Source organism: Saimiri boliviensis, chromosome 6 (assembly GCF_048565385.1).
Source record: "Saimiri boliviensis isolate mSaiBol1 chromosome 6, mSaiBol1.pri, whole genome shotgun sequence".
Lineage (NCBI taxonomy): Eukaryota > Metazoa > Chordata > Mammalia > Primates > Cebidae > Saimiri > Saimiri boliviensis.
Genome location: NC_133454.1, coordinates 111,708,543 through 111,996,900, shown reverse-complemented (window position 1 = coordinate 111,996,900; position 288,358 = coordinate 111,708,543). Strand labels below are relative to the sequence as shown.

General features: G+C 45.2%; 3 protein-coding genes across 4 annotated transcripts; 1 reads left to right on the top strand and 2 right to left on the bottom strand.

The window, feature by feature from the left end:
• The first annotated feature begins 68,134 nt into the window (after positions 1-68,134).
• On the top strand, positions 68,135-116,653 carry ALX4 (ALX homeobox 4). Its single transcript, XM_003920017.4, has 4 exons — positions 68,135-68,579; positions 100,910-101,220; positions 109,631-109,759; positions 112,025-116,653. The coding sequence occupies exons 1-4, from the start codon at positions 68,141-68,143 to the stop codon at positions 112,352-112,354; spliced, it is 1,209 nt and encodes a 402-aa protein (XP_003920066.3). The 5' UTR covers positions 68,135-68,140; the 3' UTR covers positions 112,355-116,653.
• Positions 116,654-132,095: 15,442 nt separating this feature from the next.
• EXT2 (exostosin glycosyltransferase 2) lies at positions 132,096-285,687 on the bottom strand. 2 transcript variants are annotated; one of them, XM_074401340.1, is made up of 15 exons: positions 285,507-285,687; positions 275,512-276,077; positions 274,178-274,267; positions 268,502-268,618; positions 257,911-258,106; positions 256,045-256,184; positions 253,452-253,545; positions 200,833-200,964; positions 174,883-175,072; positions 165,357-165,523; positions 144,355-144,498; positions 142,588-142,716; positions 140,469-140,551; positions 135,360-135,479; positions 132,793-132,880 (listed from the first exon to the last, which is right to left on the bottom strand). In XM_074401340.1, the coding sequence occupies exons 2-14, from the start codon at positions 276,045-276,047 to the stop codon at positions 135,392-135,394; spliced, it is 2,106 nt and encodes a 701-aa protein (XP_074257441.1). In that variant the 5' UTR covers positions 276,048-276,077; positions 285,507-285,687; the 3' UTR covers positions 132,793-132,880; positions 135,360-135,391. The 2 variants fall into 2 exon arrangements, with proteins under 2 accessions (XP_039326821.1, XP_074257441.1); XM_039470887.2 differs by lacking the exon at positions 135,360-135,479 and having other exon boundaries at positions 132,096-132,880.
• On the bottom strand, positions 229,563-238,886 carry LOC120364628 (large ribosomal subunit protein eL39-like). The gene has a single exon (XM_074401341.1). The coding sequence runs from the start codon at positions 238,110-238,112 to the stop codon at positions 237,879-237,881; it is 234 nt and encodes a 77-aa protein (XP_074257442.1). The 5' UTR covers positions 238,113-238,886; the 3' UTR covers positions 229,563-237,878.
• Positions 285,688-288,358: the final 2,671 nt, after the last annotated feature.

The following is a 288,358-nucleotide window of genomic DNA, read 5'->3' as shown; positions in this document are numbered from 1 at the left end:
TCCAGAGCGACTGAACTGTTGCGGAGACATTTAGGTTGGTCAGCCAAAGTGTGGGATCTTAAAATATGATCCATAAATTCTGGTACTAGCCCCATCAGGTAGACAGGAAGATCTCCACTTAACGGGTGAGGACACTGAGTGTGCTGAGAGGTGAAGTCCCTTGCTTGGGGCCACTCACCGTGTTTAAGTGACAAAGTCAAGATTCTCCCCACGTTCTGGTTTCCAAAGCCTGACTGCTCCCATCATGCTCTCCGCCTCCATCCTCAGGGTCCCAGACAACAGGAAGCCAGGCAATGTGACTGGCTCTCTGGGGGCAGAGCTAGGGTGGAGGAGGCAGCCACGGTCTCCCTGTCCCAACAACCGTCTCTACCGGTAGAATCTGAACCCACCCCTTTTCATACCCAAGACCCCCTTTTCTCCCTCTCTCATTTCCCTTGTAAATCTTAGTCTCAGCTGCTTCACTCCCAGAGAGGTGTCAACAGTTATTAACCACTCACAGTCGAACCCATTCCAAAGGTGTTTATATATTGAAAAGGATGAAACTCTCAAACTGAGGGCATAGAGCCATGAGGAGGCATTTCAGGCATATTGGTAACAACGACAAAAGAAAACCACCTCCATTGCCCTCCTATATAAGTCAGTCCAGCAGTGGGAGCCAAGGAGGGTTGAAGATCCCAAAGAGAGCAGCCTAAATTACATCTCCTGAACCGTTCTCGTCCACGTACCTCTTGGCATGACTCAGACATGTGACTGAGCATCGGGGCAGGGCACGCCCAGGCTCAAGACCTCTGAGAGATCTGCTCACCCCGTCCCTAATAAATCACCTCAATAGTAGGTATCTTGTACCTCCAGGATCCCGCACCCTTCAAGCACCACTATTTGCCTGTCAAGGAACTTGGGCCCACATAGAGCCCAGACAATAGCAGCTGTGTTCTTCATCCAAGAATCTTAATTGTCTAAAGAATTGCCTGGTGGGCCAGGACTGATCAAACGTTTTACCCACCCAAAGACGGTGCCCTCCTACATATAATCCAAGAACCAAAATTTTGCCACTTCTCCATTATGAGGCCATCACCTGGAACGATGGCATCCAGAAAGATAAGAGCTGGCAGGCATCAGGTGCCTGCCACATACCAGCCTCAGAGCCAGCCAGGCATTCCACTATGCTGTGGCTGCTTATTCTCAACTCACACATGAGGTTTCACCATGTCGACCCAGTCTCTATTAAAAATACAAAAAATTAGCTGGGCATGGTGGCGCATGCCTATAATCCCAGCTACTCAGAAAGCTGAGGCAGGAGAATTGCCTGAACCCAGGAGGTGGAGGTTGCGGTGAGCCGAAATCACGCCATTGCACTCCAGCCTTGGTAACAAGAGCGAAACTCCGTCTCAAAAAAAAAAAAAACTTACACATAAGGCAACTGAGCCACAGAGGTAGGGACGCAATGGTTCAGGAAAGGGCAGATGACCCAGTTTGGGCCAGTGAAAGTCTGGCCTGAAACTTTCACTTGACTGCCTGAGAAAAAGGCACACTCTTCCCACTGGCTTTGCTAAGCTGATAGGAAGGACACCCTGGTGCTGCTGGCGGCCACTGTTAACACCATTTGGGAAGGAGGGAAAGCAGAAAAACGCAGAGCCAAGAGACGGAGAGGGAAATTCCTGATGATGTAAGTAGAGCCTCTGGATCCAACATGCCTGAAGTGAGTTTACTACTTTTTGCTATGTAAACTCCTAAAACATAAATTTCTTTACTTTCCTCCTCTATTTCATCCTCCCTTGATTTTACTTAAATTTATGTCACTTGCAACTGAAGAGTCCTGAGTAATATATGCATTCCGTGGGTCACTCAGGTTGCCCATCTTGTCTGTGGTCAGCCAGGTCATGAAGTGCTCCAGGAATATCTCCCTCAGCATGACCCTTTACTTCCTTCCAAACAAGCTCATCTGAAATGGCCCAGCCAGTGGCTTTCCATTCAGGAAGCAGTGATTTAGGACACAGGTAGCTACTCAGAGACCACAGAACGAGGTACTAAGTATTTGTGGATCTCAGCCCTCAAGGGACTGACTGCCCATCTCTCAGCTCCCAATCTACCCTTTCCATTATACCAGGTAGGATCAAGGACTGTTTCCTGTCTGCCTCCCCAGATTCTTGCATAAGGTTTGGCATTTAATCCGTGCTCAGTAAACATCAATTCAGCGAACTGAAGTGCCAAGTGAGAAAACTGCTGACAGCTGTCGCAGGGACTGCCAGAGTCTCTTAAAATCCATTCCCCCTTTCTGTAATAATATTAGAACTCTTGATTTTTAGCTAAGCAAGTAGCCACGCAAAAAGAAAGACTACATTTCCCAGCCTCCTTTGCATCTGGCTTTGGCTATGTGACTATGACGTGGCCAATGGGAGGCGAGTGGAGGTGATCTAGGTACATCACTCAGGCCACGCCTGTAATGAAAAGGAGCACACACACAACCCCTCCGCTTCCCTCTTCCCACTGGCTGAAATGTGGACGTGGTGGTGAGCCCCTCTAAACCACGTAAGGCCAGCTCCCAAGGAGGATGGAGCAACAAGATGAAAGGGGCGCGGTGCCCCACAGAGCTCTCACTGAAGTCCTGGTTTTTTACATCCCAACTCTTCAGCTGGAGTCACTAGTAACAAAATCTACACCGTCACTAATATATCCCACAAGTGTGTATTCCTGAGGTGGGGAGGCGGAGAGGGACAGGATGCTCTGGGAGGGGACAGGATGCCCTCCTCCAAGGAGCATCTTAACGCCTCTCATCGTTTGATTCTTATCGTGGGTAAGGCGCTTTCGTCTACCATGTCTTCCTGTAAGGTGGGAAGGTCAAGTTGGATTAGCCCCATTTTTCCAGATGGGGAAACTGAGGCTCAGAGAGGTGGAGCTGCAGCTAGGAAGGGGCAGAGCTGGGGTTCTCAGTTCAGTCTTAGGTCCTTGCCACACCCCAAGCTGAGCTGGGCTGGCAGGAAGCACTAATCTGAGCTGAGGGAGACTACTGGCCTGCCTTCTACACATCCTTTAAAACCTTAGGTCTACAGAGAGAAGAGCTTTGGGCTGGCCAGGGCCCATCGCAGGAGGCAGGACCTATGATTCAGACAGCTCATTCTTTCTTCCAATGCACCAAGGGCCCTTAACTCTGGAGACCCTCTTCCTGTTCCTCTCTGCAGAAATGAAAGAGATGAGTGCATCTCAGAGGTGAGGGAGGCTGAGGCCTGGGCACAGGACTTGAGTTGATTTTAGAAGTCAGAGGCTCAGCAAGGATGGAGATTACTCTTTGAGCTATCATCTAACCTTCCCTAAGGCCTTTCCTCTCCAACACAACTGTAATTCTTGTTCTGGTCACCCAGCCTATCCCAGGCCTGGTAGATCCAGGAAGGGCAGAGACACCGAATCCTGTGGTCTTCGGGGCCCTAGGGTGCTGAGGCCATGGCTCTTCTCCGCTTTGGCGCCCAACACTTTTCTTCTCAAGGTCTCCTGCTGTTAAAGAGAAACAGGCTGAAGAGGTTTCCTCAAAGAAACCTCTGACCAAAGAAACAAATTTCCAGTGTGTCCTTTGGCCCGTAACAGCCCTGAAAATGTCTCCTGGGACACCAGGTGGGGCTAGTCCTTAAAAATATTTTTAGAAGAGCAGGCCAAGCTCTGAGGAGCTTGGGAGCTGTGAAGGGGGCCAGGAGACTGGTAGGCTGCACCTTTCTGATCGGGCTCAGCAGCCTGAACCAATTGGATCCCCATACTCTCCTTCCCCTGACCTGGTGTGTCCAGATGAAGTACAGGAAGTTTGAATTACAGCTGAATAACAAGCATTTAGTATCAGCATGTTCCACATATTGTGCAAGACATAGTTATTCAGTACTAAAAAATTACTGATTATCTGAAATTCAAATTTAACTGGGCATCATGTATTTTTATTTGCTAAATCTCACAACCCTACCCTGACCCCCATAGGTAACAGTCAAGTCTGAGAGGCCCCCACACAGACCATCTCCTGCCAACACCACTCCAGAGGCCAGGGAACATCTCTGCCCTCTGTCCCTGGGGCAGCCCTGGATGAGCAAAGCTCCTGGAGCTCATCTCCCTTCCCCCTTTGTCTCTCCATGCGAGGATTATCAATAATTCACTCAGTCCGGAGACATGGGTATTTATCATCCCCCTTGTATTAGTCTGTTCTCATGCTGTTATTTGAAATAGCCAAGACTGAGTAATTTATAAAGAAAAGAGGTTTCATTGACTCACAGTTCTGCATGGCTGGGGAGGCCTCAGGAAACTTACAATCATGGCAGAAGGCACCTCTTCACAGGGCAGCAGGAGAGAGGATGAGTGCAGAGCGAAGGAGGAAGCCCCTTATGAAACCATCAGATCTCAAGAGAACTCACTCAGTATCACAAGAACAGCCTGGGGAGACCGCCCCCATAATGTAATCACCTCTCACCAGGCCCCTCCCCCAACATGTGGCAATTACAATTCAGATTACAATTCAAGATGAGATTTGGGTGGGGACACAGCCAGACCATACCACCCCTTTTATAGATGAAGAAACTGAGGGTCTACAAAGTTAACTAATTTGCCCCAATTGCCGAATAAAAGACAGAGTCAGAATCCCCCCAGTGACACTGAGCCTAGATCTGCCCATTACATCACGGCTGCCTGAGATCATGGCTAAGACCTTGGCCACACCCACCCTATCCTAACCCGTCATAATCATCATAGATACCTCAGCCCCAGCAAGAGGCTCCCAGTGTCTTCTGCAGGCCTGTGGCATGATGGAAAGCACACTGGCCCATGGGTAAGGATACTGGGCTGAATAAGACTTTGCCTGTTAGCACTAGGGTGATACTGAACCAGTCACTTCCTAGGGTGGGCAGGTGGGGTTTGTCTCCTGGATCCCTGTCTACTAGGGCATCCACCACTCCATCTCACAGCTCCTAGGGAAAAATCTCAGTGACCTGCTTGTCCCCTGATGACAGAGGTAGGCACACGATCCATGCCTACAAATCATGGAACCACACCCCACCCCCATCCACAGTTAATAGACTACGAATTGGACAGCAACCCAAGCAGGGAAAGTCAGCGTCCCTTCATGGCATTTATTATGTGGATGCTGGAAGAGCTAGAGTACCTCCTCCTTAAGATGCCAAGATGGCAGCACCATGTATGCCTTAGGCTTCCAGTGGGTATCTTTTCCACTGTTGAGAAAGAAAGCCTGCCTGAAAGAAAGCCACACAGAGAAAAGCGGAGTCAGAGGTAGAGAGAGACAAAGACACACAACTCCTGGATCCAGCCATGCCTGAAGGCATTGACACTTGGAATTCTTACTACAAGAGCCAATACATTTTCCTTTTGCTTAAGCCAGTTTTCATTGGGTTTCCACCACTTGTAGCTAAGAGGGGATACGTCTCCCCTCTCAGCCAAACAAGGGATCTGGACTCTGGGATGGCCCGAGTTCTTTCCTTCCCAGCAGCTATCACCTCCCCCTCCCTTGCAGAAGAATTTCCAGCGATTAACAGTCTACTGTCTCCAAACCTCCAGGCTCCCTTCTGCTCAGACTCAGACTGCAGAGCTCTTGTAAAGTCTCAGCCTCCCAGACTTCTAGACTCCTTCCCATGCACCTCCTGGCTGTGTCGATGACGGAGCAAGGTGAGCAGGGCAATGGTTGTGTGGGCCTCTGAAGCCCAGACCTTAGAAAATCAAAGCCAGGGGCAAGGTGTTTCTCCAACTGCTTTAAGGGAGATTTTCCTCTAAACAGACTTGTGAAATCTTCATTTTCAAAATACCAGCATGTCATTTAATTTTTTACTTCTCCAACTGGGAATATTATCAAAAGATGGGCTTTTTCATTCATTGTTTTAGTTCAGCTGCTCCTTTTCCCCTACATGGAGTTATTCTGAAAGCCACGTATGGAGGTAGATTGGAAGATGGGGGATGAAGGCGAAGAAGAGAGGCGCTCCAGGAAGAAAGGGGGAGCAGTCCCGCAGACCCACCTGATACAGTAATCAGGGGCCTAGCCACAAGGAAACGCTTTCATCAGCCGGAACTCAGCTCCTGCTCTGGCAGAGACAGTGGCTGCCCGCCTGGCAGCCTTCTCCCCTCCTCCTTCCTGGCAGGGCCCCATTTTATTGGGGGGATATCCACCTCCTCTCCGCTACAACTCAAAGCATGGTCCCATTGCCAGCTCCAAGGGCATCTCCCTTACTAAGGCAACCACTGTATGGCCCATTCCCTTGTCTGGGACTGGTTTAGACATGAGTCTGTGATGTAATTCTGGCCAAGAAGATTGAGGAGGAACCTGCTGGGGCTCTCAGGAAGAGTTTCTTCACTGATTGACAAAAGGCATGACATACGGGGAAAAGACGCCCCTCACATTTCACTGGCCTATGGTGCATCAAGTCTGCCTAGTGTGCCTGGAATTGCTATGGCCACTTGGCCACCATGAGAGGGGACTCATCTGAAGGAGAATCCGACCCTCTGAGTATGCGCAACTCACACACTCCCCTGCAAGCACCACCCTACCCCAGGGCCTTTGCACGTGCAATTCCTTCTGCCAAGAACACTTTCCCTCAGCCCTTACCGGGCTCACCCCTCTGTTTCGTTAACATCTCTGCTCAAATATCAGCTCCTCAGATGAACTTCTCTGACTTCTCTCCCCTCTGTCATTCTATTCTCTTGCTTTGTTATTCATAGCTTTTAATTGACATTATGTTATATATTTAAATTATATACACATACATTGTGTGTAATATATGCATACACTATGTCTATACAGTATATAATAAGCACATATATATGAATACATCTCAAACAGGCCAAGTATCCCCTATCTGAAACACTTGAGACCAGAGGTGTTCCTGATTTTTTTCAGATTTTGGAATTTTCACAATAGATAATGAGGTATCTGAAGGATGGGACACAAGCGTAAAGACAGAATTTATTTATGATTTATGTGTACCTCATATGCAATGTAATTTCATTTTTCCCTTAGGGACCCAGGATAAACCGTGTTCTGCACCTGCGTTTTCACTGTGATCCATCAAGTAAGGTTGTGTGTGAAATTTACTGTTTGTGGCGTTATGTTGGTGCTCAGAAAGTTTCAGAATTTGAAGCATTTTAGATTTTCAGATTAGAGATTCTCAACCTATGTGTCATGGTATATATGCCGTGCATATAATATACACGATAAATATACAGTGTATGTGTATGTGTCTATCATCTTTCACACAAGAATGTAAGTGCCATGAAGGCCAAGACTTGTTTTCCTTCCCCACTGTAACCCCAGAGCCTAGGAGTGTGCTTGGTGCAGAGAAAGGTGCCCCACAAAATCTGATGAAAGGGAGGCAGGAAGGCAGGAGGCCTGTGTGCTTGAGGACACCACGGAGCCTCTAAATTAGGCAGTCCTCAGGACTTCTTGCTTCTGGCGATAATATATATTCCTTTTTAAATAAGTGTAAGCCAGTCGGTGTGGGGTTTTTAGTCTCTGGCCACTGAAGGCTCCCTGCTTCGTATACCCGTGCCGTTCCCTGTCTCGGATGTCCCTCCCTGACAGGTCTCTCTGCTGCTCCCCTCCCTATCCAGGCTTGACTACAATTCCACTCCCTCTCCAGGGCGCTTGAGAACCAAGGTTTTGCATCAGCAAACTCGGGGTCAAATCCCAGTTCTGCCACTCGCCAGGTGGCAGAGACCTTTGGCAAGTCCCTTAGTTCTCCCAAGCTTCAGTCCCCTAGACTGTAAGACAGGAATCACAGTGAAAGTGCCCACCTTGTGATATGCATTCAGCAAGATAATAGGAGGGTTTCAGAATCAGCAGGTTTTGGGTAAAAGACTCAGCTTGGTCACTTTCTGACAATCTGTCTGCCTCCAGCCTCCTCCTCTGTCATATGGACATGGCAAAGGGGCTGACCTGAATAACTTAAGGAGATGACGTGTATTAATTGTTTAGCACAGTGCTGAATAAGATATTAGGTGTGTGGGCCTGATGCAGTGGCTCATACCTGTAATACCAACACTCTGGGAGGCAGAAGCAGGCAGACCACTTGAGCCCAGCAGTTTGAGACCAGCCTGGGCAATATAGGGTGACCCCCGTCTCTACAAAAAAATTTAAAAATTAGCCAGGCATGGTAGCCACCAGCTACTAGCGAGCTGAGGTGGGAGGAGGATTACCTGAGCCTGGGAGTTTGAGACTACAGTGGCCGTGATCATGCCACTGCACTCCAGCCTGGGCAGCAGAGAGACTGTCTCAAAAAATATTTAAATTAGGTGTGTGTAGGTACACCCATAAACATAACCTTTCAGGGATGCAGGGGCCACAAGACCCAGCCTCTGCCCTCAAGAGGCCACAGGGGATGGGGCTAAAGAGACAGGAAGGACTCAGCTTCTGTGGGGCAGGCAAAGGTATGTGGGTGTGCTCGGACAGGCTGACTCCTGACCCTCTCCACGCAGGCTCAGCCTCTCCCACCCCTGGAAGCAGTTTGCACTGAGCCAGCATCTTGCCTAGGTAGGAGGTCACAAGCCCCCTTGGCACTGACCTTGTGAATTTCAGACCCAGGTCAGTTCCCCTCCACTGCTCACCAGACGCAGCAGAGGCCTCTCGCTCATCCCTCTGCTAGGCTGGTTTTAAATTGAAGGCATTAGGCTCACTAATTGCCTGTAATCACCTTGTTTGAATTAGCATGGCAAGTGCTTCCGACTAAACGGTCTGTTATTCCAAATAACCCTCGTTGGTTTTAATTACGTACCCTGGAATGCGTGGCTTCCCAGTCCTCTGTAAACCGCACGATGGGGCGTGAATCCTGACCTCCCCTCCACAGACCCCGTAATAAGAAGAAGCAGGAGAAGGCCTTTGCCCTTCCAGACCCTCTCTTAGGTCTATTTTTAAACCCAACACCGGATGGAAGAGATGACCCCAGTGCCCCTCCACTGCCCCATTCCTGGGTTCCATCTGCCTCCAGCAACCAACAGAGAGCGGTGGCCCAGAGACCAGCAGAAAGCCCCCAGTCCCTTTCTGCTTGGCTTTGGAATATGCCACCCCATTCTTTTGCTCCAGACTGGGTTTCCTCAGTCTGTTTGGCTTTTGCGGGTATTATTGTTAATGTCACCCCAATTTACAGTTAAAGAAACAGACCCAGAGAAGTGGTGGTTACCTCCAGGGCATGTCAGAGAGTAGAGCTTCTGGAACTTCATATGCACACCAAGCCTGGGGATCTTGGCAAAACGCAGATTTAGATTCAGTGGGGCTGGGGTACAGTTCCCAGGTCTGAGGACTGACCGCGCTTTGAGTAACAGGTTGCCATGGCGCTGGCTGCACGGAAGGAGGTTCTAACATGATCACCTCCTCTCCTGCAGGCGCCGTGCTAGGCTCTTTACAATCCTCACTCCCATTTTATACCTGACCAACACCACACACCATCCTGGAAGGAGGAATATTCATCCCCACTCCCTTACCTGAGAGGTGCAGGGGGAGGTTTTGAGACTCAGCCAGTGACAGGGGAAGGTTGGGAGCTCATGGCTCTCTCAGCAGCCTCTGAGGTTGGGAGTATGGGCATGGGTGGGGTAGGGGACAAGGAAGAATGAACTAATTCCCATTTCCTAAGAGATGCAGGCTGCTGAGGGCAGACCTGAGCCCAGAATCCAGGGCTTTCCTGGCTTTCTGACCCTGTGTCCTGCGCCCCATCCACACTGTCTGAATCCTTGACCAAGGTCCCTGTTTTACAGGGTTTGGCCCCGAAGAAGCAGGTGCAGGAGGAAGAATGCATTCATTCATACAACAGAGCCCAGGGCCTGGCACAGAGGAGGGCTTCAGCAAATGCTTGTTGATTAAAGAAAGGAGTAGAGAAGCTCATCCTATGTTCAGGATCCATGGAAGATGCTGAAAATTCAATGGTGAGTGGAGCAGACATTGTGCCTATCGTGTGGGGTCTCTAGACTGGGGAAAGTTGAGCAGAGTACAGGGTCTTGAACGGAGGGCAGATGCTGTCCAGGCTCTGGGCCCTTGCCTTACAGGCCTTATCCCATTAAATCCTCATAACCATCAAGTAAAGTGGATGTTGGTCCTTATAACGAAAGATACTGAGAGTCAGAGACAGTGGATCACTTGCTCAAGATCACACAGCTGCTGGTTAAATGACATAGCCAGAGTTTGCAGCTGGGCTCTGAATCTACAGCCTACCCCTCAATGCAGTCATCAGAACCAGGCTGGGGGATGGGGGAAAGGATTCCAAAGTCTTCCAGGTGGAGCTGCCACAAAGGAATGGTTTTATTTAATGGCATGGGAGTGGGAGGGAGGGGGCGTTCTGCCTGTCCCCACCCTGACACCACAGTGAACCTTGAACTGCTAAATTGAGTGAGATAGGGCAGGGCAAAAGGTGAAGGGAGCCTGCTTGCAGCCTACAGGGTTGGGGAAATGAACTAATTAGGACCTTTCAGCGGTGCCGGCCCACAGCTGGGCAGCCCAGCTGGTTCTGGGTGGACAGAGTCCTCCTTGGCCCTGAGTTCAGAGGGTCAGCCCTGCCTTAGGAACAGGATGGTCCCATCCCTGCTTGTCTGCTCCCCTAAGCCCTCAGGTGCTGCAGCCAGGAAAAGGAGCCAGACCCATACACCCCTGTGGAGAGAGAGCTTATTGTTATCTCTTTAGAGATGGATGGTTACCGTGGGGATGGTGGCTTCCAGACAGTGTTTGGCAGGGAGGCTTATGCCCTCCAACTCCCTGGTTTTATTTTGGCCCTTGGCCTTCTGGTGTCCATTAATTCACTGGCCTGGACAGTGAGTGCCAGGACACAGGAATGAGTCCGCCCAATTCACTACTGACTCTCCAGTACTCAGCACCCAGTACCCAGCACCCAGCAGCCAGCATGGGGCCTGGTACCACACTGAGTGCTCCATAATTTTTTTTGGAATGAATTCAGAAAGAAATAAGTTGTGTCCATTACGAAGGTGCATACTGGCCTTTACTGGCCAGTGTGGGAGTGATTTGGGCTTGATTTCATTTTGCTGTGACAGGATTCATTCAAGTCACACTTGCTGATTGCCAGCTCTATACTGGGCACTGGAATTCAGAGCTTCAGTGAGCTCTGGGGAGCAGAGTCCAATGAGCAGGATTCATAATTATTTCTAGATATCTAAGTCTATGATAGAGCCTGTGCTAATAATTATTTTTAAATTTCTAAGCTTGTAATAGTCAAAAAAAAATGTTTCTCAGAGGAGGTGGCATTGGAGCACATCCCGAAAGGAGAAGTGAGAGTGATCAGGTGGGGAAGAGGCCTTGGCCACCAAATGCCAAGTCATCTGCAGGATTGAGAACACGGGATTCTATACATTGCAGTCAGGAGAAACCATCCCTGCATGGCTCAAACATTCATAACATGAGCATAAAGTCCCTGCCCAATGGCCTCTGTTGCTAGTCCTTGATCCAGGGCTCTCAGGGAGGCAAGGAGAGCTCTAATTTAATTCAGAAGAGGGAGCCGGGGAAATGGAAGATAATGTTGATTGAGCACCTCTGTAGGCCCTGGATAAGTAGTGGGAGTGAAAACAGACAAGGCCTTGGCTCTCCAGAGCGTCTAATGGGAAAGAGTGATGTCAACCACTCACACAATACACAATAGACACAAAGAGGTGGGGATCTGTGAAGACAAGAAACCAACTATATCACAGTGGAACTGACCCAGTCAGCAAAGTGGGAGTGTGGAGCAGGAAAGATGTGTGGAATGGCTGATGTCTGTTTTTCACGTGTACTTCCTTGTCAAGCACACAGCATAATGTCTAGCCTAGTCAAGCTCAAAGAATGGTAGCAAATACAATGTTACTACGAATTCACTTCATCTAGACCATCACACTGCAAGGAAGGCACCCGGATGATCCCCATTTTACAGAAAAGGAAACTAAAGACCAGAGGTGTAAAGTTATTTGCTCAGGGTTCCATTGTAGCTGTGAGAAGCAGCTGGGATTTGAACTCAGGCAGGTCTGGCCAGCTCTTCACAACCCACACTGCCTCCCATTTCCCCAAACCTAATTTGGGAAGATGGGGATAGGGGTCCCCAGTCTCCCTTATGGAAAACTGAATCCATTTATCAACAAATCCCTCAATTTTTAAACAAAATAATACATGAGAAAGCATCCAGCACAGGCCAAGCTCATGGTGCCCAGCAAATTCCACTGTTGCAACTTTCAGGACCAGAGTGGCCTTAAAGAGAAAGAGACTCAATAAGGATTTATCTGGTCATCTCTTGAAACACTTTTTATTTTTCTAGGGGAGTCTCTGTTAAAGAGACAGAAACACACAGTAAAAAAAATATGTTCATAGTCATTTTAGTCATCACTGCTATTGTCTGCAAATCTTGTGCTAAGTTTCCGTGTGATGAAGGCCTGGGACACAGACATGAAGAAGACTCAGGTTCTCAAGGAAGTCAACCCCTCAGCTAAGGAGACAAGACGGACATGTCAGGATAGCTGGAAAGTTGGGTAATAATAGCAAACAAGAAAGGACAATTTGATAAAAAGACATCACCCCATTAATAGTAAAGGGACAGGTTCAGGCTGGTGAATTTAAGACTGTAGTCATCACAGTGGGGCAGAGGGTAGAGAAAGGTTTCCAATGGAAGAAGGAACATTGCTAGGTCTTGAAACATGGGGGAAATCTGATTAGACAGGGATGGGGGCTGGTTTGCAGCAACCATCCTGTTGGTTTCTGTCATTCTTGAAATAAGTATCTTTGGCATGTGTAGCAGCCCGCATCAGCTCTCTGAAGAATGAGACTGTTTTATTAGGGAAAAAATCCAATTTGGGACCAGTGGAGAGAAGAGAAGAGAGGAGAGGAGAGGGGGAAGGAGAAGGGGAAGGAGAAGGGGCAGGGGAAGAGGAGAAGAGAGGAGAGGAGGAGAAGGAGTGGGGGGAGGGGAGGGGAAGGGGAAGGAAAGAGAAGAGGAAGAGGAAGAGAACCCCTTCTGCCTTCCCCGGTGAAGGCTGAAACTGCTTGCCCACGCTGAAAATGGCAGGTGCGAACACTGGAGAAAGTGGCCCCACCAGCAGGAAGCATGAGTGGCCCCTTGCCTGACCATGGGAAGATTTTTCCATTTTCCTCATGTCCTCCAGGAGGCCTGGTCTTACAGAGAAGAAATGCCAAAAAACAGCCAAGAAAATGGAAAGTAGAATTTTCTGCTTAGAACAGCTCAAAAAACCTAGAACTGGAGGCGTGCTGCGGCTCCTCGTGGGACATGTGGATCACGTTCTGTCTTGTAGGAATGACCCAGAGTGTGGCTCTGATCATGGCTGGCGCCCCCTGCCCTCTGTGGCCCACCCCACCCCACCCCCCAGCCCCCAGGTCCAGGTCACCAGGTCTCCCACTTCAAGGTCATTAGCTCAAGCTCTTGTCTCAACCTCCCACACCAGGTGAGAAGTTAGCCAGGTTGAAAGAACCCTGCCTGGTGGGCTCCCCTGCCACTGTGAGACCCACTGCGGACGTGGGACAGGGAGCTGAGAGCTGGCGGTCTGCCCTGCCTGTCCCATCTCTGTAGCAATCAGCCCCAACAAGGCAGCTAGCCGGCCGACAGGGCGGCATTTAAGTCAAACTCTTGCATATCAGTTTTGATTTCAACTGGAATCGCCTCCCTCGGCTGGATTTCAAAAGACAGCGTTACTAATGAGAAACACACAAGTTCTTGAAATGAAGTTAACGTCTTTTAAAAAAGAAGGGGGGGGTGCTTTTCTTTGCTTTGGCTCTGTTGATGTATATTAGAACCACATTGTCCAAAGGGGGAAAAAAAAACCAGACGTTCTGCTTCTGAACAGAAATACGGGAGTCCTTGTACTTTGGAAGATGCAGAGAGGCTGGTGTCCTGGCCTGTCATCTCTCTCCAGAGTTGGAGGGATTTTTGTTTGTGTTTTTGTTTTTTTAGGATGCTGGGAATTTGCAACTTCAATTTAAAACAGGAAAAAGGAGAGAAGGATACAGAGTAAAGTGGGCAAAAGTGAATGCCAATGAAGAGTTAGATTTTTTTTTTTTAAAGAGTATGTTTGTTTTGGAGAGAAAGGACGCGTAGACTCAAGGACGGGCTTCGGTTTAGTCTGCCTCATGTCCTTCCACTTCCCAGCTCTGTGTGCCTGAGCAAGTCGCTTCACCCTACGTGACTCTGTCTCCTGTTTTTCTGTGGAGGAAATCATGAAGCCCTTCCCCGCTACAGGGCCTCTGGGAGGACCAGAGGTTCCCGTGATGTGCCTGGTGTGCGTGACACTCAGTCCTCTGCTCAGAAAATGGCACTTGGATTGGGGCATCCTTGCCATCTGGGAGCTGTTAGGTCCAGAGAGCTCTTTAGGGCCTGTTCTTTCAGGACACTTCTGTCTGGTGTTCCCCGAAGCCCACTGGAGAGGTGAGTGCTCCCATGGACAATGTTCTCATTTCAGAGCTGACAGAGGAGGAAAGGGCAGGGGTGCTTCATGCTCTGTTCCATCATGACCAGAGCTGAACAAGACTTGAGAGGGAGAGGGAGCTCTTGCCTCTTGAGAAGCCTGAAGCAGGGAGGCTATCCCTGAATATTCCAGAAGTAGGTACTCCTAGAGCCTCTGCAGGTGGCCCTCTGGCCGCCCCACTAATGGCCCCATCCTCAGCTTTCCTCCAGAAAGGACCATGGACCACTGGAAGGCTCTCCAGGTCTTGCTTGGGCAGTGCCTTTTCTCTCCAGGCCTTGGTTTACCCATCTGTGCCAAAAGACAATTGGATGAGGTCTCTCCCAAAGCTCCCTTTCAGAGCTGATGGTTCCCCAGTCTGTGAAGCGCTAAGGCTCCCTCTGGACTGGAAAAGGCTTTCAGATGCCCTAGAGATGGGGATTTTCAGAGGCTAGGCATACCCATCCAAGGCCCTCCAGCCTTCGGCATCTTCAGAAACTTTCCAAACCCCTGGAAGCACTGATGTAGGCAGGAGATGGGTGGCTTGGTCCCCATCCTGGTGGAGATGGAAGATGAATTTGTGGCTGGGCGTGGTGGCTCATGCCTTTAATCCCAGCACTTTGGGAGGCCAAGGGGCATGGATCACGAGGTCAGGAGATCAAGACCATCCTGGCTAACGCTGTGAAACCCCGTCTCTACTAAAAATACAAACATTAGCCAGGCGTGGTACACACACCTGTAGTTTTAGCTACTCACGAGGGTGAGACAGGAGAATCACTTGAACCCGGGAAGTGGAGGTTGCAGTGAGTCAAGATCACATCACTGCATTTCAGCCTGGGTGACAGAGACTTTGTCTCAAAAATAAATAAATAAATAAAAAGAAAAAGCAGAGAGAGAGAAAAAAGAAAGATGCATTTACCTGCATAGCCAACCACCGCTCCCCTCCTGAGGAAAACCAAATTCCCAAGGGATAAAGTGTGTTCCATATATCCCAAAACACACAGCAGAGACCCTATTCCCCTTTGGAGGGATGAAGGTCAATCACGATGGAATCCAGCTCAGAAGAGGAAACAGGGGTCCCAGCATGATCGGGGTCTGTTCTTAGATCCACGTGACTTTGATCTATTCCCTTAGCTTCCTTTGGCCTTAGTTTCTAAGAAATAAGAGCTTTTGCCTTTCGCAAAAGCATCCTGAGGATGAATCACCATTGAGCTTCATCCCTGTCCTCTGCATCTCTATGCCCTAGGCGGGGGCTCTCTCAAGAGGTATCTGGGCCTTTTGGGGTTCTCCTGGAACCTAGAAGGAAGTGAGGAGGGACATCAAAAATTACACAGGATTTCTTCCCCTAAGAGCAGAAATGGGGTTTTAGCCTTGATTTTTTCTCAGCCAAGTAGCTTCAGGCCTTAACCTTTCTGAGCCTCAGTTTCCCCAGCTGTGAAGTGGGGATGCCTACCTGACAGGGTTGTGGTGGGGACGGGGCTCTGTGCTTGGCTTTCTCTGATTGGAAAGGGCCCTTATTCCAATGCCTGTCAGATAGTGTGCCCTCTTTGCGAGTCTAGAAATTGTCTAGTGGCAAAGTCAGGAGGTAAATAAGGGCTTGCCCCCTAAATCCAACCTAGCATTCCCACCTTGGCACTTCCTCCATTTCAGAGGCTGGGCGCAGCGTGTGCCACCTCCTAGTCAAGCTGGAATCCTCCAGCAGGCCCCCCATGCCCAAATGCAGCCTGGAGGAAGGGGGAGGGAGGGGGCGATATCTCTGCAAAGCATGGACAGGGCAGCCCGGCCTATCAGGACTTTCTGGCCCCAGGACCTCACAGTTACCCCATCCCAGGCATCTCTTCAGAGGTGGGGGTCTCTGGGGATCAGCAGCCCCAAAGAGGGTGAAGTCAGCTGGGGCCCCACAAAGTACCTTCTCAGCAGCAGCCCCAAACCTGGCCCCTCTGCGTATGGGGTACTTGTTTTCAGCCAAAGCCAGACCCTGACCCAACAAGCCCCAAACCCTTTCAGTCACCTTGAACGAGGAATGTTTTTTTCATTAACATCCTACTCCTCTGCTCCCCTTCTCAGCAACCCCCCAAAGAGGCCCCCAAGCTTGAGCTTCCTCTCCCTGTCTCTGCAACCTCGTAATATCCCCAGGCAGCTGGAAGGCGAAGGCAGTGATCTCAGCCAACAGCCATGTGCGCAGCCCCCGCCGCCCACACCGACCTCTCAGCTAGCAAGCTGTTTTCCTTCCCTTTGCCCATGCTGGAGACAGCCCTGTGCCCAAAGGACTTATCCCCTGTGAGCTCTCCCAGGAGCTTCCACCCCAGAGACAAGCCCCAGCTCAAAAATGGTAACTGCTCTTTTATTTACCAGATGTGTTCTTGGACACAGTCTCATTTAATCATCCTTGTCCCCATTTGACAGTTGAGGAAACTGAGGCATCTTGTTCAGAGCCTTCCTGAATACAGCACTTTCCCAGTGGCGGTGGGGCCCGCAGTGGGCTCTCTGAGCACGCCCTTGGCTACCCCTAAGGGGTCCAGGTGCCTTTGCTGCGCTGCAGGCAGTCCCTCCTCCACAGCTGTCCTGAGGCTGTGCTGATCCAGCACTTCACCCGCCTCTGCCCACCACCTCCGTCTTCCCAATTCTTCCAAAAAATGCTGACTGTAATTGACAAGAAAAACTTTACTCTGGAGGAAACCGGCAGGCCCATGGCCTAAGAAGTCATAAGGGGAGCACGTTTTACATTAAAAAGAAAAAAGAAAGCTGGAGATACTTCGGCTTTAGGGTCATTTACACCTTGGTTCCAATTCCAGCTCTGCCACTTACTGGCTGTGCAACCCTCAATAAGTCACCCCTCTGAATGCTGATTTTCTCTTCTGTTAAGCAGGAATATTAGAAAAAGTATGGATATTCAAGGTTTGAGGGAGAGTTAAGTGAGAATCGTAAGTGCTCAGGCATTGTTAGCTATGACGGTGAAGGAGGAGGAAAAGGATGGAGAAGAGGAGGAGGAATTTTAAAAGACTCTTGATCCTTGTTGCAGTTTGCAATCAACTACACTAAGTTGCCCCAAATTGCCTTCCCACCAATAGGAATGAGAGAGAAGTAGCAAATCATGGTGGTTAGAGCTGCACCATCCAAGATAGTAGCCCATGGCCATCCGTAGCTATTTACATTACAATTAAATGAAATCTTAAATACAGTTTCTCAGTTGCGCTAGCCTCATCTCAAGTGCTCAGCAGCCACGTGTGGCTGGTGGCTCCACTATCGGACTGCACGGCTAAGTCCTGAAGCTCTGGACAGGAGCCTCGGCTCGGGAAGCAGGCTGCCTGCATTCCGATCTGGGCTTTGCCGCTTTCTAGCCATGTTAGTTTCCATCTGCGCAAGTTAGTTTCCATCTGCCCGGTTTTTCCATCTGCAAAATGGGGATTATAGTATTAATACATACCTCCTAGAGTTGTTATAAAGATTAAATGAACTATTATTTGTAAAGCACTCGGACAGCCCTTGAGATATCATAAGGACTATTAAATAAGTGAAAAGAGCTCATAAATTATGAAAGTTGGCATTCTGTGCCCCTGTGTATAAATGTCAGGAAAGGTCACCCCTCCCCACCACACACACCTCAGTACCTATCATATTCCAGATTCCATACCAAGTGAGTCACCATGTGTAATGGCTTCTTTAATTTTAATGCTTGTACATCATTTAAATGAAAAATTGACTCAAGGAAAAGAACAGAGAAATGTATCAGAAATCAGAGACCTGAAAGATACAGTAACTGAACATTAGACCTCACCCAGACCCTCCTGGTGGCTAAGGTAAAAAAGGGAAACATGGCAGATGGTTTTATTCTTGTCTGATGATCAGATGAGCTCATGTGCTTTCTCTTACCCACAGTCTGATCAATAAAGGAACTCTTGAGATATAGGTGCATTGGTGTAGTTTTTTTAGTCTATGATTAGCCCTCTATTCAGGCAGATTCTTAAGTTTCTAAACTCCTACACACTTGTTGCAAATTGCAATCAACTACACGAAGTTTCCCCAAATTGCCTTCCCGCCATTAGAAATGAAGGGAAAAGTAGCAGAGCATGGTGGTTAGAGCTGCACCATCCAAGACAATAGCCAGTCCTGGGCCCAGCCACTCCCTGCAGGCTGTCTGTAACTGAGAGGTGCAAATCTCACTGGTGTGAGGTCCTGTTTCCTTATATCCTCTGTCCTAAAGAGTATTGATCTGTTCTAATGCCTCGAAGTGTCCCAGTAACCTCTGAAATATTTCCACCTGACTCTGATCGTAACCTCCCAAGTAACCCCTACCCCATACTTTTCTTTTAAGACAGTCTCAGCAGGGCACAGTGGCTCATGCCCGTAGTCCCAGCACTTTGGGAGTCCAAAGTGGGCAGATCACAAGGTCAAGAGATGGAGACTATCCTGGCCAACAGGGTGAAACCCCATCTCTACTAAAAATACAAAACTTAGCCATGTGTGGTGACGCACGCCTGTAGTCCCAGCTGCTTGGGAAGCTGAGACAAGAGAATCGCTTGAACCTGGGAGGCGGAGGTTGCAGTGAGCCAAGGTCACACCACTGCACTCAGGCCTGGCAACAGAGCAAGACTCTGTCTCAAAAAAAAAAAAAAAAAAAGTTTCCTCAGGCTGGAGTGCAATAGCATGATCTCAACTCACTGCAACCTCTGCCTCCCAGGTTCAAGCAATTCTCCTGCCTCAACCTCCCAAGTAGCTGGGACTACAGGCACAAGCCAGCATGCCTGGCTATTTTTTTTTTTTTTTTTTTTCTTAGTGAAGACAGGGTTTCACCACATTAGTTAGCCTGGCCTCAAACTCCTGACCTCAGGTGATTCACCCACCTTGCCCTCCCTAAGTGCTGGAATTACAGGCATGTGCCACCACACCTGCTGTGTCGTGTGTGGTGAATCAAATGCTCTTTGACGAAACAAATGCTGTGTACCTTAGCCACATCATAACCAGGCACACATCTGTTCCTAACACAAAAATCACCATAAAGGCTTGTAGAATTTCTTTGTCATGGGTTCCCACAGTATTGCCGTTTCATAGCCAGAAAAAACAGGGTTGCCAATGCTGAAGTGTCTTACCTCAGCACAGAGCAAGTCAGTTGCTGGGCCAGTGGGAGAAGGCAGGGATGCTCAGGGTGGCGTCTCTGAGGTCCGGAAACAGGAGCCAACCCTGGGCCTTGCTCATGCTTAGTCTGCCTTCTGACTGGGAATGGGCATCACACTCCGGGCAAGGTCGGGGAGCCTTGGGAGACACAGGATGTGGCTGCTAACGAGATTAGCCTCCAGCTAACGCCATCCCACCTGGCTCCACGGGGACGACTGCCAGTCTGCCTGTCTCCTCAAAACAGCATCTTCTCCCCGCTGGCCCACCCTCCCCGGGCTGGCAGCCTAGCAGGCTGAGAGCAGGAATGGCATCTAGATGCACATGACATGGCAAAGTCAGGGTCGACAGGACCCTGAGGGAGGAACTGGGCACAGGACTAGCTAAGATGCCATTATAACACAGGAGGCGTGTACAGCACTCTGCCCTGGCCTGACCTGAACGCTGGCCAATGCAACGCTTCCCTCCTGGCCCCAGCTTTCCTCCCTGGGGCCCTCCCAATGTCTACAGCAGATCTCTGCTGTTACTTAGAGCCAGCAGATGCCATAGCCAGCAGGTGCTATCCTAGAGACAGGCCCATTTGAAAAGGGAACTCTTGATGTTCAAAGACCTTCAAAGCCCAAAGCACAGAAATGATAATGATGGCCAAGGGAGTTGATTTGATTCAATGCCCTGTTATAGGCTGAATCATTTCTCCCCGAGTCCTCTCCTGCAATTCACATGTTGAAATGCTGATATCCAGTTAGCAGAATGTGACTCTATTTGGAGATAGGTGTATTTGGATAAAGAGGTGATTAAGGGAACACGAGGTCATACGGGTGGGACTTAAACCAATATGACCGGTGTCCTTCCAAGAAGAGATTGGGAGCCAGACACACACACAGAGGGCCACCGAGGGCACAATGGGAAGGTGGCATCTACAAGCGGAGAGGCCTCAGAAGAAACCAACCCTGCTGACACCCCGATCTCAGACGTTCAGGCTCTGGAACTGTGAGAAGATGCATCTGTGTTGTTTCAGCACCCCCAGTCTGTGGAACTTCATTATGGCAGCCCAATGAGTAATCTCAGCCCTGATTAGTTCCCCAATAAATTGAACAACACATCCCAAACAAGGTTACCAAGTAAATCTCATCACTCAGATAGAAGAGAAAGAGATGAGTGAGTGCTGAAGGCCTACTGTGTGCCAGACACACATACGTTACCTTGCTGGCTGGGCACAGTGGTTCATGCCTGTAATCCCAGCACTTTAGGAGGCTGAGGCAGGCAAGTGGCTTGAGCCCAGGAGTTTGAGACAAGCCTGAGCAGTGTAAGGAGATCTCATCTCTACGAAAACAAACAAACAAAAAATACAAAAAATTAGTTGGGCATGGGGATAGACGCCTGTCTGTAGTCCCAGCTACCCGGGAGGTTGAGGTGGGAGGATCACCTAAACCCAAGGAGATCAAAGATGCAGTGAGCTGAGATCATGCCACTGCACTCCAGCATGAGTGACAGAGACCCAGTCTTTAAAACAATAATAAAAAAAAAATCTCACTGAATCCTCCCAGCCCTGCCAGGAGCAGCATGGGCCTCACTGTCCAACTGAGCTAACCAAGAGCCTCTCAGAAGATGAGCTCCTCTAAGCTGTGTTGAACTCAGGTGTCAGATTTTAAAGCCTGAGCCCATTTCACCAATTACACAGGCTCAGGGCTTGCTTAGCCAGAAGATCACAAATAAGAGAGTGAGTGGCTGTCAAGCCACAGGGTGGCAGAGGGGAGGCTGGGGCATCTATCCACAAGCATCCATGAGCTCTAAGCACCACGCCTGAGGCAGCCATCTCCCAGAGCATTCTGTTTCTTGCAAAGGAGAGAGGCCCTGAGAAGAAAGAAAAAATGAGAGGATGTCATGTCATACAAAGAGATTAAAGATGAGGACGCACGGGGGTGGGCCCAAGAACCAGAGGAATGCTCTGTCCACAGTGAAGGTTCCCTAAAACTTCTCCTGCACCCCCAGAGCCTGACAGTCCCCATGCCCTATGGTGCAGACCCACACAAAATTCTTACTGGGTGGCAGGTGCCCTGTTCAATGCCTGGCAGCCCCTGGCTCATTGACTCCTCTCTTCTCCCAAACACAGAGGAGGAAGGGAGGCACAAAGAGGTAAATGATTTTCCCAGGGACCCACAGTTGGTCAACAGAGAGGCAGGACTTCAGTCTGATGTCTGAAGCTGGAGCCCCTCTCTCATCCATTCCCCTGCACTTACGGAGAGACTATTTTAGAAGTCTCCTTGTTTTCACTATCAAGAAAAAAATAATGTACGTCCCACCGCAGGAAAAGGAATACTGCAGGCTCCCAGTCTAATGACCTAGCATAAGTGAGAGCGTACTCCCTTTCATAGGATGTATTTTGACAGGGGCAGAGTAAGAGAGAGAGCGGAAAGCCTAACTGGGGAGGTGAGGGCTCCCAGAGAAGAGAAACGGGCCCAGAGCTCTGAGACTGAGCCAGTTTGCACAACAAAGTCTGGGGTCCTCAACTACACAAACATCAGTCATCTGCAGGCAACTGGTCACTGAAAGGAGCTGGCCCCCAGCATGCTTCTGGAGTGCCCCTTCCTGCAGGGAGCCCTGAGGAGACACAGCTCATTTACCTGATTAAAGCATGCTTCCAAAATTAATCTATGCCATGAAGGCATGGTTGTCATGGACAACTGCCCAGGATTTATGAAACAAAAAAAGTATTACAGAAGAGGGTGCGTTGTGATACCCACAACATGTTAAAATAGTATCTGTATGATACCTATATGCGTTTATGACTATATGATAAAGAACGTTCGTTCACCACTTTCTTAGTAACAGTATCTTACTTTTTCTCTGGAAATGCTTCTTCCCCACTCTTGGGCAGGGTGCTTTTATTTATTTATTTATTTATTTATTTATTTATTTATTTATTACTATTTTGAGTCAGGATCTTGCTCTGTGGCCCAGGCTGAAGTGCAGTGGTGGGATCATTGCCCACGGCAGCCTTGAGCTCCTGGGCTCAAGCAATCCTCCCACCTTAGTCTCCCAAGTAAGTGGAACTGTAGGCACAGGCTACCTTACCCAGCTAATTTTTTCTATTTTGTTTTTTGTAGGGACAGGGTCTCACTATGTTGCCCAGGTTGGTCTCAAAATTCTGGACTCAAGCAATCCTCCTGCCTCAGCCTCCCAAAGTGCTGGGATTACAGGTGTGAGCCACTGCACCGGGCCCCAGAGGCATTTTTTTAAAACTTGATTTCTTTTTTGTTTTTTGAAACGGAGTCTTACTCTGTCACTCAGGCTGGAGTGCAATGACATGATCTCAGCTCAGTGCAACCTCCACCTCCCAGGTTCAAGCAATTCTCCTGCTTCAGCTTCCCAAGTAGCTGGGAATACAGGCACCCGCCACCACACCTGGCTAATTTTTGTATTTTTAGTAGAGAGAGGGTTTCACCATGTTGGCCAGGATGGTTTTGAAATCCTGACCTCAGGCGATCCACCTGCCCCAGCCTCCCAAAGTGCTCGGAATACAGTTGTGAGCCATGGCCTCCTGCCTACATCTTGACTTTTATTGTATACAGCAAAGTAGATACATTGTTACATTTTGTACAGCCAAGCTGATACATTGTTACATACACATCCGTTTGTATAGCCACCCTTAGATCACAATATAAAACATTTCCAATCCTCCCAAACCCCCAGGCTCCCTCCTAGTTAATTCTGTGGCCACTCCCATAGCAGAGATGACCACTACTCTGGTCATCTACCACTTAGATTTGCTTTTCATCAGTCCATGTGCTTCCGGTCCACTGGAGTTGATTCCATGCCTCATTCCCACGCATGTAACTTGCTCCTGGCCCGTCAGAGCACCAGATCCCCCTAACCTCAGTGCCGGGTTCAAGGGGTGACACGTGGCCAGATTGGGCTGAAACTGGCCTGCTGGCAGTGACAGGCACTCTTTTCCACTGCCATGGGGGTAGAAAAATGAGATGGTGTCTGTACGCCTGGAGCTGAGAGACCCCATGTGGAGCCAGGAAGTAGAGTCAGCAGACCTGATGCCAAGGCCAAGAGATAGAGAGAAACTGAGTCTTAGGGACAGTGTTCTAGCCCTTTGATCAAGCTGCAGCCACACAAGCCAATAAAAATCTCTTTTGCTTAGGCCATTCTGCTAAAGAATGAGTTGATATATAGATAGATGAGCCAAAAACAAACAAACAAACAAACAAACAAAACAGAAAGAATAGGTTTCAGGTAAACATTTGATCATACTCTAACCCCTCATTTATAACAACGTATGATTCCGATGGCTTTTACCATAAATCGTGCCGTAGTCTTCACAGCCCTACCCCAGATGCCTCCTGCAGCCTCACTGTGAACCAGATCCTCCTGCCACACCCACCTGCTCCTGTCAGCCACAGGGTTTCTGTCTCTTCTTTCTGGAACACTTGTCTCTCCCACTTTCATACTTAGCAGATCCCAACTCCAGCTTCACCCTCTCCAGAAAGCTCTCCCAGACCTCCCTGTCAAGGTCTATTTCTCTAGTCTTTATAAGTCTTTATATCTCCCCTTTTTAATGTAAAATGTGGTTGGATTTTTATGATTATGTGATTTTATATGATCTCTTCGCTTTCAACTGTGAGCTCCGTGAAGGCACACATCTGTGTTTGCTCACTATTGCCCCCGAGTGTCTAGAACAGAACCTGACACTCAGTGGGCAGGTTTGAAACAAAATTATTATTAACTGTGGTTATGGGGTCGGGGCGGGGGTGGGGGTGGGGGGGTGGAGGAAACAATATGGAAACACTTTCACTTTCTAAGGCATGTATATTTCTGTAATGTTCTACTTTTTTCGGAAGTACCTACTTCCTTTGTAATCAGAAAACAAATTAAAGATTTATCTGTAAAACAATGAAAGATAATGTTTTTTCTTCCCCCGTGGAGATCCCTTTGGCCAGAGGTATTTGTTCCACTATCAAAACATATGAGAAATGGTCCCATTTAAGTTTTGCTCCCACAAATTTTCCTAAAACCTTTGATGCCTTTTACTCTTCTAAGGAGCACCTCCAGACAATTGTATAAATGAGCAAGGAGAAAAAAATATGAATGGAAAGACTCAGAAGAGAGTCAGTCTTCCGTATTGGGATTTCTCCTCTTCAATGCATTACTCAACGTTATGACTTTTACTGTATGCATCCAGGAAGTCATGTCTTCTGCTAGGAAAATGATTCCTGATTCACATAATGGGATTAAAACGCCAGTGATCCCTGGAGCTTCTCTGTGAGCTCCAGGACATCCAGGTGCTCAGCCACCTGGTCACAGCTGAGAATACGCTGCAGGGCTCTACCAAAGCCAGGCAGAGGGGGCTGGGTGTCCACCGTGTCCTAGCGTGCATTTCCCAGCCCTGTGGCTCACTCCATCTATATCTTGGGCAGCTACCTCTGCTCTCTGGGCCTCAGTTTCCCCATCCATAAAACAGGGAGGAGGGATTTGGCCACTTTCCAAATTTGATTTCAGCTGGAAGTCTGATTTCTCTTCAAACAAAATCAGAAGCAGACGTTCAATACCGAAACAGATAAAGCAGAAGTGCTGTTTGAAGTGGAAATGGGGACTTGAGGTCTGTTCATTTGCCACCTCTCTTGCCTGCCTGACCCCCACCCACAACACTTGCACATGTGTGCACACATGTACATACACATCTACACACACACGTGTACACGCACATATACACATATACACACCTATACATGTCACATGCAGCAGCAGATTTGGGGACACCTCTGCAGAGGCACGAGGGAGCAGGGTGCATTCTGCCAGCTGCAGACTAGACCATCTCTAAACCCTCTCCTGGCTCTGACATGCCATGGATTCTGTGATTTTGTTTATTTGGATATTTGCGCCTAATTCCTGTCTTGCCTTAAGTGTGTTTTATTTCACTCATTTCCTCAGCGGATACTCACTGGTCAGTGAAAAGGCCTAAGTGCCGGGGATTATGCTGAGGCTGCCACAGCACCCCAGCCGAGCACAGCCCGCCTTCCTGGAGCTTATGGTCCTCAGGAGGAAATGAATTACCAAACCACCAATGGCAGAGACTGTGCATTATGGTGACAGCAAGTGCTGTAAGGAGAGACCTCGAGGTCCTGGAGAGCACATAACCCCAGGGCTGGGCTGAGCCCAGGCAAGCAGGGGACATGCCAGTAGAGACCTAAGGAATGAGGAGGGGAAGAGGAAAGAAAGAACATCCAGAGAAAAGAAACTGCATGGGCCAAGGACCTGAGTCCAGAGCTTAGCACATCTGGGGCAGAAAGACGGCAGGTGGGTGGATCCCAGTGCGTGAGACAACAGGGAAGCTGAAGGGTCAGGGCTTAATGAGGCTGGTCCTTATCCTACTGGAAAGGGAAAGCTTTGAAAGAAGTGTGAGCCTGGGATTGACATATGTTCGGCAACATTTATTGAGCTCCTACTGTATACAGTCACTGTTCTGGACCCTGGGGATAAAACAGTTGGGTGGGGGGGGGGGAAAGCCTGAGTGCAGTGGCTGAGATCTGCAATTCCAGCACTTTGGGAGGCCAAGGTGGAGGGGCCACCTGAGGTCAGGCATTCCAGAGCAGCCTGGCCAACATGGTGAAACCCCCTCCCTACTAAAAATATAAAAATTAGCTAGGTGTGGTGATGTGTTCCTATAGTTCCAGCTACCTGGGAAGCTGAGGCAGAAGGATCTTGAACCCAGGTGGTGGAGGTTGCAGTGAGCCATCCAGCCTGGGCAACAGAGTGAGATTCCATCTCAAAAAAAAAAAAAAAAAAAAAAAAGACAAAAACTTCGACCCTCGTGGAGCTTATATTTTAATGGTAGAAGGAGAGACACAATAAACAAAATGAAAACAGGTGAGTTGTCAGAAGCAGAGGCAGGCAGATCCGGGCGTTGCCATAGCCTGAAGCTATCTCATACAATGGTGGGGTAAGGAACTCTCTAAGATTGAAAAAGAATAAAAAATTGTGAGTATCAGTTTCGGTACAGAGCCTCAGAAGCTACCAGTGACAGGCCCTGCAGCTTAGGAATCATTAGCTTCCTGGAGAATCCACCTGTGGTCAGAAGGTGATCGAGGAGATGAAGAAAAATCAAGCACTGAGGGCAGCCAGCCTTGGGAGAATTGGAGGAGCAGCAGCAACTTGAAATGGGGTAGCCAGACAGGCTTCTTCATTGAGAAGGTGACCTGGGGAAAACCTAGAGGAGGCGAAGGAGCCACGTGGATATTTGGGAGAAAAGCATTTCAGGCAGAGGCACTGAGCTGGCAGGCTGCCTGGAGGCCAAAACAGTGAGGGAGGGAAGGGAAGAGACATTCCGAGAGGTGGCCTGGGCCATCAGACTAGCATTCTTGCAAGGTCCTCCTGACCACGGTAAGGATCCCGGAGCAGCAGAAGTGGGAGCCCAGAGACCAGGTAGCAGCCAGGCTCATTTCAGGGATGAATGCTGAGCTTGAAACTCCACACAGGCCACGGAAACAGAGACAAGGCAGCTTTCCAGAGCTACTGGAGGGGGAATTCAGGCGGACTTCTCTGCACAGCTAAGGGGTGGCTGGTGGAAAACAGGCAAGAGGAAAATGGGAGAAAAAAATCTCAGTGCATTATATTATTCTCATCCAAAGCAAATCCAATTGTCAAAGGAAATAAAAATGCCTTTGGACATGTTTAGTGGTGATCTTCTGTGTGCAAACGTGACTCTCTCCTCAGAGGCTGTTTGTCATCCTGAAGGACGGCAGGGCCTTGGGAAACAGCCACAAAGAGGCCATCTGTGCTCCCAGCCCAGTGAACCAGCAGGCCTGTAAAGCCCCCGTGGGGATGGCAGAGGGGAGGGAAGGCAGATCCATTTTTGAAGAGAGCAAAGTAACCCCGAGGCTGGCCATGCCAGGAACACTGGGCCATTGACCGACTCGGGGCCTGGATTTCTCCTCTGCCGGGGAAGGAGGAAAGCGAGGGATGGATGGGAGGGGGCCTGTGGCTGTCATCCTGAGGCTCGCGGTTTGGGTGGCAGAACAGACCTAGGGATTGAGCAGGGCCATGGCAAGAGAAGCAGGGGAGTTTCAGGCAGGCGCCTCTGACACAGCCCCAGGCGGTCCTGCTCCCAACAGTTCACCTTTCATGGCCAGTTGCACCTTCTGAACAGTTCGTGACAGCCAGCCTGGTGAAGCAGCCAGCCATTGATGTCTTCCAGTGCTGGGACGGGTTGCTGGTTGGGAAGTTCTTCCCCTTTCCGTTCCAGATGGGAAACAGCTCCCAAGAGATTCAGTGTCACGGAGCAAGTTAGAGGCTGAGGGACCTTGAGGACACCAGGTCCCCTTCTTTTCAACCAGTGCGCCATATTTGGAAGCAGAATAAATGGTGTGCTATGGGGCCAGAGACCTGGCTTTGTGTTCCAGCCCTGCCACTCCATGCTCTGTGAACCTGGGCACGTTACTCAACCTTCCGAAGCCTCAGCTTCCTCATCTGTAAAGTGGACGTTGTACTAATACTGCCATCTCCCAGGGCAGCTGTGAGGATTAAGTAAGTGCCTAGAAAAGACAAGGGCTCAGTTTATGGTCAAATAAAATGGCATTATTATTTGCAGACCAAATTCAAAGATCTTAGGCTGACACTCAACAGGGACAATGACTTTGAGGGTGTGAAACCATAGCGGGAAATCTGAAGCATTTGGGTGGTCCAAGGGGTCTCGAGCTTCAGCACACTGATCCAAAAAAACTGAAAACCCAAAGACTGTGGGAACTCTTTGTGGCCAGAGAAGTCAGGCTCCTCCAGCCCTGGGAAGATGGAAATATAATCCAGTCAGTTCAGAGGCAGAAGGCAACCAGCCTTGGCAGGCCCAGTAACACCCCTGGGAGGTGACCAAAGGCTGGTGATCGTTGCAGAAAAACCGCTATGCCCAGAGAGAAGGGCTCCTTCCAGAGCGAGGAGCGGCAGTTCAGGACTCTGACTTAGATCTCCGACGAGGCAAAAGAGACTGGACACTAACACCGACATAAGTAACCAGGGGGCCAATCCCATGTGGGATTTCCTTGAATGGGAACTGGGGCCAAGCATTGTTCAAACTTGGGAAGAACATGATTAATGAGACAGAGCCCTGTCTTTGTAGAGCTCAGGAAAACTAATATACTCTGACCTCCTCTGTGAGTTTCCACAAACACCCTCCCCTCTAATCCTCAGAACTGCCTTAGGAAGAGGCAAGAGGAAGCCAGAGCTCAGAGAAGTTAAGGGACTCCCCAAATCACCCAGCAGGTGCGAGGTGGGTGCAGACCTCCAAGCAGAGACCCGGATGCTCACTCACCCCACAGTGTCCGGAGCCACTGATCTTCCAGCCCCGGCTCTCTCACCCTGCTGTCCCCCAAAATCACCTCCCTGGCTGTCCATGAAAATTATATCCAGAAATGCTCTGTGATAAGCAGTTTGAAAGAGGAGCAAATTCCCTGCCTCTACTTCCCCAGACCAGCCTTGTGCCCCTGCACTGCAAGCTTGCCCAAGGGCTTGGCCCAGGACCAGCCCCACCCAGAGGTGCACACCCAGGTGCCTCTCACTCGGCCCTGCCCGGGGCTGAGCAGTGGCCTAGCTCGGAGCCATCCGGCTGCCACTACCACTGAGCATGCAAATCAAACCCAGCCGTGACCCCAAACCACAATGATTTTCTGAACCTTGAAATGAACACAAACCTTCCCGATTTACAGAACCTCAAACCCAGTCGGAGGCTCACACCTCCTGAAGGCAAAGCCAGCCAACAAACAAAAGCATCCAGATGGATCCAAGCATTTGCTCCCAGAACAGTGTCAGGCCAAACCCAACACCCCTAAACTTCTGGTCATGGTTTTGAGCCTTTGAATAGGAAAAGGAAAGCGAGCACTGAGGAATCTGTCCAAATGGGGACGGGGGATGGGGGACGAGGGCAGAGGGAGGGAAGCCCTGATGTGTAAAGGTACCAGGTACATGCAGGTACAAGGACAGCTCCAGGACTCTGTGATGGAAATCCCCCAGGTGGAAACAGGTAAGGTTTTTTCTTCCCCTAAGGAAGCTGCCAGTTACCACTGGAGCCCCTGAGAGGAGAGAGAGACAGCAGAGGGGAGGGCTTGGCTGAGGATCTTCCTGGCCAGGCATGGAGTCATCTTCCCCAGAAGCTCAGAGTGCAGGATGCATCGGGGCAGCATGAGATGGGGTCTGTGCCACTATCTATCAACGCTGTTCCTTGTCCTCCCAGACACCAAAGTACTCTCCCTGGGAGTGGAGGTAGAGGTGCAGAGGCTGGGAGCTTGATCTCAGGTAGCACTGAGGCCCCAGCCTCAAAGACTCCTGCCAAGTCTGGTTTAACTTTGATAACGGGTGAAATAGACATCTGGGAACCAGAAGAAATTATGGACTCAGAAAATGAGGAGGCTGGCCAGCTGATACTACCGGCCCCCTCGGTGTCTTGTGATGGTGAATTTAAAGCAAGACCAGTCAGCTTTGTGTGTGTGTGTGGGGGGGGGGTGTTTTCCAGCCATACAGAGACAGGTGCAGAGAGCGGGCAAGACAGGGGAGCAGAGAGACCAGCCATTGAAGTCGCTAGAGATTGGCCCTTGTGTCTCAAAGGCTAGGAGGCGGGAGATGACGAGGCCCGGGATGTCAGGTGCATTCGTTGTCAAGCCTTTCCTAAAAATGAGGCGTCTGCCTGACTCAGCCAGCACCCTGGGTTCCTGGCTAAAAGCTGTGTGCATCTCCGCCCTGGGCAGGGGACCTTCCCAGGGCTGGCCCCTCCCACGGGGGACCAAGCAGCTTCCCTGATGGAACCTGGTGGGAGGCTGGAGCTGGGTGAGAGGAACGGGCTCAGAGGCGCACTGGGCCATGGAGCTGAAATAGGGGGCAAAACCCACTTTGCAGGCTTCCACAGTGGAAGAGAGTAAAGTGTGGTGGGTGGGGAGGTGATTAAATCCACAAGGGTTCCAGAAATGGATGCAGCTGGCAGTCTCTACAACCAAGCACTCTGCCAGTGAAGGCTACTTCAGTCCAGGATCAGCCCTCACCCTGGAACAATGAGCCATTCTCTTGCTGAGAAAACCTTCCAGAAAGTTCCTGACATCAAGTAGGTAGTATAGGACAAGCCATGGGGCTCCATAAAGTGTTAAGTTTAAGTCCCTGCTTTACTCCTGGGTGGCATTGGCACGTCATTGAAACCCTCAGTTCCTCAGTGTCCCAATCTGTGAAATGGGGATAGTCACATGTATACTTTGTAGCCCTGGTTTAAGGACGATGTGAGATAGCACATATAAGGCACCAGGCACATAGTAGGTGCTCTAAATAGTTCAGGTCATACTGGACACTTGGTTGCCTCCACATGACCCAGAGGGGCTTGGCATCCTGAAATGCCCAGCCCCTCCCCCCACCACCAAAGAGCACAGTCGGCCTCCTCCGGTGCAGGCTCCAAGCCCTGAAGCTCCAGCCTTGCCCAATGCCCAAGCTGCCCACGCTGGCAGTAAGAGGACATTCACCCGGCCACCAGCTTCTGCCTGCTGAGCTCCTCCGTGGAAAAACTTGGATGGGCTGGAAAATCCCAACTACAGTTACATTTTCAAACCTTCTCGCAATCCAAATGTCAACACCAATCGAAACAATATGTTTATTTTCAGACCTCCTGCCAGACCGGGTTAATTTCTACAGGCTCAAAGCCCATTTTGGAACTGTAACGTCTCAATTTTACAGATGAGAGGAAGGAGAGGATAAAAATGCCAAACCCTTCTTTGCCTTCTTGATTTGGGAATTTGAGGGGGAAGGACAGCACCAGAGCAGATTTTGTGGCTGTCCTTGTCACCAGAAGACCCCATTCACCCAGAAATAGTGTCCAGGGTCCCCAGGTCTCCCTCAGCCCTCCACTGCAAACACAGCTCTTCTCCTCCCTTTGCCTCACAGCCTCCTTCTCCCTCGGCTTTAACAGGTCACCAATTTTTCTACCTGATAGGGGTCTGCAGGGGCAGCAGCTGGGGAGGTGGGCGTTCAGCCAGGGTTGGGAAGATGAAGCCCAAGTAAAGGGATGAAGTTTCTCTGCAGCCCTAGGGTTCACGTGGGCCCCAGATGGGCTAGAACCTGGCTGTTTGTCTTGTACGATGTCTTGAGTCCAGACACTGGGCCCCACTGGCAGAGGAACCAGCTCTGCCTCAGACATCCAGGCATATGCTAGGCATTAAGTCAGCACTTTGCACCATCTGCAGTCCTCACAGCAGCTTGGCAAGGTGTGCATTGCCATGTTACCCTGTTGAGGAAACTGAGGCTTGTCCAAGATCACCAGTGTGCCTGTGGCATAGTCCGAGTTACAGGCTGGTTAGCCCAAAGATCTTGTCCTTTCCAGCCCTGGACACGCCAGCAGTAGAAAAGTGGAAAGAGAGGTACTCTGGGGAAACTCTCCTTGGGTTGATCTTCAAGATCTGCCTGTTTGAAGCTGAAGGGGCAGCTAGTTACCCCCAGATGAGAACAGAAGGAACAGGACAGACTGGACTCCGAGTATCATTGAGTACGGCCTGGCATATTCCCCTCTACTTACTATCCAACCCAGTGTGGCAAAAAAATAAACTCAACCTAACCTCCCCTCAGCAAAAATCAAATTATACAACTATTGTGAGAAACGTGAAGTCGTATACATGGAAAGACTCCTTCCCAACTGCAAGCCCCAAGGTACCAGAGCTCCTATCCATCCTTCAAGGTGCAACTAAAATGCCACCTCCTCTGAGAAGCCTTCCCTGCTTTCCCTATGCTTTCACCACTGGAGAACACTTCCTTTTTTCTACCTGGTGTCCTATAAGAGATTTATATGTCAGGAGTCCAGGAAAGAGGTTGGCACACAGGAGGTGCCTAGATAAATCCGTATTGAAGCAATGAGTTGAGAATGAAGAGAGCATTAGCAACCCGGTTGTCCCATTTTAGAAACGAAGAAATTGAAGTTTAGAAAGATGAATCAGCCTGCCGGGTCCCATGGTAGAATGGGCTTCATAGCCCAGGCCTATTTGACTTCAGATCATCATCTGGAATCAGGAGCAGTCCACTGTGCCCACTCGGGACCCTGCCCCACCCCTGCTGCCCTGGCTGCTGCAGGAATCAGACTGAGCTTCAAGAAAAGCAGGCCAGGAAGCTAGAGAGCCAGGGCCAGCCAGCCACCTCTCACCTCAAAGCACAGCCAGAGGGGGCCGCCTGACAGCTCCAAAGGACCCAGGCCGTGAAACCTGGGGGTCTCACGATGGACACATAAGATGATTTGCTTCAAACAAGTCTCACTCTTATCCCCTGATGGGGAGATCAGGCTTTTCAGTTCTGGGCAGGTACAAGAAGGGGGCGGGGTCTCTTTCCCACTACAGCCTCAATAAACAACAGCAAAAACCATGTCCTGGCCAGGCATGGTGGCTCACGCCTGTAAACCCAGCACTTTGGGAGGCCAAGGCAGGCAGATCACTTGAGGTCAGGAGTTCGAGACCAGCCTGGCCAACATGGCAAAACCTCATCTCTACTAACAATACAAAAATTGGCCAGGCGTGGTGGTACACACCTGTAATCCCAGCTACTCAGGAGGCTGAGGCATGAAAATTGCTTGAACCTGAGAGGTGGAGGTTGCAGTGAGCAGAGATCGCATCACTTCACTCCAGCCTTGGAGATAGAGTGAGACTCCGTTACACACACACACACACACACACACACACACACACAATGTTAAAAAAAAAAGTTTTAAAAGGCCGGGCGTGGTGGCTCACACCTGTAATCCAAGCACTTTGGAGGCCAAGGCGGGCGGATCACCTGAGATCGGGAGTCTTAAAAAAAAAAAGTTGTGTCCTGAGCAAAGTGTGTAGGCCAGCCCTAGGGAACGTATCCAGTGTCGATCATCAGTCGTTGGACCCAAGGGGAGTCCTGGAGCCACTGGGGAAAATCAGATGCGGTTCAGAGTCTGGTGCCACAGCAGAGAGGCAGGTCCCAGGGAGCCCATGGGAGGAGGTCCAGACACACACCGCAAGGGGAGCCCTGGGCCTCCAGCTGGGACTTTAGCCCTCTTTGAACACGTTCATATGAGAAGACCTGGGTCCATGTAGTCACCCAATCGTTCATTTATCTGTCTTTACTTCTCCATCATTAGTTTTTAGAATTATAAAAAGAATGAGCAAAAGGAGACAGAAAGGAAAAAACAATGCACCCAGATCCCACTTTTTAGAGATAATCCCTGTTACTACTTTGATACAGATGATCCTGGGTTATATTCTGTGAGTATTTTTAGTTTTTTTTTTTCAAAGAGGAATCAAAGCCAGGCATAGTGGCTTATGCCTGTAATCCCAGCACTTTGGGAGGCCAAGGCAGACAGATCACTTGAGCCCAGGAGTTCGAGACCAGCATGGACAACGTAAGGAGACCCCCATCTCTGAAAAAAATTAACAGAGTTAGCCAAGCACGATGACATGCACCTGTGGTCCCAGCTACTTGGGAGGCTGAGGTGGGAGGATCACTTGAGCCCAGGAGGTTGAAGCTGCAGTGAGCCATGATCTCACCACTACAGCATGGGCAACAGAGCAAGACACCGACTCAAAACCGATAAATAAATAAATAAGCAAACAAACACAAATGAGATCATTCTCTTTGAAATTGTTTTGTAACCTACTCTTTTCACTTTACAATGTGAAATGATTGTGTGCTCACACACACTTATATAAGTTCACAAAATTGCTGGAAAATACGCAAGAAATTATTGATGTGGTTACTCTTGAAAGGGAGACTGCAGGTCTAATGTGGGAGAAACGCATACTTCTAATTTTATATATTTTTATTTAAAAAGCTTCTAGAGTGTTTATTATGTACCAGGCCCTATTCTTCTATACATTATACACGTATTAACTCATTTCATTTACTTTAAAAGTACTTCTGTAGAGTTTTACTTTCATACCAGATGTATGTGTTACTTTTATAATTAAAAATGAGTTTAAATTCACACATGGAGGAGCTGGACATGGTGGCTCACACCTGTAATCCTGGCACTTTGGGAGGCTGAGGCAGGTGGATCACTTAAGATCAGGAGTTCGAGACCAGCCTGGCCAACATGGTGAAACCCCTTCTCTACTAAAAATACAAAAATTAGCCAAAGGTGGTGGCACATGTCTGTAATTCCAGCTACTCAAGAGGATGAGGCAGGAGAAGTGTTTGAACCTGGGAGGCGGAGGTTGCAATGAGCCAAGATTGCACCACTGCACTCCAACCTGGGCAGCAGAGCAAGACTCCATCTCAAAAATAATAATAATAAAATAACATGAATAAATGATTAAATTCACACATGGAGGGAATGTCTCGCCATGTCAAATGATATCCACTTACATGTCACTTTTGCTAGCCACCTAGAGTTTTCCATTGCTCAGCATCCTGAGCCAGGCCTATTTAAAGGACCAGGTCCAGGTTGGATAAGGGCGGACTCCTCCACTCCCTTGAAAGGGGACAGAAGCAGAGAGAAAATGACACCTCCACACGCTGGCAGCCACGTCTGTGCCTGTTTTACAAGCAGAAACTCTTCTCTGTCCTTGAACCAAACCAGGTGACAGACAAAAATCAGAGAAGCCACATCAACTTGTTAAACCTCAAACCAAAATGACCCAAGTCCTAATTTCAAAAAACCGAAAATGTCACTGGAACCAGAGCTATTTCCCTAAAACCCCGAGTGAGCCTGCCCAAAGCAGGACTGGTCCTCTATATTTTCCTAAGCAGTTCAATTAGACCACCCCTCAAATCTTGGTCTGAGATGACCTATTCCAGTCTCATTAAAATGCAAGGCCCTGCATTTTAATCAGCCATAAGGGTTTTCTGGGGCATCATTCACAGAGGTGGGGTTCAAGGTTCAGAATCCCAAAAGCTTGGGTTTTTGGTGACCTTGAACAGAGTCTAAACTGTTCTGAGTCCCAGAGTCTCACCTTCCAGGGCTGCTGTGGGATTAAACAGCCCAAGGAAGCAGATTCACAAGGCTGTGGCCACAGACTGGAAGCCAGTGCTTCGACGAAGTCCCCAGTCATTCAGAGGCTAACCCACAGACCCTCTAAAGTAGCTGAAGGCCTCAGACAGCAGCACTCCCAAAGCCATGTCCCCAAGGCCTCTTCCAAGCCATTAAGAAGTCTGAGCTCAGAGCCTGGGTGTTACTGCCTTGTTCTGAGCCCTGAAGGTCATAGGGGTGGGGGATAGTAGCAATGCCACAGCTGCTCTGGACATCCCCTCTGAGGCCACACCTACCTCAAGATGCTTATCCCAGATTCCAAGCTCAGCCTAGCTGGCAACAGTACCAGAGTCACAGCCCCGCTGGGAAAGAGGGTCGAAGGAACACAGAGCCTGAAGCTTGGCCTGGGGGGATTGACCACAGCCCCCCACTCCCATCATTCACTTACACACTCCCCCATCCCTGTGTGGCTGCCTCCAGCCACTGAATTTAACTGCTGGCTGCTGCCTCTAGGCTCAGCACTTAGCTTCTTCTTAGCCAATGGTTGCACCATCCCTCTTCCCAAACCAGAAGAAAGTCAGGAAGAGGGGTTGAGGCAGGGTGCAGTGGCTCATGCCTGTAATCCCAGCACTTTGAGAGGCCAAAGCAGAAGAATTACTTGAGCTTAGGAGTTTGAGACCAGCCTGGGCAACATGGCAAAACCTTGTCTCTACAAAAAAAAACTACAAAAATTAGCCAGCTTGGTGGTGTGTGACTGTGGGTGCAGCTATTCAGGAGGCCAAGGCAGGAGAATCGCTCAAGCCTGAGAGGTCAAGGCTGCAGTGAGCTGTAATTGCGCCACTGCACTCCAGCCTGGGCAACAGAGCAAGACCCTGTCTCAAAAAAGGGGGGATAGGGGCTGAAAATCTGTGTTCTGGTGCTCCTGAACCCCACCAAGGGAAAACGGGCCCAGATCTTCCAAGAGGGAACAGAGGCTCCAAGGAAGGAGAGTTCCGAAAATGTGCCTGGGAGCCCACATGAAAGACCGCAGCACCCCAGCACCAAGCTCACGGAGCAGCCTGAGACTCTCAGTCTCTCCTGGAGCCTCCTAAACCATAGGCTAAGGCGGGCTTCGAGTAGCATCTTCTAAAAAGGTGTTTATTTTTAGCAGCCTTCACCAATACCATAATCTAGGCCCAGCTATCTGCTTGCAGGGAACAAAACAGAGCCAAGAGATAAATGAGCAGCATAGCCCCTCCTCATTCCTCGGGACCAAGCTCTGCTGACAATTAGACATCAAAATGTGAGCTGACCCCAAGTCAGATGTCTCCTCAGCCTAACTGTGGGAGAGGGGTGAGGCCCAGGGAGGTCCCTCCTGTATCAGGCATCCAGCCCCGTCTCCTGCAACTATTGTGATAGCTCCGCAAAGGATTTTTACCTGAAACACGGCCCTGTCGTCAGGAAAGGCTTTGATCACTGGCAGCGCCCAATGAAAACCCCCTTTATACACTCAGAAGACTTCATGTGCCCATCAGCTGACAGAGGCAGGCCCTCCAAGGAAGGTTCTGGAACTCAGATGCTCCCACAGATCCCCAATTGGCAAATGAGCTCACAGTTCCAAAGCAAAGCGTCCTGCAGTAACACCATCACGGCCCCCACCCCTCCCATCTGAGCTCAGCCTGCAAATACTTCACATTCTTCCAAATTAGAATGGCCAGTCCCTATTTCACCCAAAATGCAACTTAAGACTAAAATCCCCCCAGTCAAAAGGAGGCAGCCACCCCCACCCCCAGCCTTTGGGAAGCCAGGACTGGGCTCTTTGCTAGCTTTGTCTGGCCTTTCTCGAACACCAGCTTGGGTTAGCTGGGGTGCTTGTGCCGGCTCGTAAGTACTCACAGTAATTATCTAGAAAAACGAATGCTACCTGGACATTGCTTACCAACCTGTCATCTAGAGTTGTTGATTTCTGGGCTAGACCAACCCAAAGGATGCTACTTTGGCCTTGCCTTTCATCTTCACAGCAGACGCGAGTTTTGTTGCTGAACATGAATGCAAAAAACCACTTTGCTCTCGAGCCGGGGCTCAGGTCTACTCTAAAATGCATACACAATTCATAATGATGCATTTGATTAATGGTGAATGAGCATGGAATTCTGAGAGCCAACCCATGTGACAGCCACATTAACACCAGATGAAACTGTCCTGTGGGGTGATGTGACAAAGAAACCAAGAGCAAGTGACCGTATTGTGGAACCCTGGCCACATAAGAGACAAAACCCAAATTTTCTACAATCTCTCTCTTTTTTTTTTTTTCCCCATAAGAGAAGAAGGCAGAAGAATAATCCACAAATGAAGATAAAGGGGGAAAAATGAATCCAATTTTGCCTTTCAAAACAGAAACAGGAGATTCCACTGTAAATGACTGACTTCTTTGCTCTCCTATCCACGGTTCAACTTAAAAATCCAAAGCCATCATACTGGGAAAATGGTCTCTCGTGGTTCTCTGATAAGCTCAGCTGTTACTGATGGTCAGGAAAGCCATTTAAAAAAGGACGGAGTTCTTAAAACAAGTCGGGCAATTCAAACAGTGCTGGAAATGGAGGCACGGGGACCACCGGTCGACGGGCAGCTGTCCGGCCTGTGGCTGTCAGGCCCAGTGCTGGCGGCAGCGTGGCCAGAGAGGGTCGGCGTTTGTTTTAAGCGCCTGCACTTTGCTGGGTGTGGAATGTCTCGGACCTCAGCTCCTGCAAGTCTTATTGAAAACATTATCTTTTCCATCAATAATACCTCGAAGTTCTTTATTAGCAAACTCCCTGGCAAAAGCTGACATATTTACAGCACGCAGTAAACTTTACGTATCTGCAACAATATTAAAGCAGAGCGGGAGAAAGCCCCCACTCAGTGACCACAACAAATCATTCCATCTTCAAATGATCAAGTAGGGGGCTAATTGTCCTGAAGAGAAGGGCTCCCAACAACTCCCATCCCATCCGCCAGCCAGAGGAAGTATTAACAAAGATGAGAAAAGTATGTTTCGGGATTGAAAACATAAGAATACATATTTAAAAAAAAAAAAAAAAGGAAAAAAGAAAACCCAACTGATATCACCGTCTAGGCCGAAGGAGAAACCTGATCTTGAGATGGAATGGTTAACATTTGGGGTTGTTTGAGAGAATTGCTCCAAGCTGTTTTTGTTCAAAACGTATAGATTTAAGGTAAGAAACACTGTGTAGCCTGGGCAGGTCACAAGCACTCTGGAAGCAAGTTCCCCATTACTTTTCAGCTGACTAAGGTAGGGATGAATTTTGTTTTTTACTTTCTCTAACTGGGTAGCTTCGTGGATTTTCACTGGGAAGCGCGCTAGAAAAATGTTTACCTGTCTTGTTCTTTTTATCACTCTGCCAGTGTTTTCTCCTTTCGGGTTTTATGTTTCTGGACGCTCCTTTCTCCCTCTTCCCTCTTGCCTTCAGGCCAATAAAATGCTGACCCAGAGCCCCAAGTGTCTCTTCTCACCCACTGCTCCCCTAAAGAAAGAACTCAGGGTTTGCGGGAATTCCTCTGTTTTCCTCTTCATGGAAAGGACAATCTTATACACATATATATCTATTGAAATCGGAAAGTTCCCAATAGCAGGCATTTAAGATGTGAGGCACCCCAGTGTCCAAAACTTCTAGCCACAGACAAAATTGTTTGTTTGGATAAAAATGGAAATAGATGCCTATTTATCTGGGAGGAATTATATCCATCGTCTTATGGGAAGTGTTTGATTGTTAGTAATTATTTGGCAAATCCAAAGAGAGAATTGGGTATCCATTCGAAGCTTCTGTTTTCTATCCATTTTGTTGAATGAGTTTCTCTTTCCCCTTAAACTCTACATTAAACTGTTTCCCTCCAGGAAAAAAAAATTTTTTTTTAATAAATTTTCGACTCTTAAAAAGCATAAATACTTCTTTAGAAGGCAATATCAAAGGTATCTTAGGGAGGAAATAAAAATAAATGTGTTATAGAAGAACAGTTTTAAAAAGGTTTTGGGGCTCTGCATTTGAGCAGAAAGACTCTGGAAACTTGTATTAATAACCAGCCTCCCTGGGCGGCTCATTTGCAGGGCTGGGTTCCTCCAGTGAGCAATTTTAAACCCCTCTTCAAAATATCTGTGTTTGTTTCCAACTTCACGAACGGGTTGTCACGTGCCTTCACCATCAAAAATAAAAAAGAAAGAAAAACAAAAAAGAGGAGAATGGGGTGTATTTAAACCAGAAAATGTACCTTCAGGTGAAAACTTTGAGGAAAGAAATCCACATTAAGAATTCTGTTTTTAAAGGCAGTGGTCCGGGCAGATGAAAACACAAATTGGTGACAATAAAATGTCATCAGATTCTTATACTTCTGCCTCACAGAACATCATCAAAGTCGCCCCATATGTTAACATGCTTTTTATATATCTTTTGTATGCAGCATCAATTTAATTTTTATCAACAATGACAGTCTCAATCTCTAAATATTTGTGTCAGGGGCAGGAAGGGGATACACACCCCCAAAAATACCCTCAAAATGATCTACTGATGTCAACACCACTCTTTAGAGCTGTTATGTTTTTGTGGTTTTTCTTTTGTAAAAACATCTTTTCCACAGGCTTTCTGTCCATATCCTAGCTGTATGATTTTTTTTTTCTCGCCGTAATGGGGACCACAGCTTTTGGCAGCTCCATCAGCAATATCGCTTAATTTGTTCTTTCAACCTCAGTGAGGCCGTGCGATTTCTTTTTCGGTTGATCTGTGCTGGAAATGAATTCCACAATTTGCAGTCCCGGGCATCCCTCACCCCGTAACAATACAAGATGTGGAAAATGTGCTTAAGATTGAAAATCACATTTTGGAAATCCAAGCGTTTCTCTTTCTAGACTTTTGCTAAGCCTCTTATTATAGAAATCCAGGTATTGCTTAACTATCTCTAGGGGTTTTTAAAAAATGATAAAATAAAACAAAATAAAGCCCGATGTACTATCTATTATATTTCATTAGATAAACCTCAAAAAAGTAAACATTTTCTCCCCACGATTCACCCACTGTCTGTTTCAGATTTTAATGCCGTGATATGTTTTTTCAGGATCTTGAATATTTATATTTCAGAACTTAAATATCTTTATTTAAACCATACAGCCTCAATCTCCAAAACCCCGGATTTTTAAGATTTTGGCGACCGAAATCTGGCATGTTTGAAGGTTTGCCTCTCTGCAGAAGTCTCCTATTATCCAAAGAAAAAACAAACTAGGCACAGATTACGAACTGCCCAACGCTGGCTGCTAGCACAGCGAAAACACCACCTCCGACCCCCTTCACGCCCTGCCCTGGGGATAACGACTTTCTTAATAATAAATAGGGAAAATGTAAAATGTTTTCTTTAAATTAAAAATCGAAACGAATTGTTTTAATGAATATCTCTGGTTATGAGGGTAAAGCCTGCCTTCGTGTGTACACTTTCTGAAGAAAAAATTTCCTGTGTGGTTTTCCCTGTGAGATCAAAAGGAACTAATTAACTTTCCTATAAGGTAAACAAAACTTTAACTTGAAATATCCCCATGAAGTATGTGGGAAGTGAGCTTTTGTGTGAGCGAAAGCGGGAGGGAGAGAGAGGGAGGAAGGGAGAGAAGGGAGGAGGGAGTTGGGTTTAATGTTATATTCAGAATCGTCTGCTGCTCAGAAGGTATTGGAAACTCCTTAGCAAGAGTCAGCCTTCTTTTTCCTTGCCATTACCAAAATGATATTTAAATCAAAGGCTGAAATGTTGCCAAGTTCAAATCCCTCATAAGATTAATAGGGCATTGTTCTGTTCATAGAAAATCCGTTCTTAGAGTCCCTTTAAGAAGAACTGGGTGTGTGAAGGACTATTCGGGGAAAGTGTGGGAAAGGGAAAAATCTGGAAAAGCGGCCCTGGATGAGGGGTGGGAGGGGGAGAGAATCTTCAAGAGGACAGTCAGCCACTGCCCCACCCCCAGCCAGAAGTAATTGGGGTCAGGGGACCAGGCCCCTAGCTGGAGCCCCGTTTCCCCAGGACCTGGCTCATTTTCTCAGGTTTCTGGGACAGAGGAATGAGGAACAGGAGGAGCAGCTCTCAGAGGTCCCTGAGGGTCTTAGGGGTTGTGCCCCTCTGGGTGCTGACCCCAAGCTGTGTTGAGAGACTGTGGGGAGCTCCTGCCTGCCCCTCCCAGGAGGAGCAGCTGCCGCCGAGGGCTGGTCCCCCTTCCCAGGACAGCGAGTCCTTGGCCTGTTTCGGGTGAGCCGCCTGGGTCCAGGGAGCCCCTGGCTGGGCCTCTTTGCCCTTGCCAGGGTAAAGGCAGGCAGCCAGCCCAAAGGACAGAGATCCGAGGAAGCAGTGTGTGTGTGCTCAGGAGAAGTCTCCGCTGGAGGGCTCGGCAAGGCAGGACACTGGCCGATACCTCCCTAGGGCCTGGTATTTCCCGAGCAGAGGCATAGGCGGCACACACCACTCAGACACACTACTCCCCACACCTTTGTCACCCGGGAGAGGCTGCCGTGTCGAAGATGGCAGTTGCTGTGCCCGCTGACATTTATTGCCTGCTTCCCAAGCCCGGCTGTGCACTCTGCTTCCCAGGCTTTGTCTACAGCAGAACAGCAACTGCATTAGCGACTGCTACTACCAGCAGAAGAGGAAACTGAGGCAGAGAGGGCCAACCTACCTTGCCCAAGGATAGCCAGCTAATTATGCACAAAGTCACTAAGCTCCTAAGAAGTAGGCTAGCTGCATAGAGCCCCAGCCGCCAAGCTAGGATGAAGGGAAGGGGGAGACCCATCAGTGGGAACTCCCTGGGGGCAGTCTCACCCACCCCAGAGGCTCAGTCCACCTCTATGTCCTGTCTGGGTCTGTTCTGAGCTGCGTGTCAATTATATTACTAGTGACGAGAGACCTACCTTGAACTTGTTAATTAATTTATCTGGCATCTAAGTTGCAAATAATTTGCTTTCATGCCAACTGAAGTCACCCCCACAAACCATGCCTCTCACTCACAAAGGATCTAGGGAGCTTTGTTTGAGAGACAAGGAAGAGTGGGTACCTGTGGTTGGGTGGTGGGGGGTTGGGGAGCATGTGTCACCTGAAGCCCACGATGTGGCCCTTAGCAGTGGCCAGAAAGCATGCCATCCCTCCTAGATGGCATGCCGGCAGTGGAGGGAGAGGAGGGATACATTTTTGAATGCCCCAAACTTATCCTTTTTGCTTTAGAGACGAACTAAATTCTTACAGAATTTAAAAAAAAAAAACGAGGGGGAAGCAATGACCATTAAGCCAGATTCAGTAGCATGACCAGCAATTTTCCCTAAGGTCACGGATAAACGTTGAGTCAGAGCAGCGTTAGCTCATCCTGGCTGTATGACCTTGAGCAGATTGCTTTACCACTGTGAACTTCAGTTTCCTCGTCTGTTAAGCAGGGATAATTCCAGCAATCTAAAATGGGATAAAGTGTGTCCAGGACCTAGTGATCAGTCTTCATAGAGGCTTAAAGAAAAATTGTTCCAATGAGAACACACGGACACAGAGAGGGGAACACATACTGGAGCCTGTCAGGGGAGGATGGGGGTGGAGAGCATGAGGAAAAATAGCTAATGCACGCTGGGCTGAATACCTAGGCGCTGGGTTGATAGGTGCAGCAAACCACCATGGCACACGTTTACCTGTGTAACAAACCTCACATCCTGCGTGTGTACCCTGAAAGTTACAAAATAAATTTTTTTAAAAAAGGAAAATTGTTCCCTTTCCTTTTCATCCCCAACCCTTAACAGCCGTTCCATACATAAAATCAGTTAGGCTTTCATCCTTTGGAAGATGCGTGGTTACGATCAGTGGTGTCTTTCCTGGTCACGGCCAAATTCTCATTTTTAGTTTATCAACCACAGCCGACTTTTGCTGATTCGGGACCTACCTTCCTCCTGGAGACCCCACTTTGGTTCAGGTGCCTTAGCGGAAGGATTCTCCATTTCCTAGGGCAAAAATCCTGTTGCTGAGTCCCTGCAGTCCCCAGCACCAGAGCTCTGTGCTCAGGCCCCAAAGTTGTTAGCAGCAAACACTGGCTGACTTAGCAATGACTTAGCAGCAAACACTGGTTGGGTACCTAATGTGTGCGGTTATGGTACTGATTGGTGGGAATGCAGGTGTGGAACCGAGAGACTTGGGTGGGCTCTGGAGCGCATGTTCCGGTGGGCACATGGGGTGTAAGGCAATGGAAGCTGCTTTATTTTTTCAGTGAGGAGTCTGCTCTGAATCCAGGGTGTGTCCACACAAACCCCACTCCACCACCCGGCTGACCTTGACAAGTCCTTTCACCTGTCTAAGCCTCCGTATTCCGACACTCTATTAAGAGCATTCTATGGGGCAGGCTCTGTGCTGGGTTCTGGGGTCAGAACAGCCAATAAGACCCAGCTACCCTGCTTTGGAGTCCAGCGGGCAAGTCAGGGGATGTATATATTACTTTAGTTGTGAGGGAAAGAATAGAGTCAAGGCTCCCCCGTCCCCCAGGGTTCCCTGACTGCCTTAGCTAGCCAGGCCTGGCCCCATCCTGGACAGAAGATCCAGGAAGGAAGAGGTGGGAGCTGAAGGAATAGTGAGAGGCCTCAGGGCATTCAGTCCACCTGTCTCCAAGAGGAGCTTCTGAGTCTGGGAGGCAGGGACAGGTGACAGAGGAACCCAGATGCTACTCTTCCTGAAAACCATTTCATCTGATGTCCCCACCCGACTCCAAGACAGAGACAGTGACAGTTTGGGTACCACTGACCTCAAGAGATGGTAGCCCCAAGCCTGAACCCATTCCCATTAGAAAAGTCCAAGGCCAGTCAGGCATGGTGGCTCAAGCTTGTAATCCAGCACTTTGGGAGGCCGAGGCAGGCAGATCGTGTGGGCAAGACCAGCCTGGGCAACATAACAAAACCCCAACCCTACAAAAAATACAAAAATTAGTGGCCGGGCATGGTGGCACATGCCTGTAGTCCCAGCTACTCGGGAAGCTGAGGTGAGAGGAAGGCTTGAGACTGGGAGGCCAAGGTTGCAGTGATCACTACAGCCTGGGTGACAGAGCGAGATCTTGTCTCAAAAAAAAAAAAAAAAAGAAAGTCTCAAGGCCTTCCTCCTGTGCCCCAAAATCTGCCCTGTGCTACCTTGTCTCGCTTTTGGAAGCTGGTGTTAATTTCCAGGCCTTGGCCCATGTCTCAACCAGGGCATGTGGCGTATACTCTGTTTTCCAACAGCAATGTTCACATCCCTACCTCTAGAATGTGGTTAGCTTGTGGTGTAATCAGCTACGTGCATGTATTATTTATGGACAAACTCATAAACCTCTGTATCTGTACACACACATGTATGCACACATGCCCCAGATAGAGTGAACGCTGAATAAATATTTTCTGGATGGAACTGCTGAAGAGGTATATATATATGCATCTGTTATGAATATATCAGCATCCAATGTGCTCAGAGAGACACATATGGTTTTATACACAAGGTTAGAGATCAGTTTATATGAGTGTATACATATACATAACTTTATTTCCAGTTGGCATCAGGCAGTCAGCTGGCCTCTGGTATAAACTAACTGTTCATTCAGTTGGTACAAGCATGTAATCTGTGTGTACACAGAGTGAAATATATGACTGCTATTTTTTTCCCTTTCATCAAAGTGCTGAATACTTTTAATAAAGTATCACATAGATTACATAACCATGATCAACTTTTAACCTAACTTAGAATTTCCAAAATCAACCTTAAAAAATAATAGGGAAGCTGTCAGTCTCTCCTTAAGCAACTGGTGAGCCCATCTCTGAAGAATGGCTGTCTTTAAACATAGTGGAGTCAAATTCCAGTGCCATTTACTGAACCGCTTCGTGTTTGTACACATCACTTCATTCAATCCTCACCATACCTTGTGAGCCAGGTTTTATCATCCTTGCTGTAAGACGAGCAAATCAAGGCTCCGAGAAGCTGGCGACCTACCCCGGGTAAACCAGCGCATAGGGAAGGGAATGCGTTTACTCCCTGCCCAGGTCTCCGTAACGACGCACTCACCTGGGTGGTTTGAAACAACAGAACTTGCTTTCCCACAGTTCTGGAGGCTGGGAGTCCAAAATCAAGGGGTCAGGGTTCTCTCTCCAAAGGCTCGAGGGGAAGATCCTTCTCTGCTCCTTCTGGCTTCTGCTGTTTGCCATCAGTCCGTGGAGCGCCTCGGCTTGCTGATCTACCACCCCCGGTTCTCATCTCCTCCCCTGCATGTCTGTGTCCACACTCTCCCCTTCTTACAAGGAGGCCAGTCATTGGATTACAGCCCACTCTAATCCAGCAGGACCTCGTCTTAACCAGTTACATCTGCAAAGACTCTATTTCCAAATAAGGCCACCTTCGAAAGTTCCAGGTAGACGTGAGTCTGGGGGACACTATTCGACCCCGGACAGCTGGATGCTGAACTCAGTTTGCCTGTGTGACTCCCACACTCATGCTCTTCCCACTGGATCCTGGACTCAAGTCCTCTGTTTCCAGGTCAAGGGCAGCAGTGGTGCCCTCTACTTGTTCCTTCCTCTAGGTCAGGGACCTGCACAGTCAGAAGGAGCACAAGTCATAGTCTACCTTCCCTTGCAGCTGCGTCCCAGCTGCACAGGGAGATATTTACATGCACCAAAGCTCTGGCGGGGGCAGAGAGTAGCCATAGGGCCCTTGGTGGTAGCAGACCTGGAGGTGTCCTCTGAGACTTCTGCCACTGCACCAGGCTCAGCCTGTGGTCCCTGCAGGTCCCCTGAAGCCATCTACCTTCTCAGACACACTTGCCCCCCTCTCCTCAGGGCCACCCCAAGGAAGCTGCAGGGAAGGCCTCGCAGGTCTAGGAGGTGGAGTCAGACCTGGGGCTTGGTCTGACACCCCAAGTGGGCTTGGGCTCACCTAGAAAAAGCTTGCAGCTCCGGCCACTGCCGTCACCTGAGAAAAGCAGAGGAGGGAAAGCCAGGTGGGCCTCATCCCCTGGGTAGTCCACAAAGGACTTTCCTGGGGGTCCCCCACAGGTGCCACACAGCCCCTGGCCCATGGAGGCTCCTGTCCAGCTCCTGTTGCTGTAATGACCCGTGGTCTCATCACATTTGTTATCAATGTCGCTACCCCAGCAATGAAGGGTGGATGTCTGGAGCTGACTGCTGGCACCCACCTCCTGAGCCTGGCACTTACTGGCTTGGGTGACTTTGACTCCTCTTAGCCTCAGTTTCCTCTATTTTGTTTTTGTTTTGTTTTGTTTTTGTTTTTGTTTTTGATACAGAGTCTCGCTCTGTCACCAGGATGGAGTGCAGTGGCACAATCTCAGCTCACTGCAACCTCCACAGCCCAGATTCAAGTGATTCTCCTGCCTCAGCCTCTCTGAGTAGCTGGGTCTATAGGCGTGTGCCACCACACCCGGCTAATTTTTTCTATTTTTCGTAGAGATGGGGTTTCACTATATTGGCTATGTTGGGCTCAAACTCCATGATCCACCCACCTCGGCCTCCCAAAGTCTTGAGATTATAGGCATGAGCCACCATGCCCAGCCCCTCTTTTGTTAAATGGGCACAACAACAGCACCAGCCTCACGTGGTGGTGAGAATTTGGCAAGTTTCTGCACATATAACGCCTGGCACCTAACGGGTAGGTGGTAGCATCCCTCCTGTGTGAGCCTTCATCATCATCACCATCACTATCCTGCCATGGCGGTTTTTACAGCAAACTGATTTGCAGTCAGGCTGGGGAATGATTCACGTATTCTGGTTCACAGAGTTACCATGGTTGCCATATGTGGAATTGCTTTTGCAGAATTAGATCTTTAGAGTTAGGGTACAATTAAGCCACTAACTCGCCATGCCAGCGGTTCCCGGCTCTGGCCCTTAGGAGCTGTGTGACTTGGGTCTCTGTTTTCTCATCTGTATAGTGTCCCTCTCTTTCTTCCCAGATTGAGGCCAGGAAGAAAGGAGAAGGTAGCTGTTATTACCATCTGCCTGGGAGCCTCAATCCTGCCCCATCACCCACCTGGGCCTCCATTTCTGGGTCTGTGAGATGGACAATTACTCCTATCCAGGGCTTTGTGAATAATTTAGAGGCAGTCAGCCTCTGTGTGCCTGGCACAATCAATGGTGTTGAACATTACGGGGCTTTTAAATGATTTATTTAACTTTTATTTTCACTTCAGGGGTACACATGCGGATTTGTTACACAGGTAAACTTGTGTCATGGGGGTTTATTGTACAGATTATGCGGCCACCCAGGTATGGAACACAGTGGCCATTCGTTATTTTGATAGTACTGTTCAGGATCAGTTTACCTGCGGAGGTAAACGCACAGAAGCTCCAGGATATGGCCTCTAGAGAGGGGAATTGGCTAGCTGAGTTAAGAGGTGACCTAACACTGACTCTGTCCTTTCCCTAAAGCCCCTCTGCCTTCTAGTTGGCGTCTGTAACCGGGGGTCCCGTGCAGAGTGCCAAACGGGGAGTCTCTGGCTGAGACCAGGCACTGCCAAGAGCCTGGGCTTGATCTCTGCAGGCCCAGAAGGAGAGTGAGAGGAGGATGCTAAGGCACGCCCCTAAGGAGTAAGTGCTCATAAATTCATTGGCGAGTAATTTATGGTAGCCAAGTATAACACCTAATGCCTGCCAGTGTGAGAGGTTAATAGGGAGGGTTAAGGAGCACTGGCCAGCTGATTTATGGGCCTGGCTAGTGGCTTTCATCCTGGCCAAGGCTCTGGCTCTGGGCCTGGGGGAGAGGAGGGGAAGGGGCCAGGCCAGGGTGAAGGGGCAGCGAGGGAAAGTGGGGGAGAGGGAGGGTCCAGAGGAGAAGTGCAGTAAGAGAGTGGGGAGGGAACGGCATAGAAAAAAGACAGCAGGGATCAAGGAAGGCATAGCGGTAACATCCTCCACACCCCTGCAAGGAGGCAGTGACGGGAAGCGTCCACGCAGAGGCCCAGGGACTTGTCTTGTCTGTGACCCTCATAGGGTCAAAAGGATTTGCATCCATCCGCGTGGCCAGAAAAACAAAATTGAACAAGTACAGTCAGTGATGTAAACTGGGGCATGACTTAGGTTTGCAAAGGAGGAGACAAGTGGTCCATAATTTCCTCCTCATCAATATACGATTATGATCTGGGGCCAGGACCGTACAGGAGACTGAAGCATTGAGTCCAGCCTCCTGGCGGCAACATTACTGCTGAGCGCCCTCATCTGTAAGTGGTGATGGATGCCTACCCCCGGGAGTGCTTTTGTGCATTCGAGGAGATTCCATGGTGAGGACACTGGCCATGGTGTCTGGCCTGGAGAGGACGTGACCACGACTGCCCTCCTTGATGCTTCCTGCCTCTTTTCTTCTAGACTATTCTTCCCCACTCTCTCACTGCACTTCTCTGGACACCAAGGACAGGCTTTTAAAGTTGATATCAGAAAGAGCAAGGAGCAGCTGGCATTGCTTTCAGCCACTCCCTGACTCTGGAGGGGCCGTCGCAGTGTGTCTGGACACACATCCAGGCTGGACGTTTGGGCTGGCACTCAGACTGGCCTCCTCAAAGAGTTCAGCTGACTGTGTCAAAATCGGAAAGATTAAATGCAAGGAAATGAATATTGTGAGGATTTTTTTAGGTGTTCTTACAGGTATATATTCACACATAACTGGCAACCCCATCATCCGGAATACCAGACCCAGAATCCCCTGAGATCCCAGGGCAGGGTCGTAAGAATGATGGCGACAGCAAGAAGCCCAGGTCCTCACACACCCAGCACTTTCCCACCCACCAGCCCGCCTGGTCCTCCCAGCTTCCAGAGGGGCAGTGTCACTGAGGAAGCTGAGCTCAGAGGGGTCAAGTGATTTGCCCAATGTTGCACAGCCAGTGAGTATATGCAGAGCCAGGAGGCAGCATCAGTTTCTCGGCCCCAAGCTCCAGGCTCTCCCTATGTGCATTGCTGTATTTTCCCAGAGGGCCTTGGCAACACACACTCCAGGAAGACAGGGAGGGAGGCGGGGACAGCCGCGCTGGACACCCTCCATGGTGCTCCCACCCTCATCCCAAGAACTAGCCAAAAACGATCACCCCCTGGCCTGGCTCCTTCCTGCTCTGTTCTCTGTGTCTCTCCCCCAACACTGTGTGTTTTCTGTCTCTGGGAGTGTTGCCCCACATCCTGTTCTGACTATACAAATACCCCTTCCCCAAAAGTGGAAGTTGGGGTAACTTTCTGATTCACACCTTCTGGAGGCCGTAAGATAATCCCTCTTACCTCCTGAGGGAGGGGCTATGTTCACAGTCTTGGGCTGGGTTGTGGGTATTCTCACACACACACACACACACACACACACACACCTTGATGAAAGCAACCTCCCCCATGCATGTGAACACACACATGCAGACAGGTAGAGAACACGCATGCACACGAGTTAATTCCTTAAAGCCAAGCCGGGGCATAACCCTCCAGACTTGAGCCACAATCCAAGGAACAACATCCAGAAGTCGCTTGAAATTTCATTAAAGTGTTCACTGCAGGTTCACAAGAAAAGGACTATTCTATTCATATATTAGTTATATATTATAATTCAGATATTCACAAATAACATGAAAAAACACCTAGGAGGCTCCTCCCCTCCCCTGGGCACCGAAGATGGCAGCTGCCCTCCCAAGTCTCCTCTTCATTCCCCCAATCCCCGCCTGCACCTTTCCCTTCAGTACTTCTTCCTGCTGCCCATGAGCTCTGCAGCCTTTCCCACGCTACGTGAGGCAGTTTGTCCAGCTTCTCCGCCATCGCCCTCCCTCCACAATTACTCTGATCCACGGTGAGGTGGGGTGGAGGTGGAGTAAGAGGCCATCAATGCTCAGACCTTAGTATTTTACACACACACATATGCACATACACACACATACACACATATGTACACACACACATGCACACACATACACATGCACACACACATACACACATGTACACGCATACACACATGCACACACAAACATGCACATACACACTTACGCATACACATACACATGCACACATACACACACATGCACCCACACATACACACACGCACAGAGTCACACACATATGCACATACACACACATACACACATACACACATGCACACACACATGCATGCACACACAAACATATGCACACATGCACAAACACACACGCACATACATACACATGCGCACACACGTGCGCACACACATGCATATACATACACATGCACACATATGCACACACATGTACACACATGCACACACATGCACACGTACACACTTATGCATACACATACACATGCACACATACACATGCACACATACACACACATGCACCCACACACACACGCACAGAGTCACACACATATGCACATACACACACATACACACATACACACATGCACACACACATGCATGCACACACAAACATATGCACACATGCACAAACACACACACACATACATACACATGCGCACACACGTGTGCACACACATGCATATACATACACATGCACACATATGCACACACATGTACACACATGCACACACATGCACACGTACACACATGCATACACATACACATGCACACATACACATGCACACATACACACACATGCACCCACACATACACACATGCACAGAGTCTTAGAGCATTCCTCCCAGCTTGCCAATCCCTGGCCCTCAAGGCAATCACACCCTGTGTTCAGCCCGAGCCCTCATCCCTTCCTTCTGCCCACCTGGCTTCCAGGCTGCCATGCTGCGCTGTGGGGAGGAAACTTGGATGTGGCATCCTAAGACCTAGCCCAGTTTCTGCTTTACCACTTCCCAGCCAAGTCCAGAGCCATCCCTCAGATTACCTGGAAAGCCACGTGTCTGCAAGGCCACAGCTGTATGGGCTTCCCAGCCAGATCTGGTCTTGAATACCAGCTCTGCTATGTTTTTGCTGTGTGTCTTTAGGCAAGTGCTCAACCTCTCTGAGCTTTGACTTCTTCATTATAAAATGGCATATAATGACAATGACCTGACTGGTTGCAGTAAAAATTAAGATCATAAACACAAATATCTGGGAGATGTTTCTTTAAACACAAGAAGGGTGACAAGTTTCCATTTTTGAAGTGGCCTTCCGTTTCCAACAGGATAATCAGCATAAGAGAAGTCAGGGGAGTGGGATGAGGTGGCTGCGGAGCAGAGTTTACTCAAGTGTCAGGGTTAGAGCCCCAGCTCTGCCCTTCCTGTGAGCCTTTCGTCAAGGCTCCTGGCCTCTTCTCTGCCTCAGTTGCCTTTTCTGCAAAATGGGGATGATCATAGTACCCTCCTATACGTCAACTCTGAAGACTTCCATTCATTCAGGCAGAAACTCTCATGTTCACTGATCTCTTGTTCTGTGCTAAGCTCTTCTCCAGGCCCTGGAGACAGAGCTGAGCAAACACACGATTCCTCACATTATGGGAGCAGATGAGTAAACAGATCAACAAACCAGGTAACTGCAGCTGGTGCTGAGTGCTCCAAAGAATTAAAGCAAAATGGGGAGGGAGCTAACTTGGTTTGGGTTGCCCGGAAGAGGGAATCTACAAAACAAGCCCAGAACTGGGTCGTAATGGGTGCTAAGTAAATGCTACTTACTTGATTATTAATTACTAAGGGTCAGATACTCTGCCTGAGCTGCCAGGGCTTATGAGAGTGAGTAGGAATTCGCCAGACGACACAGGAATTGCTGCCCTCACTTTGAGAAGGGAGAGATGTCTGAGGGATGGCACCGCCAGGGTAAAGACCTGGGAGTTCCCATGCCTCCTCCTCCAGCCTCCATCGGGCTTTCATTTCCTCAGGCGGAGGCTGAGCGCCAGCCCCTGCTGCCAGCCTGGACTGAACATCAGAGACCAGAACCATTTGCCGCAGGTTTCATGGGGTGTAAAGTGCTCAGCACCCATTAAAGCCAGAGGGGCTGCAGGATGGGGGCTGAGATCCTGCCTCAAAGGCTCAGAAACACTTCTTTAGAAAGAGCCAAGAGCAACCCTGATCACCAGCTTAGCCCTGGAACTGTTTATCTCAGCTTTAAAATGCCATGAGCCAGGCTGAGAGCTTGTAAAAGGGAAAAATCCATATTGTCCTCATAGAGCTAGGAAGAGTGAGGCGGTCTCCCTGAGAGCTCCCCAGTACAGGCAATACAGCTTCCTGCCAGTCCATCTATCTCGAGCACCTATTAGGCACCATCTGTGTGTAGATCCTAAAAGAGGCATTGCAGCATCTGATACAGTACCTGCTTGTTGGATACTCAGAGAAAGAAGGGTAAGGAAAAACATTTAGATGTACCTACTGTGTGCCAGGCTTTCTCATCATTGTCTTCAATCTTCACAATGCATGCAGGACAGCATTATCATCCACATGTATCAAATAAAAGAAAACAGAAGCCCAGAGAGGTTAAGTAACTCACCTGAGGTGGCACAGCTAATAAGTGGCAGAGGGAGGACTCGAACCCTTGATGGAAGAACCCTTTTCCTCCAGTAAGAAAGTGAAGGAAGGACAAGAGGTGGAGGTAGGAGGAGGAAGGAGATCCCTGTCCAATCAGCTGACTATGTCTGGGGATCGAAGAGTGGCAGGTGTACAGCCAGGGACCTTCCTATCCTGGAATGTGACAGTGGAACACTTACCTGAATCAACTGTTTCCCATGAACTTTCTCAAATAACCCCTCCGCCAACCCGATTACTGAAGTCCCCAGTGTACCAATGAGAACACTGAGGCCCTGTGCCAATAAGCAGCAGAGCCCAAAGCATTTTGATTCCAGAGTCTGACCCAATCACTACCCACGTGACTCACAACCATTGTGTTAAGTGCCACCCTCCCCGTCTGAGGCACTTTGCAGTTTATAAGCTAATAACGTTTTTCCATTCGTTATCTCCACTGAGGATTTGAGCACGCCTTGGGCAAGGAAGAGGGCATCACCCAGAGCTCAGGCTCTCATCCGTGGCCCCATGGAAAGGCAAGCAGGAGGGGCTGGGAGTTGGGAAGGAGGAGAGGTTAATGGCAGGAGGACAGTGGGGAGGCCCCACAGCCAAGGGACGGGAAGCATAGCTGTGAGCAGCCGTGGGGCTTCGGGACTCAGCCTCAACCTTCCAGGAGGCGGCCTCACATCTTGATGACCTAAATGACCTCTCCTCTGGCCTGCGTCCTCGGTGTAAGAAATCTGAAATATGGCGCCTGTGAACGAGATGAGACTTACGAACTGATTTCCATCTGATTGTAAACCATTCGGATCCCGTTGTAAAGGGGAAAATAATGAACATGAACCATTGCCGTAATAGTTGCCTTCATGGCTGTAACTCAAATATAATGAAAGGGAATTCTCCAACCAGTTCTACTTAGTTCATTTGTTCCTTCCTTCATTCATGCAACCTTCCTTGCTCTGAGTATGTTCCAGCTGAGGTCTCTGTTGCAGGTGATGGGTGGAGAGAATGAATGCTGTTCAGGGGAGGGGCATGTCACTCCAGTAGAGAAGATTAAGAGGAAACTTCCAGAAGATGAAGCTGGAGCTATGCCTCCAAAGCTGCTAGGGAGAAGGGCATTTCAGGCAGAACATTCCAGAAACCCTCTGGGGACCCATCTTGGCAGGATCCAGCTGGGGCCTCACCCCAGCTACTTCCTAGAGCTGAGGCCACTCGCCCTTCCTGATAAGGTGTCATGATTTTCTTCCTTCCTTTCCAAGTGTTGGCTCCCCAATTTGTGGGGACTTTATTAAAAACACACAGTTAATGGTCAGGAAAGAGGAGGCATTTTGCTTCTCTCTCCCCACCGCTCCCCAACCTGAGCCCCCACTCTGGCTGGAATGTAGCCATCAAAATAAACATTAAATGCAAAATGCCAGAGCTGAGTTATTACTTGTGAGGGTGCTGGGAGAAAAATTTATAGCAACATTGCAGTGTTTTGTTAAAAATCTCTTAATGCACCAAAATGGGAAGGTGTGTGTGTTTTTTATTAAAATGTTACACTCTATAAATCCGATCTGCAGGAAGGACACAGGTGGCGACCCAGGGACTCAGCTGAGGAAGCTGTCACTTCTATCTTTAGAGCCGTGCTGATCCTTGGCTCTGGAAGTAGCCTCTCCCGAGCCCCAATCCCTCTCCTTCTCCAAGCCATCTCCTCTTCTTTGGAAAAAAAAAAAAAAAAAAAAAAAAAAAAAAAAAAAAAAGCTTACTCCTCCTTTACCACCAAGGGAGGAGAAACCACGAGAGGGTGTGACAATCTTTGCGCAACTTCCCAATGCCCTCGGGGTGTTGCAAAAAGTTGCAATTTTCTTAAAAAGCCTCTCTGAGCAATAGCGTTCCCCCACAGCGCCCTTATGAAGTTTGTCTGACGTGGGGTGAAATTTCCTGTTGGTCCATTTTCACAAATTTTGATTCTGGCTGATGCTGCATTTTCCAAGGGCTTCTTTATAAAAAGGCAACCACTGTCTGTCCCTAGCCTTCTTCTCTGGAATGTCCTTCCTCAAAATGGTAGATGATATCGCTGGGGCAGAATGGTGGCTCCCTTTTCTCCTTTTAACCGTGTGTAGGTGTATTCTCCCTTAAAAGAAGAGAACTATGGGAATTTGGGTTTACAGAATGAGGTTGGTTGTTTTTCTCTCCGTCTTTCAAACAGTGATATCAAAGGATTCCTTAGGGACATTAAAACAGACTCCCAGATTGGACAGGGGCTTGAAGACCCCCTAAATTGTATGTGAAATTGGGAGTATGCACCCGTAATGGGTTGAATGGTAGCGCCCCCCAAAAAAGATATTTCCAAGTCCTAACCCCCACTACCTTAGAATGTGATGTGACCTTATCTGGAAAAAGGTTATTTGTAGCTTAATTAAATCAAGGCTGTCAAAATGAGATCATTCCAGATTACCCAGGTGGGCTCTAAATCCAAGGACAAGTATCCTTATCTGAGACTGAGGAGGAGGAGGCACAGAGAAGAAGGCGGTGGGAAGACAGAGGTGAGGATTGGAGTAATGAGTCCACCAGGAAAGCCTGGGGACCCAGAAACTGGGAAAAGGAAAGAAGATTCTTTCTTAGAGCCTTCGGAGAAACACAACCCTGCTGGAACTTTGATCTTCCACTTCCAGCTTCCAGAGCTAGGAGGGAAGAAAAATTTTGGTCCTTGTACACCGCCACATTTGCCTCAATTTGTTAAGGAAGCTCTCGGAAACTAATACAGCATCTATCTGCATCTTTCCAGGAAGGGGGTCCTCAACTTTCATCAGATCATCAAAGATATGTCTCCCTTAGAAAGTTAAAGAGGCAGGGATGTAAAATATTTGTGTGAATTGCATGTATTTGTAGAGTCACTGCTCCTGCAGGATGGAAGCTGTACCTATAAATCTGGGAGGCAGAATCACCAAAGACCCTCGACCTGGGCCTGGAGCTGGACATCTCTGTACCAAGCCCTTCTCACTCCCTTCCCTACTCTCTCCCACACTGATTCTGTGGGTTCTGTGTAAGCATCCTACTCCATCTCCTCAGCTCCCAAGTCTTTTGAGATCAACTTTGCAATCATCTGGGAAGCTCTTTCTAAAAGCATTGAAAAGCCCTGGCGTCTGCCTCGCCTACCTGCATAGCATCTCAGCTCCAAGGGCAAGCAATCGTTAAAAATGGAAATAGGTCTTCTGGTGGTAATGCAAATGTTTTGGAACCTCTCTAGAGGATTGCAACAGCACACTGAGAATATGCTAAATGCCACAGAATTGTTCACTTTAAAATAGTTAATTTCATGTTATGTGAATTTCACCTTTAAAAAGTGAGGAGGGGAGGGGAGGGAAATCAGCATCAATTGCTTCCCTAGGTGCAATAATTAGCAAAGCTCATTTTGCATCCCACTCCTCCTCTCTGAAAAATTAAAACTGTGCCAGTTAACTTGACAAGGGAAAGGGAGAGACCATTAATTTATTTTAAAGAGGCAAACCCTGAGAGGACTGGATTGGCCACACTTGGGAGCCGAGGGACCATCAAGGGGCAGGTCCTGTGGCCCGGGGCCGATTTGAAGAGGATCTGGGGAAATCTAGCCACCACTTAATCTGAATTCGACGGGACAGGAGGTCAGGGTGGCTTCTAGAATTGCATCTTCCTCCAAGCTCTGCAAAACCTGCAACCATTCCAGGTTGCAGGAGAACTGGAGTTAAGGGGGACTTGCCCACGTGATCTCTGATCCTTACAACTCTCTTAGGAAATAGAAATGATCACGTCCATTTCACAGGTAAAGAAACGGAGGCACAGAGAAAAGTGTCTTGCCCAAGATGGCACAACCACAGACCACGGATTAGCAACCAGCTCTGCCTGGCTTTACCAGAGCCCGCGCGTTTTCAACCACCCTTTGAAAAACCCGACCGGGACCTGCAAACGAATTCAATTTAGAGAAAGCAGCGAGGAGTTTCTGCGCTCCTGAGCATAGCAGAGAACCTGAGGGAAGCGGTTTGAGAGAGAGGAGTTTCGGTGTCCAGGCCCTGAAGCGCGTCACTGCGCAGGTACAGCCAGGACCCCGGGGACCGGCTCTCCAGCCAAAGCTCGTTCCACAGCCATAGCCCCTGAGGAGGTGCATTTTCCTGGGTGTTTCGGGCGGGCGGCTCCTCCATGGGACCCGGCCCAGCCTCCTTCAGGCCCAAAGACCTTGGGTGAGGACCGGGAGACAGCGCATTGCTGGGATGCGATGTGTTGGGAGATGGCGGAGGGGGGCAGTGGCGCTCAAGAAGTTCAACAAAGACGCCACCTCCCAGGGACCTCCGGAGCCTGGCTTCTCCGGGCGTCGTCTCTTTCCGCCAGGAGTGGCCCGAGCGGGACACAGGCTATGGCTTTGGGTGTTTCCTTTTATCCCATCAGCTGCCCTTGTGGTTTTGCAAGTCGGTTAGCTTCGGTCTCAGAAGATCTGGGAGCGCGCTGTGCCCTAGGTTCCCCCGAGGGCTGGGCGTGAAGGAACAAAGCCGCTGCGCTGCGCTTAGCTCTAAGATCGGCAGTCAAGGCCCTTGGACCCAGCTCTGGACCGAGGGGTCGACTCCTGGAGAGGTGCCAGTTCGCCCGCAGTTGCGCGCTCTGGGCCTGCTCTGGGCGTGCGGGGGAGGGGGAGCACAGAGAGGCCAGCTGTGCGCCCACGGGTCCCGGGGAAGGAAGGACCTCAGGCGGGGTGAGAGAGAGGGTCGAGGTCGGGCCACTGGAGTCCTCAGATACTACCGGCCAGATCGGGGGAGTTGCACAGGCTGGACCGCAGCTAATGAATGAGTAGCAGGAGGCAATCGAAATATAATCACCAACGCCACCGACTAAGCACCTACTATGTGTCGCGCACTGTGCCAAGCTGCGCCGTGTTTTTCCCCCTCCTTCTGTCTCTTTCTGTGGCTAAGGTTACTCTAGTACTTCTTCTGGGCACTCCCCTCGGCTCTGCCCCGCCTTCCTGCCAGTCACAAGCCTTGGGATTAGGCGGATCAGAATGTGCGCTCCGGCTGCCTCCTACGACAGGTGCTAGGGCCGGGACCCCTCCCTCCGGAGGTAGGCGGTAGGAGGGCAGGGTGGGGGAAGGTTGCCGACAGGGGGTGCTAAGGCCACAGGCCCGCCCCCGTCTGCGAGGCCCCAGCGCTGTCGCAGCTGGGACAAAGACGCCAGGCCTGGGAGCCGGGAGCCCTGCGCTGCAGAGTCAACCTGACCTCTGGCTTGCACTGTGACTTTGGGCAAGGGGCAATGCCTGTCTGGGCTTTCCTTTTCCCAGCAGTAAAACGGACATAGGCCCTCCTCCAGGAGCTCACAAAATGAATGAAGAAAGGTGAAGAAGGCACTAAAGTGCCAGGTGTGCCAGGAGCTGGAGGGCAGCTGGCGGGCAGCAGAGACCCTACCCCGAAGACCTTCTCCCACTCAACACACGCCCTCCACCTCCTTGTGTACCAACTGACAGGAAGGGCAGGACCATGGGAGCTCTGAATTCCTTTGGCCTTTTCACTCCTGGTGCTTTGAACGGACCCTGACCTAGGGCGGAGTTGTGGGCAGAAGAGACAGGTGACTATAACCCATTTCCTCTGCTGTTGAATGACAGGAACCCCAACTAATCACTTCAGAGGCTTTCGGGTTGGGCTAGTGTGTCTAAAACAGCAGAGTCTCCAATATGGACAGGATGGGAAAATCTGAAGTCAGCATGATCTCATTTGATCCATGCAGCCATCCTACGAAGTATGTACTGTGTTATTATTATCCCCATTTCACAGAAGGAGAAACCGAGGTCCGTGAAGGCAGTCACTTAGCAGGCATTACACAGCCGGTAAGCAGCACAGCTGGGAATCCAAGCTGGGCTCCTCACCGCTAATGGAGCCGCTGTCAGAGCAGTTTGCTGCCTCCTTCCCTCTCACCTTTACCACCCCAGAGGCCTCCCCGCCGTCACAGAGGCCTCACTCCAGCTCTGGCCTGGAGAGAATCCAGAAGCCCCCTCCCACCATCCCTGAGGACCACAGTGGGGGCAGAGGAGGGTTGGAATTGGAGCCAACACAGCTGCCACTGACTGCCCACCAACTCTTGGGGTGGGGGGAGGGGGCAGGTGGACAGACAAATGAAACCTTAGAGAAGAAGGACCCTTGGAGGCCCAGGGCCATGGTTGTGGGGGAGGAGACAAGGGAGCTACGGGCCACACTTCCTGCTCCCTCCTGTGAGTGAGGCCCTGACGCTAAGGTTGAACATCGGGCTCTGGGGATTGGAGGAGAGGAGGAGTAGGGAAAGGAGGGCAGGAGGAGTGGACCCAGAGCCAAGCTCTAGAACCCCCCCACACACACACACACACACACAGCCAGAGAGAGTCAGGAAGCCAGCTCTCTCCGGTCCCCGGGGAAGCCTGCCCCTTCGACTCTCTCCAGCTCCAGCTCAGTTTTCTGAATGGTGAGATGGAAAGACCACCCCTTCCTTACCAGACAGAGGTGCCACCCACCTCAGAAGAGCCCCCCTCCCAGTACCCACAGGCCTTCAGTGGAGCAGTCCCAGGCTAGTCCCGTTGCAGAATGAAAGGGAGGGTGGGGAAGGGAGTGAGGTCCGGGTCTGAAGGTACTGAGAACTGTGGGGAGAGGGATGCTGCATCCCAAAGGCCAGCTCTTCCCAGGACGGTGGAGCTTAACCCTCTGGGGGCCAGGCACTCCTTGGAGATTCTACTGATAAAGTGTTGATCCCTCCCCCACCCTTCAGAGCCAGGCACCAGCAGACACGGTTTGAAGGGTCTTCAACTCCCTCTAGCCATAACACTCCTTGGCCTCCACCTCCCCAGCTGAGAAATGGATAGAACATTCCTGATAGCTTCCTGGAACTAAGGGAACAAAGGCAGATCGGCTACTCCTGCCAAGCACCTCAAGAAACTGAGGCCTCCTCTGCCCGGGAGGTGCCTGAGGACCCCTATAGGTGACGGGCTGCGTTCGGGCCACCTCTTTCACCCGCCAATCTTCTGCAGCCACTTTTTGAAATCTTAGAGGACCAGCTCCAAGAGAAAAGGGACAGGGGAGAAGACAGGGGGCTTCCCTCCAAACACCTGGCTTGGGGTTTAGCTAATGACATGTGGGAGTTATGCGTGGACTTAAAATATCTGTGCTCTCCTCGGCTGTAACCAATCTGGAAAGGGTGGACGGGCTCAGACCCCAGAGGCCGACTTCCGGTTCCAACAACGTCCTCTTGGTTCAAGAAAAATTAAGGTGGTCACCGGGCAGGGTGGAGACCTCGTCTCCAGGGCTTTCGAGCCAGGCTTTCCGCAGGTCCCCAGAGCTCCTCTCGCCGCTCTGCGCTCTTAGGCCTAGCCCTTGCCGGGGAGGGCGGGGAACCAGGCTCGCTTGCTCACCTGGACTGCGCCTTCAGGCAGGAACCCCAGCCCCGCGCAGAAAAGCGGATGCCCGCTCCCCAAGAGCAGGGAGGCACACCCTGGAAGCGAATATGGGGGGCAAAGTTGTGCGCCTCCCTCAGGCTGGCGCGGGTGGCGGGGATGGGGTGCTGGGGCGTGGGGGAGTTGGTCAGTTTGTAAAAGCTCCAGTCCGCTCCTGATTTGCGCTTCCTAGAAGCCGGGGACCAAACCGCGTGTGAGCGGCTGGAACGCCTCGTTTTTCCCCGCATCTTGGGGATCCGCGCTATTCCCAGGTAAATGAAGGTGTGGTCCTGATTGCAGGCTTCCCTTACGACCCACTCACTCCTCTGCCTCATTCAACAGAATATGAGGGGCAGGAGAGAGGCAGCTGGGAAGGCCTCTCTCCGCGCCTGGTTCCCCAGCGTCCGATAGCCCGAGTTCCGAAAATGACTATGCCCCTAAATTCGAGGTGCAAGTCCCAGCGTGAGGGGGTTGAGGAGGAAGGGCGCGCAACGCTGCGGCGCTGCTGGAGCGCTGCTAAGCCGGCCGGGATCCAGTCCTGCGCCTGCTCCCCTCCCCACCCAGGTCCGCACGCGGGCTCAAAGCGCCTAAGCGACCCCCCGCTCCCTGTAGCGCCTGTAGAGCACTCGCGGGGGCCAGTGCCTTCCTCCCTTCCTCTACCCGACCGGAGGCTCGGGTAGGCGCTGCGGCGTCCACAGTCCAGGGAGTTTGGGGCAGGGGCTGGGGCTTGGGGGCCAGTGACCTGCGCGTTAGCTGGCCTCCTCCCAGCGGAGGACGTGGTGGGTCGCGCGATCGCCGGGGGCTGGTGAGCGCGCCGCGGTCCCGCGCGGACTAGCTGCTCTCACGCCCCCCGCCCCGCCGCCGGCGGCTCTGGAAAAGTGGCCGTTTTTCTGCGAGCCCTGGAGGTCCAAAGGGGTTAGGAACCTTTCGGCACACCGTTCACCCGCCGCGTTTGACTCCAGGGGTCTCTGATAACCCGCAGTGGTTAAGACCGTAGGTTCTGACGTTGGATCGTCTGAGTTCGAATCCCAAGTCCTCTGCTTTGCTGTGTGGCCCCGAGCTATTACTTCACTTCTCTGTGTTTCGATTCTGTAATCGTTATGAAATGAGAATACTAGTTCCACCATAAGGCGATGATGAGGATTGCAAAGATCTCAGTGCGCAAGAGCTGACTTGTAACAGTTGCCTGATAGGCTGTAACTATTATATTGTTATTTCTAGAGTGTAAGATTTGTGCACAGTGGTCCCCAGGACAGGAGGATTCCCATGCAAGACTTAGAAGCTTCTGAGCTTCATATCTTGACTCTTCCCATCTTTTCTGCCACCCCAAACTTCTGAGCAGTTATTGTAGTCTTCTGCCATTTGCGGAGTGCCAACTTTCAGCCAAGTGCTGCACAGGACTTCCGGAGGTGGGGGCAGTCTCCATTTTACTCGCATGGAAGTCAAGGCTTGGGTCAGTCAGGCAAGGTTACATAGAAGGTAAGTGCCTGCCGGGCTGGGAGCCGGGGTGCCCCTCCTCACAGCACCACAGTGCTCAGCCAGGGTGAGATGCACTAGAGAACTTGGGAGGAGAGGGCAGCTCAGACTGAAGGTGGTGGCTCTGCTGGGCGCGGTGGCTCACGCCTGTAATCCCAGCACTTTGGGAGGCCGAGGCGGGCAGATCATGAGATCAGGAGATCGAGACCATCCTGGTGAACATGGCGAAATCTCGTCTCCACTAAAAATACAAAAATTTAGCCGGGCGTGGTGGCGGGCACCTGTAGTCCCAGCTACTCGGGAGGCTGAGGCAGGAGAATCGCTTGAACCCAGGAGGCAGAGGTTGCTAAGCGAGCTAAGATTGCCCCACTGCACTCCAGATTGGGTAACAGAGCAAGACTCCAGAGAAAGAGAAAGAGGGAGAGAGAAGGAGGAGGAGGAGGAGGAAGGAAAGAAGGAAGGAAGGAAGGAAGGAAAGAAGGAAGGAAGGAAGAAAGGAAAGAAGGAAAGAAGGAAGGAAGGAAGGAAGGAAGGAAGGAAGGAAGGAAGGAAGAAAGGAAAGAAAGAAGGAAGGAAGGAAAGAAGGAAGGAAGGAAGGAAAGAAGGAAGGAAGGAAGGAAGGAAAGAAGGAAGGAAGGAAGGAAAGAAGGAAGGAAGGAAGGAAGGAAAGAAGGAAGGAAGGAAGGAAAGAAGGAAGGAAGGAAGGAAAGAAGGAAGGAAGGAAGGAAGGAAGGAAGGAAGGAAAGAAGGAAGGAAGGAAGGAAAGAAGGAAAGAAGGAAGGAAGGAAGGAAGGAAAGAAGGAAGGAAGGAAGGAAGGAAAGAAGGAAGGAAGGAAGGAAGGAAAGAAGGAAGGAAGGAAGGAAAGAAGGAAAGAAGGAAGGAAGGAAAGAAGGAAGGAAGGAAGGAAAGAAGGAAGGAAGGAAGGAAAGAAGGAAAGAAGGAAGGAAGGAAGGAAGGAAGGAAGGAAAGAAGGAAAGAAGGAAGGAAGGAAGGAAGGAAAGAAGGAAAGAAGGAAGGAAGGAAGGAAGGAAGGAAAGAAGGAAGGAAGGAAAGAAGGAAGGAAGGAAGGAAAGAAGGAAAGAAGGAAGGAAGGAAAGAAGGAAAGAAGGAAGGAAGGAAGGAAGGAAGGAAAGAAGGAAGGAAGGAAGGAAGGAAGGAAAGAAGGAAGGAAGGAAGGAAAGAAGGAAAGAAGGAAGGAAGGAAGGAAGGAAAGAAGGAAAGAAGGAAGGAAGGAAGGAAGGAAGGAAAGAAGGAAGGAAGGAAAGAAGGAAGGAAGGAAAGAAGGAAAGAAGGAAGGAAGGAAGGAAGGAAGGAAGGAAGGAAAGAAGGAAGGAAGGAAAGAAGGAAGGAAGGAAAGAAGGAAGGAAGGAAGGAAGGAAGGAAAGAAGGAAGGAAGGAAGGAAGGAAGGAAAGAAGGAAGGAAGGAAGGAAGGAAAGAAGGAAGGAAGGAAGGAAGGAAGGAAAGAAGGAAGGAAGGAAGGAAAGAAGGAAAGAAGGAAGGAAGGAAGGAAGGAAAGAAGGAAAGAAGGAAGGAAGGAAGGAAGGAAGGAAGGAAGGAAGGAAGGAAAGAAGGAAGGAAGGAAGGAAGGAAGGAAAGAAGGAAGGAAGGAAGGAAAGAAGGAAAGAAGGAAGGAAGGAAGGAAAGAAGGAAAGAAGGAAAGAAGGAAGGAAGGAAGGAAAGAAGGAAGGAAGGAAGGAAAGAAGGAAAGAAGGAAGGAAGGAAGGAAGGAAGGAAGGAAAGAAGGAAGGAAGGAAAGAAGGAAGGAAGGAAAGAAGGAAGGAAGGAAGGAAGGAAAGAAGGAAGGAAGGAAGGAAGGAAAGAAGGAAAGAAGGAAGGAAGGAAGGAAAGAAGGAAAGAAGGAAGGAAGGAAAGAAGGAAGGAAGGAAGAAAGGAAAGAAAGAAGGAAGGAAGGAAAGAAGGAAGGAAGGAAGGAAGGAAGGAAGGAAGGAAGGAAAGAAGGAAGGAAGGAAAACAAAGAAGTGTCTGCTGTGCTTTCTCCCCTCTGGGGACCCTCTAACCAACTCAATCCCCAACCCCAGGGGAATTGAGCCTCAAGAGCTCAGCCTGGAGTCACCAGGACTGGGCAGCTACCCTCCAGCCAGAGACAGTCCTCTGTGCTATTTACTAATCGTTCATTCAACGTACTTTCTGAGCAGTGCTGTATGTCAAGTACTGCACTCAGCACTGGGGAGACAGTGGCCAGGGACTTGCATTCTAGGAAGAAGACACACAATAAACCAAGTCCATTCACAAACGTGGAAGATAATGTCAGATCACAGTAGATGCTATAGAGGAACAGGAAGGTGTCACAGGGGTTGCCAGGGTGGTGAAGGAAGGCCTCAACGAGGAAGTGACACCCAGCTCTAGGGTTGAGGAAGAAAGACTTTTCTTCACCGTGACCCTGCCCCCTTCCTTTGTGCGGAGCCTGGAGCCTGAGCCCCAGAATGGGGACGCTGCTTCCTAGAGGACTGAGTGAGAGAAGCAAAAGGGAGGGAGAATGGGGCAGCCAGCGGTGCATTTGCCAGAGGTGGAGGTGCAAGACTTGAAGCAGTTATTGTAGCCTTCCACCATCTGCAGAGCTGGCAACTTCCAGCCAAGTGGCGCACATGACTCGCTGAGCTGGGTGTAGTCCCTGGGTCTTCCAGTACGTCGTGAAATAACTGGGCATGCAGAAACTGCCTGGCATGCCAAGGGACCTGGCAGGATGCAGGCAGCAAGCCAGGGAGACCCTCAGCTGCAGGAGAAATAACGCACCCGGAGAGCACGGTCAGGCCCAGACACAGGCTCCAGCACTCTCCCTGTGGCAGGAAAGCGGGAAGGATGCCCTACATCTTTGCTCAGGAACCAGATGGGAGTGGCTCAGCTTTCAACTCTGGAAAGATCAACAGAGGAACAAATGATTGAGCACACACAGAAATAGCCAGCTCCTCTTATCAGTGCGCTCCCCAGAATGTTTTGGAAGGAGAGGGATTCATGGAGGTTTGCAGGGGGGCTTCAGGTCGTACACTCAAATGACTTGCCCGGAATGTTACCCCAAAGGTACTTTCTCACGTGCTGACATGTGCTTATTCTTCCTGGATCCATCTATAAGATAAAATGCAGAGGACTAAAGGCCCTCACTCCAAGGATGCAGGGTGTCAGTGAGTCAGGAGAGATTCTGGCTTAGGGCATTAAATCCTGGGGTTTGAATATCCAGGTGGTCAGGGACAGTTTGAATAGCAAGGTAGTAATTAAACAGGTAATACAGGCTCAGAGTAGTTAAGTGGTAAGAGGCGAGATGGCGCTCAAAAAAACGCTTCTTAAAACATAGCAAATGTTTGCATTGGGTGCACCTGGTTCAGAGGTTCTAGGAATAATGTATAATTGCAATTGGACCTGTCCTGAGGTTGTCCTCTCCATCCAACCCTCCCCACCACAATTTGCCTTTCATTATCCTTCCCTGGTTTTTTTAGGTAGGAATGAGGGTGGAGGAAGAAGTGGGGGTATTGCTATCACTTTCTTGGTGCCTGCAGGCAGCTGCTGGGCACAGGAGACTGGAGTAGGCTGCTGGCTTGGAACTCCTTGACATAAAATGCATCTCTAAGCCCCTGGGAACCATAGGACACTTTCATTCTTTCACTCAACAAGCATTTTATGAGTGCCAAGCCCTGCCTTGAGCAAGACAGACCTGGCCTCTGCTGGGAGAAAACTCCCCGGTCTCAAGGCACAGGTGCAGGAAGGGCCAGCACGCTGTGAATCCTGCTGCTAGATTCTTGAAGAGGGGGTGGGTGGGCGACCAGTTGTCCTTGACTAAGGGAAACCAAAGAAAGAGTCTCAGAATTTGGTGCTGCACTGAGCAGTTGGAATAAATTCAGGGGATAGAATCTTACAGCCCCAGGTTTAATCTTTTATTCCACAAATATTTGTGGGGTGCCAGGCACATAGAAGGCTACCATGGGGTGACCAGTGGGGTTGAGATACAGGCATAGCCAGGCAACCAGACAAAACCCGAGACCTGGGATAGAGATGAGACAAATGGAAGCGTCAATCTGAACTAGGAGAGATGGGAAGACTTCCTAGAGGAAGATGCTCTAGGCTGAATTCCATTAGCCAGACAGAAGTGCAGGAGTGAGGTTGGGGAATTCCAGGTAGAGAGAACCGGCTACGATACAGTGCATGGGCTAGAGGACTGGGCAGGTTCTAGGAGAAGAAACTGCTGGACAGGAGCATTTAGAATGATGGCAGGAGCACTCAGGTTTTTGCTCTCCAACTTTGGAAAATTATTTTGGTTGAGTCTCGGTCTACCCATATGCAAAATGGGTATGATACACTTGAATTGCCAGATTGTTGGCACAACAAGAACTCAATAAATAAAAGACCCTCACGTGGCTTCGGTCTGCCCCAGTGAGGCACGGTTCCCGTTGGGCGTGGAATGGGGGGCGGCTGGGGCCTGCGGGCTCCTGGCTTGGTTTGCGGAATATCTTTATTAACGAGCACTTCAAGGTAAGCCGGCGATGGAAACCAGATGTGGCATCACGCGGTCGGCGGCGGAGCAAGGACCAGAGATACTAAGGGAGTAGGGTGGGGTAAGAATTACCCCAGATGAGGTTGAGAGCAGAAGCGCGACCCCCCCAGATATTTTTTTCTCTGGGAGACCTTAGATGCAGAAAGTTGACATCTGACCCACATTCCTGGATTCTGGGTGCTCAGGCCCTCTTTAATTTTACCTTGCGCTTTCACCTTTCACCCCACTCCCAGACTCCCTCGAGGTACGTTCTCGCTTCACGATTTTTTCTGGGCTGCTGTCGTTGGTCTCCTTCAACTTGAACCATTCCACAGCCAGGGGGCCAGTTTCCTCTCTGCGTTTTCGAGGTCCCCATGACCTTCCAGGTCCGTGGAGGGACTAGCCTGAGCAGAGGTTCCAGGGCGAGGCTGCTACTTCCTGGCTGTGTGAGGGGCGGCCAGTGGCCAGTGGCCGCCCCTCTCTGAGCGCCCGTTAGCTCCTCGGAAAATTGGGAGCCCCAATCTCCAGCATGGTTGTCATGAAGCGAAATCAAAGATTCGTCATATAGAAGGGCTCCAGGCGCAAAGTTCTTTTCCCTTGCTGTGGCGGTGCCAGGGGCCTCGAGGCTCGCGTTGGTGGGGAAATCACAACCTATCAAAACCAAGCAGTTCATTTTACAGTGGGGGCAGTGAAGCCAGAGAGAGAAGAGTCGGCCTCACCCCCTCCCCTACCCGCGACCCCAAGGAGAGAACCTGTGACAGCGCGACCATCGGGCGAGGCCGCGGGTCTCCAGACTCCGCGCTTATACTTTGCCAGGCAGGAAATCCCCTCGGATGGGCGCAGACGGGGGACATGCATGGTGCGGCCTCGGGAAGGTAGCACAGGGGGCAGAGTTCTAAAGCTTCCGAAGCTGGGCCCAGCCCAGGGCTTCCCTCCGGCTTGAGGGAGCACAGATTCCGCTGTATCCCAGCCCAGCACCCTTACAGCGGAGGGCAATAGTTAACAAGGCGTGAAAGTTGACCGTGCACCGGAGGACGAAGGCTTGTGCGTGTGTTAATCTCCCAGAGGAACGGGAATGGGGAGGAGGACTGGAAACCTAGGAAAAGGTGCCAGCGGGAAGGCCCGCGAGTTCGAGCGCAGAAGTCCAGAGGACTCGCTTACATCCGCAGGCCCGTGGTCCCCCTGACTTCGACTGTCAAAACCTGTTAGGTTTATGTGGGGGGAGGGCTTTTTTTTTTAACCTGTCATTAAAATTTGCATTTCCCCTCTGCCTTAGGCCAAAGCTCCGACACCCCGCCAATTGGCAGCCTAGCCTCGGGTGCCCTGGGGGTCCTGGAACCTTCCCAGCCCCGCCTAGAAGCGGACGAGCTCTCGGGCGCCTCTGGGTTGAATCCCCGCTAGCGAGTCGGTAGCGTCTCCTTAAGCGTGGAGAGGAGGGGGCGGGGGCCAGTGGACGGAGAGAGGAGGAGGGGGCGAGAGAGGGGAAAAGGAAGAAGCAAGTCAGGGAAAAAAAATTACTTTTCTTTTTTTTTTTTTTTTCCGCTTCAAAACCTTAAGAGGGTTTGGGAGATCTGGTCAACTTTCCGAAACATCTGAATCTTTTTACTGCCCTCGGTTCTTTCGCTCGGCTAGCTGTGAGGAGGGAGGAAAGGGGTAGGGGGGGAGAGAGAGAGGGGGAGAGAGAGAGAGAGAGAGAGAGAGAGAGAGAGAGAGAGAGAGAAGGGGAGAGAGGGAGGAGGGAAGAGAGAGAGAGAGAGAGAGAAAGAAGAGGGGAGAGGGAGAGGCAGGCGTGGAGGGGAGGAGGGAGAGCCAACAGGCCCGGCGCGGAGAGCACAGCCACCGCCTCCTCGCCTCCCCAAACTCCCAGCCCAGGCGCGCGGTGGCGTCCTCGCGCCCTCGCTCGCGCCCCCGCCCGCCGCCCGCGCAAGCCAGGCATGAATGCTGAGACTTGCGTCTCTTACTGCGAGTCGCCGGCCGCTGCCATGGACGCCTACTACAGCCCAGTGTCGCAGAGTCGGGAGGGCTCCTCGCCTTTTAGGGCATTTCCCGGAGGCGACAAGTTCGGCACAACTTTCCTGTCGGCCGCTGCCAAAGGACAGGGATTCGGGGACGCCAAGAGCCGGGCCCGTTACGGCGCCGGGCAGCAGGACCTGGCAGCACCCCTGGAGGGTGGTGCCGGGGCGCGAGGCCCCTTTACCAAGTTCCAGCCCCAGCCGTCGACCCCGCAGCCCCAGCCGCCGCCGCAGCCGCAGCCGTCCGCGCAACCGCATCTTTACTTGCAGCGAGGCGCCTGCAAGACGCCCCCGGACGGCAGCCTCAAACTCCAGGAAGGTAGCAGCGGCCACAACGCGGCCTTGCAGGTTCCCTGCTACGGTGAGTGCACGTGTGGGCCACCCGGGGCTGGGGACGGCGGGGTGCGTGGTTCCGCACCCCTTGAAACTGGAGGCTTTCGGGAGGCCTGAGTTGGCGGGCTGGGGGCGGAGTGAGGACGGCCGTGGGTGACTCCGGTCAGAAAACGGGATCGATCGCTGCGAAAGAGCCAAGGGATCTGTTCTGCTTCCTTCATGTGCGCCGGCCCAGGCACAGAGCGTTTCGGCTGTTAAACTGGACCTGGAGTTTGTTTTTCCCGGTCCCTTCGGCATTTCCTCAAACTGCTCGCTTTGCGCTGCTGGCTAGGCGGAATTTGAAGCGGATGCTTCTTACCGGCCCAGGGCCTGCGGCTGGAAGGAGTCTCCGAGCAACGCTCGGGCGCCGGGCAGCGGGGCTGCAGAGGCCTCGCTCCTCTCGGGCTGGGAGGCTCCTCCGGCGGCTCCGCCGCAGGTGAAAGCGCCGCAGGTGCGGAGCCCCGCGGGAAGCCCTGAGCCCGGCTGGCCGAACGCTCACGGGAAATCCAGGCGAACCGGCGCGACACGGTGCAGGGCCAGAGATACTGGGGTCCCAGGAGACACTGGGGTCTGGCAAGACCCGAGTTCTGGGACGCAGGGCCCTACTGGCGGTGGGATGTGGGCAGGCCAGAGTTCTCCTGGCGCTTCTCTCTCCGCGATTCTTGGAGGCGGCAGGCCTCTGAACAATGATTTAGGACGGAGTAGGAGGGGAGAAAGGAAGCCTGCGAGACCCAGGTGACCCAGGGCTGTGGCGAGAGAGAAGGATCTGGGTCCTGATTTGAGCCCACGGGCAACCCCAGGGAGCTGGCCTAAATGACCTCCAAGCCCCCTTGAACCGAGCCACAGGAGGCAGGCCTTGTCCCCAGAGCACCGCCACCGACGCCGGCGAGAGAGCCACTCAAGGACGGACTCTAGCCAGAGCAGCTCGGTAGCCTAGGCCTTCTCTTCTTCCACAGAATCGGGGTTCCTGAGCCTCAGAGAGGAAGGGGGAGGAACCACGGAGAAAGGGGAAAACCTTCTCTGGGCGGGACCCCTAAGCACAGACTCCCTGAGGCCTTGGCCTTCAGGCCTGGCCCTGGTGAGGTGAGTTGGGGGACAGGGAATTTGCCCTGATCCAGGCTGATGGAGAGGCACTAGGCCTGGGGACAGAGGCTGGGACGTGGTGGAGGCCTTGGTGGCTGGAATAATCCTGGGAAACAGCCGATGGCAGACGTTTTCTCATATTCAGGTTCGTTCTTTCACAGGCGCAGAACAGTTCATAGATGGTTGCTGACATTCACAGTCATAAGCTTGTCTACAATTGCATTCTACACACACACACACACACACACACACACACAGTCTTCTTTGGGAGCCGATGTGGTCATACCCCAAGAACACATCCCCATGTGGCCTCGAACGAGCCACATACTCCCAAACCCATAGGACAGGACCGAGAGCAGATTTAGAAAAATTCAGTGGCCCTTCCCCGCTTCCTCCACCTTTCTTCTTCACCTCCGGTTGGAATGAGATCAGGCACTCACATCACAGACCCCCAAAGCTCCACACACACAGACACACAGGCAGCTCCACACGCAGACACCCACAGCTCCCATACAGGTGCTCCTTCTGTGCTTGGTGGACAGAGTCTCAGCCTTGTCTTTACAGGCCGGCCTTCCCAGTCCAGAGGTGCAGGCCCCAGCCTGTCCCTGTCATTCGGGACTATTAGGTGAGAGCAGGTCACAGACTAGGAGACCCATGGAGGTTCGTCCTGCATAGCCAGGGGCTCATCCTTTCTCTCCCACTGCATTGGGTTTTCCTATTTTAAATAAAATTACTAGTGAGACCTCTAAAGAGGCTGAGAGCAGCTGAAGCAGCTCCCCACCTCTTGGTTAGATGCCTTCAGGTCCAGAGGGAAGGGGGAGAGGGCTGGCCTCCCCTGAGCCCTCTCTCTGTGCCCTGCTGGGCCACCACAGCCAGCCTGGCCCTTCCTCTCCTTGCACTAGCCTTTGGAGCTGAGGGAAAGGGCCAGCCATTGGACCTGGGACTGCCCCTAACTTATGGCAATGTGACCTGAGAGCAAGCACCTTCCGGAACCCTGGTTTCCTCATCTGCATCCTGGGATGATAACAGAAAGGCCTTACTGAGTCGTAAATGTGCCTCTGCAGAGACAGCAAGAGGCAAGAGCCCTCCTCCCCAACCCATTTACAACTCTATCCAACTCCGTGCTGCTGGGAACTTGAGAGCACCCAATTCTGAGGACAGGGCAAGCTCCTGCCACTGCTCTGGGTCATAAACTGCAGGCTGGGACCAAAGGCAGCCTCTAAACACCCGCAGGACCCCACTCCATGCCACCTAAGATGGAAGCACTGCTGGGGCAAAGCCGCAAACAGTAAGCAACCAGTCACGGTTGGTTCCTTTTCCTCTCTCAGTAGCCGAGTCTCCCTGGCCAGGAGAGATCTGGTTCTTCTAGGAGAGGAATTAGGCTCATTAGCTCTAAGATGGAGAAACTGAGGCTCTGCCCTCTACAGAGGTAGCCAGGAGGAGGGCCTCTGGAGTGGGATTCCCACACTGCCAGCAAGCGGGAAGCGGAGGCATGCATTGACAAGGATTCTCCCCACAGTTGTGAGAGTGCACACTAAAAAGGGGAGAAACAAAATTCAAGGAAAAATTCTTAGACGTTTTCAAGAGCTTGGAGTAAGTCCGAGGCAGGGGCGGCCTTGGTACCAGTACAGGGGCTGGCTGATCTCCGACTTCAGGCAGGCAGCTGAGACTTGGCAACCATTCCCAGCCCTGGGGGTCCAGGGCAAAAGTTAACCTGTTCTTTCGCGTGTGTAACTACACCTAACAAAAGGGAGACGCTCAAAGGCCTCCTCCCGGGCCTCAGGTTGGAGAGCCACTCCCGGCAGAGTCCGATTGCCCCTCGGCAAGGAAGGTGCTCCCAGCAGCTGCGCCAGGGCCAAGCCGAGGGAGTGCGGGGCGGGGGCTTCAGTCTCTTGCTGGCCGGGTCTGGTCCGGGTTGCAGACTGAGTTGATGAGAGAAAGCCTCCCGGGCTGCAGACGTCCCTATCCCAACTTGGGCCTTCCTTTCCCCAAATTTGCTAAAAGAACGACGATTAAGGCGGCTCCGCAGTGTCCTTTGGGTGCGGGAACCGCGTTTTTACGAAGGAGCCCCCCACCGAGCCCTCTTCTGTGGCAACCCAGACCTCCCTAGTCTCGCCCCAGACTCTGAGTCCGCTCTTTGGCCTCCGGAATTCCCTGCCCAAGCCCAGGGTGGGCCGCCGGGCCCCAGGTGACGTGTCAGGTTGGAAACCCGAAGTTTCTCAGCGACGCAAAGAGTCTCCTGGTACTAAGGAGAGGGACTCCGGCGCCTCGCCCCCAAACTCCGGATCCGACCCCGGGAGCCGCAGCCGGCGCGTGCCAATCCTTGGCTACGCGTCCCGAGACGCGGGTCCACTGCGGGAAGCTGCCCTGCTCCCCCCTTCCCTTTCGCTTTCGATTCATTGCAGGCAGGTTTTTTTGGAAAGCAGATTGCTACCTCTCTATCCACCCACCCCGGAAAGCAGCGCTCTCTGCGCCTAGGTCTGGGGAGGCGCGGGCCAGGCTAGAGCCCCTGGGGTGCCGCTTAGAGGCCCAGTCCCGATTTTTCGAATTAGACTCAATGTTTAAATACTAGGAGGCATTTATTTTCCCTGCACCGACACAATCCATGCACCACGAAATGTGTAAATTCTGCTGGGGTTGTATTTGAATTTAGTCAGAGAACCGGAGTATGTTTTTGTTTGTTTGTTTGTTTGTTTTTTTATGTGAGAGACAACCCAAAGAAGACAGAAACTAAAAGCAAATGCCCGTGGGTGACTGTGGGACGATCGGAGGAAAAATCGAGCCTGGGACTGAAGCCCGCTCGGGAAGAGGAGATGTTGTTTAATTTTGGAGGGGGGAGATGGCAAAGGAAGATGCTTTCAATTTTTGACTTTGTTAATTTCCATAGCCACCAGCCTGCTTCACCAGTCTGGTCCAAACACATACGTTCTTAAATAGAAAAACAGAGGGCCTGGATTAAAAATCAGTATTTTAAGTCAATCGACTTGTGCAATTTTTCTTTTTTACAATTTACATATAGCGAAGTGCTTAGCTCTGAGAAGGAAAGTTGGAAGAATTGTTACGTGTGTGTACACTGTTAGGAAGACCATCTGGATAAAGAAACAGACCATTCGCTTGTTTCTTTAAAGGCTGTAAAACGTTAAAGCAAAAACATTTTTTTGTAAGTTGTTTTAAGAAAATTTCAGAAGAGACTTCGGATCACCAGGGACCCCGTTTTATTCCTGACAGCAGTGTTTCTTGGGTAGGGTGACACTGTAGCTTGGACATTTGCGCGGTCGGGACTCTAATGCGAAGTTCCAAGTGGCTGCGCCCGCCGGGAACCTCGCCGCTACCGCCGAGCTAAGCCGGAGTCACCGAACCCGGAGCCGCGCGCACTAAGATGCCGGCCCGCAGTAGGAAAACAAAACGCCCTACAGAAAATCTCGCGGAAGTCTTGGAGGGCCCCCCCCCCCCCCCAGGACACTGTTTTCGAAGATCAGCTGGGCGCACTTTCTCTAGGACGTCCCTTCTTCTCGGTCTCGGCCCCCTTCTCTCTGCCCGCAGCCGCGCGCAGCTTTTTTTGGTGGCAAACTGAAATATGAAATGGAAATACATTGGCCTTTGCAGCTGCCAAGCGTGAGAGGTGGTTGACGACTGGCGCGTTTGTCCGAGCTTTACTTCTCTGCAGACCCCTGGACTGGGGTGCCCGAGGCCAGGAGAGTAGGAGGAGAATTGCTCCGAGCCCCGGAGACTCCGCGAATTTGGGATGACGCTCGAGGGCCGCGCTGCTTTGGCGCGCCTCTCGCCGCGAGGATAGGCGAGGTGTGTGGGTATGGGAGTGTGTGCTGGAGAGAAGAGAGAACACTTGACCAGAGAGAACTTCCTGCCCCCACCCCCGCCAGCATCAGCGTCCTTATCCCCCCAAACCCCTGCCCAGGAAGCCGAAGGACCTAGGCCCAGGCAACTGTGTTGGGTGGGGCGGTAAGAGCGCCGTTCTAGACCCAGACGTCGCCTGCCAGGCGCCAACTGGCCACATGCGTCCCCAGCGCGGATTCTCCAGCCGCCGGCACAGGTCCTCACCAAGGTGACAGTTATCGGGTTGGGAAACCAACACTGCGAGGACCTGGCTATGTGAGATCTCGTCCAGGGGATGTAGAGTGGGAGCTGACCGTCCTGCGGTGCCACGAGACAAGTGAGAAGCAGCCCTTCCAAACAGGGCCCTTTGTGGAGAGGAGGAGGCACCTCTTTCCAACCAGCAAGCCCTCCCAACTGCAGCCGGGGTCTTCTCTAGCATCAGTTACCGGCGGCCTCCAGGGACCCTGCCTCCAGAGATGCAGCCCGGCACACCTCTCCTCTGCAGAGGTCTAAACCCGTGACACTCCCATCTCCATTCAAAACGCTCCTTCCTTGCCCAGTACAGGGGTGCAAAGTAAAGCAGGGGCAACAACTTGCGTGCTGCCTGGAGGCAGGTCCCTCAGAAAGGATGACAAAAGCTTAATGGGGCGACAGAAGCTTCCACTGTGTCCAGAAAGAGGTAGCGGCCCCCCTATCAGTTGCACCGGACCTGGCCCTCATCCCCAGCACATTAACGAAGACCCGCTTCTCCACCTGACCTAACCTGAATCAGCCAGTGCCCAGGAGGGAGGAGTGGAAGGGAATCTCTGTCAACGATCAGCCGTGAGTAAAGTGAGGAAGAGCCACTCAGAGGCGAGGCTCTGAGGAGCCAAGGCTGGGTTGTGGGGTGGCACGCAGGGCTGCGGGCTGGCTCGGATTTGGACTCCAGAGGCAGTTGGAAGAGTCACCCTGGTGCTCCATGGCTCCCAGGGCGCCCTTTTGGTGAGAAGTGGGTTACTGGGAGATCCCGGCAGGGTAAGAGGCGCCACCACCTGCCATATACCTGTTTTTCCCAGTGATCGTGGCACTTGTACCGAGGACTGCTGGGTCATGGCTGCTGGGCACTGGCACCACTGCCCACTGGGGACAGAGAGGGAGCCAGTGCTGCCTCATTGGATTCTTAAAGCGGATTCTTAAAGCAGATTCTTTAAGAGTGAATTTTCCTTCTGAACTGGAGGCCCCGGAGCACCGACCTTGGTCCCACGCACCTCCTAGAGGGACAGGACCTGGTGACCCAGGTCACAGCTGGCTCTCTGCAGCTCTGAAGGCCACAACCGAGAAGGCCGGAAAGCTGTGGGAGGTTTGGACCACGACACGGATGACCAGCGTGGCATGCGTGGGGACCAGGGCCCAGAGCTCACCCCAGCCTCCACCTTTGTGTTCTCTGTTCCCACATGGCCTTGGAGATGTCCCTTCTGCTCGGGGTCCGAATTTTAGCTCTATGAAATGCAAGAGTGTGGACAATTTCCAAAGACCCTCTCGGAGTTTCTATGCTGATAGCAGTCTGGGCCCATCTTCATCCCCTTTCCCTCCCCTCCTCACCCCCACGTGCATTTTTGCCCAGGAGAAATCCAGATAAGGTGGGTGAAAAAGACTTCCCTGGAGGCTGGCACAGGTCCTGAGTGGGGAGCCATCCCAGGACACAAAGCCAGCTGGAGGTCCTGCAGGGTGGTGGTGGAATGCACCTTCTGGGCTCAGGGCTGGGATGTAAATAGGGAGAGGGCTGAGCGAGTGTCTTTGTGTCCACATGTGACCAGGACCAAGCTGAGGCCCCGGCTCATGGACCCTGTGTCCGCTCATCTTTCCTATCCCAGTATTTATGGAGTGCCTTCCCTGGCTGGACCTTCTAGGAGATAGAACGCGCCCAGCGCCTGCCTCCTGCGTTTCAGCTTGTGTCCTTCCAAGTGTGTTGTTCAGTTGGGCTTAACAAACGTTCACTGGTTGGAGAATGAACGAAGAACTGCTGTCTCCTGCGGTGTTGCTCCTGCATGGTTAAGTGCACCTAGCAGCACCTTGGCTGTGTGAAGGCCGGCTTAGGGGTTTGCATGAGCGTGTGCACAGCATGAACGAGGGCGATGTGTGCCTCGCCCATTCTCACACGGTCCACGTCTTGCTGTCTGAATGTTTCAGGGCGAGGCTTGGGGTTTGTGTGTAGTCCGGTGAAAGGCATGCCTGTCTTCCAGCACTTGCGTCTGTGTACCCCAGTGTGTGAGCCTCGGGTGTGCAAGGCCGAGTACCCATGTGCACGGCTCTGGAGCCCCTCTGGGTCCATGGGTGGCGTAGCCTCTGCCTCCAGAAGCACACCCAGGGAGACAGGGACTAAGCACCCTTGCATCATGGCCTGCGGCCTTCCTGGCCCTGGTCATGGCTCCCAGGAACAGCTGACTCACCAAGTGGCAGGCGGAGTCTCCCTGTGGCGAGTCCCTGGTGGGGCCCAACCATCCCCAGTGTCATCCTGGGACCCTCGAACGGGGTCCATCCCGCCCGCCCGCACTGTTGAGGCCTTCCAACAACCCCCCAGCTCTGGAATGTCCCCTCTGTGCCGTGTGGTTCACCACGGAAGAGACGTATCTTTGGCACTGTCCTTACGCACACTGCTGACCCGGTTTAGCACACAAGCAAACTGAGGCCCAAGGGGAAATGGACCTCACAGCCAGGTTAGCAGGAGGGCAGGAACCCACCGAGTTCTCCTTCCGACACAGCGGGTGGAAAGGCAGAAAGCCTCGCGGCATCCGATCTACTCACCCGCTCTCATTGGACCTGACTCCTGCAGTGAGTCCAGTGAGTCGCATTCTCTCTGCGCATGGAATAGGGCAGATGCTTCCAGTCCAGTCTCCTTAGAAGTAAAGCAGACCCCACCATGAGCTCCTGGGTATTAGAGGACAACAGGAGAGCACGTGCGGAGTTCCTGGTGGGAGTGTAGGGACCTGACTCCAATCCAGCTCCACCAGGCTGGGGCTCCTGCTCTCTGCCCAGCTCCCCAGGCTGAGTTTTCTTTTCTTAAGTTCGTGCAAAACCACAAGCCAGGGTCAGTTGCAGCCAGACGACTAATTCCTCCCGCTGTGCAGGACTGTCCACGAGGCCCTGAGGGCCTTTGGTTGGATCCAGGATCCTGGTACCTCCCCTGACCCTGCAACACACGCACAATGGGTCATGGTGACATGGCGGGGGTTCCACCCAAGGTTGGGAGAGATGGCAGTCATCTCCTGGCCCACGTGTCTTATTTCACAATCAAGGGGACTGGGAGGCCTGATTCCATTTACACGTGGCTCACCAAAATGCCTGTTGCTACGCCAAGCCTGGTGGGGGATTCTGGGAAGCTCTGGATACAGCCCCTGCCTTCAGGTCCAGAGGCAGAGAACACAAGCGGCCTTGAAATTCCAGTTCAGTGGAACGAGCACTGAGGTGGGGAAAGCCTTGACTCAGGCTCTGAGAAGGTCAGGCTGGCTTGCCCTGGGGGGTGTAGGCGCCACCAGGGTTTTGTAGTTTATTGGAAGCCGCTTAAGGGGAGGGTTCAGGAAAGTTGGGGGACGTTGGGATTTGTCGAGGCCGATGAGTCTTCTCTAGCGGCTGGAAAGCCTGAGGCTTCTTCTCTCCCTGACTTCCTCCTTTTCTCCCTCCATGCTTTCTCTGCAGATCAAGAGACCTTGGTTTTTCTATGGAAGTAGCCATGACAGCAGCTCCCTTGCCTCTCCAGTGCCACGCTGTTTCTCCGTGTGTTGAATGGCTCTTTGGCCCTGTCCCACCTGGGACGGGGTGTGAGGAGGATGCGATGATGGGGAGAGATAGCATCCCTGTCCCGTACATCCTGCACCGTCAGGTTCTCTGCCCCACCACTCACACTGTACCCTTCCAGGGTGCTAGGATATTGCAGATGGTAGTGGTGGGGTCCTTCCTGATCAGGTTTCAGAGTAGGGATGTAAACTTTGGGGTCCTCCGGGATGTGTGAGCCTCCCCGATGTCTCTACCTGGCCACAATGATTCATTCACATCTGGTTCACATCCCAGCATGGAGACTGGACAACTCCAGCTCTATGGCCTCTGCCTTCAAGGAGGGAGCTCATGTTCAGACAGGAAGACAAACATACACATGGCTCTACCACACAGGTCCCCTGTCAGGGCCTCCACCTCCCCATCTCTGAACCTTCTTCCTGGGACTTGGTGGTTTCAAAGGTCTTGGGGTCCTGTGATATTCGCCAAGAGAGGTGGGTGGGTCCTCCAGAATCCTCAAGATGCCTCGGGATCCCACACTCTTCCCCATTCATTGTGTCAGGAAAGGGAGAAGGCTGCTCCAGTCTGCCAAAGGGTAAGGGTCTGGCATGCCAGACGTGGCTCTCGGCCTCAGTTTTCCCATCTGCAGGGCAGAGACCATAATGGGTTTTGAGGCAAAGAAGGCTTGGAGTTAGCTGCTGCTGCAGAACCATGTGACAGTCCAGAACGACTGGGCACTCCTGCCTGTGTGTCAGACGGTGCCCCAGTGCTGCTTGTGTATTATTTCATTTCATCGCCGTCACAATCCTATGAGAATGATACTATTATCATCCCCCTTTCATGGATGAAAACTGAGGTTCATGGAAGATAAGTAACTCGCCCACAGTGGGACAGCCAAGAAGGAAGAGGCAACTCTTGATGGCCAAGGGCTCCAAGAAACCTAAAAGGCATCCTGTTTTAGGATGATCCTGATTAGCCTTGAGATCATGCTACTTCTATCCCAGATGATGTGGAGATGAAAGACAGGGTCTTACAAACATGGCCTCCAAAGTGTTCTTCTCAACTTCACATCCCGGGATGCAGAAGGCGAGTGGTGTCAAGGGTAAGCTTTGGCACCTGGCAGGCTGAAGTTCTAGACCTGACTCTGTGACCTTGGGCATACCTTCCTCACCTGTGCCAGGCGAGAACAGGGACCCAGGCATGGCATAGGGCCTCAGAACTAGTATGAGGAGTGACTGCATGAGTTTCCAGAGGTTTCAGGAACATGACAGAACCTTTGATTAAGGCAGGGCAGAGCTGAGAAGCATCTGTGGGACCAAACGGTGGGGAAATAACACCTGGCCTCTGGGAAAGAGGAGAGACTGCAGGAGGTTTTGTCTGTTTTGTTTCAAATTTTCCCCAGAGCCTGGAGCTGGCATATATATTAGATGCTCAATAAACTGCCTGTTGCTGAATGGATGGATGGATGGATAGATGGATGGATGGATGGATCATACAGGATGGGAACATGCTGGAATGCTGTACATCTTTCCACTCTCTCTTGGTCCATCCTTCTTTTGAATTGAAGCCTGGGGTGTGAATCTGCTTTGTCGTTCTCTTGCATTCTGGTAGAAAATGATAGATATCTTTTTTGCAGGGTTCCCTGTTGGGTGTAGGAGCAGGGAGGGTCTGCGTAGCTCTATGCCTTGGTCCTCTCAGACTCTAGCAGCTGGAGGAGCACCCCTTTTCCTCACTGTTCTTCCTCTGGTCTTACCCCACAGGCCATAGGTGTGAGTTCTGACTGCCACACCCCTCGGGGTTGGCTCTAGTCAGTTTTCTCCCTTCATTCCCAACTCTCCTCCTCAGGTCTCCCCCATTCCCCACAGTGAGTCCCATGTCTTTCCTGCTGGCACTCCCGTTCCTGCCGCCTGCCCAGGGGGCTGCCTGAGAGCTGCTGAGATCCTCCCTAGTACCTCATTCACTCATCCTCCATCCCGGGACTCTGATACTCACCTGCAAGGCATGCAGCCCTCTGTTCTGGCCAGGATGCCATCCTGACGTCCTTGGGCATGTGGCTCCAAGGCCGGAGCTCTTCACAGCACGCCCATGATTCCTTCCACCCACTCCACTCCAGCACTTGAGGTCTGACGGCACTTGGGCATCCGTGATCCCCTAAGTCTCACCAAAGGCCCATGTGGAGGAACTGAATCTCCATTTTGCAGATCGAAGACAAAGCTCAAAGAGTTGAAACAGCTCAGAAGGAACGCATGAAGGAGTGCGCGCCGGGCAAAAGCTCCTCCTCCCATCCAACAGATCCTTCAGCCAGGCACTCCTGTGTCAGGCGGGGACCAGAGTGTTTGGCAGTGGGCGAACTTGCTCCTGCCTTCAGGGAGCTCATAGCCTGGTTAGAATGTGCCACATGCCGCAGAAATCCTCAGGGAAAGTGAATGGACTGAGGCTTCCTGAGCATGGACATTTGAAGTGGACATTGAAGGTTGAATAGGAGCTCACCAGCGGAAGGAGCTGAAGGAGGCCCTCTAGGCTCAGGAAACGGCATGAACTAAGGCTTTGGGTAAGGGAAGAACATGAAGCCAGTGTGTGGAGTGCAGGGGCATGTTGGATGCTGGTGAGATGGGCTGAGGAGCAGCAGGAGCACAGCCAAGAGAGCCTTTTATTTTGCTTTTATTTATTTATTTATTATTTTTTGAGACAGAGTTTCACTCTTGTTGCACAGGCTGGAGTGCAATGGCACAGTCTCAGCTCACTGCAACCCTCTGCCTCCCAGGTTCAAGTGATTCTCCTGCCAAGTAGCTGGGATTACAGGTGCCCACCCCCACGCCTGGCTAATTTTGTATTTTTAGTAGAGACAGAGCTTCACCATGTTGGCCAAGTTGGTCTTGAACTCCTGACCTCAGGTGCTCCACCTGCCTCAGCCTCCCAAAGTGCTGGGATTACAGGCGTGAGCCACCGCACCCAGTCGTAGGCACCTCTTACTCCATTTCTCCCGTAAGGAATCATACAGTGTTTCTCCTCCAACATCCAACCATTTGGATATCTTCTTGGGAGAAGTGTATGCAAGTCCTTCGCCCGTTTTTGAATTGCGTTGTTTCCTTGTTCTTGAGTCATAGGAATTCTGGATATTAATTCCTTTTCGGTTATATAATTTGCGAATATTTCTTCTCATTCTGCGGGGTGTTCTTTCGCTCCCCAGGTACTGTCCTTTGATGAACGAAAGTTTTACATTCTGATGACGAAGCACAATTTTTCCATTTTTCTTTTGTTTTCTGTGCTTTGAGTGTCATATCCAAGAAATCATCAATACCTCCGGTGTTGTGAGGACTTACCCCTATGTCTTCTTCTAAGAGCTTTATAGTTTAGCTCTTAGGAAGGTCTTTGATGCACTTTAATTTTGAATATGATGTAACATAAGGCTCCAGCTTCAGTCTTCCTTATGGGGATATTCAGTTTTCCCAGCAGCCTTTGTAGAAAAGACGGCCGTTTTCTCATTAACTGGTCTCAGAACCTTGGTTGAAAATCGATTGGGCATATATTTGAGAGTTTACGTCTGATCTCTCTATTCTGTTGCATTTGTCTGGCTGGCTGGCCCCTGAATGGCCTTCTCAAGTCAAGTCCAGGATCGCAGAATGCACAAGGACCCTCGTGGGCCATCCGTCCGTCTCCCTGCCTGCAGGCCAGTGACGGATCGGCCACAGAGATTTAGCTCAGGGACACAGTGGTTTTCCAGGACCTGGAGCTGGTGAGAAGGGGTAGAGGACAGAGCCACAGGCGAGGACTCTAGAACAACAGTCTTGGCCCTGACTAGGCCCCGGGCTATTTGGCGGCCCCTCTGCCCCTTTAGTTGACCATCCCATGAGGATTTGGCCTTTGGGGAAATTCTCATATGCTCTTGGGGTCTACATACCCACCCCCTGAGATGCTGAAATCTGGGACCACTTCCTTTATTAAGACGATTCCAGAATCCTTCCAGTAGCGCTAGGAGGAGCTCTAAGAGGGAAGCATCCAGTGGCTCCATGCCGTTGGCGCTGTGCATATTTTGAAGATTTTCTGTTTGATTCTCAAAAGAGGCATTTGCAACTCCCTGTCCCCCACCCTAGATGGGACGGTGAGCGGCACAGCCGGGGTTAGGGCGCCAGGGACTAGACAACAGGCCCCGGGGGAGCAGAGCTGCAGAGAAGCACCTGTCCCCTGCTTCCCCTCCTGGGAACTTCCCCAACCTAGGTGACTAAACAGAGGCCCGCTTAAGCCTGGTCTTCCAGCCATGTGCCCTAAGGCATAATTTCTAGCATTCCTGGAAAATCGTCGAGACTGTGTTCATTCTGTAATTGCGCTACATAGGCTGCCTGATGCTTCCGATGCCTTTGATTTGGAGAAACCAGTGGAGCTCGGGACCTGGAAATGGATTTCAGCCTGCACAGTTGAGTGACCTCAGGCAAATTAGTTGACCTCTTTGCCTCGGTTTCTTTACTTGTAAAGTGGGGATAAGAATCCTTTCTACCAGTTAGTGATAGGGTGAGGCTTAAATAAGGTGAAATAGGTAAGGATCTTAGAACAGTTCCTGGAGCACAGTAAATGCTCAGTAAATGTTAGCTGTTATGATTGATGTGATTTTGCTGGAGCCTTGACTATGTCAGACTGGCCAGAACCCTTGATGGGGGGTTAAAGTTGACCGGGATGCATAGAGCCGAAAAATGAACGAACTATTCCTAAGTCTACTATTACTGTGTGGTTGACATTGTCTTTTAAAATGTGGATGAATGATGGGAGGCATGGGGCTGCCATCTCTACCTAAGGCAGGGGCACAGGGGCAGGAGGCTTCAAGGAGGGAAAAGGAGCCCCCCAGGCCCCTCGGGCCCTTCCTCCCCATAGGCTGCTGCACCTCGTCCCATGCCTCATGAGCTGGGGCTGAACCCTCTCCCTGCTGAATGTGTTTTCTGTGTTTATTTGTTTATTTGACCCAGACCTCAGCCCGTGCCCAGGGCGTGGGTGGTGTTGTGTTCCTCTCTGATCAGCACAGGGCCAGGCACAGAGAGTTGGGCTCAGGGAATGTCAGGCAGGCTCTGCACCCTCCCTGGACCCCAGCTGGTCCATCTGCAATTAAGAAAGCACCCAGTGGGCATGGCCCTGGGCCAGGCCTGGACTGAGAGTTTCCACGGAAACCCACTGGGAGACTGTAGTATTTTCAATCTGCAGATGAGGAAGGTGAGGCTGTCCCGCTGTGACTTGAACCCAGATCTCCTGAAGCAAAAGAGTCTTTTTCCTCTCCCCTTCCCTGCCCATGGGGTTCATGCCCACTGCCTGGACAGCCTCATGCCTGTGTGCCCCTCAGACACCACCAGCACGTGAGAGCTCTGTAGACTGTGGGTGGGGGGGTACTGGGGGGATTTCAGCACACCACATGCTATACGTGGGCCACACCATCTTCGCTCATCTACTGGAATCATGACCACAAGCCCTGACCACCCAGACCCCTCCTCCCTCCTCCCTCCAGAGCCATCCTGAGAACCAGCCCAGCCCAGCCCAGGACCCCCATGTGATGTGTGGGAGTAGCTCCCATGGGTGAAAAAGGAGATATATCCTTCTAAACAGAACGAGTCAGGCCCTCCTCACTTGCCCAGCGTCGGCGAGGCCAGGAACAAGAGACCAGTTTGGAAACATTGCCCGTACCACGTGGCGGGTGGACAGCGAGGGCCAGGCCTCCTTGGGGAACGCATGTACCCAACACCTGCTGTACTATCACGTCCCCCAGGACTTAGCCCCATGAGAGAAGATTCCACGGAGCCCAGTTTTGTGCTACACAAAGTATCTTCTCAGGAGATCCACCCTGCCGCAGGGGATCCATCCTCCCAAGAAGTAGTAACGGGTGGAAGAGATACATTTGTCTCGCGTTCGCTGTGGATTAAGGTTTTCTTGGTAGAAGGGACACACCATGCATTTTCTTTTCTTTTATTTTTATTTTTTAAAGATGGGATTTTGCCATGTTGGCCAGGCTACTCTGGAACTCCTGGTGTTAGGTGATCTGCCCACCTCGGCCTCCCAAAGTGCGGGGAGCACAGGCGTGAGCCACTGCCCTTGGCCACATCATGCACTCTGAAGCAGAGACTTGTTTGAATGTTTTAGTTTGTCCAGATGAGCAGAAGTCAATGAAAAAAACATTTCCTTCCCTCCTTCCCTCCTTCCCTCCTTCCTTCCTCCCTTCCTTTCTTGAGACAGAGTCTACCGCCCAGGCGGGAACACAGTGGCTAAATCATGGCCCAGTGCAGCCACAACCTCCTGGGCTCAAGCAATTCTCCCACCTCATTGAGTAGCTGGGACTACAGGCTTATGACACCATGCCCAGCGAATTTTTAGGGCCGGGTACAGTGGCTCAGACCTGTAATCCCAGCACTTTGGGATGCTGAGGCTGGAGAATACTTGAGCTCAGGAGTTCAAGACCAGCCTGGGCAACACACAAAAACCCCACCTCACAAAAAATAATTTTTAATTAGCCAAGTGTGGTGTTGTGCACCTGCGGTACCAGCTACTGAGGAGGCTGAGGAGGGAGGATTGCTTGAGCCCAGGAGGTGAAGGCTGCAATGAGTTGTGATTGTACCATTGCACTCCAGCCTGGGCAATAGAAAAAAAAAAAAAGCAATCCTATAATTCCTTGAGCCATTACTTTCCCCTTCTCATCCAAGGAGAGAAAAGTCTTCTTGCTTTTTCAGTTTGTGATTCTCTAGGTTAGAATGAGCACATTTGGGCCAGGCACATTGGCTCATGCCTGTAATCCCAGCACTTTGGGGAGCCCAGATGGGTGGATAATGAGGTCGGGAGTTCAAGACCAGCCTGGCCAAGATGGTGAAACTATACTAAAAATTAAAAAATTAGCCGGGTGTAGTGACAGGTGCCTGTAATCCCAGCTACTTGGGAGGCTGAGGCAGGAGAATCACTTGAACATGGAAGGTGGAGGTTGCAGTGAGCCAAGATGGTGCCGTTACACTCCAGCCTGGGTAACAAGAGCGAAACTCCGTCTAAAAAAAAAAAAAAAAAAGACTTGATGTTGGTGAAAACAGCACATTCTTTCTGGAATTATATGCTACTTTTGCAGGCTAAGAAATTCAATTGTTTAAGATTAATTCGATTCAGCACGGGCTAGCTGGGTGCCAGACACCGACACCAGGCAGGCCGCGGGGTACCTTCGTAACACTCCTCCCCTGCCCTTGGCGAAGGCGGAACCTGAAGGCAGAGGCTGCCAGGAATCCACTCTTTGAAAGTTTTAAAAGTTGATATAATAAAATACTTACATTTAACATTTGATTTTTACAGCAGTTCCAATGTTTCACCCCGTTTACGGTCTTCGTGATATGTGTGTGAAATGGGCCCTTCATTGAAAGGGACCCTGGGAGCTACTTTTGACAGAGATTTATGGTTCATAAATGTCGTTCTGGGAGCTGCCGCTGGGGAAGCCTGAACTGGGGAGGAAGCCGGTGGGGAAGGCACGGCTGCAGGCTGAGTGACGTTGCCCTAGCTGTCAGCTGCCATGGCCAGACTCATCCCCAAATCATAACTGTATTCATGTATTGTGGTGGCGTCCCACTGATAGACAGGGTAAGGTGCGTGGGGCAGGGGATGAGCCATCTTACTCTCCACTTCAGTCAGACCTCACAGCCATTCTGGGATGTGGATGTTCTCAGCCGTACCTTCCAGATGAGGAAACTGAGGCACACAAAGGTCAAGTCACTTTTCCTAGGATATCCCTCTGTGGCAGAACCAGGGAGTGGCTTGGGAGCCTCCTTAGTAATCTCCTTTAGTCTCCCCTGATTTCTTTCACAGGGGAAACTGACATACCCTAGTCTTACGTGAAGCATTAGCTGAACACAGCTTCAACAGACCTCTCCAACCACAACCCTGCCTCAGAACCCCTCCTCTACAGAGATCTGGAGTTGCCCCAAGGCTGGGCTAGGTGCCCCTGTTCCGGTCACCATCCTGCACTGCAATTACTACCCCTGTCACCAAGCTGAGCCATTTGAAGGTAGGGGCTGTGTTTTACTGGGCTTTGTATTTTCATCACCTGGAACTTTGCCCAGCACATAGCTGGTACTCCAGGGATGCTGTTGAATGAATGAATGCAGCGAATAAGTGGCAGAAGCAGGGGCCGAGCCCAGGCCCATCCTACCCCAAAGGCTTCTCATTCATTTCATTTCGCATCGTGCAGGATCTAAGCCTCTCCGTCTCACCTGCCTCGGGACGAAAGTGAGATTACAGTCTCTTGGTGAAGGTGGTGAGTTGCAGGGTTCTTTCTGCTACGGAAGGGAAACAGAGGCTTGGGGTAATTAAGTGAGAGATGTCTCAGAACATGCCCAGGGCCATATGGTCTAGAGGAGATGCATGTGGAGCAGTCCAGAGGGACAATGGGCAGATCTGTCCATTGGGCTGGGTGTCCACAGGGCTGGATATGGGAAGTGCAGGGTTCGAGTCCTGGCCCTTCTACGATCAGGTGATATGACCTCACTCTGGGCCTCCGCATCTTGGCTGTGAAGGGAGGGGCTGGTCCAGTGGGATCTCTGAGCCCTGGGGACATATCGCTGGGTTGGAGGGGAGCCTGCGAGACTCTGCTTCTCTGGCAGTCAGTCCTGCCGGGTCAGGGTCTCATCCAGCCACCATGAGATGGAGCTGGGAAACTTCCAGCCTCCTTCAGGACAGAAGCTGACAGGGGCACTTAGAGCCCCGACTGAAGCCAGAACACCTATCCCACCCCAGAAGTCATCAGGAGGTGATCTCCAAGAGTTAGTTCATATGTGGGCTTCTCATGGGGACCCTGAAGCTCGGTTTATCCCAGTCCTCTGAGATAGAAATGATCCCAGTGGCTGCTCAGCAGTGCCCCCTTAGGACCAGATGAAGCCTGCCTGCCCCCTCCAGAAGTCCCCCCATGTTAGAAAGATGACCCGTCACCACCTTGAGAGACTGTGGGCTTGGCGTGGGACCATCCAGAGTCAAATCCCAGCCTGCCCCTCCTAGCTATGTGATCTTGAGCAAGTTACTCATCTTTGCTGGACCTCAGTTTTCTCATCTGTGAAGTGGAGATATCAACACTGACCTCATGGGATCTGGGGAGGGTCAGAGATTAGTGGGTGGGTCAAAGCAACACAAACACAAGGCATTCCATTATATCTATCATGGTTGTCACCAGCCCTGTTTGGAGACCTCCTGTCTAAAGCTTCTTGCTTGGTTGATAATTTGGGACTTACACTATTTGGGGGGGTGGTGGGCAGTGATATCTTGGTATCTTGTTTTGTTTTTTATTTAGTTCTGGTTTTGTTTTGAGACAGAGTCTTGCTCTGCTGCCAGGCTAGACTACAATGGCGTGACCTCCGCTCACTGCAACCTCTGTCTCCCAGGTTCAAGCAATTCCCCTGCCTAGCCTTCTGAGTGACTGGGATTACAGGCACGTGCCACCACGCCCGGCTAATTTTTTGTATTTTAGGAGAGACCGCGTTTCAGCATGGCAGGATGGTCTCGATGTCCTGACCTCATGACCCACCCGCCTCGGCATCCCAAAGTGTTGGGATTACAGGCATGAACTGCCACACCCGGCCTTAATATCTTGTTTTACCAGAAAATGCAACATGCCTTGCCAAGCCTTCCTTGGCTGGCAATACCCAATTCAAGAGCCACTCTGTTCTGTCGCAGAAGTCTTCTCCGACCTTTTCAACGGAAACCGACGGTCCCTTTCTGTGGCCCTGCCACCTCTGGGAAACAGGGCTCTTGCCCTGGGAACCCTGTAACACTTGACCACGCTTGTCCCTCATCCGTCTCTTCCACCAGCCCACAATTCCTAAGGGAAGCTCTGATGAGGCGCCCAATGAATGAATCAGTGAGGCAAGACACAGGAAAGACAAATTCCAGATACAAGCTGGGGGTGGGGGGGACCCAGGTCTTGGCAGAGGGAGCCATGGGGGCCGAGGGCTGGACAGAGGCCCTAAGGATGGTTCTTTCTTTCTGCCATTTTTTTTTTTTTTAATGATACATGGAAACTTTACTCATTTGGATTAACTATAGGACAATTGAAATTATAAACCCCAAAATTAAAGTACTCTTTAAACTTTTAAGTTCCAACAGTCGCTTGGCCTTGGCTCCCTACAGCTCTCAGAAGAGCTGTTTAAAGGAACCCCATGTTCCAATGGGATCACAGTGGCTTCCATGGAAGTGACGGCTTCCAGAGGGCTGGGGAGCAAGGCGTGCTCCAGAGTTGGCATTTGTCTTGCGATTTTTCTTGCAACGTACAAGGCCCCTCGTAGAACGGTGAATGGTGGTGGTGACGAGGGGAAGGCGGGGAGGTAAACTCCAGCCTAGGTCCTGTTCAAACGATTCAATGCCAACTTCACAAGAGGGGTTCCAAGAGAAGGTGGTTTCTTCCCATTAGTCCACATACATTTTCTTTAAAAAACTTTATTTTGATATAATATTATACTTAGAGAAAAGTTACAAAGTGGACTACAAAGAATTCCCAGACGGCTTTTACACAGACTCCCCAGATGGTGAAGCTTGGCCTTATTTGCATTGCTATTTTCAGTCTCTCTGGGTCTCTCTCTGTGTATATGCTGCATTTATGTACGTGCTGATATACATGCATACCATATCCATCCGAATCCTTTAAGACTAAGTTGCAGGCTGGGCGCAGTGGCTCACGCCTGTAATCCCACCACTTTGGGAGGCTGAGGCGGGTGGATCACCTGAGGTCAAGAGTCCAAGACCAGCCTGGCCACCACGGTGAAAGCCCGTCTCTACTAAAAATACAAAAATTCGTCAGGCGTCGTGGTGGGCACCTGTAGTGTCAGCGACTCGGGAGGTTGAGACAGGAGAATTGCTTGAACTCAGGAGGCAGAGGTTGCAGTGAGCCAAGATTGTGCCGCCGCACTCCAACCTGGGTGACAAAGCGAGACTCCATCTCAAAAAAATAAAAAAAGTACTGAGTAAGTTGCAGACATATGCCTCTTTGCCTCTAAGTACTTGTGGGTGTGCATGTCCTGAAATAAGGCACTGGTCCACCTCTGAGGTCCCAGATGCTCAATGAAGTTGATCCTCAACAGGGCAATGTGACCAGGGCCAGCTCTGAAGGTGGCTGCGAGGGGGCCAGTCTCAAGGCAGCTGAGAGCAGCGGTTCTCCTGTGGCTGCTGTCTTCCTCCCTTCCTCCTTGACCCTGTCTTCTGTCTGCCTGTCTCAGTCCCACCCACCACATCCACCCCAGGAGGGGCCAGTGGGCGTGCTCCAGGCCTGGGGTTCAAGTCTCAGCTCTGCCCCTTACCAGTTTTTTGTTTGGCTTGGTTTTCTTTTCCTTTCTTTCTTCTTTATTGTTTGTTTTTGAGACAGGTTTCCCTCTGTCACCCAGGCTAGATGGAACTCTGGGTTCAAATGACCCTCCTGCCTTATCCTCCCAAAATGTTGGGATTACAGGCATGAGCTAACACCCCTGGCCCTTCTTAACAGTTGTTGATTCTTAGACAGGGCATTTACCCCTCCAGCCTCAGTTTCTGGGGCTGTAAAATGGAAACATTTTACCTGGAGGTTGTAAAGAGGATGGAACACTACTGGTGGCGTAATAGATGCCCTAATACTTTGTAACATACAAAGCCCAGTTCCTGGTTTTTGTTTGTTTGTTTGTTTGTTTGTTTGTTTTTGAGAGCTAGCATTAAGCTCTTTTCCTTCCGGAATTCTGGGAAGTCCACTCCATCTCTGGGCTAAGAGAAAGACAGTCCCCTCACCCCACTCCTGCCATTGCAGGAGGAACTAAGAGACCTTCTACGTGAGGGTGGAGTGGTGGCGGAGGGGGCTGCAGCCCCGTCTCAGCAGATGACACCCTCGGAAGAAACCCACAGGGAAGCTGGTAATAAACCTCCCAGCCACAGTGAAAGCCACTGGGCCAAACTACAGGGGTGTCCCGGGGAGCTTTTGCCGGGCAAAGTCATTTGCAAGTTAGAGTACCCACTGTGTGCCAGCCTCAATGGAGGGCCAAGGAGTCCCCATGGGTCTCCAAAGTGAGGCCACTTAGGGGAATGAAAAAGAGCCCCAGTCTCAGCCTGTTTGTCACTCAGTCGCTGGTGACACTGGTGGGTCCCTTCGCTCGGTGCCTCACTTCGCCCATCTGTCCAATGAGGATGCTGGGGGCTCCGTGTGGGAATTCTGAGTGGACTGGAATGAGGCAGGAATGTGAAAATACCCAGAACTAAGGGAGGAAAGACCCCTGCAAGGAAGGCCGAGGACCCGCCCCATCCAGTTCTTTGTCCCTTGTAGTGCTGGGACGGTGCAAACACATAGTAGGGCTGAATTACTGCTTGAGTGGGAAATCCTCCTAGCTAGGACTTGGGTCTTCAACCGACCTTCCAGAAAGCTCATCAGATACTGGGACCCCAGGATCACCTTGTGTCCAGAGACTTTACTGGAACTGCAGTGCCTCCTGGTGGCCAGCATGAGCAACTGCAGAGTTGATCTTGGCCTGCTGGGAGTTGGGCCCCGGAACCTGAATGCTCAGCCCTCTGGGCAAACAGCCAGGGCCAGGGACTCCTCCGCTGTGCCTGGATTCCTCGACTCCCGTCTTCCTGCAAGGTCCATTCTTCTGACTCCATGCTGCAGCCTCCCCACGCAAGCAGCTGGTGCAGGGACCAAGGCCCTCCGGCATCTGCAGCCCAGCTCCAAGGCCTGGGGCCCTTTCCTGCAGACACCCTCAGCTGCATCTGCAGAGCTGCCCCAGCCATACCAGAGGCAGAGGAGCCGGGGTGGGGGTGGGGTATCCCCCAACCCAGGCACACACACGCATTTGCATTAATCCCAGGGGTGTGTCCTGAGCCCTCATACAAGGCCCAGGCCTCAGCTCCAGACCCCAGCAGTATACCTGGGAGGCCGGCTCTGACCTGCTCACAGTCTAGGGACGGGGCAGGCCCATGAGCCGGTGCTATAAAGCAGGGAATTCACTGTTTAAGAGGCAAGGGCAGTCAGGGAGCAAGAAGGGTGACCCTTGGCTGAGCCTTGAAACCCAGGAGAGGCAATTCACAGCAGAAGAAATACAAAATATAAAAGGTTCCATAGTTATTTAAAAAAAAAAAAAAAAGGAAAGACAAGATCTCACTTTCATCCATCATGCTGGCAAAGATTTTAAAACACTGTAATGATCATTTGGCTCTGAAGTGGGAGGGGACACTGGGCTAGCGGAGGAAATGACACGCTTCTGGAAGACAGCTTGGCCGTTTCTCAGAGACCCTCAGATGTGTGGATGATTGAACTCCGTATTTCTAGTTCTTGGAGATTCTTCTAAGGGAATTGCCATGTATGTATCGCAAGATTGAAATCCAGACCTGCTATGATTTCAAAGAAGTAGAAACCTGTGAGGCCAGCAGAAGAGGATGGATTAAATAAAACAGCGATTGTTCTCACTACGTAGCCATTAATAATGGTGTGATAGAATAATATAGAGCAGCATGGAAAGAGGTGTAGAATATAGTTAGATTTTTAAAAAACGTTCACAGGCCAGGCACGGTGGCTCACGCCTGTAATCCCAGCACTTTGGGAGGCCGAGGAAGGTGGATCACCTGAGGTCAGGAGTTCGAGACCATCCTGGCCAACATGGCAAAAGCCCATCTCTACTAAAAGTACAAAAATTAGCCAGGCGTGGTGGCACTCACCTGTAATCCCAGCTACTCAGGAGGCTGAGGCAGGAGAATAGCTTGAATGTGGGAGGCAGAGGTCGCACTGAGCCGAGACTGTGCCACTGCACTCCAGCCCGGGTGACAAGAACAAGACTCTGTCTCAAAGAAAAAAAAGTTTACAAAGTAGTTCTCTGTGTGTGTCTGTGTATGTGTGTGATTTTCTTTTGGTCTGTCTTGATTTTTAAAAATCTTCCATGTGGAACATAAATTACTACTTGTAAGGAGAAAAAAAGTCACAAAAGTTATAGAGAAAGCTATCAGGCAAAAGCAGAAGTTAGCCACAGACTGGAAAGGGAAGGGTGCCCTCGAAGGAGTGCGGAAGCCGGAAGTCACTCATGGAGTGTGCGGGTTGGGGGGGGAGTGGAAGCCGGTCTATGAGCCTCAAACTAGGTGGGGGGGCTGGGGTATCCATCTGTGAGTCAGGTGGGGACCAGTCCTGCCTTCGAGACCCTGAGTGCCACACAAACCTGATGTGCAGGGTTGGCAGATTTAGCAAAAAGCCAACAAGCAAACAACAAAACCAGGTTGCTCCTTGAAATCTGCATTTGAAATAACGAGTAATTTGTAGGATAAGTATTTCTTGTGCCATATTTGGGATATACTTATATTGTTTAAAGTATTAACTGTTTATCTAAAATTCCAGTTTAACCCAGTCTCCTATGTTTTTTCCGGCCATTCTAAGGAGGGCTCTGGGAGCCAGGGAAAGCTGTGTCTGTTTTAGACACACTCTGTGATTTTATTTGATGGTGGTGAGCCTGAAGATAGAGAAACCCCTCAGGAGGTTGGGACTGGAGCCTGAGCCCTGAGCATCACTAGGATCCTAGAGGTCTGAGTTGTGGGGGCCCAGTTTGTGAGGACGGTGGCCAATCCCCACGGCAAAAGAGCCTTTCTTGGAAGCCTCCCTTAACTTCCTCCACCCCATTCCAAGTGGTGCTTGTCTCTTGGTTCCCATCATCCCACACACAGCGCCCAGCATGCTCTCAGCACACGCGCCATCCAGAATTCGAATCACTGCTTTCAGATAACGTTTCAACCTGTTCCTGGGAGAACAAATAGAAAATTCATTCAGACCAGCTAAAAAAAAAAGAAAAGAAAAGAAAAAGAAACAAACAAAATTAACCCATAGACCCACATTGCCACTTCTGGTGGAAACTTACAGTGTTTTCTGAGGACAAATGCTTCATTCTTTTCCTCTCTTTGGTCCAAATGAGATTTATTTAATGTAAGTTGAACATCTTTGCATGTGCTAAAACGCTATCCTTTCTTAACATCAAATTCATTCACTTGTTCATCACGTTTACTGAGCATCTACTGCGTGCCGGCTATGATACTAGGTGTTACATAGCAGGGTAAACAAAGCACATATATTCAGACATACTCCCTACTCCATGGGAGGGAGAGAGAGAGAGAGAGACAATAAACAAAGGGAAAACAGAAGAACACATAAATACATAATATTCATGTGGCGGTCCACGCCTGTAATCCCAGCACTTTGTGTGGATCATTTGAGGCCAGGAGTTCAAGACCAGCCTGGGCAACATGGGGAAACTAGGTCTCTACTAAAAATACAAAAAGTAGCAGGGTGTGGTGGCACGCACCTGTAATCCCAGCTACTCAGGAAGCTGAGGCCCGAGAATTGCTTGAACCCGGGAGGTGAGGTTACAGTGAACCGAGATTGAACTACTGCCCTCCAGCCTGGGTGGCAAAGCGAGACTCTGTCTCAAAAGAGAAACAGCATGCAGAATAAAGACTATCAGGAAGGATTTTCCATTTATGAAAATATGATCCTTTATTTAACCAATCCCCTATTGCTGGACATTTTGATATTGTCGGTTTTCCTACATATTAAACAATGTTAAACAATGCCATGATGAACTATCTCTCTACTGAATTTTTTTTTTTTTTTTGAGATGGAGTCTTCCTCTATCACCCAGGCTGGAGTGCAGTGGTGAGGTCTCAGCTCACTGCAAACTCCACCTCCCAGGTTCAAGTGATTTTCCTGCTTCAGCCTCCCGAGTAACTGGGACTACAGGTGCCCGCCCCCACGCCCGGCTAATTTTTTATATTTTTAGTAGAGATGGGGTTTCACCATGTTAGCCAGGATGATCTCGATCTCATGAGCTCGTGATCCACCCGCCTCAGCCTCTCAAAGTGCTGGGATTACAGGCATGACCCACCGTGCCTGACTATGAATTCTTACCATTATTTTAGAATAAATTCCTAGAAGTGAGATTTCTGGGTGAAGGCATGTAAACTTTTTATTTAGTTTTTGTTTTATATATTTGAACACAATTTTGTATTTTCTCTTTAGTTACTTTTTTTTTTAATTTGAAAACATGCTGTAAAAAAAAAAAAGAATTTTTTTTTTTTTTTTTTTTTTTTTTTGAGACTGATTTTCGCTCTTTTGGCCAGGCTGGAGTGCAGTGGAGGGATCTCAGCTCAGTGCAACCTCTGCCTCCTGGGTTCAAGTGATTCTCCTGCCTCAGTCTCCCAAGTGGCTGGGATTACAGGCGCCTACCACCACGCCCGGCAAATTTTTATATTTTTAGTAGAGACGGGGTTTCACTGTGTTGGCCAGACTGGTCTCAAATTCCTGACCTCAGGTGATCTACCCGCCTCTGCCTCCCAAAGTGTTATGATTACAGGCTCAAGCCACCGCATCCAGCTGTAAAAAGTTTTTGGGTGTATACTTTTATGAGTTTTAACATACTCATGTATAGATTCATGGATTCACTGCCACAATCAGGATACAGAATAGTTCCATCACACCAGCGCAAGCCCTTGGTAGACACACCTTCCCCCTCCTGCTATGGCTGGCAACCAGTGATCTGTTGCCTGCAGTCCCTGTAATTTTGCCTTTCCCAGAATGTGATAGCTAAGTGAAGGTGGGCTTTATGTAGATTTCATACGGGCTTCATTTACAAACCATAAGGTCGCCCTTGAGATTCATCCATGTCATCATTTGCTAACAGTTCCTTCTATCCAGCTGGGAGTCGATCGTGGCATGGATGGACCACAGCTTGCGTATCCATTCCCCTCTCAAAAGACACCTGGGGTGTTTCCATTTCGGGGTGATTCTGAATAGAGCTGCTGCAGACATTCGTCAATGGATTTGGGTTCCTCTCCTCTGTAAAATAAGTCATCATTTCCATAGAGTAAATACCTAGGAGTGGGATTGCTGGGCCATGAGGTCAGCGTAGTTTGATTAGACAAGACACCGCCCGAGTGTTTCCAGCTGTGATGGATGGGAGTTCCGGGTGCTCCACACATCACCTTGGCATCATCGGGTTTTTTATTCTCACTGTGAAAGGCACATAGTGGTAACTCCCTGTGGTTTTAATTTGCATTTCCATAGTGGGTGATGAGGTTGAGCATCTTTCATGCTTATTTCCTCCCTGTATATCTTCTTGGGTAAAGTGTCTGCTAGAATATTTTGCCCACTGTTTGTTGAATATTACTATTAACTTACGCTCCACACTTTATTCAGATTTCACTGGCTTCCCGCCACTCCTTTCGCTGTTCCAGTGGCCCACCCAGGAGACTGCATTGATCACGCTGAGACCTCACGTTTCCTCGGCCTCCTCCAGTCTGGGGCAGTTTCTCAGACTTTCCTTATTTGGAGAGCATTCCAGGGCTTGAGTGGTTGGCTGTGGGTGAGCAGGATGGCCTTTGTACCATGGCTGGCCTGAGGATTACCACTTCCACCCCACCCTCTGCTGAAGATTGCCAGCCCCTTGAGGGCCGGGACACTGTCTCTGCACACGGCCGTGCCTGTGCATGTGTGCTGAAGGCTAAGTCCAGTCACTACCACCCTTTGGCATTATTTATTGGGACTGGAGGTAAATGAGGGACATCCAAGTTGAGGTCTGGACAGAGCTCAGGGCAGATGAGGCGGGGTAGGGACATGATCAATGGCTGACCTTTAACCTCTGCCCTCACCCTTACAGGACTGTTCGGACAGCAGTGGGTTTTGGCAGTGCCCTTTCAATAGCATGAAGGGCCTCATGCTGGCCTGTTTTTTTTTTTTTTTTTAAGGAGATTACATTGGTGCTGTGCACCCCGCCACAGGGTGTGGGGCCAGCTCACCCAAGAACAGAGCAAGCAGCATGTCCCCCACAAAGCGGATGTTCGGAGGAAAAATAGACATAATCAAAACCATTGAGAATAAAATGACTGAGCCCCCTCAGCTCCGTATGCACGGGCCTGTGCCCAGCCCCACACAAGCACACACCACCCATGTCCACACCCACCCACGCGGGTCTGCAGCCACACACATCCCACGTGTGCGCCTGCACTTGACCACACACACACCCATGCACACTCCGCAGACCTATCCACAAGCAGCTGCACATATGCTCCCCACACCGACTCACAACTGCAGACTTGTGCCACATGCCCTCTGGCGTACATCTGCCCACACAGATGCTGCCAGCACCCTCTCCCTGAAGAAGGCTTTAGGAGGTCATTCTTTAAATCATGGCCAAAAGAAAAAAGAAACATCAATCACCTTTGGAAATCTCTCAAGGGTTTCCATGTTTTAAAAAGGTGAAACTAGATAAGAGTGATGCCATTGGGTTGAACCAGGACAGATGAGTGGAGGTGAAGGGAATGAAGAAAGGTTTTCCATTTCATGCATTTTCTCCAGCTGAAATCCAACAGCCCGGGGGTCCCAGCGCTAGAAGAGGCAGCTCCCAGTGGTACGGGGATCGCCCCAGGGGGAGTTAGCAGAGGTTGAAGGGCTCAGTGGCTCCTGATTGAGAATATAACCTTGAACTGAATGCTTCCCACTTCGTCAAACGCAGTCTGTGTCAATAATGCTGACCTAGTGTTGTTCGAAGCGCATTGGATACATGATGGCCACACCGTGTGCACACCCTCTGTGGGACAGGCACTGCTCTTGGTGATGCAGGTTCACTACTTGATTGATGGCTCTGAGTAGTCAGGGGTTTACTTCCAGATCAGGACTGGGGAAGCTGGAGATTGGGACTACAGCATCTTGGACCCCATAACCTCAGCCCTGGGACAAACCCATCATGGGAGGGGCGTCAGCATAGAGCCTTTCTGGGTCCACCAGAGCTGCTCCAGGAAGGGTGTGAGGAGTCCAACCCCTGGCAGGTGGCCTGGACCCAGGCTGGGCGCTGTTGCTGCTCATCCTCATTCCAGCATGAGCTGCCCCAAGGCTCTGAAGGCTTGCCCAGGATCCAGGCAAGCTGAGAGCTCCCTGGCGGTCTTCTCTACCCCAGTGTGGCGGCAGGGCGGGTGGGGAGCTGGTTCCTGGCAGAACGTGGACTGGGTTTCTGGACCTTGGTTTCAATTCTAGGGCTGCCCCCATGAAGCCCGTCTCTGCTTTTCCTTCTGTCCCCTGCTCTCTGCATGGAGACATCACTCAAGGTCTATCCGGGTCTTTCGTCTCCCCTCTCTCCCTCAGTGACCTCAGCTGTTTGTGCAGTCAGCCCTGAATGGCGGCATTTTGTTACTGCATGCCCCTTTTCAATGTATCCCACCCGACTTCCTCCCCATTGGGTAGGAGGATGAGGCGGTTCATTCATTTACTCGACAGACATTTGCAACATGCTCTACAGAACACTGGCTCACAATGGTGCACACAGATGCCTGGACAGAGTGAGAGCTCAGTGGTGTTTGTTGGTTAGAAATTGCTCATTTATTCCTCAACAACCTCTTCTGCATCTCTGCCACCTGACCTACCCTGTGCTGAGCCTCAGGTGAGAAGGGACAAATGGCACGAGGTCCCAGCCTGACATTCAGGGCTTGATGAGATATGAGTCAGCAAACACAGGCAGTCCTTGGAGAGGACAGAAAACAGTCACAATCTGGGAGCACTTCCTGGAAGAGCTGGCGTTTCGTTGGAACTCCTGGAGGTCACCTGGAAGGAGGGACATTTCAGGCAGTGGGCTGAGATGGGGACTTGGGTGACCAAGGCCAGTGGTTTCCTTTGGTCAGGAGCAATCAGCCTGAGCCATGGAACCCGTTTTCAGAGGTCGTCTTGTTGAGGAGGGCACCTCAGCGGGAGCTAGATCTGACCAGCACCCAGGCCTTCGGCCATCACACTAACTCTCCTGCCAGCCCCAGATCATCTCCTCAGAGAGCAATCTGTCAGCTGTGCCCAGGGCCCGGCCCCACCTTCATCTCACCCCTGCCACCCACTGTCTCACATGGGCCAGAGAAACTCAGGGCCACCCGAGGAACAGCAGTAGAAACTGCAGGAGCGAGGAAGACTCAGGAGTGGCAGGAGCCTCCCAAATGTCCGCAGGGGCGGGGCTGTCACAGGAAAGCGTGCTGGGGGGTTAGAACTGGGACCAATGAGCCAGACCGGGGCTGGGTCTAAGGATGAATGGTCCCGCTGTCCTGGGGGCTCCTGGGGGCAGTGAGCTCCCTACTACCCTAGACTGGAAACAGCACCAGGTGGAGGAGCTGCAGGGTGGCAGGGGTGGACACAGATGGCCTGAGCTTGGGGTCTGAGGACTGAGACTCTGGGTGGGCCGTGCCTGCCATTCTGACTGGTCGAGTGGAGCCACGGAACTCTGGCGGATTTTTGTTGTTGTCTAAATGAAGATCCCCGGCACAGAATTTAAAGCAAGCTGACTTAAGACAGGTTAGAAGGCTTGCTTCTCCGACATAGACACACCTTCCCCCTCTTCTCCTCCCCTCTCCTCCCCAGGTCCTCAGGGACAGTCCCTGCTGCTGGTGAGCAAGGGAGGAGGGATCCTCAACCACCCTGCTGTCCCTATTTGTAGGTGAGACTCCAGAGATAAAATGGGTCATCTAATGTCCTGGGAAGAGCGAGGGCCAAGGACGGGGTTCCCAGCTCTTGGGCTGGTGGTCTTCACACGCCCTGTGTTGCCTGTATCGCTGCCTGCACACTTGGTCTCAGTGGGCACTGGAGGTGGAAAAAACTGGACTCTGACTTGTCACCGTGAAGACTGGACCTTCTGCCCAAGAGCCGGCTCAGTGCAGAGAGTCTGCCTCCAGGCGCAGCCTCACTTCCTCATCCTCAGGGCTGGTCCTCCTCCCCACCAGATGGACAGAGCAGGATGTCTTGGTCATGTGAGGCCCCTGGCTTCCTTCTGCCACTACCTCTTTCCCTGGGAACACAGCCTAAGACCCTGGGGGAGGGAGTAGAGGGCAGGCCAAGAGCTGAGAGGCTGTGCTCTCTCCGGAATTGGGATATGCTGCCTCCTCTCTCTGGCCTCAGTTTCCCCCCAGTTAAAACTAGGAGTTCAGGCTGGTCCGTACCAACTCCCACTTTCTGTAACATGGCGCTCCCATTGCTGTGCGGGGTGGTCCGATCCCTAGTGAGGGTCCGGGGGGCTGTGAGATGGGGCTGGGGGATCAGGGCTCAGGGCTCAGTGCTCACCTCCCTCAGCCCCTCATCTGGCTTCCAGGAAGTTGCAAAACAGGGATGGTTATTTTTGGTGAGGCTGGGTGGGATTTCTTTAAAAAAAAAAAATAAACCCAAAACATAAAATGTATTTGTCTGCCAGGAAGATAAATATCTTTGCTGAAAGCTCTTGGCCCCACTGCCAGCTGCAGTTTGCATAATGCTGTCGCTGAAGCTGTGGCTGTCTGCATGTGCCTGGGCTCACTCGGGTGTCACGCATGATGCCGCTGGACCGATCCGGCACCCCCACGGTGTCTGCACAGCCAGTGGCTGGCCCTCAGGAGGAGCCTCCTGAAGCTGCTTTCAGTCCTACTCCGGGCATACATCTCCATGCCCTTTCCTTGATGCCTTGGAGAGGGAGGTGACAATGCCCGATGCTTAGTGCCCATCACTTGGACATATCTCCAGAAAAAGAAACTGAGGGTCAGAGTGGTTGATGTTCACACCCACCACACATGCTTGTGATGATCAAAGCTTGTGCATGTGAAAGGTCATGTCACATGTTCCCCACACGTCTTATTGTGTCCATTCTTTCACTCCACACAGTTCCTTTTCCCCAAGTTACAGACAAGGAATGCAATTTTCGAGGAGCTCACACCCACATCTGCAGACACCCAGTTGGCTGCCCTTCCCTCAGCATCTGTGCACGCTCTGCCCATGCTCCTGTGCCCAAGGGCCTGAATGCTTGGAGGACTTCTTCAGGGTCACAGTCCTCTCATGCTCACAGGGCCTATGGGTCTGCAAGTCCAGACTAGAAATACGAATATCAATAATGGCAAAATTACATAGCCGGCATGCTAGCTTCTTTATTTCCCGCAGCTACCCTATGAGGAAGATCCTGTAAGTATCATCTCCATTTTATAGAGGGGGAAACTGAGGCACATAGAGGTTAGGTAAGCTCTCCTGAGCACAGAATTGGGGAGTCATGGCCATAGGATTCATAGCAGGGCTAAAGAGTCCATGCCCTTGGCCAGGTGCTGTGGCTCATGCCTGTAATCCCAGCGCTTTGGGAGGCCAAGGCTGGTGGATCATGAGGTCAGGAGTTCGAGACCAGCCTGGCCAATATGGTGAAACCCTGTCTCTACCAAAAATATAAAAAATTAGCTGGGCATGGTGGTGCGCACCTGTAGTCCCAGCCGCTCAGGAGGGTGAGGCAGAATTATTTGAACCCAGGAGGCAGAGGTTGCAATGAGCAAAGATCGCACTACTGCTCTCCAGCCTAGGCAACAGAGCAAGACTCCATCTCAAAAAAAAGAAAAGAATCCATGTCCTCAACCAGGTGTCCTTAACCCCCAGGCTGTGGATCAGTTCTGGCCCATGGCTTGTTAGTAACCTGGCCGCACAGCAGGAGGTGAGTGTCAGGTGAGCGCGCATGACCCCAAGTCCCACCTCCTGTCAGATCAGCAGCGGCATTAGATTCTCATAGGAGCATGAACCCTACTGTGCACCATGCATGCGAGGGATCTAGGTTGTGTGCTCCTTGTGAGAATCTGGTGCCTGATGATTTGAGCTGGAACAGTTTCATTCCCAAATCATTCTCCCCCACCACACCCTCCATCCATGGAAAAGACTCTCTTCCATGAAACCCGTCCCTGCTGCCAAAAAGGCTGAGGACTGCTGTCCTAAACCCTCTGCCAGGAAGCTCACCAGGCTGTTTGGGGGTAAAGTGGCTTCCCGCCTCACTCTCCCACCCCAGCCTCCACCTCCTCTTCCTTGACCTGCATGGGTTGATGCATCCTTGAAGTCCTGAGCTCCTAGGAATGGCCAGAGGGGTTCCATCTGTCAGGCGCAGTGGCTGCGGGCCCAGACTGGGAGCCGTGCTCATGTACACCCACCAGGCCCGGGATTAACATGCTAGGGATGTAGGTATCCGGACAGCCTCAGTAAACAGTGAGCACATGCTGCTTGGAACAGGAAATGTGGCCCCTGCCTCAATCCCATGCACCCTCAAGGAAGAAAGACCCTTCTCTAGAATGGTAGGTGAGAGCAGTGTGCAGGGTGGGGTGGCAGGCAAGGAGGTGTTGACCCCTCAGCACTGGACCCTTGTGACAGTCTCCATAGCTCCTGCTGAACCCCCAGCGTGACTAGACCAGGAAGGGTGCGGCACTCCTGTCTGCCTCAATGCTGGGTTCTCCTCACTCCTCACCCCAAGTCCCACTGGGCCAGACATAGCTGCTGAATGCGTTTCCCTTCCATCCAGGGAAGCCATGGCACTGTGGTCAGCATTCTCGGGGCCCAGAAAAGTCCTGACATAGGGAAGCCCTCTAGAGAGAGGAGCTCAGGGTCAGTGAGGTGGGGAATAAAGGCCACAGAGGTCAGACTGGCTGACTTGGGTTCACATCACGTTGGTGCTGGAAGGGACCCAGTCTAAGATGATGGCAAAGAGGCTCAGAGAGGGAAGAGATTTGCCTGAGGTCACACAGCATGTTAATGGCAAGCCAGAATTAGAAGCCAAGTCTCCTGACCTTGCATCCAATGAGCCTCTAAGAGGAAAAAGGCAGGGAGTGGCTACCCGAGTGCCCCCCCACTCCCTTGGTTCAACCATTGATTTCTGACTTTGTTTCCTCCTCCCTCAGCCAAAGAGAGCTCCCTGGGTGAGCCAGAGTTACCCCCCGACTCTGACACCGTGGGGATGGACAGCAGCTACCTGAGTGTCAAGGAGGCTGGGGTGAAGGGGCCCCAGGACCGGGCCAGCTCAGACCTACCCAGCCCACTGGAGAAAGCCGACTCAGAGAGCAACAAGGGCAAGAAGCGGCGGAACCGCACCACCTTCACCAGCTACCAGCTGGAGGAGCTGGAGAAGGTCTTCCAGAAGACCCACTACCCAGATGTGTATGCGCGGGAACAGCTGGCCATGAGGACAGACCTCACCGAGGCCCGCGTGCAGGTCAGTGAGGACCACCTGGGAGTGAGGTCGCTAGAGCAGAGCCTGCCTCTGGGCTCTTGGCTGCAGCTGGGGTCTCCTGATGGCCCACCGACCACACCATGGCTTTCCTCACCTCAGTTCATTGAGAACCTGATGGTAGAGGCTTCTAGACTGCCCCTCATGTCCCCCTGTCCCAACCAGAGCAGCTCTGCTTTTGTCTTCTTTAATATTGGACTTCTGTACTGGAGGAGGGGCAAAGGAAGGAGGGGCCCCTCCTTCCTTTGGAAGGGCAGGAAGGCTGCCGCTGGCTGTTTCTGGGCTTTTTCACACAGAGAAGAGTTACTGGTTCCTGCTCTGGAAGGGTTATCTCTTAGGGAAAAGGACAAACATGAAGACGATGTCTACAGAATCCCAGTGGGCAGAAACAGAAAACAGTCTAGCTCTCTTTCTGCCGAGATGGCTGCCTCCTGCTCCATTTTTCAGGTCTCAGCTCAACATTCCTTCTCTGAGTCTTCCTGACCACCATGGCTAAAGTAGTAACCCCTCTACTCCCAGCTAACAACCAAAACACCCAACCCAATAAATACAGTGGAACCTGACACACTCAACCCAACTCAGTGCAACCCAACCCAACACAACACAACAGAACTCAACACAACAGAACTCAACTCAACACAACACAATGCAATGGAACTCAACACGCTCAACCCAACTCAGTGCAATCCAACACAACACAACCAAACAGAACTCAACTCAATACAACACAATGCAATGGAACTCAACACACTCAACCCAACTCAGTGCAACCCAACACAACAGAACTCAACACACTCAACACAACACAATGCAATGGAACTCAACATGCTCAACCCAACTCAGTGCAACCCAACCCAACACAACCCAACACAATGCAATGGAACTCAACACACTCAACCCAACTCAGTGCAATCCAACACAACACAACCAAATAGAACTCAAGACAACACCACACAATGCAATGGAACTCAACACACTCAACCCAACTCAGCGCAACCCAACCCAACACAACCCAATAGAACTCAACTCAACCCAATACAACACAATGGAACTCAACACACTCAACCCAACTCAACCCCTTCCAACACAACATGGCACAATATAACACAAGCTGACAGAACTCCACCCAACAAAACAACAAAATGGAATACAATGCGCTGAACCCAACTTGGTGCAACCCAACAGAACACAACCCAACAGAACTCAACTCAACCCAATACAACACAATGGAGCTCAACACACTCAACCCAACTCAACCCATTCCAACACAACACAACCCAATGTCACAGTCCAACAGAACTCAACACAACACAACACAATGGAACCTAACACACTCAACCCAACTCAGTGCAACTCAACACAATGAAACTCAACACACTCAACCCAACTGAACTCATTCCAACACAACACAACTCAACATAACATAATCCAACAGAACTCAACCTAATACAGCAGAACACAATGGAACCCAGCACACTCTACTCAACTCAACACAACCCATTAGAACTCAACACAACACAACACAACCAAACCAGCTCACCTGCTACACTGTCCTATCTTCTTTAAAAATTTTTTTAAATTTATATTTTTGTTTTCTTTTTAGAGACAGGGTCTTATTCTGTCACCCAGGCTGGAGTGCAGTGGAATGATTATAGCTCACTACAGCCTCAAACTCCTAGGCTAAAGGGATTCTCCCACTTCAGACTCCCAGAGTGCTAGAATTATAGGCATGAGCCACCATGCTTGGTCCCATTTTATCTTCTGGATATTTTTGTTTATTTTTTTAAAGAGAATGGGTCTCTCTCTGACACCCAGCCTGGAGTGCTACAGTGGTGTGATCATGGCTCACTGTAGCCTTAACGTTGTGGCTCAAGGGATCCTCAGCTTCCTGAGTAGCTGGGACCACAGGTGCACACTGCCATGCCTGGACTAAGTTTTTTATTTTTTTGTAGTGCTGAGGTCTTGCTATGTTGCCCATGTTGGTCTCAAACTCTTGGCCTCAGGTAATCCCTCACCTCAGCCTCCCATAGTGCTGGGATTACAGACGTGAGCCACCGTGCCCAAATCCTGTTTTGTCTTCTTTATAGGATTTTTGACTGGCTTAAGTTATTTTACTTGTTTGTCCCCTTTCACTAGACTGTGATTTCCTTGAGATCAAGCACTGATTGTTCAACACTGTATTCCCTCCAGTTAGAGAAGGCTGAATACAAAGCATCGAGGCTAAAAAATAAATATCCATGGATCAATCAACCTTTGTTCAGAGAGCTGTGTCTCCGTTACCTGCAGAGACTCACAGCAAAGAAAGGATCAGAAAGAAAGAAAAGACCCATGAGTAGCCAAAATACAGATGACAAAACTCACACACTAAAGTTTACGTTTCAACTTAGCACAAAATAAATGTCATACCCAGGCTGCTTTTCCAACCCAAAGCATGTTGGACATAGCAAATGGAGTGTTGTCATATAGCCGTTTTTCCCTCTCCAGTGGGCTAGAGAAACCAACAGCTTGAGAACAAGGAGAAATCTTTTTTTTTTTTTTTAAATCAGCACACATTGGCCGGGCGCGGTGGCTCAAGCCTGTAATCCCAGCACTTTGGGAGGCCGAGGCGGGTGGATCACGAGGTCAAGAGATCGAGACCATCCTGGTCAACATGGTGAAACCCCGTCTCTACCAAAAATACAAAAAATTCGCTGGGCATGGTGGTACGTGCCTGTAATCCCAGCTACTCAGGAGGCTGAGGCAGGAGAATTGCCTGAACCCAGGAGGCGGAGGTTGCAGTGAGCCGAGATCGTGCCATTGCACTCCAGCCTAGGTAACAAGAGCGAAACTCCGCCTCAAAAAAAAAAAAAAAAAAAATCAGCACACATTACCATGCTGCTCAGTGGGCTGGGCCCTTCAATGTTAGAACAGAGATTCCTCCCATCCTGCAATCCTCAGCAGGCCCCAGGTACTCTGTTGTATTAATTCACTAAAGAATCTTCAGGCTGGGCACGGTGGCTCACACCTGTAATCCCAGCACTTTGGAAGGCCGAGACAGGTGGATCAGGAGGTCAAGAGCTCAAGAGCAGCCTGGCCAACATGGTGAAACCCCGTTTCTACTAAAAATACAAAAATTAGCTGGGCATGGTGGTATGTGCTTGTAATCCCAGCTACTTGGGAGGCTGAGGCAGAAGAATTGCTTGAACCGGGACCTGGGAGGCGGAGTTTTCAGTGTGCTGAGCTCATACCACTGCATTCCAGCCTGGGCTACAGAGTGAGATTTCATCTTAAAAAAAAAAAGAAAGAAAGAAAGAAAGAAGAGAATCTTCAGCAGCATGGTCCAAAGGCATCAGTAAAAGTTTCATCAGTTACAACCATGTTCTGTTTAAGAAAGCAGAGGCATCTCTAATAAGAGTCCACAAACATTTTTTCCAAAATCGCTCATGTGGAAAAGTACTAGTGGTTATCAGTAAATATATAGCTGTTCAGAAACTGCAGCTACTGGAAGTGATGCTGAAGAGTTGCATGGTTGAGTTGAGTTCCCTAAGGGCAGGCTGCCATTATTTTATTTTATTTTATTTTTGAGACAGGGTCTCACTGTGTCACCCAGGTTGGAGTGCGGTGATGTGATCTTGGCTCACTGCAGTCTGCCTCCTGAATTCAAGCGATTCTCATGCCTCAGCCTCCCAAGTAGCTGGGACTACAAGCATGTGCCATCACATCTACTTTTTTTTTTTTTTTTGGTATTTTTTTTGGTAGAGACAGGTTTTCACCATGTTGGCCAGGCTGGTCTTGAACTCATGACCTCAAGTGATCCACCCGCTTTGGTCTCCCAAAGCGCTGGGATTATAGGCATGAGCCACCACACCCAGTCCAGGCTGCTACTTTTTTTTTTCTTTTGAGACAGAGTCTTGCTCTGTTGCCCAGGCTGGAGTGCAGTGGTGTGATCTTGGCTCACTGCAACCACTGCCTCTAGGATTCAAGCGATTCTCCTGCCGCAGCCTCCCGAGTAGCTAGATTACAGGTGCACACCACCACACCCGGCTAATTTTTGTATTTTTAGTAGAGAAGGGGTTTCACCATGTTGGCCAGGCTGGTCTTGAACTCCTGACCTCAGATGATCTGCCTACCTTGGTCTCCCAAAGTGCTGGGATTACAGGTGTGAGCCACCGCGTCCATCAAGGCTGCCATTTTATTTCCCTCCAGTGCCTAATGAATGTTTGAGGAAGGACGGCAGGGCAGCCGGGGCTTTCCTGTGAATCCAGAAGCCCTCACACACCTCCAGATCTCATTTGAGTTTGGACAACCAGCCACTCACATGACCTTACATGCCTGATTTTGGACAGGAATCCCAACATCTAGCTTGAGCTCCAGCAAATGGATTGGGGAGGAACCACAGGTGTAGATAGGGAAAGGAACGTGGGTGGTTATAGGAGAGCCCTGTAGATGCTATGTTGGTGTGGGATAAACCAGTCCATTTTCTGTGTGTACATTTGTGTTTGCATATGTGGGTTTCTTGCATGCTTCCTAACAAACATATCAGAATGCCCAGGAGTAGAATTCATTGAGTACTGAAAGAAGAATGATGCTTTGAGTACAAATCATGAAAATGAAGGCACATAGAGCATTTTTCAGTCACCACAATACAAGCAAAACAGTGTTCTCCACACACATGCACATGTGCACGCACGCACGCTCACACACACACACACACACACACACACTTATACCTACTTCCAGAATGGAGTAGAGGTAGCTTACAATTAAAGATTTATTATTTACATCTAAAAACAAGAACAATGGCATGAAATGCAGAGGTGATGCGGTAAAATAAAATTGAAGCTAAGGTTCATAGTTGCCATTGAGCACAAACTTCAACTTGGAGCTTCCTGGCAGCCAAGGCAGAAAGGGAAATTCTGATGTGTTGCCTATCTTATCATCTAGTGGGAGGGCCATAGAATTATAGAATGGTAGTGCTGGAAATGATCACTCCATCTTTCCATTTGATAGACGAGAAAAAAGAGACCCAGAGGCGGGAAGTCATAACCTGAAGTTAACAGCAGCGATTCAGTAGCAGCACTGAGACCGGAATCCAGAACTCCTGAGTCACAGTCTAGTGTTTCTCTGACTTTAGTTTGCTGTACCAGGACACATGCCAGATTGTTCAGAGGTTTTTCTTTGTAAAGGCAGCAGGGTGGGTGGGATCTTCATGTGCGTCAGACCTCTGGGTTGAGCCCTAAGCCTGGCAGTGCCCTGGGGGGGGGTTCAGCGGGTGGCGATGGAACCCCCTGCCCGCCTCTGCTGTGCTTGTTCAGGGCCCATACTCAGCTGGTGGCAAGCCAGGTGCCTGGCGCAGAGTGGTGGTGGGGACAGGGAGGGGGCAATGGGGGCCCCAAGACGGGCTTTTCCTGGGAAGAAGCCTGGGGTTTGGCCCTGCTCCAGGGGGCTGCAGGGGCCTGTCTCTGCTGTCTGGGATTCCAATCTCTGCAGCTGGTGTCTGAAGACAATAAGACAGAGGCCTCCCCGCCCTGGGCCACCCCACCCTGGCCCCAGATGGGCTGCGGTTAGTGAGGCCTCCGCCAAGAGTCAGTTCCTTGCACAGCCCGGTCTTCGGGAGAGGCCTGTGCTGAGTGGGCCCAGGCCGGGGTGGTCCTGGGGTGTGACGTTCAGACGGGGAGGACAGCGGGGACCTGGTGCTCGGCTGCCCTCCGGGGCTGCATGGTGGAGACGGGCCTGCGGTGCAGAGCCTGGAGGCACAGGAGCGGACCTGGGGCCTGGTGCGGCATCTGGAAGGGAGCTCTCAGAGCACCTGGGGTGTCAGAGGTCAGACACGGAAGGACACGCCAAGCCTCAGGACCTGCAGATGTGAGCACGGAAGGGGCTGGGGGATACCCCTGCTGCCTCGATTTACAGGGGAGGATATTGAGGACCAGCCAGGCGCACCTAGCTTATGTTGGGATCTGGGCAGAAAAGCCAGAGTTGGGAGCACAGAGTAAGGCCCCAGGACGAAGGAGCAGGAGGAGGAGGAGGAGGAGGAGGAGGAAGGAGGTGGGCAGCCCTGCTCCCACCGGCTGCTGGCTCGACTCTCACCATCTCCATCTTCATCCCTCAAATAAATCCCTCAGCCTGACCCTCTTCCACGCCTGTTCCAAAGTTGATGCTAGCCCTATCGGCCTCCCCCCTCTGCCTGCTCATCTGTCTTCCCCAGATAACCCGCATCTCCTCCTCCCTCACACTCAGCTCCAGCGAGCTGGAGTCCCACATTCCACTCCCCCATACGGCTCCTCCCTCCCCTCTAGACCCCTCTGCCAGGCGCTGGCCACCTCCTTCCCCCCTCGGGGTCCCTCCCCATCCCTCCCTGGATGCCCTGTTCCAGAGCCTGCAGAGACACCTCCTACTTCCACAGGCCCACCATGGGGACCTGGAACCCACGGAGACACAAGGGGAACCCCAGCAGTCACAGTGACAAAAAGAAAAAGAGAAGCCCTCTCTCTCCGCGCCTCCAGTGGCTTCTCCCCTCCCCCAGCTTCCCCCACAGAAAACCCTGGGAGGCTGAGGAAGGAGCGGAAAGACGGAGCTAAGCCTGCAGGAAATTAAACATGAAATGAAAACAAGCTCCTCTGATTCATTCTCTCATCCTGGCCCCAGTCTCCCATCCCAGGCCACTGATAAAGGGGGATCCCGTTTCAGCAGCACGGAGAGGAGACCCCATCGGCCCTTGGCTCCCAGTGGGCGGCCAGGGCCTGGATCCTAGGAATCCCTGGAGGAAAAGGGGCCCTGGGAGGCTCCAGGGCAGGGGCTGAGACCCCAGGCTCTGGAGAGGGTCCGTCTCTAGGGAAGAGGCTTCTCCTCCCCAGACAAAGTGTGTGCCTACATGCGCGTGCATGCAGGCACACTAGTGGGCCCACTGGGCACACACACACATGCTTGGGATGAGGAAGGGGCAAGCCAGTTGTGCAGGAGTGGAGAAACACACTCATGTGCCCCCCTGCACCCCGCTCACCCCCACCCTCCTCACAGTAACATGAGACATGTTCCCCACTTCCTTGACCTCCTTCCTCTAGCAAAAGACAGTGAGACATTGTCAGTACTTCCATGAGCCCGTCCGTTCGCCAGCTACACTGGATGCCCAAAGATGCCAGGCAGTGTCTGCGGGGAGGAGGTCCACACCTCCTGGTCCCCTCCTTGCAGTGGTTGCTAGGAAGCTCAAAGGCTCTGAGGCAGAGGCATATTGACAGCTGACTTCTATGTTTAGCTCAGCAGCCGCACGGATTGTGATGGATGGAGAAGGGTTTCCACCTGGAGAGCAGGAACTGGACCTCAGGAAGGTTGGCTTTCTTGATGCCTAGGCCTGGAAGAGCCTGGCAAGACTCCTTATGGCTCTGCAGCTGAGGCTGTTGGCATGGCTCTGTTCTCCCCATCTGCAGCGTGCTGTCTGAGATGTGCCTACTTGCATCTGAGTCTGCAAAGCCAGCAGGCAGGTGCACATCGAGCTGGCAGAGGCCTCCCTCTGAGGAGCACCATGGTCCATCTCTGAATCAGCCCGAAGCCATTTCTGGCCCTCCTCATTCTCCCTCTCTCGCCCACCCCGTCCCCAGTGCCCCTTCTCCAGATCCTAATCCATGGGCCAGGGGTAGAGCCTCCAGAAAGTTCTCAGCCTTCCCAAAATGCTCTTGCAAAGGAATAGGACCCAGCACTCCCCACCACCAAGGACCCCAGTGCTCATGGCTGACTCAGAGACCTCCCTCCCCAGTCGGGCTCCCAGTGAGACCAACGTCCCATCCACTTGTGCTCAGTGACGGGTGGGCCTCTGCTTCCGTTCAGCACCAGGCCACTCTTCCACACAAGATTTTGTGGTGGCTGCCTCTGTGGACGGCACCAAGGACAAACCCCTTCACTCGCCATTCGAGGCCCTCTGTGATCAGACTCTGTTTCTTTCTCTCCCACCAATTCCTTCAAATTGACCTCTTTAGGTTTTTGGAATATGCCTTGCTGTTTGTAAACACATCTGGAGGAGCGTTTGAAGCTTTTATCAGCGTCTCCGCAGGAGTCTGTAACCCACAGTGGGTTGGATGACTGCTAAGATGACCAGTGACTTGTTTCATGAGTGGTGACACTTGCCTGCTCTAGGTTCTGAAGCTTAGAAAAATAAAGATCTCAAGATCCTGCCCACGGCTAGTGGGGGTAACATACCTTCCCGACTCAGAGTGGATGATCCTAGATTGTCAGCTCTTGAGGACAAAGACGAAGGCTGATATTTATGTGTGGCCCCCCCACCCGCCAGCTTCCCGAACAAACTGCAACTGATGGGGCGGAGGGGCGCTCAAGGGAACAGCTTGCACTGCCTGAAGGTGAGGTCTCCAGGCTGGCATCTCGCCCCGGTGACAATGGTGACAATGGCTTCTTTGCCCTGTAGGTCTGGTTCCAGAACCGCAGGGCCAAGTGGAGGAAGCGGGAGCGTTTTGGGCAGATGCAGCAGGTTCGAACCCACTTCTCCACAGCCTATGAGCTGCCCCTCCTCACCCGAGCGGAGAACTACGCCCAGGTAAGCTCTGCCCTGAGCTGTCTCCTTGGATCCCCAGCCCCTGGTGCTCTGAGAATGAGCCTGTTGGAGGAGAGCCCAGGTCCCCCAAGATGACGTACGGCTCCGGGCTGCCCTTCCGTCTCAGTCCAGGGGTGTGCCTATTTATACCAGAATGTGGGAGGCCCAGGGTTATTCTGTCCCGCTAGCCATTGACCCAGGCTTGGCTGAGCTTTAGGGAAAGGAAGATTGGGGCAGTGAGAGCGGCTCTTTCCTCCGCTAGCCTTGGCCACTTTTGCTGTGGGCATCGGAACCCAGGCTGGTAGAAGGCCATCCAGGCCATCAGATGCCGCTCGGAGTGTCTCTTGAGAAAGCGCGCTCTGAAATCCTGAGGACTCGTGGCCGAGTTGGAATGAACCTGGATTCTGAGTCCGGGGACTTAGGTTGTCTCCCCAGCTGCAGGCCCCTCTCACTGCAGGCAAGTCTCAAGTCTCTGAGCCTCCGTTTCTTCACCTGTACCTTGGACATGGTAAAAAGCGTCTGCGCAACACTGTTGAAAGACAGATGGAAGGTCTAAATTCCATTGTGCAAAAGGATTTTGTGGATGGTACAGTTTCAAAAAGCTTGTGTGCCTGCGCTCAGCTTCTGGGGCTGTGTCCTCCCCTCCCTGCCCCAGAGCATTTTCCTGGGTGTCTGTCAGCCGGTCCCCTGGTGTCCTTCGAGTCCTCAGTGAGATGCAAGGGACAAGAAGCCCTGAGTCGCATCAGCCACCTGGGATGCTCGGAGAGACTATTTCTGGCCAAGTCCAAGTCCACTTCCGACACGCCTCAGCCTGCCCAGCAGAAGTGGCTGCGCCCTCCCTGCCTAGGCCTCATGCTGGCATGGCCTCTGCCTCAGCTGCAAGCCTGGCCCACCCAGCAGCCAGCCTGTAGCATGGGCACCCCTGCCTCCTGTACTTCTCCCTGACCTGGTTCTGTTCTAGCAAATGGTCTCTGGGATCTCCCCCAACCCAGGATTCATGGGACATGGGGCAGGGTGCAGGCCTGGAGATGAGGCTGAGGAACATGGGCTGTCTCACACAGCGCCATCGGCATCTGCTCGCACTGTGTTCCTCCACTCTTTCTCCCCTCTCCCTCCCTCAACTCGGCCTCCCTCTGTCCTCCAGGATGGGACTCCAGTTCCCTCCTTGGCTTTGAGCTTAGCTGCCTGAGCGCACAGCTGGAGGGAGCAACCAACAGCAACCCCACAGCTGGAGGGTGGGGCCCTGCTCACCGCCCCACCCCAGCCTCACTCCCAGCAGCACAGAGTGCACACCCCGACCTCTTCCGAGAGCGGGCGGCGGGAGCCCAACCAGTCCCCTTCCCCTGCACCTTGAGGAGAAATGCAGTTCCTTCCAGGATTAGGGCTGAGCTCCTTCTCCCTGCTTTAAAATGCCTCCCTTGAGTGTACCCAGACACACGTGGGAGGGCAGGCCGGCAGAAGCCCGCTTGAGGCTACAAGAATCCCGGTTTCATAAGTTGAGAGGCTCCCGGGTCTCCTCACACTCCAAGTCTACCTTCTTATACGTGCTTAGATGGCAGAGGACGATAGGAGCCCCAGGTGAAGGCTGGGGAGGGAAGGGAAGCCAGTGGCACCGATGGAAGACAAGATGGCCAGCTCACCCCTGCTCATGCCCTTGCCCTCTTGGCATGGGAGGTCGGGCCTCGGCTCTGGCTGTCCACTCCTGAGGCAGCCCCTCCCGTCCTGAGTTAGTTTTACAGCCTCCTAGTTCAGTCCCTGGAACCTCAGCCATGGACTCTTGGCTTCTGGAAGGTTTAGGCCCCTGCTATCCACCTTATCCAAGCCCTCCACCTTCCCTGCTCCTGGTGGGGGCCCAAGGGAACCTTCAATCCCAAAGCTCTTTGAGTTGAGGGCTGCTCACCGTGCTCAGGTGCCTGTGGGTGAGCTGGAGGTGAATGAGACACAGCTGCCATCCACAGAAGGAGAGGCTAAGTCTGCAGCCGAGTCTCAAATTAGGAAGCCAGCCGGGGGTACTGGGGGGCCACCCTTCCACTGGACCCTTGATAAAGTCTGAGGTCACTCCTTAGAACTGAATTTCCCTCTGCTGCTAGCCTGGCCCTGGGAACAGAGATGCCAACGTGTAAAACCCACGGCCGCAGGTGAATCTGGATGTCCATCAAGGATACTTAAGCGGGGCTTCATGGGAAGGATGACAGTGAGCGGGGAGGTGCTCCGGAGAAGGGGCGAGCGCGCCCGCCGGCTGGTGACATCTCTCCCTTCCTCTCCCAGATTCAGAACCCGTCCTGGATCGGCAACAATGGGGCTGCCTCGCCCGTGCCGGCCTGCGTGGTCCCCTGCGACCCAGTGCCTGCCTGCATGTCCCCTCACGCCCACCCCCCTGGCTCTGGGGCCAGCAGCGTCACCGACTTCCTGAGTGTGTCTGGGGCTGGCAGTCACGTGGGCCAGACGCACATGGGCAGCCTGTTTGGAGCAGCTGGTCTCAGCCCAGGCCTCAATGGCTACGAGCTCAACGGCGAGCCGGACCGCAAGACCTCGAGCATCGCGGCCCTCCGCATGAAGGCCAAGGAGCACAGTGCGGCCATCTCCTGGGCCACATGACAGGGTACCCCCACCCCGTCCCCACCTCGGGACACCATGGGCCACGCCCATGCCTTCCAGGCCCCCAGCCTCCCACTCGACTTTCCTCTTAGGAACCTGGCCTGGGCCAGGGGTCTGACCCTCAGCACTTTCAACCTCCCCAAGTCTGAGGCCCCGTGGACTGCTGGGAGGGAGGGGGCAGCAGGCCCCTGACCTTCCCTGGTACTGAGGCCCTGACCCCTGCTCCCGGCTACGGGCAGTAGAGAGAGCCAGGTGGCCACGTTTCTCAGCTTCGCCTCCCTGATAAGCTGAAGGCGCTTTCTCCCTCCCGCCCGCTCCTCTGCCCTGCCTAGTTGACCATGAGTCAAAGCTAGATTTCCATGCAGACCCAGGAGCCTCAGCAGCCCAGTGTTGCCCATCCTCTCCCTCCCTGTGGGGTCCCCGGTCACCAGGCCGGGGACTGTGTGTCTGAAGAACAGGCTGCCCTGCAGAGCCGGCCTCCTGCCCTCCCAGCTTGCTCTCCCCGAAAGCACATGGAAGCCAACCAGGTGGGGCCGAGACACCAGCCTCCCCCTCCCCACGAACAGCAACAAGTCTGACAGAGCCAAATGTCCTCTGGGCTGGACACACCTGGAGACAGTGGGCAGAGGAGGACAGGAGCTGGAGCCAAGGACCCCTGCTGCCATCCAGCAATGCCAGTCCCCAGGGGAGACGTGGGCCAGCCCCTCATACCCCAGAGCCCCTGGCTCCGGGTGGACACTGTAGGGGAGGAGCCGGGCCTGGGGGAGGCTGGGGACACGGATGCCACTAGGGCTCCCATGGTGCTAGAAGACGGAAGGCTCCTGGGAGGGGGAGGCATCTGGGTGGTGCACCTGGCCTCCAGTGCAGTGGGGAGCTCTGGGCAGCTTTGCTCTCCATCCAGAGCGCAGTCAGGGTCCCTCCAGGAGGATGCGGAGGGGCTTGTCCTTCCCTGCCCTGCCGTGGCCCCTCCCTGGCGCTGCTCAGCAGTGTCCCGGCGTGGAAGGACTCACGACTCGGAACATGTAAGCTAGGGCTGGAGGCCGGGCCACAGAAGGTCCAGAGCCACGTGCACGCTTTGGTAGAGGACGTGTGGCCATGCTCAGCCTCCAGGGCCTGCCACAGCCTCAGACGGACTGTCCTCCCTGCCATCTCTGTCACAGCGTCTTCACTGTCCGGAGCCTTCCGCAGCAGATGGGGGCTCTGTGTCCCTCCAGGCACTGGGGAGGGTGCTGTTCTTCTCCACACAGCTTTCTGCATTCTCTGGAGAGCCTGCCCTTCCACTTCTTCCCTGTGGACCCGGACTCTCTGCCCTCTCCAGCCTGCGGAAGGGCTCCTGGCCTGGGCTCCTCGGCATGGCTTGCTATGGCAGATGGGGGTGGCGGGAGGCCCTCCTAAAACCAGGCTTACTCCGTACCTGCCTGCCTGACCCTGCAGCTTGGGTCTGGCCCCGGGCCCCAGCCCTCACCCCAGCTGGGACTACACAGTAACCGTCCTGAGGCAGGCCTGTCAGACCCCAGGGGTCCCTCCAGCAGGCAACCCCCAAGCCCCGCATTGAAGCGCTCGCCTTTTCTGCCTTCTCCCTAGATTCCTGACATGGAGTCGGGCCAGGCCCGCTAGGCGCAGGGTCACGGACACAGAACGGCCTCCTGGGTTGGGCTGAGGGTAAACCTGGCATTGTGGAGTGAGGGTCTCGGGTTGGGGTGACAGCCTCCCGCCTGCCTGGTGTTCTCATCTGCTCTGGAAACCAGGCTGAGGAAGAGCCTGGCTGCGGCCTCCCTTAACAAGAGTCAGACCGCTTTGTGAACTGTAGCTCTAAAATTGATGTTTTAGAGGTGAAAGGGTCTTTGACTTTGAATTAAATGTTCTTGGAGGCTTGGCTTTAAGTTGTTTCAAATATTTGAGGACCTTGGAGTGACTTTCAGGAAGGTTTTTGTAGTTCTGAGCTTCACTGGAATAACCGACTCCCCTAAAATCCAGCCAGGGCTGGGAAGGGTCCCCCCATTTCTCCCCTATTTTCTTCTGAAATGCTTGTGGCTGAGGAAGGATGGGGGAGGAAGGAACTTTCACCCCGGGTCTTTCTCCCCATGAGAGAATCACAACAAAGAGGAGAGCCGGGTAGCTCCAGAGTGGGCGGGGAGGGGGTTGAGAGCTTTAAAGGGGCTTTTCTGGAGGGGCCTCGGCGCCCAGTTCCTCCGTGTGTCTGCTCTCTGGCTGGGCTAGACCCAAGCCAGGCAAATTTCAACCCAAAAACTTGAGAAGAAAAAGCATCTATTAAAAGGCTCTGTGGCTATGGCTGCCCGTTCCAACACACCCAGGAAGGGTCTAGGATCAAACATGCCAGTGTGAAATGTTCCTGTTCATCTCTCCAAAGGTAGCCACGCACCCCAATCCTGTCCTCCGCGGCTTGACCCAGCCCTCGAGGGCCACCTAACCACACGAAGTATGACAGGACCACGTAGTGGGGAGGAAGCTTAGAAACCCTCTAGTTAGTCCAGTCCCTTCGCAACAGAGAAGACCCTGGCCCAGAGTGGAGAAGTGACTGCCCTGACCTGCATTTGCCCGAGACAAAGCTGAGAGAGGAAACTGGGATGTGCCAGGATGCGTGAGGGCCGGTCCTCGGGGGACCTCGGGGGTGACCGGTGCTGCACGGAGCTCCCAGTGTCTCATGGGCGTCCACTCAGCAGCTCGGTTCTCCAGAAGATAACCTTGGGGCCCGGTCCCTTCCCAGATGGGTTGCTGGGCCTGGCTTTCTGCACTGCAGAACAGGGAGCCTCTGCCGTGTCAGCTCCTAGGATGACTATGCAAGCTGGGGCAGCTGCCCAAGGCCGTCTGGAGCTAGAGCTCATGAAGGCAGGTGGAGAGAAGCATCTACCTGCCACGTGGTTTCATTGCTAAGCGAAAAAGCTAAGAAAGATGAGGATTTCCTTTGGTTATCTGCCTAAGATCTCAACAGAGATGACAACTTAAAGACGAAGTCGTGGGTGGCCGGCAAATGGACGGGCAGCCTCCTCACACTGACCGCCTCCAGTCCTTGCTGGGCGTAGGTCTCAGCATGGCAAGGCTCTACACTAAGGTGCTGCTACTGCCCTCCAGATGCCAGTACCGCTCCCGGGGCGTGGGAGCGAGGGCTCTGGTGGGCACACCGAGAGGCTTGTCTCCAAGGCTGAAATGGCACTTGGCGGACATGGGCTGTTAGAACTTTCCTTGAATTCTTTTAACTATACTTGATTCTCAGCGCTCACTACCATGCCTCCAGCTTTGGGAAGCATGGTGGCCAGGTTAGCTCAAAGACACTGCAATGGGGTGGGTGCAGCAAGTGTGAGGTGGGTCCCCAGTACACACAGCTATGACCACACTGGACCCAGCTCCCTGCTGCCTCCTGTCATTTCAGGTGGGCCGACAAGAGGAACGTTTCCATGACAACTCCACATACCCTGCTTCTGCCGTCATCCCCTCTCTGGGCTGGATGGTGGGGAGACCATCTTCAAGAACATGAAAGACATGAGGGGGTTCCTGGTCTGTGTCGTGGCCCTGACGGTCAGGTGCAAAGGTGAACAGGCCAGGCTGGGGGAGGATCGTTAGTAAACTGGCTCCCAGGATCATAGTCTGTGACTCTCCAGTTGAAAAATCAGAAGGCGACAAAGACCCATCAACCCCACTTCAATTCTTTCAGGATGCTGTAGGAGCAAAGGTGCTTCCACGACCCAGCCTCCGCCTCTCCTTTCTTCCCCTTTCACTCACACACATAGAGCTAGGCCTTTATACTACTGATTTTGAAGGACAGTTTCTGGTGTCTAATCATCTGTTTGGGTGTGCAGTGGTTGAAAAAAGAGAGCTGAGTGCTATAAGGAACACGAACCTCAACCAATACTTAATGTTCACATTGTAAGATATTTTGACCCTGTATAAATGCAACTTTTCCTTTAGCTTAATGGCCTGGGGTGAACTATTAAAAATATATATTAAAAAATACAGTAAAAATCCAGAAAAATGTAAAAAAAAAAAAAAAAAAAAAAAAACCATGAGGTTGGTTCCATAAAGTTTTACTGCCTGTACCGCCATGTAACTACATTATAGCAAAATATTAAAAGAAACGTTCTTGCCTTTTAAAGTAAGTTATTGCACTTACATCTTTTTTGGGAGAGGAGGAACACAGGTGGGAAGGAGAGGTAGGGGTCCAGGTGTGGGCTAAATGGCGCACAAAGGCAGCTGGGCCCTCCCAGAACACCCTTTGCTGGCCCAGCCCAAACTGTTTGGTGGTTGTTATTTGCAATAAACTCCTTCTCCTTCCTCCTCCAAACTGGAATCTGTCTGTTTTGTTCCTGATTTGTGGCAGATGAAATGTGATCAGAGGGGACTCTGAAATCTCACGTTAATTGAAGTCGGCAAAACATACTAACAGTGCCCTTTTGAACTGCTGACACGGTACAGAAGGGATTACCAGGGCTAGATGAACAACAGGTGGCCGGCTGATGCTCCCGCACAAAGAAGGGGTGCATGGCCTGCAAAGGTCTGGGACATACCCAGCCCCCTTGTCCCAGAGGACCTGTCTGCACTGCAGGGAAGCTAGAGGGGGGCAGGGAGTACCAGAACCCACTTCACGCAGCCCAAAGGGCCGCAGCAGCAGCTTCAGAGGCCATCTGAAGACAGCTCCTTTCCTTGCCTGCCTGGCATCTGGGGTGTGCTCAGCACAGATTGTGCCATGAGGTCTTCACAACCAGCACTGCCAGCCCCTCAGTGCTACTGAGTACTGTTCTGTTTCCAGGGGCTGTGCTGAAAGCAGAAGGAGAGCCAGAGCACGGAGGGCCAGGCTGCTTGGCACCAGGAGCGCAGAGGCGGGTCCTAGTCCTGGCTCTGCTACTGAGTGGCCAGGGGAACTATCCTTCCAAGGAGGTATGGCCAGACAACTGTTAAAGCAAAGCTCTGAAGACAAAGTAGGAAGCAGAAGGAACCCAGGGTCTACTGTGGAAGAGGTGTTTTCTTGCTTTCCAGCATGAAGGTGACTCAGGAAGAGGCAGTCAGCCTCCAAGGGACCACCGTGTGGACAGGGAGTCATTTTTGTTGACCAAACCAGCTGACTCTCAGTTCTCACATCTGAAGGAGAGAATAAGCCCCTGTCCCTGCTCAGCTTACCAGTGTGGGGGGAGGATTAGGTGGACAACGTCCGTGCATGGGTTTGGCAAGCCAGTGTGGCATAGTGACAGGAGGGACAATGATTACTCCCAGAGAATGACATTGCCCTCCAGTTCCCAGCTGTAAGTCTGACGAAACAACAACAATAGCAACAATAAACTCCTTTTCATCCTCCCTTTCCAGCTATTTGAACAAGGTTTTCTTGGAACCACATCTCAGATTTGATACCTGTGGCGGTACAATCACATTCAGTATAGCCCCAACTGGGTTTTAGATTGACTTGGGCTGGGAACTTTTTCTTTTTTTAAATGACACCTGCCCTATATTAGGGCTCAGGGTCATGGTAGTGCCTGGATGCTCCACACCAAATCACTGCCAAGTCACAGGGCAGGAATTGAAGCAGAGACAGAAAAAAGCCATGTGCCAACCACATGCGAAGCCAGGGGATGCTGTCTCTACCTCATGCCTTTGCTTCTTCTGTGGGAGCTGAGCACCCCCCAAATCCTGCAGAGTCCAGATGGGCATCACTGCTAAAGAGGAAGACTGGCCTGATGGGTGACGTAGGCATCATGGAGGATGCAGGGAACCCACCCCTGGGACCAGTGCCTCCGAGTGGTCTCTGAGGAGGACAAGGTCAGCACCAGCAGGGCCTCCTGTGACTGTGGACCACGGCTAAGCCCTTCACTGTCTGACCACCCAGGACAGCTCATTGCTCCCCAAACCATCTACGCCCTTTCATTTGGCCATACCACTGGACTTGCTACCTCTTCTTCGAATGCCTCTGTCTCCTCTCTAGATCCCCTCCAATGCACCCAGCCACTCTGCAAGGCTTCCTCCAAATGATACCATCTTCTGTGATGGTCTTTCTTAATCCCATGCCCTCACCCCAACTTCCACCCCTAGGTCAACGGCTGCCCCTCTGCGCTTCCACAAAACTTTTTGTTTAATAATACCATGAAAGGCTGAGCGTGGTGGCTCACACCTGTAATCCCAGCACTTTGGGAGGCTGAGGCAGGTGGATCACTTGAGGTTGGGAGTTCAAGACCAGCCTGCCTAACAGAGAAACCCTGTTTCTATTTAAAATACAAAATTAGCCAGGCGTGGTGGTGCATGCCTGGAATCCCACCTATTCGGGAGGTTGAGGCAGGAGAATCACTTGAACCCAGGAGGTGGAGGTTGTGGTGAGCCGAGATCATGCCATTGCACTCTAGCCTGGGTAATAAGAGCAAAACTCCATCCTCCCAAAAAAAACCACAATACCGTGACGGCACATAATACCATTTAAGTTATCTATTTATCCACCTGACTTCCTCACATCCTTAAAAGGCTCTTCTATGAGGAGACAGGCTATATTCACATCTGAATGCCTGAGAGAATAAGAATATCAGGTCATTGGGTGAATGAATGGGAAAGTGAGAATGATGAGATGCTCTGTGTTGATTAAGGGTGGGAGGAGGAAGGTCAGAGGACATGCAAGGATTCGTTTTAGAGGGCCAGAAGCTAACTCAGTCCACTAGAGATCTTCCTGGAGTGTCAGAGCCTCTACTTGACCATGAACCCCGCCCACCCCATTCTTCCAGGGTTCACATGCATTCATTATGAGCTGTGGCCAGGGCAGGAAAGCTGCCCTCTTTAGTGTTGCCAGGGTTGGGCCAGCTCCCCAAGATGGGACCTTTGCAAGAGGTCCTGTGTCCAAGAGTGTTCATCTGGAAGCTTCTCCACTTGGCCCTGGGCTCAAAGCCTGCTTTCTCCAGCATCCCTGGAGAATCCTCATGCCCTGAAGCCCTCCACTCTCAACCCCAGCTTCAGCGGCTGCCTGAAGACAGCTCCTTTCCTGCCTTGGTGCCAACCCCAGCAGAAACCACTCTTGCCTTCAGCTCATCACCAATCCCATTGTCCCAGGTCTTGCTACAGGCAACTCTGCCAACCCCAGGGCTCCACATGCTCGTTGGGCCATGTGACAGCAGAATCCTCAATGTGGCGAGCAGGGCATGGAGTGGTGGTGGTACCTCTCCTTCCACAGATCCAGACTTGCATGCTCAGCAGCTAAGGAACAATAGGCTCTCCACAAATAGCCAGTTCCCCAAAATAGGGCCGACTGCAAACTGTCTATGCGCACAAGTGAGGAGCTGCAAGTCAGCGCCAGAAGACAATGGGGTGTGAGAGTTGAAATTTTCCCAGGAATTCTGTGTGATTCCAAACAGATTTTTTTTTTTTTTTTTTTTTAAGCTCCACACAGACCAACAGGCTTGAGGAAGGGCAAACCTCCACAGGGAGCTTTAGTTTATGAGCATGTGCACACCATGTGTTAAGGTGTTGCCTTAACTAGTTGGGAGAAAACCCACTGTGGTGCCTGCATGAGATCTGCCTGGAACCCCAGTCAGGATGCAGTCTTAGATGTGCAGAGGACACAGTGTTCTAGCCCTGCCTCCTGGGATTTCTCCCTTGGCAGCATCACAAGCCCCATCTCTGTCCCTTCTCTGTCCTCTACCCACAGTGTACCTCTGTAATTTCCAGGCTCTTTGGGAAAGGAAGGGCTCCCTGTGGCTATGATAGTAGGGCCAAGCTACACCATGGGGAAAAAATGAAAATAAATGAGTGTGTGTGTTTTGAGAGAACGGGGGAAGGGGATAAACGCCTAAGGAAGGATGGAACACAAGGCAAACCATAGCTCTTCTCCAAGATAGGTATGGACAGAAAGCTCTGTCCAGATGATAGCATGGGGGAACACTGGCCAGGAAGCCACATGGTGAAGCAAGAGACAGGAGTCATGAGTTAAAGAATGGACGTTGCAACTTACTAGCTCTGTTACCCTAGGCAAGCCACAAAAATGCTTCCATTTTCAATTTTTTCATCTGTCAAATGGGGATAACCAACTGCTTCCTGCTTATCTCATCAGGCGGTTATGAAGTCCAAAAGTTACAATATTTGAAAAATAGTGAAGAGTTGTACAGAGGGGGAATCAGGCGCACTGGAGGCTGAGAAGGCCAAAGGGCTAAACTTCCATCCAAGTGGCTAAGGGCGGGGTGCCAAACACTGGAGAATTGCTCCGCAAGTTCTATGGACGCCATACTATGGAGCACTGGGGATGCCCGATTTTATGTTTATCAGATTGGCAGGGGTGGGGAGGCAGTGAGGGATCTGGGGTGAGCAGTGTATTAATCTGCTTGGGCTGCCGTAACAAAATACCACACACTGGGTGGCTAACATTTATTTTCTCCTAGTTCTGGAGGGCCAGAAGTCCATGATCAAAGTGCTGGCAAATCTGGTTTCTGGCCTCTTTCTGACTTATGTTAATAGAAGACGGCCTTCTCTGTGTCCTCACAGAGCCCTTCCTCTGTGCACACATGTAGAGAGGTCTGATGCCCCTTCCTCTGTTAAGGACACCAGTCCTATTGGAGTAGGGTCCCACACTTATGACCTCACTTAACCTTTATTAACTCATTATGGGCCCTATCTGCAAATGCAGTTACATTGGAGGTTAGCACTTCAGTATACAAAGGTGGGGGCACAACGCTGTCCATAACAAGCAGTGTGGCTGGTATGTGTTATAGGGGTGACAGGAAGGCAAAGAAATGAGCAGGGGGCTGCTTTTCCCATCCCTGTATCCAAAAGGGTCTCAGCATCCCCAGCAAGTTCCCAACTGGGCTCAGCAACCATCCTGGTTTAGTGCCCCTCTCACTTTCTACATAGGCTACTGCTAAGTGGTTACATCTCATTCCCAGTCTCTCACTGGTCCACTCCATCAACAATATGGATGCCAAAACCCTGCTCTGATCCATCCTTAACCAGCACATTCATGTGAAAACCTTCACACGCCTATAGGCTGGTGTTCCGGCTCTCTAATGTAGCCCTCAACTCCTGTTCAGCCTTGTTGATTCCAATTCCCTAGTCTGGGCTCTGGGCTCCTGCAAACCTAGGACATTCTTTACACTTTCCCATCTTCTTGTTTCCTTTCATTCCTGTCAGGTTGAATGCCTGCCCCAAACATACGTCTTTATTTGTTAAGGATTTTGCAATTATGTTCAGGAGGGTTATTGGTAAACACACCCCTGTCCACCTAATGCCCGTCTCCATGCATTAACTATTCACAGCCCCTTCAAATGCTATCTCCTTGAACAAGTCAAAAGCAATCCCACTCTGCTTCCACGGGGGGCAATGTGTGCAATTTGTCCTTTGTCATGCACTGTCTTATACAGCAGATAGGACTACCAATGATTAATCTCTTGTGTTTATCAATTAAATGATGAGATCCTTGTAGGCAGAAATGATGTCTTCTTTGCCATTTATCTGAAGCAACTGGCACAGCATCTCTCACATGGCCAGCATTTAATAAATGTCAGCTGCCTACCTGGCAAGTCCGTATTCCATACCAAGAACACACCAGACTGAGGCAACAGGACTGGAGGCATCCTAGATCCTGAAGCCCTAAGCAAATACCCAGGTTAAGGATGGAGACACTGGTCCAGGATAAAACCAAGGAACTATGAAAGATGACACTTTTTAACTATCAGTTTTCTTTCTTTTTTTTTTTTTTTAATAAACACTTCATACATACAGTATATACTCTTCTGTGTCTGGCTTTTTTTTTTTTTTTTTTTTTCTGGAAACTCGTCCATGTTGCTGCATTGCTCAATAGTTCAATATTTCTACTGCTGAGCTGTATTCCATTGTATGTATATACCAGAATTTGTCTATCCATTCATCTACTTTTGAACATTTGACTTATTTCCAGCTTTTGGTTATTTATGAATAAAGCTGCCTATGAACATTTGTGTTCAAATCTTTGTTTGGATATGTTTTCTATTTTTTTTAATTCAGGTATAAAACTTTGTCAAATGCTTTTTCTATATCCAGTGAGATAATCACACAAATATTCTTTTATTCTATTGTGAATTACACTGATTTTCCAACATGAGACCAACTTTATATTCTTACAGTCTTGTATCAATCTGCTAATGTTTTGTTAAGGATTTTGCATTTATGTTCAGGAGGCCTATTGGTCTGCAGTTTTCTTCTTGTAAGGTTTTTATCTGACTTTGATGTCAGGGTAATAATGGCCACTTAAAATGAATTGAAACATAATTCCTCCCCTTTTATTTTCTGAAAAGGGTTTGAATAAAATTGGCAGTATTTCTTCCTTAATTGATAGAACTAACCAGTAAAACTATATGGACATAGATACTTGTTTGCAAAACATTTTAAATTACAAATTTCTTGAACAGATACAAGGGTTTTCAGATTTTCTATTTCTTCTTCAGGCAGTTTTGCCAATTTGTGTCTTTCATGGATTGTGCTCATTTCATGTAAGTTACACAAATTATTGTTATAAAGTTCATATTTCTTAGTCCGTTAGGGCTGTTATAGCAAAATATCTTAGACTGGCAATTTATAAATAATAGAAATTTATTGCTCACAGTTCTGGAGGCTGGAAAATCCAAGATCTAGGTGCCAGCAGATTTGGTGTCTGGTGAGGGGGCCCATTCCTTATAGATGGCACCTTCTAACCTTCTAAGTGTCCTCTCATGGTAGAAGGCACAAATGAGCTCTCTCTCAGGTGTCTTATAACGACACTAATCCCATTCATGAGAGCTCTGCTCATGACCTAATTAACTGCCAGATACTCCACCTGCCAGTACCAAGGCACTGGGGATTAAGTTTCAACACATAAATTTGGCAGGGGGTGGGGTGGGGTGGGGTGTGGGGAGACACACAAAAATTCAGATCATAGCAATGTATTATCCTTTTAATTTGTTTAGAATCTATTCCAATGTTCCCTCTGATTTTTGATACTGGTAATTTGTATCTTAGGGTTTTTTTTTCCTTTAACAGTCTTGAGCAGTTATTAATCTTTTTCAAAGAACCAGTTTTTGATTGATTTTTTTCCCATTGTTTTCCATTTTCTGTTCCACTGATTTCTGCTCTGATCTTTATTCTTTCTACTTACTTTGGGCTTATTTTGCTCCTTTTCCTAGTTTCTTAATGTAGCCTTCTCTTCTAATTTAAACTCTTCCAAGTTTAAATCTTTATGTACTCTACCCTACACATTTTGATACAGTTTTCATTTTTACTCAAAATATTTTCTAATTTCCTTTGTGTCTTTATTAATCCATGCATTATTTAGAAATGTTACTTAATTTCCAACTATTGGGGATATTCTCAGGTATCTGTTGATTTCTGATTTAACTTCACTGTGGTCAGATAACTTTTTAATGTTTTCAATTTCTCTAAAATCACTGAGACTTATTTTTGTGCAACACATGTGAGGTAAATGTTGCATGTGCACTTAAGAAGAATGTGTATTCGGCTACAGTGGATGAAGCATTTTATAACTGTCAATTAAGGTTGCTGATAGTGTTATTCAGGTCATCTATATTTTTCCATTAACTTGTTATATCAGTTACTAAGAGAGGAGCACTGAAACATCTATATATAATTGTGGGTTTTCCATTTTTCTTTCAATGATAGTTTTTGATTTATATAATTTGAGGCACTGTTATTTAATGCACACACATTTAGGATTAGGCTGTTCTGTCTTCTTGAATTGATTGGCCTCTTTATCATTACGAAATTTTCCTCTTGCTCCCCGATGATAAAAATCTCTCCCACTTTTTCATGACTAATATTTGCATAGCACATCTTTTCTATCGTTTTACTTTTTAAACTTAACTCTGTCTTATACTGGTTTTCCTTGTAGACAGCATGTAATTGCTCTTGCTGCTGATAATCTCTGATAATCTCTGCCCTTTAATTACAGTGTTTAGATCACCTACATTTAATGTAATTGGTGACATGCTTGGGTTTAAGTCTACTATCTTGCTCTTTGTTTCCATCTGTCCCTATGTTCTTTGTTTATTCTTTCTTCTTTTCCTGCTTTTTGATTGAGTATATTTTTGATATTCCATCTCTAGTATTGCCTTATTAGCCCTGCCTCTTTAAAAAGTGATTTTTAGTAGTTGCTCTAGAGTTTACATCATGCATTTTAAATTTCTCACAGGTATCTTACAGACACCTTCCTGGTTTTCTTCCTAATTCACTGGCAACTACTTAGTCTCCTTTGCTGGTTCTTCCTTTTGTTCTCTACCTATAAATGTTAGAGTTGGCCTAGTACTTAGGCCCCCATCCTTGTCACCTTTCTAACTACACTAATACTCTAGGTAATCTTATCGAGTCCTAGAGTTTTAAACCCTCCTTATTTTCAGTCATAACTTTTCCTCTGAGCTCTGGATAACCAACTGTTTAAATGACAGTACACCTTAGATGTCCAATAGACAAACTTAACATGTTTAAAGTAGAGCTCTTGATTTTTCTCTCTCAACATGTCTTTGCCCTTACCCTGCTCAGTCTGACATACTTCAGCTCATGGTATCATGTAGTTACTCAGGACAAAAACCTTGGAGTTACCTGTGAATCCTCTTTTGTTTTAATCTCTTATATGCAATTCATCAGTACATCCAATAAACTCTACTGCCAATTTAACTTCTTACCACCTCTGCTACCATCCTAGTTGAAGTCTCCATTTCTTTCTTGGGTTCCCTAAAATAGTGTCCTAACTGAATTTCTTTCTTCTACTCTTGCTGCTTACAGCCTACTGTCCACTCAGTAGCAGAGATAACCTTTTTAAACATGCCATTCAGATATGGCACTCCCTTGCTTAAAACTATCCAGCGTCTTCCCAGCACACTCACAGTAAGACTCCAGAATCCCTTTGGCCCATATAATCCTAACACAATTTGGCACTGGCCTAACTTTCTGGCATCATCATCTATCATACTCTCCATACTCAATATGCTTCAGACACTATTCTTACTGTTCTTAAAATAAGTTGAGTTTGTTCCTGCCTGAGGGTCTTTATACTAGCTCTTCCCTCTGCCTGGTATGCTCACAGTTCACTCCTTCTCAACATTTGTATTTGTGCTTAAATATCACCTCTGATCAAACTTCCTAAAATACCACCTTATGCCCCAGTCATTTTCCATCTGTAACACTCTGCTTTATTTTCTGCACAGCATTTATGGACATTTGAAATGATATTCACTTACTTGTTTTGCTCATCTTCCTCATTAGAATGTAAGCTTAATGAAAGCAGGTCCATTGTTTTGTTCAGTGCCATATTCTCACACCACAAACAGCATCTAGCACACAATAACTGCTCAGTAAGTATTTGTTGACTGAAGGAACCCATCACATCGGCTTTTTTATTTTTTAAGGGAAAAGAATCTTTTTAAAACGATACACTTAAAAACATGAGAAAATTTACTTTCTCCTGGCCTTTCTCTGAAAGTAAATTAAGTCTTGTTGTCAGATGCAATTCTCTTCAGTAATAGCCTTCAGGTTCAGATTATGTACACAAAAAATATTTCTTTATTGAGTGACTTAACCAGAGTCATCTGTCCTGAGAAGCAGGTAACAGTCAGAGCCCAAGGTGAGAAACAATGTTGTGTCCTGCTCATAGTCTCATGGGATACTTCTGGTGCGTTGTTAAAGCGTAAAGAAACCGAAAAGTCATTCCTTAGGAAGTTCTCCCTCAGAATATTTCCTAACCCCCAGACTTCCACACAGCATATAATACATAGGAGTAGACTTCCAGATGTTTCCTTTCTATCCCAACCTCATCCAAGACCATCCCCTCCATTGAGATGGTACAGATGACATGAGAGTTAAAGGAGCGTCAATCTCTTATTAATGGATATTCATCGTTATAGCTTCCAAAGAAGGGCCAGGGTTCAACTGGCAACTGGAAGGTGCAATGAGAACACAAAAAATATATATATCCTTGAATCCTTCATGCATTAGAGAAGATGGAGTTAGTAGGGCCCTCATTTGTCTAAGTTGCAAGATATCAAACCAACTGGTGACAAAAAGGCTGTTAGAAAAAAAATATTGGAACTATGTCCAGAAAACAAGACAAGATATTTAGGTGCAGGGTAGACAGAAGAGAGGAGATGAAGGTGAGTCCCCAAGGATCTACTAGAGAAAGACCACTGGAAATCCTATAGGAGCTGCTGCCACCAATGTACAATTTTCGTTAATTACCTCAATTGTGGCTGTTACCCCTTAATGAGAAACATAACTTTACTTCTAAGCAGGCAGTGAGGCTGGCAGAAAGTTGAAACCTGAAAATCAGCAGATACAGGGTTGCATACAGCCCTTTCTATTGAAATTAAGCCACATAGAAAACACAGAGAGAGGACTCCAAATAGCTTCAGACAGCAGCCAGCCATGCAGGGCCCTCAGCAGGCACTGGATGGACGTTCTCTCGACTCCTCAAAAGAGGCCCAAATCACAAGTGCTCATTTCAATAACGTAAGAAAATAAACATGGGGCTTATTTATAGCACAGGAAAGGGACTGGGGCAAAAGAACTGCTCATTTGGTAATCCACCCTGACGGGGCCAGATAGGATCCAGACCCCCAGGCTCTCTGGTAACAGGGCAAGCAGAAATAGGGGCCGGAAGAGGGCTGGCTGCCAGCATCACCAGGTACAATCTGGTAAACAATCTGGTTAATAAAAGGGGAAGAGATCTGATACATCATACCATCCCATCAACCCAGGCATAAATGCTCTTGGCATCTCCAATTTCTGGTTGAGGAAAGAGAAAAGGACATTTTAAACTCCTTGCATCCTCCATACCTTAGAGAAGATGGGGTTCACGGAATCCTCATTTACAGCTGGGACTAAAACATACATGCTTAGAATCCTAGGACACAGATGGACTCACACCATCTTACCAAGCTCAAGAACTCCCACTAGAGCTGGAACTCAAGAGCAGTACAGGGATACTGTCTTAGTCAACTCTAATTGCTGTATCTCCTGGGCCGAGCACACTGCCTGGCAAAGACTACATTATCATAAGAAAATGAACACTTGGAATAACAGAATGACTGAATACATGTTCTCTTACCTCAGTTGGATCAGTAACTAGCTGGTTGTTCTTCAGCTGTAGTCACCAGAAAACCAAATGTTCTTTGAGCTGATGCTTGGGTATAATAGCCAATGATATGTTTGCAGCTGTAAGTAAAAGTCCAGATAAATATATTCTAAAGGGAAGGTTGTATATGGTGGCAAGGACTGGTGGCTTTGGTGTAAGATATATGGATTCCCTGCTCTGTCAGCTGCTCCCAACCCATGTGCAGTTCCTGAGAGGTTGTAGACAAGATGGGGCTTTGCTGAGGAAGCCTCTAGCAGACACAGCTGCCTGGGACCTCTTGAGAACTACCTTGTCTTCTGTCTGATAGTTCTGTGCCTTTCAGGAAGTGTGTAAAGAGATGCAACCAGTAGTCCAACCAATTGAGAGCGGAAGAAAGGAAAATGCGCTGTCCTGGGTCAGGCACGGTGGCTCACACCTGTAATCTCAACACTTTGGGACGCTGCAGCAGGAGGATCACTTGAGCCCAGGAGTTAGAGACCAGCCTAGGCAATATAGTAAGACCCTATCTCTACAAAAAAAACCAAAAAATTTAGCCAGGTGTGGTGGTGTGCGCTTTTAGTTCCAGATACTTGGAAGGCTGAGATGAGAAGATTGCTTGAGCTCAGGAGTCTGAGACTACAGAAGTGAGCCATGATCACAGCACTGCACTCCAGCCTATGAGACAGTGAGACTCTGTTTCAAAAAAAAAAAAAAAAAAAAAAAACCCTCCTCTACTCTGAAATGGTTGCAAATGTGAAGAAACAAAATGCCAGATATAGATGCTGGTGATTCAACTACTTCTTGAAAAGGAAAGAGGCCTGGAAAGTTGGGAGAGGAGGCCAAGCTTTCTCTAGTCTAGTCATCTTCCCACCGTTGCCAGCAATGGAGAGCCAGAAGTGTTTAAAAATGGCACAAGGCTGCCTGTACAGACCCACACTCCCTCTCAGGAAATGTGGGGAAGCTGGGGATCCCTAACAGTCCTTTTTTTTTTTTTTGAGACTGAGTCTCACTCTGTTGCCAGGCTGGAGTACAGTGGCACAATCTCGGCTCACTGCAACCTCTGCCTCTGGGTTCAAGTGATTCTCCTGCCTCAGCTTCCCAAGTAGCTGGGACTACAGGCGTGTGCCACCATTCCCAGTTAATGTTTATATTTTTAGTAGAGATGAGGTTTTACCATGTTGGCCGGAATGGTCTCGATCTCTTGAACTTGTGGTCCACCTGCCTCGGCCTCCCAAAGTGCTGAGATTACAGGCATAAGCCACTGCTCTCGGCCCTTAACAGTCCATTTAATGGAGGTGGAAGAGAGGCTGTGGTTTCAGCTTAGAATGCCCTCACCTAGTCTTCAGATAAACTCACAGCTCCCACCCTAAAAATGAAGGGGAAACATTAAAATTTAAAGTAGGTCTTGCCTCCCTGACTTTCCTCGGCCAAGAGAAGCTCGATAAGGCCTATTCACAAATGATGCATGGCTGGTATAATGAGACCAAATGCTGCCCTTGATTTTATTCAGAAGTAGAAAGTGGGTAAGTACCAAACACAGGCTGAGAAGAGAAGCGCCAGGGCTTGATCAGAGCTCTGGGGTGAGGTGAGCAGGGGCAGGCCCCACAGGTTTCATATGCCTCCAGGCCCTGCAGTGGAAAGCTTGAGTTGCTTCCAAAGTCTCTCTGGATGGAAGTTGCTGCCAATATGGTTAACACTCCTGCCAGAACTGCTCCTCAGGAAGCGGCTGGAGGAGGTATGGGGCCAGTTTAGCGTTCTCTGCTCTGCCTCGCCATGCCAGGGCTGCTTGGGGAATAGCCCATTGTGGCCTCTTGCTGCAATGGAAGAGTACCTGGGCCAAGAGAAATGGAAAAAGCAGAATATCCCCAAAGAAGCTACAAAGCAAAGGCTCAGGATGGGTGGCTGATGAGAAATCGCCAACACCCAAAGCCTTTGCCCTATCAGCTGGGTCCCCACAGGACCTAACTGCAGGGCCGGGAAGCGCCTTCCCAGAACCCAACCACTTCCAAACCCAGTCTCTGCTTCATCTACTTTCTCATTACTATCTTGGCTAAAAACCCTCAGGGGTTCTTGGATGTTAACCCCAAATCACAACCTGTGGCTAGAAACATACTTTCACTGATAAAGATGCTCTAGTTTCCTTGCTGGCATGGTGGCTGTCAGAGGCTGGCATCCTAGAAGGAAGCTGGGATCACAGGGTTATTAGCAACACCTTTGGCCAATGAGAGCAAAGAGAGAGCTTGTCTCTTCCAGCTCCCAGTCCGCGTGAGCACAGACCAGCATGACGGTCAGTTTTTTCCAAAGGCAGCAGAGAAACCAGCACTTAAAAACCACGAGTTCAAAGCCCAGCTGGAAGCAGATGAGGCTTTGGCAGAGAAGCCAGGGTAGTCAGAGCTTTGGACATAATGACACTGAGTAAAGAAAGGATACAGCAGAGCATCGGTGGCAGGAAAGAACATGAGATTCTGACAACTAAAGTTGCTGTTTTCCTCTTTAATTCTCTCAGAAAAGGAGGTAAATGCCTAAACGCATGAGGGTTCGTAAAATACATGAGATAAACATTTTAACAACTACCTAATGTTAATCAGCAAAATAAAAAAGTATTTCCAGCCCTGGCATTCCAAGCAGGCCCATCCCAGTGAGGTCCCTGGGGGCAAAGGCAGTGGCTCAGTGTGCACTTGGGCCAGGGCCAGTTCAAGTTCGTCTGACTATAGACCAGTTAAGATGTGATTTCTTTAAAAAGATTTCTTAATCTAAAACCAGCTGTTGTCTGCTGTAGGCCAGAACATGACATTTTAATTAGTATTATTGTTCCGCTTCTGAAACCAGGCTCTATGGCATCCCAAGGGCAGACGATCCTGACCTAAGCTTATGGGTGAGGTCTGCTGTTGAACAGCTCAGAAATACACTAACAAGGAAGTGGAGTCCCTAGCCCATTCTGAATCCATGAGTCACCATCACCTGCTATAACCCTGCCCTGAATTTCTACCATGACTGTACTGCCTATGTGTTTGGAGGGTATTGTCATCTTTGAGGTTGTTTCAAGTGCCTAGGATATAATGTTCCTTCTTTAACATAAATTGTTTTATGCTATGTTGCAAGATCTAATCCCCGATATTCCTGGGATTAATGAGGCACTTTAAATGGAGCTGTAAGGCCTTTAAAGTCCAATGACTCCTATGATGGTGATAAAGTCACACAGCTCTCTAGGGCTCACAATGAACTCTGATTAAAGAGTTTCTCTTCTAAAATCAAAGGACTATCAAGATTTTAAAAAAGAAAAACTGAAAAATGTACCCTTTGAGAGAGAAGCTGCATTAGAAACCAGCCTCTTAGGTAGTGCATTCAGTGATGAGTAAAAGGGCAGACAGATCTGAAGAAGCCAGGGCAATATGACACATGCACAATGCCAGCACAATCCATAGCTTTCAGCAGAGATTTCGATGTTAGGCCCTCCGCTATACCTGCCCCACATCTTGGAGAACAAACTAGAAAAGCCCTAGAAAGGTAAGAGGACCTCACTGTTCTTGTCAGCCTCTGGTATCTGGGTGACAACAAAAATCCTATTTCCTTGTTTTCTATCATATCATCCTCAATATTATGAATATGAGACCAAAATGCTTTCCATGTCTCCTACTGACCAGTACGTATTACCCTAATCAAAAGTACTTGTTAAGCACATGTATTTGCTGTTGTCAGACACTGAAAAAAAATCACAGCTTCAGTTTCTGCATTTGCAAAATGAACAGACTGGATGAGATGATTGCTTGTCCCCTTGGCAATAATAGTCCATGACTGGATCGCTCATTCACATGAAAGAGACAAAATTCTTACGATTTCCACCTCCAACTTTGCTGCTTCTGAAATTTTCTGACCTCTCAAAGTCTGGGGAACACATCTGAAGTGACTCTTGATGAAACCACAGCATAGTAACTGCTCACCTTCACGCCACACGACAGAACAATGAATGGTATATGAATGACGCTGACTGGCATAACAACTAGGTTTTTGTAATTATATCCATATTCTAAGCAAATTGTTATGTATTTGTGTTTTGGGGACACATGTTATGGCTAAAGCCCAAACTGTGGCTAATCTTAATATTAGAGCCAGCTAAATCTGTTTCAAATCCATAACATTTAACATTTGCCAAGGTAGATTTGTTCATCAACTGGGCTTAAAGAGGTATAATTCACACATGTGCAGTATTAGTAAATGCTGAAATCTAATGATTTAAATATACCGGCAACTGTTGCAAAGCAGTTGTACAGCAGCATTTAACGTTAGCCAGAACCACCCTGGCTAATGTTAAGTTTATACCAAAAGAATGAGAGAAATTCTGGCACCCCTTGGGGTGGGGGTCACAATTCCCACAACTTTTACAGGTACCAGCTAGAGCAACTCCTCGTAGGGCTAGTACAGACCCTCTGTTTTGCTCTGACAATACCTATAAAACATTGACTGGATCTAATCAGGAAGCAAAAAGATTTCTCTGGAGGTTTTTGAGTCATCTGCTCTTAAAATGTTTACGATTTGGGACCTCTTATGTTTGGTGCACAGGGTAACAGACATTTCTCCTGGAGTATGTTCCCAGACATGGGCTGATGACTGTTGTTAGGCCAAAGGCAGAGTTAAATATACCAAAGGAGAAAGGGGGTTCCCTGGACTATCAGGAATCGGTGTATAAGACACAGTAGAAAAAGGAATAAAAAATGATTTTAATTATATCAAAAAACCAAACCAAAGAGGAACAGTTCATGGAACTGACAGGAGCCTGACTCAGCGGCTGGTGCTCTTCCTGTGAACAGTCCCGGCACTCCAGGTCCCAAGGCATTTAGCAAATCCCACCAAGATGCCTGCGTTTTGCACCAAATTCTGGGCTTGGCTGTTCCTCCAAAGAACTCACTGATGTAAGTCACTGAAAGTGACGTCCAGGCACCTTTTACATGAATCCCCAGACCTACAATGGGCTGACAGGTTTCTCTTCTCCGGCAGTCTTATAGCCTGTGAAGTTTCCTTCTAGATTGTTATACAGGAACTGAAAACAAAGGGAGCTTCAGCTGGATTTAAACCTGGAGCATGCCACAAAGGCTTCCACTTGGCATTTTTTAGAATAACCCATCGGAGATCATACAAAATACAAGAACAGAGGTTGCATAGCTCGAGGTGCTTGGATATTCCCTCTAGGTTTCTGTTCTTGAGAAAGTGGGTTAGGTGGGTATATGCTGAGATCCAAGTAGGTCAACCTTCCACTCTTAACCCACTACTCTGACATCGGAGTGCTGGCAGGCCTTGTTCTCTTCCTACCCCAGCCTCCCATTCACACCTCCACCAGTGGCACGTTTCATAAGCTGCCAATGTTGGGGAAGCTCTTCAGTTTTTCAGGAAAGTCGTCTTTGTACAGGACAGGGTCAGCTCGGTGTTCCACCACCTTGAGAGGCATGGTCCCGAAGACCGAAGCAAACTTGTTGATGCACTCTGACCTGTAGGTTTTAGGGAGGGGTTTGAGCAGAATGAGAAGGATGGGGGCAGGGAGAAAAGAGAAAATGTTCAGGAGGCTGAGAGACAACAGCAAAATATGTAATGTTCAACATCAACCAAAAAACCTCAAGTAGCCACAGTCTCCTCCCAGGTTCTGAAAAAGGCTGAAAGAGGTGAACTGGGGGTGCTTGGACTATTAGTTCGGTGGGAGAATGTGAACAGGAGATGCTGCTTGGAGGCCACGGGCCTGCAAAGGTCAGAATATCTTTTCCCCTCCCCCTCAAATTCCAATCATTCCTCCAGCTCAGTGTGAGAGGGCCTCAAACCAAGGTGGATTAGCTGCCAACAATTCTTAACCCCATCTATGCCAGCTAAGAGAAGGCAAAGGGTGGAAAGAAAAAAAAACTATTTGGATCTGAACTTCAGTTTATTGCCGTTTAAAAGGCAGAGGAGAGATCTTGCTCATAAACTGATGAAAGGCAAAAAACGGTGACGGGGCCAGATTTCCAACAATAAACACTCCATTCATTCACCTGACGTTTCGGAGGTCCTGTAAGTGGCAATCTCTGGGAATTATGTTAGTGTGCACAAGCTCTTCCGTGAAAGCTGAAGTTCACATAGGACAGCCTTCATCATTTTCATCATTTTTGTCACTGCCATGTCAGAACTGTTAGCAATAACTCCTTCAGTGCCAGTACAGCACAGCACCACTAGAGGAGGGGAGAGGCCGGTTCCCTACCTCCACTCCACCCCCAAAGCCAGGCTTCTCAGAGGTGAGCAGGTCAGGCATGTGTTCAGGAATGGTTGTGGTCAATCAGGCCAACTGAGTGTGACAGCTGGGTAACGAGGATGCTTCAGCACCAGGCCAGGGGGAAAACAAGCCTGGAAAAGCTGCTTTTGAAGTCAAGAGGATCTCAAGGATGGATTTCAGAAAGGTCAACACTCTCGCCTCAGTCAGGCCCAGGACACCTGAGAGCGCCACAAAAAGAACACACTCTAACTGGAGGCGGAACCTTTCACCAAGCAGGAGCTGGATGTCAAGACGCAGACCAGAGAGGTCCCAGAGATACTGCAAGCATTGTTTCCAAGTATTTTCATCAAGTTTTTGTTCAAGTGCTTTGAGCTTTAGCAAGAAAGCAGTTAATTAAGAAGACCGCCATTATCTTCTCTCTTGGTCATTACATTTCTAAAAAAAATCTGTCATTATTTTGAGCTTTTAACTCATAATATCATTGTACCCACCAATACCACAAATCAACCACTATCGTTTACTATATGTTCAAAGTGTGTTAAAATTGCTTTCTATGCATTAACAATGCACTTAATCCTTATGACAACCTTATGGGGTAGGACTATTATTCCCATTTTATAATGGGAAGACTGAGATACAGAGAGGCTAAATAACATGTTCAAAGGTCAAATAACTAGAAAAAGCTAGAGCCAAAGCAGGCATTCTGGCTTCTGAGGCTAAAGTCTTAATTAGATGATACAAATGTACTTACTAACATAATTCTAGGGTCCAATAAAGGGGAACTGGAAATTCACAACTGCTATGTGCCATATAATTTACATACATATCTCATGAATTCCTTAAAGTAATCCTCCCTCACACTCATCACCCCCCTCGCCCAACTATTGGGTTTATAGCAGCCTCATGTTATGGGTTAAGAAATTAAGGTTCAGAAAGGTTAAGTAACTGGCCCAAGAACCCAGAGGTAGAATGTGGTGGAACTGGGTTTTAAATTCAGGTTTGCACTGGCAACAGAGCCTGCTCTTTGGATTACACTCTATCATTACATGACAGTGACTGAGCTTCCCTCCTGCTGGAAGTCTTTGGAGACTCAGGAGGTGGTGTTCCTGGTTCCAAGTTGAAGGAAGACTGGGACAAGATGGATGAACTTTAACAAAATGAGGTGGACCAAGCATGGGACCCTAACTTCCCTCTTCCAATTATAGGCTCAAAGCAATGACAGATAAAATCAAATCTCTCCAAGGTTTTACTTTTGACTGTTGTTCTGCCTGTAAACATGTACAGACTCTTTTCATTTCTGGTTATCCATGCAGACTCTGGCCCGCAAAGCCCAGCCATGCCCAGTGTAGGTACTAGCAAGTATGTATTAAAGAAGAATCCTGGTTCTTGGCAGAGGATAATGGCCCCATGGCCCTGTGGAGAGTATTGAGGACAATGTCTCCTCTGTAACTAGATCTGCCAACAGGAATGGGTCATAGGCAAGAAGCCACTGGGGCTCAGGCCAGCTTGATTTGTTGACTGCTGCCCCTGGCTAACCCAGGTCTAGTGAGTACTTGTTTCTCCTTCACACAGCCCCACACTCGAGAAGCAGTGGGCCTCCTGGAATGGTCAAGATCCTTAACTCTCCTGCCAGGTAGGAACAATGCTTCCTACTTTCCTTCCACACAGAGGGTCTAGGTCGGAGAGCAGGTTAGGAGAGACAGGAGTTTGGCTGGTTGCCGGTGACTCACATGAGTGTTCTGTCAGGGGTCCGGCTACCATGTCAGTAACTGTTCTCCTGTGCTGGTGTTCCAATCAAGTACAAACACACCAAGAACTGCCAATGACTATCTCTGAAGTGATCAAAGTGTCTGGGGAAGAAAGAACTCATAGTTTTCTATTTTCCTTTCAAACGCATACCATTACTTAAAGTGATCAGCAGTCTTTAGGACTGATGCTGGGGAAATGGGGAAGGAAATGAACATTCCCAGGCCCTGTGCTACAGGCTTTCACGTATCACTACTTCATTTATTCCCACACATAACAGCGTGGGGACAAAGATGCTCAATAAATATTTGTTGAACCTATGAAGGGACACTGTAATTTAACAGATATTAATAACTCTATGTTAGGAGATGAACAGATTGAAGTTTGGATAAGGTAAAGTCAATTTCCTTAGGTCAGACAGCTAATAAGTGTGGCAAACTCGTCATCTGAATAAAGATTGGCCTAATTCAAAATTCTATGTTCTTTTTCTTAAATCAGTACTGTTTGCCTGTCACATTGCCCTAACCTTGGCGAAGATACTTGTCAAAATGAACAGCTCCACATGCTTCTGGTTCTTAAAGAACTAACAGCGGATGGTGGAAACAGAAGCTGGGTAGTAATGGAATCTACTCTCCTACGCAACTGAGATTTCTGATCCCAGACCCCCAAATATAGAAATACATGAGCTACTGAACCACAAAACCCAACACAAGGTCACACACTTGTAAAGTGGTTAACTGCTTTCATTGTTTTGCATAAAATGTATATTCTGCAAAGATTATTAAAAATAAAACAGCTGGGTATGGAGGCTCATACCTATAATTCCAGCTACTTAGGTGGCCAAGGCAGGAGGCCTGTTTGAGGAGAGAAGACCAGCCAAAGACAGGGGAAAGGAAGAGAAAGGAAGGATGGATTCTATAGTTTTAACACCAGCTCTTTACCCAAGATGGCTTAACTCATGTCTTCTCCCCTCCCAATCTAAATGCCTCCTTTAATAATTCAGTGACTCAATTTTTAATACACATAGTTTTGTTCCCAGTTACTATTTCCAGATTTGTTTCCTTCTATTCTCTGTTAAATTTCTCGAAAGGGTAGTTTACATTCACTAACTCTACTTTCTCACCAGTGACTCATACTCTATAACCCTTTGGCTTCATACTCTATGACATTATTATTATGATTTTTTATAGATGGGGATCTTGCTGTGTTGCCCAGGCAGGAGTGCAGTGGCTATTCACACAGGTGCAACTGTGGGGTGGTACTGCCTTGAACTCCTAAGCTCAACTGATACCCCTGCCTTGGCCTCCCGAGTAGCTGGGACTACAGGCGCCCACCAGCACACTAGGCTATTATTTTTGTAAGATACCAACAACCACTGAATTCAGAGGCCTTTTCCAGCCTGCCTGTTCCTTGTTCCTTCCGTGCTTCTGAGCACTGTATATCCTGGTTCTCTCCTGGCCTTTCCACTGGTTGCCTCTCTGTTTTGTTACTCTTTGTGTCTCCTAAATGTCAGAATTTTTCAAGATTCTGCCTTTGCTTTTCTTTAGTTAACGGTTTTCTCTGGACAAATGACTGCCACATACAGTTAGCCATTTACATCCAAGGGTTCCATATTGTAGATTAAACCAACCTTGGATCAAAGACATTTGGAAAAAAACTGTATCTATACTAAACATGTACAGACTTTTTTTTTCATGTCATTATTCCCTAAACAATGCCATATAACAACTATTTACATAGCATTTATGTTGTATTAGGGATTCTAAGTAATCTAGAGATGATTTAAACTATAAAGAAGGATATGCGAAGGTTATATGCAAATCCTAGGCCATTTGATTAAGGGACTTGAGCATGTGTGGATTCTGGTATCCTTCAGAGGTCCTGGAACAAATCCCCTGTAGATACTGAGGGATCACTGGGCTCAACTTTTTTTTAAAACTTCTTTCTGAAATTCTAGTTCCACATATCTATATCTTGATATGCATATATAAAAATATATACAGAGACTGATTTCAGTAATAATAAAACTCCGGTCTTCCAAAAAAAAAAAAAAGTAGTATATACAGAAGGCAAGACCCCCAAATCACTTATCTTATTATTCTCCAAATTCACCCTGATTAACATCGTCTCCTGTCCCCATTAATGACATTGTTGAGGTCCAGCAGTTCACTCTAATCTCCCCGCTTATCAGTATCTCCTCCTAAACCTGTTACTTACACTGCTAAAGGTATTTCTACCACCCCTCTTTACTCAAAATCTTAAAGACATCTTTGTTAATTCCTTTTCCATACCCTCCCTGCATCTATTCAGTTGGAAACCAAGTTTAGGTACATCTTCCTTTGGGAAAAAAAATCGCTTGTAATTTAATTTGTTCCTTCCTTTCCACATGCAGCTTCGTTAAAGGCTCTTCTAACTGGCCTTTTCTCCAATCTCTTCACTCTTCATTCCATCCTGTGCATTACTTCCAAATTAATCTCAAAGCAATACTTGGATCCAGCTAGTCTCATGTTCAAAAATTCTACAGCTTACCAGAGCCCGAAGGAAACAATTCTAGCTCCTTATTTGGGGATTCAAAGCCCTTTGGAGTCCAGCACTAATAGGCTAGCATTCTAAGCTCTAGCCAAATTGGGCTTCTTACTGCTTGCCAAATAAACCTTGAACTTGCTGATCAGGCACCCTTAACAAACCATCCAGTTTCCACTGCCGAGACTCTCCGCTTCTGGCCCAGGGCTTTACTGATTGGGATCCTAGTGATTTTTGAAGGATCACTTCAAGTGTCACCTCTTTTAGGAAGTTATTCTTAATAATGATCCTAGCAAAAAGTTACTTCTGTTTCACCTGATCAATTATAGCCCTTCCCTTCGAGCCTCTCTCAGAGGACTCATCACAAATAGCATTGTTACATGTATATGTAACACTGTTAAGGTCCTTGATACTGTTAAAGTCCAACGGTTCACTCCAATCCCTCCCTTCATCAGCATCTCCTCCTAACTATATATCCTACATATCACAACATAACCTATCATGCCTGTAATCCCAGCACTTTGGGAGCCCTAGGTGAGAGGATTCCTTGAGGCCAGGAGTTCAAGACCAGCCTGAGTAACATGGCAAGACCCTGTCTCTACAAAAAATTTAAGAACCAGTTAGCATGGTGGCATGCACCTGTAGTACCAGATGAGGAGGCTGAGATGAGAGGATCACTTGAGCCTAGGAGTTCCAGGTTGCAGTGAGCCATGACTATATAACTGCACAACAGAGCAAGATCTTGTCTCTTAAAAAAAAAAAAATCTTCCAAAGAGAAAGCCTCTATATCTCCCTTAGTTACTCACTCCATAGCTTAGTTATTCACATCATTATTTAATAATAATTATATTTAACTTAAATCTCCCCCACTGAATTTTTTTTTTTTTTTTTTAAGACAGAGTTTCGCTCTTGTTGCCCAGGATGGAGTGCAATGGCATGATCTCAGCTCACTGCAACCTCTGCCTCCTGGGTTCAAGTAACTCTCCTGCCTCAGCCTCCCAAGTAGCTGGGATTATAGGTGTGTACCACCAGGCCCAGCTAATTTTGTAGTTTTCTTTTTTTTTTTTTTTTTTTTTAGTAGAGACGGGGTTTCACCATGTTGGTCAGGCTGGTCTTGAACTCCTGACCTCAGGTGATCCACCCGCCTTGGCCTCCCAAAGTGCTGGGATTACAGGCATGAGCCATCACACCCAGTCCTCACTGCATTTTAAACCTCTTTACATTTGTTAAGATATCAGTTGTGCTAGAGGAGTTGTTTAGCCTCAGCATGAAGTTCAAGGCCATGATCAGGTCAACTTTTCTCCCTATACTTCCTTTCCTGGGCCATATATGCTCACCATTTTAACTCAGCCCAAATAATAACCACTTAGCTTGCTGTTATGAATCTTCCCCAAATGTAGACAATGGGGTAGGTTTAAATAACAATTTCATGTACTCTAGTAGAAGTCCAACTGGGTCTCTTCCAAAGGAGCTATGACAGTGAATGTCGCTACCCTTAACTGTGAAATACTTATGATGCCAGTGATAGTATATTATTTCACATCAGCAGCTAGTAAAGGTCATGTCATTTGGGTAATGTTTATGCATGAAGAAGATAAAAAGATTACTTAGAGGGTAAAAAGGAGTAAAACATAGAATCCAGGCCAACTCTGTACATACACACCGAAATTCTCTAGGCTTGAAGAATTTTAATATAGCTGATAGATTTCAGACATGAATTCTGCAAGCAGAGGCATATGAGATCTGTGAAATCTGAACTAGATATTGCAAAAGGCTGCTATATCATTATCTGAGTGCATTTTGGTCCCCTGACAAGTGCTACTGGGATGTCAGAGCTTGCTGTCTTGTATAGAGAACTGCCTTCTGAAAGTATTCGGTCTAATTCAGGCACTTTAAAGCTTGGGGACTTTGGGGGTACAAGTGAGAACTATTAGGGCTAGTATAGTGTTAGGGGAAGACACAGACACACATCTCCCACTCCTTTTACACTTACCTACAAGGCCTAGGATTACATTCCACACAAAGGTGTGCTGGTTGAGTAACTGACTTGAATTGAAATAAAGAGAGTATTTCAGAGCTGTCTTGCCCCTCTGTCTGTAACATAAGGGCTTTGCTTTCGATCCTGTTCTTGGCAGGCATTTCCACAGTGTCAGCAAAGGTAATTTGTCTCGGGGGGGGGGGGTTGGTTTAATTCTTTCTAATCAAGCTTTTACTACAACATGGAGCTATTACCCTGAAAAATAATCCAGTATTTCCTTGGAATTAACTAGCTTCCACTCAAATGACTGTAGATGGTTAACTGCTTAGTCCACATGGAAAATCTGTCTTCTGGAGTTTAAGGCCAGCTATATTTTTAAGACCCTTCCAGCCATTACAAATTGAGTGAGTAGCATTCCAAATTAATTCTTTGGGTGACCTGGGCTTGAACTAACCCAATTCCCACAGCACAAGAAGGTGACTATGGCTACCAGCTGCTGTCCTTATATCTCCAACAAAGTCCCATAAACAGGCCTAAGGCAGGAAATGGAGATCAGAGACTAAGGCACACTTTTGGTTGGAGGCTCACTTACCTCTCCACCATGTGTGTTTGGTCTAGAGAAAGCCCATCTATGGCTGTGCACTCAGGACACTTGAATTTCTTTCTTGGGGTTACCTGCCAGAGGGAGACAAAAACATACCTGGCTTTCAGTGTCAAGGACATTAAAATCATGCTTGTGACACCACATTGCATTCCTCGGTGTTGTAAGCTGAGATGTTGCATGTGCGTGCGCACACACACACACACCTCGCCGTTCCTCCATTCAACTCTGTCTGGCTCAGCCAACAGTAGAACTCACAAGGGCCCAATAAAAAAGGCTTGGAGGGCTTTTGCCTTCTGTAACTGGAAAGAAGTGGTGATGACAAGCTCCTTAATTCCTGTTTAATGACTGTTTTCTCACTGCCAAGGTCCTTGTATAAACACCATTTGTTCTTGTAGCCATAAGGGCGATGAAATACAGCTTCCCATAACTTTCACCGTAACCTTAGTTCCAACAGGCGCTCTTTCTCCTCTTTCCAGCTAATGGCAAATGCTATGAGCAGCACCACACTCTTGAAGATGCCAGGTTATTTTGCAATTCCCTCGAGTCAAGAAAAAAATTGTAATAGTCCCTCATACTCTGAATCTTTTTCCCTGATCCCCCTCTGCCCTCTCAAACCTTAAACTTCTAGCGATCTTTCTAGCAAACTCAGGGGAAGCTGCTATCCCAACCTAGTGAAGATAAATAAACAGTGAAGAGATGGGAGGGAAAGAAAGCTAGATAACTAAGTCCAGGCGAAGAAGCATTGAGACACTGGGCATTACTGTCCAGAGTGGGCAGACACAGGTAAAAACATGTTGACGCATATTAAAAAGCAAATTTGGGGGCCGGGCCTGGTGGCTCATGCCTGTAATCCCAGCACTCTGGGAAGCCAAGGTGGGTAGATCACCTGAGGTCAGGAGTTCAAGACCAGCTTGGCCAACATGGCAAAACCCCATCTCTACTAAAAGTAAAAAAAATTAGCTGGGCATGGTGGTGGGCGCCTGTAATCCCAGCTACTCAGGAAGTTGAGGCAGGATAATTGCTTGAACCCAGGAGGCAGAGGTTGCAATGAGTCGAGATCACACCATTGCACTCCAGCCTGGGTGACAGAATGAGACTCTGTCTCAAAAAAAAAAAAAGCAAATTTAGGGATGGTGGGAGGAGTCCCTTAAAAACAACTCTCACAATTTATATTATTTAATTGTTTTTGTGGTCAGCTGTTCACTGAGTTATTTAGAGAGCTAGGGGACAGGGTATGGACTGGGGCAAGTTTGGTGAGCACGGAGAGTGATTTTTCCTCTTTCCCTATTCACTTTGGTTTAATCTGGCTTCTCTCATTAATTGACAGCATGAGGAATCAGTGGGCAATGCCATACTATGCTTCCAGCATAAGCTCCCCTAGGAATTTGGCTTTTTAGGCAGATTCCTAGGGAACCTGGCATTGCCCATTTGCACACATGAAATTCTAATCTAGAAGGAAAAAAGACCAAGATGATTCTACTCATATAAAGAAGTGTACCTTCTCTACATATCTAGGGACCTTATCTGCGCAATGTCTAAATTTGAGGAATAAATAGGCTTCTTATACAGATAGAAAGACCTCCCATAGGATCTTTGTGTATTCTCAGCTTTTAATATGCTATGGGAAAGGTACTTTTAAAAACTGGTAATTGATATTTTAAAACAATTAAATTCGTTGTGTTTAGAATAACTACAATTACATAACTATATAAGGTGTACTATTTTCTCAACATCTATATATTTTTAAAAAGCTACCTTAAGAAAAATTTAAACTACATCCTTTAACTAAAAGAACTAGATTCCAAATCAGCTTTGAGAATATACTTAAGTTTTTGATTTACAGATTGACTTATCATAGCTTTTATCTCTGATACTGAAGGTTAAAAACTGCAACTAAAGAAACTATAAAAAAAGAAAACGTGTTTAAATTGTGAAAGCCTAGCTTTGATTTCCCAGTGTGACCGCATCAATCATAGAAACTTAAACTAAAACAGAGCTTAAAGTTTATCTAGTCCTATACTTAATTTATAGTTACAAAAACTTCTTAGGCTCAGATAATAGATATTTGCCCAAGATCACAAAGCAAGTGAGTAGCAGAGCCTCCTACCTTGATAACTGCTTTTCCCGTGACGTTGGCCACCAGGAAGTTCATGGCAATATCTTCACAGTTCATATGGGCATCTACCCAGTTCTTGATATCCCCAGGCATTTTGTAAGTATACAGGTAATTAAAATACTGTCAAGTGAGACAGAAAGAAGAAATATTTAAAAATCGCAGTTCCCTTTGGCTGATAAATAAGGGGTAGCATAGCCAAGGCATGGGGACAAGATTTTTCTCATAAGATTAAGCACAGGGCGGTATTAATAGGAAGAGTAAAAGAAAGTATTAGAATGCCTTTGGTGAAGTGACCAAGCATGTTCAATATGGTCATTCTTCTTCCAAAGTGTGTGCTTTTTAAAGTAGAAGAAAAATGAGGCCATTCTAAAACTACCATATATATGAAATAGTGTAGAAATTAATGGGTCAAAAAAAAAAGCATACATAGTCTACTACCCTAAATCCCATGAATCGTAAACCTCAGTTTTTGTTTTTTCATTTGCTTGTTGCAAAATTAAAAAAAAAAAAAAAATCATTCCTGGATCTAGAGACCTGAAAACTGAGGGCAGCAACGCTGAGCTAACAACACACAATCAATATGAATTCAGCTAAATTAAATGAACTGTGTTGAGCTGAACAGTCCTTTCTCCTGACATCAGTTCCTCATGCTACTGCTGACAACAGACAAGTTATTATTGTTTAATTGAGCCATAAACTCCCAGGGAGCATCCTACCATTGAACTGAATATTCTAAAATCAAATGCATATTCCCCAATCTCTCCCTAATAAAAAGAGACAAAACCATGAAGTGATGATTCCCAGAAGAGAGGAAGTACAAAAGACTAATAAATACACAAAAGGAATTTCAATCTTACTAGTAATCAAAGTTAAAACAACAAAATTCTTTTTTTTATTAAAATTGCTAATTTCTTTTCTATTAAACATATTTCATGCAAGAAATGGCTTGTAAAACAGCTTTATATTTTGCTGGTGGGAGTGTAAACTCACAGAAACAATACTGAAACCAACAGACACATACACACACACATATACACAGACAACATATATATGTTTAGAATATTCACAACATATATATGTACATGTTGTATATATGTATATGTACATGTATGTACATATACCTTTAAAAAACTCAAAATATTCATTCCCTTTGATAAAATAATTCTATTTCTAGGAATCTATCACAATGGTCATGAGTACAAACAGTTATGAAAATATACATCAATCACTAACATCAGATATTAAGCATTATCGAAAATAGCAGAAATTTAGAAAGAAATATCCGAGATAGTAAAATAGTTATATATGACTTCTAAAACATTAATATAATGGTATCTTAACTATGCTAAGAAGTAATAGTTTATGAACAAATGTTAATGACATGAGAAAAGCCTCAGAATACAATAGATGAAGAAAGCAGGCTAATGAGAATATTTACAACTGTCTGTGTATAAGTACAATTAAGTAAATAAATAAATGGCAAGCTGGAAGTAGCCTCTAAAAGATAAAATGGTTATCTCTAAGTGACAGAATTACAAGCAACTTTTCTTTATTCTATTTTACGTATTTTCGTATTTTCTGCTCTGCGTGTGCACTACTTTTATAATTAGAAAAAGGATAGCTTTATTTGTAAAACACTGTCATACAATATGGCTTTTGTAAGCCCTCTCAGCAGGTATGAAAAACTAAATTGGATCAGATAAAATGTGTATCATTCTCTCAGTTTTGTCAACTTGCCCCAAGACTGTGCCCTCTTACCTTGTGATAAAAAGCTGCCCCGGTGAGTACCATGGACACTTCATTTGTCCACTCGGACTCATACTTCCACTTATTCATCTCATGATCCCAGAGATGCAGACGACCCGGATAACCCACCAACCGGTCAGGAAATTCCCGCCAGACCTAAGAACAGACGCACAATAACAATCAAGCCCCAGTTTGGACCGCAATCAATCGGTGCTGAGTTATCCAAACAGGTATCAACAGACTTCCTAGATTCAAAAAATTATAACTTAAGGTCATAATGGGCTTCTAGAGATGTTCCAACAAACAGGTGTGAGTTATTCTGCCAATAGTCAAAGACAGATGCTGATTCTGACTTCCTCCCAATCTTCCTGTATGTGCTTGGGAATTTCAAGTAATGTGGCGGTAACAGCTTACTGAGTTGGGCCAAAGTAGGCAATCTCTTAACACATGATTAATGAAATAGGTTCCATTCTTAATGAATTCACAAAATGAAGGATAAATGGAACCCTGCAACTCAACTGCCTTGATTTGTATTAAATTGATGATTATGGTAAAAACTTAAAGTCTCCATTTCTTTAAAAAAAAAAAAAAAAAAAACCAATGAAAAAACACATCTATTTCTCTTGAACATACACCCATTCTTATGACCTATTGGAAGCCTAAAGGATTGAAGGGCTGTCTGATTCTGTAATCTGTAACACAATGAAAACAAATACTGATTTCCATATCTGGAAAGGTCCTTACACGGCGTTTTGTTGGATTAAGCAGAATTGGGTATACTGGGGATAAGGAACTTCCAATACCTTCTCCCATGTATTTCTGTGTAATTTAGTTTGACTTTGAAAAGATCCATACCATGAATGAGTGTGACAATTTGCTGGCTGGTCTTGATGCCTCTTCTCAGACTCTGTTGATAATTCCTCAACCATCACCAGACTTCTAAATAATGGAGTTCCTGAGAATTCAGTCCTAGGCCCTATCTACCTCTTCAAACTCTCTTTCTTTAAGTAATCTCGTCTAGCTTCAATTACTTTAAATACCATCAATAATCTGGTGACCTCTAAATTTATGTTTAGTCCCGAACGTTCCTAAGGTAGCCAACCACTTAGTTAGTATCTCCAACTGGATAAGCAAACCTAACATGGCCAAAACATAACTCTTGATTCCATATCCCCAGACAAGTCATTCTCCCAATCTTCTCCATCTCAATAAATCATCCGGCCAATTGCTCAAACCCAAAAGCTAAGACTCAGCCTTTATTCCCTCCTCTCCTCATGTTCAATCAATGAGTGAGTCCTGCTGGCTCTAGTTCTATCTCTTATCACCTCTAGTGCCATTCCCTCTAGCCCAAATCACCACCATCACTCACCAAGGTTACTGTGCTAGCCTTCTAACTTGTCGCCTTCCTGCCACTCTTGCCCTTCCCAAGCATCATTTGCACAGCATCCCTGAAAGGATCATTCCTAAAAGAATATTAGGGTATTCTGCACAGGGGAATTCAACCAGTGCCTTCTATCTTATTTGATATCTATTTTAATAGAGTTATTTTCATCATCAATTTTCCTAAATATATATAAAGATCATATGATCATATGCCAGAGCAAATAGAGGCTTCCCCAACACACGAGTGTTGCTGAGTCCAGAAAAGACACTTCATGCCATTCCCTGGGGCAAAGCCAGTGTGTTAGGACCCTCTGCCATTTTAAGTTTCCTAGGGTTGCTGTTAACAAAGAACTACAAACTGTGGGACTTAGATCAGAAATTAGTTTTAAGTTCTAGAGGTCAGAAATCTGAAAACAAGGGGTTGTTAGGGTCATGCAACCACTAAAACATGTCGGACAATTTGTCCTTGCCTCTTCCCAGCTTCTGGTGGCTGGCTGTCAATCTCTGGCATTGCTCGGCTTATAGATGCCTCGCTGTAACCCTCCATCTTCACAAGGCCATCTTCCGTAGGCCATCTTCCCTCTCTGCAAGTCTATCTCTGTGTCTAAATTTCCCCTTTTGATAAGGACATCAGTCCATGAATTAGGGTTTACCCTGACCACAGTTTAACTTGATTAACCTCTAAAAATACCTGATTTCCAAATAAAGTCACATTTTGAGGTACGTACTGAGGATCAGGACTTCAACAATTCAATCTGTAACATCACTCCCAAAATATTTAAAGAAAGGTCCCGCCTTCAAAACAAAACAGAAAATGGCTTCCTACTGCACTGAGAATACCATCTGAACTCCTTCACACGTCACAGAGGGCCCGTCCCTCTTCGCTCTTCTCTCACCATGTCCCCTCACACTCCAGAGACCCTTCTGTTCTTCAGCCACCACTAGACCTCGAGCCCTCTGCTCTTTCTGTTACTTCTGCTGGAGTGTTCTAGCTCTTTCAAAGGCTTGAGTCCTTCTCATCCGTCAGGTCCCTGTTTAAATGTCGACTACTTTGAGAGGGCTTCTCGAACCTTCCTTGCTGAGGTAAACAGCACCCCCAATCAGCCACTCCTTGCCACACACTCCAACCCCATCAAACTTTCGATTGCACTGTTATCTTGGTTAGTCATTAGGTATTTTCCTCTTACAAAATTTAAACTCAAGGTGGACAGAGACTGTTTTGTACAGTGTGGTATACTAAGGACAAAGGACAGTGCCAGGCACACAACAACATTCCACGCAGTTGTCTAACGCACAAATGGGCAGAATCGCAGTGACTAAAAAGCCAAGAATGAAAGGAACCAAAAATCCTTTTCTTCATGACCAGAGCCAGTATACCCCTTAATTCAGGAAAGAAGTCTGCAGCAGTACTGACCAGCAGTTACCATGAAAAATAACATGATATCCACGGTGTGTGAAGATCACAGTCCCAATTCCTCACTAAAGCACATGTTGTGACCTGCTTTTCCTGAAGCAGGTCAAGGGGCATTTTTGCCAAGACACTGGTTTGTCTTGTCCAGTTCTCCCTGTGACCATCTCCATGCTTTTAATGGAATGTCTGACCCAGGTCTTGGGCGTGGTCTGGAATCATGAAAAGAGCTTTCATTTGTGTGAAACCAGCTCGCCTAACAGGGCTCTCAAACCCACAACCTTGGCCTCATTAGCACCATGTCGTAATCAACAGAGCTCATCGACCACAGGCATCGTCATAATAGCTGCAGACAAATGAATCCATGTCAAACATTTTCGCAGATATGTAACACTGCTGCTGTGTTCTCTCTACTTCAGAGTCTGTATTTCAGCAGATTAAAATAATACGATACTATTACAGTTTTATAGAGCCCAGAGCAGCAACATAGTATGTGAGCCATAACTTCTGTTTGTTTTGTGGGCCTGGGCAGATGCCATGAAATGTGCTGCCGGCTGCCTTTTCTCAGCACCAAGCACCTGCCTGTTCAAGTCACGTCAATGCCATGACCACTGATTCACAGAGTTAAAGAGATTTCTGAAGGGCCCCAAGCACACATAACTAAACACCAGAGATACCAAGGTGAAAGAAGGGAGCAGGGTATGGGGAGGGGACATCCAATTCGCTTGGCACTTCTGCTGAAGACGGAAGTTGCTTTTCCCCTCTTGCTTACTTTGAGTCAACAGAGCTCTCTAATCCATGCAAAGAAAGTTCAGATTGCTTTCCCTAGGGATTCTTCTTTACAAGCCCCTCTTCTGCAGCCATAATAACAACATTATTATTATTGGCTCAGTTGTCGAGTCCAATGCTATTAAGATTTCGGTCCTCTTACTGTTGGCTGAAGTCACTTATCAGATTTCTCTCAGGGACTTAATTTGGTGACAGTGAGTCAGATGGTGAACTATGCTGCTCTAAAAGGTATCAGAGGTGTCCTGAATTTCAGGTTGCTTCGGAGCCTTTAGTGAGCGCTGTTCCTCATGCAGGGCCTCTCAGCCCTTGAGTGATTCCAAGCAGCTGGATACAATCAAGATACCATCCTTGTCACTTCATCTATAACTCCGCAGCTGACTACAGGATCAAAACGGAGTGAAACAGAATGGGATGGGCCCTCTCTAATTGAGCCCTAGTGTAGTACGAAGTCGATTATGTATACAATAAAGCATTTTCCCAGCCAGACGAGCAAGAGCGCAAACTCTACCCTGTCTCTTCACGGCTACCCACCCCTACTCTAATTCAGCTTTTTTCTTTTTAGGTCAGGGAAATGCTCTGGGTCAGCCTTTTGTCATTCCTCCCAGATGCCTTTATATATTGTGGCGTGGGCATTTGAAACTCCACAGACTATCCCTGGAGTTCTAGTAACAGTGCTTCCACGGTTATACTCAAATCACAAAGTCCATAGTAAATTGTCTATACTGTTGAAATCCTCCATATACATAGTGTGCTTGTCGATTTTAAATTGCACATATCTTTGGAGACAGAAGCCTATCTCTGTTGGAATAAACTCTATGCCTAGATTAAAGACTTAGCAACAATTTGGATAGTCCTTCCATCTGTGGCTACCCCACACCACTAGTCAAATGGGGATTGTAACAATGTGAAAACATCCTCCAACTGTTTCTTGCCATTCTAACTTTTATAATCTTGGTCCTAAACACTCTTACCTGATTATGGAAATGTTCTGCTCTCTAGCGTCTCAGCTGTGCTTACTCGGCCGTTTTCCAAGTTCTTTCTTGAGCTTCCTAAGGTCTTCTGTCGCATTTTATTACTATAGATAGGATCAAACAAAGATCATCTACCTTTGTAGAAAAGCCCACAGGAGGCAGCCCAGTCTGAGTCTCACACCCTATAGAAAGTGTACCAGAGGCACATGGTTAAAGTATGTCCAGGAGGCTCTGCCATGGGTGAGCTGTGTAACTGACCTATTCAAGGTATCTTGCTTTCATTTGCCATCTATATAATGAGGGGTTGGATTAAGTGACTTCCAATGTCCTTTAACGGCTCAAATCTTGTATCTTCCTCCTCAATGACCTGTTCCCAGGGAACTAACCCACCAACTGTGATCTGTTTCAAGTTGTACGTTTCTAAACAGCACGGGCTGCATTATCTAACTTTGTTTAAAATGCCATACGCATCTAAGTACCCAATAAATGGTCCTAAAAAGAGGATAATGCACTACATTCTAAGCCAGCTTAGAGAGTGCATTTTCAACTCAGGGTGTGTGCTAACCGCAGTCAGATTCAGGAAACAGACCGGGGGGAGAGGGGGGAAGGTGTAACAACAGGTGGTGCCCATCTGGGATGTTCAATTATGAAATCACGGGTCAGCACTAGGAGAAAAGCGACTCTCTGAAGTGGCTTCTACAGTCATCACACTGTCAAAGGCACAGTTCCACAGGGATATTGCTACTGCGCCAGGAATATATCAGGACTCAGAAGCGAGAGACAGACTAAGAAGCAGTGAGGGAAATGGAGTGGAGGTGCAGTATATGGATCCAAGGTGCGTCCATCTGGGAATGGCTTCACTTCCTTCCTTGCACATACCACCTGAGTTTGGTCAATCCTTAACCACCAAAGTGCAACAGAACTCTATGAAGCAGCTTAAACCTTGTTGTCACATTCCTGGGTCAGCCAAGGCAGAGCGCAAGGAACCCAATATGCAAAAGCATCTTTGAATCAGCGGCCCTTTTTCCCTTCAGGCTTCGCCTTGCATGCTGCCCAGATGGGGAAGGGGCAGCTGGCTGGCCTCCAATTCAGAGCTGGTTTCCACAGAGGAGCCAGTTATAGGATTCACTCTCAGCCCTCTGGGAACAAAGCTCACCTTTTAGTTTTGGAATTTCCTGAAATGAAGTGGAATGAAGGACTGACTAGATTCATTTTCGGCTTGTGCTTTTAACTACATTGGTAGTTGGCAGTTTTTGTCAAGGAGGTGCTTTGCAAAAAGTCAAAGAGCCTTAGTTCACTCCTGGGACACAATTCAAAGCTGATACTAGCCATCTAGAGCCAAGGAGCTCAGAAGTTGTCATGTAGAGTTCCCTGACGCTAACTAATTTTGACAAACACATGGACAAACTGCGTTATGGATTAAGATTTACCTTTGAGATCACTTTAGTCTGCCTGAGAGACCGTCCCAACCCCAGGCAGGAGCTTGCTTAAAATAAGACAAGCAAGAAAACCAATCACATGGGCAGGCTTCTGGGGTTTGGCCAGCATTCCCATTTGCCCCAGTCTGGGTAGAGGTTCGTACACTGGTGCTAGGGCACCTGATTTCCATTCTTTCCAAGTTCCTTTTTAAGGCCAGGGGCCATGATGATGGCAGAGACAGACTGGGTTTGGCCATACTTGACAGAAAAGTCTGTGCCATTAAATCTTTCAATAATTACCACTACTAAGAAGAGACTACCAAAGAAAGCAGCTTTAAACATGTGCCTCATCCTTGTATCTGTACCAGCTCACCAGACGGCATAACCATGAGCCTTCTGTGGATAAGAAGAAGACTCCCACTTTGGCAGTTGGAGCTGACAACTACTGTCCAAGGTATCTCGGAGACCTGAGACCTCAGAGGTCATATAGAAGGCCGAGATAACTTGGTCCAGTTCCCTCACTGCACAGATGAGAAAACTGAAGACCTGGAGAGACGTGGTTCTCCCAAGGTTACAGTGCTAGGTCAATCCTAGATTGGCCCTAACTCCCAGTCCAATTCTTTATTCATGAAGTCATCTGGATTCCTGCCATACTAATTCTAAAAAGCACCTTACTGTCCCCAAGCCCCTCTCCTCCTCTGAACACAAAGTAGTCAGATTATGGTGTCTAAAATTACACTCAGGGTCAGTGTTCTTCGGCTCTGCCAGTGGCAGATATGAAAAGAGTCACAGGTGCCTGCTGAATGACCACGCTTAGAATAGAACCAGGTAGGGAGAGGAAGTAAGGAACATGACAAAACCCTTTGCTCCCATCAGTCCTCATTTCTAAGAGCTACAGGCTCTTTGTGTATGTGGTTTTCATTTAGCAAAGAAAGCCATATGCTCACACCATTAAAACAAAGAACTCCCGTCAGCTGTGCGGCACACTAGTGAGACTCCACATCCAACATCTGAGGGCCTACTGGAACCTCGTAATCTGTGAGGCTCTGGGGCAGAGAAGAAAACACAAGCAAAAAGCAGCCAAATGAAATATTAACCCCAACTACTATTTTTCATGAGGCAATGAATCTCTTGGGAGATAATAAGAAGGGAAGGAGAGATGTGAGTTTGAGGGGATGGGAGGAGGAGGAAGAGATGGGTCAGGATCAGGTCGTGGGTGTTCTAATTTTGTGCTCCCTAAGACCCAGTAAAGATGAAATCACTTTTATTTCCATAACCTCAACTCCAGTGTGGGTCATACTATTTCTAAGTCTAATCTCAGGAGATTGTTTAATGAAGTTAAAAGGAGAATAGTCAGCACAAGACAAACGATGATTCTCTTTAAATTCTGCACAACCAGTGGAAACAGAGACCAGTTTCTTATAAATAACCATTATTGAGCCTTCAAAGCTTCAAGCTGATTTTGGTGAGACTCAATTTTAAATGACCAGGGATCAAAGATATTAGCTCTGTCCACCAAGGAGGAAATAAACTCTCCTTACTTCAAGTAGTTGCCCTGGTGACTTCCATCACTTACAGTCAGGGACACTATCGCGTAACTGGCCAATCCTCTTTGTTTTCTTTTTATCATGCAAAGGTAGGAAATGGCATTGACCACAAACTCGGTAATCCTGGCTGACTTCAAAGCATAAATCTGCTTCCCAAATAATTATTTAATGCATTAATTCATCCTAGTGCCCTATATGTGTCCTTAAATCCCATAATCTCTTGGTGGAGAATTTTCAGGTTACTTATTTATTTATATCCCATCTATTTCCAAAAAATGATTTGGGGTCGCTTATAATAAAAGGCAAAACTAAAGTCCAAAATATCATAACAGCCCTCAACATTATTAAATATATAAATATAAACATACATCTAATATACATATACATATATCTAATAAGCATATAGACATAGGTATATCTCCAGATATACTATATCTATCTTTAAAATCTTAATTCTGATATTAAGTTCTAGAAAGGCAATCCAACAGGAAGCTAAAGTCATACAAGTTCAAATATGGAGAGATTTGAGTGTTCTTATTTTATTAATTCATTTACGCATCTGACTCACAGATACTTACTAAGTTTCCAATATTTTATAAATTAAACATTTTAGTTTGAGATAATTATAGATTCACATCCAGTTGTAAGAAATAATGCAGAGTCTGTACACGCTTTACCCAGTTTCCCCCAACATCTTGCAAAACTATAGTATGACATCACAACATGATATTGACATTGATAGAATCAAGGTACAGTGCATTTCCATAGCACCAACGGTCCCTCCTGTTGAACTTTCAAGACACAACTGTGTCCCTCCCTATCCCTGACCCCCGGCAAGTACCCATCTGTCCTCCATTTCTATAATGTCATCCTTTCAAGGAGGCTATATAAATGGAATCATACAGTATGTAACCTTTTTGGATTGGCTTTTTTCACTTGGCACAATTCCCTGGAGAATCATCCAAGCTGTCGTGTGTATCAGTGGTTTGCTCCTTTCCATTGCTGGATGGTATTCCATGGTATGCCTGAAGTTTTGGCAATTACAAATGAAGTTGCTACAAACATTCACATATAGGTTTTCATGTGAGCATAAATTATCATTCCTCTGGGATAAATTCCCAAATGTGTAATTGCTGAGTCCTATAGCAGTTGCATGTTTAATTTTATAAGAAACTACCAAAACTATTTTTCAGAGCGGCTGTACCATTCATTTTCCATTTCCAAAAACAATGTATGGGTGATCCAGTTTTTCTGTATCCTCACTGGCATATGCTGTTGCTTGCATTTTTTGGTTAACTTTAGCCATTCTTACAGGTGTGTAATGATATCTCATTGCAATTTTATTTTGCATTTCCATAATGGTTAATGATGCTGAACATTTTATTTGCCACCTGTATATCTTCTTCAGTGCAAAGTCTGTTCATAGTCTTTGCCCATTTTCTAACTGGATTTTTTTTTTTTTAACTGTTGAGTTTTGAGAGTTTTTAAAAAACATATCCCAGACGTTTAGCCCTTTGCTGGATATGTGGTTTGTAAATACTATCTCCGAGTCTATAGCTTGTCTTTTCATCCTCTTCACAAGGTCTCTGACAGAGAAAAAGTTTTAAATTTTGATGAGATCTAATTGGTCAATTTTTCCTTTTATGCATCATGCTTTTGGTGTCAGATCTAAGAACTCTTGCCTAGCCCTAGAGTCTGAAGACCTTCTCCTGTTCTCCCAAATTTTTATGGTTTTACGTTTTACATTTAAGTCTGATTTACTTTCAATTAATTTTTGTATAAAGTGTGAGGTCCAGGCCAAGGTTAAATTTTTGCCATGGATGTCCAATCTTTCAGCACCATTTGTTGGAAAAAGTCAGCAAGGAGAAGACCAGAACTTTTCCACTGAATATGGAATTTGGAATCATTATACTTTGAACAACCCCTTACAATTCTACTGACAGGGAGTATAGATAAATTCAATGTCCAAACACATCAAATTCAACAAATATTTATTGAGCATCTACTATGTGTCAAGCATTTAGGCATACAGTAATAAACAAGGGAGACACAATTCTTGCCTGAATGGACTACACTGGAGAAGAGGCTTTCAATCAAGCCCACATCTCTGCTGTGGATGTATTTAGTGGCTCTGGTTGTGAGAAGACAGTCTCTGCCTTCCCTCTCCAAGCACAGAGTATCAACATGTGGTCATGACCTCCACCCAACCCCTCAAATCTTCAGCCCAAAGACTGGTTGCGAACCTAGACATATTACTAGTAATGGCTGCCAACTCTTGATCTAAGCCAGCCAACAGACAGTAGCAAATATATTGCAATCATGATTAATGTGAACCCTAGGCACCAATTTTCACGCACCAAGAAATAAATATGACCTGAGAGATGAGCTGTAAATATCACACTGATTAGTTCATCTTGCTTTCTACTTGATTCAAGCTGCGACATTTCTAAGGTCTGGGACGACTCTGATCCTTCAAGTTTTCTTTCTTTTTATTCTCCCCAAATGTGGAATCACTATTGTTTAATGTAACAGCAATCACCAACCACTGCCCGAAACTCACAATTTTGCAGGCAGTTGTATAATTTTGCAATGAATGGGTGCAGCTTCATATTCAGGAGAAATGACAGAGCTTTCCTCCAAAAGCTACATGCACTGCCCTCTTGAGTGAACTGGGGAGTTCAGGCCTGGGGCTGCTCTGGGTTCCCCTGGCCCTGGGCCCAGCCCTGCCCACACATCTCCTTGGAGCATCTCTATCACAATTAAGGCAGATAAGCAGTCCGTGAAGACAAATTCCCCACATCCCCAAACCATAAGCCAAACCCTGAAGCTCTGAATTCCTGAAGCAGCCAAAGCTCCCCTGTAATCAATCCCAATGAGACAGCAGGCAGCTTTTGGAACAATAACCCTCAAACATATGGATCCTTTCAGGGTTGTAATATCATTGCAGATATCTCCTTTGGAACAGGGGGAGGGAAAGTACATATTCTTGAAACCATCAAATGTACCAACACCTCTTTAAAATAACGATCCTATATTATGAGCACTAGTTCTCAAGGCAGAGATACAAAACCAGGTGGCCTCCACAGTGCTGCTGACAGGAAAGATCCTGAGGTGAGGCAAGGGAGCGGAACACACAGTGCTGGCTATGGAAAGGTCTGCAGGGCTCTTTCCTCACCAGGGCTGCTTGGCCACAAAATGGAAAACATACTAAAGCCAATGCAATGGCCTTATTTGAGATGGGGGTCTTCAAGGAGGAGAGACCCTCAGATGGGCAGATGTGCCAGCAGGCAGTCTGCGCCCTCCTCTGTGGGGCAGAGAGGCTGTTGGTCCTACACTGGATGTTTCACTAACGGCTATGTAAACAAATTCTAAACGAGCCGTTTTAATTTGCTCAGTGGGGAAGAAAAAAGTGCCACTCTCTTGTAATTCCCAACTGGGTGCTTTTTTCAACGATCAGATGTTATTTCAATGTTCAGCATACATATTTGATTTCCTTCCCTTAACATTTGTTTGACTTGTTCGCCAATGGGAACTGGGTGCCTTAGAAAAGCTCTGAGAGGTCAGACTTCACTAAGGCTTCCCTCAGCACCTCCCTGGGCTTCTGGCCCACGACTTGGGATCTTCTTTCAGCAGCACTTGCTGTAGTCTCAGCACACATGAACTATTTTCCCTCCAAGTCCCTATGAGTCTTGGGGGCGTAAATCAATGCAAGCTGGAGATAGGACAGGCCTAACAGATTATTTAGTTCTCTTACAGGCTCAAAAACAGGGAGCCTGAAGCAATGTGAAAAATACTGCAGGGATATGATCCTCTAAGAAACACTAACTCATCTCTGACCACGGTCTTCCATTTGTCTCTTTTGGGAAGCTCTAACTGTACCTGACAGGTGGGAACACTCACAGAAATGAGCTGTTTGGCCCATTCTCTTCTAAAGACAACAGTCTCTATAACGGCAACCCTTCAGGTACTTCCCAAAAGCGAAAAATGGAGGTAATAGACAGAGAGATGTTCTTTTTGATACTGTGTTGATATTATGGCCAGGCTAAGGAAAGGTCTCGGAGGAAGTGTCTCTTACTCAAATATATACAAAAGCTCAAAGAGAGCTCACAGCCATCCACTTAAAGGCCTGAGGCACACCACAGGCCTAAGAAATTTATAGTTTTCTAAATAAAAGCTCAACTTTGGCAAACTGGTCCTAGTTACACTATAAAGCTTTAATGTCAGAACTAGCACGAAAGCGGATCCAGTATAGCTCTGGCAAGGTTTGACTTCACGCACGCCAAAAACAGGTCTGGCTCACTGTGAATTCCAGCGCCGGCAGCACACCAGCAGCTGCGCAAGCTGCCTCCCAGGCTAGATCCAAAGTGCACTCTGGATACAGGCCACCACCCAGAAAACAGAAAGAAAGACGAATTCCCAATCTTCCCAGTCATCGCTAGGTCAGATTAAGGCTCAACGATCTGAATGACACAAGAGGTCAAGGAATGAAAATGAAAATCTAAGGTGGGGGTTCCCACTGAAAGCTACAATACTTCCAATAAGTATATTTACTGGAAGTGGATGTACTACAGGTATGTGCCTTGTTTTTTGGTTCCTCCGTTAGGGATGCCCCTTTTCTGTTAGTCTCAGCTGTGTAAGTAAGAACCGAGTTTCTCCGTGCCCAAGATGAACTCAAAGGGTGAGCCTTTCCTAGAGCCCATTTATGGCAAGATGAGACAGGAGGTTCCATGCACCATAAAGAGAAATCCTGCAGAGGCCCTTCTGGATTCCCAACAGACCAAGGCACATTTTCACATTTAGGATTCTGGGGTATAAATCTACGGAGGTAAGCAGTTAATTTCTTACCCAAAGGATCATAAGCACAAGCCTATGAGAAGCATGTCCAAGACTTGCTTTACATTTTTTTTTTTTTTTTTTTTTTGAGACAGGGTCTCACTTTGTTGCCCAGGCTGAAGTGCAGTGGCATGATCTCAACTCACTGCAGCCTCAAACTCCCAGACTCAAGCAAGTCTCCCATCTCAGCCTCTTGAGTAGCTGGGACTACAGGTGAGTGCCACCACACTTGATTATTTTATTTTCTTTTTAAATTTTCAGTAGAGATGAGGTCTCACTATGTTGTTCAGGCTGGTCTTGGACTTCTGGCCTCAAACCATCCTCCCACTTTGGGCTCCCAAAGTGTTGGAATTATAGAAATGAGTCACTGAGCCCAGTCATCTACTAGTTTTTAAAAGAGGTTATGAAGTCTAATTCTAGGATGTGTCATTCCTGTTTTTCAGTTGTTGTAGTCAGAAGAGAAAAAGTGGGCTTGTTTATTTAGAATTGCATTCTGTAATCTCTCCTACTCTCCTGGATACACATATAGATAGCCATGAGTTTTACTAATTCTGTTTAAAATATAAATGTTATACAGCCTTTCAGCTCTGGAATTCTCCATTAGCAAAGGCCCCTCATCACTAATTAAATCTGAGCTGGCCTTTCCCTTCTCCTTCGTTCTTCAATTCATTCAAACACTAAGTCTATAGATTTGTCCACTACCACAATCTCCAGTCTCTGTAACCTCTAAGTCATCCTGTGATCTCACAGCTTTTACCATATACTTCTCTACAAACCTGTAACATCTCTTTTCTGCCTGTCACTTTAAACTTTTCAGTTGACCTCTTAGCCTGCGCATCCGCTGGCCCTCTATTAACCTAAGCAGCCTGGCTTCCACTGCTCACCACAACAAAATTCCCACTCTGCCACATTAATCTGCTGATGGCTCCCCTGTGCTACCACACACATCAAGCTCATTCTCCTTTGGTGCCTTTCTTCTTGGTGCTTACTGCATCAGGAAATCCCACTCGAAGCTGGTTTTATGTTCTCATAAAAAAAAAAAAAAAAAAAAAAAAAAAAAAAAAAAACTGGGCCATTCCATGCTATTTTGCAGTCTTCCATGGTTCTTTGAGAGTATTTACTTGCTACTACCTTGGGAAGTTGTGAACAAAGTAACACAAACAAATTCTCACAATGTATTAGCACTCCAGAGGTTTTACCAATGCTACCACCTACGGGATACCCAGGTTGTAAAAGGGACAGCGTCAGTATTTTATGTGCCTAACAACACACAGTTGCTCTTAGCGAATGCCTATTTTCACAAGAATAGGAATTCATAACCTGACTTTATAATGAATATTTTTAGCCAAGAGCATTTCGCATCTCTCAGGTGAAAAGGCTCAATACTTTAGTGCTACTAATAATTTTTATGGCTCGAAATGAGGATCAAAGAATGAAAGGAAAAATAAATTCACAGATTCATACATTCAGCCAAGTCTCCATGGCTCAGTTTCTGCCACATGTTTTAAACTGTCTCTCTGAAAGGTGGGGGAGGGGAGGAGGAATAAGTTGCTTTTTATTTCCCAGCTCTCAGATCTGAAATAAAAACAGACAGACTTGGGTGAAAAAAAATCAAACATTCAAGTAACACTATACACTGCTACTGTTTCCCTAGGAGTCCCTCACAAATGAGTATCAAGAACTCAATAGATACTTTCCTAGTAAAATACATAAACAGATAAATAAATTATCCCTGGCTGAAAAGAATTTCCACATCTGGTAGCTCACTAGAGCTTGTCAAACAAGTCAGAAACACGCAGGACCAGAGATCATTCCTAGCTCCTGATTTCAGGGCTGGAGAGAGAATGGAACATTTACCAAAGCCTTCCAACAGGAAATATGACCCATATAAATACGCAAATAACCCCTCTGTTTTCTTCCAATTAAATAAATAATTAGATGCAGTATTCGGTCCAAATGTCTGTGTGCTCAAGTCACAGACGCTGGAAAAAGGGCTATCCTACATGGTCTAGCCTTTCACTCCCAAGAACTTGCTATGGTGTGCCTTTAAGGGTTATATTCAATGTACATTTAACATCCCAGAGAAGTAACTTAACCTCTGTGCACCTCAGTTTTCTCAGCAATAAAGCCTGAAGTGACAAGATGATCCTAAGATCTTCACATTCTGACACAGTGTTTCTTTTAAACAGAGCTTTCTGACTGGGATGCTATGAATGGATAATGAGCATGTAAAGATCTAATCCTCACTCATCAGTAGTGAGGCCTCAGGATGAGTCACATCTAGTGTGCCACAGCCTTGTCTGTGTATCCCAATATAGTGTATTGGCATCACCTATTTCTGCAATGATTTGACAAAGGATGGAGAAAGCACTATTGTGGCTTTAATAACTTTCTCCTGGAAAGTGATCCTGGAGTTCACTATCAATTTTCAAGTGAATAGATCTCTCCTCATCATTCATCTTACATCTCTTCCCTCTTACACTGGGCCCAACTTTCTTTCTCTTAGCTCTCGGAAGTGTGCAATCTGTGAACTGGCCTTTAATGACTGCTATATGTTCCTTTAGCAAGGCCTGGAGCCAGCTGCTTTAAAATGGTCTCTGTAAATCAGTTCTTCCAACCGTTTAACATAAGCACTGCCTTAGGATGCCTCTGCACTTGCGAAAAGCATGCTGGAGCTCTAGAATCTACACGTTATTCCTCTGTACAGGAGTCATTAGAACCCTGAACAAAATAAGACCTGGTTCACCATATTCGGTTCTGTCTCCTCCATTTAAAATAACTTCTTGTATTCTTTCTCTAATTTCAACATGCTGTTGGCTATTACCTGCAAATATACCCTTATCTTAACACACACAATCTCTCTGTGTTCCACAAGAAAGTGAAAAAATCTGACTTTTTTTTATGCATTGAAGTTTAGTACTTTTCCACACAGAATCATACCTTACAGATTTGCCTGTTCTTCTGATCACTTAGAATCATCACATCCAAAGGGATCTCAGAAAGTCATTTGGTCCATTCTTCTGTGTCCAAGAAGAACTAGTAAAACCACTCTAAATGCTGGGGGATTGCTAGCTTCCTTTTCTAAAAAATTCCCAAATGGGAGACTCCTGTCTCTCCAAGCTTCTTAAAAATTCTTTGGGGCAACAGCTCAAAAGGTCTGCTCCATGATTTCTCTTTGATTCTCATACAGTAAATACTGTGTTTAAACCATTTTTAATTTTAAGTAGGATAATGAATTTAACTATTACAGAAATGATAAAGGTTGTACCAGTTTATGTTTTCATCAGTAATGTATGAATTCAAGTTGCTCCACAGTCTCACCAATACTCAGTATCATCAGTCTTTTTAATTTTACTAATAGTCATCCTAGTGGAGATACAGTGGTAACTCACTGTACTTTTTTTTTTTTTTTTTTTTTTTGAGACGGAGTTTCGCTCTTGTTACCCAAGCTGGAGTGCAATGGCGCGATCTCGGCTCACCGCAACTTCCGCCTCCTGGGTTCAGGCAATTCTCCTGCCTCAGCCTCCTGAGTAGCTGACTCACTGTACTTTTATTTCAAAATTGCTATAATGACTGTGATATTGAGAACTTTTTTCATGTTATCTTGTACCGCTGTATCATCTTTTAAAAAACGTTTCAAACAGTAATTTTTGCTCAATCCACCTTTTCCCCCTCTGTTTAATCCTATTCTCTTTCAGCTTTTTAAGAAATGTTATTTTTATTGACAAGTAATAATTGTATATGTTTATGGGGTGCAATGTGATACTTTCACACACATATACATTGTAGAAGAGCAAATCTGACTAATTAGCATATCCATCACCTTACTGCTTTGTGGTGAGAACATTTAAAATCTACTCTTTCAGCAATACTGAAATATAATACATATTATTATTAACTGTAGTCACCTTACTGTGAATAGATCATCAGAACTATTTCCTCTTGTCTAACTGAAACTTTGTACCTTTTGACCAATATTTCCCCTTTCCCTGCCTTCCTTCCCAACCTCTGGTAACCACCATTCTACTCCCTACTTCTATGAAGTCAGACTTTTAGATTCTACGTTTAGTGAGATAATACAGTATTTGTCTTTCTGTATCTGCCCTCTAGATAGCAAAATGCCCTCTAGATTCACCCATGTTGTCACAAATGACAAAATTTCATTCTTTTTTCAAGATAAATGGTATTCCATTGTGTATAAGCATCACATTTTATCTGCTCATCTGTTTATGGATACTTGGGTTGATTCCATATCTTGACTATTGTGAACAATGCTGCAATGAATAGGAGAAAGCAGATATCTCTTCAACCTACTGATTTTAATTCCTTTGGATATATAATCAGAAGAGGGGTTGCTGGATCATATGGCATTTCTATGTTTCGTTTTTTGAGGAACTTCCACGCTGTTTTCCAAAATGGTTGTATCAATTTACATTGCCACCAAGTGTGCAAGGCCATACATGTGTGGCCCATTTCCAAACTCTTTATTCTGTTTCATTGTCCTGTATATCTAAATGTACACCAATACCACTGTGTCTTGATTACTGTAGCTTTATGGTAAGTTTGAAAATAGGAGTATAAGTCCTGTAACTTAGCTCTTTTTTAAAAAATTGCTTTGGCTTTTTCAGGTCTGATGTGTTTCCCTTTCCATTTTAGCTTGTCAATTTCAACAAAAAGGCTTCTGGGATTTTGATTGGATTGTTTTGAATCTATACAATTTGGGGAGAATTTGTATGGTAACAATAGTGAGTCTTTGGATTCACAAGCATGGTATATCTTTCCATTTATGAAGTTGTTCTTCAGTTTCTCTCAGCAACATTTTTTAGGTTTCACTAAACATATCTGGCACATATTTTGTTGAATTTTTCAAATATTTCAGTTTTTATGCTACTGCTACAGTATAAATGACTTTTCTTGTAGCTTTTTGGAAATATAGTTGATATACAATAAATCACTTAAAGTGTACAATTTGCCATGTTTTGGCATCTGTATACACTATTACCCCAATTACAATAATGAACATATCCATTTCCCCTAAAAGTTTTTTTGTACCCCTCTGTTCATCCCTCCTGCCCTTTATAGCCTGACCCTCCCCACTTACCTTCCAGACAACCACTGATCTAATATTAGTTGGTACTTTCTAGAATTTTACATATATATATATATATATATATATATATATATATATATAAAATCATAAAGTATGTTCTCTTTTTCATCTTGCTTCATTAGCTCAGCATAATTACTTTGAAAAATGTCCATGCTATTGCATTTATCAATAGTTACTTCTTACCTATTACTGAGCCATACTCTACTCTATGGATGTTTCACAATGTTTATCCAGTCAACTGTTGACAGACATTGTTTTATGTTCTCTAGTTTTGCCTATTACAAATAAAAGCTGCTTTGGATATTAGTCTACAAGTATTTGTGCAGATACATGTTCTCATTTCTCTAAGGTAAATCCCCATGGGAAGAATGGCTGGTCATATGGTAGCTATATGTTTAACATTTTAAACTCCAAACTGTTTGCCAGAATGGATGTAACAGATTATGGATCACAGTAAAGTGGAAGAGCATACAGGCCAGAATAATCTTTTTTATATCTTTTCACATGTGTGTTGGCAAGGGAGATTTGTCTATTCATTGAATGTTACTGAATTAACTACTGAATGAAATGAACTGGGTTAGGAACAGAGGGTATAGCAATGAATAAGATAGCCATGGTTCCTGCCCTTTGCTGCTTACATTCTAGAAGGAAAAAAGATATTGTAACAACATAGCTCACAATTATGGCTCACAGAGAGGTACCGAGTACTCTGAACCCAACGAGACTGGGGACTCTGAAAGCTTCTTTGAAATAGTATCAGCTGAGCTCAGTGTTGAAGGATGGGTAGAGATTAACAAGACGGATATAATTGCGAGTGACTGTGATAACACCATGAAATAGTAGTTCTGGATTCCCATATAGCTCCCCTAAGATGCAAATATTTACTTATTTATTCCCTTAATTGGTCAAGCCTGCTCCCAATTCCTGCATGAAAATCAACCCTAGGCTTCAGCATAAAAAGCAGGATTCAGGAGCATCATGGTCTTTTGTCTTTTGATTCAACACTAACTGAGTTCCTTCTTCAAGATAGAAATGTCCCTTCTGAATAATGAAAACAGTCTCTTTCATGAATCATAATAGAATCCTGAATGGAAAAAAAAAAAAAGAAAAAAAAAAAAAAAGAATCCTGAATGGAATAAGAAAAATAGCAGTGGTAGTCATGATGATAGCAGCAGCAGTTAACATGGCATCTGTAAAGAGCACAATCCACTGTCCATCACACAGGAAATGTACTTACTGCTCTTTGGTGCTTACATTCTAAAAGGAAAAAAGGACACTAAACAACACAGTTCACCATTATTTGCTCACAAAGAGGTACAGAGTGTGCTGGACCCAACCTAGATTGGGGAATCCCACTTTCCATGTGGGAGGCACTATGTAATTTCACCCAATGCACATGATAACCTCATGAAGTCGATATAGTCATTACCATTTTATATAAGAATGAACTATGATCCAGAGAGATTAAATAACCTGTCCATCATCAGAAACTGTCCATCATCAGAAACTGATAGAGCAGGAACTTGGGCACAGAGGCCCTAAAGCACCAATAGTAGGAGTTCCTAAAAAATGTATTTGTTTTTCTTAGAGTCAAAATAATTTTGTGACAGGCAAATGATATGCTGATGACTGTAAGTACTACTTCTGAGGATCACTGATCTCTGGCAAATGTAACTCACAATAAAATCCTCAGGGAAGACAGCACGTTGTCAAAAAAAACTTGGATTTTTAATCCTAATTCTTCCACTGACTAGCTGTGTGACTATAGGCAGGTTATCTAACCTTACTTAGTCTCAGTACAGAATGAGAAAAACCTACCTGCTTTGCAGGCCTGGGGTAAGATCATAACTAATGTATGGAAACACTCAGGATGTTGATAGGAACATAGTCAGTTGTACAAAAGGTAGTAATCAAAGCTGTTCCTTCCATAGCATCTGGAGATACTAATGGAGATAAGACTGCTTCCTGATTTCACTCTTCTAATAATTACTTCTTTAGAGATAATATGGAATCAAACACAAGTAATCAGAGGAAAGAGGTAAAGATGCAAGATCAGTCGCTTTAAGTTCTGCAAAACTTGCTTTCATTAACATACTCTAAGTTGCTTAAAACAAACTCGGGGTTGAAAGAAATCCTAGGAAAACATTCAGCCCACCCTTCCTTTAGTAGTCTTCCTTTAGACCAACAGAAAATACTAAAGAGACAGCACTCTGTCCATCTTGGCCATGTCATTTGGAACACTCCTTTTTTCCACCTCACTTTTAGCACAAAAATAAACACATGGGTAGAGTTTGAAGCCATTATATGCAATGAAGAGAGAAATCACGGGCAAAAAAAAAATTAGTCTCCTTGCCATGACTTGGCTAGAAAAACAAGTAGGCAATTTGTTTTAAAAATGGAAATAACAGTATACTAAATATCATCCAACACCCTAGACACTATGCTGTAAAAGTCATCTCCTATGAATAAAAATAAATCCAAAAAGATGAATGTGTGTTTTATTAGCTACTCTCAGGCCTTTCATTGGCCAATAACTATATCACGCAGGGCATCACACATCAATCTATTTCATAACAATTTCTTTTACACTCAAATGAAGCTACATTTTTTTAAAACTTGGGGAAAACTGAGCTTTTAATTTTTGGTGGTGGTGATAGTGTCGGAGGGAGCACATTCATTTTCCTTTCCCTTAAAATCCACCTTCAATTTAAGTGTTTAAAAATAAATTTCTATAATAAATACATGTACTAAATATAGCTTCATTTAAAAAAAAAATTAGGATTTAAGAACCCCCAATTCAACAAATCCTAAGTTAACTAAAGAAAATGGTTACCTCTCTCCCCTTTCCCCTGAGCCAGCTAGAGCTAAATGACTTGAACGCTCTGCGTGTTTAGGTCTGATACCACCTCTACCGGCAGCCGCAGGTCTTTGCCTGTCGTCATCATGCATCTCACGTACACCCTGACAGGGCCCATCAATTCCTATTGTTTTTCACCAGGCCTGGACTCTGGCACTTTCCCCTGGGGAGACCTTTACTGGTCTCCATACTTAACCCTTGAACCCAGCCTAATCCATCAGCCTCATTGAATAAACGGTGATAGGGAATGTTTCTCCCTAAAGACAGGCAGCCAGCCTCTCCACTTAAAACTCAGAAGAAAGCCATCAACAGGGTCTGCTTTGTTTGTCAGTGTCGCCAGCTTCTTCACTTATTGATGTTTTTATTGTTGTGGTGCCCAGCTGCTTGAGTCAAGGGAAGTGCTATTCAAGGAGACATCAATTAAGTGCTTCTTAAATGCTATAGATGCTCTTTTGAAATTGTCCCCTGGGACTCTCCTTGGGAGTTCCCAAAACCAGTGGAGGGCACAGTTGTCATTTTGGAATAGGGTTTCTCCAGCACTTTAAAGAACAGCTTCAAAACTCACACCTTTCGGACTCTCAGAAGATTTTGGAAATTCTAACTTTTAAGAAGGAAAGATAATACTCTTTTTTAGGAAAGACAAGCAATCATAGAAAGTAATATTAAGCATATAAATGCACTGTGTAAAACCTCCTTACCTCATAACCAAATTGCAGCTCGTCAGAGGTCAGCATAATGATATCATCATCAATGGCCAGAACAGCTTCCGTCTCGATTTCATCATAAGGGAAGAAACGGTTACTTAACTTGTTTTCAGCAGTCCTCACCACTTTTAATGGAACCCGGATTTTGGGCCAGAGAGAATCTGGAAAAAGAGAAAAGGTATTTACCATTCTCCTAACTCTTGAAAGGAGAAAAAGTAGTAAAAGCATGACATCACAAGTGAGATGAAAGAAGCAACTTGTAGACATGGCTTTCACCAAATCCAAAAGTACAACTGTGCAAGGGGAGATTTCCAACAGATCCATCTTTATTATAATAAAAAATATATATAGCACACATACACACTTATAGATACAACATATATACACACACATAATATATGTGATTACTTCATTCTCAGAATCAAGGCTTTAGTATCAGAACTCTACCCCCCTCTGGTAAATACTCTGCAAAATACTTTCAGGTAAGTATATCCTAGCTGAGAACTTGCTTGCAGCTGTGCTAGGACAGACAGTGTCTTTGCTGAAGATGTCCACCCCGATGTGCCCACCTCCATCATGCAATCAAACAGCTTTCAGTGCTGCTAAAATCCACCCCTCATCAGAGTATGTTTCACTGAATGAGTGTAGCTTCCTGAACTCAGCTCTGTATCCCTTCTTCCCAACCCACTAGGTTTAGCTTCTCATCATGACCAGTTTACAAAGTAATTATCACATTTCTAGGTCCAATTATGTGGGATTTTCTAGTATACTGAAGAAACACCAACCCACAACTTGTCTTACATTTTTTTTCCCATTCTACTTTATGAAATGACTGGAGTAATTTGACCACAGGTTCTTTGTTTTAAAATGTTGCATTTGGCATAGCATGAAATTCATACTTCTTTGGAACAGTACCCATGTCCATACACCTCAGAGGGCAGTTTGTTCTTCACACATTTGTCAAACGAGAACAGGAAAGCTAGGTATCATACTGCTTTCAAAAAGTCCATCATGTAATTATAGAAAAATCTCATTTTTGTGGGTCTTGAAGTCCCAAAGCACTCATGGCCACTCCAAAGTCACTATACTGAAGAGGAGGAAGATAGAGGGAAAGTCAGTAGGGGAAAAGGCTACTGTCTCGACTGACTGCAGATAAAATGTTTTACTTCTGCACATGTTGTAGTATAGCTGGTTGTAGAAGACATTGTTGGGGCACTCCCAGGGTCTTGGAAGAGGCCTGTGCAAGTGGGAAGCCCTGTAGTCAAGGAAGGTATTCATAGTCTTAAAATAAGCCTGTGGCACAGAGCCTCAGAGAGAGTGGTCAACTCCAAAAAGTGTGTTTGGGAAAGGACTGAATCGGTGACCAAAGAAATAACCCTATGGGCCATTGTCTTTTCATCAATATCAATAGTTAATTACAGTTTCATTCTTGGCACATAATCGATAAATATCTTTGGAATAATGCACGAACACATGCCTGAAAGACTGGAGGCCTGAGTTCGGCATTATCTACTGGACCTCAAGCAAGTCCATTCTTTTCCGGATAAGAATAAGCAGAGAGAAAGGAAGAAGTCGAACTTTTTAAATCAACTAATACATGCCAGATGCTTTATACATACAATGTCATCCAATTCTCCTGACAACTTTATGAGGCAGGAATTATTACAAAGTAGTATTTTCATGGCTCAGAGAGGTTCATTAACTCACCCAGAGATACACAAAAAATAAATGATAAGGCTAGTATTTGAACCTAAGTCTGTTTAGCATTAAAAGACCAAAAAGGAGCTGCAGCTGCAGAATCCCATGTTTCTCTGGATCTGGAACAAAATTAGTAAGATTTTACCACTTTCTCCAGCAATCACCCTTATTCTTGCTTGATCCCTATTTCACATAAGTAAAATCTCTGTCATACATCTACCATTCCCAAATCCTTATAAAACACGAACACATTACAACAGTGGTCCTCAACCTTTTTGGCACCATGGACCAGTTTCGTGGAAGAAAATGTTTCCATGAATGCGGGGCGGGGCCCGGGTAGGGATATTTTAGGATGAAACTACTCCACCTCAGATCATCCAGCATTAGATTCTCATAAGGGGTGCACTACCTAGATCCCTTGCCTGAGCAGTTCACCATAGGGTTCACACCCCAGTGAGAATCTAATGCTGCCACTGATCTGACAGGAGGAGGAGTTCAGGCCTTAATGCTCACATTCCAGCCGCTCACCTCCTGCTATGCAGCTCCGTTCCTAAGAGGCCACAGATGGCTACAGGTTCCTGGCCCAGGGGTTAGGGACTCCTGCACTGTAACATCTAAAACGAAGGAGGTTATAGCCCTACCTACCAGACCAGTGGTTCCCAAAACTTTTGATCTCAGAATCCCTTTATGCTCTTAAGAAAATATATAAGTACACATTCCATTAGCTTTGGGAAATGATGTCACTCATGATATGCAGATTATGGAGAATCTGTACATTTGTGAGAGAATAAGAGAAGTGGGAAAGAGAAGTAATCACTTAGTGTGATTATGAAAATAATTTCCATGTCCTGGATCTCCTGAAAGGATCTCGGGGAGACCCAGGGTGCCCAGATCACACTCTGAAATCTGCTGAGTTAGATTTTTTTCATATTTGGGTACCAAAACATTACGAGAAGTACCAACAGGCAAAGAAAACAGTTGGGAAGAAATCACAAGGACAGTGCAGGCATCTGTATCCAGGCTTTGTACAGAATGCCTACAGAAATTAAGCGTGCCACTTAGCACTTTATTGCCTCTCAGTTTCAACTGTGGTCTTCATTGCCCTGTTAGTGATAGCTGAACTGGACCCAGTGAACACCTCTCCTTTGCCAGCTGGCATGGTGTTACCTGGGTCAGTACAGGGCACTGAGGGGCCAGTGCAGCGCGTGGGTATGGCTTTCTTCCTGGGTCTGGTATGCCTGTCTTACTTCTTGCTCCAGTAGTGCCTGGCCAGCAGGCAGGCAGGCAGGGGCACTTGTCTCCAGAAAGTGTAGGTAGCACCTCTTCCCTGGGGCCACTTGCCAGCAGGTTCTAGCATACCCCAACCTGCTTCCCAGTGAATTTAACAGCACCCCTGCAGGCAGCTTCCCAGAAAGTTCTGTGGATGCCCCACCAGCAACTCAGCCAAAATTCTCCCTGTGGGTAGTTCCAGGTGAGCTCTACCAAAGCCCTAGCCAGTTTCCCAGCAAGTTCAATAACACTCCTGGGGCAGCTTCCTGTTGAACTCTGTGTGTATACAAGGGCCTGACCGGGTTTCCTGCTTGTCACCTTCAGCCTGTGGCATCTCAGTAAACTTTCCTAACCCAGTGGGTGACAGCCCCACTCTCCCCAGCAAGGTGTGAATCTCAGCTCTAGCTGGGGAAGGGGCTCTTCCAAGTTTATTTCCTGTAATCTTCAGAGTTCTCTTTACCCTTTAGTAGGCAAATCCTGTTACTAGTTAATAATTTGTATTAAATTTTTCCTGTTCAAATTATCATGTGGTTTCTGTCACCTAAATGAACCTTGACTAATATTCTTGGGATATCAGAAAGCTTATCGAATGAAAAGGGAATTGTTCTCTATGGCCTTTAGAGTTAGAAGCATGACAAATGGAAGGGTGGAAGTTACAGGGAAACTGATTTAGACTCAAAATATGTAAAAACTTCCTGATGGTATAAACTATTTTAAGATGTATTGCCTTCAGCAGCACAATGTGCCCTTTTACTTAAAATGCACTAACTTAGGTCAGATTTCTACTTGACATCAGGTGGAAACTAAACACGATACCTCTGTGGCCTTAGGATTCCATGAGGCAGCTAAACATCACAGAAAGAAAACAGTCTTTGGAAACAGCTTCAGGTATCAGGTCTACCACTTACTTGTCATGTGACCTTGAACAAGTTAAACACTCCTTCTTCAACTATGAAGAAGGAATCATGAGACCATCTTGATATGATTGAATATGAGGATGAATGGGCATGCATTTAGCAACACAGTGCCCAGTATACTGTAGGCAGTCACTAAAAGTTAGCCGTGCTTCCTCTGGAAAGTCTGTGTCTACCTACAGAACCAGGGAATCTTGTTGAACCCTAGGTAGCAGTGGCAAAGTGGTACATTTGAGATCCGGTACATCACCCAGACAACCCAGTGGTATAGCCCTGGCTCAGGCCTTCCATGTCCACTTTTAGAGAAGCAAAATCCCTGCCATGAATCCTTTAAACTCTCACACACTAATAAAACAAAAGAACATGGAATTTTGGTCATGTTAATTCCACAAGGCAACAAACAGCTCCTCTTCCCACTATGTAGAAAAACTAAGCTAGCTACTTTAAGTATAAACATGCCTCTACACTGGATGGAGTCTGGACTTACAATTGGGGAATGTATATAGCATATTCAACCCGCAGACAGCTTTCCACACTGTTCACCTATATACGTCCAAAGAATTACTTGAGACAATATCCACAAAGAACTAACTTGCCCCTGTAAAGTCTTCGATGGGGAAGTTTTAGAGAGCGGGGTGCAGGTAGAAATGTAGAGTGAATTCTGGCTTTTTAAAATGTATGGTTACTTTTCCCAGTTGCAAGTTAGGTTTGGGTAGCCAAAAGTCGGCTTTGGCAAAAAGCATCTCCATTTCAGTGATCAGCTATCTACAGACTATCAATAGCACCTGACAGGACTCTAAATAGAATTCCCAGTTTCATGTTTTCCATTTGTCAAGTTAAACAGCCTCCATGAAAGACAAGTACCATTCTCTCAGGCTTCTGACAGTATCCCTTTTGTGGAGGCCAGAAATGAGAGGGCAGCAACCAAAGAATAAGCATTAAAATTATATCCTGCCCTTAAAGCAGACAGGTAATACTGATATGGAATTTTGATTCTGAAAAGGTAACCTTTAAAAAAAAACTAGGAATGAAGGAGTAGAAGGAGAAGGGAACATGAGGTAGGAAAGAAAAATCTACGTGAAAAGAAAAGAGGTGTTTTTCCTTCCCATCAGTCTTTAAAAAAAAAAAAAAAAAAAAAAAAAACAGATTTACTTTTCTGCCTCTCTGAGACCCTGACAAGAATCTAGTTCTTCTACATGATCCCAAATCAAAGAACTGACAACATATGATGATTTTCCTGCAACTAAATGGTAATCTAAATAGACATGGAGGGGCTTAGTGCAAAGGGCGTGAGCTTCGGATCTAGAAAGATCAGTGTTGATTTCTGACAAACTGCTCATCTGAGTTTTATTTTTCTTATTTTTGCAAAATGGGGATAGTAATAGCTTCTTTGCAGGCTTGTCCTAAGATAGAGATAATAAGCATGTAGCACAGTTCCTATTCCTGGATTAAAAAGGTATACAATATGGTCATATTATGATCATCTTCACAAGTGGATTCTTTTTTTTTTTTTTTTTTTTTTTTTTTGAGACGGAGTTTCGCTCTTGTTGCCCGGGCTGGAGTGCAATGGCGCGATCTCGGCTCACCGCAACCTCCGCCTCCTGGGTTCAGGCAATTCTCCTGCCTCAGCCTCCTGAGTAGCTGGGATTACAGGCAAGTGCCACCATGCCCAGCTAATTTTTTGTATTTTTAGTAGAGACGGGGTTTCACCATGTTGACCAGGATGGTCTCGATCTCTCGACGGCGTGATCCACCCGCCTCGGCCTCCCAAAGTGCTGGGATTACAGGCTTGAGCCACCGCGCCGGGCCTACAAGTGGATTCTTGTGAAGTACTATGAACTTCACTTCTCTACTGATAACAGGAAGAGGTCTAGACAGAAGGATATGGGGACGATTTCTAGAATGCAGACAGAAACTGTGTCATAGCTAGAAACCTTCAGGCCCAAATTCTACTGCTTAGCCTAACTGGGTCCTTTTTCCTTATTCTTTTAAATGCTAAATGAAACAACAAACCCTTGTATCTTATGTCTCATCCTGTGAACCTATAACAGACAAAATAGAAATGTCACCTTCCATTCATACAAAGTAGCCTGAAAAATATGATTTTTTCAAACGCATTGCAAAATTTATGAAAAACAAACAGCTGAGCCAGGTGACCTGATAACTTCACAGTATGAGCTTCAGTCCAGCTCAAAGGAGAAAAAGAACTCCTTGTGTTAAGGATTTCGTTTTTCAAGTATATTGATTAACGGTTTTCTCCATGTTGGATGCCAAGAGAAATGTGAGCAAAGACATTTTTCTCTAACTTGGCAAAAGTACTGCAAAATGGTCAGGTTGACGGAAGATGACCCCGAGTCCATCCTGCCAATCACTAGCATAAATACAACCACAGATTCACAAAATAAATCACCAGATTATCTCCATACAAACCTAAAGCCCACTAAAGAATTGCCTGAGTTCCTGGTGTCCAGCTGGTCTCATGACCAATTCTCTATAGTCTGAGAACTCAGCTCAAAAGGAGGGTACCTGGTGCTTGTGTTCCCTTGTTGACCATCCTGGGTTGCTGATATGCTCAGCCAACCCCGCCCTGCCTGCTAAGCACTATGCATATCACAATCTGAAGCTACTGACTGTGATATGCATATGGGGGGCTCCTGATGGTAACTCAAAATTTAAAACTGACATCATTTAAAACAGAAGGCTGAGTTACCCCTGTCTGAAATGCACAATGCAACAACCTCCTCCAGACCAAGGCCAGGGCCAGGCCAAATAACCTCTATATCCATCAAGTTTGAAAATTAAAAACTGGGGAGGGAGAAGGCAGTCTCTTCTGACAAAGCTCAAAACCAATGTGATGAAAGCTCACTGGAAATGTCTATTGCCTAGTCTAAGTATTTACTTAAACTTAAAACCCAGAAATTTGGACTTAAATGTAACCAAAAGAAAAATGTATTTGGTTGGGTTGGAGAAAGCAAAAAAAAAGTGGGAAAGTGGGGGTAGATTTCTGCCTACACAAATCCTCCCAGCAGCAGACATGGTAACCACAATATTTATTTTAGTAAATGTAGAGAAAGTGAAAAACATCACTTTTGCCTCTAATATTTCAAAGCCTTGGACTTGCTTATATATATATATATATATATATATATATATATATATATATATATATATTACTAATGCTGTATGTAAAAAATCAGATGCATTTGCTGGCATGCGGACCAGAGCTGACAGCCTCATTTACCAACTGAACAAACACCCCGCAGACGATTAAACATGGTTCATGTTCTCCTCAAACAACCACATCGCCAGAGCCAGAGCCCTGACCTAAAAACCACTGTTAGAAAAAAGCTAGTCCAGTCACTACACGTGTCAAAATTAGGGCTTCCTCAGTTAAGGGCTCTCTTTCCTCCCTAGAGTCAACATCTTTGAAAAATAAACTAAAGTCTTGGTCATAAAACTAACCACTACATTTTAGCAGGGTCTTACCAAAAATTATAACTGAACACCCAGCTCTGAAACTTGGGCTCATGCTGCTGCCTTTAGTTGTGCCAGGGTAGAGGCTTAGATCAAGAAGGAAAAGAAATTTCTCCTTTCTCACAGTTTGCAATGATACCTTCCCAAAAGAAGTGATTCAAATTCATAATAAATAAGTCACCTTATGCCTAAAGTGGCTAACCAGGGTTTATAAGAGAAGCTTCTTTTGCATTTAGCATCAGAATGTGCAACTCTGCCTTTCAGGCAGAACTGCAGGAGTGAGCTGCGAGTCTCTCTGAAAGCTGGTGGCCTTTGGATGCAGGAGCAAATATAGGCCTGTAACTACCGCAAGACACAATAGGTCATGCCAGACCCAATGAGAGGCCCCCAGAGTGCCTTCTACAAACATGATCTATCCTTTATAAATGAAGGGACATATTAGCAATGCAATACCATCTAATTCACTTCGTTCTGGAGAACGGCAATTGGTATGAATAAATCCAAGTCAACAATTTCCCTCTCTACATCGTTTCTTATAATTTCCCCTATCTTTTCCTTCCTTTCTGTATTCTTATCTTCCCTTCTTAAATGATGCCCACATCTTCCTTTTTCTTTTACCTCTTTCCTTCTCTCTTATTATGTATCAAACAAATAAAACAAAAATCCAGAAAACTGGCCATGTTATAGTGTTGAGAGAGAGAAAAAAAATCTTGGCATAGAAAGTTAATTTCTAAATATCAGGGAATAATATACGAGCTTTATTTAAAATAGCTAGGCCAGGTACAGGTGGCTCGCACTTGTAATTGCAGCACTTTGGGAGGCTGAGGTGGGTGAATCACAGGGTCAAGAGATTGAGACCATCCTGGCCAACATGGTGAAGCCCCATCTCTACCAAAAATACAAAAATTATCTGGGCATGGTGGTGCGCGCCTGTAATCCCAGCTACTCAGGAGGCTGAGGCCGGAGAATCACTTGAACCCGGGAGGCAGAGGTTGCAGTGAGCCGACATGTCACCACTGCACTCCAGGCTGGTGACACAGCGAGATTCCATCTCAAAAAAAAAAAAGAAAAAAAAAATAGCTGTTTTAACAGTGGCTCCCTAAATGTAAAAAGAAAGCATATGATTCTCTCAGAGAACAAACATCCCACGAAGTAAAATCTGTCAATGTCTCTGGAAAAATGAAAGAATTTTCTTGAGGCAAATTCCAATTTGCCTAACAGAGCCAGAAATACAGTCTTCTTCCAGCCCATAGATCTACTACTGATAGTTTCTAGGGTTGACTTTCCCGACTTCAGTATATCCAATTAAAAGAGACTAGCCATAAAAAGTGCAGATACTACTGTCAGGCAATAAACTAGACCTTATCGGTGACAGTGGTGCACATTACTAACTTCAAACTCATTCCTTGCTCTAATCCATCAGAAACTTCCTGGCTTTAATAGGCTATAAATGGCAGGAGCTTTGAAGTCCCTGGGATTAGGATCAGTAATAGACAGACTGAATGAGAAACTAAATGCAGGTGGAATATACTCTGTGCGTCCCGAATTAAAAACAAATCCAATTAATCAAATAGTCCTCAACCCTAGCTGCCAGCCAGCAGATTACAGGGGTGGCCAAGGCAAGGAACAAAGTGATTAAGGAAGAGCCAATGGGAGCTTCTAGTGGTTGCTCCCTTGAAGGACCTGACTTGAAGTCTGGACAGGGTATGCTTTGCTGCTGACTTTTCCAATCAGAAGTAAGGCCATCCATTTTTTTTTTTTTTGAAGGAAAGTACAGTATCAGAGTAGAGATAAGAAAAAAACTAATGCCTTTTAAACTGAGTTTTCATGTAAACAAATCAGCTGAGATGGCTGAGGAAAGCTGAGATCTGTTTTCCCAAGGCTGATAGCCTTTGATCCTATTGATTCCTAAGCCCTTAAACACTTGTGGCTACAGAGTATGCTAGGGCTTGGAGTTCAATGGGCCACCCTAGAACAAGAATGAGAGGACTGAGAAAAATGGAGTCAAGCTGTCTCAGAAATAGCATTGCTATTGACACAGCAGGAACACTTATTTAAAACAAAGGCTGTGAATAATTTGGCCATCCAAAATCAATCCAGCTGAGAGATGCACTAAGGCCCAAACCAGGCCTCTCCTGAACATACTACTTCCTCACTCTTCTTACCTTCTGGAGGGTTTTTATTCTGATTATTCCAGACGACGAGCAATTTGGATAGACTGGGCACCTTGGACACTTCAGTGATGACCCGGAAGAGGCTCTCTACTCGGTCGTAGGTGAGGACTATGGCGGTGAACCCTTGAGACTGTGGTGGGATCAGCGGGAGGAAGAGTGGATTGCTCACGCTGCCCCACTTCTACAAGAGGACAGATTGACACAGGTCAGAAAAGCAGCTATAACAATATGGCTAACCCAACATCATCAGCAAACCCAAACATGTCAGGCTTGGTGGAGCTAAGTAACTGTTCAGAAGTCTTTCCCTCCTTAAAATTTGCGTGGACTAAGTTTGGCTCTGATATCACTTAAAAAGGAGCTGAGAACTTTTGCAGTGGAGAAGAAAAATTCTGGTTAAACATGACAGATTAAAGCAAACACTTATCTCCATTCCTTCCCGAAACCCAATAAAAAGGCAGTTGATGAACATAAAAGAATATGCATCTATTAAGGACAAAGAGATGGGAGAAGAGACAACAGCTGATGGGCCTATTAAGATATTTCTGAAAGACAGAAAGGGATGGAGAAGGGGCAGCAGAGGAGGAGTGTGAGTGGAGACCTGGGTGACTACCAGGAGGGGAGCCAGCAATAGCAAGCAGGCCCACCTGGGAATTCACAGGGCTCAGGAATGAAACTCACCAGATACCTTGTGAGGTAAGAAGAATGGTAAGGTTGAAAACACGAAGACTCTGTTAAAAAATCTGTGTAAGGGGCAGTTAAGAGGCCCAGATTCATAAGCACTCCCGCCATGAAGTACTCAGACAGAAATTGATCCTTCCCTCACCCCAGCTGGAGAAGGGAGGTTTCTTCTTGGAGGAAACTGAAGTTTTCGACAGGGAAACACAGGCACAGAGGAGAGGAAAATACAGGCTGAAAATCTACATTCTAAACAATGGGCCCTACAGCCTTCTTTCCCCTTCAGTGCCCAAAGTGCTAGCAGCCAAGTGGCTAGCTCGGCACCCCAACATCTTGCAATGAAGTCCTTCAGGCGACAAGCTGGCCTTCGCACAAATAATTTTTCATCAGCTTTTCAGTGCTCCCCTCTTAATCATGAGCAGATTCTAGAATCACAGATATTTCAAGACCATCTTCAGCATGAATGACAGAAACCAAACAAACAAAGAAAAAAAGGAACTTAGAAGTAACAGAAACAATAGAAGAAGCAGAAGGAAACTAAAACAGCATCAACAACAAATTGTATCCACCAGGAGATGAGATTCTTCATCCATTAAATAAAAATAAATTGCTATTTTTAATTTAAAAGCTCTATCAAAGAATAGGAACAACTCTTGCACATTAAAAATATAATAAATTGTTTTTAAGGGGCAGGATTGCTACCTGGTTGGTCCTGCCAGTGGGGGGAAATAAAGGTCAGGATTGCAAGATAAAGATCACAAAATATTCCAGACTGATAAATAAAAATGCAGAGATGAAAAATAAGGACAGAAAAAAAATGAGAAAATCTAGGAGATCCAACATTCATTTAATAGCTGATTCCAGAAAAGAAAACACAAACTATGGGATAAATAAATCTATCACAGAAATTAAAGACTTTCTCAGTACATAAGATTTAAGAGGCATAAATTTTCAGATTGCAAAGGATTAAAAGAAGTAGCACAATGAATTTTTTAAAAAGACAAAAATAAACAAAAACCACTGCATATCACAGTGCGTATTTCTGAACACAGAGAATAAAGAGAAAATGCTCACAAGGAGAAAACAGGTGATAAGCATGTGGATTCAACATACAATTCTCAAAACTTATCTGTTAAGTGTGAAATGTTTTCAAAATAAAGTTTAAAAAGTAACAAAAGAAATTCAATCTCTCTGCTACCATTAAAATATTAAATACTTTTAATACAGCAATGTAAGCAAAAATATTTTTGTACCGATAAAAATTAAAATTATTTAAATGTTCTTATATTTTATACTAGCATTATTAGGATAGGATTCATTTACCATGCAATGCACCCACTTAAAGCATATAATGGTTTTGGTATATTACATTGTTCACTTTTTTAAATTGTGGTAAAATATACATATTATGAAATTTGCCACTTTAACCATTGTTAAGTGTGTAATTAACTGGCATTAGTTACATTCATATTCATATGTTATCAGGCAAAAAGCCCAGGACTGAACTCCATCTTTGCCTGAAGGCTGAGTATGAAATGTCCTGTCTGCTATTATGGCTGCCATTTACCTCCCTAGTCTTTTATACTCAGGGATTCCCAAGGTCCCCTATCAATCTCATCCGTATCACTGAGGGACACCCATCACCACCTTTGTGACAACGGCTGTCTGCCAGATGTAACAGTGTGGGATGAGAAGTGTACACAAACACGTGGAATACACATGGGATGGGAACTCCAAGAAGCTGAATGAGATTCCTCGGGTCCTAATGTAATCAGGATATTAAAGCCCAAATGTCCACAACATGCTATAATTAGATTTCACAACCAAGAGACACAATAGGAAAGGACATTTTTCAATGTTGACTCTGTCCATGACATCATACTTTGACATTAAGCTTAGGAAGGAAGTCATCTTAGGAAGGTGCCTGAATTTTAGTATTTGTACCTTAGAACTCATCATATTTCTAGAAATCTTTTTGAGTCTTCTACTCCAAATTTTATTCTCCATCTCTTCCTGACCTTTATGGAAACTGAAGTCAGAAAGTAGCCCTATATTTAAGTCATAATTAATCTCCAGGGATGGTTAACGGTCTATGTGCTGTCACCATCCCCAACCCACTCATCTACCCCTCTTGACACAATACTCACTAATGCCTGCTTGAAAAACACCATTTCAGTGGAAAAGAAACAAAGAAACAAAAAGATTCTTTTTAAAAAGTATATACATATATGGTTTTTTTTTGAGACGGAGTTTTGCTCGTTGCCCAGGCTGGAGTGCAATGGTGTGATCTCGGCTCAAGACAATTTCCGCCTCCTGAATTCAAGCAATTCTCCTGCCTCAGCCTCCCAAGTAGCTGGGATTACAGGCATGTGCCACCACACCTTGCTAATTTTGTATTTTTAGTAGAGACAAGGTTTCTCCACGTTGGTCAGGCTGGTCTTGAACTCCCGACCTCAGGTGATCCGCCAACCTCTGCCTCCCAAAGTGCTGGGATTATAGGCGTGAGCCACCACACCAGGCCATAAAATAATTTAATGTGTGATATTAAAAGTCAGGATTTACTGAGTACTTACTAAGTGCAAAGCACTGTGCTTTACATGTATTAGCTCATTAGATATTCACAGCAACCCCCAAGATAAATATGGTTATTGTTCTCTTTTTACAGATGAGGAAACTGTAGAACTAGAAATAGCAAATGATGTTCAAGGCTATATAACCTGTAAGTGATGGAACTGAGATACAACTCAAGCAGTCTGAGTCCAGAACACCAGGCGGTAATGGTTCACAGCCCTTCCCCACGCCCTCCTATATACATACCCAGACCAGGGAAGCATCACCATTTTACAGACTTTGGAAAATGTAAGCATGGGGAACTCCAGAGTTTGTTACTTCTAGCTCTTTTCTAAGACAAAAATACTAAAAGTTCTTGATCCTTGTTAATAAAACCTGGGCCAATAAGCAAGAACTCACCCCAAACACTATGATTTCAGAGAGTCTATGAAATAAAAACACATCAAATATATAACACTGACACAAAGTGTGCACATAAATTTTAAAAGGTAAATACAGCACTAAAACAGAAGGAAAAACTATTAAAACTCTAATAGAATGAGGTCTGTTCTTTGGGAGAAGCAGGGAGAATGCCAGTACACTTAAATGTCTTTATGACATTAAGAAAAGAGGAAAATTCCCTGAGAGATGCAAGGCTTAGATTTGCAAAACGAATGCCTTGGCATTTAAACTGAGGCACCCCTGAAAGGCATCGCAGCTCTGATTTCATGGAGCTGCCAGCGACATGGGGCCAGAGTCGCTGGCAAGACAACAGATCTGTCTCATCTCACATGCCAGCTCCACTTGGGAAGTGGATTGGTAGGGGAGGAGGGAGGACAGGAAGGAATGGTTGGCTGGGAAGTGGACAGTAACTTTTCTTGATGTTCAGTTTTTCCACACTGCCCACTTGCATCCCAAACGGGGCTTGAGTATAGGGAAGGCAGCAAGGGGGGTCTGGGCAACATGGAAAGGAGTATAAGGAGGACTGGATCTTGCCAGTACTTTCCCTTAAAATCCAGAAGTGGAGACGTACACAGGAGGCAGTATGTAAGCTTTGAGCATATATTTACTCTGAAACAGGCTCAATTATTTACTGTAGAACACACCACCAGGGTTAATGCAAATAACTTCAAAATTGAGTTAGCATGTTTGGAGCAGGTTTTGGAATCACAAGTCCTTAATCAGAATCCAGATTCTTTCACTTGCCAGATGCATAGCCTGGGCAAAGTACTTAACCTCTCTTGTACCTCAGTTTCTCTGTCTATAAAAATCATCATATTACTACTACCACCACCACCTTTCTAGGTAGTATTACCTAACATAAATGAGGTAATATATGTAAGGTACTGTCATGTAGAAGCATTCAATAAATGATTGATCTTATGTGAATTTTAATTTCTCTGGGCTTTACTTTCTGTGTGTCTCAAAAAGGGGAAGGAGGTAGCGTAAGCAGTCTTGATATCTCTTGCAGTACAAGAATTCCAAATGACTTGCAGTACAAGAATCCCAAATGAAATCCTTCTTTCTCCCTCTCTTTACCTTACCATGCCGCAAGGTCCTGGTTTACTTGGATTCTCTACCTTTACTTCTTCCTGTCCAAATATACTGTTTTTATTTCCATGTTTTTCTCCTTTCCTTTCTATTCATTATGTTTTGGCTAACCTGAAAGCTCCATGAAGGCAGGAGCCAGAACACCCACTACTTAGAACAATGCCTAGTTGTTCAATCAAAATTTGTTTTTTAAAGAAGTGAGTAAGGTAAACCCAAATGACTCAGGCCTGTTTTATCTGTCCCCCTTATGTATAGATATGAATAGCTGATGTACATTCAGATGACTAAATTATGAGTTCTGAAATAATTCCCAACCTAGTTAACTCATTTTATACATACTTACCAAGAATCTTACTGTGCTGTGTTCTGAAGAAGTGTAGGATTTTATAGGGATATTTAACAGAAGGCTTTAATCTGGGCCTTGCCATGTACTAGTCTTGTGACATGTACAGTTCTTTGAGTATCAGTTTCCTCATCTCTAAAGCAGGGATCATGACAGTACCTACCTCCTAGGGTAAAGATGATTAAATGAGATTATGCGCATAAACATTTAGCAGAGGGCTTAACATAGGACTTTATGAATTACAGTTTAAAGCAAACACAAAATACTTCCACTCTTCTCAATTGGTATCCTTCTTACCTACTAAAACACTGGTATTAGTGATTCAGCAATCATTCCCACTAGCATTATTTCTGGTACTCATTCATTTAGTCAACACTTCCTGAACATAAACTATAAGCCTGGAATAGTGTTAAAGATGCAAAGAGGAACACTTTCCTTCCTGTCAAAACACACATAACCTAGTGAGGAAGACAGCGGGGTAAAAACACAAATTGCAAGGGAAACTAACAAGCTGGAAACAAAGAATGAAAAGTAGTCCACAGGTGGAAACATTGAGATTACACAGTCACTCTCCCTACCTGGAGATGAGGAGGTCTGAGCAGTGTCTTTAGGAAGCAGGAGAGGGCCGGCCAAAGAAGCGTAGGGGCAAGCTGAGCAGCATGTGCAAAGATTTGCCGACAAGGCAGTGAATGATCCAACAACAGGGCACCTCACAGTTTGCTGGGAGAAGGAAGGTCGGAGAGCAGAAATGAGGGGAGCTCGGGTAATGGCAGGCTAGAGCTCTATCACGAAATGCCTTTAATAAAGGATTTTTTTTTTCTTATTTAAGTTGTTTATTGTAAGATAATTTACAAATATCTTGTCTTCGGTAATTCAAAATTACCAAGAATACAGTCTGGCCAACATCATCTACTATTCTCTGAAGGAGTCCACCACTAGTGAGCAGAGTGCCAGGGTGACAGCCATGGACAATGCCAGCAAGAATGCTTCTGAGATGATTTTTTTTATGTTACACAGCTAGTTTTTTCATTTATTTTGAAACTTTCTTTTCCTGATCATTGTTTCAGTGACAAATTGACATGGCTACCTTTATGCTCTATTTCAAAGAGTCATAAATAGGAAATGCTGATCTTCAACTAAGCTTCTGTATCAATTGCTTTTCCCTTCCTCAAGCATAATCCCATTTGCCTTTGGAGCTCAGTGACAGCGTGGAGAAAGGCAACTTTAATTGGGGTGTATACATTCACACAGACACTCCACCGCACTAGGGTAAGGTCAGCAAACTAACCCCCAGAGAAAAAAAGCTTACTGGGGAGGAACATTTCAAAAACGGCATTTAGTCACCTCTGAAATACCTTTAAGAACTGACCCCCTGCTGGCTGACCAAAGAGAGTGTCTACAGTCTGGGACCTCTTGACCCCACTTTCTGCAGGAAATCAAGCAAATTTAAACCTCCATAATTTACTCAAGACTGGCTTCTGCCAGGGAAAAGGCAAACAATGCTGGCAATTAACTCCGCTGCCTGATTAAATCTCCATGATGGCAAGATAGGGCATAAAACCAGGCATCCAGCAACAGAGAGCTGGAGAAGAGGCAAAGCCCATCTATCGCAGCTATGCCTTCAAAACCTTGGCTATCGATGCAATTTTCAAATACACTTGATGAACCTGTTCACTCAAAGGTAGGAGGAAATACCAAAAAAAACAAGTGCATATTATTCTGACAATGTTCTGGCCTTTGACTAAAACGCCTCTTGCCCATCCTCTCACCCTTTACTTCTCACTCCTCCAATGAATATTCCCTATAGAAGTGCCCATAAGAAATCCTACATTGTTAAATTGCAATCGCGTAAAAGTAATCCCTAACAGCCACAAGAACTGTCAGGTCACAATGCCAGTTGTAGACAAGTTCTTTTATTCTGGAAAGCCCTGGAATAAGAGCTAGTAGTGTGCAGACACTAGTGAGAGGGACGTGTGGACCCAGGTTTCAGGATGCCTTGAAGGAAAGGCCCTGGGAGACTAAGCTCAAAGTCACCTACCAGTTCAAAGGGGTTTCCCCTTCAGGAAGAGATTCAAACTCAAGCAACCAGTTGTGCCTTTGGCAATCCCAAACAAAGAAAGTTGCCTGGGCCCTTTCTGCAATCCTGATTTGCTTTCTTGTCCTTGAAAGGTCATGGTAGCTGTATATGAGCCTAACCAAAACCATTCTAGGGTTACCATACAGAAAGCAGAGAAATTCTGATGGCAAAGGAGTGGCCTTTGCTAGCCATTCTGAAATGTTCTTGCTGATGCTATTCGGATTGTGAAATCAAGAGCAAGGAAGACCACATTTTATTACCAACGAAAAGATTCTTTCAGCCTAAAACAAACCAAACGGTAGCACTGAAGAAATCAAGCTGGAATTCAGGATGATCCAAATTTTAATGACCATTCCTCATCATACCAGAGACTTGTTATTATGCATAACTTCATGTGAAAATAAGAGAATTCAGCAGATATTTAAGTCAACCTATATCTAATTTAAATGAATGTATTTTGCCTAAACAGAAAAATGAGAAGACAGAGAAGAAAGGAAGAGAAGAGGACAGGCTTGTTATACAGAAGCTTTTAAGCCCCTAGTAATAAGAAGCCTTACCTATTCCTACCTTGACAGAAAGGGCCGTTTTCTTGGTTGTTTTGAAGTTATCAACCCTTACCTCAATGTGGTTTCAATTATGAATTACCAGACTAAAAGGGGAAAAAAAGCTTTGATTTATTCTTTTTTGCTCCAATTATGCATGATGTGTTTTCACTGAAGACTCTGAAAAGTATTTCATCATGCCTCTCATCCAGAAGTGGTCAAAGGGCAAAACCAAAAGGAGTTAACCCTTTCATTTCCCCTTTAGGTTCAAAGAGACTCCCTATCAATGGATATGGGACAAGGCCTTTGAAGCAGAGCAATGAAATAGTTAAACGTTAGCATCATATTACTAACGTGCATAAGGGTGGTGTCCCTTGTCCAAAATGGTGAGATGATATTTATGTTAATGGTTACTGGGAGATTTGAAAAGGGGCAATCAGTAATGTGGTCCACTTTGCCTTAACCATTAAACCTCTACAGCCCCAAATACCCACAGCACAGCACTCTACCAGCCAGGCACATGGTGACTTGCAAAACTAGAGAATTACAGAGACTTAACAATGTCTTCAAGTACCATCTCTTAGCTCAAGAGAGAAAAACTTTGGGGACAAATCTGAAGTTTACTTGATGCATCATGTCTATTTCATTTCACTCTCTAATAATAACTGATATGGTTTGAATTTGTGCTCCCACTTAAATCTCACCTTGAATTGTAATCCCCAGTGTTGGAGGAGGGGCCTGGTGGAACGTAAATGAATCCTGGGGATAGATTTCCCTCTTACTGTTCTCATGACAGTGAGCGAGTTCTCCCAAGATCTGGTTGTTTAAAAGTGTATAATACTTCTCCTTTCCCTTTTCCTCCTGCTCCAGCTATGTAAGACACAGCAGCTTCCCTTTTGCCTTCCACCATGATTGTAAGTTTCCTGAAGCTTCCCCAGAAGCAGAAGCCTGTATAGCCTGCAGAAATGAGAGCTAATTAAACCTCTTTTCTTTATAAATTATCCAGTCTCAGGTAATTCTCCATAGCAATGTGACAATAGACTAATACAATAACTGACTGTTCTAAAAAACAAAATAACACTGAAGGCCAAATCTCACTGATTATACGTGAAAAGACATGTGAAAGATGGAGAAAATCAAAGCCTAGAAATCCTCTTAGGGCTTCAACTAAGTAAGATGTTAATTATCAACTTAAAGCTCCTGAAACCTATTTACAGCAATTTGCTCCTAAGTGAGTTTTCTAAATGGTGGCATCACATTTGGGGGCACTGAAGTAACAAGTACCATGAGCCAACCTATATTTGATTTAATATAGGTCTATCAGTCAGATAGACTGAAAGCTGAAGAAACTGAGCCACAGAGACTAACTCAGGGTCACAAGAGCAGGCCAAATATTTCTACTGCTTTTCTCTTTTTCCTCCATTTGCTTTTAAGATCTTATATATATATTTTTTTAATTTACTGCAGTCTCATTACGATTACCAGGCTATAAATTTACTTATCCTGGTTGTGGTCTGTTAGTCTCCCTGCATCTGTGGCCTGTGTCATTCAATAATTGTGAAAAATTCTCAGCTCTGATGCTTTCAATAGGGTCTTTTTCCATTCCCCACCTCTTCTTCTGGAACTCAGCTTAGACATATGTTGGACCTTCTCTCTCTGTTCTCTATATTGCTTCACTTCTCCTTCATATTTTCCATCTCTTTGTCTCTTTGGGCTGCATTCTGAACAATTTCATTGACTCTAATAATCTACTAATTGCAAGCCTTTGCAGGTCTGTTTCTGGTAGTTCTCACTCACAATACTGCCTTTATCTTTATAGTTGTGGGCTGTTAATTGTCCTTAGACACTTAATTTATAAGAATTATTTCAGACCTGGACTGAAAATATGGTCCTTATCATAGGGTTTGTGTCTGCTTCTGCTGGTTCCTAGCAATACAAAGCCACTTTCAACTAAATTCCCTTCTTAAGGCTAATTTGGATGATAATTGTAGTATGAATCCATGTGGGGGTGGCTTGCTATTGCAATTCTCAGTCGCAAGGGTCAATACAGTCAGGTTTATTCCTTCTTTACTCGTTCACTGAAGACATAATCTTTTAGTTTCCTAGCTTCATCCACGAAGTTCTTGTGAGAGCTAGATGGGTCACAGGATTTAAATCCTAATCCCTGCTCCCCACTTGACAGTTACCAGGTCAAAGCTCCAGATCAAGGTCTACAAAAGTCTCCATGGCAATAGTTGACTTTGGCTCCCACTCACCTCCCAAGGATACTGAGTTTCACTTTGATTTGAGGATTAGGATTAGCAAATACCCTATTTTCCTGCCACCTCAGCAATAGGTTAAAATTGCTTTATAATACTTCATTCAATATTTTAGTTGTTCACTTAAAAAGGTTACTTAGCATATCCAATCTATGAGAAAGCCACGGACAGAAGTCTTGTTTATATTTACGCTGCCATTGTATTTACATGTCATTGTGTTCCCTGTTTAATTTGGGGGCCAAATTTGGGGGCAAGATGAAAACAATTATATGAAAAGAAAGCAGCATAATAGATGGAATGATGGACAGAGAATCTCTGCATTAGATGAATCAATATACTTCTTTGGACCTCCCTTTCCTCATTTAAAAAAAGAGGTGATCAGTGAGTGGGTGGGCCTTGAAACAAATATGTCTCACTTACTTCATCTGTAAGAATAGAGCTAGCAGAACGTTACTCTTGGTTTTAAGGAATAAACGAGATAAAATACATAATAAGAACTCTGTGGGCACAAAATACACCCTCCTGTATTTTCAATTTTCCTCTCCGAAGTCCCACCCAATTCTAAAATTTACATTTCCATGTGATAAAGCATTATACTAGCAACCTTATAATTAACAACACTTTACTTTTTATAGCCCCACACCACTTACAAATTGCTTCCACATACATAATTAATTTCTTAGAATAGTTATGTGAAATAAGTATTATTCTCATTTTACAGCTAAGAATAATGAAATCCAAAAAGATAAGAAACTTGCTGGGGTAGGAGTATTGCTTGAGGCCAGGAGTTCAAGATCAGCCTGGGCAACATAGCAAGACCCTGTCGCTACCCACTGCCCCTCCCACCCCAACAAATAGCTGAATATAGTGGTGCAAGCCTATGATCCTAGCTACTCAGGAGGCTGAAGCAGGAGGATTGGTGGAGCTCAGGAGTTTGAGGCTACAGTGAGCTATGATCATGCCATTGCACTCTACAAAAATAAGATTTAAAAAAATTAGCTGGGCATGTGGTGCACACCTATAATCCCAGCTACTCGGGAGGCTAAGGTGGGAGGATCACTTGGGCCCAGGAGGTCAAGGCTGTAGTGAGCTATGATTGTGCCACTGAAGAAGGGAAGGAGTGAGGGAGGGAGGAAGGGAGGAAGGGAGGAGGGAGGAGGGAGGAAGGGAGGAAGAAAGGAAGGGAGGGAAGGAGTGAAGGAGGGAGGGAGGGAGGAAAGGAGGGAGGGAGAGAGGAAGGAAAATGTGTACAAGGTCAAGCTAATAAATAGTGTTGAACTCAGGTTTGATTCCAAAATGTCCTTTGCAATAGTCTTAATTAGCAATTAATAATCAGTTGCTAATTGTTACACTATTCTTCTGAAGCTATCATTATCCCTAAATTCAGTCCTATAGATGAGCAAACTGTTGCAAAGAGAGATTTGGTAAGTAACCTCAAATCATTCAGATCATCCCCCAAGAAAAAAAGGATCAAAATGTGCAGTTTAGGAATTTCTGGGCTACAGTTAGTTTACTGGAAGGCTCACAAGTTAAACCCATCTGAATGCCTCTTGAAAATTCCTATGATTATCTGAGTTTTAGCTACTTTAATTTTTTCTTTATATAGCAGTGAAATTTACATTTGGCTAAATGCCCACCCTTCTTCCATAAAGCCAAACTACTGTCAAGAAGAGCAAGAAATGTAGCCAGTGATTGCTTTGCAGGTAGTAGAGGAAAAAGTTGACATTTCACCCTCCTCTTGCTTGGAAAGAAAACCAATCATTTATAAGAACCCTCATTTGGCTGCAGCTTCCAACAGTGGGATGGACAGAAACCATTTAAACGGTTCAACATAAGCCATATTAAAAGAATTTGGAATGAGGAAAGAGAGGGTTCCATATGCTGATACTTTTAATAATTCATGAGTTATAGCAGTCTGCAAGTAATAAATTTCACTAAATATATCTATAGTATGATTGCTTAAGATACTGGCAAAGACAACATATCATTGATTTTATTGGTTTATAATTTGATATGTTAAAAATAACAGTTCAGTTGTTTCATAGTATAAAAGATTTAGACTATTCTTAGAACAAGGTCTTCAATTATCCTTGGACCTGCTACTTCATAAGTTTACCAAAAATACTTAAAATAAATGCTTCAGTGAAAAAAAACTAGTGACTTATATGATTCAAACAAAAAAAGCCAATCTACAAACCAAAGACTACAATGTTCATGATGGCTTATACTACTATGTCTCATGAGAGGTAAAACAAATTCACAGTTGCATCTGATTCTCCCATACTTGAAATCCTCTGACAGTTTGCAAGAGTAGCTCATTCTCTGGTCTGGGCATAAAATGCTTGTTGGTAGCCCTGACCATATTAGGAAGGTCATCTATGGTATAGGGAAAGACTTCATCGGCTTGGTAAGTAAGAACTTTTGGGAGGGATTAAATTACAGCTTATGGCCTCCAAGCTCAAAATGCCAACACAGTTATGACCAAGGAAACCAAAGCTTTTGTATAGTTTGAGCTGTTAGGAGCCTAAAACCAAATGAAAGTTGATACAGAATGGAAAGAAGAACCTCCAAAATAAAGTGATTTCTTAAACATTAATTTCTCTGGAATTCCAATAAAGCATATGTTTTGTCTACCATGTTTCATCTCTGCTTCTTCCTGGGAAAAAAAGGCATGAACCCACAAGGGCAAAAACAATCTTTTATTGCAAACAAGAATGGACCAGAGTTCAACAAATTTTTGGAAGGTAAAACAGATGGAGGCTTCCTTTTCAAAATCCTCTTGCTGTAAAACACAGAAATGTAGTATAAAACCGAATAAAAATTCTTTTAAGTATACAGCTGAGGTCACTGGAACAGATAAGTTCCTAGGGACCAAAAATGAAGAAAAAACTGCAAATGAGAGCTGATCGCCCCGCAGCTAGCTGGCACTGTGGCACCGTAAAGGGCCGAGCTTGTTGCATGGGTTGGCAATGTAGTTGGTTTTAATGCTCATGCTGGAAGAGGAGACATGGTTTTGGGCACAGGAAGTAAGGAAGTTAGAAGTGAGACTTGTACTTAAAACCAGATCCCTTGAAGGCCTATAAAATCAGTGACAAAGTGAGCTAGAAAAAGTCTCTCGCTAGCACACAGAAGCAACGAAAGTCACTTTTCTTTGTCATCCTGAGCTCGGGTGATGATGTGGGTGAGGGGGATTCTTCCTGGGGAACTTTTTCTTTCAGTTTATGGTTGCTTATTGTTGCAATATTTTGTTTTGAATATCAAACACTATACCAAAATATAAGCTATTCATCTCAGGACAACTGTCTTTACCATAGGAAGAGTACTTCACTGGTATTTACAATCAATTGCTGGCAGCTTAAAAAACTTATCGGTGACACTGCTGTCTGATAATCAAATACTTCATCCCAGGCTGAATGTAATTACTAAAAGAGAAAAGCTCCTCCTCCCTTTCTTACCTTCAAACAAAACCAAAAAAAGTAGTTCTCACCTGGAAAGAACACTTACTTTAAGGAAAAAACATACTTTTTAGCTAGTCGTATTAAACACAGAATGCTCTAAAACATGGAAAACAGGGCTTCCCAGAGTAAGTATGATGATACATGAAAAGACAAAATTCCCTGGAACAATATGTTTTCACCAACTTGCAAAAAGAGAAAGATTGTACTGCTTTGTAACAAAGTCAGCTTTGTTTCCCTTGGGAGCTTTTAAGAGAGGCAAGGCCTCATGCCCGGTTGGGATTTTAATGAATTATCTGAGTGGTATAGAAACCTCCAGTGGACATTAATGTTAAAAAGTGGCTTATCTCTGTGATATCTCTGAAACACCTGGAAGAAGCAAAATAAACAAGAACAGATAAATTCTCTGGAAAATACCTTCTTATCCCAGGATGCAAGAATTTCCACAGAAAACCTCACATGTGAGATGAACTCACATTCCAAAATTATAAAACATCTAAGGGAACAATGCAACAGAGCAGTGGACAGTAGACAAAGGACAAGATCAGATCTTACAGGAACTCAGAAAATTGGATGGAGAATATAAAGTGTCTCAAGGGATTAAAGATATAAAAGAAGGAATTAAAAACATAAGGAAAAAAAAGATGCTATGAAAAAGGCCAGGCAAATAGATTTGAAAAATAATCAAATAGAACTTCTACAAATAACGACTGAAATTTAACTCAAGATGGATAGGTAAAAAGCACATTAATCACAGATAAAGAAAACAGGAAAACAGCTGTGAAAAAGTTGTCTAGCATGCAGCACAGAGAAATAAAAATGTAGAAAACCTGAAGAACTAAACACAACAAAGCTGAGAAACATAAGGTAAGGACAGAATAAAAGGTCTAACATAGATTTCATAGGATTCCAGAAGAAAAGATTAGTGAGAATTGCAGATATGTAACATTCAAAGAGAAGACAAAAACTTAGTAAAAACGCATTAAAGAAGACCGTTTAAACTCAACAATCTTTGGGTTTAAAAAGAAAAATCAACCTCAAAAAAAAAACTAGTGATGTGGTTGGACACGGTGGTTCATGCCTGTAATCTCAGCACTTTGGGAGGCCAAGGAGGGTGGATCATAAGGTCGGGAGATCGAGACCATCCTGGTCAACACAGTGAAACCTTGTCTTTACTAAAAATATAAAAATTAGCTGGGCATGGTGGTGTGTGTCTGTACTCCCAGCTACTCAGATGGCTGAGGCAGGAAAATTGCTTGAACTCAAGAGGAGGAGATTGCAGTGAGCCAAGACTGTACCACTGCACTCCAGCCTGGGTGACAGAGTGAGACTCTGTATCAGAAAACAAAAACAAACAAACAAACAAAATCTAGTGACTTATTTGAGAAGATAGAGACTAAGAATTAGAAAATCCCCATTTGGTAACCATTATAACAACTGATGCAGGCAAGAATCACCAATAGATGCTAAAACTCCAGTGGGTGAAAGTTTGAGAAGTAACAGGATATTCACATAGTCTCAAAGTATTTCCCCACAAGACACATAATAAAAGGGAAAGTAGTAACTTGACATGACATTGGAGAAACTCCCAGAAACCTGTGATCCAAGTTATCATCACCAGTAATGCCACAAATTAACATCATGTGTTCTTCGATATGATACACCAAGAATATATTATTTTTATGATACTCCTGTCAAAATGCATAATTTGAATCTCATCATGCTAAAGCACCAGACAAACCCAAATCAAGGGATGTCTTACAAAATAACTGGCATGTGCTCTTCAGAAATGTCAATTTCAGATAAGAAAGAGAAAGACTGAGAAATTGTTCTAGGCTAAAAAATGAGGCTATAGAGACATAATAATTGAATGCAATTCATGGTTTGGGATTTTCTTTTGTTCTAATAGACATTATTAGGATAACTGACGAAATCTAAATGAGGTCTATAGATTGAATAATAATATTTCACCAATGTTTATGTCCTGACGATTTCAATCACTGTATTGTGATTATGTATAAAATGTCTTTAGGGATAAAGGTGCATCATACCTGCAACTTCCAAAAAGTTCAGGGGAAAAAATACACATACACACATGCACACAGAGAAAAAGGAATAAAGCAACTGTGATAAAATATAAACAGTTGAAGAATCTGGGTGAAGGCTATACAGAAACATTTGAGAAATCTGGATAAAGAATGTATTATTTTAAAATATTTAATTCTGAAATATGTCAAAGTAAAAAGTTAAGATTTTTAAAATAAAGCTTTTAGATCAATTTAAATAAACAAAATGTAGATAGGTAGACAATAGCCTACATGGCAAAGCAAAAAAAGCTAAACTTTCAAAGAATAATGATAATAAAATCAGAAATTGGAGATAATTAGTATCCTGGAAGAAGGGGCTCTGGAAACAGGAAGAAGGGGCTCTGGAAACAGAAATAAGGACTAGTTGGTCTCAAGATCCTTTAAACTCAACACTCAAAGGCCAGCCAGCTCCCTGTTACCCCCAACCCTCAATCTTGGCAGGAGAAGGGAGATTTATATCATGGAAAAAATGATTGAGGGATATTCCAGACTCAGACCCCAGGCACAGACAGCAGGGTGAGGCACCCTATTAAATACAACAGATTAAATAATAATACAGAAGATGAAGGATGAAAACCCATCTCCTTCCTCTATCCAGCTCCCAAAATACCTGTAGCCCAGACTTCTTATCCATCCTTTCCCCAACCCCCACAGCAGAAAGATTATTCTCTGATCAAGGAACCAGGCCAAGAGAAATAACCCATGGATGCCAACACTGAGACAATCAAGTCCCCATCCTGTGAACCTAAGTGAAGCCCATTGCTTGACAAGCCTTATCCATGTATACGGAACTTCCAATCAGCTTTCAGTGCCTCCCTCCCCAATAAGAGCAGACTGCCAATAATCATCAGGTGTTTGAAGAAAGCTTCCAATACGAAAAACAGCAAATAAAACCTGAAAAAGGAATTCAAAGAAACCAAACAATAAAAGAAGCTGAAGAAAAGTAAGAGCTAAAAACCACAAATAATATCTTCAGAGAGAAATATTCTACCTTTAAAACAAAATTAGGAAGCTATTTTTAAAAAAAAGATTAACTACAAGTCAAGGAAAAAAAACTCTCAGATTTTAAAAGTAAACAAAATATTAAAAATCAAAAGAAGGGTCAGAAGATAAAATTGAGAAAATATCCAAAAAATAAGAATAAGAAGACCAACAGATGGTAAGATAAGAAAAACAGGGATCAGTCACCATCTATGTAACAGACACCCCATAAAAAGAGAAAAGAGAAAACAGAAAAATAATCAAACAGATAAAATACAAAAATTACTCAGAACTGAAGCACATGGATTTCCAGTTTACAAGGGCCCAAATCAGTATCCAGGTAGCAGAAAACACCCACATCAGGGTGTATCATCATAAACTTTTAGAATATAAAATTTTCCAGGAAGGGGAAAAAAAGGTCACGTAAAAGGACCAGGAATTAAAATGACATCTCACTTTTTGAGATTAAAATGAAAAGCTTAGAAGATAACAGAGCAGTGCTTTCAAAATTTGTAAGAAAACCTAGCCCAATTATTCATCAAATGTGTAACAGAACAAATAACTTTAGGACATGTAAGGTGACAGAAAATTTATCTCCGTCCATTTCTTAAGAAGCTTTTGGAAAAAAAATAAACCAAAACAGAGAAAGATGTTACAATATGGAAGTAAGAAACTCCCAACAGAGCAGAGACAAAAAGGGCATTCCCAGTGTCACAGTGAACTGAGAATGAGGATGACCGCTGCACAGGAGACCCAGAGAGCAGTCGCTCCGGACTGGAACCGACAAGACAGGGTTCCAGGAGAGAGGACTCCAGAAAGGAAGAGAACTCCCAGACTCTAGCTGCGCTTGACCACTTCAATATTTTGTTTGGGAATCCAGCAAAATGAAATTAGTGATAGAAACATGGAAAACTAAGGGGAAAAAAACAGGCAATTATTAGCTCTCCGGAAAACAGAAAGCTGTACAAGAAAGGAAACGAAATTCTTGTTTACAGCTTGGTTTTTTCAGTTGAAAACAGCATTTATATAGCTCTAATAATGCATATGACAAATACCACTTTAATGAAAAATGATGACCCAGCCATACTGGTAAGACGGAGCAGGAGGAATATATAGGGGAAACGGAAACAGCAGGAGAAAAAGTGCTAACTTGAAGTAAAAAGGTTTCTGAGTAAGAAATTTAAAAACAGCATGAATGGGGAAATAGGAAGAAAGTATCAGAGAACAGTTAAAGAGTTAAAAGCAGTTGTCCCTTGAAAACAGTCCTAATTTTCATTCTATGGTTTCTTTTACTTGAATTTTTAAGCCATACATATGTTAAGCTACACTATTTTCTAAAACATTTAACTAAGAAATATAGCTCAGGAAAAAAAGAGGGAAAAATCAAGAATCAACCTCCGGTTGAGGCAATGTATAAAGTTTTCTAATCTGCAGCTATAATGACCCTTTTATTAGAAAATTACACTCAAATATTAATCATTGGGAGACACATGAAAAGGATAGAATATTAGAAATGGAAACAAAATTCATTATCTTGAGGTTATAATACTTAACTACCACATTTCCCTGGTAACTTCTATTACTGAATCATTTAAGCAGACCTCAAGGGAGAACTACAATGGCCCCTGAAAAAGGGGAAAGGGAATTTGATGTGCTAATATAAGTGATAGCTGGTACATGAAGGATTACTTTGCCAAAACATTCAGTATGTTCTTAATTAATCGGCTGCCAGATCAAGCTCCCACAGACTCTGAAAAACTCTTCTACTCACTGCCCTCCCACAAGCTGTGTGATGTAAGGAAGCAGTCAGGTTTTGATTCATGAAAGCTAGAGCCATAAAAGTGAACTCTAAGTAAGCAATGAAGGCAGGACTGCATCGAAGGAAACAATGTGTATGGATTCATTCATCCAGCACCACCACCACTGGGGCTGCCATGCAGATGTGTGTTGCACAGGCACATTAATTTCTCTCTGCTACAAAAGCTCTAGCATGCTCTTCTGATTGACAAAATCATCTTAGCAATATCCCTGAGTCTGTCTTTTCATATTCTTTATCTATCCTCCCCATCTGGACCTGGCTTGTGATTTTCATTTTCTTTTCCATTTTCTGACCATCAGCATTGGCCAAGTTCTTTGCTTGGGGTCCCCGATCAAGTTCTTTGTATCTTCCTGCATCTCTCCATCTGCAGACCCCGTTCAGCTTTCCTTACTCCCCGGCTGCTGACATCCTGAGACTTTCTAGCTTGTTTCCAAAGAAGTAAAGGGTACTCAAGGAAAAGTCTGGAATTTAGGATAGCAGACTGGATCACTTGTGCAAATGTGATCCTATAAGTGTGATACCTATAAAAACAATAGACTTCAAAAGCTTAAACTTACCTTAAATTTGAGCTAAAATTTCTAAATTCCATACTTTTTTTTTTTTTTAAATCATATCTGGGCAGTAGGAGGAAGACAGAGAGAATAAGCCAAGAAGGCCTCCTGGGGGGCCGGGTAGGCTTTCAAATTCCAGAGAAACATTCCACAACTTACAGGGTGCTGAGTTGAGTTACACAGACTGTTAACCTGGTATCTTTTCAACTTAGAGTTCTGCTTCATACATCTGAGCTGGCACTTCTTCAGCCTGCAGAGCGATTTATTGCTTGTTAGTGTTTATAGCTGAGTGATATTTTCAGCTGCTTGTACAACCACAACCTTTGTGAGTGAGGGCCACCGTCTGGACATCTAAGTATAGGCAGCCCTGAGTTCTTCATGTAGTTGAGACAGATTTAGTTTGAACTCAGCCTCTGGATGCTTCTAATCCAAGCCCCGTGGGGTCAAGAGGAGGAAATATATGAGGAGAGAGGAAGAGCCTTCTCCAGGGAGTGAGTTAGGACACACAGTGAATGAAATTCTACATCAAAATATGGTCCCTGGACCAGCAGCATCAACACCCAAGACTTTGGAACTTGCTAGAAATGCTAATTCTAAGTTCCCACCCCAGACCTACCCAATCTGAATCTCAGGGTGGAGTGGCAGCACTCTGCAGTCTAACAAGACTTTCAGGAGATTCTGATGCATACTAAAGATTGCGAGCCACTGCCCCATGGCACACTCTACCACATTTTGCCTACAGCTGTGATTTCTAATCCTTGTGGGTGATTCTTGCCAAGCAAGTGCTCTTATGCAATACTCTCATCTGGTTGATTCCTTGTCCGTTCTATCTTCAAAAGCTAGAGTTAAACTGAGGCTTACAGGGAATCCAGGGAAGTATATAATCCTCATCTGAGATTTTGATTGCAGTGAAGTGGCCACTCTGGCTAGATTTCATAGAAAAGCTCTTGTTCTTCAAACTCATTCTTATTCTAGGTATAATAATTCAGTTTAAGATGCTTCCCCATTTTTCTCATCAATTTTTATCAATGGCTCTAAGGACCCCTACTCTCTTCTCTTTCTGTTTTAGGTCTGGTATGGATAATGCAGAAGGGAAAAAAATGTGGGTTATCTTTATCAGTGTTACCTATGATAGCAAGCTTGAAAAAAAAAACAACTATCAAAGACGTAAATAACATTATAACATTGATAAGCTCAAGTATAATCTTTCAACTCACATGGCAGAAAAATAACATGGGAAAACACTCCACTCTACAGAATTTTCAGACTATATTTAGTTTTTAAAACATTGTCTCTGAGAGGATATAGTTTTGGTGGCACATGAATTCAGTTTAAAGCTCCCTTGTCTCAGTCTCTGTCCTCCTGCATATGTTCACATCTGGCAGAGAACCAGAAGTAAAATGAGGGAGGGTATCCAAAGAGAAGCCTAACTATAGAGGCTAGCTCCAGATGTGGGGATGAAGGTTTGCCAAGAAGCAAGACCAGAAATGGCACCAAAGTTAGAAGTGATACAGGATATTTAGGGAGATGATAAACCTTCGCTGATATTTGCAGAAAGGAGAGAAAAAAGCACAAAGAGACTGAAAAGGTTATAATGTATACATATATATAAAATGTATATGTATATACATTTCATATATATATATGCAGCCTTGACATGAAAAGCTAAAATTAATATAAAAACATGCACGCTTCCCCTCATAAAGAACCTTAACTTGGTGATAAATTCCTTCAAAAAGAATTCCTTTCAAAGCAAAGGGCCAATCTCTCCAATTCAGATAGGTCTACTATTTCAACATTATGTCCAAGAATTACTGTGTCAAACTTTTTCAGGCTCTGAAGGTGGGGTGCAACATAGAGAATGTCATTGCCCTAGTTTTACATGTAAGAGTGACAAAGCACCTAGTGACATGAATACTCTGCAAGGCCACCTCTCACTGTCATAATCATCGACACACATAAGCCTCTTCTACATTAAACTAAGGCAGTTGCATCTTCTAGCCAAAATATGATTCTGAACCCTCATCTCTCCTTCTCCAGTCTGAGCAAGCTCTGTGCATAGCTGAAGGCCCTAAGAGTTTATCTCTGAAAACCCCAGGACACCCCTTGATTTACTGACCAAGATCCACACCTACTCCCACCTCAGAGTATCTGACATCATAAATCTGATGTAATCTAGAGAAGAGACTCCCCTGCAGGTTGGGCTCATGGTAATCTCATCTAGAGTAGGTTAAATATTTCTGAGGGAAGCGGAGACGTTAACTATAAATAAACCAACGCTATTCAGACCTCCCATCAGCTGCTTTCACTGAAGATGCAGAAATGTACAACCCACTGCTTTAAATCAGGGCTCTCATCACCTGAGCTAGAAATGTGATAAATACCAAAGTATCCTGAAAAGGATTACTTAAGAAAGAGTTAAAAATATAGAGAGAACATATTTTCCAGTAATATACCTTATTTATGCTTATGTTATTTCTCAAATTGTTAAAGAGTTTAGCACCATTCTGTCCTGAGTTAAAACATATTTATTTCAAAACTGTAAAATTTCATATTTTATTTTCTCCTAGCCTATCTATATTCTCATAAAGGAGAACTAAATTCCAAGCCTTTATTCTTATTAAACATCTCTTCAAGCTTTTGATAAAAGTACAGGATAAAGTCCCTCTATTTCTGCACTTTCTGTCTGGATCATGACTAGACAGAATTCGGTATGAATTCTCCCGTACCTGTATGAATTCTCCTGCAGAGAAACAGATGTAATATTTTTCTCAAGCTTGTATCATTTGCTTGGAACAATATTAACATTTCAGCCCAGGGGAGGCTCAAGGGCTCCCATATAATTCCATAGGCAATTCAAGATAATCTGCACATAGAAGACCTGGGTTCTCACTTGTTCACACAACTTGCCAATTACATGATCCTAGACAAGTCATTAGGTAGTCTCATTACAATCACTTTATAGATGAGAAACAAGTTACCACTTTACCCTCCTTCCCAGCAGGATATGCCTTAGAGGCTCAAGTCCTGGGATGCCAATCTTCCTCCCTCCTTCCCTTTCTCCCTCTCTCCATCCCTCCTTCCTTCCTTTATATATCAAGGTCTTCCTGTCTGAATTAAGTTGTCCTAGGTATTACGAAGAACATCAAGGTCAGAAATGGCTTAAGGTGCTTAAAACTTTATAGGAAATTCTACTTCTGTACATGTTAAGTGACGGAAAAGAAACACAGGTAACATGCTCTAAGAGTTACTTCCTGCTGAAGGGGTTGGGAAAACCTCCTGGAGAAAGGAGTCTACCAGCGGGCCACTGAAGCCTGTATAAATCTGCAAATGATGGGGAAGAAAGGTGTAGCAGGGAAAAGCCTAGCAGCCATGAAGGCACAGAGAAGGAAAGGCAGGGACACACATAGGAAGGATTGAGTTGTGCTGCCAGAAATCTAGAACTCTCTGAAAGAGAACAGGAAAAAAAAACAAAACAAAACAAAACTAGAAAGGCAGATTGTGGAGGGCCTTGCTGTTTGACTGATTTTGGACTCCAACACCATCCTCACACATGACTCCCCATGCAACCAAATTCCCTACCTGGATAAGCTATACAGTATACGTCAGTCTTCTAAACTTCTCCCTCAATTACCAGTTACAATTGTCCATTTTTCCAGATACTGCTCAATGTGTCCTCTACTCATTTCCACCTGGATTTCTGAAACAGTCTACTGCCTCCAGTCTGGTCCCACTGCCACGCATAATCCATTCTCTACACTAAGATCAGACTGACCCCAAATGCAATCTTACCATACCATGCCCCTGTTTAAAAGGCTTCAGTGATTACTTTTTTCTCACAGATAACACTCCAAATAATATGTAGGATACACGTGTTTTGTGATCTGGGCCCTCTCCAGGCGTCATCCTCTGCCTCTCCCTCCCAAGCCTCCTTCACTATTGCCACACTGAACTCTATGAAGTTCCTTAAACTACCAAGCTCCCCTGGCCCTCTGTATATTTGAATTTGCTGTTCCTTCTGGATGGAATCTAACTTTCTTCTTTTCTCTGACTAGATAATACCTACTCTTTTTTTAAATACTCAAATCATCATTTAACATTGTTCTGGAAGTACTAGCCAATGCAATTAGATAAAAGAAAAAAATAAAAGTTTCAAATACTGGAAAAAGAAAGTAAGCTTAGCATTTGTAGATATAATTGTATATCTAAAAATACAAGAGAATCAACTAAAAAAGTAAACAACTGTGGAATTCGGTAACAGAATAGTTGTAAAATTAATATACAAAAGTCAAAATGTGTCTGTATAAAATGGTAACCAGTTAAGAACTATAAGGTCAGAAAGTATTCTTCTATCAGAGCATAAGAAAAAATTTTAAATCTATGAAATATTTATCAATACTTGTAAAGGAGATATATATATATATATATATATATATATATATATATATATACACACACACATCACACATCATATAAATTCTACCAGAAAGACAAATCTTTCTTCCAGATAGAAAGATCTATTGCAATGTAAGTTTCCCAAACACATGGATCCTTCTCTGCCTTGTTCATTCAAAGTAGCAAGAACCCTGCCTGGAACAAAGCAGGCATTCAATCAATACCTACTGAACAAATAAATGTCTAAAACAATCTAAAAGTGCAATGTGATAACAATCAAACTATGAGTCGACTTATTTGAGGAAACTTGACAAAGATATCAATCTTCCCCTTGAAAAATACACATGAAGATCATTTCTCACCTATGAGATGAGCAAAAATTCAAGTATCCAGCATTACTGATGGCATGGAGAACTAGAACACCCAAATGTTATTTGTGAAACTATACGTTAATATAGTCTTTTAAAAAGGGTGATTTGTTAATATCTATCAACATTTAAAATGTGTATTTTCTTTTTTTTTTCTTTATATATATTTTATTGCATTTTAGGTTTGGGGGTACATGTGAAGAACACACAAGATTGTTGCATAGGTACATACACGGCAATGTGGTCTGCCGCCTCCACCGCATCACCTATATCTGGCAATTCTCCCCATGTTATCCCTTCCCAACCCCCCACCCTTTGCTGTCCCTCCCCTAGCTCCCCCCCCACAGACCCCAAAATGTGTATTTTCTTTAAGCAATTTCTTAGCTTGAATTAATTCTGCAGAAATATTCACATATCTATGTGTAAACATGTAGAAGTATACCCCTGGTATTACTGTTAGAAAGTAGGGGGAAAAAAAGAAAGCAGTCTAAATACCTATCAATAATAGACCTATTACATATGATATACCCAAACAACTGAATACTAATAAAGCCAACCTAAAAAACTGAAGTAGACCTATATAGAATAAAACAAAGATAAGTCTACGATCTAGTGCTAAAATAAAACAGGCAGAAAAATGTGTATAGGATAATCCTATAGATGCTGAAAACTACAAAACTATGCTTATATATGAATGGCAACATTCTGAGATGTTACCTTTGGTGATGGAGTCAAGGACGAGAGAGACAGAAGGAAACTTCACCTCAAGCAAAACAAAAAGATGTTTGCTGTTGTTTTTACCATACACATATGCTGACTGCTTCTCAGGCACTCCCTCTTCAGGAAGTATCCCTTCGAGGAGAGATGCCTGTCCCCTATGCACCCAGCACTCAGCATACCACTCCGCTACAGACCCTCTGTGTTCACAGCATTACTTACTAGCTTCCCAAATTAGTGGAGAGCTTCTTTGAGGGCAGGAACTGTCTTCTTTTTTCTGTATTCTCGGCACCTCTCAGAGTGCCTAAAATCCAGCCACCGTTTCCAAAAGGTTGGATGAAAGAAGGAAGAGGGTGGGGCAGAAAAGGCAAGAGAAAAGGATAGTCCTATGTGAAGATTAACCAGGTGGCCGTATACAGCACTATTTAGAAAAGATAGAATCGGGGCCTGGCGCAATGGTTCATGCCTATAATCCCAGCATTTTGGGAGGCCCTGATCGCCTGAGGTCAGGAGTTTCAAGATCAGCCTGGCCAACATGGTGAAACCCCATCGCTACGAAAAATAAAAAATTTGCGGGCCCGATGGCAGGCACCTGCAATCCCAGCTACTCAGGAGGCTGAGACAGGAGAATCACTTGAACCCAGGAGGTGGAGGTTGCAATGAGCCAAGGTGGAGCCACTGCACTCCAGCCTGGGCGACAAGAGCAACGCTCTGTATCAAAGAAAGAAGAAAAAAGAAAAAGTAGAATCAGGAGACAAGGAGGGCTGGTCAGAAAGGGAGAGATGATTAGAACAAAGAATGAAGAAGAGTCTAGTTCTCTCGCAGGAACGCCTGGAGGTCTGTGAGCTGGACAGCCAGGCACACTTCAGAGCAGCTAGGAAGTAGTAATTTCCAGAACTTCAGGAATTTTCAGTGAGAAAGAAGGTATACCTAGAAGCCACTGCCACAATCTCTACAATGACACACGTGCCTTGTGATTCCTTCACACAAGGACGAAGGCCTAAGAGCAGCTTCTGATTGCTCCATCTCTTTGCTGGAAATAGCGAGGGGCCTTTGCCACAATCTTGAGCAAATGACTTTAGCAATCCGTAATGCATCTAGATCACTTCTGCTTATTATTTTCCTTACAGGGTGTTGGAAATATTAATTGAAGTAATACATGTAAAGCACTTAGCACAGTCCCTGGCAGAGAGTAAGCACTTCAAATACAAGCTATTATTAAGTTGCTTACAGAAACTTTTTAAGAGCTCTAAGCATTATAATTGTAAAAGTCATCAGGATGTCTTTGATTTCTAACAAGACCCATGCCTCCTCATTTATCTCTGCAATAAATAAACAGTCGGTCTTTCTACGCACATTTAAAACACACTGGAAGCTGCTGCTTCCGAGTTTTTTTTACTTTTGTCAGTGTTTCAAAATTACACTGCCCTTATCAGGCTCCAAGTATAAAAAGTACACTCTCATCTTAGAGAGCTAGAATTTAAATAACCTTTACAATTGCAGTACATTTTCCTTTCACCCACCCTGACAGCTAGACCATGCCTCATGTGGCTAGTACTGGAATTCACTTACCACAGCAGGAGGGTCATTCCATTCTTCATAGGAGATGGCAGCATATGGATAGATCCGGTCATTGATAATCTGCAGGGTGGCCAGGGCAATGGCTTTTATTGACTGGAAGTACGCTTCCCAGAACCACCGGGCCTAGAAAGAAAACAACGCTGTTTTAAGTGAGCAAGCAAGTGAGACAGTGGGAAAACTAGATGCTCTATCACAGTCAACTCTGGGTTTAGCTAATTCCTTTATTCCCAAAGTTGTGGGGGGTGGGGGTGCCTAGGGCAAATGCTCCCTGCAGTTCAAGCCAGCTCCTGCCAGAAGCTTGCATTTATCAAATGCAGTCAAAATAAAATGTTAGCAAGTGAAACGCACATTGGATTCAATTAAGATAGAAGATAAATTATGTGATGATGAGACTATCCATGTGTTATAGCAGAGAAGTTTATAGTATTTAGTCTTATATAACCTACACACAGTAAAGTGCACAAACCTTGTGTACAGCTAAATGAATTTTTACATATGCACATACTCTTAAAATTAGCAGCCAGATAAAGATATAGAACATTCCAGCATTCCAAAAGATTCTCTTGTGCTATTTCCCAGTCAGTAGCTCACCCCTCTAAGAGTAACCATTACACTGATTATGACTGCGGTACCTGCTCTTGAATTTCATATTAATGAGCTCAAACAGCATTTACTCTTTTGTGTCTGACTTGTTTGGCTCAATACTTATAATATCTAAGTCAGGTTATGGTATCAAGGATATGCTGGCCTTATAAAAGGAGGTAGAAACTATTCTCTCTTTTTCTGTACTTCGAGAACTTTTATGCAAGATCAGCATTGTTTCTTCTCTGAAAGGTTTTAGAGGAATTCCTCAAAGAAGCCGTCTCGGCAAGGGTGTGGGTGGGTGGGTGGATGAGTGTGAGTGTGTGTGTGTGTGTGTGTCTGTGTGTGTGTGTGTGTGTGTGTGTGTGTAGATTCTAAATTATGGGTTCTTTTTCTTTCACAGACATAGGCTTATACATGTTTTCCAGTGTGTGTGTCAGTTTCAAAAGTAGTGTTTTCCAAGGGATATGTTCATTCCATCTAAATTGTAAAATTTATTGAAATAAAGGAATGTATTCACCTCCATTTAATACCTGTAGAATCTATTGTAATACATCTCTTTTCATTCCTGATACTGTTAATTTGTGTTTTCTCTTTATACTTGTTCAGTCTTAGTAGCGCTTTATCAATTTTGTTCATCTTTATTTAAAAATTAACATTTGGTTTTATTGATTTTCCACATCATAATTTTTTCTATTTTGCTAGTTTTTCTTCTTATTTGGTTCTTTCTTTCTATTTCAGAGAAGTTTAATTAATTTTGCTTTTAACTTCCTAATATTAAAGTTTAGATCCTTGATTTCAACCTTTCTTCATTTCAATATATGCATTTAAATTTATAAATTTCTTTCTATGTGCTATTTCAATGCTCCCCACATATTTACATATCATTTTCATTTGGGCAAAAAAGTTCTAATTTCCTTTGTATATTGTTTAATTTCCAAATATTTTTATTTTTGCTATTTATCTTTCTGTTATTGATTTCTACTTTGATGGCACTTTGCACTGTGGTCAAAGAACGCATGTGATTTCAATACTCTGCAATTTATTTAAACTTGACTTATGGCCCAGCACATTGTTTATTTTATAAATGATCTATGCACACTTAAAAAATGTATATTCTGCAGTTAATGGGTATAATTTTGCTTAAGTATTCTATATCCTTATTGGTTTTTTTCTGCCTGTGTGTATGTGTGGCTATGGATTGTTTGAGGTGTGTGTGTGTATATATATATGTGTGTGTGTATATATATATATATATATATATATATATATATATATATTTCAAGTTTATAAATATGTATTTCAAATTTTTGCCCTGAAAGCTTGTTGCAAGCTTGTTTGTTACAAAAAGCATATACAGGTGGAGCATCCTAAATCCAAAAACCTTCAAATCTAAAGTGCTCCAAAATTCAAAGCTTTTTGAGTGCTGACATGATGCTCAAAGGAAATGTTCAATGGAGCATTTCAGATTCTCTAAAATCTAAAAAAAAATCTGAAATACTTCTGGTCCCAAGCATTTTGGATGAGGGATAACCAATCTGTTACTGGGTTTTAATACATTATCTCATCCAAAAATATTTGGTTCCTAATTACAAATATAGTCCATTTATACTTAATTTACATTCTGTCTCACCTTTAGAATTGACCAAAAATTTTTATTATTATTCCACATTTTTCTTCTTCATTCGGTTGTTATTTAGTCTTTTGTTATTGAGTAGCTTTCTTAGCAACTAAAGTAAGCATCATTGCTTTATTATATTACATCTCAAACTAAGAATTTTATAATTTACCAGCTCTCTCCTATCTGCTGTGCTATTATTGTCATTTTTCATCTACATATTTTAAATCTCATAAGACATCATTATTTTTTTAAGTAAATTTTCACCATATATCTACCCTTTCTTTTCTTTCTTTCTTTTTTTTTGTGGGGACGGAGTTTCGCTCTTGTTACCCAGGCTGGAGTGCAATGGCGCGATCTTGGCTCACCGCAACCTCTGCCTCCTGGGTTCAGGCAATTCTCCTGCCTCAGCCTCCTGAGTAGCTGGGATTACAGGCACACGCCACCATGCCCAGCTAATTTTTTGTATTTTTAGTAGAGACGGGGTTTCACCATGTTGACCAGGATGGTCTTGATCTCTTGACCTCGTGATCCACCCGCCTAGGCCTCCCAAAGTGCTGGGATTACAGGCTTGAGCCACCGCGCCCGGCCTCCTTTCTTTTCTTGATGCATATCTGAGCTTCCATCACAAATCATCTTCCTGCTAATTGAATAATTTATTTTGTTATTTATTTCACTGCAGAATTAGTGGATGACTCTCTGTTTTTATTTGTTTGAAAGCTTCTTTTTACCCAAATAATTTTTGAAGGATGCTTTTGACAGGTAGAGAATTCTAGGTTAGCAATTATTTTCTTTCAGAACATGCAAGATATACTTCTATTACATTCTGACTTCATCCAATTTTTCATGGATAAATCAGCTGTCAATCTTATTGGTGTACCTTTGAAGATAATATGTTTTTTATTTCTGACTGCATTTAAGCTTTCTCTGTCTTTAGCTTACAGTAGTTCAACTATGGCATGCCTAGGTATGGCCCTTTGTATTTACCTCACTGAGGATTGTAGAACTTCTTCAATTTATGATTTGATACTTTCCATAGATTTCAGAAAACTCTCAGCCAATATTTCTTTAAATATTACTTCTGTCATACTCTCCTCTTCTGAGACTCCAAATATACATATATGTGAAATATATTTCACAATGTTTTCAATATATCTCATTTATCTCTTATTTTCCTTTCAATATTTTTTCTCTCTGTGCTTCAATCTGGGTGTTTTCTACTAAGTTTTCTTCTGATTCAATAATCTTCTATCCCTTTAACTTTGGTGTTTAAACTGCTATTAAACCCATATATTAAATTTTTAATCTCATTCCTGTTTTTCCATTCCAGAATTTCCATTTGACCTTGTAAAAATTAGATTTCATATCTTTGTTCAAAGTCTCCTGTTCTGCTTTCTTGAACATAGTCAGTTCTTGACTGATAAATCCAATATCTGAATCACCTGTGGATATCTTTCTACTCTCTTTTTTCTCTTCATTTTGGTCACTTGGTCTCAATTTTAGAATGCTTCTTAATTTTTTATTGGATGGCAGGCATTCTGTTTAAAAACTGTAGAGGTTCTGGATGATTCAGATGATCTTCCTCCTAAGAGTGTAACGTATTCTTCCAGCAGGTGTAAGAATATAGTCAGGCCACTTGAATCCTGTCGGAAGTCAGTTTTAAGTTGTATCAGGGCTAGCTTATTTCAGCTTTCCCTTACGCTCAAAGTGTGGTCCTTCTGAGGCCTCCAATTAAAGCCTGGGGTATTTGTATTTGCCAGGGCCTCTCTACCTTGGCAGGCCTTGAACACCAACCTCTCACCAGCACTGTAATATGGCTACTGAAATATTTGCATTGTTCACTACATTCCCAACTGCTGCTTTCTACAAGGATTCTCGGAGTCTTGCTCTGATCACATGTATCTCAGGAGTTGGCAAACACCCCAAGGGAAGATTACAAGCACATTTTTCACTTTCTTCCTGGCAGTTTTCTTTCTCCTGGGATTTTGTGTTTCAGATCCCAAATACTTTAATAGCCCCTAACTCCAACCTCTAAGCTCTGTAGGACTGCTGCTTTCTGCTGGGACGGGACCCCATGCTCTTGGATAGAGAATTGACAAGTACCCTCAGGGAAAATGCCAGAGTGACTAGGTAGCTCAATTCCAAGTGCTTTCTTCCTCTCAGGAATGGTATTCCCTCAAATACTATGTTAGTTGTTCTACAATGCCTATAAACAGTTGCTTTAAATAAGCTTCCATAATTTTTTTCCTCTTTTGGCAGGAAGGTTGCTACAATATCAGCTACTCTTCCCTGGCCCAATACAGTCTTTTGAAAGAAGGCAGTTTCTTATCCAAGCAGAGGTTAAACTCAGTTCCTAACAAAAGCAGGATGCTAGTCTACATGACCTCTCCAGCTTCATTCAGATCTATGATTCCACTCAAAACTAGAGGATATTAGGATTTACGCAAGGGAATGAACGTGAAAATTTAGCATGGGGAAACTGGAAGGATAACCCAAAAGGGAGAAGAAAAAAGACACTTTCTAGTCTAGATGTGCTAACTTTGCTTGTTTCCTGAGCAAGTGTTCTATCCATGAGTTAAAAGCCTAGGGCAACTTGAGTTATGAGACGACTATCATCTCCACTAACTAAGAAGAAGGCAAAGCATGAACAATGACAATCTCTCCTACTCCAAGAAAAGCTGAAATACAGATTTAGCTTTCAAGGGTATGTGACTTTCTCAAGTTGTCCAATAGTCGGTCTTCTGGGTACACAGCTGGCTGCCTCCCTGCTACTGCTTCTTAGATATGCCCTATTCACTCCAATCTCAATCCTGCTTAAATTCATGTTATGCTTTCTCTCCTATCATCCAGCCAAAATATTTACATTTTATGAGACCTGAAAGAACCCATCTTCCCTATGAAACCTTTACTGGTCAGTTCTATTATCACCAATCTCCCTTTACTATGAAATTCCTTGGCCCTTACAACTTTTACCATACATGCTAGTTGCTATATACTGTTCTATACTTGTTTTTCTGTTGTCTCAGAGGATTACTTTTTTCTCTCCAGCAAGAATGTGAGTTCCTTGGCCATAGATATTGGCATTTTAAAAATCAGCATCCTTGCAAGTGTTAGCGTTTACCTGCTGCAAAGCACTTTTATATTCGTGATTTCACCTGCTCTTCATAGCCAGCTTGTCACTTATTTGATACAGTTTCATTTGATAAGTGAGGAAACTAAGATACAAAGATATTAAGAAGCAGAATTGCGATTCAAATCCATGATTCCTAACTCTAAATTCAGACCCCCTTTTTTTTTTTTTTATCACATTCTAGAGCATTAAGAGCACCAGCACAGAGCAAGTTTTAGAAATGGTCCTTTTTCAAGAAACTGAAAGGCGTAAAAATGTACAGAGCATGAAGCCAAACATAAATACACATACATCCTGAATATTTACCTCCTTATCTACCCAAATGGGTCTATCATCATCTATTCTTTTAAGTCATATTCAAATTAAACCACATTCCAACTTAAGCATTCCAAAGCTTCATGCTCACACGTAATCACAGTGGAGACAGCGGCTTTTGGGATTTATAGAAAACGATTGGTAAGAAATCCATCCAGGACACCAGCCAAAGGCACAAACGCACAACTGAACTTCTAATTTAAGATGTCTCAAATCATCTCACCCTGTCCACCAAATTGCAATTCACTGAGAAAGGAAGCAAGTTTTGCCAATAATCATAGCTCAAGTGTCTCAGCCTGGGGATAAGTGAACTTCTCAGGCTAAATTATTTCTGCAGGACCTCTGTAATACCTTGAAATGTTTAGAAGGTATTATAATTCAGCCCCTCCAGGACTCAGTATAGCTTGCTTGTCCACAGAGAGGAAGGAGTTTTCAGCTATGTTGGCAATGTACGAAAGCACCACTATTCTCATCCAGAGAGCAAATGCAAATAAGTGCTTATTAGGGTTTTTTCTCCCCTAAAACATGGCCCACATTTATAGCTATCTGAAAAGTGTGAACGAGGGCTCCTTCAGCAGCTATGCAAATCCCGTCACTCTGAACTGTGGAAGGTACACAGTTGAAGAGTTAAGTACGTTGCAGGTGAATAGGTCATACCAACATAACCTTGAACAAAAGCACTTAAACTTTCTTGGTTAATCAGATTCCACTGTGTTATTGTGGTTTTTTTTTTTTTTTTAACATAAAACATGCAGATTTTACAACATAAGAACTACAAAATTCCTATGATACTTTCAAACATGAGAATTATAAAAGCTCCTCTAGGGTAGGGACTGGGCCAGCTTAAAACTATCATGGGCAAAATGGAACTTCAAATTGAAATTGCTATTTCAGTTTATACATCAATTAATGTGATTCGTTTCTTAATTTTCAGTAATGCAAAGGCAATAGGATTAGCAATAATAAGTGTTTAAGGGAAGCCAGTGTGGCACAGTGGAAAGAACAACAGTATCTTCTTGAGCAATTTTAAGATACTTAACCTCTCTGTGTTTTGAATCTATAAGCTGGAGATCACACCACCTATCTCATGAAGATTCAATGAGAGGTTTATGAAGTACCTCAGTGCTAGTGCAGAATAGGCAGTTGGCAAATGATAGCTCTCTCTCCAACACCTACATCCATCCTGTCCCCTTAGGATCTTTGTCACTTACATTAGAATATATTCAACCGTTGGCAGCAGTTTGGGGGTGAGAATGGGTGAAGGGGAAGAGGAAAGACAGAATAGGATCTCAATGTCACGACTCCATTCATCTCAGGGAAGAAATGATGACAGGGAAGAAATCCAACCCCCAGAGAGAAGAGTTGGAAATAATACAAATACATCAAGTGGGAGCATAATAGCATTTTATATCGAAAAGTACAGCAGTCAATAACGTGTCCCTTCTAGATCAATCATGAAGTTTCTGAGAAAGAAGACAGTCCTTTTCCAGAAACTCCATGAGTAGGAATATGTCTGGTTTTGCTCACCACTGAACTCCTAGCACCTAACACAACATCCGTTAAAGGGCAGGCAGTTCAACATTGGTGAAGGAACAAATCCATCTACCAACAGTGCCCCACAGGCACAAGGTAGGACAGGTACCACTGGCATTCTACAAAACTTTTCCAAATATTCAAGGTATCAATCCATGAGGTTTAAGGGGAAAATTATTATTTAATGATGGAATCACATCTTGTATACCAAATTTTAAAAAGTGAAAGATTAGGGGTGTGGATCTGAGGGAGAATAAGGAAAATCTGTTCCTGGTTGAAACAGCAAGCCAGAGTAGGACTAAGAATGTCTTTTACATTATGCTTGTATAGACCATGAGAGAGAGAAACAAAGTTTAAAACTGTACCATGTAAGTCTGCCACCTCAAAGTGGTCAGGAGGTCTGTCAGGAGCACAGAGATTATATGAAAATCCTACCTAGCCCAAGAATATCTTCATTCAACGATGGCTGGCTCTAATGAACCAGTCAACTTCAGACTGCCCTTTCAGTCAGAGCCTCCTAAATGTGGCCTATGTCAATAGGCTTAATTTTGGTTTATTAAAGGATTTTTCTAATGGAACCCACAAAACAATAACCCAGTCAGCTATTCTTCTGTCCCAATTTCCAAGTGCTAATGCCATCCCAACATCTGGCAATGACATGTAACTATGGATTGGTACTTGCCTAAATACTGCTGCATTTCCCCTCTCCTCACCCACTGGTTGGTCAAAACATAAACGATCCCCTTCTGCAGGATGGAGAAAGCCACAAAAGAACATGGAATCTACCAAAATAATGAGGAAAAGCCTACAAACATCATAACTTTCCTTAGGCCCACGAGAGAGCTGTGTTCGTAAGGTAGTCAAGAGAATTAAATTTCAAAAGATGGCAAGCTTCTCCCAGGAGAGGTGAGACACACATTATTTCAGCTTTGGAAGAGCACAGGAGGAGGTGGCCTTCATAAAAGTAGCCAAAGAAAACAGCTACAATTTTAACAATTCTCAAAATGAGCATGAGCCATCAGGACAGTTTAGAAGTTCTAGACACAAGGGGATCCACATTTACTCTCAAGTTCTCTTCTGCTAGATGTTTCTGAGGAAGATGTGGATAAAACTCTGCCCACTTATTGCAGTTTTTGTCATCCAAAACAAAAGCCTCCAGAGTTAGGGGAGAGATGGAAACCTCAATATCCCCAGGATCCACTATTTCTGGAAGTAGGAATCCTTCCAGCCCTGAGTACACCACCACTGCCAGAGAAGGTGAAACAAAAGCCCTCTGTTCCCAAAGGAGGGCAAAAAACTCCCCTGACTCCATCAGCAGCCATGCAAGAAGTCTGCTGCTGTGGGAGAGACAGGATACCCTCCCAGCACTAATCACAGACAAAGAGGAGTAGAAGCAAAACCCATTTGCTCCGGAAAGACTAGGGGGAACACCAACTCAGGTCAGGATCCTTCACTGACACAAGACAGAGGTCCACTACCATTCAGGGAAGGGCAGGAAATTCTCCAGTCCAAGACCCTCCAAGAGGAAGGGCAGATTAGGCTGCCACCATAGGAAAGAGCAGGAACGCGAAGAAAGACTCACCCCCAAGGCCCCAGCAAAAGAGCCCAAGACGGAGGCTGGATTAGGGGAAGGGAAATTCCCACTGCCACCACCATAAACCTAGCACCAAGTACAAGCAACAGCAGTCAACACCAAGGGAGGAACAAGAGAAGAAAGGTGGCAGATTAGGCTTACTGAGAGCAGAGGGCCAGGCAGGAACTCTGAGAAGTACTCCAGGAGGCTGGGCCCCCACGCTAAGTACAAGGTAGCAGCCACCAAGCCCTGGGACCGCTTGAAGTCTGTGGCACACTGACGGTCACCCCAGCCATGAATCAGCTCAAACCTACCCCCAATAACTGAGTAGACTAAGTCAGCCTCCCACACTAAGGACCTGACAGAAGAAAAGGTGTGCTCATTTCTGAACATGATATTTAAGTTGGTCTCTTCTGTTTTTCTATACGGAAAGCCTATCTTTCCATCAAAAATTTCCAGAAACAAAAAAAAAGAGAAAACAACCCACTGACATAAAATAAAGCTATCAACAGAAACTAACTCAAAGATGGCCAAGATGATGGAATTATTACACAAGGACTTTAACTATAATTAATATGTTCAAGGATCTAGTGAAAAAGGTAGACAACTTGCCTGAACATATGGGAATTTTTAGTAGAGAGAAACGGATAATACAAAAAACAGTCAAATAAAAATGCTAGAAGTGAAAAAACAATATTATAGGTGAAGAATTCCTTTGACAGGCTTAGCGCACTAGATAGAGCCAAGAAAAGAAAGAGAGAGCTTCAAGACAGAACAATAGAAATTATCCAAACTGAAACACAAGGAGAAAAAAGAGGGGAAAATCCCCAAAACACGGTACTCTAGAACTGTAGAACAATATCAAATACTCTAATATACCTGTAACTATCGTCCCAGAAGAGGAGAGAGAGGGAAACAGAGAACAAGGCAGCAGATGTATTTAAAGGAACAAGAGCTAAGAATTTTCCAAAATTAATGAGAAAACAACAAAACACAGACCTCAAAACCTCAGAGAACCAAGACAGATTAAATAAAGCACTCACTTGCTCCCTCAAGAAGTTTAAGAAACAGCTGCACTGTTAAAAATGCAAATCTTCTTCTTAGCAAATGAAGAGATTCAAGAGATCTGACCTATAGGAAACTTTCTCTTAACACTGCTAACATTGACAAAACCATTTATTTCCGGTGAAGAGCTGGAAACTATTTCCATACATTATGGATTTATTTTTCAAAGCTGTGCCTGAAGATAAGCCTAAAAACTTCCAAAGAGATTCTAAGCCTTTCCAAATACATGTGCCAAAGGCTAATTATTCCTTTTCATTTGTTTGCTTTAACAAAATAGAAGCAATGAGTATTCCTAACTTTCCAAAGCCCTGTGTCCAACAGGCTCTTCCGTGCTCACTGGTCCTTCAGACAGCACAAGAGCAGGGAGTCTGGTGCCCTTCCTGGACAACCTCACAATAGTCTGAAAGTCCCAGAGATAGACTCTAATAATCTTCATCTGACAGCTCAAAAAGCTCAATAATGAGGCCAAACTATAACCCAAACATCCTTATTTTTAGTTTGGAATTACTGTAAGCAAGATTTTTTTATGTCTTTTTACATACTCCATATCCATAAATATAAGAGTTACCTGACAACTTTCTTAAAATTAGAGAGGAAAAACTATCAGCAAAACCCCTGAAAGGCACCTCTTGTGAACTGGAGGTTTCTGCAGACATTTACTATGCCCATGTTACCAGTTTCTCCCGAAGGGCAGAGGAAGTTCCCAAGCATCTGATATACCTTTAACTCAGAAATTCAACAAACAGCAATTAATAGAACTTACTTTCTTAATATAAAAAGGAATTTTGAAGCAAAAAGGTTAATATACCTGGATTTATCCACATACTATCCATTTTCCTTACTTGAAATATTTATCGTTTATTTAGTTACATGTAAAACACCTTGCCGCATAAAACATGAGACTACTTTTTTTCACTTCCTTATTCATGAAGCTGTTTTATTTGCCTTCTCCACATGCAATTCCTGGAAACCCTTTTCTATTAATCCAGTACATTTTCCCAGCCCCACCATCTTCACCTCTCAGTTATATAAAGACAGTACTTTAGGAACCCACAGATATGGCATTCGCTGAAAGTTTACACAAAGCCACAGCCAATGGTTCACCTAACAGCAGCAGAATTCATTTCATAAATTTTTGGTAGGTGTAAATATTTTTCTATTTCTTTGCCATGCAAAGTAGTAACTGCTTTCTCAAGCAATTCTCCTACCTTAGCTTCCCAAGTATCTGGGATTACAGGTGTCTGCCACAATGCCCGGCTAATTTTTCTATTTTTAGTACAGAGGGGGTTCCACCGTGTTGGCCAGGCTGGTCTCAAATTCCTGACCTCAGGTGATCTGCCAGCCCTGGCCTCCCAAAGTACTGGGATTACTGGCATGAGCCACCATGCCAGGCTGGTAATTGCTTTTTTAACTTTGTATTTTGAAATACTTTTAGACTTAGTGAACAGTTGCAATAGTAGTTCAGAGAGTTCTCAAATATCTGGAATGCCCCTCATCCAGCTTCTCCTCATGTTAACACCTTACATCACCATGGTACAATGATCAAAACCAAGAGGTTAACATCAGTAACAACTCTGTTAATCAAAGGACATACTCTTTTTTTGCTCCAGAACCCAGTTTTCTCCTACTCTCCTTTTTCTGTTCCAGGATCTAATTCAGGGACACCACACTGCATTTACTTGCCATATCAGCTCAGTCTCCTCTAATCAGTGACAGTTTCTCAGTCTTTCCGTGCCTTTCATGACCTTGACAGAGTTGAACAGTACTGGTCAGGACTTTCATAGAATGTCCCTCAATTTGGGTTTATCTGATGTTTTCTACTTATTAGATTGAGGTTATAGATTTTGGAGAATACTACAGAGATGATGTACCCTTCTCTTTACATCCCATCAGGGGACACATGCTACCAATATGACCTATTACAAGTAATGTTAACCTTGCTCGCATAGTTAAGGTTTCTTCACTGTTAAATTACTGCTGTTCTCATCCCATAGTCTATGCTCCTTAGAAGCAAGTCACTATGCTCAGTCCACACTGAAAGGAAGAGTAATGAAGCTTTACCTCCTGAAGGAAGAAATATCAAAGAATTTAGCATACTATTTTTAATGTACTTTGAAAGGATTAAAAACTATGAAATTGTATTCACTGAATATTACATTTTTTTTTAAGAGCCAGGATCTTGCTCTGTTGCCCAGACTGGAGTAAAGTGGCTATTCCCAGGCACGATCATTGCACACTACAGCCTGGAACTCCCAGGTTTAGGTGAACCTCCTGCCTTAGCCTCCTGAGCAGCTGTGATTACAGGTGTGTGCCACTGATCCTGGCTTACAATTGTTTTAACATATATAAAGTATGGCATTCTGTCAAAATCTTTAAACTTACAGAGATTTGTGGCTGGAGAAAAATATTTAAATGTTTTCTTTCCTTAATAATAAGTTCACTGTAATAAAAAAATCTGACATTTGCCTTAAATGTTAAGTTGAAGCCTGATAACATATCTCATCTATTTAAGAGAAAAGTATATAGCCACTTTTTATTTTTAAAAATCTTAGAGATGAAATCTACTGAGACTTCAGATATTTCTGAAATTCCAACTGCTTCTAGTCCCACACTTTAATTTTATCCTGCTATATACACCAAATTACCATACAAAAGTAAAGTAAGCATCCAACCTAATATGGAAAATAAAACAAATCCAATAAAATCAGTAAAAGTAATGAATGAAGAAGGAAACAGTAAAAGAAAAGAAATGTGAAAAATAATCCAAGAGCTTTCCATGGATTGGCTGTGAAGGAAACCCGACAGAATCAGCTAAAAATTATCGGAACTAATAAGCAAGTTAAGTAAATTAGCTAGCTACAAAATAACTTGTTAAGTAAATAACTAAAACAAAAACCCAGACCCTTATATCCCAGCAATACCCATGAAATTTTACATACACACAGTCAGTAGCAGAGCTCTTCCCATTACCCCAGCTTCTCACAGTCCAGATTATTCTTCATCCAAAATCCATTACCTCCTTCATCTTTACTCAAAGACATTCAAGATCCTTCAAAATCTGTTGCACTTAGCATATCTAAACTTCTCGCCCACTATTTTCACCATGCTTCTGCTAGTCTAGGCAAGTCACTTCTTCCCCTGGCCCCCACACACGTAATCATCACTTTGTTCATGGTGTTCCCTTCTTCTGGAATGCCATCTTCATACTCTTCTATCTACTAAAATCCTATCTGGGAGTTTCTGGTTTCCAGTCTGGCACTTAATAAGCTTAGAAGTCACCACTCTGTACAAACACAAGTAAAAGGCTGACAGGAAAAAAATCAACAGCTTTTCTCCAATCTGTCAGGCAAATGAGGTCATGTGGCAAACAGCTGCCTTGAAAACCGAAGAGACAGGCAGGTGAGTAGAGAGAATCACAACTTACTGGAGCAGAAATCTCTCTAGGAACCAGTGCCAGGGTAGGAAAACCTTAACTGCAATTGACAAATTGCTGGAGACTCAGTGTAGACAAGTCTGAGAGTTAAAAAGCTCCAGGGAAACCCGGTCAGGGAGGGAGATGGGGATGTCCCCACACTTTGAGAGTTTTACCTCCAGAAGTTGTTCAACCAGGTTCTCACAAAGAATACTAGGAAACAACCTGTTGATGCTTCTGGAAAGGGGACAGGAGAGTAACCATTCTGAAATACACCAGAGCATTCTGTTCTTAACAAGGTTTGTCCTCAGGAGAACCTATTTCACAAGAGCCTAACCTGTTAGGGTTTTATCAGAGCCTGTCCTATCAGGGGAAAGGAAATACCCAACTCCAGCTGGCTCTAGCCTTTCACATAAAAGAGGGGAAATACCCAACTCTAGTCAGTCCCCTGTAGCCATCCTGTCCCACCTAGGCAAGGTTGAGGAAAAACTGAGAAGTATTTGTGAAGTTCACAGTCCAGGCCTTCCCCCACACAATACCACCATACCATTAAAGGCCTATTTCCCAGAGTTCCTTTTACCCAGTACATCATGTCCAGACTTTTAACAAAAAATTACAAGGCATGCTAAAAAGGAAAAACACAGTTTGAAGTGACCGAGTAAGCATCAAAACCAGAATGAGATATGGCAGAGACGTTGAAATTACCGGAAGAGAAATTTAAAACAATTGGCCAGGCATGGTGGCTCATGCCTGTAATCCAGCATTTCGGGAGGCCAAGGCGGGTAGATCACAAAGTCAAGAGTTCAAGACCAGCCTGGCCAACATGATAAAACCCCATCTCTACTAAAAATACAAAAAATTAGCCAGGCGTAGTGGCACATACCTATAATCCCAGCTACTCAGGAGGCTGAGGCCAAGAACTACTTGAACCTGGGAGGCAGAGGTTGCAGTGAGCCAAGATCGTACCACTGCACTCTAGCCTGGGCAACAAAACAAGACTGCATCTCAAAAAGAAAAAAATTTAAAACAATTATGATTAATACATTAGAGGTTCTAATGCAAAAAACAGACAACATGCAAGAACAGCTGAATAATGAAACCAGAGGGATAAAAATTCTAAGAATAAAAAAGAAATGAACACACCATAATGAAAATGAAGGTGGGCTCATTATTAAACTGGATACAACTGAGGAAAGAATCTCTGAGCTTAAGGATATTATAACAGTAACTTCTAAACCTGAAAAGCAAAGAAAAAAAAAAAAAAAACAGAATCTCCAACAACTGCAGAACAATTACAAAAGATATAAAATACATGTAAGGAAAATACCAGCAGCAGAAGAAACAGAGAAAGAAGCAGAAGCAATATCTGAAGCAATAATGACTGAGAATTTTACCAAATTAATATGAAGATACCAAACTACAGATCCAAGAAGCTCAGAGAACAAGCAGAATAAATGAAAAAACAAAACAAAAGGAAAAAATCCCTAAAAACTTAAAAACTCCAGAAAACCAAAACTCCACACCTAGCACATCATATTTAAACTTCAGAAAATCAAACATAAAGAAAAAAAAATCTCTAAAGAAGCCAGGGTGGGGGAAAACACCTTACCTACAGAGGAGCAAGGATAAGAATTTCATCTGACTTCTCCTTAGAAACTAGAAGAAAGTGGAGTGAAATATTTAAATTGTTGAGAGAAAAAAAACACAACACTTAAGAATTCTATACCCTGCAAAATTATCCCCAAAAGTAGAGGAGAAATAAATATTTTCCTGGAAAACGAACTGAGGAAATTTGTTGTCAGTAGTCTTGCCTTGCAAGGAGTGTTAAAAGCTCTTCAGAAAGAAGGAAAATGATATATGTCAAGAACTCAGATCTATATAAGGAAAGAAAGAACATCAGAGAAAAAGCAAAGGTCAAATAAATTTTTTTTTTAATTCTTACTATTTTGAAAGGGATTTTCCTCTGAGCAGCAGGTCTCAATATTAGGCTTAAAATATTCATAAACCATGCTATTAACAGATATGATGTCATCCAGACTTTGCTGTCACGTTTACAGAACAAATAACAGTTTGTTCCAGATGATCACAGCAACAATGTATCTGATTATATATGTTTGTCTGTGTGAATATATATATACATATATAAAGGTTTCATAAACTTGTTTATAAGTAAAATGAATGACAGCAGTGACACTACAAGGGATAGGAAAGAAGAATTAGGAATGTTTCATTATTATAAGGTACTTGTACTACCTGGAAGCCACACCGTGTTCCTTGAAATTAGAATTGGATTAGCTGTAATTGTATAGTGCAAATTCCAGGGCAACAGCTAAATAAAAAAAGTTTTTAAAAAAGTAAAACAGATATGTTAAGAAAGAAGACAAAATGGAATCATATAAAACGCTCAATCAAAACTACAAAAATGCCAGACATGGTGGTATGCCCTTGCAGTCCTAGCTACTTGGGAGGCTAAGGCAGAAGACTGCTTGAATTCAGGAGTTGAAGACCAGCCTGGCCAACATAGCAAGACACCATTTCTTAAAAACCACACAGACAAAAGGCAGAAAAAGAGTAGAAGAAGAACATGAAAACAGAAACAAAGAAAAAGGGAAACAAAAAGAAAATGGTAACAAATACGGTAGATATTAATCTAACTATAATAATAACTTTGAATGTCAATAGTCTAAAGGGATCAATTAAAAGACAGACACATCAGCATGTATCAAAAAACAAGACCCAACTATATGCTGTCTAGAAGAAGCACGCTTTAAATATAAAGGCACACATAGATTAAAAGTAAATAGATGGAGAAGGACATACCATGGTAACACTAATCAAAAAAGAGAGGAATAGTTATATCGACTTCAGACAAAGCAGATTTCACAGCAAAGAAAGTTATCAGGGATAAAGAGAGGCAATATACATAATAAAGAAGTCAATTCTCCAAGAAGACACAACAATCTCTGACATGTATGCATGTGCCTAACAACAAAGCTCCAAAATATGTGAGGCAAAAACTGACAAAACTGCAAGAAAAAATACAGATATACTTGAGATACTGCAGTTTGGGTCCACATTTCACAATAAGGTGAATATTGCAATAAAGCAAGGCACACTTTTTTATGTGTTTCCCAGTGCATGTAAGAGTTATGTTTATACTGTATGCAAGTATGCAATAGCATTATATCTAAAAAGACAATGTATATACCTTAATTTAAAATACTTCCATGTTAAAAAATGCTAATGATCATCTGATCCTTCAATGAGTCATAATCTTTTTGCTGGTGGAGAAACTTGCCTCAACATTGACAGTTGCTGACTAATCAGGGTGGTGGTTGCTGAAGGATGGGGTGACTGTGGCAATTTCTGAAAATAAGATATTAATGAAGTTTGCTGCATCAACTGACTCTTCCTTTCATCTGTAGCACATGATGGTGTTTGATAGCACTTTGCCCAGAGTAGAACTTCTTTTGAAATTTCAGGCAATCTTCTCAAACCCTGAAACTGTTTTATCAACTACATCTATATAATATTCTAAATCACTGTTGTCATTTCAAAGATGTTCATACCATCTTTACCTGGAGTAGATGCCATCTCAAGAGACCACTTTCTTTGCTCATGCATGAGAAGCAACTCCTCATCCATTCAAGTTTGATCATGAGATTGCAGTAATTCAGACACATTTTCAGGCTCCACTTCTAATGGCAGTTTTCTTGCTATTTCACCACATCTGCAGTTACTTTCTATACTGAAGTCTGCAACCCCTCTAAGTCATCCATGAATGTTGGGATCAACTTGTTCAAACTCCTGTTAATGTTGACATTTTGACCTCCACCCATGAATCATGAATGTTCTTAATGGCATCTAGAATGGTAACTCCTTGCCAAATGGTCTTTAATTTACTTCACCTAGATCCATCAGATTAATTACTATATATGCCAGCTATAGCCTTACAAAATGTATTTCTTAAATAAGATGACTTGAAAGTCAAAATTACCCCCTGACCTATGGGCTGCAGAATGGATGTTGTGTTAGCAGGCATGAAAACATTCGTCTCCTTGTACATCTTCATCAAGCTCTTGGGTGGCTTGATGCATTGTCAATGAGCAGTAGAATTTTGAAAGAAATCTATTTCTAAGCAGTGGATCTCAACAGTGGGCTTAAAATACTCAGTAAACCATGCTATAAACAGACGTACCGTCCTCCAGGCTTTGTTCCATTTATAGAGCACAGGCAGAGTAGATTTAGCATAATTCTTGAAGACCCTAGAATCTTCAGAATGGTAAATGAGCACTGCCTTCAACTTAAACTTAGCAGGTGCGTTAGATCCTAACAAGAGGGCCACCCTGTCCTTTGAAGCACTGACTTCTCCTCTCTAGCTGTAAAAGTCCTAGAGGATATCTTCTTTCAATAGGAGCCTTTCATCTACATTAAAACTCCATTTAATGTAGTCACCATTTCCCAGGATCTTACCTAGAGCTTCTGCATAATTTGCTGCAGCTTCTCCCTCTGCACTTGCTGCTTTACCTTATACTTTTACGTTATGAAGATGGCTTCTTTTTCTTAAACCTCATGAAGAAAACTGTTACATTCACATTTTTCTTCTGCAGCTTCCTCACCTCTCTTAGCCTTCACAGAATTGAAGAGAGTTAGGACCTTGCTCTGGATTAGACTGTGGCTTAAAGGAAAGATAAGGATGGTTTAATCTTCTATCTAGGCCACTAAAACGTTCTACTTATCAGCAATCAGGCTATTTAACTTTCTTACCATTCATGTGTTCACTGCAATCATATTTTTAATTTTCCTTTGCATTCACAACTTGACTAACTGGTGCAAGAGGCCTAGCTTTCAGGCTGTTTCAGCTTTCAATATGCCTTCCTCATTAAGCTTAATCATTTCTAGCTTTTGACTTAAAGTGAGAGACATGTAACTCTTTCTTTCACTTCAACACTTGAGGTCGTTATATGGTGTTTGGCCTAAATACAATTTTATTGTGTCTCAAGGAATAGGGAAGCCCAAGGAGAGGGAGAGATGAGGAATGGCTGGTTGGTGGAGCAGTCAGAATACACACAACATTTCTCAATTAAGTTTACCATCTTATATAGGCGTGGTTCATAGTGCCCCAAAACAATTACAATAGTAACATCAAAGCTCACTGATCACAGAGCATTATAACAGATATAATAATAACAAAAAGTTTGAACTATTGAAAGAATTACCAAAATTTTTGACACAGAGGCATGAAGTGAGTACATGTTTTTGAGAAAATGGCACCAACAGACTTGCTTGATATAGGCCACGGGCCTTTAATTTGTAAAAGTGCAATAAAGCTAAGCACAATAAAACAAAGTATGCCTGTAGATGAATCCACTATTATAGATGAAGACTTCAATATTTCTCTATATCAGAAATGGACAGATACAGCAAGCAGAAAATCAGTAAGGACATAGTTGAACTCATCGACACCATCAATCAACTGGATACAGTGGACATCTAGATGATACCTCACCCAAAATAGCAAAATAAACATTCTTCTAAAGCTCACATAGAACACTCACTAAAATAAACCACATTGTGAGCCACAGAACACACCTTAACAGATTTGAAAGAACGGAAATTATACAATGCCTGCCCACAGATCACAGTGGAATTAACTAGATATAGTAACAAACGATAGCCAGAAAAATCCCAACAAACGTGTACAGTAAAGTTCTCCAGATAACGTTAGACAGATCAAGTTCTCCCCCTTTTTCACTTATGGTTCTGAAGAATAACTGTAGAATGTGCTGGGAATGTAATATCTCAAGATACAAGTGAACTCATCAGAACAGCCTAGGCTCTGTTCCAGTCTCTCCTAGAAACAAGATATGTCTGTTCAACACTTTAGCCCAGTATGTCATGTTCCCCCTGAGGTATAAAACCCAGAGCAGGCTGCTTTCTGGGATCCCTCAGTGGCAATGCAAGTGAGACACATGCTGCCAAGATTCCATTCACCCTAGGAGCTTTCCTCAGCCTCGGGGGACGAGCTCACAGTGAATCCCTGGGCTTCTGTTGTTCCTTGCTGCCTATCTGTAAGTAATGAACCCCCTTCACAAAACATGCATGAGTGTTCTGTCTCACCTGACTCAGATGTAGCCCGAGGTGTAGTGGGCTGAAGTGGTGGCCAGTGCGTAGTGAAACTGCTTCACAACTTGGAGATTAAGCAACACAATTCTAACAAATGGATCAAAAAAAAAAAAAAAAAAAATCTAAAGAGAAATACTTTAAAATGAGAAACTAAATAAAAATAAAAACACTACTCATTGAAATGTATGGGATACAGCAAGAACAGTGCTTAGAGGAGTATTTATAGCCTGAAATACATATCTTAGAAAAGAAGAAAGACCTAAAATGAATCATGTAAGCGACACTCTTAGGAAACTAGAAAATGAAAAGCTAATTAAATCCAACGTAACCAGAAAAGAAATAATAAAAATTAGAGTAGAAACTGATGAAACTGAAAACAGGAAATAGCAAAAGATCAATGAAACCAAAAGTTGGTTCCTTTCAAAGATCAATAAAATCAATAAGCCTCTAGCCAGACTAACTGGCTAGAGAAAAGAAGAAAAGAAAGACAAAAGAGAAAAAAAAGAGAACACAAATTATTAATATCAGAAAGGAAAGGCAGGACATCCCTATTGATCCCACGGACATTATAGGAATAGCAAATATTATGATATATCCGGATAGACTCAATTTCTTGAAAGACGCTATCTGCCAAAACTCACACAAGAACAAACACAATGTGAATGGGCCTATATCTAGTTAAAACATTCAATCGATACTTAGTAACCTTCAAAAACACAAAGTACCATGCCCAGACAGGTACACTGGTAAATTCTACCAAACATTTAAGGAGGAAATCATTCCTATTCTCTACAATCTTTTTCGGAATATAGAGGCAGGGGAAATACTAACTCATTCTATGAGGCCAGCATTATCTTAATATGAAAGCCACACACTGACATTAAAAGAAAAACAAAAAGGTGGAACAAGATGGATGAACACAACCTTCCAGTGATCACCCCATCTGCAAGAAATCAAATTGAATAACTATCCACACAAGAAAGCACTACCATAAGAATCAACATCAGGTGAGCAATCACAGTAGGTGGTTTTAGCATCATATGAAGGAAACAGGCACCGAAGAGGGTAGAAAAGATAGTCTTGAATTGCCGACACCGCCCCCTCCCATCTTCTGGCAGCACAGCTTGGTGCAGAGAGAATCTGGGTGCTTAGAGGACAGAGAATGCAATGATTGTGGGACTGCATTCAAATTCACTGCTGCCCTGTCACCGTGGAAATCAACAAGGTGCAGAATTCAGTCGGCATCCATGGAGGAAGCATTTAGATCAGCCTTAGCTAGAGGAGTATTGCCCATGCTAGTGGTAGGAACCTGAGTTCTGGTTAATGGCTAAAGCGCTCTAGGGTCCTAAGTAAACTTGAAAGGCAGTCTAGGCCACAGGGATGGTAATTCCTGGGCAAGTCTGGGCTCAACAGCAATTTCTGGGCAAGTCTGGACTCAGAACCAGTGGACTATTCAGGCCACTATCTATGTGGCCTACATATATATACCAGCTAGGGCAGCAAAGTGGGTGCTTGTGTCACTGCACCCCTAACCTTATGCAATGCAGCAGCTCACAGCACCAGGAGAAACTTCTTCCTTCCACCTGAGGAGAGCAGAGGGGACAATAAAGAGGACTTCATCTTACAACTTGGATACCAGCTCAACCACAGCAGAATAGGGCAGCAGGCAGAGTCCGGAAGCCCTCAGTCCAGGCCTTAGATCTAGACACACACTTGGCCAGAAGGAAACTCATTGCCTTGAAGAGAAGGGTCCGATGCTGGCCAGATTCAAAATCTGCTGACTTAAGAGCACTAGGCCCTGAATAAACATCAGTGGTATATAGGCAGTTCTCATTGTGGGCCCTGGGTAAAACTCAAGGCTGTGTTGGCTTCAGCACATTCACAGCTGTGGTGATCACTGGGAGAGATTCCTTCTGCTCAGGGAAAGGAGAGAGAAAAAGGTACTGTTTTGCAGTTTGAGGACCAGCTTGGCCATAGCAGGGTAGAATACCAAGTAGACTCCTGGGGTCCCTCATCCCAGGCCCTGGCTCCCAGATGGCATTTCTGGACTCACCCTGGGCCAGAGGGGAGAGCTGCCCTGAAGGGAGAGACCGAGGCCTGACAGCATTCAGCACAAGCTAACTGAAGAGCTCTTGGGCCTCGACTGAACATCGGCCAGTAGCCAGGCTGTACTTGCCATGGGCCTGGGGCAGTGGTGGCCATGAGGAGAGACTTCTTCTATATGTGGAGAGGAGAGGGAAAAATGGGAAGAACATGCAGCCTGGGTGCCAGCTCAGCCATAGTAGAAGAGAGAACCAAGTAGATTCCTAAGGTTCCCAACTCCAGGCCCTGGCTCCCAGATGGCATTTCTGGTCATGACTCGGGCCAGGGGTGAGCCTGCTACCCTGCAGAGGATATAAACCTGAATGGATTTGCTACCTGCTCACTGAAGAGCCCTTGGAGCCTGAGTGAACATCAGGAGCAGCCAGGCAGTGGTCACTGCAGGCCCTGGGCGAGATCAAGTGCTGTGCTGGCTTTGGATCTGATCCAGCATAGTCCAAGCAGCAGTAAGCACAGGAGTGCCTGTGTCACCCCTTCCTCAGCTCCAGGCAGCTCAGCACAGAGAAAGAGACTCTGTTTGTTAGGGAGAAAGTAAGAAAAGAGAACAAGAGTGTCTGCCTGGTACCCAGATAATTCTAGATCTTACCCATGGCCACTAAGACTGTACCTTCATGAGTCTATAAGACTCACAGTACGGGGCTTGGAGTGCTGCTCCCAATGCAGATACGGCTGCAGTGACCAAAGACTGAGACCACAATACTCAATTTCCTCTGAATACTTAGGAAATCTTCCTAAGAAGGATGGGCACAAACAAGCCCAGACTGCGGAAACTACAATAAATATCTAACTCTTCAATGCCTAGACATTGACAAACATCCACAAGCATCAAGAACATCCAGGAAAACATGACCTAGCCAAATGAACTAAATGAGTCATCAGTGACCAATCCTGGAGTGACAGAGACATGTGACCTTTCAGACAGAGAATTCAAATTAGCTCTTTTGAGGAAGCTCAAGGAAATTCAAGACAACACAGAGAAGGAATTCCGAATCCTAGCAGATAAATTTAACAAAGGAGATTAAAATAATTTTTAAAAATCAAGCAGAATTTCTGGAGCTAAAAAATTCAATTGACAAACTGAAGAATACATCAGCCTCTCAACATAAGCAAAACAATTAGTGAGCTTGAAAACACAGAGACAGAGGAGACAAAAGAAAAAAGAACAAGAATGAAGCATGTCTACAAGATCTACAAAATAGCTTCAAAAGGGTGAATCTAAGAGTTATTGGCCTTAAAGAAGAGATGGAAAGAGAGATCAAGGTGGAAAGTTTATTCAAAAGGATAATAACAGAGAACTTTCCCAACCTACAGAAAGATATCAATATTCAAGTATAAGAAGGTTATAGAATATTTAACCCTAAAGAAGACTATCTCAAGGCGTTTAATAATCAAACCCTCAAAGGTCAAGAAAAAAGGAAGGATCCTAAAAGAAGTAAGGGAAAAGAAATAAATAACATATAAAGTAGCTCCAATACACCTAGCAGCAGATTTTCAGTGTAAACCTTATAGGCAAAGAGAAACTGACATGACATATTTGAAGTGACGGAGGAGAAAACCTTTTACCCTGGAATAGTATATCGGACAAAAATGTTCTTCAAACGTAAAGGAGGAGTACTTTCTCAGACAAACAAAGGCTGAGGGATTTCATCAACACTTAGACCTGTCCTATAAGAAATACTAAAGAGTTCTTCAATCTGAAAGAAAAGGATGTTAACAAGCAATAAGAAATCATCTGAAGGCACAAAACTCACATGTAATAGTAAGTACACAGACACACACAGCATATGATAACACTATAATCATGGTGTGTAAACTATTCATATATTGTGTAGAAAGACTAAAAGATGAACCTATCAAAAATAACTACAACAGTTTTTCAAGACATAGGCAGCATCATAAAATATAAATAAAAACAAAATGATAATAGGTGGGAAGGAGTGAAGTCAAAGTGTAGAGTTTTCATTACTTTTCCCTTGTTAGCTTGTTTTGCAATCAGTGTTAAGTTGTCATCAGTTTAAAATAATGGATTATAAAATGTTATTTGTAAGCCTCATGGTCACCTCAAATTTAAAAAAAAAACTGCGACAGATAACACAAAAAATAGAAAGGCAGAAATTAAAATGAGAAAATCACCTTCACAAAAAGGAAGACAGGACAGAAGAAAGGAAAAATAAGAAGATCACAAAACAACCAGGAAACAAACAAAATGGCAGGAATATGCCCTTAACTTATCAATAGTAACATGGAATGAGTAAGAATGAAACTACATACCTATCTCTCAGTATATGCAAAAATCAAATCAAAATGGATTAAAGACTTAAATCTAAGACCTCAAACTATGAAACTATTCCAAGAAAACACTAGGGAAACTGTCCGGGACATTGGTCTGGGCAAACATCTCTTGAGTAATATCCCCAAAGCACAGGCAACCAAATGGGCAAATGGGATCACAGAGTTCAAAAGCTCCGCACAGCAAGGGAAACAATCAACAAAGTGAAGAGACAACCCACAGAATCAGAGAAGATATTAGCAAACTATCCATCTGGCAAGGGATTAATAACCAGAATATATAAGGAGCTCCAACAACTCAATAGGGAAAAAAAATCTGATTTAAAAATGAGCAAAATTAAGTCATGTTGTTACATGACATGAAAAGGTATATTAAGCCGGGCACGGTGGCTCACGCCTATAATCCTAGCAATTTGGGAGGCCAAGGTGGGTAAATCACCTGAGGTCAGGAGTTCAAGACCAGCCTGGCCATCATAGTGAAACCCCATCTTAAAAAAAAAAAAAAAAAAAAAAAAAAAGAAAGAAAGAAAAGGTATATGAAAAGGTGCTTAAACATAAGACCTAACACCATAAAAATCCTAGAAGAAAATCTAGGCAAAACCATTCAGGGCATAGGCGTAGGCAATGACTTCATGACCAAAACACCAAAAGCACTGGCAACAAAAGCCAAAATAGACAAATGGGACCTAATCAAACTCCACAACTTCTGCACAGCAAAAGAAACAGTCATTAGAGTGAATCAGCAACCAACAGAATGTGAAAAAATTTTTGCAGTTTACCCATCTGACAAAGGGCTGATAGCGAGAATTTACAAAGAACTAAAACAGATCTACAAGAAAAAAACAAGCCCATTCAAAAGTGGGCAAAGGATATGAACAGACACTTTACAAAAGAAGACATACATGAGGCCAACAAACATATGAAAAAATGCTCATCATCACTGGTCATTAGAGAAATGCAAATCAAAACTACATTGAGATACCATCTCATGCCAGTTCGAATGGCGATCATTAAAAAATCTGAAGACAACAGATGCTGGAGAGGATGCGGAGAAATAGGAACTTTTACGCTGTTGGTGGGAGTGTAAAATAGTTCAACCATTGTGGAAGACAGTGTGGTGATTCCTCAAGGACCTAGACATAGAAATTCCATTTGACCCAGCAATCCCATTACTGGGTATATATCCAAAGGATTATAAATCGTTCTACTATAAGGACACATGCACATGAATGTTCATTGCAGCACAGTTTATGGTAGCAAAGACCTGGAACCAACCCAAATGCCCATCAATGATAGACTGGACAGAGGAAATGTGGCACATATACACCATGGAATATTACGCAGCCATCAAAAATGATGAGTTTGTGTTCTTTGTAGGGACATGGATGAACCTAGAAGCCATCATTCTCAGCAAACTGACACAGGAGCAGAAAATCAAACACCGCATGTTCTCACCTATAGGCGGGTGTTGAACAATGAGAATACATGGACACAGGGAGGGGAGCACTACACACTGGGGTCTATTGGGGGGAAATAGAGAGGGAGGGACAGCGGGAGGTGGGGAGTTGGAGGGGGGATGGCATGGGGAGAAATGCCAGATATAGGTGAGGGGGAGAAAGGCAGCAAATCACACTGCCATGTGTATACCTATGCAACAATCTTACATGTTCTTCACATGTACCCCCAAATCTAAAATGCAATAAAAAAAAAAGAAAAGGTGCTCAACATCACTGATCATTAGAGAAATGCAAATCAAAACTATAATGAGATATCATCTCCTAGTTAAAATGGCTTTTAACCAAAAGACAGGCAATAATGAATGCTGGTGAGGATGCAGAGAAAATGGAACCCTCATACAGTGAGGGTGGAAATGTAAATTGGCATAGCATCTATGGAGAACAGTATGGAGGTTCCTCAGAAAACTAAAAATAGAACTAAACTATGATCCAGAAATCCCATTGCTAGGTATATACCAAAAGAAAGGAAATCAGCACATCAAAGAGGTATCTATACTCCCATGTTTATAACAGCACTATTTTATAATAGCCAAGATTTGGAAGCAACCTAAGTGTCCATCAACAAATGAATGGATAAAGAAAATGTGGTACATATACACAATGGAGTACTATTCAGTCATAAAAAGAATGCGATCCTGTAATTTGCAACATGGATGGAACTGGAGGTCATTATGTTAAGTGAAATAAGCCAGGCACAGAAAGACAAACTTGGCAAGTTCTCACTCACTTGTGGGAGCTAAAAATTAAAATAACTAAACTCACAGAGATAGAGAGTAGAATGATCGCCAGAGGCTGGGAAGGGTAGGGATTGGGTAAGAAGAGACCATTAATGGGTACAAAAATATAGTTAGATAGAATAAATAAGATACAGTATTTGACAGCACAACAGAGTGACCGTAGTCAACAATTTTTTGTGGCTATAGTCAACAATAATTTATGGTACATCTCAAAATGACTGAAAGACTATACTTGGAATATTTGTAGCAAAGAAATAATAAATGCTTGAGGGGATAGATATCCCATTTTCCTTAATGTGATAATTACACATTATATGCCAGTATCAGAATTTTCTCATGTATCCCATAAATATATAAACCTCCTATGTACACATAAAAGTTTTTAATTAAAAACAAAACAGAAAACTACAGACCAATCTCTCTCATGAAAATAGAAGAAAAAAATTCTTAAAAAAAAAAAGGACTCAAATCCAACAATGTGCATCTTGACCAAGTGAGATTTATCCCAGGTATGCAAGGCTAGTTCAGCATTCAAAGATCAATTAATGTAATCCAACACATCAACAAGCTAAACAGGAAAAATCTATGAGCACACCAATAGATACAGAAAAAGTGTTTGACAAAATCCAATACTTATTCATGATAAAAACTCTCAGCAAACTAGGAATAGAAAGAAATTCCCTCTACTCGATAAAGAATATCTATCCTACTTATAGATATCATACTTAATGATGAAATATTCAAAGCTTTTCCACTCAGATCAGGAACAAGGCCAAGATGTCCCCTCTCACACTCCTTTTCAACACCATACTGAAAGTCCTAGCTAATGCAGTAAGTCAAGAAAAGAAAAAGTAAAAGGGAAAAAAGAAATAAAACTGTCTTTGTTCACAGATAACATGATTGTCTATATAGAGAATCCAACAAAATCAACAAAAAAACTGGAACTAATAAGCAATTACAGCAAGATGGCAGGATGTAAGTTTAATATACAAAAATCAATCCTTTTCATATATACGAGCAATGAATAAGTGGAATTTGAAATTTAAAACACATTACCATTTACATTAGCATTGAAAACAATGAAATACTTAAGTATAAATCTAACAAAATATGTATAAGATCTGTAAGAGTAAAACTATAAAACTCTGATGAAATATTATCAAATAACTAAATAAATAGAGAGATATTCTAAATTCCTAGCTAGGAGGACTCAATATTGTCAAGATGTCAGTTCTTCCCAACTTGAATTATATAGTCAACAAAATTTCAATCAAAATCCCAGAGAGTTATTTCGTGGCTATCAGCAAACTGAATCTAAAGTTGCATGGAGAGGTAACAGTCCAGAATAGGCAACTCAGTATTGAAGAACAAAATCAGAAGACTGAGACTACCAGATTCCAAAACTTACAATAAAGCCACAGTCAAGATAGTGTGTTATTGGTGAAAAAATAGACTACTAGATCAACAGAACAGAAGAGAGAAGCCAGAAATAGACATACATAAATATATTAAAATGATCTTTGACAAAGGAGCAAAAATAATACATATGAAGAAAAGACAGTCTTTCAACAAATGGTGCTGAAACAACTGGATATCTACATGCAAAAAAATAAATCTAGACAGATTTTACACCCTTCAAAAAAATTAACTCATAATGGATCCCTGACCTAAATATAAAACATAAAATTATAAAACTCTGGCCAGGTGCAGTGACTCATGCCTGTAATTCCAGCACTTTGGGAAGCCAAGGCGGGCAGATCACCTGAGGTCAGGAATTCAAGACCAGCCTGGCCAACACAATGAAACCCTGTCTCTACTAAAAATACAAAAGTTAGCCAGACATGGTGGTGTGCACCTGTAGTTCCAGCTGCTTGGGGGGCTGAGGCATAAGAATTGCTTGAACCCGGGAGGAGGAGGTTACAGTGAGCTGAGATTACACAACTGCACTCCAGCCTAGGTGACAGAGCAAGACTGTGTCTCAAAAACAACAACAACAACAACAACAAAAACAAACTCTAAAACTCCTAGATGATAACATAGGAAAAAACCTAGATGGCCTTGGTATGGCAATGACTTTTTAGGTACAATACCATAGGTATAATCCATGAAATGAATAATAAATAAATTAGCTGGACTTCATTAATATTAAACAACCCTGATGTGCCACAAATAATGTCAAGAGAATGAGAAGATAAGCCGCAGGCTGGAGGAAAACATTTGCAAAAGATGCATCTAATAAAGGACTGTTTTCCAAAATAAACAAAATACTCATAAAACTCTACAATAAGAAAATGAACAACCAGATTAAAAAATGGTGAAAGACCTGAACAGACACCTTACCAAGAACATATATAGATGGCAACTAAGCACATGAAAAGATGTTCAATATCACATATCATTAAGGAATTATAAATTAAAACAACTGACACAAGAGCAGAAAATCAAACACCGTATATTCTCGCTCATAGGCGGGTGTTGAACAATGAGAACACATGGACACAGGGAGGGGAGCACTACACACTGGGGTCTGTTGGGGGGAAATGGGGGAGGGGCGGGGGGTGGGGAGGTGGGAAGAGATAGCATGGGGAGAAATGACAGATACAGGTGAGGGAACGGAAGGCAGCAAAGCACACTGCCATGTGTGTACCTATGCAACAATCTTGCATGTTCATCACATGTACCCCAAAACCTAAAATGCAATAAAAAAAAAAAAAAAAAAAAACAATGATAAGATACAAATACATACCTATTAAAGTCGCCAAAATCCAACACCAAATGTTGGTGAAGATGCAGGGCAACAGAAACTCTCATTCATTCTGGATGGGAATGCAAAGTGGTACAGCCACTTTGGAAGATAGTTTGCCAGGTTCCTACAAAACTAAACGTATTTTTACCATGCAAGCCAGCAATTGTGCTCCCTGACATTTACCCAAATGCACTGAAAACTTATGTCTACTCAAAAACCTATACACAGATGTTTATGGCAGCTTTATTCATATACAAAACGTGGAAGGAACCGAGATGCCCTTCAGGAGCTGAACAAATAAACCATGGTACATCCAGACAATGGAATATTATTTAGCACTGAAAAGAAATGAGCTACCTGTAGGGCTGAGGGCCCCACAGGGTTGTGGGGTGAGCCTTATGCTGTGCTGAGGTGCGGGATTCAAGAAATAAAGAAACAGGACACAGAAGTACAAAGAAAATGCAGCTGGGCTTGGGGGGCCACGCCACCTATGAGTGGAGTTAGGTGAGGCCCCGAATGTTTAGAAGCATGAGTATTTATTGTGTATAGGTTGGGGGCAGGGCAGTGAGTGAAATCATCTTTAAGGATAGTGATAGGGTCGTGAGCAATAAAACATGGGGTCCACCCCCATTAGGTTACCTAGGCTGGGAGGTGGACAGTACGCAGCAAGGGGCCCATTCCCATGAAGGTAAGGGCCATGTGCAGTAAGGAGTTCACCCCCATTAGGTCACTGAGGCTTGAAGGTGGGTCGTGCACAGTGAAGAGGGTGCAGTGTGCAATACTTCTATTTATGGGCAAACTATTTTTAAGAAGATGTATAGGAGAATGCTTTAAGTTACATAGCAGTGACAGAGCTGTTAAGGTTACCGCCACCTTCTGGAAGCTTCTAATGGGTTTTATGGGAAGATGCTTTTTAAGCAGCACAGTAGCAAGAGCTGATAAAGTTTACAGTTACCAAGGTGGATTGCCGGTCTGAGGGCAGCCTTCCACAATAACTGGAGCAAAGTCCTACCATTCCTTTATTAAGAGGAGTGGCTCTCGCCCCAAGCCTGCTATACAGCAGGTATCTTTAGGATACTGAACGCTGCCATCTGGACCATGGATTCTTGTCCTGGTATAACTGTTTGTCCCTTAAATCATGCTCTGCACTATGTCTGCTCTAGGCATTCCTCCGATTATAAGCTGCTTATTCCTTAATTTATGCTTTGTACTGTGTCCATTCTAGGCATTCCTCCGATTATGAACTAAGATATAATTATAGATATATATGTAGGGAAATTTTTTTTTTTTTTTTTTTTTTTGAGACGGAGTTTCACTCTTGTTACCCAGGCTGGAGTGCAATGGTGCGATCTCGGCTCACCGCAACCTCCGCCTCCTGGGTTCAGGCAATTCTCCTGCCTCAGCCTCCTGAGTAGCTTGGATTACAGGCATATGCCACCATGCCCAGCTACTTTTTTGTATTTTTAGTAGAGACGGGGTTTCACCATGTTGACCAGGATGGTCTCGATCTCTTGACCTTGTGATCCACCTGCCTCGGCCTCCCAAAGTGCTGGGATTACAGGCTTGAGCCACCGCGCCCGGCCGGGAAATATTTTTTAGGCACTCATACTATCAACTATTATATGATTATATAGAGAGGATTATAGAAAGGGATTTGTCAAGCCCTATTTCTATAAACTAATATATGATTATGTAAAGGATTATATAAAAGGAAATAGCTGAGTAGTAACACTATAAAGTGAGATATTCTTTAAGCCCTAACAGTGCCAGGGTTCTGCTTCGCTTTTATTCCTCGGTGCCAATATGGGGAGTTACCCACACTACCAAGCCATGAAGACACATGGAGGAAACTTAAATGCATATTACTAAGTAAAAGAAGCTAAACTGAAGGGGCTACATACTGTATGATTTCAACTATATGACTTCAAAAAAAAGCCAAAACCATGGAGACAGTAAAAAGATCAGTAGTTTCCAAGAGATGGGAGAAGGGAGCAATTAATAGGTAGAGCACAGAGGACTTTTAGGGCAATGAAACTATTCTGTATATTACAATGGCAGATACATGTTTGTCCAAACCCATACAATATAAAATACCAAGAGTGAATCCTAATATAAATTATGGACGTCATGTGATAATGATGTGCCAGTGTGGGTTCATGAACTGTAAGACATGTATCACTGTGGTATTCAGTGTAAATAGTGGGGTACATTGGACAACTATGAGGATGGGGGCATACGGAAACTCTTCGAGTAGTTTCTGCTCAATTTTGCTGTGAACCTAAAACTGCTCTAAAAAAATCTAAAGTTTATTAATTTAAAAAAAAAAAGCCTATCTGTACTTTATTTTTCATCTCTTCCTTTAAACTAGCCTTAGTTCTTTTCTAATTCATCTGACACTTAATTTTTCACAACAATCAGCATCTATTCTCTGACGCACTGTAATTCTATGGGGGAAAAAACGTACCTTCTCAGACAAATCAAAAACTCTCTGTTTGGCACACAATGTTAAGCAAAATTTACTAGCTCTCACCTATGGGCAGGGACTCAAGAAACCTGCCCATAAATACTACAGCTGTTGTATAATGGGTCTGTGGATTCTTACAGCTTCTTTACACTAGCATCCTGAATTTCTTCTAGAATAAGGCCCATGTGTCCCGACAAATCAGAAATGGATTAAGGAGAGAAAACTCTATCTTTAACATCACAATTAATTTTTCTCAGCAGCAGCAAGGCGAGACTAGACTTGGCTTGACCAGTAGAGACACTATTTTAAGCTGGAGGAACAGCTGAGAACCCTTTTAAATGTAGCCACTGTCCAGTGCAAGATCCAGTGTATCACACCCTAGCGAACACATACTTCGTTTCTTCCCAGGATCTCCTATAGAGCCCAATAATTCTCACTAGGAATGAATCGCTCCTAGGATTTAATCTTAATTTTCTTTTTATCTTATCCCACATTTCCATCCTTCTAAAAAATATATAAGAACGTGGAATCCACAGTGGGTTGTTTATTATTGTGGTTTTGTCTTTTTAAAAATAGTCTCTAACCAGTTGGCACATAAGTAGTGACAAGGAAAAAAAGTTTTACTATTAACAAACAAACACAATTATGAAACTCTGTGCCGTATTAAATGGACCTTATTTCTCTCTTTTGCCCTTCTCAGGATTTTGACAATTTGCTCAGGACCTTACCTCTTGGTTAGCTACAAAGATCCCGCTCCTTTAAATCTAACTTTCTCCACTCCTAGCATTTTTGTTAACCATTTCTTAACCTACTCCAGTTTAATCCCATTTCGCTGGTGCTGAGATAAAAAAGGCTGTCTACAGTCTGCCAGGCCATGTTTCCCTAGCATGTTCCAAAGAACTTCGGAAGAACTCTCAACATCAGCAGTAGCCCCATCCACATATGAAAAGTTGAATATGCAACAACTTCCTCTCTGTGTAGTTTAATTTTGGGGAGTTCTAGATCTATTATTACATCCAAAACTATGAGTCACTCAAAGGTTAGAAAAACAAGAAAATACATGGACCAACACTCAAATCCTATTCTCAAACAGAGCGGCCTGGAAAATTCCCAAAGGCCCATATATAAGCACATGTCATCCATTTCGAAGCATATTACTTCCTTTCATCTCCAGTCTCAGTATTTATATTTATGGGGGGTAATTAAAGAATTAACATGCAGTTAGTTCCACCAGAGAAAACGGCTAAAACATATATTCGTTAACAATGACAAAAATGTAGGTAGGAGGTCTAAATCAGGCGTCCCCAAACTACAGCCCGCGGGCCGCATCTTTCATTGGTGGTCAGTGAGAGGAGCACAGTATGTGGCGGCCCTCCAACGGTCTGAGGGACAGTGAACTGGCCCCCTGTGTAAAAAGTTTGGGGAAGCCTGGTCTAAATGATTAACTCCAAGACAATACTTTCTGATATCAAAATAGTGTACTCATGTAAGTTCACGAGAGTTTTTAGGCAAGTTTTATTTTCAAGATTCAGTATGTATTTACAAGCTCTTTACAAGCTTATATGGCATTGGATTACATAATTGATTCCTATAGTTTAAAAACCTGTATCATCAGAGAAAGGTTACAAAAAAAAGAGCTAGAACATGGGACAAATAGAGGCAAACGAAGAATGGGGATTCCAAACTCCACTGGTTTTTGAGACAGGGTCTTGCTCTGTTACCCAGGCTGAAGTGCAGTGGCACAGTCACAGCTCACTGCAGCCTCCATTTCCCAGGTTCAGGCAATCTTTCCCCCTCAACCTCTCGAGTAGCTGAGATTACAGGCATGCATCATCACACTGAACTAAGTTTTTGTTTGTTTTGTTTTGTTTTCCTGTAGAGAAGGGGTCTTGCTGTGTTACCCAGGCTGGTCTTGAGTTCCTGAGTTCAAGTGATCCTGTTGCCTCAGCCTCCCAAAATGCTGGGATTACAAGCCTGAGCCACTGCACTCAATCCCAAACTCTTGTCTTTCTCTAAGTTATGCCATGGAGTTTGGAATAGACAAGTAAATTTGCAATTAGATTTAAAAAAAAAAAAAAAAAAAAAAAAAAAAGAAGGAACACAGAGAAAAAAAAAGGCAAGACAAACAACCTAGAAACCATCTTAAACACAGGAATTTCCCAAAAAACATATTTACCTCAGTGTAAAAGACAAATGCCCCTGGAGAAAGGGTGAAAAAGTGAACTTAATGCTCACAGTTCATTCTGCTTCCAACATCTGTGACCTCAGATAATGACAATGCTCACTATCATCACCATCAGCATCATCTAACACCTGTTCTCCCAGCGGAATGGAGGTTCCAAGCCTGCAGAGATTTGTTGTCTGTTTTGTTAACTGTGGCATCTATAGGACTGAGAACTGTACCTGAAGAAAGCAGGTGCTCAATAAATATCTGTTGATTAAATTAGGTACTTACTTTGTACTGGGCACTATTTTAAGTGTTTTACCTGTATTAATTTACTGAATCCTCGCAACCCAAGGAAATTATCCCTATTTTATGATAAGAAAATTGAGCCACTGACAGGTTCATGGGGGTTTACTGGTCCTGCTTTTCTCTAGACTTCCTGATTTACCTTGGGTAACACTGGGGCATGTGCTTGCTGGGCTATGGTCCTACACAGATTCCTGAAAGAATCAGTCAGTGACTTCAAGACTCCTAACGCTCCATGAAGTTCAATTTTTCCAGAAGCCTCCCTTTCTCAGGCATAGTCCTATATGCTCTTGGCTAATTTAAGAGAGGCATTTAACCTCTGACCCAACACAGTGGCAAGGACTGTTATGTGTCTATCTTGAATGATGTTGGAAGACCCTTCTGAGAATAACAATAACCAAGAAGTTTCCTCAACAACATTTAGGGAGCAGTTGTCTAGATAACATAATACCCACGTTCACCCCTAGTCTCTTTCTACCTTGATTTCTTTTATTGTAACATAGTTGGGAGTTAGTCCTTACTAGAGAATATAAAAATAAACAGATGATGAAATGGAGACATTGAAAGCTAAGTGACTTGTCCAAAGGCATGTACTAAGAATCCTGAAAAGGACAGGATAGAAACAGATGCACGTGACTGCTGTCCCGCTAACTCTCATGCCACTGTTAGTACTCCAACGTGCCTTGCTCCAAGCGTGATGCTCAGCGTACAATTCCCTTGAGAGTTACTTCCTCGGAGATAGGGAGGATCCTACAGCACCTAAAAATAGTAGCTTGCTGCTGGATAAAAGAAACTAACACTTGATTAAAGGTAAACCTCTTCTCTCAGGTCCAAAAATTTTAAATGTTGAATGCCCCAATTATGCCAACAAATTTGCTACCAAAAAAAAAAAAAAAAGGTAACACAGAGTACAAGGAGGAAAATGCTCAATTAAAAAAAAAAAACACCAGATATCTTCCTAGTCCGTTAATAATTAATGCATGTAATATGGCTGCTATTAAAGAATTGTGGTATTAGAAAACTCTGCTTTACTAATCGATCAATGGATCAAAACATCAGAAAAAATTATTTACATATTTTACAGAAGATAAACTGAGAAGCCTCTGTGTCTCCTTAATCTTCTAAACACTTTGTGCCCTGCCTACTAGTCAAGGAGAATCCAGTGCTCTGAAAAACATACAAAAGAGGTAGGGAAGATCCATGACTCTATCTGGGCCAAGGAGATGATAATTCTGCAATTTTAAAAAAGCTTTTAAAAAAAATGCTGAAAAGATTTCTTCTTTATTACAATTTACTACTACATTAACACTCCATCACCTGGGCTGATCCAGAGAACCAGGGTGTACAAATATGTGCTGGGGTGGGTTTATCTAGCTGATGCTTCTAGGTGAGGCAACAAATGGCAGGCATGCAACGTTACAGGGATAAACTTTCAATCTCTCTTTAGGGATAGAAATACGTTATTTTCATAAATCTGTTTCTTCTGCCACCCTTCTGTCCTCTGATCCCCCAAATCAACCATCCTGAATGACATGAGTGTAAAAATGAAGAACTGCTTTTATTACAAGAGAGTTTCTGTATTACTAAATCTTTTTAAAATTCTCAAGCATTTGTTAAAGGACTGAAGCTCTCAATCTAGTGTAGAATCCTGAACCTTCAACCTTCCCTTTCTGGAATGAAAACATAAACTGTGATATGCAACCTTTCAATTCAAAAAAAGGCACCTCCAAGAGTCTTTCCACTGATACCACAAAACAAAACAAAACTGAGCATTTATTAGGCTTAATAGACGCGTTTAGGAATCTAACTTATCCTGTGGTGACAGGGAAGCAGGAGCACAAGTCCTGTCTTGTAGATGAGGTATCCAGGGCAGAGCTGCCTCACAAATTCGGAGTGAGCCCAACAAGCCAATTCAGTGTTTCAACCTGAAATGCAATGGGTGGCAGTAACAGCGCCCCTCTTCCCAGGCTCCTACCCGCTGCCTGGCCTTACACCATGACAACTGCTTACACTTGAAAAGGAGTTGAGAATGTAGTTAGGAGAAAACACCTCAGAGGTCACTCCATTCAGAAGCAAAACCCTTTCTCAGACTAATGACTTTGGCTCTTATACTTTATACAGACCTGGGGCTGGGCTGAATTGTCTACCCCAAATTCACATGTTGATATCCTCACCCCAGCACCTCAAAACGTAACTGTATTTAGAGACAGGGCCTTTTCAAAGCAGTGATTAAGTGAAAATGAGGCTGTTAAGATGGGCCCTGATCCAATCTGGTGTTCTTAAGGAGGAGGAATTTGGACATGCAGAGTGGCACCAGAGGTACATGGACATGGGGGGGATGATGTGGGAAGAGGCAGCAAGAGGGCAGCCATCGGCAAGCCAAGCAGAGAAGCTTCAGAGGAGACTTTCCCTGCCGACTCCTTGATGTTGGGCTTCCAGTCTCCAGAACCGTGAGAAACAGATTTCTGCTGTTTAAGCCACCCGTCTATGGTATTTGGTGACAGCAGCTCTAGCAAACTCATAAAGACACGAATCGACAGCACATACCCCTTCCTTCAAAAATGTTGGCCACTTGAGAACAAGAACTACAGCTTGTACAACTCTTAACTTGTGTACAGTATATTACCCAAAGTAGGCATTTTACAAATATTTTAGATGATTATAATAGTTCAAGAGTACTCTAAACAAGGGGAAAAAATAGAGCTTTATAAATAAAGTTCATACTTTTTAGTCATATGCCAAAATTCTTCCCAATCTCGAGTCTGTCACCTAAGCTTTATAACCTCAGGCCAGGTACTCAGCCTCTAAAGTTCACTTTGCTCCTTTATTAAAATGAGAATAATAGCTACCTATCAGTTTTTCAGGAGGAAGCTTCTAGCACAGTACCAGACACAGTAGTTAACATAAATGTTAATGTGGTCCTTCCCTTTGAAACTGTGAAACGTGAGCTCATGACCCTACTCACGAAAACACCCACGACCACAGAAAAAGACAACGGTAGATATAGGCCTAACTCTTCTGATAACTCTTCTAAAAACTTAAACTTTGCTCTAAGGCAGAAAGAGACCTTGCCAGACTGTCCTTTCTACTAGAGGTAGTATTATAATATCATCAATAATATTCTATTTGAATTGCAAAAAAGCAAAGACTTCAATGGATATTATTTGTTCCTTTTCTATGCTAAAGGCATCATGAATAGAAGAGGCTTTTTTTTTTTTTTTTTTTTTTTGAAGTGAAAGGTCTCACATATTTATTACTGAACCCAGGCAACCAAAACGTTTTTTTTTTTTTTAAACATGAATAATGGAAGCACTGTGGGTTGTACTAACTAATGCCTTCATAACAGATAGAGAAAGGAATCTATTCAAACGTCTCCCGATAGCTTGGTTTAGTAACACTCGATTGTGACCTTGGGACAGCATGAATATGTGTGATTTCTGACAGACCAAGCCTCGTTCTTCTCCAGTGTCTCCTTTTGGAGTTGTACCTGATTTTATTACCAGTTTTCATCCGAATCCACTGGGGAATGGGATGATTTTGCTTTTGTTTCTTGGCCAGGAATCGCTTAATCCTGAAAGTCTTGTGAGAAGACATGGTGAGAAACGGACTAAAGCACACACCACGATGGCGGAGAAAGGAAGAGAGCAGAAGAGGCGTTTTCTACTCAATGTTTTTAGAATGAGATGTCTGATTTCTTGCCAAAGAAGCTATACTGAAGTCATTTAATAGGGATAGCTTAATTTGCCTCTAAATACCAAAAGTTCTCACTTCTGCTCCTCGGGCAAGAACCCAAGAAGATGTGGGAGGACAATCCATGCTATTTCTACGTCTTCCTGCAAAATCTAGTTTTTTTCTGAAGATGGAATGGAATCAAGAAGGCAAAGAAAACCACAGCCGGGCTCTCTCATAACTAGGACTTCCGTGATCTGAAAGCTTAGGACTGAGCACACAGACACGACACTCACTAAACCATCTTCACCACTACGTTCCCAAACACCAAAGATGTTTGCCATTTGCATGCTTTTGCCCTATTAAAAAAAAAAATCAAAAACAAACAAAAAAACTTACTTTCGAAATAAATGCCACTTGGGGAAAGTTAGAAGAATAAGGGGTGAAAGAGCCTGACAGTAAGAGCGGACTTCATGAATACTCTGAGGGAAGGCTCCCATGTTATGACCTCCTGTCCTCCGGGAAACAAGAAGGGGTCAAGAAGGGAAAAGGGGAAGCCTGAGTCATGTTTCTTGGCGTGTGACAGACAGCTCCTGAAATAGAAAGCCCTAGGTTTCAAGTCTCAGGGGTATCACCTTCAAATATGTCAATGTTCTAAGGGTGGATCGGTTTTCCCAACTGCTGAAACCCTGCTGGGAGGTGAGGTCCCTAGCAAAACACCAGCCTCTGACTGGGAGCCTTTGAGGTGGCAGGAGCCATGAGGAGTTCAAAGGCAAGTCTGGCCAGTGGCTTGCACCTCCAAGAGCCACAGGGGTGAAAGGTTACTAAAGCAGGAGCCACTGACCAATAAAACTGTGTTTGGTCAAGCCTTCTCAGCAAAGAAACTAGAGGTTCATTTCTGCTGGGCCCAGTTTTCTGAGTCACCCACGCCTGTGAATCCCACTGTTCCCCAGGCCAGACCAGGGAGCTTATTTGGTGATAAGCAGCTGACCAGTTCTCCCTCCTGGCTGGTTCCATGGAAGAGCTGAAAGGTGGATTGGAAACCTTTAATCAAGATGTGTCATCAAAAATAAATAAATAGGAGCACAACTTGGGTCAACTAGCTATAAAGGAATCTGCCTGGGGCAAGATTTCCCATGTTTGCTATACTAAAACCAGGAGAAAGACAGCGTAAGTTTGTTTGATTAGAGAAAGCAAATATAAAACAAGCCTCACTCCAACCAGGCACACTTGAGAAACCTGTCCCTTTTAATTAAAACACACACACAAACACAACACATGAAGGGACTAAGAGGGCAGAAATGAAACCTTACTTCATCTCCGAGGCTGCTACCATGACAGCCATGTTAGGGTGATGTTCTCTATTTTCTTTCCCGCAGAGCAACAATTCCACAGAACACCAAGGAGACACTCTGGCACGTTTGCCTTTTGGCCATGAATACTAACCCATCAGTCAGGTGGCACAGCAGCCCTTTCCACTGTTATTATTACACATTCCCAGAAAAAAGACATTGAGAATCGTGTAGGTCCCATGTACCATGTTATCACTGTTGCACCTGACCACAGGCAGATGAGTCCTCTCTAAACTGCTTGCTGGTGGAAAGCCCCATCTTCTGATGAAGGGTTATAGAGATAAGCTCTGCTGGTGATTCTAAGAGACCCCAGCGTTAAGTTCCCCAAAACGGGACTCTTGAAAAGAATGAGCTATACTTGCGACGTCAGTGGCTCTCACTTTCTCCTTGTCCCTTCTCATCTGAAGGATGACAAACACCTGTGAAGAGGAGTAACTGTGGTTTGTTATGGCAGGGACTCTTAAAATAGATTCATGTCTCAAGCCCCTATCCCGGAAAGCCTCTAAGAGTGGGAGTAGGAGTGGTATGTGAAGTTTGAAAATTCCCCCAGGGAATTCTATCCCTTTAATCACCTACTGTAGCAATTTGTAAATCTCACAGTTATAAATTGCTATAGTAGGTGATTAGACAGTTGGATTTCTTCTATTCTATAGTTTCTAATCTACAAGTATTTCCAAGGCCAGGCACAATGGCTCATTCCTGTAATCCCAGCACTCTGAGGTGGGCGGATCACCTGAAGTCAGGTGTTCAAGACCAGCCTGGTCAACATAGTGAAACCTCATCTCTACTAAAAATACAAAAATTAGCCAGGTATGGTGGTGTATACCTGTAATCCTAGCCACTCAGGAGGCTGAGGCAGGAGAATCACTTAAACCTGGGAGGCAGAGGTTGCAGTGAGCCAAGGTCGCACCACTGCACTCCAGCCTAGGCAACGGAGTAAGACTCTGTCTCAAAAAATTAAAGTAAATAAATAAATAAAATATTTCTAAAGATTATACTTACTGATATATCATATGTGAAGTCATTTACAGCTTGCTAGGCAAAGAGTTTTCAGGGGAAATCATGATTTGGAGTTATTCTAAGCTGAAGGGAGTAGGATCGGTACTACTCCCTTCAGCAGATATTTTCTATACACTGCTTCAGAGTCCTTGAGCATGTTACTCAGACCCTTCAGTGTATCCTAGGTCTCCTCAATACCATCAAATGCCAAAATACTACACTGCTGCCCTCAAGCATAGTCTGCAGCTTAAAACCAAAGAAAACCTCAAAGGTCTTTCTGAAATATAAATCATACGTATATAAGATCATTAAATCCTGATCAAATTAACCTGAAACTTAAAAACACTTCAATATAGACTTCAAACACTTGGAAAGAAACCACTTGGTCCTCTTCATAAGAAAGTACTGGAATCTGAAAGAACAAGTGAACTGTTTTCCTACTATTAAAGTCCTTATCAAAATGGGCAATAAGTAGCCATTTCAATATAACAAATTAGCCTTGAAGTTACCAGTAGAAAAACAACTACATTGCCAGAAATGGCTTACAGGGAGCTACTTCTGTACTGTGAGTGAAGACAATGAAATAAATATAAGTGACTGTTGTCTTACATTCCCAAGAACAGTAGCACAGAATGATAAGATGAATTGTGCTACTAGAAAACTGTAAATTATGCCATGCCAAAAATAATTAGGCAACTCCAAATTCTCTCAGCCTCTGCAATGCTAAAGGAGACAGAATACACATAAGTATATAAGTTATTTTAATATTTATTGAGACAGAAATCCTACGTTTCCATTGTTGCCGATATTTGTAGCATGTTAGCCATCAACATACTAAATTGAGCAAATATACAAAGCGACTTACTTTATCAGTGAAATGACTTATTAAATCAGTTTAACCCTTATTTCAAGATTTGAAAAAAGTGAGTTCTCTACCATATTGACACCTGATAATTTACAAGTTATTGTATTGTAAACCTAGCTATCTGTCTAAGTAGGTACAGCATGAATTCACAAACCTGCATTGCACTTCCTGTAAGGAGCACTTATTTCTTGGAAATACTTGTCAGATAGTCCCACCCTGTGGGAAACCAGCCCCAAGGACTCAGACAATTCTTATACAGGCTGCAAACTAATATTTAACACTTTCATTAGAGAGGTTATTTCCTAAAGCAATACCCCATATTGGGAACTCATTACAAGGGATTAAACTGACGATTAACTTTAGAGACAATTCTCCAATAAATGCCCAAGGAGGAAACTGTGACCATTTCACCCACCCCCTTCAAAAGGCTGTGGAATGAAGATTGTTCATGATCATAAATTTACTGACAACTTCCAATATACTTAAAAATTACTCAGCTGGTTAAAAGTACACTATAAACAATAACACCCAGTTCACTGCCCTAAATTAAACTTAACTAATTAGATAATATCAACTTGGTCATCAGAAAAGTATGAAAATGTGATTCTGCCACTTTGAAGTTGGGGGCATTTCGTTTTGTTTTGCCACTCATTTGGTTTTTGTACCTAATGACAGTTGGTCCCTCGTTATTTGTGGTTCTGTAACCGTGGTTCCACATCCATGGATTCAACCAATCACAGATCAAAAATATTCAGAAAAAAAACTGCGCCTGTACTGAACAAATACAAACTTTTCTTCCTGTCATTTATTCCTTAAACAATGTAGTATAACTGCCAGCAGTGCATTCACCTTGTATTAGGAAGTATTAATTATCTAGGAATAATTTGAAATATAAGGGAGGATGCACAGAGGTCATATGCAAATACTACACCATTTTATAGCAGAGACTTGAGCATCCTTGAATTCTGGTATCTGCGGGAGGTCCTGGAACCAATCCCCCACAGACACTGAGGGATGACTGTATTCTTCCCCACAGGAGCTACACAAGTAATAAAATGAATCAGTATATTTTATTATTTGTTCAATGACAATCCAAGATCAACAGCTATATATGTTTGACTAACTTACAACAAAAATTCCTTGCTTTTGCCTCAACCTCAAGTTAAATGACTATTTTAAATTGAACACACTTGCAAAACTGCTCATGTCCACTTGAAAAAAGAAAAATAACATGTTTGTGCCAGAAAGCTGTACAGAGTAGTTAAAAATATATATGCCCATCGGATTTTGCTTATCACTGCTAACCTCTTCCTAAAAGCTTTAGTTAGAAGAAGAGCAGGAAGATATAAAGTACATTCTGAGGGCTTATTCTACCCATCCCTCCCCCTTTGGAAGTCAAAGTTGGAAGGTTTAAAGGAGAGGAGAGTAAGGATGCTCTTTTTAAAATGCCTGGAAAAACATTCTGGGCAGGAGATGCCAAAGATTTTGAAGCTCTCATCAAACCACTGGCCTTGATCCAGGTAATGGTTTTTCCTTCCCCTCAGCTGTCTGCTGCAGTTTTCCAGCAAAGAAAGAAAGGAAAAGTGGTAAGATAGAAGGAGGAGCAGCCTCTAGTCTGCTTCTCTACAACGGAGAGGGTAAAAAGGGCCAAGCATCACAGGCTGACATTTATGGAAGACCTGGTGTTTCCATGAAGCTTTCTGGGAGGATTATTGAGAGCTAACAATCTGGTCTAAAAGGGGCAGCAAAGCAGACTGATGAAAGTCCCTTTAAATTTGATAACGGTGACGCTGTGGAGGCAGAGACAGCAGGCTGGAGCTGGCAGAGACACGAGAGCAGAGGTCCAGCCAGTCAGACTGACTTTAGGGAAAAAATTCATTGCAAACCTGGCCACCCTAACCCTTCAGAGTTGCCCAACTCACTTGCTGAACCGTGACAGCACAAACTGACAGTGGAATGGCATTTCTAATCTTGGGATAAAAATAAAAGCCCTTGGAAAACCCTCTTTTGCCGAACCCTCCCTGCCCTGCCCCTACCAATGGCCAACAGTGAGGTTCTGGACCTGCAAAGGTTAATTATTTTGCTAGTCTTTCACCTCCATACCACTGCCCCACCACCCAATCCCTTCTGCCTGGCGTTTTTCTTCAATTTTAATATCAGAAGTTTCACACGCCTGCCTGAGCTCCTGGACTCAGCAGAAAGGCCCATATAGCTGTCAGCAAACTGATAAGGACTTTAAAATGACTCCACGGGGCCTCTTTATAAAGAAGAGCCAAAGAAGCCCATAAAGAAAAGGGCAGGGGCCACGGAAACCAGCCGCTCACACTGTTTTAACGTGGCATTAAAATGAGCTGCAGATTTATGGGAGTGCTTTAGCCCCTGGCCCCCATATGATGGGGATGAAACTCGTCTCGCCTCTCTAGTGGGATTTCCAACATGGGATGGAGCTGGCTAGAAAGATGTGGGGGAAGGGAGGCAGAGGCAGCAGAATGGGGAGAAGAGGAAAAGTGAAGAGGCAGAGAGCACCATGAAAATCACATATCAGAACTCATTCTCCTTTCAACAGGATGCGAACAGCTATTTCTAAAAGGTATGTGACCAGTCCTCTTTAATTCACATAAAAATTTCCTTTTAGTTTATCCTCAGTAGACTGCAGTTCCTCAGCTGTTTACCACTCAGACATCTATTGTGATTTTAACTTTCCTCTATAAGTTCTTTTAATTAAAGATGGATAAAATTATGATATGGCAAAGAAATATCAGTAGCAGGGAAGGCTCAGTATAATTTTTCTCCCCATTGGAAAGGGGAAACACTTTATCTAAACGTGCCTGAATTTAAAAAAAAAAAAAAAAAAAGTCAGCTAAAGAGTCACTGATTTTTAACTCCCTACAAGCCATTCTGATCCTCTCTCTCTCACACACACACACACACACACACACACACACAAAACACACACAGAGAAGTGAACCTCCTTCCATGCCAAGACGTAAAATGTACACCAGAACCCACAGGAATAAATTCTCTTTTAAGTTTCCAAGCCCAGAAGCAAATGCATACCACATCCGTACTTATAACTTACTGTGGTTCTTTAAGACTCTGCATACCTTGGAGCCTCCTTCTAATACTCAAATGCTGACCCAGAAGGAGCTCTCCCAAAGGACTGCCAGCATGGAGCAAGGGCAGGGGGTGCAGAATCTACATGCTTTGAGTTAATGATCTCATTTAATCAACACAACTACTCCAGACTATTATCAGCTCTAGGTTATAGATGAGAAAACAGAAGCTACAAAACTTGTACACACCCAGCAGAGCAGGATTCAAATTCAGGTCTCTGCAACTCACAGGCCCACGGGGCTTTCCAGTACCAACATTTTTCAAACTTTCTGGACTGGGACCCACAGTAAGAAACACACAAATACATTTTATGCAACAACTCACTACTGGAACCAAAGTTACAGGAAATATTTACCCCTACTATATATAAAGCTCTCTGTAACAGTTTCCTATTATATTTCATTTTTTTTTTAAATGCCAGTTGTGACTCACTGAATTGACTTCATGATCTACTAACGAATCATTATTCTCAGTTGGGAAAATACTGCAGTACACCATGAAAAAAAAAAAAAAAAAAAAATCACCAGACTGGGAGTCAGGAGACCTAGGTTCCAGCTAGAGGCTGGGCCTAACAATTCACTCTCAAGATTATTCCAAGTCTAGGGCTTACTTGTCATTTGTAAAATACAAGGAATGGGTTGAATAATTTCTAAGGTCCCTTCCAGCTCTTTTCTTTCTTTCCTAAATCTCTTCAATTATACTCACTGCTTTCACCTTGTCTCACAAATCTTTTCATTACCCTCTGCTTGTTGTTAGCTACCCTCCTTCCCTTCAGTTCTCAACCAAGTTCTTTGTTGCTGATATTCAAAGCTCTCCCCTGCCTCCCGCGCCTGTGCCACAGGATGTTCCTCTTATCTACCAGTCTTTCTGCAGAACCTCCTGGTGGAAGTCGGTGCCCTGAGGCTCACGCTCCCTATGTGAGGCTACCCAGGTGTGAAGATTCCTTTCACTTTCTGATCCACTCTGATCTTGAGGTCATTCCTTACTCTCCTTAGCGTAACTGAATACACAGCACTCCTGGCCTTGTAATTTATGTATTACTGAAAGTTCTCTTTCCAGCAACTTGAGGGTCTTTCTTAAAGACAGGATCTATGCCCACCCTCTTTAAAATCTCCCTCAATATGCCAATACAATAGTAGGAACAAAGCAAGTCCTTAATCCGTATTTATTTACCTGATTTGCATTATGAAATTAAGAACTCTAATCCTCCTAAATTTAAAGAATGCTTAGGTGAGCTGCTCTTGGAAAAGCCACCAAACCAATTAAAACTGGTATCACAATAAGATGAGTGACCTATACAGACTAAGATCCACATACTACTCGATCATATTTGCCCACAGACAAGACAGACCAAGGCTGCCAGGGAAGGTAGCTTTATGGTCTCTCCATCTGGACTGTATGGATTTAGATCTCAGAAGCTATACGAAACAACTGCAAATCAGTCCAAACCTTAAAGACAGGAAAATTTATTTACAGGCCCTAGTGCATTGTAAATCTGAGACAGTTCTATTAAAATGCTTTTCTTGGCTTCCCATCAGATACTTGGTAAAAGTCTTTTTCCAACAAGGTTCTTAATACCAAAGTTGAAAAAAACAGTTAAACACATAAAAATGGTCTTCCTTAAGCATTCCAATTAAATAAGGCCTTATTTTATCCTGTTTCAAACAACACACATTGACCGCTTTCCTTCACAGTAGGGATATATATACATAGGAAAGTTCAAACAGAATATAGAGTGCTACTGAAAACAAAATCGTGACATTTAAAATAGCCCACCAAATGATTATACCCGTCACCAAGGCTCTCCCATTGGCCAAAGAGCCTCCGTTTGTATCAAAACCATGGTTGCCTATTTCACAGAAAGAACTCCAGGGATCAGGCCCATGCGCTCTGTTTAAGGGAGGCAGCCAGTAGCTGTTTAAGGGCAAGTACAAAAGCAGAGACTGAGAAATACAGCCTGGAGTGGCATGTCAGGACTGGAGAGGGGAGGAGGATATGCAGGGAATACTTGGCATTTTCTTTTAAGCCCCAAGAGCCAGTTTATGTATATTTTTTAAAATCCTCAGTTTCACAGTGGAGGTGCACGGTGAATAAGAACAGCAGACATTACATTACATTACAATACTGATACTGGAAATTAGAGTGAAACTTTTTCCACATTCCTCATAATATATTTCCAGGGATGTGTCCAGTCCTAAATGTCTCAAACAACCACTTTTCAAGGAAGACTATTCAATAAGCACTTAGCTTGAATGGTTGGGAAGTGCATCCTGATTTTTACTCTCAATCCAGGCCACACAGCTCTGTGGTTTGAACGAAGTTGTAGGCAGCAGAACACAGTGTGCTGCTTGTCTGTCCCCCACATGCTGTGTGGTCTTGGGAGGATTACTTTATATCTCTTTATCCTCAGTTTCTTCACATAAAAAAAAAATTCAGACTACTCTTCTAATGGCCTAGCTTACTACTCTGTTGAGTCTGCTTTGTAAACTGGTGTACGCTGGGGGCGGGAAATGAGGGAGAAATGGACACAGACAGCAATATAACTGTCATGGACATGACAGACCGGCCGGCAGCACAGGGAACCCTCAGATAATACATCAGTCTGGGTTGCTAAGGTTTCTAGACATCTGAGAGTTTACACCTTTAAGCAAATAACAAACTCTGTTTAAAAATAAAAACTAACATTTTAAACAGAAAACCTTATACTACATATTATGCAAGATCCAACGTCTTCAAAATATACATGCTAAACAAAATGAAACCTTAGCTGAAAGATTCAGGGACATTAACATGAATAGTAATTCCTGTATTTCCTCAATTTTAGGATGCCTCATTAATAACAGTTTGGTGGGAAGAAACAAAAACGACATTTGATGTTCAAATTGATGACAAGACTTATCTGGATGTCAGAAATTTAAAATATGAAAAATAAAGATGTACTTCTCTGAATTGAGGAATTCATCCATTTTACAATGACACACCCAGGATATAGTGAAACGTGCACAGCTGTCTGTCCTTATATTCAATACGCTGAGAACTCTTTTTTGCTAAAAATAGCTTTTCCAGCCAACGAAGTGGCTCACACCTGTAATCCCAGCACTTTGGGAGGCCAAGGAGGGCTGATTGCTTGAGGCCAGGAGTTCACAACCAGCCTGGCCAACACAGCAAAACCCTGTCTCTACTAAAAACACAAAAATTAGCTGGGAGCTGTGGTGTATGCCTGCAATCCCAGCTTCTTAGGAGGCTGAGGCATGAGAATCACTTGAATCCAGGAGGCAGTGGTTGCAGTGAGCCGAGATCGCACCACTGCACTCCAGCCTGGGTGGCACAGCAAGACTCTCATCTCCAAAAAAAAAAAAAAAAAAAAAAAAAAGCTTTTCCATCTTCTTTTTTTCATACCAGATTGGCAGATAACCCATCTCAGATACCTTCACTGTTAGTAGTCTTTCTTCACTTTAAATCAGTGGCTTCCAAACTACTATGACTATGGAGACCAAATAATTCAATATGTTGAAATTGTATGCAAGCAGGATAAAATAAGACGCCCCTCAGAGGGGCTTTCCTATAAAGCACATGAACTTCAGTGTATGCACACATATTTACTGTTCTGTGGCCTCTTCTACTCTCTTTTTTTTTTTTGAGATGGAGTTTCGCTCTTGTTACCCAGGCTGGAGTGCAATGGTGCGATCTCGGCGCACCGCAACCTCCACCTCCTGGGTTCAAACAATTCTCCTGCCTCAGCCTCCTGAGTAGCTGGGATTACAGGCACGTGCCACCATGCCCAGCTACTTTTTTGTGTTTTTAGTAGAGACGGGGTTTCACCATGTTGACCAGGATGGTCTCGATCTCTCGACCTCGTGATCCACCCGCCTCGGCCTCCCAAAGTGCTGGGATTACAGGCTTGAGCCACCGCGCCCGGCCCTCTACTCTCTTCTTGATCAGAACTAGGCCCAACTATAGTCCAGAGGTTTTATTTTCTTAAATGAAAGTGTTTTGACTTTTTCCTAATCAGCCCACTACATCTTCAGTGCTTCTCTGCAGCACCAATATTTAGTTATGCTTAATAGAAAAATATGAAGGCACATTGAGATGGATCCGTGTAACAAACTGAAAAGAAACTGGTATTTGAATGTACCCCAAGTGTTAAAGGCTAGAGAGAAAAGAAGATGCTGAATGTTTCTGCCACCTCAAAGGCTTCTAGTCAATTGAGTACAAAGAAGAGTTCAAAGGCAAGGCAGGCTCCTGACTTCCACCTCCTAGTGTGGTTGAGGTTAGAGGTCACTGCTGGTGGAGCCACTGACCAATAAAAGAATGTTTGGAAATTCTACTCAACAGATAAACTGGGGATCCATTTACACCTTCCTCCCTATCCACACAAACATTTCTAACGATACAGTCTAGTGTCTATCCAGCCTTCCAAGACCCTAGCTTGTGTACTTTTTCTTTGTGATTCAGGGGAGACTGGAGATATGAATGTTTCATTTGACTACAGAAAAATATTTAGCTGCATACTTCTGCCTGCCTTCCAACATAAGGCAGATGGCTGATGGAACTCCCATCTCAAGGCCTACCTCAAATTCTACCGCTCCAATAAATCCATCCTGACAACTTTAGCCCCAACTTTTTCTCTTCTATTTCAGACCCCTAATGTACACAGAAAAATTGACATCCTCTTCCCAACTGTCTTTATGCTTCTACCCATATATCCCCAACACTACTATTAGCCATTTGTGAATGGGGATCACAGATTTTTTATTATCTCCTATAATCTCTCCCTGAAAAAAAAATTAGGGATTCAATAAATTAACTAACTAGTTAATTGTTAGCTCATAGGACAATAAAAGGCCAACTGATAAGTCAGCTTTATACTGTTACAACTACTATCTTCTACTAACTTAAGAAACTGTTTTTTAACTTCCCCACAAAAAGCCCCGTAAGCCCCCAGTAGTCTGTCCAATGCCACGTGTGGCAGCACCACTCATTGGTGGCCTTCAGGAATAGATACCAGAGACACAGGTTGTACTTTTCCTCAAAAGTCTTAGTCTAACTATAGCTGTTACTTACATTAGGCTCTAGCCTTATAGTTAACTTTTTGGCTGCTACTATCACATCTTAGGTCGAGAGGGGAATCTAAGTTCCTTTCCTTGTCAGGCAGAATGACTTTCTCCCTTGGTACAAACAAATTCCCAAGTCACAACAAGGACTTTCACCACTGCAGACATCTGTCAGATTGTAGCCTTTTTGACTCTAAATTCTAAACTGCAAAATGTTGCTCTAATACCTTCCTCACCAAGCTCCTACCCCCACATTTCTGGGGCCAAATCAGAAACTTTAGCTCTATCACATCTAGGGAGACTTAAATCCTGTGCCAACCACTATTTCTTCTTCATCTGAAAGAAATGGTCTCTAGAGAGCAGTTATCAGGAAGATGTCAGTGTGAAGCATCAGAGTGGCTCACGGCATTTAGGATTTCTTGGAAAGATTTAAATACTCAGAGGGAAAATGAGTTAATTAAAAGTGGATGGAGACCTCTGCTGGTTATAACTGTCCAATGCAGCTCAGTTAAGCTAGTTGGGAGTTTCTCTGCAAGCAAATCAGACCCTCTGCTCCTCACTCTCAGTTCATTCTGACACGTTATCTAGAGGCTCTAATATATCAACTACTGATACAACAGGCTTTCCCCTAAAAGTGGATGCCTGTCTTGCAAAAAGACCCACATCTGACCTTCCTAAAGAGAATTCACTAAGGCATAGGAACTTTGCAGAATCAGGTGTTTTACCTTTTTTCCTTTTTTTTTTATTTGTTACTCCTGCCAAGGTCAGGTTAAATCGATAGAAGGTAAACAGAAAGCAAAATGACAAGAATATCTTGGAAATAGTATATTTTGTTATAGAACCAAAGAACTCTAATTTTAGAGAGATGAGATATTTAACAATCTATAGAGAACAGTGGTTCTCAATCCAAGCAATTTTGCCTGTTCTCCACCCCCAGTCCCAAAAGGGACAATCGGTAAGCAATGTTTAGAGACATTTTTGGTGATCACAACTGGGGGGAGGGGTGCTACTGGAATCCAGTAGTAGTTGAACAAACCTAGTCATCCTTTATACCTAACTGGAAATCACTTTAACCAGATAATCTCTCATCTACTTGAGATCAGCCCACTCTAGAAATCTGGGGCTGGGAGAAGAAAAGAGGTCATTTTTGGAGTATGAATCACTCAGAGAAAGGGGAGCAGGACTAGCGAGGCGCCACAGCAGAGCTTTAGACAGCCTGAAAGCAGCACAGGGAAAGAGGCCATCAGAAAGCAGAAAAGAGTTAGAAAGGGGGTCAGGAAAGTGCCAAGCCCACCTTTCTTTTGTAAGCTGGCATAGCGGACTGTTCACCACCAGAGGAGGCAAGTGGCCCTTGTGACTAGAGCTGTTCAAAGGGAGAGGAGATGACCACTCAATTATTAATGTTGTCAAGGAGAGTAATATTCTTGGTAGGGACAAGCATTTCATAGAGTTTTTTAACAGCCACATGGAACATGACAGATGATTTAGCCAACCCCTTCATTTCATAAATGAGGAAATGGAAGCCTAGGGAGCTCTGGGGACCCATCATGGTCATGCAGTTGAAAGGGACAGAGGCAGGGATCAAACCCAAGTCTTTTGACTGTAAGTGTGTCTCTTCAAACTCAAATAACTCAAAAGTACACTGTTTTAAATGACCGGCATTCATTCCATCTCAACTGTTCTACGATTCTGAGCCACCACTGAAAATGACTAAGCTTATCCCAGACCTGCAGTTCTCACACCACCCTCCCACGGGCAACAGTACTCCGTGAGCTGGCAGTATATGCTGCTCCAAAAACCAAATGATTCTCTTTCCCAGCGTCAGGGTGGAGGGGTGGAGACAGTGACTAGATAGAATTTGCTTATTTAACCTCAGTTTTTTCTTAACTTTTGTAGACTAGATTCTGGTATAAAATGGTCTCTGCTTTAGCACATAATTCTATATTTAGTTTTATTAGTACATCAAGATGCCATGAAAAGTAACACGAAGCAGGCCAGGTATGGTGGCTCATGCCTATAATCCCAGTATTTTGGGAGGTCAAGGTGGGCAGATCACTTGGAGTCAGGAGTTCTACCAGCCTGGCCAAAATGGTGAAATCCCGTCTCTACTAAACATACAAAACTTAGCCAGGCATGGTGGTGCACGCCAGCTACTCGGGAGGCTGAGGCAGGAGAACTGCTCAAACTCTGGTGGCAGAGGTTGCAGTGAACTGAGATCATGCCACTGCATTCCAGCCTGGGCTACAGAGTGAGACTCTGTCTCAGGGAGGGAAAAAAGGTAACACAAAGTACACAAACACTATGACTCCTCAAGGAGCATTTTCTTCTGTACAAGTTTTAGGAACCACAGGTTTAGATTAAAAAATCTAGAGATCTCTAAACTGATTTTCTGATTCACAAAAACTCAGATGAAATCAGCAGTTAAATAACAACTGGGAAACCCAGAAACTTAAAACGAACATGAGGATATTATAAAGAAACTGCAGGGAAGCTATAACTAACCTGTGACTTCTATTCAAACCAGGATACCAAAATGTACAGATGAGGTCACTGAGCTCAGAGAAGGCAGATCCTTAATGAAGGGCACAGAGTTTGTAACCCACAGAGCTGACACCCAAGCCAAGCAATCTGAGGCAAGAACCTACAGACTTAATCTGTGTCTGATAAGAGGTTCCCTGTCATAATAAAGAGGGTGGGCTGCACACAGCCACTAATTTCACTCTCTCCTAAAACCCTAAAATGACAAGGGGCATTTCCTAAATTAAGGTATGCATACCCTAAGATAAAGAGAATGAGAGACAAGATAACAGCATCAACATGTGGAAGCTGAAAAGTAGAGGAAGAAGTGCTAACTGACGCTATAGACTCAAGAGAGCTACATCCTAAATCAGCTGAGAAAAACTTGAGTCACACTGCACAAAAGAGTGAGATTCAAGCAGGAGGACAGAGTGAAACTTTAAGAAACAGTTAGAACCCCAGATCCCCTTCCCACACAACCAGACAGCTGCACTGCCCGCATCCAGACAGAAGCCTGTGGCTGATTCCTAGGACAAGGCCAAACGCAGGCTCTCTGCCTGAGGGTGGGCATTTGAACTGACAGCAGGCGGTTGCATTGGACAGTTACCCACTTAATGCTGAGAATCTGCCAAGCCTCTTTGCCTGCTCATCTCCCACACAGGTGATCTTTGACAAAGATTAAACCTTTTTAAAAGTCCATTAAAAATTTTGGGCATAGTCTTCTTAACATTTTCACCTTGCTTGATATTTAAACCCAATTAAATGTACTTTGGGAGAAAGAAAGGAAAGCAGGACTAAGCGGGACACCCAGTGGGGTATTAAACAGTCAGAGAGCAGCTCAGGGAATGGGGTCGTCAGAAGGTAGAAGAGAAATTTGGAAAGAGAGTCAGGAAAATGACAAATGTTCCAAAAGAGAAGGGAGGACTCCCTAATTACAAAGGTTGTCTGAACTGGGAAACTGGGCTAGTTTCTGCAGCAATAGTCTCATGGTCAATAACTATACAGAGGTACTGCTCTGAAATGGTCTGGCCTCCGTGGCTGTCTTAGTCACTATGACTATCACCTGCTGTAACTACAAACCTCCAAAGAGCTTCAGCTTTGCATCTGCTATACTAAGGCCTTAAAATTGCAGTAGGCTTACCTCTGCAGAATTCTCTGAGAGTTATTATTTCAAACCTTATTTGACACAACTCACCTAACATGAATTTCCTATCGTTTAAGTTTGCTTAGTTGACCTAGTGGGGGAAGTTAGCCCCACTCAGGCACTCAGCTCCTGTCCCTCTGTATCCAAACAGTCAAGGCCACCATTTCAGTACCACCCACGTCACCTCCCCAGGAGGGCTGCTTGGACTTGGCGTCTTACCTGTCTCTGCATTTCTTCAATCTGTCTTTGGGGGATGCTCTGCAAAATACTGTACACATCTGACATCTTTTCTTCTGGTACAACCACAGATGCTCTGGAGACAACAGCAAAACAGTTTACATACACACAGCCCTTCACAGAAAGCATTTCTACACACAGTCTTGTTTCATTCTCACAAGCAGAAAGAAGACTCGAAATCTCCTTCAGCCCCACATCCCTTCCAGTAAGTATTCTCTTTCTCCTCCCTTTCTCATTGGCTTCTCAAAGGAGTTCTTTACCAGCTCCATTTTGTTTTTTACGTCGCACTCCCTTCTTCACTCATCTTTCATCCTGCCTCACTCCACTAGTGTGCTCTAGCCACACTGGTGTTCTTCCAGTCGCTTGAACACACCATGCTCTGCCCTACCGCAGAAAAATCCCACCCACCTTGTACATGCTTCTTGATTCCCTTCTAAATTAACAAGTACTTTTCTCCTTTTGCTATCAATTCAAATCTATCCACTTATCTGGCATATGTTTAGGGAAGCCCTATTATGTGCACACCCAACAGTGAATTAATCAGTCAAGGCAGGCAAGAGAGTAAGCAGGCCAGGAGAATGCCTGCGGGAAAAGCATTCCAGGAAAGACTCTAAACAAGCAAACCGCCCTGAAGAAGTAGCATGGTGGGCAAGTGCCAGGAACAGCAAAAAGGCCACTGTGGCTGGAGCAGAGTAAATAAGAGAGAGAATAACACCAGAAAAGAAGAACAGAGTCACAGCAAAGAGTACAGGACCAAGTAGGCCACTGAAAGACATGTGCCTTTTTTCTGAGATGGAAAGCCATTAGAGGGTTTTGGGCAAAAGCATGATATAACCTGATCATGTTCCAACAGGACCATTCCATCTAAAGGGTGAGAATAAACCACAGGAAAGCAAGATCAGGAGCAGAGAGACAGCTGGAGAACACTGCAAAGGCCAGGCAAGGGATGCGATGAGGGAGGACTTGATGGCAGAGCTGAGAGGGTAGAGCCCACAGGGTTTGCCAACAGATTAGATGTGGTGGGTAAGAGAAAGAGAGGATTCGACAGTCACTTTTCCTTCATGACATTTAGCAGTTTGTAATTACATTTGTATAAATTAATGATTAAACTCTAAACCTCACTTCTGCCAACTAGGCTGTGCATACATCTGCTATGACATTTACCACAAAACATTATCATCGGTTTGTCATCTCTCACTAGATTCTAGCCTCCTTGAAAAGAGAGGCTCTGTGTTATTCACAGGAGGCTTGCCAATCAATATGAGATGAATGGATGGATGGATGGATGGATGGATGGGTGGATGTATGGATGGATGAGTGGATGGATAGATGGATGGGTTGGGGGGTGGGTGGGTGGATGGATGGATGGATGGGTGGGTGGGTAGATGGATGGATGGATGAATGAATTAGAGCTATTCAAGTTGTTCAAATACCTATGGTGATCAGATTTAGACAGAAATATCAAAAAAGTTGGAAGAGGAAAAAAAAACCAGTATGCATTTGAGGCAAGGAAAAGACTGAGAGATAGATATTAATGGAATGAATTTTCAGCAACCTTCAACCTTCAAAATCTTGGGAAAACAAAGCATGAGAATAGAGGGCTATTTTGTTTCTTACAATATAAATGGCAAACACCCAGCAGAATGGAATTGGGTCCATCTGTACACTGGGACTATCTCTACGCTTTCATCTACATGGAGGCTCTCCACCACCAGCTATATTCGACAGAGACTCTAGACCCGTGGTTCTCAACTGTGACTACAAATCAAAATTGCCTGGGAGCTTTAACATTCAGAATCCCCAAGAATTAGGCAAGGCATTTTTTTTAAGCCCTCTTGGGGAGTCTACTCTGCAGCCAGAGTTGAACACTGGCCTAGGCTAGCAGTTGGCAACCATTTTCTGAAAAGCAGCAGTCCCCAACCTTTTTGGCACCAGGGACCCGTTTCGTGGAGACGATTTTCCCACAGACTGGGTTTGGCAGGGAATGGTTTGGGGATGAGATTGTTCCACCTCCCATCTTCAGGCATTAGTTGGAGTCTCATAAGGAATGCGCAACCTAGATCCCTCCTATGCACAGTTCACAGTAGGGTCCAGGCTCCTATGATAATTTAATGCCACCACTGATCTGACAGGAGGCGAAGCTCAGGTGGTAATGCTCGCTGGCCCACTAGTCACCTTCTGCTGTGCAGCTCCAAACAGGCCACAGCCCAGGAGTTGGAGACCCCCGTGACAAAAGGCCAGATAGTGATATTTTAAGCCCTATATGTCATCCAATTTCTGTTGCAATTACTTAACTCTGCGGATGTGACACAACAACAGCCAGACTATACATAAAGGAAGGGACATGGCTGTGTTTCAATAAAACTTGACTTACAAAAACAGCCAGCCTGCAAGCTGGCCTCAGTTTGTGAACTGCTCTAGGCCAATGTGCTAACTCTCCTGATGGAAAATAGAGAAAAACTATCTGAAGTAGTAGTTCTTGAACCAGGGTATACATTACAATAACCTCAGGGACTTTTTATTTGTCCTTCACACAGAACTGCTAGTGTAGAGTTTATTAGAAAGTACTACCCACCTCTTCCAGTCAAGAACTTCAGAGAAAGGCAAAATATAGGAGTCTGCAATGACAACTGGGACACAGCCAGCTTGTAACACATCACTCAATACTGCCTGGCCCAGCCGAGCTCCACGAAGGACTACACAGAAAGTAGCCTCCTGCAGGAACACAAAGAGGTAGGAGATTAAAAACGACTTTTGCTGATCCGCTGACTTTGATCCCTGTAGACCACAAAGGTCCTACAAGGGTTGGTGCCAAGCAACATTGAGGCATCTTGACACAAAAATGCCAAAACACAACAGCTCACACCTGTAAAACTTGAACAGTTTCAATAGTTACAGTGTTTTATATTAAGATTTCTATTCTTCAGTATACTGTTGACATTCTGAAAATGTTCAAAGTCAATGTCAAAGTCTTCCCCTAGACAGAGAACAATGTGACTTCCTGCAGATGGGTCTCTTTAGGCCCTAGTGTACTATGTAAACACACTGTGGCACACTGACATCGCTCACAGTACTTACCTCAGCCTATCTTGTAATGGAATTATTTTGTCTGGGAATTTCAGGCTCTCTAGAAGACCCCCTAAAGGGAAGGTATCAAATCTCTTTTCATCTTTCTACCCCCCATAGCATCTAACAGTGTGCTTTTTATATAGAAGATATTCATTTCATGAATTCAATGCCTTTGAAAAGATTTTAAGACTGATATGTTCTAGAAAGAAAAAAATATATCTAATGAAAAATTTCTTCTTCATTCACTCCCTCAAACCCCCTACGTGCGGGGAATACTTGGGAAAAGGAGAGATGTACCACAGAAAAAATAGCTGCAATAGGTAACCCGAAATACAGAGACCCTAACCACCTACCACTCTGTTTCTCCCAGTTTTTGCCTCTTAAGAAGGGGGAAAAAAAGATTTTTTTAAAAAACGAATCTTTAAAGCTAGAGAAAAGGAAAATTGAGAAAAAGCAATAAAGGAATTCGATATTTCAAGCATCTCTGGGGATAAATGAGAAAAGCAGCAGGAGCAGAGGAAGTGAGGCCATCATGGTGCCCAGAGGTACAGGTGGAAGGCTCCCCTGACCTCGAGAGTCAGCATCCAGATGTGGATGCACGTGCTGATAACCATTTTTCCTGTCTAGACAAAGGTTACTATAAATACTCCTGCCCACATCACCACTGTTATCAGCCAGACATTCCAGAGGGAGTGCAGCACTTTTTGAAAGTATTTTTACAATCCCAGTATGGGTAAGCTCTCTAGAGATTAAAAATAAATAAATAAATAAATAAATAAATCACACTAGCTCCTTGATGTTTCTCCTTGAACTAACCTGTGTCCATTTTAACTATTTAAGTGAACAAAGCTCAATTTCTCATTCCCTAGCCCCCTTACCCTTGGAATGTCAAACATAAAAGTGGCAAGAACACCAAATACCAAAATGATAAAAACAACCCCAAAACCCTACCCTCCGAGGGAAAGTTCACTGTGGCTCTGTAGGCCAGTATGGTCAAGGGATGCAAGTTGCCACCTTAAAGAAGAAAATTTCTCTGGAATGCCTTATGAATACAGGGGTAAAAGCAAGATACATTTGCCTGCTTAGTCCAAGTGGCTTCTCTGCAAATCCATCAGATTTGTGTTTTTAAAGTATAATGAATATCTGAAAGGAGTATGAACTCTCATAGGCCAAGCAGCTTTACACGAACACAATACATCAGACATTCCAAGTACCTGAAGGTCTACACATCCAGTAAAGAGCAATCCTACGTTTCCTTCCCCTAGGGTAATTTTAGTTGCATATAGAAAACAACTTGGGTTTGTTGGGCTCAATTTTAACCCACGAAAGCAACCTCTACTGAGTCTTGCGAGAGGTAATGAGTGACACTCACCTGTAGCACCTGTGGGTAATCGAAGACCTGGTGCTTGTGGCAGCGCTTACGGACAGAAAGGACGCCCTCTGAGAGGTTGGTGCATTTGTCGAGTACTAACACTGACTCTCCGTGTTTGACCTGGAGGGCTTCTATGTCCTCTCTGTACTCAGGATGGAGACCCACCTGAGACGACAGGAGGAAGTATCGCCGTGGACTACAAGGGAAAAAAACAAATGATCAGAAAATCGCAGCTGGTATGTTAGTCAAGGTAAGACAAACTTTGATATTAATCTTATGGCAGTAAGCATTTCCTTACCAGTCCTGACATCTACTGGTTTTTAAAAATTATCCTCTGTAGCATTAGTAAATATTTAAAATGTGATATATTGTGAGAAAGTAAGATATGATTCATTCACACACTGAAATATTAGGTAATCATAACAAATCTTATTTGGGAACAGTTCTTAATAGTGTGAGGAAATGCTTATAATATGCGAAGCTGAGAGGGCATGCTATAAATGTGTGTGTGTGCGTGTGCATGTGTGTGTGTGTGTGTGTGTGTGTGTGTGTGTGTGTAGAAAGAGAAAACTAACTGATTATTTGGAAGGAACATCAAAATGTTCTCTTAGTTCTATCTGGGTCCCTAGTCTGAAAGGAACTGGAAGCTGGCTGCATTCTTCAAATGTGGAAAGAGGGAAACTCAATGGGAAGCACCAGCATGTGACTGAAGGCTCTGGAAAGGGCTGCTCCTGGTGTTGAACAGCATCCTGTGCAATGGAGAGGCTCCAGGGAAAGTCCCCATCGCCAGGGCCACATAAACGGCAGGGAGACTGAATTGGTAGTTGAAAACATTAAGAAGAAAAAACTATCTTCATCAAAGCATGGAATCTCCAGTCTTAACATCTGGATGGTAAGGATGTGTAAAAGAAAACAGAGGGAGGAAAGATCTCCAAGGGTCTAGTGCAGGCGTCCCCAAACTTTTTACGCAGGGGGCCATTTCACTGTCCCTCAGACCGTTGGAGGGCCGCCACATACTGTGGTCCTCTCACTCACCACCAATGAAAGAGGTGCCCCTTCCTGAAGTGCGGCGGGGGGCCGGATAAATGGCCTCAGGGGGCCGCATGGGGCCGTAGTTTGGGGACTCCTGGAGTGCCATGCAGATCTCCACATGAGACAGAACCGGGAACACAAAGTTGGTAAGCCTGAAGTCAAGGGGAAGATTTTGGAGAGACCAGATGGGAAGTAATTCCCTCCTGGAAGACAAGACTCCCACAAGACAGAGAGGGTACAGAACATACAGGCTATACACATTGAGCATATCAAATGTGAAAATCTGAAATCCTAAATGCTCCAAAATCCAGAGCTTTCTGGATGCCAACATAACACTCAGAAGAAATGCTCATTGCAACATTTTAGATTTCTGGATTTTGAATGTTCAACCAAGAGTATAATGCAAATACTCCAAAATCTGGGAAAAAAAAAAAAATCAGGAGTCAAAAACACTTCTGGTCCTGAGCATTTTGAATAAGGGATACTCAATCTGTTTTGGCCGAGGGACCACAAAGAATCAGTGTCAAAGAGAAGAATCACAGAGAGCACGTTCCAGGAAGAAATGAAACACTCCACAGCCCTGAAAGCAGCATGCACTGAAATCCAGCTCACACTGGTACCGGCCAGGGAAAACATCAGAGCTATGTGTCTCTCACAGGCAACGCCACCATGCAACCTAGACTTTGTGAACCCATCTATTTTTTATTTTTATTTTTGGATTTGAAGAGATAGGAATGGTAATTGTTACTTTTCCTTAGTTAATCAGACTTGGTTGGAAGTTCTAGCTGGGGAGCATCTCATTCAGTAATTATTCTCTAACTGAGAAGGTCATCTGCTTTTACAGAGTGTTAAGCTTCAGCTTTAAATCATAAAGCAATGAGTGAAGGTGAACACCTGCCTAGTCAGCTAGACTAGCCAAATAAACCCCAGAGAAAAGAGCAACCTATCCCACAGCCAGACTGCCTTTACCTCAGGACAGATTCTTTATTCGACCAAACTAAGAGCAAAAGGCATTTCCTATATCACAATTAAGAAAAAAAGGAACCAGCAGACTCCCTAAACCTCACTGTCCAGTAGCAATTAGTTACCTGAGGCCATTTAAATTAAACTAATTAAAAGTAAATAAAATAAAAAGTTCAGATCATCAGTCACCCTAGGCCCATGGTTCTGGTGCTCAATAGCAACATGTGGCTGGGGGCTGTCAGGCACAAATGCAGACCATGTCCTTACTGTAGAAGGTTCTACTTAATAGAGCTGCTCCGCGAAGTAGGTGAGAGCCAGAGGACAGGGTGAAGGTCAGTGGAGATAGGAAGGATCTACAGCAGCAACCCAGCAAGGAGATGGTTTGGATCAGCTGTATAGACTCATTCCTTTTTCCTGGCCAATTTCCTCCTAAATTACAATTTATTGAGCAATATGTTGAACATTTACAGCAAACAATATTCTTTCTAGACACTGAAACAGGCTTTTGAGCTCTACGCTCAGCCCTGAGCCTCAGTAATTTTTCCTTTGTAAAAGTATTAATTTTCTGAGGATGACTTTGTGATGGCAAGATCAGATATAGGGAGTACCCACAGCTCATCTCAAAGTAAACACCATCTCTGCTCAAAATATTTCTATATCAAACTTACCTGTTTAAACAAGAGAATAATTTACAGTGAAATCCACAAGGCAAGCAGGGAAACTTCCTTAATAATTAAAGTTATTTGAAATGAAATGGACTTTTTGTGAGGTGGTGATTTTTCAATATAAATCAGAAACCTTTTCATTAAAAAGTTACAGTGAAAAGTCATGCTTCAAGTTAAGAGCTAAATGGTCTCTAAAGGTCTTTCCAAACTATAAGGCCTTGGTTTTCTGATGGATCTCATGGATGTTTCTGGAGCCTTTCTCTTTAAGTAGAGGTGATAGCACAAAACTAGTGTTCTACCCTCTCCAGAAAAAGAATCAGGTGGGCATCCAAGAGGGGTGAAGAGGATGTCCAGGCAGAAGTACACAGAGTATTGGAGTCCCAGAGGGTATTTCTGCATGTGGGGTGGGGAGGTAGATGGCACATGTGGAATGTTCAAGCCCTAGTGGGGTGGGAGCTTCTGCTGAAGAGAAGAATAGTAAGGTAGCCTGGTGCAGGGTATCAGAGCCCCAGAAAGGAAAGGAAGGCTTCTGTGCTGGGGGAAGGGTAATGGGGATGATGGAGACCAAGCAGGGTTAGGAGGGCATCTGAGCAGCCCAGAGGAGAGTGTAAGAGCCTGGGCAAGCAGAGAAGGGTACAGAAGTTGTGGGTAGAATGATGGTAATGGTAGCATCACCCCAGCACTAGAACCCAAGAAGTATGAGGAGGGCATCTGTGCCAGGAGGGTGCAGGGCAACAGTAATGGCAACACAATGTGGGGAGTCAGTCTGAGCAGGGATGAGGAGGGGTGGGGAAGGCCTCTGTGCAATATGGGGGAAAGGGAACAACAGAAGTTTGATTAGTATAAGATGGTTGATCAAATAAGTAAAGATATTGGGGATAATGAGAGCCAGATTTCTAGGAGTCAGAGAAGGGAGTTACAAATATGGAAAGAGAGAACCAGAAGGCCCCTGCAGTGCTGGAAGGAACTGGAGATACTTAGATGAGTGCATGGTTTTCAATATGCATAAATAGATAGACATCTATCTGCACAGATATAGAAATAAATACAGATGTTGATGTGTGGTGCTCAAAGAGACTCTTAAGTAAGAAAGACTCTGGGTTAGATTTCACTGATAAGAAATAAAGTTCTGATTTAGACATTCAGTTACCAGGATCACTGGATCCCCAATCTACTGCTACTCCATTTTCAGTATAAATGTGCAGATGTGAACAAGTCTAAAAATGTGTCTCCTGCTTGCATGCTGGCTGTTCCTGACACAGCAGATGGTTGGAGTGTATCCATTTTAGTTTTACGCAAACTAAATTTTAAGGTGGATTTGTTTTTCTTTTAAAGACTAAAATTACTAGCTATGGCTTTCATGTCTCCTCCCAGCAGCGCTGATATCTAAGTTTAAGCAAAACCATGCTGAGAACTTTCAGTCTCCCTCAATAGTAACAGTTGTAAACTCCCAATTTAGTTCCTTTCAGAAGGAAAATGACAAGAATTCCAGCTGAGGCCAACACAGCTGTGAGAAGCAGCTATCAATAGCAACAATCATCCGCTTCCCATTGAACAAACACTGACAGAGATTTAAAACAAAAATAAAAGCAAAGCTCTCACTATTCTGTATAGCCCACAAGAGATGTGGGAATTCCCTTAAACAGCAACTCTCACAGGGATCAACAAATCCAAAATGCTGCCATGAGGTGGCCCATCCTGCCTTCTCCCAAGTCCCTGGAAGCGTGATGAGTCTGAACCTGTCTTTACTTTTTTATTTTTTTTTGTCTTCGTTTTCAGGGGTGGAGAGGGGTGGTGGTAGGAGATGTTCTTTGTAAAAGTTAACACCACAAGTGATGGCCAGGCTGCAAGCTGGCGCCGAAATGGACACCCAAGCCAAGTTGTAGAAATCCATCCATTGGCCAGCAGAGGGAGGTTCATGCTCAACGCAGCCTTACCTTTCAGTGCTTCCCTGAAGACCAACTGGACACTCCTATTGAGTAACTGAACCACAGAACTTTGGAAACTGACACCTTTTCAAAGGATCTAAAGATATTCCAGCTGAGTTATACATAAAAATTAGAGACACTAAATTACTAGGAAAATACCGCCAATGTAAGGTCTCTGAAACTAATCAGATGTTGACATATCTAAATCTCTGAAACTAGTTATTTGAAAATTATTTTTACTGTTTGGAGTGGTTTTTCTCCTTTGTTTTATTTTCACTAAAGCTTTTATTTTCCGTTTTCTTCGCTGGATTAAATCTGAAGGGAAGTAAGCGTCCTAAACCGATGTAAGAGAGCTAGTTTATATGAGTAAGATTAAGTAATAGAGAGAGAGTTTGGTTCAAGTGGTCTCAAGAAAAGTGCACTTAAGACAGAGGCCCACAGGCAGCTGAGCAATCCTAACAGATCAGTCCTCACATGTCACACTCTGCCTCACCCAGGGTTTCTCAACCCCAGCGCTGCTGACATTTGCACTCAGTAATTCTTATTGTTGGGGGCTGTTCTGCCTTATACAGAAAAGAATTAACATAGCAGGCCTGAGTGCTGTCCTTTGAAAGGCTTGCTTACAAGTTTGGTCTTTCAGTGTCATCTGGAACTTAGATTTGGAGAGGGTTCCCATCATCCCTGGAACTGATAAGAGTGGCTCACTGTGTCCAAACTGTTTGCGCAGACAAACATGGTTTATGCTGAACATATGCTTTCCTTCCGGGAAAGCATGGAAGTCTGGCACGTGCCAGGCAGAGAGAGCCTATGCAATCAGCTCCTAAGAAAGGCGCTGGGTGCTAAGTCTCTGATGAGCTCCCTTGGTTGACAGCATTTCACAAGTTTTGTCATAGCTTGCTGCTAAGGGAACTGAGCACATCCAGTGCACTCCACTGGAAGAAAGCACTTGGACGCTTGTGCCTGGTTTCCCCAGATTCACCCCATGTGCCTTCTACCTCTCCTGACTGTGCTTTGCGTCCTTCTGCAATAATAAGTCACAGACATTAGAACAATTATATGCTGAGGCTTGGCAAATCATAGTAACTGGAAGTGGTCTTCAGGACCCTGTGACACACATCCGCACAGTCATAACAGTCAAAAATGTCTATATATTGGCAAATGTCTGCTGGGGGACAAAATCCCTCCCTTTCTTTCCAAGAGAGCCACCAATCTAGCCCAAAACGGGACTTCAATAAAGGTTTGAGTTGAAGTGAACTGAACTAAACTGAATTGAATTAAATAATTTTCAGAACAACTTTAGGAGGAAAAAAAGAGAAAAAGAAATGAATACAAACTTTTAAATCACACAACTGATTTAAGTTTAAGTAAATGCTCACAGAAGCAGCAAACAGAGAAGCAACTCTTTTCTCCACTTAGTTATTTCTATCTCATGCTACACAAATATGCCAAATTAAGACTGTAGGCACATAACAGAAACTTGTACTGCCCCAAAGGGTACTGGCTGGACCTATATAGATCACCCTTTCTCAGTTTATAAAAATCTCACCTCAAAATAAGGCACTGAATCATATCAGTTCCTTCTGTCCATGAATTCACTGTGAGAATTATTTGTGAATTTCCATTTTGATGATAATAAAAAAAATTAGTATGGGAATAGTTTTGCTCATACTTAATGATGAATACTGCTAAAAAATATTCAACATCCAAGTTTGTATTCAGTGGGCTAATGAGATGAGAGGAACACTTAATATGTAAATCATATAAAGCAGTATAGTAAAATGCAGATAAAATCTAGGCTGTGGGTATACATTATGTTCGGTGTAAAATTTTTTAAACTTTGCTATCTGTTTGGAAACTTTCATAACAAAATGTTGGGAAAAATATGAATCAGGCATCCATAACATATGAGGATAAATGATGTCACAATATGCCACATAAAGGGAAACTTCTAATAGTTCAAAAAGAAAACATGGTTTAAAAAAAAACTACATTATCACCCAACATACAACAGTATAGGCACATCAAACCCAACAAACCTGTAAGTAACTGCATATTCACCTTAAAGGTGTAATTCCATTTCAAAGAAACAGCATCAGCTATCATACTAAATTATGTCAATCTGAATGTTACTAGTTTTGTAGATGTGCTTGTATTTAATTTGTAAATTTGTTTCAGTTTTGTAGTTGTATAAGCACAAAGAGTTTAGATTGGTTTTTATTTATATTTACTTATAACAAAAATAATTAAAATGCAAGGGACCTTGCATAGTCAGAAAAACTCTGAAAAAGAACACAGCCTGAGCAATATCACAAAACCCCATCTCTACAAAAAATCAGCCAGGCATGGTGGCATGTGCCTGTAGTCCTAGCTACTTGGGAAGCTGTGGCAGGGGGATTGCCTGAGCCCAGGGGTTCAAGACTGCAGTGAGCTATGATCCCACCAATTTGATCCAGCACTCCAGGGTAACAGATCGAGACCTTGTCTCGTAAAAAAAAAAAAAGAAAAAGAAAAAAGAAGAACAAAGTTGGAGAACTCACATTTATTTCAAAACTTAATACAAAGCTACAATAACCAAGACAATATGGTACTGGTATAATAACAGACATATAGACCAACAGATTCGAATTGAGAATCCAAAGATAAATCCATGTACCTATGGCCAGTTGACTTTTATCAAAGGTACCAAGACCATTCGATGGCAGAAGACTAGTTTTCAACAACTGCTGCTGAGGCAACTAGACATACACAAGCAAAAGAATGACGTTGGACCCCCACCTTATACCACATACAAAAATTAATTCAAAATGAACCACAGACCTAAATGTAAGAGCAAAAACTGCAAAACTCTCAGAAGAAAACGTAAGGGTAAATCTTCATGGCCTTAGATTAGGCAATGGTTTCTTAAAAATGACAACAAGACTACAAATCACCAAAGGAAAAGCAGATAAATTGACTTCATCAAAACGAGGAACTTTCGTGCATCAAAGGATACGATCAAGAAAGTGAGGCCAGGCGCGGTGGCTCACACCTGTAATCCCAGCACTTTGGGAGACAGAGACGGATGGATCACCTGAAGTTGGGAGTTCGAGACCAGCCTGACTAACATGGAGAAACCCTGTCTCTACTAAAAGTACAAAATTAGCCAGGCATGGTGGCAAATGCCTGTAATCCTAGCTACTCAGGAGGCTGAGGCAGGAGAATCACTTGAACGTGGGAGACAGAGGTTGCAGTGAGCCAAGATCACGCCATTGCACTCCAGCCTGGGCAACAAGAGCAAAAGTCCATCTCAAAAAAACTGAAAGTGAAAAGCAATATATAGGATGGGAGAAAGTATTTGCAAATCATATCTCTGATGAGGGTCTAACATCTGGAATAGATAAACAATTCTTATAGCTTTACAACAAAAAAAAAATCAGTTTTAAAATGGGCAAATGATCTGAATAGATACTTCTCCAAAGAAGTTATATAAATGGCCAATAAGCACATGAAAAGATACTCAAAATTATTAGTCATTGGGGAAATGCAAACCAAAACCACAATGAGATGCAACTTCACATCCACTAGAACAGCTAGAATAAAAAACACAGGCAATAACAAGGGCTAGTTAGGATATGGGGACGTTGAAACCCTCATACATGGCTGGTGGGAATGTAAAATGGTGCAGCCCCTTTGGAAAACAGTTTGGCAGCTCCTCAAAAAGTTAAACACAGAGCTACCATATGACCCAGCAGTTCTGCTTCTAGGTCAAGAGAACTGAAACTAGTTTTACACAAAAACTTGAATACAAATGTTCATAGCAGCAGTACTCGTAAGAGCTAAAAGGTGGAAATAATCCAAATTTCCATCAACTGATAAAGAGATGAACAAAATGTGGTATATTCATATAATGAAATATTCAGCCAAAAAAGAAATGAAGTACTGACTCCATGCTACATGAATACAACTTGGAAACATTGTGCTAAGTGAAAGAAGACAGGTACAAAAGACCAGTTATAGTATATTCATAGGAAATGGCCAAAATAGGCAACACCATAGAGACAAAGAGCAGATTAAAGATTCTTGCTGGTGACAGAGGTAAGGGCTGACTGCTATTGGATATTAGGTTTATTTGTGCAGTGATGAAAATGCTCTAGAATTAGGTAGCAGTGCTGATGATAGTTACATAATTTTGTGAATAAACTAAAGACCACTAAATTGTACACATTAAAAGAGTAAATTTTATGGTATATAAATCAATCTCAATTTTTAAAATAAAATAAGTCAACTCTGGGAGTCCACTAAGGGAGAAAAATCCAGGAAGATGGCCTAAGCAGCGAGTTTATAAGCACTCCGTCTTGCTTTGCACTTGCCTAAGGGTAGAGACAAAAATGTCTCAAGCTCACCTGGGTTCTGCACATCGTCTACATAACAAAATTTGCTAAACGAATGGCTAATGTAAGTTTCCAAATTTGGTCCCAGGCCACAAGGTAGAATACACACAGGAGAGAGATGCCTTCTCCTGAGAAAAGTTCTCTTACTTCTCAGAGTCTACAAGGTTTCTAAGGGGAAATCTGAGATACTTAAAGAATGCTTATAATGTTCGCCAAGCAAACTATTTCCATGAGACCCATTTCTAAAAACAAATACGACATTTTTAGTGTCACAATTTATAAAGTGGTCACCTCTGCTTCTGAGCTCTTCTACGTAAGTAAACGATGCTTTTATTATCATGTTTGTTTAAAAGCTCATTGAGATTCTCACCAGGAAATAGCACAATTTTTACACAGACTACAGAAAAAAAAGGTTACGTCTACGTTCCACATCCATGCTGACAGCTCTTTTCATTTACTCCTTCAAATATTAAAATATAAGCCAGACACTGAAGAGATGGTAGTTAAAAAAAAAAACATCTGGAGGCAGTGGCATGGGCTTACAGTCCTGCTACTTGGGAGGCTGAGGCAGGAGGATCGCTTGAGCCCAAGAGTTTGAATCTAGCCTGGGCAACATAGCCAGACCCTGTCATTTAAAACAACAAAACAAAACAGAAACCTAACCTCAGCTTCACTGCACTTAGAAAATTCAAAAATCCAAACAAGACAGGTTTCGAGCAAGTCATCACAATGGGTATCATGTGTGTCATCCTTGAAGACGTGTAGGCTGCTGTCAGAGCATAAAGCAGGGGAGCCAGAGCACGGGTCACGAAAGCACCCCTTCCACCCTGCCCCAGTAGGTGGTTTCAAGCTGAAACCTCACAAGGCTCTCTATCATCTGACCACTCTCTCCATCTCTAGCTTTGTGTCTGAGAACTTTTTGCTTCTTTCAGTTCCTAGAACAAGCTGTGCTCTCTGTTTTTGCACAAGTAGGATGTTACTTGATGAAGACGAGGAACAAAATCTGCGGACAGTGGAGAGTATGCCTGCCGCCCAGAAAAACTGACAGGGCACAACTTGTTCTAGGAAATAAAAGTAGCAAAAAGTTCTCAGACATAAAGCTAGAGATGGAAATAATGGTCAGATGATAGAGAGCCTTGAAAGATATTTTAGGGACTGTGGGCTAAGGCCCAGCGTGCATCTTACCCTAAGGGCAATGTGAAGCCAGGGAGCAGACTTGAGGGTAGCAAGACCAGAGTCAGGGAAACCAAATAGGAAGCTGTTTCAGCAATCCAATGGAGAGATGACAGGAACCTAGCCTAGGGTAGGGGTGGAGGAGTCGGGGAGCAGACAGACCTAGGAAGTATGTAGGATGTAGAATCAATAGGACTTCCTATGGGAAACAGAGGAGAGAAAGGAGTTAAGGACACCACACAGATTTCTGGTTTAGAAAGCTTGGTAGTCAGTACTGTGAGTTTACAGACAGAGAGAAAACCTCAGGATGAATGAGACTGGTGTGGAGGTGGGAATATGGGTGCCTCAAGGACTCTGGCCTGTAACTGATGCTTTGGTTGCTGTGATACCCACCCCGCTAAATCTCATCAGCATCTCAGATTCAGTAAAGGCACACCTGGCTGGGATGAATGTACCTTACCCTGGTCCTTTCTCTGGAAGATCCACCTCAGCTGACAGTGGACTATAGACAGGAATGCTGACATCGTAGCCTTGCCGGTAAGTCCACGTAGAAAAGCCGCCACCAGCCAACAGGGCCCTGAGAGCAAAGGATGTTGTTAAATGATGAGAAAGAAAGGACTTTATTCTGACATGCACTGTGGAGAGGAATAGGAATTACTGAGTCTTTATTATCAAAACCAGCTAATGTTTACTGAGTCATTTTTCTATAAAGACATGGTGTTAAATGCCTTACACACACATCTCCTGACCGTCAGCTGCATTCTTTCCTTGAATCACCAGCCTTCTCCCAGGGTGCTAAACAGCCTTTCCTTACTTGCCAGTTTTTAAAACATATCACAGCCCAGAGGACACCTTATGGACAGCCTCCCTGCTACCTCTTTCATATCCCATGCACCTCTCCCTCGTCACACTTTATAATTCAACACATTTACAATAACAGGAATAACAGTTCTGCAGGGGAAGACTGGCTGGGGCAGTCACTTACCAACCACTGACTGGAATCTCAGAAGACAACGGGCCTGGTGAGCAGTGGTGGCCAGAAAATATCATATCTCACATTGCTTATATCCCAGATTCTCTCTCCAATCCCTGCCCCAAGTGGTTCTTTCCACCGTCATCCCAGAGCTATGTGTCAATCATGTAGCCTCCACCAGCTCTCACTGTCTCTTCCAGCTACTCAGTCTTACTAACCCAATTCCCTCTACAGGAAGCAGAAGCTAGAATTAAACCCTCAGTGCTTCTCTTGCAGTTTGCTTGTACCAGCCTTTACTCTCCTTAATTGGAAAACAGTGACCACATTGTTTTAACTGCATCCAGCAAGTAGTACAATGACACTTCATCAGCGAAAGGAAGCAGGTGTTTATCACACCAACTTTTACTGTGATTCTGTCCCAGGACCCCAAACTCATCAAAATCACTTTCTAGGGCAGAGCTTTGCCAGTTGCACATACTGTGAAGTCTGAGCCAAGATGTCTGAACAGAGAAACCACATTTTTTTGCAATATTGATTGCTACCAATCCCCTCCCTGCCCTGATGACAACCTACATTCCCTTTTAACACGACCAGTTAAGGTTCAAAAATTTTCAAACCACCCTTGGAAATCCCACTCTGTTTGTTTAAGCTTTATGAAACCAAGAACTGGTGAGTGAGGTAATGTGCAGGCTGAAAACTTCTCCAGCTGCCAGTCTACTCTGTAAAATGTAATGACTATCCTTAGTACCAACATACGGTCTTATTTTTCCTGATTAGCATGCAGCACTGAATCCAACCAACATGAATTTGGGCGGGTTCCATGACCATGATGGCAAGCAGACTCTATGGGCCCCATGGCCTATGTGCAGAGAAGCAGACATGGATGCAATATTCAGCCACCAGGCAGTCCAGGTAAGCCGGGGTCGTGGGCGATTAGGCTGCTAAACTCACAGCCCCAGAGGAGAAGGGATTGTGTATGTGGAGAGAGAGGAAGCAGGTGTCTATCACATCAAGCTTTACTGTAATTCTGTCCCTGGGGCCCCAAACTTGTTATTCTGTCCCAGCGGGGTTAAGGTGCACATTCAGCACTGGCAGTAGGAAAGCAGCAATTGGAAGCATGCCTTACGCTGAAGATCACACATGTGCAATCTCCGTTTGTCATCTTGAAAAGAGCCACCATTGCAATTAGTCAAACTGGCCTCATGCAAAGCCCTGCTACTAACAAGACTTTAACTTTAAGACACTGTATCTTCTTCTGCCAAGGTCTCCATTACATTCTAATGGAGAAAATACTGTAAGAATCCCTTGCTTTACAGAACACATGTTTTACATTGACTGAAAAGTGAATTTCTCAACAGCACATTCTGTTTTCCCATTATGTATCCCAAAATCAGAGATCAGTTCCAAAGCTGCAAGAGACTGAAGAGAAAACCTGCAGCTAAAGAAGTATTAATATGATGATATGACTCAGCTCAGGCCAAGTATTGTATCACTGGAGGTGTTCTCCAGCATTTTCAGCACTCCACAGGGCTGCCTGATTCTAGGACGCCTCCTTTGACAGTGAGCCTTCCTCCCCAGGGCCTCGTACTCTCCACCTTCCCTAATCCCGTGTTCTGCATACTTTCTCACGGTTCTCCTCCTGCTATCTAAGTATTCACAGTGCCTAAACACAGCAAGGCTGCAAGTTTAGCTTTTGCTTTCCTTTAAACCACGCAGGGAATAAGGCCTGCAAATACTTCAAATATAAAGCTTCAGGCTCTGCATAAAACAAAACCCAAATAAGCTGATTGATTCTATCGGTCATCCTTATTTGTTCACTGACTCAAACAAACTGTAAAACAATATTTGTGAGACAGGTAAATACGAGCAAAGGCTAGATAAGTAGTGACTATGTGGTGATATTGAAAAATTACTGTTAATTTTCTTAGGTATGATAATAGTATTACAGTTAGTTACATTTTTTTAAAAGGCTGCATCATGGAGAGAGATTCACACAAAAATATTTACAGATGTAATGAACTAATGTCTGGGATTTGTTTCTAGACAATCTAGTGGAGGTGGAGGTGGATGAGAGTGAGGATGAAACGAGACAAGCTGCAAGCTAATGATTATCAAAGCTGGACAGCGGATATGTTGGGTTCACCGTACTCGTCTCTCTTCTTTATACAGGTGTGAAATTTTCCATAACAAGTTTAAGCAAATAAATACATACCCACAGAAAAGTAGAAATGTGTGAGAGAGATTTGCAAAGAGAGGATAATCAAAATCCAAGGTAGCAACAGTATTACAGAACAGATCTGAGAACACTAACATCAGTCAAGTCATTAAACATGTATAAGCCATTAAAAATGTCCCATTTATTGGGAGGCCGAGGCGGGTGGATCACGAGGCCAAGAGATCGAGACCATCCTGGTCAACAAGGTGAAACCCCATCTCTACTAAAAATACAAAAAGTTAGCTGGGCATGGTGGTGCGTGCCTGTAATCCCAGCTACTTAGGAGGCTGAGGCAGGAGAATTGCCTGAGCCCAGGAGGCGGAGGTTGCGGTGAGCCGAGATCGCGCCATTGCACTCCAGCCTGGGTAACAAGAGCGAAACTCCGTCTCAAAAAAAAAAAAAAAATGTCCCATTTAAGGTAAAATAAGATGGGTTTGTAGGTGTGCTTGTGTCTAAATCCACAGGAAAAAAACTAGAAGATATATCATATTTTAACAATAAGTATCCTTCAGTAAGGAAGTGAGAACGGAGGAGTGAATCAAAGTAAATTTTTACATTTTACTTACACACGTGCATGCTCTTCAACCCTGTACAAAGTATATATGTATCACGTATACAGATTTTTTTTAATTGAAAGGGAAATAAAAACATTTAAGCAGTATAAGAAAACATATTCACTGATCAGACATTCCCCTTCAGTCCAGGGCCTTGTATTGTATATCCTTGAGTAAAATAATTTTTAAGTAATTACACCTATGACTTTCAACTTTAGGAGTTTGGGTTTTTTTTGTTTTTGTTTTTGTTTTTGTTTTTGTTTTTTTGAGAGGGAGTTTCACTCTTGTTACCCAGGCTGGAGTGCAATGGTGCGATCTTGGCTCACCGCAACCTCCGCCTCCTGGGTTCAGGCAATTCTCCTGCCTCAGCCTCCTGAGTAGCTGGGATTACAGGCACAGGCCACCATGCTCAGCTAATTTTTTGTATTTTTAGTAGAGACAGGGTTTCACCATGTTGACCAGGATGGTCTCGATCTCTTGACCTCGTGATCCAACCGCCTCAGCCTCCCAAAGTGCTGGGATTACAGGCTTGAGCCACCGCGCCCTGCAAACTTTAGATCTTAAAGCAGTCTAACCTAGCCCATCTGTTTTCTAATTTCCAAACAATCTGACATGGAGCTCCTGTAAAAATCACTCTGAATTCACGGTTCTTGACTCCTTTGAATCCAGGAACAAAGAAGAAGGATAAGAAAAATTAACAAACAAATCTACCATTCCTTATCCCAGGCAGAAGGCCACCTAAGTTTCAAAATGAAATTTCCCACAACCAAAGATAAAAAAGGACTAGACGGTGATTCATTACCTGCTATAGGATTGGTTATAATCCCTTACAAAAATACATGCACAGGGAAAACTATTTAACCTTCCCGATCCTAACACCTAAACACTAGCATGTATTCACACTTTCACCTGTCTACTTGACACCTTCCTGCGGAGGAATAAAACTGCATTTAACATGTGCACTTGATAAAAATAAAATCCAACTCCCGTGCGCATGCATATACCAAAATGTCAGCAAAAAGTGAAATGCCCCAAACAGAAAGAAGCCCTCTAAAAAGAAATCCAGAACAGGAGGTGGAGACTCTGCATTCCTAACAGCTCTTTTCCTTCCCTTCTCTGTTCTCCAAAGTATTTCACTTCCCCAGAACAACCAAATCCACAAAACAGTAGCCCACTCAGGAACAAGCACACCTTCTCTGGGGCTGACAGCCAAATAACGGATTGCCCTGTGTTCAGCCGCTTTCTACAGCATTTGTACACCCAGACTGCCCTCTATCGTCCAAAATGGTCTCTACATCAACGTTGAGGGGTGGTCCTGGGGTGTTTGTCTCTTCTAGTTATAATTGTATTTCCAGACAGAAATTCAAAACTGACTTTAGATAATCACTTAAAGCAAAGAAGGCTTAGATTTAATCTTCTGGGGAAAAGGAGTCTAAGTGTCGATTTTCATAAATGATAATGTTAGCCTCTAACAAGTTGAAAACCAGCCTCAGGCTGTTCTCAGGCTAATACCTCAGGCTGTTACCTTTTCAGTAACAGTGATTTTAAGAGTTAAACACTAACTGTAATAAGACTGGTGATAAACATGTTTAAGTGAACTCTTAACAATCCTGCCCCTTGAGTATTGCCCAGGACCTTTACACTGGGCCCCAACTTTCTGCTTTCCTCAAATCCTTGAACCAAGCCCTAAGGGAGGTCCCTTAAGCAGCACCTCACGCCAGAGCTTTCCAAGAAAGCTCACACCAAAACGTTTCAGTCCGTGGATGAAAGGGCAGATAAATACAGTGAGTGAACTCAAAGTCACTCTCATGCAGTCACGGCCACTCCACACCACATCTGCCTATTTGGTTTTTCTAGAAGGAAGGAAAGGCAAGAGGGGCAAGTAACGAAGGAAGGCAGGCAGGCAGGGAGGGAGGGACAGACAGAAAGAACCCTACTGACGGAAACAACAGAAGGTAGATGAGAATCAGCATGCCCCCACTGCCCTCTATATCTCAGGCTTTGGGTACCACTTTCACGAATCGATGCTGCCTTTTCTCAGTAAGCTGTGCATCTACTTGTGGCAAACGCTCCTGAATGCAGAGAGAACTAGCACAAGCCAGTCACACCTTCAGGGGCTAGATGTGTTACATGCAGAATTGCACAGCCCAGAGCAGGAAAACAGTTTTAGAGGCTATGCCAGGACATAAGCCCTAACCGGTTTTCCACAAAAGATTAAGCACTTCTAAATCTTCATGAGGAAAATACCTAGGACAATTTTCTAGTTTAATACACAATTCTGATTACAAAGTATGCAGTAGATTTAGGAATATACTTTCACATGAACAAAAGGATCTTGCATTTACTTAATCCTCAGAAACCTATCACGATGACAGCCCCAAATATGCCTCCTACCTGTCTCTGGGGACATCCAGGGCTGTGTTATAATCTGGAGGACCTCCAGGCAACATGTTGAACAACAGGTGATTTGTACCTCGATCCCACCTGTCAAGAAATTTAAAATGTAGAAGAATTCAGGTGTCAACTATGAAGAGACAAGAGTCAGTTACTGGACAATGAGCAGCAAGGACCCCCATGCCCAGATAGGGCCGCTTCTCAGGTATGCAAAGTAAACTCCTAGAAATCCCAACAGCACATCAGACACAAGTCTGGCTCCGTGATGGAATAAATGGACATGTACTTCACGCTTGTCCCATACAGAACTGCTTCTAATAATGAAAAGTTGAAAACTACACAAATGTTAACCATTTGGTTAAAGAAACAAAAAATAGTCTGGGCATAGTGACTCACGCCTGTAACCCCAGCACTTTGGGAGGCCAAGGCGGGCAGATCACCTGAGGCTGGGAGTTTAAGATCAGCCTGACCAACATGGAGGAACCCTGTCTCTACAAAAAACACCAAATTAGTCGGGCACGGTAGTGTATCCCACAATCCCAGCTACTCGGGAGGCTGAGGCAGGAGACTTGCTTGAATCCAGGAGGCAGAGGTTGCAGTGAGCCAAGATCGCACTATTGCACTCCAGCCTGGGCAACAAGAGCAAAACTCCATCTCAAAAAAAAAAAAAAAAAAAAAAAAAAGAAAGAAAAAGAAAAGAAACAAAAAAAAAATTAGAGAAGCCTGGCTAAATATATGATAGAACATCTGCAAAATGGAATACTACGCAACCCTTAAAAATTTGGAAATATATTCATGACATATTAAGGGAAAAAGGCAAAAGAGCATGTACTGTGACCCCATTTGGGACAAAACTTTATATACATATACACATGTATACGTATATTTTTAATAACATCAAAAGATTAATAATGTTTCTATCTTAGAGACAGGATTTCAGAATGAATCTTAGATTCTTCTTTTTTGCTTCCTGTATTTTCAGACTTCTTACAGTGAATGTGTATTATGTAAGTGCTAAGAGGAGTGGGGAGCATATTTAGATTTAAAAGGAAGAACACAGGAAGAAGAGCCACCCTTAGTTTGGAAACTCTAAGAGGCTGCGAACCCACAGCAGTAGTGCCGGAGACAGCAGACTACTCTTCACGGGCACACAGGCAGATGCTGCCACAGGCCTCACGCTGCAAGTCAGTCCCTCAAACACAACCCGTCCTGCAAGAAGACAGCATTGGGAAGCTGACTCAAGAGCAGAAGCATTCCCATCCTTCCCTTCCCTTTAGTTTCCCCAGGGCCATTCGAGAATCTCTTGGGCACTGGGCTGTGTGAGTGTGAGATACCTAGCGAGCTGGGCCAAGGCTTGTGCTGTCTCCTTGATGCGGAGTGTGTTCTGGTTAAGCACATCGATGGAGGGCACAAACAGGCAGGCCCGGTTGATGTCATCAGTGTAGTAGTCACTGTCTGAGATGGCTGTGAGCAGTTCATTATACTCCCGGGAGATGGTGTTGCTGACAGGGACACCGAAGTCATCCACGTACTTTTTCAGAGCATAGATATACACCTTGATTTTGTTCTTTGGGTTGAAGCCACAGCGGTAGACATCAAAACACGTGTGCATTCTGCAACTGAGATCCCCCCGCTCTGGGATGGGACTGTCGGCCGGCAGCCTGACCACCGGCACATCACGCACGCTGCGCTTCTCTACATTCCAGTCATTGGAGGACTCGATAGAATGGGGCCAGAACTGAAACATGCCGGTGGCAATGAGGCCCAGGAGGACGATGGAGAAGAGGGTGATGTAGTAGATTCGGTGCTTGGTCTTCATTCTTGGGATGAGGGCAGGACCCCGGATATTATACTTGACCGACGCACACATAATGACACAGACAGCCTCTTCCTCACACTCCTGGTCACCAGGGAGAGAAATAAGAAAAATCAAGTGTTTGGGATGGCAAATGACACTTGAAAAGACTATTAACCTTTTTTTTTTTTTTTTTTTTTGAGGCAGGGTCTCACTCTGTCACTCAGGGTGGAATGCAGTGCTGCAACCTCAGCTCACTGCAGCCTCCACCCACCCACCCCAGGCTCAAGCGATCCTTCCACTTTAGCCTCTTGAGTAGCTGCGACCACCAAGCCCAGCTAATTTTTTGTATTTTTAGTAGAGAAGGGGTCTCACCATGTTGCCCTGTGTGGTCTTGAACTCCTGCGCTCAAGCCATCGGCCTGCCTCAGCCTCCTAACATGCCAGGGTTACAGGTGTAAGCCACTACGCCCAGCCTCAACTTTTAATGTACATGTTTCCTTCCCTTAACTGGTGTGGTGAAATAGCAAAAGGGATTTTGGACACTTCTTATAAACATATAGAAATATGTATCTAAACATGTGAATATATAGAGTACATTATTTAATACTTCATATATGTAATATAAATATCAATACATAATATAAAATATAACTATACCCTATCAATCAATATACATTCACTTAAAGCAGAAGCTGGCAAATGTGGGACTCCGGGAAGGAGGGCTCTGACCAAGGCAGAGAAATCAAAAGTAGAATAGCTAAAGACAGTTATTTTGTTTTATTTCAAAACACTTGCTTAATATAGAATAATGATTAACTGGACAAACTGATGCTTCATAATTCTAAAATCTGTTTTTGGCTGGGTGCGGTGGCTCATGCCTATAATTCTGGCACCTTGGGAGGCTGAGGAGGGTGGATCACCTGAGGTCAGGAGTTTGAGACCAGCCTAGCCAACATGGCAAAACCCCAACTCTACAAAAAATACAAAAATTAGCTGGGTGTGGTGGCATGCACCTGTAATCCCACCTACTCGGGAGACTGAGGCAGGACAATTGCTTGAACCCAGGAGGTGGAGGTTGCAGTAAGCTGAGATCGTGCCACTACACTCCAGCCCGGGTGACACAGTGAGACTTTATGTCAAAAAAAAATCTGTTTTCATTCACTTATTCATTGAAACCATTACTGAGCTCCCATCATGTACTGTGAAGGAAACAAAGATGAAAGCAAAGACCCTACTCTAATGAGGGAGAGAACACAAAACTATAAAAAAAGAACGTAAAAACAGCACTAGGAAAATATCGATAAAGTACAAAAGAGTATCAATAAGAAAAAAATTAATCTTCATCTTTAAATAAAATATACAGTGATGATTTGTAATGAAGGTGATGGTTGCATTTAGATGAATGGAAGAAATAAAGAAAAGAATGGGGCAGGAGAGACGGAGGGAGGAAGAGAAAGAGAGAGAGAGAAGGGAGATGGAAGAAAAGGGCCACTGTGGTAGATTCATTCACAAAGACAAACACCAACAATTTCTTCCATCCCTGAATTTGCATGGCACTTCTCCAAACAAAATGTAGAATCCATGTCCCCTCCCCATGAATCTAGGCTAGCTTTCTGATTTGCTTTAACCAAGAAAAGGTAGTTGAAGTGATATTCTGGGATTTCCGAGTGCAGGACTTGAGAGGCCCTATAGCGTCTGCCTTTGCACTCTTGAAATAAAGTTTCACAAGACAACATTTAAGCTGTGTACTGTGAGCATATGGTATTAGCCACAGAACATGCAATGAACCAGCCATTTTTCTATTCTGTTATTCTATGGCTTTTGAAAAAATTCTAGCCACAATCTACTGGGTCTATTATTACCCAATAATGGATCCCCCATAGTTTAAAAAATACTGTTTCCATACATAACAAAACTGAGGTTAAGGGAACAAAAATTGTATTCATACATGAGCTTTACAAATGTTTATGAGTTGCGGATTAACTATAAAAAAGACATATCACAACAAAATGAAACCAAAGATGACAAGAAAATAATAAATAAAAGCACAGAAATTAATTTAAAAAAACAAAACTAGAAATGGTCAACAAGGCTAAAAGTTGTTTTTTTAAAAAACAGTCTAATAAAATTCTGGTAAGATTAATCAAGAATTCAAAGAAAAAAAGGTGCAAATAAATACCTGAAAAGGGGAACACAACTCTAAATGCTGCATATATTTAAAAGATAAGCTGATATCAATGAACTTACGCCAGTAAATTTGAAAACTCAGATAACATGGAAAAAATTATTTTAAAATATACTTATCAAAAGCATTTCTAGGAAAAACAGCAACTCTGAGTAGTTCTATAACATTAAAGAAACCAAACCAAAAGTTTAAAAATCTCTCTATAAAGAAAATTCCAGGTCCAAAAATTTTTCCAAGTTCTACCAAATATTCAAGAAATGATCATTCCAATTTTCCACAAATTATTCCAGAGTTCAGAAAAAAAGAGGAAACACCCCAAAGCTCCTTTTAGGAGGCTAGCATAGGCTTCATACCAAACCCTTAGAACAGTGGTGCTTAAAGTATGCTTCAGGCACCCCAGGCGCTTTCAAAGAGTCACACTAGTTTAATACTGACATTTGCTTTTTTCACTTCCATTTTCCAGAGGCTACATGACTTTTGACACTGCAACAGACTGAATGTAGAAGCAGATATGACAATCCAACTATGTTCTGTTAAGTTTTTCCAAAAATGATAAAAGATACCAATTCACCATCTCAAGATGCTAAACTGAGCAGAATATATATACAAAGAAAATGCTACCTAGATGCATCAAACCCAAACTGCTAAAAAGAAAGTTAAAGAAGAATATTAAAAGCAGCCACAGGAGAAAAATCTATTCAAGGTAGATCTTAAAACTAAACATAAAAGGAAAAAGTATAAAATATTTAGAACACAATAGAGAATATCAATGACATCTGGCAGAGAATGATTTCCAAAGCAAAATACGAAAAGCACCAATCATTAAGAATTTTCCATCAAAAACACAGTAAGGAAGGAAAAAGGCAGGCTGCAAGCCTGAAGAATATATTTGCAGCTCGTATAACCAATAAAGACTTGCAACCAGAATAAACAACTGTATGAAGCAATAAGAAAAAAACAAACAAACAGAAAACCAGAGAAAATACACTTAAACAGGAATTTCACAGAAAAGGAAAAAAGGGCACTTCAACATATAAAAAGATGTTTAGTCTCATTAAAGTTCATAGAAAACCACAATGACATTTATACCCAACAGCAAAGGCAAATGAAAGGGTCAAACACCACCAAGTATTGTTGGAGGAGACATGGAACCACAGGAGCTGACTCCAGAGTTCCAAGTGGCCTCAGCAGAAGCTCTGAAGAAGAGGGAACTGATACCCACTATGTTAGAGTCTTAAACATCACATTTTACTTGCTACCTGTCATAGTTTGAGTCCCCTCACACACACTACCCCCTCCCTCCAAAAAAGACAGAGACAAAGACAGGAGTGCAAATAGTCTACTTACTTGGGAGGTGATCTCAGAAAGCCACAGTGAGGGAGCAAGGAGACATGCCACATGGCAAAGCCAATAAAGAGTGTGTTCTTTGGCTGGTTACTACAGTGTGCCACAGGGGCTCCTAAGGCTACCAGGGGCCCTTCTGAAGGCTCATTTAGACTACAGCTGATCCCTAAGCAGGATGGGAGGCTAGAGCATTTATCTGCAACACCTAGCCACTATTGATTGAGGGTTGCCTGGTACTGGTATCAGCTCGGACCCTATACCCAACAGCCCTATAAAGTTCTACATATCATATTTTCTTTGCTGAGCAGCTAGTCTAATAAAGATCTGCAGTTCCCTTGAGGAAGGATGGGAGAATGTCCATCTATACGTACAGGAATGTTGCAAGACCTTTCCCAAAAGAGATTCAGCCTCTCCTTGAAATTGAATTGAAATTCATGGGATATGAGTCCAAGAAGTAGCTCATATCTGAAAACGAGGTGAGAGATAGTGAGTTTTCCATTGTAGCAGCTGACATCAATCTTCTACTTGCCAGCTCTTAATTTTTTCTGTTTTACTGATTATACAGGTCAAGCAGCACCATGGCCAGCTGCCATCTTAGAAACACCATGCTTTATTCACACCATAGTGGGTCAAGATTCCCCAGCTGTGAGTCCAGCCTTGCTGCTCATTCTGGGCACTGTGTCTACTTTGTCTCTGATGGTTAACTGCCACCATCTGGTCTCCGCTACTTCAGAATCCTATCATCCTCATTGATTGTTGAAAACCCAGTTCCATAGTAACATCTTCGAAGGTCAGTCTTGTCCTACAGAGAACAGCCAACACTGAGCTCGAAGATTCAGGTCTCCTCACTGGGCATTCCATATTAGCAGAGTGAAAGGAACAGGCCCTCCCAGGAACATAGGCAGGAGGTACAAGTGATTCCTCCCTCAATACTCTGCCAAGATAGTTCTGATGCCTCCACCTCGTTTATTGCAGTCCAAAGTATCTTGACTTTCATTAGCACCATGACGTTTTAGGCCAGATAACTCTTTTTCATGGGGAGCTCTTCCGTACATTAGAGGTGGTTGAACAGCATCCCTACTCAGTAGAAGCCAGAAGCAACCCCCAGCTGCAAAAACCAAAAATATATCCAGACATTGCCAAATGTCCCTCGGGGAAGCAAAATCAGCCCTGGTTGCAAACCACTGGTATGGGTCACTGTTGTGTCCAACTTTGAGGAACCTGCCCAGCCTCATACAAGACTGGCTACAGCTGTCTGGCTAGGTCACCAAATCCTGAATCATGAGAGAATGCTTCCCTGTCAACAGGTTCTCTCCTCTGCAGCTTTATATTCCACCACTACATCTTCTTTGGTCTAAGACCCTAAGATTCTGCCCACCCCACCCCCACCGTGTTTCCCTAGTTTCTGTTGGTCCCTATTAGCCAGGTCCTGTACCTCCTTGAGAAACTGTCCTTTCCTGCTCAGGCAATGCTGAGATCTGAGGGGAGGGGAAGGCAGATCTTGAGGAGGACAAGGATCATACGGTGAGGCATCTGCCTCAAGTGAGAGCTCTGCACAGTGTCCAAGCAAGGAGAGACTGCTGTCCTCTGCATCAGAGAGGTGCATACCTCTACTGGCCCAGGGGATCTAAGAAAATCTGGGAATTCAAAGTTCTCATTGCCTCCGCCCAGATATCTCCATCCAGGTCCCAGGGTCTCACATCTTGCTACCATCACCCTGACTTTGCAGAGGCCACCTGTCAAGGCTGTGCATTCAGCTTCCTTTGCAGTTCTGCCACAAATATAATTAAATTCTGGGCCTGACCTTCAAGAGAGCCTAACCTCCAGCTGCAGGAGATGCGGCCACAGAGCCTTCCGTCTTTCACAGTGTACCTTGAGTTGATATCTGGCTGATCTGGGTGTGGCATTCTCTAACTTCAAGGCTTCTAAGGAAGATAACAAGGGCCAGTCAACTGCATTATCCTTATCATTACAACTGTCCATACACTGCTCAAGTGCTAGAGCTACCGTACTAGCCAATGCTTTTCTTCCACCTGAGTCCCATCCCGACCCACTGCCAGTGACAGTCACTACAACTGTGTTGTTAGAAAGCACCAGGGGTTACCAACACCTCACTAAATTAATACTAGTAGCAAAGGGGTCCTTGGTACCAACTGAGGGTGATTCCAGTTTCACAATTCTCACAGCCTGCTTTCTAGAGTCACTTCTAGTACCAACTGTCTTGGTTTGTGCTCTGCCAAACTAAGAGAGAACAACTTGAGCGCCAGTAGCTTGCAGAAGGTGAATCCAGAAAGCCAGAGTGAGGAAGTAAAGAGAGGAATCAGAAGGGCGCACACTTGAGCTGGTTACCAGACTGAGCCAGGCCACAGCACCCAGTCCTTCTAGGATCTTTCTGGAGAAGCACAGAGAACATACCTCAGAGCTGTACCTTTGGAGGATGGGAAGCCACATCATTCAACCACCAAAGCCCACCCCACAACGGCTGAGGCACACCCCCAGACATATAAACTCCTCCACGCTTGTGAAGTGTGTCGACACAAGCTAAGTGAACTCCCACACATCTGTATCAAACTCTGAGGAATAAAAGCCGAGAGATATGGCAAGCACTTGAGGTGGAGTAAACAATAAAAGAAATGAGAGGGGAAGGATGAGAAATGAAAGGGGAAATGCCCCTTACTAAGCAGTGCTTTAGAGAGGATCTTCTCTGTGAGCACCCCCATCACCTTGTATACACTTCATTCTAGCACTTGCCACATTTTATGAATTGGTTATGTGTAAGTCTGTCTCTTCTACTGGTTGTGATTTTTCCTGTAATCAGTTATTCATCTCTGCTCCGTATTCCCAGCACCTAATACCAAATCTGGAACATATATTTAAGCCAGGCACAGTGGCACACACCTGTAATCCCAGAACTTGGGGAGGCTGAAGCAGAAGGATCACTTGAGTCTAGCAATTTGAGACCAGCCTGGACAACATGGCTAGACCCTGTCTCTACTAAAAAACACAAAAAAATAGCCAAGTGTAGAGGTGCACAAATATACTCCCAGCTACTCAGGAGGGTTTCTTGAACCCGGGACGTTGAGGCTGCAGTGAGCCACAACTGCATCACTGCCCTCAAGCCCAGGTGATAATGGAGACCCTGTCTCCAAGGCAAAAAAAGAAAACAGAACATATTTAATACAAACATAAACATTTGTTGAATGAATAAATGTCTCTATTCTTCCCAGCTCCATAGATACATACAGTTTAGCATCTAAGTTTTGAGTTATTATATGTGACGACCTCTGATTATTATCTTTCCTAAATAGGAAGGAATTTCCAAAGGAGGAGGGGGAATGACTAATTTCCACAGACTGAATTTTCTGTAACCATCCCTAAACACCCTCCCTTCCCACCACACAAACATATCTAAAGAGCACCATTACTCTCACCACCCCGGCCTTTATAATCCTGTGCTACACTGGACCCCTTTTGTAAAACTGCCAACCTAGACTGAAGTCACAGCGCTCCTGACTCAGGACACTCCAGCCTTACCCTGTAACACACAGAACCCATCCTCCCAGCAACAGTTTTCACATGCTCAAACACAAAGAGATGGAATATCTCCAACCCATCATCCAAGGAAAGAGGTCATAATCTTTCTGTCCAATGAGACTGCTCCCTGCCACCAAGAAGTTGAAAGCCCCGGAAGACGGCAGACTGAAAGGAATCTTCTGCTAATGAATGTTTATTCCATACAATACCATAACCTGGATCAAACCAAGAATTTCAGCCCTACAAACTTTAACACTTTGAAACACATCAAACCTGCCCCTGCAAAACACTGGAATCATCTGGCTAGCTATCAAGCACTGAGTCACTGGAAAAGTCTTTTAACCCCAATCTATTGTGAGGATGAGATGCATTTTCTGTTCCTGGAATTATTTATTCCTAAAATTTGCTTGAATAACCTCTCCTTGGTGCTTCAAGTTATAGCCAATCCACTTAGTCCGATGTTTTGAGTCATGGTCTCTTGTCTTAACCTTTACATTTTATTATTATTATTATTATTAATTTTATTTTATTTATTTATTTTTTTTTTTTTGAGACAGAATCTCACTCTGTCACCCAGGCTGGAGTGCAGGGGAACAATCTCAGCTCTCAGCAACCTCTGCCTCCTGGGTTCAAGCAATCCTCCCGCCTCAGCCTCCCAAGCAGCTAGGATTACAAGTGTCTGCCATCACACCTGGCCTTTTTTAAATTTTTTTTTTAATTTTTAATTTTTTATTTTTTTGTATTTTTTGTAGAGATGGGGTTTCACCATGTTGGCCAGGCTGATCATGAACTCCTGCCTTCAAGTGATCCGCCTACCGCGGCCTCCCAAAGTGTTGAGATTACAGGTGTGAGCTACCACACCTAGCCTCTTCTTAACCTTTTTAGAAAGGTCCTTACAGCTGAACTCCCCGGGCCACAGTTACACTGGATCTTAACCCAACCATTCCTAAAAACAGAGGAACCAAATATAATAAGCAAAAGGAAAAAAAGGCCACAATTCATTGCTTACTCAATAGGATTCTTTATAATTAAAGTTATGTTATGGCTAAATACCCCTAAAATTATTTTCAATTAAAAACCATGCCCTTTTAATTGTGAGAATTATAATAATATGTGCATCATTAAATAATTATTATCTAAACCTTACTGAGCACTTACTACATGCCAAGTCTGTTTTAGGCACTTAATAGTCTTATTTAATATTTATAATAGCAGTATAAGCCAAGCTATTATTACCTTCATTTTACAGATGGGGATAGTACAACAGAAAGTTTAAGTACCTGGCCCAATGTGACACAACTAGAAATGCCAAAGCTAGGATTCACAGCACAGCAGTCTGGCCCCAGAGTTGATTATCCATTTATACCCTCACATGCAACCAGGAAGCTTAAGTCGGGGAAAGTGAATGATGGAAACGGCATCGTCTATTTTATTACCGTGAACGGCCTTTGAGTTCTGCGCGTTACAAACTAAGTCCAGTGAAAGTGCTTAGAGCACTTACCTGACTTACAAGAAGAATTTAAATGGACATATGTCAAGACCACATCTTCACACAAACAAGTCAAGAACCTTTCTAGATTAGCACTGCCCAATCAGTAACACCAAGCAATTCTTTCATTCTCAAAAGTGTGTGTTTAGATCTGGTTCCCACTGCCTGTAACAAAGCCCCAAACACCCCTGGGCTTCGAGGCGAAGGCCAGAACCAGTGTGTTCTTGGCCACCTAGTCTCCAAGCTAACATGCCCCTGACCCCAGCCCGACACACCCCCAGGACACGTGGTCCCCGGCCTAACATGCCACCAGCCACTCAGTCCCCAGGCTAACATGCCCCCTCCCCCCTAAACACACACACACACGCCCCAGCAACCCAGTCCGATGTCTAACACGCCTTCAACCACCTAGTTCGTCCCTGGCCCAACATGCCCCCGGCCACCCAAGCCCCGGCCGAACATGCCCCCGGCCACCCAGTCCCCGACCACTTAGTTCCCGGCCACCTAGTCCCGGGCCACCCCGTCCCCAGCCTAACAGGCCCCTGGCCCCTTCCCTGAGGCGCAGGACGTCCCCATGGGAGGAATCAGATCCCTGTGGCTGGCGGGAAGGTGGCAGCAGGAAGGGAGGAGAGGTCACGGCAGAGGGCGGAGGTTAAAGGGCGGGTCGCGGGAGGGCAGAAGGGAGCGCACTGGGGGCGAAGGTCGGCGTGGAGGACAGGTGGGTACCAAGATGCTGCAGGCGCGGCCGCGGCCGGGGGCCAAGGAGGAGCAGGCGTGGAAATCGGAGCGCTCCAAAAGCGGGCAGTCATTGTCACAGCCCCGGCGGGGCGGGGGGTGACCGCTCGCAGCCCACGGGCCTCCACCGAGCCACCCCACGGCCGCGCTCCCTCCGCCCGGGTCCCGACCCAGCCGCGGCCCCAGGAGGCCGGATCCCCCGCCTCGGCGCCCGCCTGGCCGCCGCCCTGACGCGCCGCGCTTACCTCAGCCACGGCTGCCTCCCGCTCGGCCCCGCGCTCGGTCACCGGCTCATGCCGCGGGGCGCGGGGCACCTCCGCCCGGGTCTGATCGCGCCGAATCGCCAGCCGCCACCGCCAGGGCCGAGTCTACTAGGGGAGCCCGCAGCCAGCGCCGGGCAGGCCACCGGGCTCCGGGGCGTCTGACACCAAGCGCACTGCGCATGCGGGAGCGGCCGGGGCCGCGCCCCCTGCTGGACAGGAGGAGTCAGGGCACCGCTGCAGTGTTTTCCCAGGCAGGCGCGCGAAGCTCAAGCTCCGCAGTGAAACAGCCCCATTCATAAAGAATCCGCAAACCCAAAGGAGACACCACACTAAAACTAACAAATATGTAGACGTTTTCTTATAATCAGTGCTGGTGAGCGTACAACATTCCTGGAGGGCAATTTGGTACTATCCATCACATGGAAAATGCTGGTACCCTTCGTTCCAACAAACCCTCTGTATAGTTTGTTCTATGGATATTCTCAACAACGTTTGTCAAAAATTTCCATGACAGCATTCTTTCTAATCATAGCCAATGCTAGATACAATCGAAATAAATTATGGAATTTGATTCGACTGGAATAAAGTCAGAGAGTGCAATATATATGGGTAAGGAAATATCTCCAAGACATAAACAGCAGGCAAGTCTGATCACTTTTAGGTAAAACATGCATATGCAAAAACAAGAGAGAGAAATATGTAAAGCAGGTGCTTATACTCAGGCATGTGTATAACTTTTTTCTGGAAAGAATGCAAGAAGAAATGAACAGCTTTAGGTGGATTTGTCAAGGCAGAAATGGAAGCATTTATGGCCATGCAAGGTGGCTCACCCCTGTAATCTCAGAATTTTGGGAGGCCTAAACAAGAAGATCGCTTAAGCCCAAGAGTTTGAGTTCAGCCTTGGCAGCAGAGCAAGACCCTGTCTCTACAAAAACTAAAAAATTGGCCAGGCATCGTAGCACCTGCTTTTAGTCCCAGCCACTCAGGAGGCAGAGGCAGAAGAATTGCTTGAGCCAAGGAGGTCAAGGCTGCAGTGAGGTGGAGTCGTGCCACTGCACTCCAACCCGGGCGACAGAACGAGACCCTGTCCCGCTGCAAAAAAAAAAAAAGACAGCATTTTTGTGTTGTATCTTTCTGTATTGTTTACATGATTTAGTCCTATAGGTGCACAGTAAAACCGCGGTCATAAAGCAGGAAGTGAAGTCTAAGACATTAGATTTAAATTTAAATTCAGTGTGATGTCGTTGAGAGGTTAATGAAATGACCCCTGGGCCTGGTAGAGCTGTGGGTCTGGCTGCAGGAGCCAGCTCCTTTCTGGTCCCAGATGTACTTTGGCGCCATCTGGTGGAAGTTGTCACTGACAGCTTAAATATTCGTGGGGATGATTCTGATTCTGAGACTAGATAATAAATGAGGCTTCCGGCAGCAAGCGTGATTCCAAGGATATTTTTGTGAATTTAATACCTGCTTATCACATATCTGGGAAGATTGGGATGAGAGCATTCTGGGAAAAAGACATTCATGTTCTGCTTCTCCACATCCAAGGGAGCATTACTCTGCTCTCCAAATCCAAATCCCCCTTGCAAAAGATACGAAATTTAGCACACATCCACCCCATTTGAGAACTGGACGGGTGGAGAGCAGTGACAATCACCCGTGGACGGGTATCCAAATTTCTCTTATCCCAGGGAATATTGTTTTTACTTTTTTAAATAAGTCAACAGCAGCTATCTGGGCTGGAAGACTGTGGCCTCTTTTTTTCTTCTCCATATTTATCTGTATTTTAAAGCACATATGTTTTTAATTAAGCCCTTGTTATTTTATAAAATGAGAATCCGCCATGTTAAAGAACTATGTGAGGCATGAGGAACGCTGCCTATCTTATTTGCTTTATATAACCTTAAACTTGCCTAATGCCTGGGGTATAGTAATTGCTCAATAATTATTTGTTGGAGAAAGGATGCCTAGATATTGAGAGGAGCTACCTAGAAATAAGACGATAAGATTCTTCAAAGCAGAAGGTAAAAAGTGGCATAGGAGAATATAAACAAAATGCTACGGAATTCAAAAAAGAAAGAGGTCACATCCAATTGGAAAGATTTCAATCAACAGTTGATATCTTTGTTAATCCTGGAGGATACTTATGATCTTGACAAGCAGAGAGGTGAAAAGGGCGTTCCAGTTAGGGGGAAAAAAGTCTTGAGCATGTGTTAAAGAAGAAAAAGCAGCTGGGCAGAGTGGCTCACACCTGTAATCCCAGCACTTTGGAAGGCTGAGGCAGGAGGATTGAGAACACAAGTTCAAGACCAGCCTAGGCAACAGAGTGAGACCCTCCCCCAATCTCTGCAAAAAATAAATAAATAAATAAATAAATAAATAAATAAATAAATAAATAAAAATAAAGAAGGAAAAGCAATCAGAAAGAACAAGTGTTTTTCAATCCAGTGTGATTTACACAGTGTGGCTATATCTCTAGGCATAGAAACCATGCAAGTAATGGACGTGGGAAAATACAGAAGCTGTGAAATTAGAAGCTACGTGATGCAAAAGTATCCAAGGATGACTTCAGAGAGGAGCAGGAAATAAATTATAAGCCAGGACCTGAAAGTTTCATAGTTAACAAAAGTCCAAATTTTATCTTCTTTATCCTCTACCTGAACATAATGACCTCAGAACAGTGAGCTCTTACTACTTTACTTTCATCTCATGCGATATTGTTGACTGGTCTGTTAGTTACATCTAGAGTTTTTTTGTTTTGTTTTGTTTCGTTTTGAAATAGAGTCTCCAAGATGGAGTGCAATGGTGCGATCTCGGCTCCCTGCAACCCCCGCTCC

What these genes read in the sequence shown, in the direction of transcription:
- ALX4 (XM_003920017.4), top strand. Translation starts at nt 68,141, where the DNA reads ATGAATGCTGAGACTTGCGTCTCTTACTGCGAGTCGCCGGCCGCTGCC. An exon ending in TCACCGAGGCCCGCGTGCAG is followed by an intron (nt 101,221 to 109,630) that starts GTCAGTGAGGAC and finishes TTTGCCCTGTAG; the next exon opens with GTCTGGTTCCAGAACCGCAG. An exon ending in GAGCGGAGAACTACGCCCAG is followed by an intron (nt 109,760 to 112,024) that starts GTAAGCTCTGCC and finishes TTCCTCTCCCAG; the next exon opens with ATTCAGAACCCGTCCTGGAT.
- LOC120364628 (XM_074401341.1), bottom strand. Translation starts at nt 238,112, where the DNA reads ATGTCTTCTCACAAGACTTTCAGGATTAAGCGATTCCTGGCCAAGAAA.
- EXT2 (XM_039470887.2), bottom strand. Translation starts at nt 276,047, where the DNA reads ATGTGTGCGTCGGTCAAGTATAATATCCGGGGTCCTGCCCTCATCCCA. An exon ending in CTGGATGTCCCCAGAGACAG is followed by an intron (nt 268,619 to 274,177) that starts GTAGGAGGCATA and finishes CTTTGCTCTCAG; the next exon opens with GGCCCTGTTGGCTGGTGGCG. An exon ending in GGAATGACCCTCCTGCTGTG is followed by an intron (nt 175,073 to 200,832) that starts GTAAGTGAATTC and finishes GTCCTCTTGTAG; the next exon opens with AAGTGGGGCAGCGTGAGCAA.